The sequence below is a fragment of the Mobula hypostoma genome, chromosome 2 (assembly GCF_963921235.1).
Source record: "Mobula hypostoma chromosome 2, sMobHyp1.1, whole genome shotgun sequence".
Taxonomy (NCBI): Eukaryota; Metazoa; Chordata; class Chondrichthyes; order Myliobatiformes; family Myliobatidae; genus Mobula; species Mobula hypostoma.
This window is the reverse complement of record NC_086098.1, coordinates 26921-315278: the sequence shown is the minus strand read 5'-3', so window position 1 is coordinate 315278 and position 288358 is coordinate 26921. Positions and strand designations below refer to the sequence as shown.

Sequence of the window (288358 nt, the reverse complement as noted above, 5' to 3'; positions counted from 1 at the left end):
AGGTACAGCAGGCGGTGAAAAAGGCGAATGGTATGCTGGCATTTATAGCAAGAGGATTCGAGTACAGGAGCAGGGAGGTACTACTGCAGTTGTACAAGGCCCTGGTGAGACCACACCTGGAGTATTGTATGCAGTTTTGCTTCCCTAATCTGAGGAAAGACATTCTTGCCATAGAGGGAGTACAAAGAAGGTTCACCAGATTGATTCCTGGGATGGCAGGACTTTCATATGATGAAAGACTGGATCGACTAGACTTATACTCGTTGGAATTTAGAAGATTGAGGGGGGATCTTATTGAAACGCATAAAATCCTAAAGGGATTGGACAGGCTAGATGCAGGAAGAAAAATCTTCCCGATGTTGGGGAAGTCCAGAACGAGGGGTCACAGTTTGAGGATAAAGGGGAAGCCTTTTAGGACCGAGATTAGGAAAAACTTCTTCACACAGAGAGTGGTGAATCTGTGGAATTCTCTGCCACAGGAAACAGTTGAGGCCAGTTCATTGGCTATATTTAAGAGGGAGTTAGATATGGCCCTTGTGGCTAAAGGGATCGGGGGTATGGAGGGAAGGCTGGTACAGGATTCTGAATTGGATGATCAGCCATGATCATACTGAATGGCGGTGCAGGCTCGAAGGGCCAAATGGCCTACTCCTGCACCTATTTTCTATGTTTTCTTTGTTTCTAAATTAGAAAAGCTAAAAGAAGATATGAGGTTGCTTTGGCAAGTAAGGTGAAAATAAATCCAAAGGGTTTCTACAGTTATATTAATAGCAAAAGGATCGTGAGGGATAAAATTGGTCCCTTAGAAAATCAGAGTGGACAGCTATGTGTGAAGCCAAAAGAGATGGGGGAGATTTTGAACAATTTCTTTTCTTCGGTATTCACTAAGGAGAAGGATATTGCCTTGTGCAAGATAAGGGAAACAGGTAGAGAAGTTATGGAAACTATGATGATTAAAGAAGAGGAAGTACTGGAGCTTTTAAGGAATATAAAAGTGGCTTAGTCTCCGGGTCCTGACAGGATATTCCCTAGGACCTTGAGGGAGGTTAGTGTGGAAATAGCAGGGGCTCTGACAGAAATATTTCAAATGTCATTAGAAATGGGGATGGTGCCAGAGGATTGGTGTATTGCTCATGTTGTTCCATTGTTTAAAAAGGGTTCTAAGAGTAAACCTGGCAGTTATCGGCCTGTGAGTTTGACGTCAGTGGTGGGTAAATTGGTGGAAAGTATTCTTAGAGATAGTATATATAATTATCTGGATAGACCGGGTCTGATTAGGAACAGTCAACGTGGATTTGTGCGTGGAAGGTCATGTTTGACAAATCTTAATGAATTTTTTGATGAGGTTACTAGGAATGTTGACGAGGGTAAAGCGGTGGATGTTGTCTATATGGACCTCAGTAAGGCCTTTGACAGGTTTCCACATGGAAAGTTAGTTGGGAAGGTTCAATCGTTAGGTATTAATACTGAAGTAGTAAAATGGATTCAACAGTGGCTGGATGGGAGACGCCAGAGAGTGGTGGTGGATAACTGTTTGTCAGATTGGAGGCTGGTGAATAGTGGTGTGCTTCGGGGATCTGTACTGTGTCCAATGTTGTTTGTCATATACATTAATGATCTGGATGATGGGGTGGTAAATTGGATTAGTAAGTATGTAGATGATACTAAGATAGGTGGAGTTGTGAGTAATGAAGTAGGTTTTCAAAGCTTGCAGAGAGATTTAGGCCAGTTACAAGAGTGGGCTGAAAGATAGCAGATGGAGTTTAATGCTGATAAATGTGAGGTGCTACATTTTGGTAGGACTAATCAAAATAGGACATACATGGTAAATGGTAGGGCATTGAAGAATGCAGTAGAAGAGAGGGATCTAGGAATAATGGTGCATAGTTCCCTGAAGGTGGAAGTGGTTAAGGCAGGTTCGATGTTGTCGTTTAACCATATAACAATTACAGCACGGAAACAGGCCATCTCAGCAACTTCTAGTCCATGCCGAACTCTTACTCTCACCTCATCCCATCGGCCTGCACTTAGCCCATAACCCTCCATTCCTTTCCTGTCCATATATCTAGCCTATTTAACTTTAAACAACAACATCGAACCTGCCTCAACCACTTCTGCTGGAAGCTCGTTCCACACAGCTACCACTCTCTAAGTAAAGAAGTTCCCCCTCATGTTACCCCTAAACTTTTGCCCTTTAACTCTCAACTCATGTCCTCTTGTTTGCATCTCCCCACTCTCAATGGAAAAAAGCCTCTCCATGTCAACTCTATCAATCCCCCTCATAATTTTAAATACCTCTGTCAAGGCCCCCCTCAACCTTCTACGCTCCAAAGAATAAAGACCCAGTTTGTTCAACCTTTGTCTGTAACTTAGGAAATGAAACCTATGCAACATTCTAGTAAGTCTCCTCTGTACTCTCTCAATTTTATTGATATCTTTTCTATAATTCAGCAACCAAAACTGTACACAATACTGCAAATTTGGCCTTACCAAAGCCTTATACAATTTCAACATTGCATCCCAACTCCTGTAAAGGCCAGCATACCAAAAGCTGTCTTCACCACCCTATCCACATGAGATTCCACCTTCAGGGAACTATGCACCATTATTCCTAGTTCCCTCTCTTCTACTGCATTCTTCAATGCCCTATCATTTGCCATGTGTGTCCTATTTTGATTAGTCCTACCAAAATGTAGCACCTCACATTTATCAGCATTAAACTCCATCTGCCATCTTTCAGCCCACTCTTCTAGCTGGTCTAAATCTCTCTTCAAGCTTTGAAAACCTACTTCATTATCCACAACTCCACCTATCTTAGTAACATCATTAGTATTAAATTGGACAGCTATATGGACTGGAAAGGAATGGAGAGTTATGGGCTGAGTGCAGGTCAGTGGGACTAGATGAGTGCAAGAGTTCGGCACGGACTAGAAGGGCTGAGATGGCCTGTTTCCATGCTGTATTTTTTATATGGTTATATATGGTTGCCTGGCCTGCTGAGTTCCTCCAGCATTTTGTGAGTGGCCAATCAACATTTGGGTTTGATAAGCAAAAGCAAATTAAAGTAAGGCAGGGGGCAAGCGGAAGAATCGCAGCGGCCATCATTGTAGTGGTCAGAGTTAGAGTGGAAACTTTGTGACTTTAGCTCTTCAATGCTTCAAAGAAGGCAATAAAAAGCAGTAGATAAAGTTTTTTTTTCACCATCTATACATTTGCTCATTTAGAACGGTAGAGTTGCCAGGCAGAATAGTGAAATGCCGCTCTTGCGGGAAGGAAAGGCAGGGAGACCTCCAGTGTCCCTGATGACTACACCTGTAAGCAGTGCATCCAGCTGCAGCTTCTAACAGTGCATGTTAATTATCTGGAGCTGGAACTGGATGAACTCTGGATTATTCGGTAGGCTGAAGGGGTGATAGATAGGACATATAGAGAGGTAGTTACACTCAAGTTGCAGGACACAGGAAACTGGGTGACAGTCCGTAAGGGAAAAAGGGTTAAAAAGCCTTCCCCGTCAACAACAGGTATACCATTTTGGATACTGTTGGAAGCGATAACCTGGAAGAGAAATGTTGCAGCGGTTGAGTCTCTGGCACTGTCTGCCTCTGTGACTCAGAAGGGAAGGGGAGAGAAGAGGAGAGCTATGGTGATTGGGCATTTATTAGTTAGGGAAACGGAGAGGAGGTTCTGTGGGTAAGAACAAGATGCCCAGATGGCAGGCTGTCTCCTGGGTACCAAGGTCAAGGATATTTTGGACTGAGTCCTCAGCTTTATTAATTGGGAAGCTGAACAGCCTAAGGCCATGGTCCATGTAAGTACCAATGACATCAGTAGGAAGAGTGACAAGGTTCTGCAAAGGGAATTCAGGGAGTTAGGTCCTAAGTTAAAGGGCAGGGCCTCCAGGGTGGTAATATTGGGATTGCCACTCTTGCCATGTGCTAGTGAAGCCAGAAAAAGGAAGATTATATAATTTAACATGTGACTAATTTCCAGGTGGGAAGGTTTGCTCATGCTGCACGGTAGAGTTTAAACTGGAGTTGCCGCAGTACGTGTGTTATTATGTGCATATATAATAAAGAACTTTAGTTCCCAGTGTGCAATGCAGGTGGTTCACTGGGAAACAGAAGTGACGTTGGTGAGATGGTCTCACACGCTCCTGTCGAGTCAAAGCCATTATTGGAGTGTCCTGTAAATAAACATTTGCTGGCATTTTTACCCAAGCTGTTTTTTTATCAAGAAAAGAACATAACATGTGTTAGAAGTTGACATGAGGACTATGCACAGAATAAATGTACCGCAATCAATTAAGAAAGAGACACAAGGTTCCAACAGAAAGAAGCTGCCAGCCAGAAAGCACGTTGTGTTCCACACTATCCACAACACCCCCAACCTTTGTGTCATCAGCAAATTTCCTAACACATCCCTCCACTTCTTCATAGAAGTCATTTGTAAAAATCACTAAGTGAAGGAGTCCCAGACAGATTCCTGAGGCACACCACTGGTCACTGACTTCCATGCAGAATATGACCCATCTACAACTACTCTTTGCCTTCTGTGGGCAAGCCAATTCTGGATCCACAAAGCAATATCCCCTTGGAACCCCTGACTACTTATTTTCTCAATAAGCCTGGCATGGGGTACCTTATCAAATGCCTTGCTGAAATCCATATACACTACAACTAATGCTTTACCTTCATCAGTATGCTTAGTCACATCCTCAAAAAAATTCAATGAGACTTGTAAGGCACAACCTGCCTTTGACAAAGCCATGCTGAGCCCTGTTAACCATATCATGCCTCTCCAAATGTTCATAAATTCTGCCTCTCAAGATCTTTTCCATTAACTTACCAACCACTGAAGTAAGACTCACTGGTTTATAATTTCCTGGACTATCCCTACTCCCTTTCTTGAATAAGGGAACAACATCTGCAAACCTTCAATCCTCTGGAACCTCTCCAGTTCCCATTGATGATGCAAAGATCATTGCCAGAGGCTCAGCAATCTCCTCCCTCACCTCCCACAGTAGCCTGGGGTACATCTCATCCGGTCCCGGTGACTTGTCCAACTTGATATTTTCCAAAAGCTTCAGCACATGCTCCTTTCTTCAAGCTCTTCGGTCTGCTGCTAATCATCCCTACAATTGCCAGCATACTTTTCCATAGTGAATACTGAAGTAAAGTATTCATTAAGTACCTCTGCTATCTCCTCCGGTTCCACACACACTTTTCCATTGTCACACTTGATTGGTCCAGAGAACATAGAACATTACAGCACAGAAACAGACCTTTTGGCCCTTCTTGGCCATGCCGAACCATAACCTTAAGGTTAACCTCCAGGCTGAGTCGGTGGTGAAGAAGGCGAATGCAAGGTTGGCATTCATTTCTAGAGGAATAGAGTATAGGAGCAGGGATGTGATGTTGAGGCTCTATAAGGCGCTGGTGTGACCTCACTTGGAGTACTGTGGGCAGTTTTGGTCTCCTTATTTAAGAAAGGATGTGCTGTTGTTGGAGAGGGTACAGAGAAGATTCACTAGAATGATTCTGGGAATGAGAGGGTTAACATATGAGGAATGTTTGTCTGCTCTTGGACTGTATTCCTTGGAGGTTAGAAGAATGAGGGGAGACCTCATAGAAACATTTCGAATGTTAAAAGGCATGGACAGAGTGGATGTGGCAAAGTTGTTTCCCATGATGGGGGAGTCTAGTACAAGAGGGCATGACTTAAGGATAGAAGGGCGCCCTTTCAGAACAGAAATGCGAAGAAATTTTTTTAGTCAGAAGGTGGTGAATCTATGGAATTTGTTGTCACGGGCAGCAGTGGAGGCCAAGTCATTGGGTGTATTTAAGGCAGAGATTGATAGGTATCTGAGTAGCCAGGGCATCCAAGGTTATGGTGAGATGGCAGGGGAGTGGGACTAAATAGGAGAAAATGGATCAGCTCATGATAAAATGGCAGAGATAACTCGATGGGCCGAATGGCCTACTTCTGCTTCTTTGTCTTATGGTTTTGTGGTCTTTATCACCTGCCTATCCTCCCTCTTGCACTGTTTACAATATTTCTATATTTGTGAGCCAACAGCCCCTTCCTCTGTCTCTTCAGTTTGGTTCCCACCCGCCAGCATTTCTAGTTTAAACTCTCCCCAATAGCCTTAGCAAACCTCCCCGCCAGGTTATTATTCCCCCTCGGATTCAAGTGCAACTGTCCTTTTTGTACAGGTCACACCAGCCCCAAAGGAGGTCCCAATGATCCAGTAATCTGAATTCCTGCCCCCGCTCCAATCTCTAAGCCACGCATTTATCCTCAGAGGCTTTTCGCCAGGGCTGAACTGGCTAACAGGAGAGGGCACAGTTTTAAGGTGCTTGGAAGTAGGTTCAGAGGTGATATCAGGGGTAAGTTTTTTATGCAGTGAATGGTGAGTGTGTGGAATAAGCTGCCAGTGATGGTGGTGGAGGCAGATACTATAGGGTCTTTTAAGAGTCTCTTGGATAGGTGCATGGTGCTTTGAAAAATAGAGTGCCATGGGTAAGCCAGGGTAATTTCTAAAGTAAGGACATGTTCGGCACAGCATTGTGGGCCGAAGGGCCTGTGTTGTGCTGTAGGTTTTCTATGTTTCTATGAACGGAAACACCAATTCCCTTGAATGGAAGACCCTTCAAAAATTAATGGATACGGCAAATTCCATCATGGGTAAAACCCTTCCTGTCTGAGTACATCTATAAGGAGCATTGTCACAGGAAAGCAGCATCCATCAACAGCAACAATGCAGGTGATACTCTCTTCTCGCTGCTGCCTTCAGGAAGGAGGTACAGGAGCCTCAGGACTCACATCACTAGACTCAGGAACAGTTATTACCCCTCAACCATTAGACTCTTGAACCAAAGGGAATAACCACTTAATTTCACTTGCCCCATCATTGAAATGTTCCTACAACCTTTGGACTCAGTTTTAAGGACTTTTCATTTCATCTCATTATCTTGATACTTATTGCTTAATTATTTATTATTATATTTTTATTTTTTCTTAGCTTAAGCTAATAACACCTGAGGTACATGCATAGCCAAGCACACCCATTTCTCAATTATTAGGATTTTTTGGACTATTCTAGTGGTGCTTAGTATTGTGGCTCTGGAAATTTACATAAATATTGCTATGTAGCCCTAGTTGTTTAATTTAATGGTGTAGTGAGTTTGCAATGTTACCAGTTGTAGATATTACTATTTGGACAATGTATACCATGTTCATGTTCCATAGTCTTTCAATTTCCTCTTTTAATTCAGCATATTTCTATTGTTTTTTATTTATTGATTTCTGTAAGTTATGTGTGTTTGAAATGGCTAAATCTATTAAGTTGTTCTCACTTGTTTATCCTGTAATATTATATCTGGACAGTTATTATGGATTGTCCTATCTGTAATAATGGATCGATCGTAATATAATTTGTGGGACTCTGACTCTAAAACTGGTTTCTTTTATGAGTTTATATTTTAAAGCAAGATTTGATGAATGATTTTTGCCACTTGATTGTGCCTGTGTAAGTAATCAGATTGAGTTAAACTCCTGCAGGATCCTGAAATGTGTTGGATTGTTTCTGGTTTCTCTTGGCATTTTCAGCATTTATCATCTTGAACGTGTTGGTCTTTGGTTACATATTTTTGATCATTTTGTGTGTTAACCAGCTGGTTCGGTAATGCAATAAGAAACCCTTCTGTTTCTGGAAAGAGGTCTCCAACTCAGAGCCATAGGTTTGACACTTGCTTGTCGCCATCCAGCCTGCTCAGATCATTGGGATGTCTTCCATGGAGGGTCATGCTCTTCTATTGGTTTACTTTTTCTTCTATACTGATCATTTCTGCATTTGTCTGTGCTTTCATTTACTTAAGTGGTGTGTACATCTTATCAAATTTGTATATGCTTGCGCAGAATGCTGAATCCTGTTTATGTTGATGAATGTATGTCCTGAGAAGTTTTATCCCACTGTTCAGCAAATTCTTTTATGCCTGTTATTCCTCTTGCTCCTTTTAGAACCATAGAAACAACAGCACAGAAACAGGCCTTTTGGCCCTTCTTGGCTGTGCTGAACCATTTTCTGCCCAGTCCCACTGACCTGCACACAGACCATATCCCTCCATACACCTCCCACCCATGTATCTGTCCAATTTATTCTTAAATGGGACCTTTTCAGAATGGCAGGCGGTGACTAGTGGGGTACCGCAAGGCTCAATGCTGGGACCCCAGTTGTTTACAATATATATTAATGACTTGGATGAGGGAATTAAATGCAGCATCTCCAAGTTTACGGATGACACGAAGCTGGGTGGCAGTGTTAGCTGTGAGGAGGATGCTAAGAGGATGCAGGGTGACTTGGATAGGTTGGGTGAGTGGACAAATTCATGGCAGATGCAATTTAATGTGGATAAATGTGAAGTTATCCACTTTGGTGGCAAAAATAGGAAAACAGATTATTATCTGAAAGGTGGCCGATTAGGAAAAGGGGAGGTGCAACGAGACCTGGGTGTCATTATACACCAGTCATTGAAAGTGGGCATGTAGGTACAGCAGGCGGTGAAAAAGGCGAATGGTATGCTGGCATTTATAGCGAGAGGATTCGAGTACAGGAGCAGGGAGGTACTACTGCAGTTGTACAAGGCCTTGGTGAGACCACACCTGGAGTATTGTGTGCAGTTTTGGTCCCCTAATCTGAGGAAAGACATCCTTGCCTTAGAGGGAGTACAAAGAAGGTTCACCAGATTGATTCCTGGGATGGCAGGACTTTCATATGAAGAAAGACTGGATGAACTGGGCTTGTACTCGTTGGAATTTAGAAGATTGAGGGGGGATCTGATTGAAACGTATAAGATCCTAAAGGGATTGGACAGGCTAGATGCAGGAAGATTGTTCCCGATGTTGGGGATGTCCAGAACGAGGGGCCACAGTTTGAGGATAGAGGGGAAGCCTTTTAGGACCAAGGTTAGGAAAAACTTCTTCACACAGAGAGTGGTGAATCTGTGGAATTCTCTGCCACAGGAAACAGTTGAGGCCAGTTCATTGGCTATATTTAAGAGGGAGTTAGATATGGCCCTTGTGGCTACGGGGGTCAGGGGGTATGGACGGAAGGCTGGGGCGGGGTTCTGAGTTGGATGATCAGCCATGATCATTATAAATGGCGGTGCAGGCTCGAAAGGCCGAATGGCCTACTCCTGCACCTATTTTCTATGTTTCTATGTTTATAAATGTTAAAAAAGAACCCGCATTTACCACCTCGTCTGGCAGCTCTTTCCATACTCCCACCACTCTCTGTGTGAAGAAGCCCTCCCTAATGTTCCCTTTAAACTTTTCCCCCCTCACCCTCAACCCATGTCCTCTGGTTTTTTTCTCCCCTTGCCTCAGTGGAAAAAGCCTGCTTGCATTCACTCTATCTATACCCATCATAATTTTATATATCTCTATCAAATATCCCCTCATTCTTCTACGCTCCATGGAAAAAAGTCCTAACCTATTCAACCTTTCTCTGTAACTGAGTTTCTCAAGTCCCGGCAACAACCTTGTAAACCTTCTCTGTACTCTTTCAAACTTATTTATATCCTTCCTGTAATTTGGTGACCAAAACTGAACACAATACTCCAGATTCGGCCTCACCAATGCCTTATACAACCTCATCATAACATTCCAGCTCTTATACTCAATACTTCGATTAATAAAAGCCAATGTACCAAAAGCTCTCTTTACGACCCTATCTACCTGTGATGCCACCTTTAGGGAATTTTGTATCTGTATTCCCAGATCCCTCTGTTCCACTGCACTCCTCAGTGCCTTACCATTAACCCTGTATGTTCTACGTTGGTTTGTCCTTCCAACGTGCAATACCTCACACTTGTCTGCATTAAACTCCATCTGCCATTTTTCAGCCCATTTTTCCAGCTGGTCCAAGTCCCTCTGCAGGCTCTGAAAACCTTCCTCGCTGTCTACTGCACCTCCAATCTTTGTATCATCAGCAAATTTGCTGATCCAATTTACCACATTATCATCCAGATCATTGATATAGATGACAAATAACAATGGACCCAGCACTGATCCCTGTGGCACACCACTAGTCACAGGCCTCCACTCGGAGAAGCAATTCTCTACTGCCACTCTTTGGCTTATTCCATTGAGCCAATGTCTGATCCAATTTACCACCTCTCCATGTATACCTAGCGACTGAATTTTCCTAACTAACCTCCCATGAGGGACCTTGTCAAAGGCCTTACTGAAGTCCATGTAGACAATATCCACTGCCTTCCCTTCGTCCACTTTCCTGGTAACCTCCTCGAAAAACTCTAATAAATTGGTCAAACATGACCTGCCACACACAAAGCCATGATGACTCTCCCTAATAAGTCTCTGTCTATCCAAATGCTTGTAGATTCTGTCTCTTAGTACTCCCTCCAATAACTTACCTACTACCGACATTAAACTACTGGCCTATAATTTCCTGGATTACTTTTCGATCCTTTTTTAAACAACGGAACAACATGAGCCACTCTCCAATCCTACGGCACCTCACATGTAGACAGCGACATTCTAAATATTTCTGCCAGGGCCCCTGCAATTTCAACACCAGTCTCCTTCAAGGTCCAAGGGAACACCCTGTCAGGTCCCGGGGATTTATCCACTTTAATTTTCCTCAAGACAGCAAGGACCTCCTCCTTTTCGATCTGTACAGTTTCCATGATCTCACTACTTGTTTCCCCTAATTCCATAGACTTCATGCCAGTTTCCTTAGTAAATACAGACGCAAAAAACCTATTTTAAGATCTCCCCGATTTCCTTTGGTTCCGCACATAGCCGACCACTCTGATCTTCAAGAGCACCAATTTTATCCCTTACAATACTTTTGCTCTTAATATACCTGTAAAAGCTCTTTGGATTATCCTTCACTTTGACTGCCAATGCAACCTCATGTCTTCTTTTAGCACTCCTGATTTCTTTCTTAAGTATTTTCTTGCACTTCTTATACTCCTCAAGCACCTTATTTACTCCCTGCTTCCTTTACATGTCATACAACTCCCTCTTCTTCTTTATCAGAGTTGCAATATCCCTTCAGAACCAAGGTTCCTTATTCCTATTCACTTTGCCTTTAATCCCGACAGGAACATACAAATTCTGCACTCTCAAAATTTCTCCTTTGAAGGCTTTCCACCTACCAATCACATCCTTGCCAGAGAACAACCTGTCCCAATCCACGCTTTTTAGATCCTTTCTCATTTCTTCAAATTTGGCCTTCTTCCAGTTCAGAACCTCAACCCTAGGACCAGAACTATCCTTGCCCATGATCAAGTTGAAACTAATGGTGTTATGATCACTGGAACCAAAGTGCTCCCCTACACAGACTTCCGTCACTTGTCCTAACTCGTTTCCTAACAGGAGATCCAATATTGCATCCCCTCTAGTTGGTCCCTCTATATATTGATTTAGAAAACTTTCCTGAACACATTTTACAAACTCTAAACCATCTAGACCCTTAACAGTATGCGAGTCCCAATTAATATATGGAAAATTAAAACCCCCTCCCACCACAACTTTATGTTTCCTGCAGTTGCTTGCTATTTCCCTGCAGATTTGCTCTTCCAATTCTCGTTGACTATTGGGTGGTCTGAAATACAATCCCACTAATGTGGCCATACCTTTCCTGTTTCTCAGCTCCACCTATAAGGACTCAGTAGACAAGCCCTCTAATCTGTCCTGCCTGAGCACTGCTGTAATATTTTCCCTAACAAGCAATGCTACTCCCCCACCTTTCATTCCTCTGCCTCGATCACATCTGAAACATCGGAACTCTGGAATATTAAGCTGCCAGTCCTGCCCCTCCTGTAGCCAAGTTTCACTAATTACTATAACGTCATAATTTCACGTGTCAATCCACACCCTCAACTCGTCCGCCTTCCCCGCAATACTCCTAGCATTGAAATATATACACCTCAGAAGATTTTTACCATCATTCACAACCTTTCTATTAGCGGATTTGCTTGAACTTTTAACATTTATTTTCACCCCAGCCACACTGTCAGCTCTGGCACGCTGGTTCCCATCCCCCTGCAAATCTAGTTTAAAGCCTCCCCAATAGCACTAACAAACCTCCCTGAAAGGATATTGGTCTCCCTGTAGTTCAAGTGTAACCTGTCTCTCTTCTACAGGTCCCACCTGCCCCAGAAGAGGTCCCAATTATCCTGAAATCTGAAACCCTGCCCCCTACACCAGTTCCTCAGCCACTTGTTCATCCCCCAGAGCATCCTATTCTTACCCTCACTGGCACGTAGCACAGGTAGCAATCCTGAGATTACCACCCTCGAGGTCCTGCTTTTCAACTTCCTCCCAAGCTCTCTATACTCACTCTCCAGGACCTCCTCACTCTTCCTTGCTATGTCATTGGTACTGATGTGCACCACGACATCTGGCTGATCACCCTCCCACTTCAGAACGTCATGCAAGCGATCAGAGACATCCTTGACCCTGGCACCCAGGAGGCAACAAACCATCCTGGATTCTCTGTCACGACCTAGGTCACATTGATCTAAGCAAATTTGAGTGTACATCATGTTTTTTTTAAAATTCGTCATTTCATTTTGTATTTTTCTTTGTAAATTTTCCCAATCAGTTTCAGATCACGATGACCAGAAGATTTTTAATATGCGTATACAGTAAATATTTATTGCCTTTGTTATGTTTTTACTATTGAGCCTTTTTGGCAGATTTTTTTAAGTTTGAAGTAAATTCTGTCAAAAATTTTCCCTTTATCGCACTATGATCTATTTTGTTTTGCTTGTTCATATCCAAAATACTTATATGTTTTCAATATTCCTGGATTTCAGTGCTTTAAAAGGGATAGAGAGGGCGGAAAAAGGGGAGGAGGGGTGGCATTACTGGTCAGGGATACTATTACAACTACAGAAAGGGTGGGTAATGTAGCAGGATCCTCTTTTGAGTCAATATGGGTGGAAGTCAGGAACAGGAAGGGAGCAGTTACTCTACTGGGGGTATTCTATAGGCCTCCTGGTAGCAGCAGAGATACAGAGGAGCAGATTGGGAGGCAGATTTTGGAAAGGTGCAAAAATAACAGCGATGTTATCATGGGTGACTTTAACTTCCCAAATATTGATTGGCACCTGATTAGTTCCAAGGGTTTAGATGGGGCAGAGTTTGTTAAGTGTGTCCAGGACGGATTCCTGTCACAGTATGTGGACAGGCTGACCAGGGGGAATGCCATACTAGATCTAGTACTAGGTAATGAACCAGGTCAGGTCACAGATCTCTCAGTGGGTGAGCATCTGGGGGACAGTGACCACCACTCCCTGGCCTTTAGCATTATCATGGAAAAGGATAGAATCAGAGAGGACAGGAAAATTTTTAATTGGGGAAAGGCAAATTATGAGGCTATAGGGCTAGAACTTGCGGGTGTGAATTGGGATGATGTTTTTGCAGGGAAATGTACTATGGACATGTGGTCAATGTTTAGAGATCTCTTGCGGGATGTTAGGGATAAATTTGTCCCAGTGAGGAAGATAAAGAATGGTAGAGTGAAGGAACCATGAGTGACAAGTGAGGTGGAAAATCTAGTCAGGTGGAAGAAGGCAGCATACATGAGGTTTAGGAAACAAGGATCAGATGGGTCTATTGAGGAATATAGGGAAGCAAGAAAGGAGCTTAAGAAGGGGCAGAGAAGAGCAAGAAGGGGGCATGAGAAGGCCTTGGCGAATAGGGTAAAGGAAAACCCCAAGGCATTCTTCAATTATCTGAAGATAAAAGAATGACACGAGTGAAGGTAGGACCGATGAGAGATAAAGGTGGGAAGATGTGCCTGGAGGCTGTGGAAGTGAGCGAGGTCCTCAATGAATACTTCTCTTCAGTATTCACCAATGAGAGGAAACTTAATGATGGTGAGGACAATATGAGTGATGTTGATGTTCTGGAGCATGTTGATATTAAGGGAGAGGAGGTGTTGGAGTTGTTTAAAATACATTAGGACAGATAAGTCCCTGAGGCCTGACGGAATATTCCCCAGGCTGCTCCACGAGGCGAGAGAAGAGATTGCTGAGCCTCTGGCTAGGATCTTTATGTCCTCGTTGTCCACGGGAATGGTACCGGAGGATTGGAGGGAGGCGAATGTTGTTCCCTTGTTCAAAGAAGGTAGTAGGGATAATCCGGGTAATTATAGACCAGTGAGCCTTACGTTTGTGGTGGAAAAGCTGTTGGAAAAGATTCTTAGAGATAGGATCTATAGGCATTTAGAGAATCATGGTCTGATCAGGAACAGTCAGCATGGCTTTGTGAAGGGCAGATTGTGTCTAACAAGCCTGATAGAGTTCTTTGAGGAGGTGACCAGGCACATAGATGAGGGTAGTGCAGTGGATGTGATCTATACGGATTTTAGTAAGGCATTTGACAAGGTTCCACACTGTAGGCTTATTCAGAAAGTTAGAAGGCATGGGATCCAGGGAAGTTTGGCCAGGTGGATTCAGAATTGGCTTACCCGCAGAAGACAGAGGGTGATGGTGGAAGGAGTACATTCAGATTGGAGGATTGTGACTAGTGGTGCCCACAAGGTTCTGTTCCGGGACCTCTACTTTTCGTGATTTTTATTAACGACCTGGATGTAGGGGTAGAAGGGTGGGTTGGCAAGTTTACAGACGACACAAAGGTTGGTGGTGTTGTAGATAGTGTAGAGGATTGTCAAAGATTGCAGAGAGACATTGATAGGATGCAGAAGTGGGCTGAGAAGTGGCAGATGGAGTTCAACCCAGAGAAGTGTGAGGTGGTACACTTTGGAAGGACAAACTCCAAGGCAGAGTACAAAGTAAATGGCAGGATACTTGGTAGTGTGGAGGAGCAGAGGGATCTTGGGGTACATGTCCACAGATCCCTGAAAGTTGCCTCACAGGTGGATAGGGTAGTTAAGAAAGCTTATGGGGTGTTAGCTTTCATAAGTCGAGGGATAGAGTTTAAGAGTTGCTATGTAATGATGCAGCTCTATAAAACTCTGGTTAGGCCACACTTGGAGTATTGTGTCCAGTTCTGGTCACCTCACTATAGGAAGGATGTGGAAGCTTTGGAAAGGGTACAGAGGAGATTTACCAGGATGCTGCCTGGTTTAGAAAGTATGCATTATGATCAGAGATTAAGGGAGCTGGGGCTTTACTCTTTGGAGAGAAGGAGGATGACAGGAGACATGATAGAGGTGTACAAGATAATAAGAGGAATAGACAGAGTGGATAGCCAGTGCCTCTTCCCCGGGGCACCACTGCTCAATACAAGAGGACATGGCTTCAAGGTGAGGGGTGGGAAGTTCAAGGGGGATATTGGAGGAAGGTTTTTTACTCAGAGAGTGGTTGGTGCGTAGAATGCACTGCCTGAGTCAGTGGTGGAGGCAGATACACTAGTGAAGTTTAAGAGACTACTAGACATGTATATGGAGGAATTTAAGTGGGGGCTTATATGGGAGGCAGGGTTTGAGGGTTGGCACAACATTGTGGACCGAAGGGCCTGTACTGTGCTGTATTATTCTATGTTCTATGTTTTATATATATCCATTGGTTGTATTGTACCCTGTTACTCTGTTTTGTATTCTATTAGCTCTGTTATATCTTTCTTTATGTTTAATGTTCTGCACTTATCTATTCCAAAGTTCATGTTTAAATTTTTAGAAAATAGTTCTACTACTTGGATTAATTGCTTTAGCTCTACTGATGAAGGAGTATAGCATTTCAAATTGTTCATGTATAGAAAATCTCTGTTACTATGGGGGGCGCGGTCTACAAAAAACACCCATAGAGTTATTATGTTTTTGACTTCCGCCCACAATGACTCAGTAGACAATTGCTCCATGACTTCCTCCTTTTTTGCAGTCATGATACTATCCCTGATTAGCAATACTGCTCACCCACCTCGTTTGCATCTCTCCCTGTCTTTTTTGAACCATCTAAAGCCCAGCATACTCAGCAGCTATTCCTGCCCCTGAGTCATCCTCCTCTGTAATTGCCACAACATCACAGTTCCACGTATTGATTCATGCTCTGTCATTCGCCTTGCTTATGATACACCTTGCATTAAAAGGGGCAATATCCCCACTGGGTGTTTTTTATAGTCTCCCCAATAGTAAAAGAGACATTGAAGAGCATATAGGGAGGCAGATTCTGGAACGGTGCAATAATAATGGGGTTGTTGTGATGGATGATTTTAACTTTCCAAATATTGACTGGCATCGCCTTAGAGCAAGTGGTTTAGATAGAGTGGAGCTTGTTAGATGTGTTCAGGACGGGTTTATAAGTAGATAAGCCAACTAGAGGAGGGGCTGTTCTCAAGGAAATGCACAGCAGAAATGTGGCAAATCTTCAGGGAACATTTACATGGCACTCTGCATAGGAATGATCCAATGAGGCAGGGAAGGTATGGTAGGGTAAAAGAACCATGGTATTCAAAGGGTATAGAAAATCTAGTTAAGAAATGAAGAAAAGGTTAAGAAAGGTTCCAGAAACTAGGGACTGTTAGAGCTCTAGAAAATTACAAGGGTGCCAGGAAGGAGCTCAAGAATGAAATTAGGAAAACTAGAAGGGGCCATGTGAAGGCCTCTCGAGCAGGATTAAGGAAAAGCCAAGGCTTTTCACATACAGTATGTGAAGAGCAAGAAGGTGTGCTGTGTGAGAATAGAACCAATCAGGAGCAAGAGTGGAAATGTGTGCATGGAACCGGAGGAGGTAGCAGAGGTACTTAATGAATACATTGCTTCAGTATTCATCAGTGAAAAGGACCTTAGCAACAGTGGACTGAAATGCTTGAATATATAGACATAAAGAAACAGGATATGCTGGAGCTTTTGAAAAGTATTAAGTTAGTTAAGTCACTGAGACCAGACAAGATATACCCCAGGCTGCTATGGGAAGCAAGGGGGGAGATTGTTGAGCCTCTGGCAATGATGTTTGCATCATCAACAGGGACAGGAGAAATACCAGAGGATTGGAAGATTGCAAACATTGTTCCCTTGTTCAAGAAAGGGAGTAGAGATAATCCACGAAATTATAGACCGGTGAGTCTGACTTCAGATGTGGCAAGCTGTTGGAGAAGATCCTGAGAGGTAGGATTTATGAGCATTTGGAGAGACAGAATCTGATTGGGGATAGTCAGCATGGCTTTGTCAAGGGCAAGTCATGCCTTACGAACCTGATTGAATTATTTGAGGATGTAACAAAGCACATTGATGAAGGTAGAGCAGTGGATGTAGTGTATATGAATTTCAGTAAGGTATTTAATAAGGTTCCCCATGCAAGGCTCATTCAGAAAGTAAGGAGGCATAGGATCCAAAGAGACTTTGCTTTGTGGATCTAAAACTGGCTTGTCCACAGAGGGTAAAGTGTGGTTGTAGATGGTTCATATTCTGAATGGAGGTCGGTGACCAGTGGTGTTCTTCATGGATCTGTTCTGGGACCCCTCCTCTTTGTGATTTTTATAAATGACCTGGATGAGGAAGTAGAGGGTGGGTTAATAAGTTTGTTGATGACACAAAAGTTGGGGGTGTTGTGGATAGTCTAGTGGGTTGTCAGAGGTTACACCGTGACATCGATAGGATGCAGAACTGGGTTGAGAAGTGGCAGATGGAGTTCAATGCAGATAAGTGTGAAGTGGTTCATTTTGGTAGGTCAAATTTGAAGGCAGAATATCATATTAAAGGAAAGACTCTTGGTACTGCAGAAGATCAGAGAGATCTTGGGGTCCAGGTCCATAAGACACTCAAAGCTGCTGCGCAAGTTGACAGTGTGGTTAAGAAGGTGTATGGTGTGTTGGCCCTCATCAACTGTGGGATTGAGTTCAAGAGCCATGAGGTAATGTTACAGCTATATAAGACCTTTTAGACCCCACTTGGAGTACTGTGCTCAGTTATGGTCAGCTCACTACAGGAAGGATGTGGAGACTATAGAGAGAGTGCAGAGGAGATTTACAAGGATGTTGCCTGGATTGGCGAGTCTGCCTTATAAAAATAAGAATTTGGCCTTTTCTCCTTGGAGCAACAGAGGATGACGCAGGCATATAAAATGATGAATTGAATTGAATTGAATTGACTTTATTTCTTACATCCTTCACATACATGAGGAGTAAAAATCTTTACATCTCTGTCTGAATGTGCAATATGCAATTTATGGTAATTTGTAATGAGTAGTATGTACAACAGAACAGACAATATAGCATAGAAATACAATTGTATCAGCATGAATTAATCCGTCTGATGGCCTGGTGGAAGAAGTTGTCCCAGAGTCTGTTGGTCCTGGCTTTAATACTGCGGTACCGTTTCCCGGATGGTAGCAGCTGGAACAGTTTGTGGTTGTGGTATCTCAGGTCCCCAGTGATCCTTTGGGCCCCTTTTTATGCACCTGTCACTGTAAATGTCCTAAATAATGAGAAGTTCACATCTACAGATGCACTGGGCTGTCTGCACCACACTCTGCAGAGTCCTACGATTGACGGAGATCCAGTTCCCATACCAGGCAGTGATGCAGCCAGTCATGATGCTCTCAATTGTGCTCCTGTAGAAAGTACTTAGGATTTGGGGTCTCATGCCAAACTTCTTCAACCGTTTCAGTGATAGAGGCGCTGTTGTGCTTTTTTCACCATTCCACCGGTATGTACAAACCACGTGAGGTCCTTGGTGATGTGTATGCTGAGGAGCTTAAGGCTGTTCACTCTCTCTACTCCAGATCCATTGATCATGGACAAGGATAGATCTGGTCCTAGGGTTGAGGTTCTTAACTGGAAGAAGGCCAAATTTGAAGAAATAAGAAAGGATCCAGAACGAGGGGTCACAGTTTGAGGATAAAGGGGAAGCCTTTTAGGACCAAGATTAGGAAAAACTTCTTCACACAGAGAGTGGTGAATCTGTGGAATTCTCTGCCACAGGAAACAGTTGAGGCCAGTTCATTGGCTATATTTAAGAGGGAGTTAGATATGGCCCTTGTGGCTAAAGGGATCAGGAGGTATGGAGGGAAGGCTGGTACAGGGTTCTGAGTTGCATGATCAGCCATGATCATACTGAATGCAGGCTCGAAGGGCCGAATGGCCTACTCCTGCACCTATTTTCTATGTTTCTATGATTGAAAAAGCATGGATTGGGACAGGTTGTTCTCTGGCAAGGATGTGATTGGTAGGTGGGAAGCCTTCAAAGGAGAAATTTTGAGAGTGCAGAATTTGTATGTTCCTGTCAGGATTAAAGGCAAAGTGAATAGGAATAAGGAGCCTTGGTTCTGAAGGGATATTGCAACTCTGATAAAGAAGAAGAGGGAGTTGTATGACGTGTATAGAAAGCAGGGAGTAAATAACGTGCTTGAAGAGTATAAGAAGTGCAAGAAAATACTTAAGAAAGAAATCAGGAGGGCTAAAAGAAGACATGAGGTTGCCTTGGCAGTCAAAGTGAAGGATAATCCAAAGAGCTTTTACAGGTATATTAAGAGCAAAAGGATTGTAAGGGATAAAATTGGTCCTCTTGAAGTTCAGAGTGGTCGGCTATGTGCGGAACCAAAGGAAATGGGGGAGATCTTAAATAGGTTTTTTGCGTCTGTGTTTACTAAGGAAACTGGCATGAAGTCTATGGAGTTAAGGGAAACAAGTAGTGAGACCATGGAAACTGTACAGATCGAAAAGGAGGAGGTCCTTGCTGTCCTGAGGAAAATTAAAGTGGATAAATCCCCGGGACCTGACAGGGTGCTCCCTCGGACCTTGAAGGAGACTGGTGTTGAAATTGCAGGGGCCCTGGCAGAAATATTTTAAATGTCGCTGTCTACAGGTGAGGTGCCGGAGGATTGGAGAGTGGCTCATGTTGTTCCATTGTTTAAAAAAGGATCGAAAAGTAATCCGGGAAATTATAGGCCAGTAAGTTTAACGTCGGTAGTGGGTAAGTTATTGGAGGGAGTACTAAGAGACAGCATCTACAAGCATTTGGATAGACAGGGACTTATTAGGGAGAGTCAACATGGCTTTGTGCGTGGTAGGTCATGCTTGACCAATCTATTGGAGTTTTTCAAGGAGGTTAACAGGAAAGTGGATGAAGGGAAGGCAGTGGATATTGTATACATGGACTTCAGTAAGGCCTTTGACAAGGTCCCGCATGGGAGGTTAGTTAGGAAAATTCAGTCGCTAGGTATACATGGGGAGGTGGAAAATTGGATTAGACATTGGCTCAATGGAAGAAGCCAAAGAGTGGTAGTAGAGAATTGCTTCTCCGAGTGGAGGCCTGTGACTAGTGGTGTGCCACAGGGATCAGTGCTGGGTCCATTGTTATTTGTCATCTATATCAATGATCTGGATGATAATGTGGTAAATTGGATCAGCAAATTTGCTGATGATACAAAGATTGGAGGTGTAGTAGACAGTGAGGAAGGTTTTCAGAGCCTGCAGAGGGACTTGGACCAGCTGGAAAAATGGGCTGAAAAATGGCAGATGGAGATTAATACAGACAAGTGTGAGGTATTGCACGTTGGAAGGACAAACCAAGGTAGAACATACAGGGTAAATGGTAAGGCACTGAGGAGTACAGTAGAACAGAGGGATCTGGGAATACAGATACAAAATTCCCTAAAAGTGGTGTCACTTTTCACTGAGGCAAGGGGAGAAAAAAACCAGAGGACATGGGTTAAGGGTGAGAGGGGAAAAGTTTAAAGGGAACATTAGGGGGCCTTCTTCACACAGAGAATGGTGGCAGTATGGAATGAGCTGCCAGACGAGGTGGTAAATGCGGGTTCTTTTTTAACATTTAAGAATAAATTGGACAGATACATGGATGGGAGGTGTATGGAGGGATATGGTCCGTGTGCAGGTCAGTGGGACTAGGCAGAAAATGGTTCGGCACAGACAAGAAGGGCCAAAAGGCCTGATTCTGTGCTGTAGTTTCTATGGTTCTATGGTTGTATGGTTCTAAGTCAATAGAACACAGGACATAGAAAAGTACAGCACAGTACAGGCCCTTCGGCCTACACTGTTGTGCCGACCCTCAAACCCTGCCTCCCATATAAGCCCACACCTTAAATTCCTCCGTATACCTGTCTAGTAGTCTCTTAAACTTCACTAGTGTATCTGCCTCCACCACTGATTCAGGCAGTGCATTCCACGCACCAACCACTCTCTGAGTAAAAAACCTTCCTCTAATATCCCCCTTGAACTTCCCACCCCTTACCTTAAAGCCATGTCCTCTTGTATTGAGCAGCGGTGCCCTGGGGAAGCGGCGCTGGCTATCCACTCTATCTATTCCAGGGGTGAGCCTGTTTCTGTTCCACAACCAGCTCCTTTGTTTTTGCGACATTGAGGGAGAGGTTGTTTTCTTGACGCCCATGCGCCAGGGTGATGACTTCTTTTCTGTAGTCTGCCTCATTATTATTTGAGATAAGGCCAATCAATGTAGTGTCATCAACAAATTTAATTTGCAATTTGGAGTTGTTGGTGGTGGCACAGTCATGGGTATACAGAGAGCAAAGCAGGGGGCTTAGTACACAGCCTTGAAGGGCTCTTGTGTTGAGAGTCAGAGGAGCAGGGGTGAGGGAGCCCACTCTTACCACCTGGCAGCAAGTCCAGGATCCAGCTGCACAAAGCAAGGTGAAGGCCGAGATCTCTGCTTCTTGTCAAGCCTAGTGGGAACTATGGTGTTGAATGCTGAAATGTAGTCCAAGAACAGCATTCTCACATAAGGATCCCTCTTGTCCAGGTGTGTAAAGTTGTAGCTATTGCGTCATCTGTTGATCGGTTGCGTCAGTAGGTGAATTGTAGGGGATCCAGTGTGGGTGATAGCGTGCTGCAGATGTAGTCCTTGACCAGCCTCTCAAAGGTGAGTGCAATAGGACTCCAGTCATTCAGACATGTTACCTTTGTCTTTTTAGGTACAGGGACAATGGTGGATATTCTGAAGCAGGAGGGCACTCTACACTGGGAGAGGAAGAGATTAAAAATGTCTGTAAACACCAGCCGGTTGTGTCATACACATCCTGAGTACCCGCCCTGAGAAGTATTGATCGTGTGGGTAGCCAGAGGCTTTTTCCCAGGGCTGAAATAGCTAACATGAAGGGATATAGTTTAAGGTGCTTGGAAGTAAGTACAAGGGGGATGGTCGAGGTAAGTTTTTCACACAGAGAATGGTGGGTATGTGGAATGCACTGCCAGCGAAGGTGGTCGCGGCAGATACAATAGGGTCTTTTAAGAGACTCATAGATAGGTATATGGAGTTTAGAAAAATAGAGGGCTATGCGGTAGGGAAATTCTATACAGTTTCTAGAGTAGATTACATGTTCAGCTCAACATTGTGGGCTGAAAGACCTGCAATGTGCTGTAGGTTTCTATGTTTAAGGTGTGGGTTTGTGATTGCAAAGGGAGTTGGAAAAGGCATGTAATAAGGATAATGACACAATTGTAATGGGGGGCTTTAATATGCAAGTTGATTGGGAAAATTAGGTTGGTGTTGGATTGCAGAGAGGGAATTTGTTGAATGCCTACGAAATGGCTTTCTAGAGCAACTTGTACTTGAGCCTACTCGGGGAAAGGCCATCTTAGATTGGGGGTTGTGTAATAAGCCAGATCTTATTAGGGAGCTTAATGTATGAGGCAGTGATCATAACGTGATTGAATTCATACTGCATTTTGAGAGGGAGAAGCACAAGTCACACCCATCTGTATCATAATTGAATAAAGGGAATTACAGAGTCATGAGAGAGAACCTCGCTGAAGTAGATTGGAGGAGGATACTGGCAGGGATAATAGCAGAGCAGAGACGGCTGAAGTTTCTGGCAATAGTTCACAAAGCACAGGATAATCATGTCCCACAGAAGAAGTTGTTCTCAAATGGCAGCGCTAGGCAACCATGGCTGACAAGGGAAGTTAAGGACTGCATAAAAGCCAAGGAAAGGACACATAAGGTAGAAAAAGTGAATGGGAAGCTGGGTGATTGGGAAGCTTTTAAAATTCGACACAAGGAAACTGAAAAAACTATAAGAAGAGAAAAGATGAACTAACAGGGCAAATTAGCCAATCATATGAAGCAAGATGCTAAAAGTGTTTTCAGTTATATAGAGAGTAAAAGGGAGGTGGGAGCTGATATTGGACCACTGAAAAATGATGCTGGTGAGGTAGTAATGGGAGACAAAAAAATGGTAGATGAACTTAATGGGCACTTCGCATCAGTCTTCACTGTGGAAGACAGTAGTAGTGTGCCAGAGGTCCATGAGTGTCAGGGAGCAGGAGAGAGTACCATTGCCATTACAAAGGTATAAGTGCTAGCCAGAATCAAAGGTCTTAAGGTGGATGAGTTACCAGGACTAGATGGATTACATCTCTGAGTCCTGAGAGTGGTTGCTGAAGAGATAACAGATGCAATGCATTGGTCATGATCTTTCAAGAATCAGTTGATTCTGGCATGATCCCAGAGGACCATCTTTCCACTCTTTAAGAAGGGAGGAAGGCAAAAGAAAGGAAATGATAGGCCAATGAGCCTAACCTCAGTGCTTGGAAAAGTCTATTATTAAAGATGAAATTTAGGACTACTTGGAGATGAATGATAAAATAAATCAAAGTCAGCATGGTTTCTGTGAAGGGAAATCTTGGCTGAGAAATCTGTAGAGTTCATTGAGGAAGTAACAAGCAGGGTAGACAAAAGAGACCCAGTGGATGTCATTTACTTGGATTTTCAAAAGACATTTGATCAGGTGCCACATATGAGGCTAATAAACAAGATAAAATCCTATTGTGTTAAAAGAAAATTGCTGGACAAACTGTGAGGTTTTTAGTCCAAGACATTCATCTTAGGATGAGCAGGTAAAGTCACTGGGAGAAACAAAAGTTCGTACAACTTTTGGGAGTGAAAAAATCGGGTAGAAAAAGTCTATTCAGGCGCGTGACATAGCGTGCCAAGGTTTAAAAACAGACCAGAATATACAGCGGGCAGCGGAGTGAGAGGAAGCAGAGTGGGACGGCTTTGGCTCAACAGGCTTCAGCGAGCACAAGGTAGGTTCCAGTAAGTTTTTTTGTCCAGTTTGCTGGAGAATGCCAGGCAGGATGTTGGAATGCTCCTCTTGCAGGATGTGGGAAGTCAGGGAGCCCTCCGGTATCCCTGACAACGACACCTGCAAGAAGTGCATCCAGCTGCAGCTCCTAACAAACCGTGTTAGGGAACTGGAGCAGGAGCTGGATGACCTGCGGATCATTCGGGAGAATGAGGAGATTATAGATAGTAGTTACAGGGCTGTAGTTACGCCAAAAGAGCAGAGCACAGCAAACTGGGTCACTGTCAGGCAAGGGAAGAGGAAAGGGCAGGCAGAGCAAGGCCCCCCTGTGGCCATTCCCCTCAACAACAAGTATACCGCATTGGATACTGTTGGGGGGGATGACTGACCTGGGGCAAATTGCAGTAGCCGGATCTCTGGCACTGAATCTGGTTCTGCAGTGCAGAAGGGAGGGTGGAAAAAGAGGAGAGCGGTAGTGATAAGGGACTTGATAATTAGAGGTACAGATAGGAGGTTCTGTGGTCGTGACAGAGAATCCAGGATGGTTTGTTGCCTCCCGAGTGCCAGGGTCAAGGATGTCTCTGATCGCTTGCATGACATTCTGAAGTGGGAGGGTGATCAGCCAGATGTCGTGGTGCACATCGGTACCAATGACATAGCAAGGAAGAGTGAGGAGGTCCTGGAGAGTGAGTATAGAGAGCTTGGGAGGAAGTTGAAAAGCAGGACCTCGAGGGTGGTAATCTCAGGATTGCTACCTGTGCTACGTGCCAGTGAGGGTAAGAATAGGATGCTCTGGAGGATGAACAAGTGGCTGAGGAACTGGTGCAGGGGGCAGGGTTCCAGATTTCAGGATCATTGGGACCTCTTCTGGGGCAGGTGGGACCTGTACAAGAGAGACGGGTTACACTTGAACTACAAGGGGACCAATATCCTTTCAGGGAGGTTTCTTAGTGCTATTGAAGACGCTATAAACTGGATTTGCAGGGGGATGGGAACCAGAGTGCCAGAGCTGACAGTGGGGCTGGGGTGAAAATAAATGATGTTAAAAGTTCAAGCAAAGCCGCAAATAGAAAAGTTCTGAGTGGTGGTAAAAATCTTCTGAAGTGCATATATTTCAATGCTAGGAGTATTGCGGTGAAGGCGGACGAGTTGAGGGCGTGGATTGACACGTGGAATTATGACGTTATAGCAATTAGTGAAACTTGGCTACAGGAGGGGCAGGACTGGCAGCTTAAGATTCCAGGGTTCCGATGGTTCAGATGTGATAGAGGCAGAGGAATGAAAGGTGGGGGGGTAGCATTGCTTGTCAGGGAAAATGTTACAGCAGTGCTCAGGCAGGACAGATTAGAGGGCATGTCTACTGAGTCCTTATGGGTGGAGCTGAGAAACAGGAAAGATATGGTCACATTAGTGGGGTTGTATTATAGACCACCCAATAGTCAGCGAGAATTGGAGGAGCAAATCTGCAGAGAGATAGCAGGCAACTGCAGGAAACATAAAGTTGTGGTGGGAGAGGATTTTAATTTTCCACATATTGATTGGGACTCCCATACTGTTAGGGGTCTAAATGGGTTAGAGTTTGCAAAATGTGTTCAGGAAAGTTTTCTAAATCAATATATAGAGGTACCAACTACAGGGGATGCGATATTAGATCTCCTATTAGGAAACGAGTTAGGACAAGTGACGGAAGTGTGTGTAGCGGAGCACTTTGGTTCCAGTGATCATAACACCATTAGTTTCAACTTGATCATGGGCAAGGATAGTTCTGGTCCTAGGGTTGAGGTTTTGAACTGGAAGAAGGCCAAATTTGAAGAAATGAGAAAGGATCTAAAAAGCGTGGATTGGGACAGGTTGTTCTCTGGCAAGGATGTGATCGGTAAGTGGGAAGCCTTCGAAGGAGAAATTTTCAGAGTGCAGAGCTTGTATGTTCCTGTCAGGATTAAAGGCAAAGTGAATAGGAATAAGGAACCTTGGTTCTCAAGGGATATTGCAACTCTGATAAAGAAGAAGAGAGAGTTGCATGACATGTATAAGAAACAGGGAACAAATAAGGGCTTGAGGAGTATAAAAAGTGCAAGAAAATACTTAGAAAGAAAATCAGGAGGGCTAAAAGAAGACATGAGGTTGCCTTGGCAGTCAAAGTTAAGGATAATCCAAAGAGTTTTTACAGGTATATTAAGAATAAAAGGATTGTAAGGGATAAGATTGGTCCTCTTGAAGATCAGAGTGGTCGGCTATGTGCGGAACCAAAAGAAACGGGGGAGATCTTAAATGGGTTTTTTGCATCTGTATTTACTAAGAAAACTGGCATGAAGTCTATGGAATTGAGGGAAACAAGTAGTGAGATCATGGAAACTGTACAGATTGAAAAGGAGGAAGTGCTTGCTATCTTGAAGCAAATTAAAGTGGATAAATCCCCAGGACCTGACAGGGTATTCCCTCGGACCTTGAAGGAGACTAGTGTTGAAATTGCAGAGGCCCTGGCAGATATATTTAAGATGGCGGTGTCTACAGGTGAGGTGCTGGAGGATTGGAGAATGGCTTATGTTGTTCCGTTGTTTAAAAAAGGATCGAAAAGTAATCCGGGAAATGATAGGCCGGTAAGTTTGACGTCGGTAGTGGGTAAGCTATTGCAGGGAGTATTAAGAGACAGAATCTACAAGCATTTGGATAGTCAAGGACTTATTAGGAAGAGTCAACATGGCTTTGTGTGATAGGTCATGTTTGAGCAATCTATTGCAGTTTTTCGAGGTGGTTACCAGGAAAATGGATGAAGGGAAGGCAATAGATGTTGTCTACATGGACTTCAGTAAGGCCTTTGACAAGGTCCCGCATGGGAGGTTAGTTAGGAAAATTCAGTCACTAGGTATACATGGAGAGGTGGTATACTGGATTAGACATTGGCTCAATGGAAGAAGCCAAAGAGTGGTAGTAGAGGATTGCTTCTCAGATTGGAGGTCTGTAACTAGTGGTGTGCCACAGGGATCAGTGCTGGGTCCATTGTTATTTGTCATCTATATCAATGATCTGGATGATAATGTGGTAAATTAGATCAGCAAATTTGCTGATGATACAAAGATTGGAGTTGTAGTGGACAGTGGGGAAGGTTTTCAAAGCTTGCAGAGGGATTTGGATCAGCTGGGAAAATGGCAGATGGAGTTTAATACAGACAAGTGTGAGGTATTGCACTTTGGAAGAACAAACCAAGGTAGAACATACAGGGTTAATGGTAAGGCACTGAGGAGTTCAGTAGAACACAGGGAGCTGGGAATACAGATACAAAATTCCCCAAAAGTGGCGTCACAGGTAGATAGGGTCGTGCAGAGAGCTTTTCGTACATTGGCTTTTATTAATCAAAGTATTGAGTATAAGAGCTGGAATTTTATGATGAGGTTGAATAAGGCATTGGTGAGGCCGAATCTGGAGTATTGTGTTCAGTTTTGGTCACCAAATTACAGGAAGGATATTAATAAGTTTGAAAGAGTGCAGAGAAGGTTTACATAGAAACATAGAAAATAGGTGCAGGAGTAGGTTATTCGGCCCTTCGAGCCTGCATCACCACTCAGTATGATCATGGCTGATCATCCAACTCAGAACCCTGTACCAGCCTTCCCTCCATACCCCCTGATCCCCTTAGCCACAAGGGCCATATCTAACTCCCTCTTAAATATAGCCAATGAACTGGCCTCAACTGTTTCCTGTGGCAGAGAATTCCACAGATTCACCACTCTCTGTGTGAAGAAGTTTTTCCTAATCTTGGTCCTAAAAGGCTCCCCTTTATCCTCAAACTGTGACCCCTCATTCTGGACTTCTCCAACATCGGGAAGATTTTTCTTCCTGCATCTAGCCTTTCCAATCCCTTTAGAATTTTATATGTTTCAATAAGATCCCCCCTCAATCTTCTAAATTCCAACGAGTATAAGCCTAGTCGATCCAGTCTTTCATCATATGAAAGTCCTGCCATCCCAGGAATCAATCTGGTGAACCTTCTTTGTACTCCCTCTCTGGCAAGAATGTCTTTCCTCAGATTAGGGAAGCAAAACTGCATACAATACTCCAGGTATGGTCTCACCAAGGCCTTGTACAACTGCAGTAGTACCTCCCTGCTCCTGTACTCGAATCCTCTTGCTATAAGTGCCAGCATACCATTCGCCTTTTTCACCGCCTGCTGTACCTGCATGCCCACTTTCAATGACTGGTGTATAATGACACCCAGGTCTCGGTGCACCTCCCCTTTTTCTAATCGGCCACCATTCAGATAATAATCTGTTTTCCTGTTTTTGCCACCAAAGTGGATAATCTCACATTTATCCACATTAAATTGCATCTGCCATGAATTTGTCCACTCACCTAACCTATCCAAGTCACCCTGCATCCTCTTAGCATCCTCCTCACAGCTAACACTGCCGCTCAGCTTCGTATCATCTGCAAACTTGGAGATGCTGCATTAATTCCCTCATCCAAGTCATTAATATATATTGTAAACAACTGGGGTCCCAGCACTGAGCCTTGCAGTACCCCACTAGTCACTGCCTGCCATTCTGAAAAGGTCCTGTTTATTCCCATTCTTTGCTTCCTGTCTGCCAACCAATTCTCTATCCACATCAATACCTTACCCCCAATACCGTGTGCTTTAAGTTTGCACACTAATCTCCTGTGTGGGACCTTGTCAATGTCTTTTGAAAATCCAAATATACCACATCCACTGGTTCTCCCCTATCCACTCCAGTAGTTAAATCCTCAAAAAATTCTATGAGATTCATCAGACATGATTTTCCTTTCACAAATCCATGCTGAGTTTGTCCGATGATTTCACCACTTTCCAAATGTGCTGTTATCACATCTTTGATAACTGACTCTAGCATTTTCCCCACCACCGATGTTAGGCTAACCGGTCTATAATTCCCCGGTTTCTCTCTCCCTCCTTTTTTAAAAAGCGGCGTTACATTAGCCACTCTCTAATCCTCAGGAACTGGTCCAGAACCTAAAGAGTTTTGAGAAATTATCACTAATGCATCCACTATTTCTTGGGCTACTTCCTTAAGCACTCTGGGATGCAGACCATCTGGCCCTGGGGATTTATCTGTCTTTAGACAAATGTAGGTCCCCTGCAAACAGAAACAGGTGAATTGATTATGGGGAGCAAGGACATGGCAGACCAATTGAATAATTACTTTGGTTCTGTCTTCACTAAGGAGGACATAAATAATCTTCCAGAAATAGTAAGGGACAGAGGGTCCAGTGAGATGGAGGAACTGAGCGAAATACATGTTAGTAGGGAAGTGGTGTTAGGTAAATTGAAGGGATTGAAGGCAGATAAATCCCCAGGGCCAGATGGTCTGCATCCCAGAGTGCTTAAGGAAGTGGCCCAAGAAATAGTGGATGCATTACTGATAATTTTTCAAAACTCGTTAGATTCTGGACTAGTTCCTGAGGATTGGAGGGTGGCTAATGTAACCCCACTTTTTAAAAAAGGAGGGAGAGAGAAACCGGGGAATTATAGGCCGGTTAGCCTAACGTCGGTGGTGGGGAAACTGCTGGAGTCAGTTATCAAGGATGTGATAACAGCACATTTGGAAAGCGGTGAAATGATCGGACAAAATCAGCATGGATTTGTGAAAGGAAAATCATGTCTGACGAATCTCATAGAATTTTTTGAGGATGTAACTAGTAGAGTGGATAGGGGAGAACCAGTGGATGTGGTATATTTGGATTTTCAAAAGGCTTTTGACAAGGTCCTACACAGGAGATTAGTGTGCAAACTTAAAGCACACGGTATTGGGGGTAAGGTATTGGTGTGGGTGGAGAATTGGTTGGCAGACAGGAAGCAAAGAGTGGGAATAAACAGGACCTTTTCAGAATGGCAGGCGGTGACTAGTGGGGTACCGCAAGGCTCAGTGCTGGGACCCCAGTTGTTTACAATATATATTAATGACTTGGATGAGGGAATTAAATGCAGCATCTCCAAGTTTGCGGATGACACAAAGCTGGGTGGCAGTGTTAGCAGTGAGGAGGATGCTAAGAGGATGCAGGGTGACTTGGATAGGTTGGGTGAGTGGGCAAACTCATGGCAGATGCAATTTAATGTGGATAAATGTGAAGTTATCCACTTTGGTGGCAAAAATAGGAAAACAGATTATCTGAATGGTGGCCGATTAGGAAAAGGGGAGGTGCAACGAGACCTGGGTGTCATTATACACCAGTCATTGAAAGTGGGCATGCAGGTACAGCAGGCGGTGAAAAAGGCGAATGGTATGCTGGCATTTATAGCGAGAGGATTCGAGTACAGGAGCAGGGAGGTACTACTGCAGTTGTACAAGGCCTTGGTGAGACCACACCTGGAGTATTGTGTGCAGTTTTGGTCCCCTAATCTGAGGAAAGACATCTTTGCCATAGAGGGAGTACAAAGAAGGTTCACCAGATTGATTCCTGGGATGGCAGGTCTTTCATATGAAGAAAGACTGGATGAACTGGGCTTGTACTCGTTGGAATTTAGAAGATTGAGGGGGGATCTGATTGAAACGTATAAGATCCTAAAGGGATTGGACAGGCTAGATGCGGGAAGATTGTTCCCGATGTTGGGGAGGTCTAGAACGAGGGGTCACAGTTTGAGGATAGAGGGGAAGCCTTTTAGGACCGAGGTTAGGAAAAACTTCTTCACACAGAGAGTGGTGAATCTGTGGAATTCTCTGCCACAGCAAACTGTTGAGGCCAGTTCATTAGCTATGTTTAAAAGGAAGTTAGATATGGCCCTTGTGGCTACAGGGGTCAGGGGGTATGGAGGGAAGGCTGGGTTCTGAGTTGGATGATCAGCCATGATCATAATAAATGGCGGTGCAGGCTCGAAGGGCCGAATGGCCTACTCCTGCACCTATTTTCTATGTTTCTATGTTTAATCCCTTCAATTTATCTAACACCACTTCCCTACTAACATGTATTTCACTCAGTTCCTCCATCTCACTGGTCCCTCTGTCCCCTACTATTTCCGGAAGATTATTTATGTCCTCCTTTGTGAAGACAGAACCAAAGTAATTATTCAATTACGCAAACAACAGGAATTCTGCAGATGCTGGAAATTCAAGCAACACACATCAAAGTTGCTGGTGAACGCAGCAGGCCAGGCAGCATCTCTGGGAAGAGGTACAGTCGACGTTTCAGGCCGAGACCCTTTGAAGGATTCAAAGAAGGAAGTCTAAGAGTTGGAGCGGGAGCGCGGAGGAAGACATTTTTGAAATTTTCGGGTTTTTTTCCATCGGCGTTCAGGGAGGCGGGACTACGCAGGCGTGTGACGTTGGGCAGTGAAGCATGGAAGATTTAAAAGGAACAGAGACTCATACAGCGGGCAGCGTAGTTTGCGGGCAGCGGCGTGAGCTGGGAGCAGAGTGAAGGCTTAAGGGCTTCGGCTCAACGGGCTTTGGCGGAAAAGGGCGAGGCGAGGAAGGTTTGGTATTAATTTTTTGTTGTTATTTGAGGAGAGGGGCAGTATGAGTGTGAGGGCAGTTTGTTGTTCTTGGTGCCGGATGTGGAAGGCCCTGGAGTCTCCAAGCCTCCCGGACATCCACATCTGCACCAGGTGCGCCGGGATGCAGCTCCTAAGGGACCGCGTTACGGAACTGGAGCTGCAGCTCGATGACCTTCGTCTGGTCAGAGAGAGTGAGGAGTTGATAGAGAGTAGTTACAGGCAGGTGGTCACACCGGGGCCACTGGAGGCAGACCAGTGGGTCACGGTTAGGAGGGGGAAGGGGAAGAGTCAGGTAATAGAGAGTACCCCTTGACAATAGGTACTCCTGTTTGAGTACTGTTGTGGGGGACAGCTTACCCGGGGGAAGCAACAGTGGCCGTGCCTCCGGCACAGAGTCCGGCCCTGTAGCTCAGAAGGGTAGGGAAAGGAAGAGGAGGGCAGTTGTAATAGGAAACTCGATAGTAAGGGGGTCAGATAGGCGATTCTGTGGACGCAGTCCAGAGACCCAGATGGTAGTTTGCCTCCCTGGTGCCAGGGTCCGGGATATTTCTGATCGTGTCCAAGATATCCTGAAGTGGGAGGATGAGGAGCCAGAGGTCGTGGTACATATAGGTACCAATGACATAGGTAGGAAAAGGGAAGAGGTCCTGAAAGGAGAATATAGGGAGCTAGGAAGGGAGTTGAGAAAAAGGACCGCAAAGGTAGTAATCTCGGGATTACTGCCTGTGCCACGCGACAATGAGAGTAGGAATGCAATGAGGTGGAGGATAAATGCGTGGCTGAGGGATTGGAGCAGGTGGCAGGGATTCAAGTTGTTGGATCATTGGGACCTCTTTTGGCGCAGGCGTGACCTGTACAAAAAGGACGGGTTACACTTGAATCCTAGGGGGACCAATATCCTGGCACGGAGATTAGCGAGGGCTACTGAGGTGACTTTAAACTAGAATGTTTAGGGGGTGGGAATCAAATTAAAGAGGCTAGGCGAGAGGAGGTCCGTTCACAACAGGGGGATGGGAACCAGTGCAGAAAGACAGAGGGGTGTAAAATGAGGGTAGAAGCAAAAAGTAGTAAGGTGAAAAGTAAAAGTGGCAGGCCGACAAATCCAGGGCAAGCATCAAAAAGGGCCATTTTTCAACATAATTGTATAAGGGCTAAGAGAGTTGTAAAAGCGCGCCTGAAGGCTTTGTGTGTCAATGCAAGGAGCATTCGTAACAAGGTGGATGAATTAAAAGTGCAGATTGTTATTAATGAATATGATATAGTTGGGATCACAGAGACATGGCTCTGGGGTGACCAAGGATGGGAGCTCAACATTCAGGGATATTCAATATTCAGGAGGGATAGACATGAAAGAAAAGGAGGTGTGGTGGCATTGCTGGTCAGAGAGGAGATTAACGCAATAGAAAGGAAGGACATAAGCCGGGAAGATGTGGAATCGATATGGGTAGAGCTACATAACACTGGTGGGAGTTGTGTACAGGCCACCTAACAGTAGTAGTGAGGTCGGGGTTGGTATTAAACAGGAAATTAGAAATGTGTGCAATAAAGGAACAGCAGTTATAATGGGTGACTTCAATCTACATGTAGATTGGGTGAACCAAACTGGTAAGGGTGCTGAGGAAGAGGATTTCTTGGAATGTATGCGGGATGGTTTTTTGAACCAACATGTCGAGGAACCAACTACAGAGCAGGCTATTCCAGACTGGGTATTGAGCAATGGGGAAGGGTTAATTAGCAATCTTGTCGTGAGAGGCCCCTTGGGTAAGAGTGACCATAATATGGTGGAATTCTTCATTAAGATGGAGAGTGACATAGTTAATTCAGGAACAAAGGTTCTGAACTTAAAGAAGGGTAACTTTGAAGGTATGAGACATGAATTAGCTGAGATAGACTGGCAAATGACACTTAAAGGGTTGACGGTGGATATGCAATGGCAAGCATTTAAAGATCGCATGGATGAACTACAACAATTGTTCATCCCAGTTTGGCAAAAGAATAAACAAGGAAGATAGTGCACCCGTGGCTGACAAGGGAAATTAGGGATAGTATCAATTCCAAAGAAGAAGCATACAAATTAGCCAGAAAAAATGGCTCACCTGAGGACTGGGAGAAATTCAGAGTTCAGCAGAGGAGGAGAAAGGGCTTAATTAGGAAGGGGAAAAAGATTGAGAGAAAACTGGCAGGGAACATAAAAACTGACTGTAAAAGCTTTTATAGGTATGTGAAAAGAAAAAGATTGGTTAAGACAAATGTAGGTCCCCTACAGACAGAAACAGGTGAATTGATTATGGGGAGCAAAGACATGGCAGACCAATTGAATAATTACTTTGGTTCTGTCTTCACTAAGGAGGACATAAATAATCTTCTGGAAATAGTAGGGGACAGAGGGTCCAGTGAGATGGAGGAACTGAGGGAAATACATGTTAGTAGGGAAGTGGTGTTAGGTAAATTGAAAGGATTAAAGGCAGATAAGTCCCCAGGGCCAGATGGTCTGCATCCCAGAGTGCTTAAGGAAGTAGCCCAAGAAATAGTGGATGCATTAGTGATAATTTTTCAAAACTCTTTAGATTCTGGACTAGTTCCTGTGGATTGGAGGGTGGCTAATGTAACCCCACTTTTTAAAAAAGGAGGGAGAGAGAAACCGGGGAATTATAGACCGATTAGCCTAACATCGGTGGTGGGGAAACTGCTAGAGTCAGTTATCAAAGATGTTATACAGCACATTTGGATAGCCGTGAAATCATCGGACAAAGTCAGCATGGATTTGTGAAAGGAAAATCATGTCTGACGAATCTCATAGAATTTTTTGAGGATGTAACTGGTAGAGTGGATAGGGGAGAACCAGTGGATGTGGTATATTTGGATTTTCAAAAGGCTTTTGACAAGGTCCCACACAGGAGATTAGTGTGCAAACTTAAAGCAAACTGTATTGGGGGTAAGGTATTGATGTGGATAGAGAATTGGTTGGCAGACAGGAAGCAAAGAGTGGGAATAAACGGGACCTTTTCAGAATGGCAGGCAGTGACTAGTGGGGTACCGCAAGGCTCAGTGCTGGGAACCCAGTTGTTTACAATATATATTAATGACTTGGATGAGGGAATTAAATGCAGCATCTCCAAGTTTGCAGATGACACGAAGCTGGGCGGTAGTGTTAGCTGTGAGGAGGATGCTAAGAGGATGCAGGGTGACTTGGATAGGTTAGGTGAGTGGGCAAATTCATGGCAGATGCAATTTAATGTGGATAAATGTGAAGTTATCCACTTTGGTGGCAAAAACAGGAAAACAGATTATTATCTGAATGGTGGCCGATTAGGAAAAGGGGAGGTGCAATGAGACCTGGGTGTCATTATACACCAGTCATTGAAAGTGGGCATGCAGGTACAGCAGGCGGTGAAAAAGGCGAATGGTATGCTGGCATTTATAGCAAGAGGATTTGAGTACAGGAGCAGGGAGGTACTACTGCAATTGTACAAGGCCTTGGTGAGATCACACCTGGAGTATTGTGTGCAGGTTTGGTCCCCTAATCTGAGGAAAGACATCCTTGCCATAGAGGGAGTACAAAGAAGGTTCACTAGATTGATTCCTGGGATGGCAGGACTTTCATATGATGAAAGACTGGATGAACTGGGCTTATACTCGTTGGAATTTAGAAGATTGAGGGGGGATCTGATTGAAACGTATAAAATCCTAAAGGGATTGGACAGGCTAGATGCAGGAAGATTGTTCCCAATGTTGGGGAAGTCCAGAACAAGGGGTCACAGTTTGAGGAAGCCTTTTAGGATCGAGATTAGGAAAAACTTCTTCACACAGAGAGTGGTGAATCTGTGGAATTCTCTGCCACAGGAAACAGTTGAGGCCAGTTCATTGGCTATATTTAAGGGGGAGTTAGATATGGCCCTTGTGGCTAAAGGGATCAGGGGTATGGAGGGAAGGCTGGTGCAGGGTTCTGAGTTGGATGATCAGCCATGATCATACTGAATGGCGGTGCAGGCTCGAAGGGCCGAATGGCCTACTCCTGCACCTATTTTCTTTGTTTCTATGTCTATGTTTCTATGTTCACCAGCAACTTTGATGATAATTATTCAATTGGTCTGCCATGTCCTTGCTCCCCATAATCAATTCACCTGTTTCTGTCTGTAGGGGACCTACATTTGTCTTAACCAATCTTTTTCTTTTCACTTATCTATAAAAGCTTTTACAGTCAGTTTTTATGTTCCCTGCCAGTTTTCTCTCATAATCTTTTTTCCCCTTCCTAATTAAGCCCTTTGTCCTCCTCTGCTGAACTCTGAATTTCTCCCAGTCCTCAGGTGAGCCACTTTTTCTGGCTAATTTGTATGCTTCTTCTTTGGAATTGATACTATCCCTAATTTCCCTTGTCAGCCACGGGTGCACTACCTTCCTTGATTTATTCTTTTGCCAAACTGGATGTTGCCAGGACTTGAGAAACTCAGTTACACAGAAATGTTGAATAGGTTAGGACTTTATTCCCTGGAGCGTAGAAGAATGAGGGGAGATTTGATAGAGTTATATAAAATTATGATGGGTATAGATAGAGTGAAGGCAAGCAGGCATTTTCCACTGAGGCAAGGGGAGAAGAGAAACAGAGGACATGGGTTAAGGGTGAGGGGGGGAAAAGTTTAAAGGGAACATTAGGGGGGGCTTCTTCACACACAGAGTGGTGGGAATATGGAATGAGCTGCCAGACAAGGTGGTAAATGCGGGTTCTTTTTTAACACTTAAGAATAAATTGGACATATACATGGATGGGAGTTGTATGGAGGGATATGGTCAGTGTGCAGGTCAGTGGGACTAGGCAGAAAATGGTTCAGCACAGCCAAGAAGGGCCAAAAGGCCTGTTTCTGTGCTGTAGTTTATCTATGGTTTCTATGGTTTTCTAACTTGAAATACCTAGAACCAGTCACAGTTGCTGGCACTGCAGGGTCATTTGACATGTCATAGGTAGACAGACTTCATATTGAATCAAGTCTAGATCAGGCTGGATCATCTGAGAAATGCCAAGATGAAGATGTCCTAGTAGCTAAAGCGTTGTTTGAATCTGCAAAACAGGATGAAATCAGAAACTGGAGAAATAATGGTCTGTTCAAGGAAGCCAGAGACATTGGCCGAAAGAAAATGTCTGCAAGATGGTTGTGCACCGTGAAAGAAACCCAGTCAGGAATTATACCAAAAGCACAGCTTGTGGCTAGAGATTTTGAGCTAACCATAAAAGAACTGAGTCAGTGTGGGTGGAAGTCGGAAACAGGAAGGGATCAGTCACTGTGCTGGGAATAGTCTGTAGGCCCCCAGATAGCCCTCGGGACACCGAGGAGCAGATAAGCAGGCAGATTTTAGAATGGTGCAGGAAATACAGGGTTGTACTTATGGGTGATTTCAACTTCTCTCATATTGACTGGCACCTCCTGACTGCAAGGGGGATAGGTGGGGCTGAATTTGTCAGGTGTGTTCAAGAAGGATTCCTGACACAGTGTGTGGACCGGCCGACGAGAGAAGAGGCCATACTGGCTCTAGTTCTGGGTAATGAACCTAGTCAGGTGGCAGACCTCTTGGTGAGGGAGCATTTTGGTGAGAGTGACCACAACTCCCTTAGCTTCAGAATTGCTATGGAAAAGGATAAAATAGACAAAATGGGCAAGTGCTTAACTGGGGAAGGGCTAACTATGAAGGGATGAGGCAGGAACTAGCGAGAGTAAATTGGAAACAGATGTTCAAGGGTGAAAGCACAGAAGTAATGTGGAGGATGATTAGGGACCACTTTTGCTGGGTTCAGGATAGATTTGTTCCACTGAGACAAGGAAAAAAATAGTAGGGAAAGGGAACCATGGCCTACGAAACACGTGAGGCAACTTATCAAGAGGAAGAAGTAAGCATATATTAGATATAAGAACCCGGAAGCAGGAGGGGCTCATGAGAAATATAGGGTAGCCAGGAAGGAGCTTAAGAAAGGACTTGGGAGAGCTCAAAGGGGGCATGGGAAGGCCTTGGCATATAGGATTAAGGAGAACCCCAAGGCATTCTATGCGTACGTGAAGAACAGAAGGATGACAAGAACGAAGGTGGGGCCGCTAAAGGATAAAGAAGGTAACATGTGCCTGGAGGTGGAGGAGGTTGGGGAAGTCCTAAATGAATACTTTGCTTCAGTATTCACAAGAGAAAAGGACCTTGATCAGGGTGAGGTCAAAATAGAACAGACCTGTGTGCTAGACGATGTGAAGATTAAGGAAGAAAAAGTGTTGGATCTTCTTAAAAACATCAAGATCAATAAGTCCCCAAGGCCGGACGTGATACACCCCAGGTTGCCGTGGGAAGTGAGAGAAGAGATCGCTGGAGCAGTAGCTATGATCTTTGAATCCTCTTTGGCTGCAGGGGAGGTGCTGGAGAATTGGAGAATGGCGAATGTAGTTCTCTTGTTTAAAAAAGGTTACAGGGAGAATCCTGGGAACTATAGACCGGTGAGTCTTATGTCAGTGGTCTGCAAACTATTTAAGGATTCTTAAGGATAGGATCTACGAGCATTTGGAGAAGTACAGTCTACTCAAGGACGGTCAACACGGCTTTGTGAATGGAAGGTCGTGCCTCATGAGCCTAATTGAGTTTTTTGAAGAGGTAACAAAAGAAATTAATGAGGGTAGGGTATAGATGTAGTCTACATGGATTTTAGCAAGGCATTTGACAAGGTCCCCAATGAGAGACTCATCCAGAAAGTCGTGAGGCATGGGATCATGGAACCTTGGCTGTTTGGATAAAAAATTGGCTTACAGGAAGAAAGCAGAGGGTAGTAGTGGAAAGAAAATATTCTGCCTGGAGGTCGGTGACTAGTGGAGTGCTGCAGGAGTCCTGGGACCCCTGCTCTTTGTGATTTTTATAAATGACCTGGATGAAGGCCGGAAAGATGGGTGAGTAAGTTTGCAGACGTCACAAAGTTTGGAGGAGTTGTGGATGGTGCTATAGGTTGTCGAAGGTTACAAGAGGATATAGACAGGATGCAGAGATGGGCAGAAAACTGGCAGATAGAGTTCAATCTGGATAAGTGTGAGGTGATGCATTTTGGAAGGACAAACCAGAAGGCTGAGTACAGGGTTAATGGTCGGCTACTTAAGAGTATGGATGAACAGAGGGATCTTGGGGGTTCAAATCCATACATCCCTCAAGATCGCTGCACAGGTTGATAGGATAGATAAGAAGGCCTATGAGATGCTAAGCTTCATTAATATGGGGATTGAGTTCAACAGAAGGGAAGTCATGTTGCAAATCTACAAATCTCTGGTGAGACCACACTCTGTATTGTGTTCAGTTCTGGTCACCTCATTATAGGAAGGATGTGGAAGCTATGGATAGGGTGCAGAGGATATTTCACAGGATGTTGCCTGGATTGGAAAACAAGTCTTATGAGGCAAGGTGAGCAGAGCTGGGACTTTTCTCTTTGGAGCATAGAAGGATGAGAGGAGACTTGATAGAGGTCTACAAGATTATGAGAGGCATAGATGGGGGTGGATAGCCAGTACCTGTTTCCCAGGGCATGAATAGCAAACACCAGAAGGCATATGTACAAAGTTAAGGGAAGGAAATTTAGGGGAGACATCAGGGGTAAGTGTTTTACACAGAGGGTTGTGGGTACCTGGAATGATTTGCCAGGGATGGTGGTGGAGGCTAAAACATTAGGGGTATTTAAGAGCCTCTTGGACAGGCACATGGATGAAAGAAAGAAAAATAGAGGGTTATGGGGTAGTGTGGGCTTAGTACTTTTTTTTAGGAATATACGGGTTGGCACAACATTGAGGGCCGAAGGGCCTGTACTGTTCTGTAGTATTCTAGTGTCTAGTGTCTCGTAACTCTGAAAAGACTCACCAACATTTGCATCAGAGTCTTTCCGAGTACTTCCCTCGGTGATTTGTCAAAAGCATTGGCAACCCCACTGCATGGACATAAAATCCACATTCTTACAGGGAATGGAGCTGAAGCCGAAGTTGAGCAACTTAGGTCAAAGATGTGTCAGATTCTATGGGTGACAAGGCAGAACAGACCTGACATCATGTTGATACCTGCAACTCATCATCCAGCACAAAAATTGGCACAGTATAAACAAGAGGCAAACAACATAGTGTGCAGAATCCAATCTGAAAAGGTAGTCTTCAACAGCTTGGAAATGATAGCTCACTGAGGCTCAATTGCTCACTTGGAAATCTTCCTAATGGAGGTACTCAAGGGGGACATTTTATTGTACTGATGGGAGAAGAGGGAAAATTTTCACCTCTCTATTAGCAATCAAAAAAGATCTGAAAGGTTATACAGAGTATGCTGGCAGAAGAAACCCCTGCAATGTCTGAATGTATTGACATTGCTGTTTTTCTGGCCACAGTCTATTCTGACCTTTTCCCTGGTGACTCAAAGAAGACCAGTCTACAAATAACTTCTGTCACAGACAACTGCTCTTTGGTTGATGCCATCAAATCCATCAAGTCCGTTTCAGAACTGGAGATGCAGCTCGATGACCTTCGTCTGGTCAGGGAGAGCGAGGAGGTGATAGAAAGGCGTTACAGGCAGGTGGTCACACTGGGGCCATGTGAGACAGACAAGTGGGTAACAGTCAGGAGAGGGAATGGGAGGAGTCAGGTACCAGAGAGTACCCCTGTGGCTGTCCCCCTGACCAATAAGTACTCTTGTTTGAGTACTGTTGGGGTCAGGGGGAGGACAGCCTACCAGGGGGAAGCAAGTGGCTGTGCCTCTGGCACAGAGTCCGGCCCTGTGGCTCAGAAGGGTAGGGAGAGGAAGATGAAAGGTAGTGATAGGGGACTCTATAGTCAGAGGGTCAGACAGGTGATTCTGTGGATGCAGGAAAGAAACTCAGATGGTGGTTTGCCTCCCAGGTGCCAGGGTCCAGGATGTTTCAGATCACGTCCAAGATATCCTGCAGTAGGAGGGAGAACAGCCAGAGGTCGTGGTACATATTGGTACCAATGACATAGGTAGGAAAAGGGAAGAGGTCATGAAAAAAAACCTACAGGGAGTTAGGAAGGAAGTTGAGAAGCAGGACAGCAAAGGTAGCAATCTCGGGATTACTGGCTGTGCCACATGACAGTGAGCATAGGAATAGAATGAGGTGGAGGATAAATGCGTAGCTGAGGGATTGGAGCAGAGAACAGGGGTTCAGATTTCTGGATCATTGAGACCTCTTTTGGGGCAGGTGTGACCTGTACAAAAAGGACGGGTTGCAATTGAATCCCAGGGGGACCAATATCCTGGCGGGGAGGTTTGCTAAGGCTATTGGAGAGAGTTTAAACTAGAATTGTTGTGGGGTGGGAACCAAACTGAAGAGACTGGGGAAGAGGCTGTTGGCTCACAAATAGTGAAAGCTTGAAGACAGTGTGTGAGGGAGGATAGGCAGGTGATAGAGAAGGGACGTGCTCAGACCGATGGTTTGAGATGTGTCTATTTTAACACAAGGAGTATTTTGAACAAAGCAGATGAGCTTAGTGCATGGATCAGTACTTGAAGCTATGATGTTGCGGCCATTACAGAGACTTGGATGGCTCATGGACAGGAATGGTTACTCAAGTGCCGGGTTTTAGATGTTTCAGAAAGGACAGGAAGGGAGGCAAAAGAGATGGGGGCGTGGCACCGTTGATCAGAGGTTGTAGAAAAGGTGGACATCATGGCAGGATTGTGTACGGAGTCTCTGAGGGTGGAGGTTAGGAACAGTAGGAGTCAATAACTTTACTGGGTGTTTTTTATAGGCTGCTGAATAGTAACAGGGATATCAAGGAGCAGATAGGAAAACAGATTCTGGAAAGTTGTAATAACAAAGTTGCCATGATGGGAGATTTTAATTTCCTAAATATCAATTGGCATCTCTATAGAGCAAGGGGTTTAGATGGGGTGGAGTTTGTTGGGTGTGTTCAGGACGGTTTCTTGACACAATATGGAGATAAGTCTATAAGAGGAGAGACTGTACTTGATTTGGTATTGGGAAATAATCATATAACCATATAACAATTACATATAACGAACATAGTCAGGTGTTAGATCTCTCAGTGGGAGAGCATTTTGGAGATAGTGATCATAATTCTATCTTCTTTACAATAGCATTGGAGAGAGATAGGAACAGACAAGTTAGAAAAGCATTGAATTGGAAGGGGAATTATGAGGCCATCAGGCAGGACCCTGGAAGTTTAAATTGGGAACAGATGTTCTCAGAGAAAAGTACGGAAGAAATGTGACAAATGCTCAGGTGATATTTGTGTGGAGTTCTGCATAGGTACATTCCAATGAGACAGGGAAATTATGGTAGGGTACAGGAACTGTGGTGTACCAAGGCTGTAATAAATCTGGTCAAGAAGAAAAGCTTACAAAGGGTTCAGAGAGCTAGGTAATGATAGAGATCTAGAAGATTATAAGGCTAACAGGAAGGAGCTTAATAATGAAATTAGGAGAGCCAGAAGGGGCCATGAGAAGGCCTTGGCGGGCAGGATTAAGGAAAACCCCAAGGCATTCTACAAGTATGTGAAGAGCAAGAGGATAAGACGTGAAAGGATAGGACCTATCAAGTGTGACAGTGGGAAAGTGTGTATGGAACCAAAGGAAATAGCAGAGAGTGGTTGTAGATGGGTCATATTCTGCATGGAGGTCGGTGACCAGCGGTGTGCCTCAGGGATCTGTTCTGTTCTTGGTGATTTTTATAAATGACCTGGAAGAGGAAGTGGAGGGATGGGTTAGTAAGTTTGCTGATTAAAAAAAAGGTTGGAGGTGTTGTGGATACTGTGGAGAGCTGTCAGAAGTTACAGCGGGACATTGATAGGATGCAAATCTGGGTTGAGAAGTGGCAGATGGAGTTCAACCCAGATAAGTGTGAGGTAGGTCAAATATGATGGCAGAATATAGTATTAGTGGTAAGACTCTTGGCAGTGTGGAGGATCAGAGAGATCTTGGGGTCCGAGTCCATAGGACGCTCAAAACGGCTGTGCAGGTTGACTCTGTGGTTAAGAAGGCATATAGTGCATTGGCCTTCATCAATCTTGGGATTGAGTTTTAGAGCCAAGAGGTAATGTTGCAGCTATATAGGACCTTGGTCAGACCCCACTTGGAGTACTGTGCTCAGTTCTGGTCGCCTCACTACAGGAAGGATGTATACATATAATGTATACAAGATATTAAGAGGAATAGATAGAGTGGACAGCCACCGCCTCTTCCCCAGGGCACCAATGCAAGAGGACATGGCTTTAAGGTAAGGGGTGGGAAGTTCAAGGGGGATATTAGAGGAAGGTTTTTTTACTCAGTGGGTGGTTGGTGCGTGGAATGCACTGCCTGAGTCAGTGGTAGAGGCAGATACACTAGTGAAGTTTAAGAGACTACTAGACAGGTATATGGAGGAAGTTAAGGTGGGGGGTTATATGGGAGACAGGGTTTAAGGTTCGGCACAACATTGTGGGCTGAAGGGCCTGTACTGTGCTGTACTGTTCTATGTTCTCTATATACACAAAAAAGGATGGGAGATTGTTGAATTCTGTTCATTTACATTATGTAAGTATTTAGTAGGCATGCACACTTTTCCTGTTGTGCATATGCATGCTGAAGGAGAGAAGGGAATTATGGGATGAAACTGAGACACTGAAAGTAAAGTTGTTTAAACAAAAGACAAAAATATGTCTTTATTGCTTGTGCATTAACACGGCCACAAGGGTACTCTGCACTGGCTCCTTAACCCCTTTCCCCTTCCTGACTGTCACCCAGTTTTCTGTGTCCTGCACCTTGATGTAACTACCTCTCACTATGTCCTATCAACCCTTCAGTTCATCCAGCTCCAGCTCCAACTCCTTAATACCTATTGCTGAAAACTGTAGCTGGATCTACTTGGAGATCTCCCTGCTTTCCCACATTCCGCAAAAAGAGCATTCAACTATCCTGCCTGGCATCTCTACTATCCTAGCTGAGAAGATAGAAGGAAGGGAAGGAAAGAAAAAGTTAACTTAAAGCTTCTCTTTCTTTGACTGAAGACTCTCTTCACTGAAGCATCGAAGAGTTAAAGCCTTAAGATCACCTTTCTGCCAACTCAGATGAAGGCCACTGTGATGATGGGCACAGTGTTTGCCCCTACCTTCCTTAAATTTGCTCTTGCTAATCAATCCCAAATGCCGAATGGTAACTGGTCAGAACTCAGTTACGCTTCCATGACCCACAGCTGCCTTTGTCCAGATGGGCAGTGTACCCAAGAGAAATCCCCTCCTGTCAAACTTGCAATGTCTGGATTAATCACTGGTCAAACTTTGATGCTGCTGCTGAGAACCACTGCTACATTTTTCTACTCTGGCAGTGGACCTGAGCAAAATAACCTCCTCTCAAATTTCTGATGTCCAGATTAGTCACTGGTTAAATCTCTGCTGTTGGTCAGAAAGAAGTATAATCTACAGTCTGTGAATTTGAATGTATCAAGGACAGTGGAAGCAGACAGACCAATTGTTTTTGTTGCCATGAGGTTGGAGGAATGAGGGCTGCCAGTTTGTAAAACTGCTCTGCATCCTCCATTTTGTAAACTGGCTTTATAAGACCATAAGCACATTGCAGGGCCTGTACTGTGCTGTACTATTCCATGTTCTATAAGGTCAAGCCATAGGAGCAGAATTCGGCCATTCGGCCCATTGAGTCTGCTCAGCTATTCCATCATATCTGACCCCGGATCCCACTCAACCATATGCACCCGCTTTCTCGCCATATCCTTTGATGCACTGACCAATCAGGAGACTATCAACTACTCCTTTAAATATACCTACGGACTTGGCCTTCACTGTAGTCTGTGGCAGAGCATTCTATGATTCACCACCCTTTGAACATAGAACATAGAACATAGAATAGTACAGCACAGTACAGGCCCTTCGGCCCACAATATTATGCCAACCCTCAAACCCTGCCTCCCATATAAGCCCCACCTTAGATTCCTCCATATACCTGTCTAGTAGTCTCTTAAACTTCACTAGTGTATCTGCCTCCACCACTGACTCAGGCAGTGCATTCCACGCACCAACCACTCTCTGAGTAAAAAACCTTCCTCTAATAACCCCCTTGAACTTCTCACCCCTTACCTTAAAGCTATGCCCTCTTGTATTGAGCAGTGGTGCCCTGGGGAAGAGGCGCTGGCTATCCACTCTATCTATTCCTCTTATTATCTTGTACACCTTTAACATGTCTCCTGTCATCCTCCTCCTCTCCAAAGAGTAAAGCCCTAGCTCCCTTAATCTCTGATCATAATGCATACTTTCTAAACCAGGCAGCATCCTGGTAAATCTCTTCTGTACCCTTTCCAATGCTTCCACATCCTTCCTATAGTGAGGCGACCAGAACTGGACACAGTACTCCAAGTGTGGCCTAACTAGAGTTTTATAGAGCTGTATCATTACATTGCGACTCTTAAACTCTATCCCTCGATTTATGAAAGCTAACACCCCATAAGCTTTCTTAACAACCCTATACACCTGTGAAGCAACTTTCAGGGATCTGTGGACATGTACCCCGAGATCCCTCTGCTCCTCCACACTACCAAGTATCTTGCCATTGACTTTGTACTCTGCCTTGGAGTTTGTCCTTCCAAAGTGTACCACCTCACACTTCTCCGGGTTGAACTCCATCTGCCACTTCTCAGCCCACTTCTGCATCCTATCAATGTCTCTCTGCAATCTTTGACAATCCTCTACACTATCTACAACACCACCAACCTTTCTGTCGTCTGCAAACTTGCCAACTCACCCTTCTACCCCCACATCCAGGTCGTTAATAAAAATCACGAAAAGTAGTGGTCCCAGAACAGAACCTTGTGGGCACCACTAGTCACAATCCTCCAATCTGAATGTACTCCCTCCACCACCACCCTCTGCCTTCTGCAGGCAAGCCAATTCTGAATCCACCTGGCCAAACTTCCCTGGATCCCATGCCTTCTAACTTTCTGAATAAGCCTACCGTGTGGAACCTTGTCAAATGCCTTACTAAAATCCATATAGATCACATCCACTGCACTACCCTCATCTATATGCCTGGTCACCTCCTCAAAGAACTCTATCAGGCTTGTTAGACACGATCTGCCCTTCACAAAGGCATGCTGACTGTCCCTGATCAGACCATGATTCTCTAAATGCCTATAGATCCTACCTCTAAGAATCTTTTCCAACAGCTTTCCCACCACAGACGTAAGACTCACTGGTCTATAATTACCCGGACTATCCCTACTACCTTTTTGAACAAGGGGACAAAATTTGCCTCCCTCCAATCCTCCGGTACCATTCCCGTGGACAATGAGGACATAAAGATCCTAGCCAGAGGCTCAGCAATCTCTTCCCTCGCCTCGTGGAGCAGCCTGGGGAATATTCCATCAGGCCCCGGGGACTTATCTGTCCTAATGTATTTTAACAACTCCAACACCTCCTCTTCCTTAATATCAAAATGCTCGAGAACATCAACCTCACTCATATTGTCCTCACCATCATCAAGTTCCCTCTCATTGGTGAATACCGAAGAGAAGTATTCATTGAGGACCTCGCTCACTTCCACAGCCTCCAGGCACATTTTCCCACCTTTATCTGTAATTGGTCCTACCTTCACTCCTATCATCCTTTTTTTCTTCACATAATTGAAGAATGCCTTGGGGTTTTCCTTTACCCTACTCGCCAAGGCCTTCTCATGCCCCCTTTTTGCTCTTCTCAGCCCCTTCTTAAGCTCCTTTCTTGCTTCCCTATATTCCTCAATAGACCCATCTGATCCTTGCTTCCTAAACCTCATGTATGCTGCCTTCTTCCACCTGACTAGATTTTCCACTTCACTTGTCACCCATGGTTCCTTCACCCTACCATTCTTTATCTTCCTCACCGGGACAAATTTATCCCTAACATCCTGCAAGAGATCTCTAAACATCGACCACATGTCCATAGTACATTTCCCTGCAAAAACATCATCCCAATTCACACCCACAAGTTCTAGACTTATAGCCTCATAATTTGCCTTTCTCCAATTAAAAATTTTCCTGTGCTCTCTGATTCTCTCCTTTTCAATGATAATGCTGAAGGCCAGGGAGCGGTGGTCACTGTCCCCCAGATGCTCACACACTGAGAGATCTGTGACCTGACCCAGTTCATTACCTAGTACTAGATCTAGTATGGCATTCCGCCGGTCGGCCTTTCCACGTACTGTGACAGGAATCCGTCCTGGACACACTTAACAAACTCTGCCCCATCTAAACCCTTGGAACTAATCAGCTGCCAATCAATATTAGGGAAGTTAAAGTCACCCATGATAACAACCTTGTTATTTCTGCACCTTTCCAAAATCTGCCTCCCAATCTGCTCCTCTGTATCTCTGCTGCTACCAGGGGGCCTATAGAATACCCCCAATAGAGTAACTACTCCCTTCCTGTTCCTGACTTCCACCCATATTGACTCAAAAGAGGATCCTGCTACATTACCCACCCTTTCTGTAGCTGTAATAGTATCCCTGACCAGTAATGCCACCCTTCCTCCCCTTTTTCTGCCCTCCCTATCCCTTTTTAAGCACTGAAATCCAGGAATATGGAGAATCCATTCCTGCCCTGGTACCAGCCAAATCTCTGTAATGGCCGCTACATCATAATTCCATGTATGTATCCAAGCTCTCAGTTCATCACCTTTGTTCCTGATGCTTCTTGCATTGAGGTACTCACATTTCAGCCCTTCTACCTTCCTGTCTTTACACCGTTTATTCTGCTTCTCTTTCCTCAAAGCCTCTCTATATGTTAGATCTAGCTTTACTCCATGCACTTCTTTCACTGCTCTATTGCTCTGAGTCCCATCCCCCTTGCAAATTAGTTTAAACCCTCCCGAACCATGCTAGCAAACCTACCAGCAAGAATATTTCTCCCCCTCGAGTTCAGGTGCAACCCATCCAATCTCTACAGGTCCCACCCTCCCCAGAAGAGATCCCAATGATCTAAAAATCTAAAACCCTGCTCCCTGCACCAACTCCTCAGCCACGCATTCAACTGCCATTTCCTCCAATTCTTACCATCACTGTCACGTCACACTGGCAGCAATCCTGAGAACACCACCCTTAAGGTCTTGTTCTTCAGCCTTCTGCCTAGTTCCTGAAACTCACACTTCAGGACCTCATCCCTCTTCCTGCCTATGTCATTGGTCCCAACATGTATCACGACTTCTGGTTGCTTTCACTCTCGTACCAGGATGTCATGCACCCGGTCAGAGACATCCCGGACCCTGGCACCCGGGAGGCAACAAACTATGCGGATGGCCTTCTCACGTCCACAAAATCTCCTGTCTGTTCCCCTAATTATAGAGTCTCCAATGACGACAGCTCTCCTCTTCTCCGTCCCGCCATTCTGCACCACAGGGTCAGACTCAGTGCCGGAGGCCCTGCCACCGTGGCTCACACCTGGTCGGTCGCCCCCGCCAACAGTATCCAGGATGGTAAACTTATTATTCAGGGGAATGGCTACAGGGGTGCTGTACACTACCTGTCTGCTCACCTTCGCTTTCCCCCCTCTGACTGTCACCCAACCACCTGCTTCCGACAGCCTAGGTGTGACTACCTCCCTGTAGCTCTCATCTATGACTGCCTCATTCTCCCTTATGAGTCGAAGGTCATCCAGCTGCTGCTCCAGATTCCTTATGTGGTCTTCCAGATCGCCCAGCCGTATGCACTTCTGGCAGATGTGACTCTGCGGGAGAGGGGAGTTCCCCCAAGACTGCCACATCTCACATGAGAGGCACATCATCATCTCAGGAGACATTGTAAAAACTAACTGGGAACAAGCTCGCCCTCCGCCTCTTCTCGTTGAAGCCTCTCGAGTCAAAGCCTCAAAGCTCCACTCCTTCACTGGCCCACTCACGCACTGGCCACTTTCATCTTTATCATTACCTAGTTTTTTTAACCTTTTGTAAGCTTTTCTTTTAGAACATAACATAAGAACATAAGAAAATGGAGCAGGAATAGGCCATCCAGCCCCTCAAAACTGCCCCACCATTCAATAAGATCATGGCTGATCTGTCTGTAACCTCAGATCCATCTGCCTGCCTTTTTCCCAAAAACCTTAATTCCCTTACTATGTAAAAACCTATCTAACTGTTTCTTAAATATCTATAGTGAGGAAGCCTCAGCTGCTTCCCTGGGCAGAGAATTCCACAGATTCACCACTCTGTGGGAAAAACAATTTCTCCTCATCTCCGTCCTAAATCTTCTCCCTTGAATCTTGAGGCAATGCCCCCTAGTTCTAGTCTCACCTACCAATAGAAACAACTTTCCTACTTCTATCTTATCTATCCCTTTCAAAATTTTGTATGTTTCTATAAGATCCCCTCCCTCTCATTCTTCTGAACTCCAGAGAGTATAGTCACAGGCAGCTCAATCTCTCCTCATAGGTTAACCCCTTCATCCCTGGAATCAACCTGGTGAACCTCCTCTACACAGTCTCCAAAGCCAGTATATCCTTCCTCAAGTATGGAGACCAGAACTGCACACAGTACTCCAGGTGCGGCCTCACCAGTACCCTGTATAGTTACAGCATGACCTCCCTGCTCTTGAATTCAATCCCTCCAGCAATGAAGGCCAACATTCCGTTTGCCTTCTTAATAACCTATTGTGCCTGCAAGCCAACTTTTTGTGATTCATACATAAGCACTCCCAAGTCCCTCTGCACAACAGAATGCTGCAATCTTTCACCATTTAAATAATAATCTGCTCCTCTATTATTCCTTCCAAAGTGGATGATCCCGCATTTACCAAATTTGTATTTCATCTGCTAGAACTTGGCCCAATCACTTAACCTATCTATATCCCTCTACAGACTCTCCACATCCTCTGTACAATTTGTTTTTCCACTCAGTTTAGTGTTATCAGCAAATTTTGCTACGCTACACTCAGTCCCCTCTTCCAAATCATCAATGTAAATGGTAAACAGCTGTGGGCCTAGCACCGACTCCTGCTGCACCCCACTCACCACTGATTGCCAACCGGAGAAAAACCCATTTATACCAACTCTCTGCTTTCTATCAGTTAACCAATCCACTATCCATGCCAATACACTTCCTCTGACTCCATGCATCCATATCTTATTTATAAGTCTCTTGTGCGGCACCTTATCAAACGCCTTCTGGAAATCCACGTATAGGACATCCACCCGTTTCCCCTCTATCCACTGCACTCATTATGTCCTCGAAGTACTCCAGTAAGTTTGTCAAACAGGACCTGCCCATTCTGAATCTATGCTGCGTCTGTATAATGGAACCACTCCTTTCTAAATGTTTCGCTATTTCTTCCTTAATGACAGCTTCAAGCATTTTCCCGACTACAGATGTTAAGCGAACTGGCCTATAGTTGCCCGTCTTTTGCTTACACCCTTTTTTAAAAAGTGGCTTGACATTTGCTGTCTTCCAATCCACCGGGACCTACCCAAAGTCGAGAGTTTTGATAAATGATTACCAACGCGTCTACTGTAACCTCCGCCAATTCCTTCAGCACCCTGGGATGCATCCCATCAGGACCAAGGGAACACTCACAACACGCTGGAGGAACTTAGCAGGTCGGGCAGCATCCATGGAAACGATCAGTCAATGTTTTAGGCTGTAACCCTTCATCAGGACGGAAGAGGGAAGGGGCAGAGACCCTATAAAGATGGTGGGGGGAGGGTGGGAAGGAGAAGGAGTCGAAGAGAGGCGGAGATCACAGAGGGGGAGCAGTGAAAGAGGATCTCACTGAACTCCAGTTGAAGGGAAGATTTAAACTTCTTCAGGGTAGGCATACATCGAAGAGGCTTTGCAGCGGAGTAGCGAATCGTAAGCACAAAATACTCTGCAGATGCTGGGATCAAAGCAACACTCACAACACGCTGGAGGAACTCAGCAGGTCAGGCAACATCTGTGGAAACGATCAGTCAACGTTTCGGGCCGGAACCCTTCGTCAGGACTGAAGAGGGAAAGGGCAGAGGCCCTATAAAGAAGGTAGGACTTATCTACCTTCAGCCCCTCTAGATCAGGGGTCCCCAACCTTTTTTGCATTGCGGATCGGTTTAATATTGACAATATTCTTGCAGACCGGCCAACCGGGGGGGGGGGGGGAGGGGGTAGGGCTGCCAACGGACAAGAGCAGCAGTCAAATACGTTGGGTTTACCCTGAGAAACACTACAATGACCATGAAGCCTTGCGCGGGCACCAGTGCGCATGCGTGTACGTGCCGATTTTTTTTCTACAAATCTTTTTTAGTGATTCTGTTCGGGGGGTGGGGGTTGTTAATCACGACCGGAATATAGGCGATAAGTGGATAATACACTCAATTTCGTTTCTAAAAGGGTTTATCTAACTAATTTAATATTAAACACACAGCGCATATTTTCCTCGCATGAATATAGTGATAAGTCAATTAACAGGGGAGGACAGGGGAGCTTGAAGTAATTGTTGAACAAACTTCCAGTAGAAGTAGTGGAGGCAGGTTCAATATTATCATTTAAAGAAAAATTGGATAGGTATATGGACAGGAAAGGAATGGAGGGTTATGGGCTGAGTGCAGATCGGTGGGACTAGGTGAGAGTAGCGATCAAAACGGACTAGAAGGGCAGAAATGGCCCATTTCCATGCTGTAATTGTTATATGGTTATATAAGTCAATAGCATCATAACATTTTAAGTAACATTTGGATATGAAACACACAGCACATATTTTCCCTGTATGAACATATAAAATCATTACAACACACCAATATCGCTGAATCATTGGGAACCCTGGGCTTGTTTTCCTGCAGCAAGACAGTCTCATCGAGGGGTGATGGGAGACAGCGATACTCGAAGGGGGTTCCTTATGTTCAGTCTATTCCGCAATTTAGTTTTCGTTGCATTCATTGCAGAGATATGTTGGAAATGGAAGCAACATTTTCAGTGTTTTCATGGCTATCTCAGGATATTCAGCCTTGACTTTGATCCGCGATGCCGGCAGAGATGTTATATCAAACATACTTCTCAGTCCGCCGTCAGTTGCAAGCTCGAGGAGTTGATCTCCTGCCTGCGCTGATATGGATGACACGTGCGTAATGACCGCGCGTGCGTTCAAGCTCAACAGTGCGCGTGACAGAGAATGAGGAAAGGTGCAGCTGACTCATATCATTTCCTCGCAGCCCGGTAGCGCATGCTTTGCAGCCCGGTGGTTGGGGACCGCTGCTCTAGTTTGCTCATCACTATCTCTTTAGTGACTGTGATTTTATCGAGGTCCTCACCACCCATTTCATCCATAACATCTTTCTTTGGCATACTAGATGTATCCTCCACTGTGAAGACCGACACAAAATAGTCGTTCAAAGCCTCAGCCATTTCCTTATCACCCAATATCAATTTCCCCTTCTCGTCATCTAAGGGACCTGTGCTGACTTCAGCCACCCTCTTCCATTTTATATATTGATAAAAACTTTTGCCATCTGTTTTTATATTTGCTGCTAATTGACTTTCATACTCTATCTTCCCTTTCCTTATTTCTTGTTAAGTTCTCTGTTGCTTTTTAAAGTTTTCCCAATCCTCCAGTCTCCCACTACTCTTTGCAACTTTGTACACATGAGCTTTTAATTTGATACTATCTTTTATTTCCTTAGTTATCCAAGGCTGGCTCTCCCCACACTCACTGTCCTTACTTTTGACTGGAATATACTTCTGTTGAGCACTGTGAAAAATCTCTTTGAAAGTATTCCACTGTTCCTCAATTGTCCTACCAAATAACCTGTGCTCCCAATCTACACTAGCCAATTCCTCCCTTATCCCATTGTAGTCTCCCTTGTTGAAGCATAATACACTAGTTTTAGATCTAACGATTTCATCCTCCATCTGAATGCGAAATTCAATCATACTATGATCGCTCTTTCCAAGAGCAGCCCTGACTACAAGATCATTAATCTTACCTGTCTCATTGCACAGGACTAGATAGAACATATAGAACATAGAACATAGAATAGTACAGCACAGTACAGGCCCTTTGGCCCACAATGTTGTGCCGACCCTCAAACCCTGCCTCCCATATAAGCCCCTACCTTAAATTCCTCCATATACCTGTCTAGTACTCTCTTAAACTTCACTAGTGTATCTGCCTCCACCACTGACTCAGGCAGTGCATTCCATGCACCAACCACTCTCTGAGTAAAAAACCTTCCTCTAATATCCCCCTTGAACTTCCCACCCCTTACCTTAAACCCATGTCCTCTTGTATTGAGCAGTGGTGCCCTGGGGAAGAGGCGCTGGCTATCCACTCTGTCTATTCCTCTTATTATCTTGTACACCTCTATCATGTCTCCTCTCATCCTCCTTCTCTCCAAAGAGTAAAGCCCTAGCTCCCTTAATCTCTGATCATAATGCATACTCTCTGAACCAGGCAGCATCCTGGTAAGTCTCCTCTGTACCCTTTCCAATGCTTCCACATTCTTCCTATAGTGAGGTGATCAGAACTGGACACAGTACTCCAAGTGTGGCCTAACCAGAGTTTTATAGAGCTGCATCATTACATCGCGACTCTTAAACTCTATCCCTCGACTTATGAAAGCTAACACCCCATAAACTTTCTTAACTACCCTATCTACCTGTGAGGCAACTTTCAGGGATCTGTGCACATGTACCCCGAGATCCCACTGCTCCTCCACACTACCAAGTATCCTGCCATTTACTTTGTACTCTGCCTCGGAGTTTGTCCTTCCAAAGTGTACCACCTCACACTTCTCCAGGTTGAACTCTACCTGCCACCTCTCAGCCCACTCCTGCATCCTATCAATGTCTCTCTGCAATCTTTGACAATCCTCAACACTATCTACAACACCACCAACCTTTGTGTGGTCTGCAAACTTGCCAACCCCCCCCTTCTACCCCAACATCCAGGTCGTTAATAAAAATCACAAAAAGTAGAGGTCCCAGAACAGATCCTTGTGGGACACCACTAGTCACAATCCTCCAATCTGAATGTACTCCCTCCACCACCACCCTCTGCCTTCTGCAGGCAAGCCAATTCTGAATCCACCTGGCCAAACTTCCCTGGATCCCATGCCTTCTAACTTTCTGAATAAGCCTACCATGTGGAACCTTGTCAAATGCCTTACTAAAATCCATATAGATCACATCCGCTGCACTACCCTCATCTATATGCCTGGTCACCTCCTCAAAGAACTCCATCAGGCTTGTTAGACACGATCTGCCCTTCACAAAGCCATGCTGACTGTCCCTGATCAGACCATGATTCTCTAAATGCCTATAGATCCTACCTCTAAGAATCTTTTCCAACAGCTTTTCCAACAGCTTTCCCACCACAGACGTAAGGCTCACTGGTCTATAATTACCCAGACTATCCCTACTACCTTTTTTGAACAAGTGGACAACATTTGCCTCCCTCCAATCCTCCGGTACCATTCCCGTGGACAACGAGGACATAAAGATCCTAGCCAGAGGCTCAGCAATCTCTTCTCTTGCCTCATGGAGCAGCCTGGGGAATATTCCGTCAGGCCCCGGGGACTTATCTGTCCTAATGTATTTTAACAACTCCAACACCTCCTCTCCCTTAATATCAACATGCTCCAGAACATCAACCTCACTTATATTGTCCTCACCATCATCAAGTTCCCTCTCATTGGTGAATACCGAAGAGAAGTATTCATTGAGGACCTCGCTCACTTCCACAGCCTCCAGTCACATCTTCCCACCTTTATCTCTAATCGGTCCTACCTTCACTCCTGTCATCCTTTTTTTCTTCACATAATTGAAGAATGCCTTGGGGTTTTCCTTTACCCAACTCGCTAAGGCCTTCTCATGCCCCCCTTCTTGCTCTTCTCAGCCCCTTCTTAAGCTCCTTTCTTGCTTCCCCATATTCCTCAAGAGACCCATCTGATCCTTGCTTCCTAATCCTCATGTATGCTGCCTTCTTCCACCTGACTGGATTTTCCACCTCACTTGTCACCCATGGTTCCTTCACCCTACCATTCTTTATCTTCCTCACCGGGACAAATTTATCCCTAACATCCCGCAAGAAATCTCGAAACATCGACAACATGTCCATAGTACATTTCCCTGCAAAAACATCATCCCAATTCACACCCCCAAGTTCTAGCCTTATAGCCTCATAATTTGCCTTTCCCCAATTAAAAATTTTCCTTATCAAAGATAGTATTTTCCCTTGTAGGTTCACTAACATGCTGCTCAAGAAAGCCATCACAGATGCATTCTGTGAAGTCCTCCTCAAGACTTCCTTGACCAACCTGATTCACCCTATCTATATGGAAGTTAAAATCCCCCATGACAACTTCTTGACGAGATTTTCAGCAGCCTTTGTACAGCATGGTTCCTGTACCCTACCATCCTTTCCCTGTCTCATTGGAATGTACCTATGCAGAACGCCATGCAAATATCCCCTGAATATTTGCCACATTTCTGCTGTACATTTCCCTAAGAACATCTATTCCCAATTTATGCTTCCAAGTTCCTGCCTGATAGCTTCATATTTCCCCTTACTCCAATTAAACGCTTTCCTAACTTATCTGTTCCTATCCCCCTCCAGTGTTATGGTAAAGGAGATAGAATTGTGATCACTATCGCCAAAATGCTCTCCCACTGAGAGACCTGACACCTGACCAGGTTCATTTCCCAATACCAGATCAAGTACAGCCTCTCCTCTTGCAGGCTTACCTACATATTGTGTCAGGAAACCTTCCTGAACACACGTAACAAACTCCACCCCATCTAAACCCCTTGCTCCAGAGAGATGCCAATCAATATTCGGAAAATTAAAATCTCCCACCACGACAACCCTGTTATTATTACACCTTTCCAGAATCTGTCTCTTTATCCGCTCCTCGATGTCCCTGTTAGTATTGGGCGGTCTATAAAAAACACCCAGTAGAGTTATTAACCCCTTCCTGTTTCTAACTTCCACCCACAGAGTCTTAGTAGACAATCCTTCCATGACTTTCTTCTTTTCTGCAGCTATGACACAATCTCTGATCAGCAGTGCAACGCCCCCAACACTTTTGCATTCCTCCCTTTCATTTCTGAAACATCTAAAGCCTGACACTTGAATTACCCATTCCTGCCCCTGAGCCATCCAAGTCTCTGTAATGGCCACATCATAGCTCCAAGTATTGATCCACTCTCTAAGCTCATCCGCTTTGTTAATCATGCTTCTTGCATTAAACTAGACACATCTTAAACCATCGGTCTGAGCACGTCCCTTCTCTATCACTTGCTTATCCTCCCTCTCACACTGTCTCCAAGCTTTCTCTATTTGTGAGCCAACAGCCCCTTCCTCTTGTCTCTTCAGTTCGGTTCCCACCCCCCAGGAATTCTAGTTTAAACTCTCCCCAGTAGCCTTAGCAAACCTCCCTGCCAGGATATTGGTCCCCCTCAGATTGAAGTGCAACCCGTCCTTTTTGTACGGGTCATGCTTGCCCCAAAAGAGGTCACAATTGTTAAAAAAATACTTAATACTTACAATTCTGTGAGGCACAGAGGGATTTGTATTTACTGACAAGTACCTTTATTGTTTAAACTAATAAGTATGTGAATTCATACACTAAATACTTTTTGTGCATACTCGCTATGTATCCCTGACTCTCCTGAATTGTAAAAGAATAGCAAAGGTATTACCCAAGCACGGGGGTTTACATTGGCCAGGCATTCCTCACTGTCCTGAATTCCTCACCACGTGTTTCACACAGGGTTGCTTACACTTCTACCTGCGATGGTTATTCTTTGAAATTACCGCTATCAGCACACACAAAGCAACGACTTTTATATCCATTCTGTGTCAATTCAAATATCGCATTCCAGTGTCATTGGCCACAGGTCATGTGTCTGTCCTTTAGAACATAGAATAGTACAGCACATTACGGGGCCTTCGGCACACAAAGTTGTGCCGACCCTCAAACCCGGTCTCCCATATACACCCCCACCTTAAATTCCTCCATATACCTGTCTAGTAGTCTCTTAAACTTCACAAGTATATCTGCCTCCACCACTGACTCAGGCAGTGCATTCCACGCACCAACCACTCTCTGAGTAAAAAACCTTCCTCTAATATCCCCCTTGAACTTCCCACCCCTTACCTTAAACCCATGTCCTCTTGTATTGAGCAGTGGTGCCCTGGGGAAGAGGCGCTGGCTATCCATTCTTATCTATTCCTCTTATTATCTTATACACCTCCATCATGTCTCCTCTCATCCTCCTTCTCTCCAAAGAGTAAAGCCCTAGCTCCCTAAATCTCTGATGATAATGAATACTCTCTAAACCAGGCAGCATCCTGGTAAATCTCCTCTGTACCATAGAACCATAGAAACTACAGCACAGAAACAGGCCTTTTGGCCCTTCTTGGCTGTGCTGAACCATTTTCTGCCTAGTCCCACTGACCTGCACACGGACCATATCCCTCCATACACCTCCCATCCATGTATCTGTCCAATTTATTCTTCAATGTTAAAAAAGATCCCGTATTTACCACCTCGTCTGGCAGCTCATTCCATATTCCCACCACTCTCTGTGTGAAGAAGCCCCCTCTAATGTTCCCTTTAAACTTTTCCCCCCTCACCCTTAACCCATGTCCTCTGGTTTTTTTCTCCCCTTGCTTCAGTGGAAAAAGCCTGCTTGCATTCACTCTATCTATACCCATCATAATTTTATATACCTCTATCAAATCTCCCCTCATTCTTCTACGCTCCAGGGAATAAAGTCCTAACCTATTCAACCTTTCTCTGTAACTGAGTTTCTCAAGTCCCGGCAACATCCTTGTAAACCTTCTATGCACTCTTTCAACCTTTTTTATATCCTTCCTGTAATTTGGTGACCAAAACTGAACACAATACTCCAGATTCGGCTTCACCAATGCCTTATACAACCTCATCATAACATTCCAGCTCTTATACTCAATACTTCGATTAATAAAGGCCAATGTACCAAAAGCTCTCTTTACGACCCTATCTACCTGTGACGACACTTTTAGGGAATTTTGTATCTGTATTCCCAGATCCCTCTGTTCCACTGCACTCCTCAGTGCCTTACCATTAACCCTGTATGTTCTACGTTGGTTTGTCCTTCCAACGTGCAATACCTCACACTTGTCAGTATTAAACTCCATCTGCCATTTTTCAGCCCATTTTTCCAGCTGGTCCAAGTCCCTCTGCAGGCTCTGAAAACCTTCCTCACTGTCTACTACACCTCCAATCTTTGTATCATCAGCAAACTTGCTGATCCAATTTACCACATTATCATCCAGATCATTGATATAGATGACAAATAACAATGGACCCAGCACTGATCCCTGTGGCACACCACTAGTCACAGGCCTCCACTCAGAGAAGCAATTCTCTACCACCACTCTCTGGCTTCTTCCATCGAGCCACTGTCTAATCCAATTTACCACCTCTCCATGTATACCTAGCGACTGAATTTTCCTAACTAACCTCCCATACGGGACCTTGTCAAAGGCCTTACTGAAGTCCATGTAGACAATATCCACTGCCTTCCCTTCATCCACTTTCCTGGTAACCTCCTCGAAAAACTCCAACAGATTGGTCAAACGTGACCTACCACGCACAAAGCCATGTTGACTCTCCCTAATAAGCCCCTGTCTATCCAAATGCTTGTAGATTCTGTCTCTTAGTACTCCCTCCAATAACTTACCTACTACTGATGTTAAACTCACCGGCCTATAATTTCCCGGATTACTCTTCGATCCTTTTTAAACAACGGAACAACATCAGCCACTCTCCAATCCTCCGGCACTTCACCCGTAGACAGCGACATTTTAAATATTTCTGCCAGGGCCCCTGCATTTCAACACTAGTCTCCTTCAAGGTCCGAGGGAACACTCTGTCAGGTCCCGGGGATTTATCCACTTTAATTTTTCTCAAGACAGCAAGCACCTCCTCCTTTTCAATCTGTACAGTTTCCATGGTCTCACTACTTGATTCCCTCAATTCCATAGATTTCATGCCAGCTTCCTTAGTAAATACAGATGCAAAAAACCTATTTAAGATCTCCCCCATTTCCTTTGGTTCCGCACAAAGCCGACCACTCTGATCTTCAAGAGGACCAATTTTATCCCTTACAATCATTTTGCTCTTAATATACTTGTAAAAGCTCTTTGGATTATCCTTCACTTTGACTGCCAAGGCAACCTCATATCTTCTTTTAGCCCTCCTGATTTCTTTCTTAAGTATTTTCTTGCACTTCTTATACTCCTCAAGCACCTGATTTACCCCGTTTCCTATACATTTCATACAACTCCCTCTTCTTCTTTATCAGAGTTGCAATATCCCTTGAGAACCAAGGTTCCTCATTCCTATTCAATTTGCCTTTAATCCTGACAGGAACATACCAACTCTGCACTGTCAAAATTTCCCCTTTGAAGGCTTCCCACCTACCAATCACATCTTTGCCAGAGAACAACCTGTCCCAATCCACGCTTTTTAGATCCTTTCTCATTTCTTCAAATTTGGCCTTCTTCCAGTTCAGAACCTCAACCCTAGGACCAGATCTATCCTTGTCCATGATCAAATTGAAACTAATGGTGTTATGATCACTGGAACCAAAGTGCTCCCCTTCACAGACTTCTGTCACTTACCGTTTCCAATGCTTCCAAATCCTTCCTATAGTGAGGTGACCAGAACTGGACACAGTACTCCAAGTGTGGCCGAGCCAGAGTTTTATAGAGCTGCATCACTACATCGCGACTGTTAAACTCTATCCCCCGACTTATGAAAGATAACACCCCATAAGCTTTCTTAACTACCCTACCTACCTGTGAGGCAACTTTCAGGGACCTGTGGACACGTACCCCCAGATCCCTCTGCTCCTCCACACTACCAAGTATCCATTTACTTTGTACTCTGCCTTGGAGTTTGTCTTTCCAAAGTGTACCACCTCACATTTCTCTGGGTTGAACTCCATCTGCCACCTCTCAGCCCACTCATGCATCCTATCAATGTCTCTCTGCAATCTTTGACAATCCTCAACACTATCTACAACACCACCAACCTTTGTGTGGTCTGCAAACTTGCCAACCCCCCCTTCTACCCCAACATCCAGGTCGTTAATAAAAATCACAAAAAGTTGAGGTCCCAGAACAGATCCTTGTGGGACACCACTAGTCACAATCCTTCAATCTGAATGTACTCCCTCCACCACCACCCTCTGCCTTCTGCAGGCAAGCCAATTCTGAATCCACCTGGCCAAACTTCCCTGGATCCCATGCCTTCTGACTTTCTAAATAAGCCTACCATGTGGAACCTTGTCAAATGCCTTACTAAAATCCATGTAGATCACATACACTGTACTACCCTCATCTATATGCCGGGTCACCTCCTCCAAGAAATCTATCAAGCTTGTTAGACACGATCTGCCCTTCACAAAGCCATGCTGACTGTCCCTGATCAAACCATGATTCTCCAAATGTCCATAGATCCTATCTCTAAGAATCTTTTCTAACAGCTTTCCCACTACAGACGTAAGGCTCACTGGTCTATAATTACCCAGACTATCCCTACCACCTTGTTTGAACAAAGGGACAACATTCGCCTCCCTCCAATCCTCCAGTACCATTCCCATGGACAACGAGGACAGGAAGATCCTAGCCAGAGGCTCAGCAATCTCTTCCCTCACCTCGTGGAGCAGCCTGGGGAATATTCCGTCAGGCCCCAGGGACTTATCTGTCCTAATGTATTTTAACAACTCCAACACCTCCTCTCCCTTATATCAACATGCTCCAGAACATCAACCTCACTCATATTGTCCTCACCTTCATCAAGTTCCCTCTCATTTGTGAATACCAAACAGAAGTATTCATTGAGAACCTCGCTCACTTCCACAGCCTCCAGGCACATCTTCCCACCTTTATCTCTAATTGGTCCTACCTTCACTCCTGTCATCAGTTTGTTCTTCACATAATTGAAGAATGGCTTGGGGTTCTCCTTTACCCTACTTGCCAAGGCCTTCTCATGCCCCTTTCTTGGTCTCCTCAGCCCCTTCTTAAGCTCCTTTCTTGCTGCCCTGTATTTCTCAATAGAGCCATCTGATCCTTGCCTCCTAAACATGTTAGTAGGGAAGTGGTGTTGGGTAAATTGAAGGGATTAAAGGCAGATAAATCCCCAGGGCCAGATGGTCTGCATCCCAGAGTGCTTAAGGAAGTAGCCCAAGAAATAATGGATGCATTAGTGATGATTTTTCAAAACTCTTTAGATTCTGGATTAGTTCCTGAGGATTGGAGGGTGGTTAATGTAACCCCACTTTTTAAAAAAGGAGGGAGAGAGAAACTGGGGAATTGTAGACTGGTTAGCCTAACATCGGTGGTGAGGAAAATGCTGGAGTCAGTTATCAAAGATGTGATAACAGCACATTTGGAAAGCCGTGAAATCATCGGACAAAGTCAGAATGGATTTGTGAAAGGAAAATCATGTCTGACAAATCTCATAGAATCTTTTGAGGATGTAACTAGTAGAGTGGATAGGGGAGAACCAGTGGCTGTGGTATTTTTGGATTTTCAAGAGGCTTTTGACAAGGTCCCACACAGGAGATTAGTGTGCAAACTTAAAGCATGCGGTATTGGGGGTATGGTATTGATGTGGATAGGGAATTGGTTGGCAGACAGGAAGTAAAGAGTGGGAATAAACGGGACCTTTTCAGAATGGCAGGCAGTGACTAGTGGGGTATCGCAAGGCTCAGTGCTGGGACCCCAGTTGTTTACAATATATATTAATGACTTGGATGAGGGAATTAAATGCAGCATCTCCAAGTTTGCGGATGACACGAAGCTGGGCGGCAGTGTTAGCTGTGAGGAGGATGCTAAGAGGATGCAGGGTGACTTGGATAGGTTAGGTGAGTGGGCAAATTCAAAGCAGATGCAATTTAATGTGGATAAATGTGAGGTTATCTACTTTGGTGGCAAGAATAGGAAAACAGATTGTTATCTGAATGGTGGCCGATTAGGAAAAGGGGAGGCGCAACGAGACCTGGGTGTCATTGTACACCAGTCATTGAAAGTGGGCATGCAGGTACAGCAGGCGGTGAAAAAGGCGAATGGTATGCCGGCATTCATAGCAAGAGGATTCAAGGGAGGTACTACTGCAGTTGTACAAGGCCTTGGTGAGACCACACCTGGAGTATTGTGTGCAGTTTTGGTCCCCCAATCTGAGGAAAGACATTCTTGCCATAGAGGGAGTACAAAGAAGGTTCACCAGATTGATTCCTGGGATGGCAGGACTTTCATATGATGAAAAACTGGATTGACTCGGCTTATACTCACTGGAATTTAGAAGATTGAGGGGGAATCTTATTGAAACATATAAAATTCTAAAGGAATTGGACAGGCTAGATGCAGGAAGATTGTTCCCGATGTTGGGGAAGTCCAGAACGAGGGGTCACAGTTTGAGGATAAAGGGGAAGCCTTTTAGGACCGAGATGAGGAAAAATTTCTTCACACAGAGAGTGGTGAATCTGTGAAATTCTCTGCCACAGGAAACAGTTGAGGCCAGTTCATTGGATATATTTAAGAGGGAGTTAGATATGGCCCTTGTGGCTAAACGGATCGGGGGTATGGAGAGAAGGCAGGTACAGGGTTCTGAGTTGGATGATCAGCCATGTTCATACTGAATGGCGTTGCAGTCTCGAAGGGCTGAATGGCCTACTCCTGCACCATTTTTTTCTATGTTTCTAAAACTCATGTATTCTGCCTTATTCCACCTGACTAGATTTTCCACCTCACTTGTCACCCATGGTTTCTTCACCCTACCATTCTTCATCTTTCTCACCACAACAAATTTATCCCTAACATCCAGCGAGAGATCCCTAAACATCGACCACATGTCCATGGTACATTTCCCTGCAAAGACATCATCCCAATGCACACCCGCAAGTTCTAGCCTTATAGCCTCATAATTTGCCCTTCCCCAATTAAAAATTTTCCTGTCCTCTCTGATTTTATCCTTTTCCATGATAATGTTAAAGGCCAGGGAGCAGTGGTCACTGTCCCCCAGATGCTCACCTACTGAGAGATCTGTGACTTCACTCGGTTCGTTACCTAATACTAGATCTAGTATGCCATTTCCCCTAGTCAGCCTCTCAACATATTGTGACAGGAATCCATCCTGGACACATTTAACAAACTCTGCCACGTCTAAACCACTGGAACTAATCAGGTGCCAATCAATATTAGGGAAGTTAAAGTCACCCATGATAACAACCCTGTCATTTTTGCATCTTTCCAAAAACTGCCTCCCAATCTGCTCCTCGGTATCTCTGCTGCTACCAGGGGGCCTATAGAATACCCCCAATAGAGTAACTGCTCCCTTCCTGTTCCTGACTTCTACCCATACTGACTCAAAAGAGGATCCTGCTACATTACCCACCCTTTCCGTAACTGTAATAGTATCCCTGACCAGTAATGCCACCCCTCCTCCCCTTTTTCCCCCGTCTCTATCCCTTTTAAAGCACTGAAATCCAGGAATATTGAGAATCCATTCCTGCCCTGGTGCCAGCCAAGTCTCTGTAATGGCCACTACATCATAATTCCATGTATGTATCCAAGCTCTCATTTCATCACCTTTGATCCTGATGCTTCTTGTATTGAAGTACATGCACTTCAGCCCTTCTACCTTACTACGTTTACATCCTTTATTCTGCTTCTCTTTCCTCAAAGCCTCTTTATATGTTAGATCTCGCTTTACTCCATGCACTATACTTGCAGTTCTCACATGACCTTTATCTTCCTCCAACTCACTATCTGCTCTCACACTCTGGTTCCCCTCCCCCTTCAAATCTAGTTTAAACCCCCACTCTCATTTACAACCACTGTCAAGCATCTCCCACATAAACCACTTTACTACCTCAACTCGAGTATCAAGTTACTGAATCTTCTTGACCAACATCCCATATGGGACCTTGTCAAATATCTTACTAAAGTCCATGTACACAACATCCACTGCCTTCCCTTTATCTACTTTCCTGATAACTTCCTTGAAAACCTCTATAAGTTTAATTAGTCATGAAATATCATGCATGAAGCCATGCTGACTATCCTTATTCAATTTATTCCTATCCAAATTCTGATATATCCGGCCCCAAATGTCTTCCAAGAACATACCTAATACTGATGTCAGGCTCACCAGCCTATAAATTCCTGGTAAATGTTTAGCGCCTTTCTTAAAAAGTGGAATAATATTGGCTGTCTGCCAATTCTCTGGTACTTCTATGGGTTGCTAAGGATGATTTAAAAATCTAGAGCATAGAACATAGAAAAGCAACAGCATAATACAAGACCCTCGGCCCACAATGCTGTGCTGAACATGTACTTACTTTAGAAATTACCTAGGGTTGCCCTTAACCCTTTATTTTTTTCTAAGCTCCATGTACCTATCCAAGAACCTCTTAAAAGATCCTATCATATCTGCCTCCACCACCGTTGCCGGCAGCTATTTCCACGCATTCACCACTCTCTGCCTAAAAAACTGAACCCGACATCTCCTTTGTACCTGTTTCCAAGCACTTTAAAACTGTGCCCTCTCATGTTCGTCATTTCAGCCCGGGGAAAAAGCCTCTAACTATCCACACGATCAATGCCTCTCATCATCTTGTACACCTCTATCAGGTCACCTCTCATCCTACGCATGCTCCAAGGAGAAAAGGCCAAGTTCACACAACCTATTCTCTTAAAGCATGCTCCCCAATTCAGGCAACATCCTTGTAAATCTCCTCTGCTCCCTTTCTATTGTTTCGACATCCTTCCTGTAGTGAGGTGACCAGAACTGAATGCAGTACTCCAAGTGGGGATGACCAGTATCCTATGTAGCTGTAACCTTACCTCTCGGCTCTTAAACTCAGTCCCATGGTCGATGAAGGCCAATCACCGTATGCCTTCTTAACCACACAGTCAACCTGTGAAGCAGCTTTGAATGTCCTATGGACTCAGAACCCAAGATCCCTCTGATCCTCCACACTGCCAAGAGTCTTCCCATTAATACTATATTATACTAACATCATATTTGACCGACCAAAATGAACCACCTCACACTTATCTGTGTTGAGCTCCATCTACCACTACTCAACACTCTCAACACACTGGAGGAACTCAGCAGGTTGGGCAGCATCCGTGGAAACGATCAGTCAACGTTTTGGGCCGGAACCCTTCGTCTTTCAAATAATGCTGCCCTCGGTCACCATAGCGACTTACGAGCTGCTGGGTGCTCTCTCTCTCCAACTCAGCAGAAATCCAAATGTTACTCCCAGTTCCTCCTCGTGCCTTAAAGTGACAGTCCAAAAGTTAGTCTTCATCTCTCTCTCTCTCTCTCTCTCTTTCTTTCTCTCTCTCTTTTCAAAACAAGATATCGGTGTTAAATAACTCTCTCTCTCTTTTCAAAAGCACAGTTCATAGGGGTAATTCAGGACCCCATCACATCCGTCTCTTCAGTTCGGTTCCCACCTCCCTAACAAATCTAGTTTAAACTCTCCCCAATAGCCTTAGCAAACCTCCCTGCCAGGTTATTGGTCTCCTTCGGATTCAAGTGCAACCCGTCCTTTTTGTACACGTCACACCTGCCCCAAAAGAAGTCCAATGATCCAGTAATCTGAATCCCTGCCCCCTGCTCCAATCCTTCAGCCACACATTTATCCTCCACCTCACTCTATTCCTATACTCACTGTCGCATGGTACAAGCTGTAATTCTATGATTACTACCTTTGAGGTCCTGCTTCTCAACTTCCTTCTGAACTCCCTGTGGTCTGTTTTCAGGACCTCCTCCCTTTTCTTACCTATGTCATTGGTACCAATGTGTACCACGACCTCTGAATGTTCACCTTCCCACCTCAGGGCATAGTGGACGCGATCAGAAACATCCAGGACCCTGGCACCTGGGAGGCAAACTACCATCCATGTTTCTTTCCTGTGTCCACAGAGTCACCTGTCTGACCCCCTAACTATAGAGTTCCTATCACTGCTGCCTTATTCATTTCCCTACCCTTCTGAGCCACAGGGTCAGACTCTGTGCAAGAGGCACGGCAGCTGTTGCTTCCCCCATTGCGCCCCCCCCCCCAAACAGTACTCAAACAGGAGTACTTATTGTTAAGGGGGACAGCCACAGGGATACTCTCTAGTATCTGACTCTTGCCCTTCCCTCTCCTAAGTGTTACTCACTTATCTGTCTCTCGAGGCCCAGGTGTGACTACCTGCCTATAGCTCCTCTCTATCATCTCCTCACTCTATCATGTCTGTTTGGGCCCTGGCAATTTCTGCACTTGCCTCCCACAGGGTCTAAGGGAACCCTTGTCAGACCCTGGGGATTTATCCATCCTGTTTTGCCTCAGGACAACAGACACATTCTCCATCTGTACTGGGTTACGAGCTGGTGATCTCTTTGGGAACTCACCTGGCAGAAGGCAATGGCAAACCACTGCTGTCACTTGCCTCGTATGCGGTTCCCCACTACGTCAGAGAGGAGTGGAACAAAATCATCCGCTAACCGGGGTAACTCTGGATGCGACATATCTTTCCTTTAAAGGATCCATAAAGTTGATGCCATTTTGCCTCACTTGGAGTCAGTCTCTTCAGTAAACAAAGATGCAAAAAAATATTTGAGATCTCACTTATCTCTTTTGGCTCCACAGATAGATTACCATCTTGATCTTCCAGAAGACCAATTTGGGCCCTTGCAATCCTTTTCCTCTTAAAAATTTCTGAAGAATTCCTTAGGATTCTCCTTCACCTTATCGGCTGGGGCAACTTCTTATAGCCATCCTTACTGCATTCTTAAGCATTTGCTTGCATTTCTTATATTCCTTAAGCACCCAATTAGTTCCTACTTGCCTGTACCTGCTATGCAATTACTTTTTTTTATTAACCAGGGCCTCAATGTTTCTTGTAAATCATGGTTCCCTACACCTGTTATTTTAACTTTTATTCTGACAGACACATATGTAATGTTCAGTTATATTGGCTTGTATATGTCTAGGGGAAATCCCACCCAGCACCTGCCTCAATGCTTCCCACGGAGTCGGTTGCCACCCGAATCAATCCCAAACATCAATCATCAGCCAGCACACCCAGTACGTTTTACCAAGTACACTTTCTAGATATTACTAGTTCTATGACATTAATATAAATTCAATACAGTAAAGGACGTAATGAAAAAAAAAGGCGCCAAGACTTATCAAAGTCCAAGTTCTTGGCGCGCAACCGTTGGAGCTCAATCAATTCCTGACGACCACCCGAATCCTGTCGACTCACAGCTCATGACCACCCGAAGTGATCAACCGGAGCCTTTCCGCACGTCCTCCGTCCTCCCTGTCTCTCCTCCGACTCCCTGCCAAAATCCCGTCCTCCATCCTCCCCGTCTCTCCTCCGACTCCCCGCCAAAACCCCGTCCACCATCCTCCCCATCTCTCCTCCGACTCCCCGCCAAAACCCCGTCCTCTGTCCTCCCCGTCTCTCCTCCGACTCCCCGTCTCTCCTCCGACTCCCCGTCTCTCCTCCGACTCCCCGCCTCTCCTCTGACTCCCCGCCAAAACCCCGTCCCCAGTCATATGATACAGCATTATATCCAAAAACAAAATGATACATGACCACCCATTGGCTAATAGCACCCTGCTGTCTGTATTAACCCAAGCAAATGTCTAGCTAGAGACTTTCTCAGCATTTAACATAACAAAGAAGCCATTTTAAATTTAACAAAAAGAAAGACCCCATACACTCTCCCCCCACCAATAAAAGTCATGCCCTCATGACGTTAACAGAGTTCACCAGTGCTCCTTGTAAAACACAAAACCCAACCCAGGTGCATAAAGCAGTGACATAACTTCCCAGGGCTGTAGAGATCACACCCTGCTCTCCCGGCGCTGTATAAGTTAGTCTCTCCAGGGAATGCCTACACCTCTGAGGCCTCTGGACTTGCTCTGCTGACTCTCCCTGTTCAGACACCCCAGGTGACCCTCCGGGCCTATCTGTCGGACCCTCCCCCTCACTGGGATCCCTCAGCACCTGTGAGCCCTCTGCCTCAGGTTCTGGTTCCACCCTCTCCTCCCCCAATTCCGGCTGTAATACAGGCGGCTCTGCAACACCCTCCCTCAGTTCCCCTAACTCAGTGATGGAAGAGCCTCTTCTCCCGGCACCGGGGAATCAGCAAATGGAAACAGGTACCACACGTCCGAATCATCGTCTTCCGATGACGTATCCCTTCTCGAGGTGGGGACCGACCCCGTCTCTTTCGCAGCGGGCTCTTCCCTCGCCCCATGCCCTCGCAGATTCCTCATACTAGGCGTAAACTCCCATTTGGGCTCTAGGTCTACCTGCACCTCGCGACCCAGAGGCAACAGGTGGTTCCGATGGAGTACCTTGACAGGCCCCTTCCCATCCTCGGGTCTCACCCGGTGAACAGGAAGATTCGGCATCTGGCTCTCCACCACATAGGGGGTGGCTGCCCAACGGTCCGCCAACTTGTGCTTACCAGGTAGTCCTGAATTCCGGATAAGGACTCGGTCTCCCGGCAATAGCTGGACGAACTTTACTTTCTGATCATTCCTCTTCTTATTCCGCTGATTCTGCTTGGTGGCTGCCGCCTCAGCCAACTCGTACGCCCTTTTCAATTCTCTCCTCATATCGGACACGTACTTCAGACAGGCTTCGAAGGTATTTCACCCGCTTCAGTCCCAAAACACAGATCAATGGGCAACCTCGCTTCCCGTCTGAACATCAGATAATAGGGCGAGTACCCCGTAGCATCATTGCACGTACAATTGTAACAGTGAACCAAATGGGCGATGTGCTGACTCCACTTACTCTTCTGTCCAATCTCCAAAGTGCCGAGCATGTCCAGCAGGGTCCGGTTAAACCTCTCGGGCTGAGGATCACCCTGCGGGTGATAGGGGGTGGTTCTGGATTTCTCAACCCCAAGCATACCCAGTAATTCATGTATAAGCCTGCTCTCGAAGTCCCGTCCCTGATCACTGTGGATCCGCCGGGGAAGGCCATAATGAACAAAGTACTTCTCCCATAACACCTTCGCCACTGTAGTCGCTTTCTGGTCCTTGGTAGGAAAAGCCTGCACATATCTAGTGCAGTGATCCGTGGGGACCAAGACATTGGTGATGTTGCTGGTGTCTGGCTCAATAGACAGGAAATCCATACACACCAGGTCCATGGGTCCCGCACTCTGCAAATGGAACAAAGGAGCCTCCTGCGCAGGCAAGGTCTTCCTCCGGATGCAACGACTACAGGTCTTACAATATTCTTCAACCTCCCCCCTCATCTGGGGCCAGTAAAACCGTTCCTTGAGTAATCTATAGGTTTTCTCTACCCCTAAGTGTCCGGAATCATCATGTAGTGCCTGGAGCACAGTCTTCCGATACTTCTCAGGCATGACCAGCTGCCAGTGCCAGGGGTGGTCCAGGGGCAACGTGACCCGGTACAGGACGTGGTTCTTCAGCTTCAACCGAGGCCACTCCTTCAGTAATAGGGGAACGGAGGCATGTTTCACCTTCTCCACCTGCCCCATATCACCCCAGCTAACCGCGTACCAGATAGTGCCAATGCTTGGGCCATCCCGCGCCCCCACTTCCTGGGGGCTCAACTCCGGCAGCTGCCTGTTCCTCAGAGCAGTCAAATTACAGTAAACAGTGGGTAGTGCTTCATCGTCAACCCCCAATTGATCTATTGCCCGATCCATTCCCACCTGGGCTCCTACTTCGCCATCGCTCCCAACTTGACACATGGCCTTTACTCCTGGGGCAGGGACACTCTTCCACTCCTCAGCCGTGCCCGACTCATCATGCGTCCGACGAGACAGGGCATCTGCCTCGATGTTCTGACTTCCCGGGCGGTACTTCAGGCTGAACTCATAGGCAGACAAGGCCACTAACCACCGGTGCCCAGTAGCGTCCAGCTTTGCCGAGGTCAGGATATAAGTGAGGGGTTGTTGTCAGTTCTCACCTCAAACTGGGCCCCGTATAGATAGTGTTACGTACCCCGTAACTGGGTTGCCAAACCAGCAGAAATGGATCACTCAGTTGGAGTCTGGAGTACTAGAACTAAGAAAGTTTTATTAAAGAAACAAGCAACACATTAATCGAAAGGATAATAAATGCAACAATTCAACAATGATAACCACACATGTGCACAGAATTAAGATAACAGCATCAATCAAGCTCTATCGTTGTCTAGGGGTTAAATGACCAATTTCAAAATGACTCAAAGTTCAGTCCAGTTTAGTAGTTCAGTTCGCAGTAATCGTTGCCATGGCGGTGGACAATGTGGGGGAAGAGAGAGATAGAATAGGAACAACTCATCATTCAGCACAGCTTCACTCACAGACCGGCGATATTGCTCACAAACAGCTTTTTGGGCGGGTCCTTGGTGATGTCACCTGAGGTCACCGACTGTGACCCCTCCTCCAGATGCGGTCGATCCTCTGCAGTGAACCCGGCACCCAGGCAAGGGCGGACACACACCGGGTTCCCGCTGATCGTACCTTTCCACCCTGTGCGTTGTCCGGTTCTTCTCACCACTCGTGAGAGGCGCACCGCTTCCAGGGTCTCGTTACCTCGGGTGGCGTGTGTGTCTGTCTTAGCGAACCTGTCCCTTTTTATCCCCCTGCTGGGGTATCGCCTGTCCATCACTTCAAACAGTTCAGGGTTCAAAGGGGGGAGCCGCTCCAGACAGCTCTTCCTCCCACATCCCTTCATTACACATCTCCAGACGCTGCTCCATTGTTCCTTATCTCTCCTTCCCCTGAGGGCAGGTGGCAGACCAACTGCTGATGCCACCGATGCTAGCCCAGGCCAGCAAACATCTTAATTTTATGTGTATTCTCGTAACACTTCCCCCCTTTAAGGATTTTTACCGGGAGGTAAAAATTACAAACATGACTACATTATCTGATACATACACAATATACATCTTTAACAGTTATTTAGCTAATACAGAGAATTTGAAGCTGTCAACACCTTGACAGACAGTCATCACATTTTCTGTTCCTTTTACACGTGTTATTAATAATCCCTTAGTCCAGGCTCCAACTCAGCAAACTTCATAGTGGCCAAAAACACTGATGAATTGCGACCAATGTAACCTCTCATTTGGTTTTGTCCCGGACCACAATAACAAGGGTCGTCCCATTCCGACTCAGTTTTCTCTCGCAAGGGCTTAGTAGGAGGGGGACGGGTATTGACCGCAGAGTTATTGCAAAACTTCCTGCAGTACCCCACCATCTCCAAAAGCCTTCTGAGGGCCCTCTTGTCTGTCGGGGTTGGGAGGTCAGCGATAGCCTGCACTGTAGCTTGCATCACTGCCAGCTGCCCCTGTGTCACCACAATTCCCAGGTAAGTGACATTCGCGTGGCCGAATTCATTTTTTCCAAGGTTCACTATCAAGCTGGCTTCAGACAGCCGTGTTAAATTGCCAATACACACCTCTGTGTTCATCAGCCCTTTAGTCACTGAATTACTCAAAAAATATGGGTGTTGTTTACTTGGCCTCCCTATTGTAACCGACATAACCCAACGTCCCAGTTCTTTGCATTTCCTCGGGACAATCAAACACATGGGTGCGAGTCGTTTAATTACTCCTTCGGGGATTAAGGGAGAGACCTTATCAGTAGACCTGGCCAAAACAATAGCCTTCTCCCCTCTGACCGATCCCATCCTAATCTTTTCAAAATGGTTTTTTCCTCTTATCAAGGGGCCCCTAGCTTCATTGATTTCCACGCTAACACCGACTAGGTTTGTTAGCATATCAAAAGCCGGTGACCGTCTCAGTTCGCGTCGGTCATGATCAATAACATTCTTCCCCCTGGGCAGCCGGTAAATCTCTTTCATGATTCCACCAACTGTTTCCTCCAGCACCGCAAAATGTCCACCGGGGGGTACCTCGTGGGCCATGTTAAAAACCTCATCCCCATAACTCTTTTGCACCACCCCCCACTCCTCATCTGCGGATGCTGTACTTGATTTCCCTTTCTTCCTTAGCACTTCCTCATCCGCACAATAGCTTGTCAAGGCTGTGTCAGAGAGAGCGGTCTCGGCCAAAACCATCAGCCCCTCGTCTCGCTCCTGCGTCTGCACAAATTCTTTCCTGGCTACTGCTACGTCCGTCCCAGCTCCCTCACTACCTCTTATCTCACTACACCCTGTCTCATACAAGGTTGGCAGAAATGTTTCAGCCAAATTCACCATCGCGGGCGGGGCCTCCATGCTGGCAGGCTGACCCGTCAATCTCACGACTGGGAACACGATTCCTCCGGCGATGTCATTACCGAGCAAGACTTCCACGTCTTTCATCGGTAATTCGGACCTCACCCCGATCGTGACTAGTCCAGAGACCAGGTTGCTCTGTAAATGTATCTGGTGCAAAGGGACTGACTCTGTCCCTTCCCCAACACCTTTGACCTCTACCTCCCCAATCGGGGTCTCTGAGCTAAACTCTAATACACTCTTCAGTATTAGTGACTGACACGCTCCCGTGTCTCTCCAGATCCGCACTGGAACTGGTTTTAACCCCTCCTTCACTGACACCAGTCCGGCCGAGATAAACCTCTCGCGCCCTTCCTGGACTTTTTCAGACCTGTCCTTCCCTAGCGGTTCGCTTAACAGCTCAATACAGCCATTCAAAATTTCCGCTTTTCCTTTCCCCGTCTCCTTCCTTGGGGCAAAGCACCTGGACGCAAAGTGTCCGACTTTCCCACAATTATAACAGACGACCCCAGGAGACTTCCTACCAGACTGCTCCCGGTCTACCTTATCCTTTTCACTAGTCCCCGGCTTACTTTCTGACTTTTCCGGTGGACTCTCCCCGCCGTCCTGACTACCCTTCTGGTAGCCTTTACTCGGGGCAACCTTCATTTTATGCGTCAACGCATACTCATCCGCTAACTTAGCAGTTGCGGCTAACGTGGCTGCCTCTTTCTCATCGAGGTAGGGTCTCATACCCTCAGGGACACAACCTTTAAACTGCTCAATCAGAACCAGTTGCAGCAGTCTGTCATAATCCCCCTCTACCCCCTTCGAGGCGCACCAACGCTCACAATATGTTTGCATCTCACGAGCAAACTCCAAATACGTGCGGTCCCACCGCTTCCTCGCATTCCGGAACCTCTGCCGGTATGCCTCCGGGACCAACTCATAAATCCTGAGGATGGCCTCTTTCACCACCTCATACCTCTGGGCATCTTCCGGGGATAAAGCTGAGTAAGCTTGTTGGGCCTTCCCTTTCAGTACACTCTGAAGTAAGACAACCCACTTATCCCTCGGCCATTCCTGACTTATGGCCACTTTTTCGAAATGGAGAAAGTACCGATCCACATCGGTATCGTCAAATGGGGGAACCAGCCTAACCTCCTGGGTCGCCCGGAACCCTCCACCTTGGTTCGGCACGAGCCCCTGCTCGGCCCTTATCTTTAACTTCTCCAGCTCAAATTCCCTTTCCCTCTGTTTCTCCTCTCTCTCCAACTGTCTTTCTCTCTCTTGCCTTTCTACCTCTTTCTCTCTCTCCCGCCTTTCTAACTCTCTCTCTTTCTCCCGCCTTTCTAACTCTCTCTCTTTCTCCCGCCTTTCTAACTCTCTCTCCTGCCTTTCTAACTGCTTCTCTTCGTGTTCTAACTGCCGTACCCGGAACTCGTGCTCGAGTCTCAGTTTTTCAAGCTGTACCTGTACCGCGTCTCCAGCAGGTTTTTCAATAGACACCTCCCCCAGCTCACCTTGGGGAAACACACCTTTAGATACATAGTGCTCTACAATAGCTCTGTGTATCTCCTCTCTCCTCATTGTCGACTTCACCTTGGCAAGATTCACCCGTTTGGCCACAGCTATCAATTCCGATTTCCTGGCATCCTCTAATGCCTCCAAGGTCGGCGCCTTTATAAATTCCTCAACCTCCATTTCTGCTGTTTGTCTTTTCTTTCTTTCGGGAATTTTAACCCAATCAATTTACTCCGTCCCAAATTTAGCGTTCAAAATCGCGGACGAGAACCCCACTTATGTTACGTACCCCGTAACTGGGTTGCCAAACCAGCAGAAATGGATCACTCAGTTGGAGTCTGGAGTACTAGAACTAAGAAAGTTTTATTAAAGAAACAAGCAACACATTAATCGAAAGGATAATAAATGCAACAATTCAACAATGATAACCACACATGTGCACAGAATTAAGATAACAGCATCAATCAAGCTCTATCGTTGTCTAGGGGTTAAATGACCAATTTCAAAATGACTCAAAGTTCAGTCCAGTTTAGTAGTTCAGTTCGCAGTAATCGTTGCCATGGCGGTGGACAATGTGGGGGAAGAGAGAGATAGAATAGGAACAACTCATCATTCAGAACGGCTTCACTCACAGACCAGCAAGATGGCTCACAAACAGCTTTTTGGGCGGGTCCTTGGTGATGTCACCTGAGGTCACCGACTGTGACCCCTCCTCCAGATGCGGTCGATCCTCTGCAGTGAACCCGGCACCCAGGCAAGGGCGGACACACACCGGGTTCCCGCTGATCGTACCTTTCCACCCTGTGCGTTGTCCGGTTCTTCTCACCACTCGTGAGAGGCGCACCGCTTCCAGGGTCTCGTTACCTCGGGTGGCGTGTGTGTCTGTCTTAGCGAACCTGTCCCTTTTTATCCCCCTGCTGGGGTATCGCCTGTCCATCACTTCAAACAGTTCAGGGTTCAAAGGGGGGAGCCGCTCCAGACAGCTCTTCCTCCCACATCCCTTCATTACACATCTCCAGACGCTGCTCCATTGTTCCTTATCTCTCCTTCCCCTGAGGGCAGGTGGCAGACCAACTGCTGATGCCACCGATGCTAGCCCAGGCCAGCAAACATCTTAATTTTATGTGTATTCTCGTAACAATAGTCACTCAACTTGTCCACCACTGCCCATTTCAATGCCAAGAACTCCAGCTTGTGAGTGGGATAGTTTCTCTCAGATGGCGACAAGCTCCGGCTGACAAACGCCGCCGGCCTCAATCCATTGCCCTGTTCCTGGTACAGGAAAGCTCCCGGACCCTCGTGACAGGCATCAGTGTGTAGAACATATGGCTTCCGGGGATCAGCAAAATCCAACACTGGGGCCTGAGTCAGCGCCCTTTTTAGAGATTGGAATGCCTCCTCACATTCAGCATCCCACCTCGATCCAAAAGGCTCCCCTGGGTTCAAGTACCCTCGTACCTCCGGCCCTCCTTTACTCCCGGGGCAGGAACACTCTTCCACTCCTCAGCCGTGCCCGACTTGTCGTGCGCCCGACGAGACAGGGCATCTGCATTGATGTTCTGACTTCCCGGGCGGTACTTCAGGCTGAACTCTCCCTTCCTCTTCCTCCCCACAGGTGGATAACCACACAACAGCTGGTTCAATGGGTGACTCATTTTCGCATATCCTTTCATGAATCGGCGGTAATATCCGCAAAACCCCAAAAACGAGCGTAAGGCGCTCACCTTCTGAGGTCTCGGCCAGGTGGTTACTGCGGCTATCTTAGCCAGATCAGTGGCCACTCCGTTTCGCGAGATTATATGCCCAACATAGCTGACCGACGTCTTACAGAACTGACATTTAACCCTTCCTCCTTCAGCCGACTCAGCACCTTCAGCAGCCGCTCCTCGTGTTCCTCCAATGTAGATCCAAACACTATCAGGTCATCCAGATATACCAATACCTCCAGCAGGTTCATGTCCCCCACTGTCCTCCCCATGAGCCGCTGGAAGGTGGCTGGGGCCCCCGATATGCCTTGGGGCATTCGTTCAAACTGGAAAAACCCCAGGAGGCAGATAAACGCCGTCTTCTCTTTATCAGTCTCACTCATCGGAATCAGGTAATACCCATTCCGCTAATCCAATACACTAAACCACTGTGCCCCACTTAAACAGGCCAATGCGTCTTCCACCCTGGGGACCGTGTACTGGTCGGGAACTGTGCACCGGTTCAGGGTCCTGTAGTCCACACACATGCGTACCTTCCCATTTTTCTTCCTTGCCACCACTATGGGGGACGCATTAGGGGCTTTGGGACTCCGCGATAATCCCTGCATCCTTCAACTGCCGCAAGTGCTGCCGTACATCTTCCACATAGAAACATAGAAAATAGGTGCAGGAGTAGGCCATTCGGCCCTTCGAGCCTGCACCGCCATTTATTATGACTGATCATCCAACACAGAACCCCGCCCCAGCCTTTCCTCCATACCCCCTGACCCCCGTAGCCACAAGGGCCATATCTAACTCCCTCTTAAATATAGCTAATGAACTGGCCTCAACTGTTTCCTGTGGCAGAGAATTCCACAGATTCACCACTCTCTGTGTGAAGAAGTTTTTCCTAATCTCGGTCCTAAAAGGCTTCCCCTCTATCCTCAAACTGTGGCCCCTCGTTCTGGACTTCCCCAACATCGGGAACAACCTTCCTGCATCTAGCCTGTCCAATCCCTTTAGGATCTTATACGTTTCAATCAGATCCCCCCTCAGTCTTCTAAATTCCAACGAATACAAGCCCAGTTCATCCAGTCTTTCTTCATATGAAAGTCCTGCCATCCCAGGAATCAATCTGGTGAACCTTCTTTGTACTCCCTCTATGGCAAGGATGTCTTTCCTCAGATTAGGGGACAAAAACTGCACACAATACTCCAGGTGTGGTCTCACCAAGGCCTTGTACAACTGCAGTAGTACCTCCCTGCTCCTATACTCGAATCCTCTCGCTATAAATGCCAGCATACCATTCGCCTTTTTCACTGCCTGCTGTACCTGCATGCCCACGTTCAATGACTGGTGTATAATGACACCCAGGTCTCGTTGCACCTCCCCTTTTCCTAATCGGCCACCATTCAGATAATAATCTGTTTTCCTATTTTTGCCACCAAAGTGGATAACTTCACATTTATCCACATTAAATTGCATCTGCCATGAATTTGCCCACTCACCCAACCTATGCAAGTCACCCTGCTTCCTCTTAGCATCCTCCTCACAGCTAACACTGCCACCCAGCTTCGTGTCATCCGCAAACTTGGAGATGCTGCATTTAATTCCCTCATCCAAGTCATTAATATATATTGTAAACAACTGGGTTCCCAGCACCGAGCCTTGCGGTACCCCACTCGTTACCGCCTGCCATTCTGAAAAGGTCCCGTTTATTCCCACTCTTTGCTTCCTGTCTGCTAACCAATTCTCCACCCACACCAATACCTTACCCCCAATACCGTGTGCCTTAAGTTTGCACACTAATCTCCTGTGTGGGACCTTGTCAAAAGCCTTTTGAAAATCTAAATATACCACATCCACTGGTTCTCCCCTATCCACTCTACTAGTGACATCCTCAAAAAATTCTATGAGATTCGTCGGACATGATCTTCCTTTCACAAATCCATGCTGACTTTGTCCGATCATTTCACCGCTTTCCAAATATGCTGTTATCACATCCTTGATAACTGCTCCAGCAGTTTCCCCACCACCGATGTTAGGCTAACTGGTCTATAATTCTCCGGTTTCTCTCTCCCTCCTTTTTTAAAAAGTGGGGTTACATTAGCCACCCTCCAATCCTCAGGAACTAGTCCAGAATCTAATGAGTTTTAAAAAATTATCACTAATGCATCCACTATTTCTTGGGCTACTTCCTTAAGCACTCTAGGATGCAGACCATCTGGCCCTGGGGATTTATCTGCCTTCAATCCCTTCAATTTATCTAACACCACTTCCCTACTAACATGTATTTCGCTCAGTTCCTCCATCTCACTGGACCCTCTGTCCCCTACTATTTCTGGAAGATTATTTATGTTCTCCTTAGTGAAGACAGAACCAAAGTAATTATTCAATTGGTCTGCTATGTCCTTGCTCCCCATAATCAATTCAGCTGTTTCTGTCTGCAGGGGACCTACATTTGTCTTTACCAGTCTTTTCCTTTTTACATATCTATAAAAGCTTTTACAGTCCATTTTTATGTTCCCTGCCAGTTTTCTCTCATAATCTTTTTTCCCCTTCCTAATTAAGCCCTTTGTCCTCCTCTGCTGAACTCTGAATTTCTCCCAGTCCTCAGGTGAGCCACTTTCTCTGGCTAATTTGTATGCTTCTTCTTTGGAATTGATACTATCCCTAATTTCTCTTGTCAGCCACGGGTGCACTACCTTCCTTGATTTATTCTTTTGCCATACTGGGATGAACAATTGTTGTAGTTCATCCATGCAACCTTTAAATGCTTGCCATTGCATATCCACCGTCAATCCTTTAAGTGTCATTTGCCAGTCTATCTTAGCTAATTCACGTCTCATACCTTCAAAGTTACCCCTCTTTAAGTTCAGAACCTTTGTTTCTGAATTAACTATGTCACTCTCCATCTTAATAAAGAATTCCACCATATTATGGTCACTCTTACCCAAGGGGCCTCTCACGACAAGATTGCTAATTAACCCTTCCTCATTGCTCAAAACCCAGTCCAGAATAGCCTGCTCTCTAGTTGGTTCCTCGACATGTTGGTTCAAAAAACCATCCCGCATACATTCCAAGAAATCCTCTTCCTCAGCACCTTTACCAATTTGGTTCACCCAATCTACATGTAGATTGAAGTCACCCATTGTAACTGCTGTTCCTTTATTGCACACATTTCTAATTTCCTGTTTAATACCATCTCCGACCTCACTACTACTGTTAGGTGGCCTGTACACAACTCCCACCAGCGTCTTCTGCCCCTTAGTGTTACGCAGCTCTACCCATATCGATTCCACATCTTCCCGGCTTATGTCCTTCCTTTCTATTGCGTTAATCTCTCCTTTAACCAGCATCGCCACCCCACCTCCCCTTCCTTCATGTCTATCCCTCCTGAATATTGAATATCCCTGAACGTTGAGCTCCCATCTCTGGTCACCCTGGAGCCATGTCTCTGTGATCTCAACTTTATCATAATCATTAATAACAATCTGCACTTTCAATTCATCCACCTTATTACGAATGCTCCTTGCATTGGGGCCAACCGCCGCGACCTTTCTCTTATCATTTGTCACCCGGATAGTGGGCTGAGTGCTCTTGGAACAGCCCACATCAAACTCACCCTGAGAAAAGACATCCCCTAACTTTAGCATCTTCTCCACCAGCCTGCTCTTATACTCCGGCGGTACAGGGGAGTCTTCAAAATTAAAGGCCTCCTCGGTCAGCCCCCCGTTCTCCAATAGTTCTCCTCCAGTGGGCCTCACAGGGGCGCTAGTCATCACCATCACCGGGAACAAGTGCGCAAGGGGCATCCCGCGCTTAAAGGTGATCTCCCGCTCCGGTATGTTCCTTATCATCACCCCCATCCACTGGGCCTGTACAGCTGAGGGCCTCTGCAATTCAGGTCTCACCAGCGCCCCTGCCGGGAACCGGGACTCCCCTTCCAGGTCATCTGGGGTGTCTACCAGCAGGGCCTCGCCCAGCGGTACTCCGGGGAATCTGGGGGTCCCTATCACTAATGCCGCCTCCCCTGACCGTATCACCTTAGGCCTCACCTGAGTGCACCACACCGTCCCTCATTTGTACTCAGGATCCAGCCCCTGGGGGTCACCCACTCCTTCGTACACTGCTCGGAACACTGGGTGTACCGAGAGGGTCTCCAGAAAGTTCTCCCCCACCTTCTTCTAACAGGCTCCCAAGAGCCATCACACCAGAGGGGAGTTAGTCCCCACTAGCAGGGCAGCACCACCAGTTTCCACCGGGTCTGGATAAACCAACACCAATGTCTCAAAGGCTACAGACACTCCCACATCGCCCTCCGAGAATTCCAATCTCACTGACTGTCCAAACACTTCCTCCAAAGCATCCAAACACTCTGACAGGGAAGCTGAAGGGCGTTCCGCTCTCAACTCGTGGACTACATGGGCCGCCCCGCCCCTTAAGCTTTCCACCAATCGCTGTCTCTTTTCCTCATCCGAAACTGGCCACACCTCTAACAACTGGGACATATCCTCAACCCAGGTCTCATACTTGTCCTCTCCTTCCGGGGTGGGACTGGCGCCCGAGAAAATTCTCAGCTTCGGGCGGGACCCTCAACCCTTCTCACCAGGGGGGTAATGGCAGCCGCTAACTCAGAGGTCGCAGCCCTAATTGGGGGAACGGGGCCTGGCCATGTCTTCCCACTCCATGCCTCCACCCCTGGCTACTGGCACCTCCCCTGGGGCCTCATCTAGCTCCTCCTCCTCCGGCACCTCCTCACTTTTGTCCTCTGGGAGGGTAAAGAGACCCCACGGCCCCACCTCCCCCTGGACATGGAGTGTCGCTGGTAATTCCAACGTCATGACGACGGCACTCATCCGCACCAAAATCCAGCTGGACTCCAGTTCTTTCCCACCCCTTCTGGCTACAAGTTCTACCTGCCCGATAACTTTAATCAGACTCAACCCTCGCACCAGTACATCTGCCGGAATGCGATAATCGACCCCACTTAGCACGTACGCATGATTCACCAGTACCTCCTCCAATTCACACCAACTTACAATCTTATCTCGATCCACCTTCGCACCACTTAACGCAACGACTATACAGCTTTACCGAAAATCCAGATTCAGATCCCCGACGAGCCCCCACTTGTAACGTCCCGTTATATTGGCTCGTATATGTCTAGGGGAAATCCCACCCAGCACCTGCCTCAACACTCCCCTCAGGGTCGGTTGCCTCCCGAATCAAGCCCAAACATCAATCATCAGCCAGCACACCCAATAAATTTTAACAAGTACACTTTATAGATATTACTAATTCTATGACATCAATATAGATTCGATACAGAAAGGGAAGTAATGAAAAAAGGCACCAACACTTATCAAAGTCCAAGTTCTTCGCGCGCAACCATTGGAGCTCAATCGATTCCCAATGACCACCCGAATCCTGTCGACTCACGGCTTGGGACCACCCGAAGTGATCGACCGGAGCCTCTCCGCACGTCCACCGTCCTCCCCGTCTCTCCTCTGACTCCCCGTCTCTCCTTCGACTCCCCGCCAAAACCCCGTCCCCAGTCACATGATACAGCATTATCATCCGAAAACAAAACGATACATGACCACCCATTGGCTAATAGCACCCTGCTGTCTGTATTAACCCAAGCAACTGTCTAGTTAGAGACTTTCTCAGCATTTAACATAACAAAGAAGCCATTTTAAATTTAACAAAAAAGAAAGACCCTGTACACATGCAAGCTTTGTGCTCTCATAAATTTGTTTTTGAAGGCCTCTCACTTTTCAAGTATATCTTTTCCAGGATCAACCTGTCCCAATCCACACTTGCCAGATCATTTCTAATACCATCAAAATTAACGTTTCTCCAAATTAGAATCTCAAACATGCGGCTGCTTGATTAAAACATGAGGTTTTAATGAAAAACCCATCAATCTCCACTTTAAGTATACCCAGTGACTTGGCCTGTTTAGCAGTTTGTGGCAATGAATTCCACAGGTTTACCACCTTCTGGCTAAAGAAATTCCTCTTCATCTTTGTCTTAAAAGGAGGACTGTTATGTTTTGTAACTCCAAAACTAATCGAAAGAAAATGCAGAGGAACCTGGGGATAACATGTCTACTTCATTCGTACTATAGTGAGACACTCAAGTATGAGGTAGCGACATTAATGATCTGGATGATGGGGTGGTAAATTGGATTAGTAAGTATGCAGATAATGCTATGATAGGTGGTGTTGTGGAAAATGAAGTAGGTTTTCAAAGCTTGCAGAGAGATTTGCAGGGCTGAAAGATGGCAAATGGAGTTTAATGCTGATAAGTGTGAGGTGCTACGTTTTGGTAGGACTAATCAAAATAGAACATACATGGTAAATGGTAGGGCATTGAAGAATGTAGTAGAACAGAGGGATCTAGGAATAATGGTGCATAGTTCCCTGAAGGTGGAACCTCATGTGGATAGGGTAGTGAAGAAAGCTTTTTAGCATGCTGGCCTTTATAAATCAGAGCATTGAGTATAGGAGTTGGGATGTAATGTTAAAATTGTACAAGGCATTGGTAAGGCCAAATTTGGAGTATTGTGTACAGTTCTGGTCACCAAATTATAGGAAAGATGTCAACAAAATAGAGAGAGTACAGAGAAGATTTACTAGAATGTTACCTGGGTTTCAGCACCTAAGTTACAGAGAAAGGTTGAACAAGTTGGGTCTTTATTCTTTGGAGCGTAGAAGGTTGAGGAGGGACTTGATAGAGGTATTTAAAATTATGAGGGGGATAGATAGAGTTGATGTGGATTGGCTTTTTCCATTGAGAGTAGGGGAGATTCAAACAAGAGGACATGAGTTGAGAGTTAGGGGTAACACGAGGGAGAACTTCTTTACTCAGACAGTGGTGGCTGTGTGGAACGAGCTTCCAGTAGAAGTGGTGGAGGCAGGCTCGATATTGTCATTTAAAGTAAAATTGCACTTTTTTTTTGTAACTTATAGCAATTTGTATACATATCGTGCACTATAAGACCTTAGGACTAAAAGATATAGGAGCAGAATTAGGCTATTCAGCCCATCGAGTCACCTCCATCATGGGTCATTTATTATCCCTCTCAACCCCATTCTCCTACCTTCTCCCTGTAATCTTTGACACCCCTACTAATCAAGAACCTATCAACCTTTGCTTTAAATAGACCCATTGACCTGGCCTCGTAACTATCTGTGGCAATGAATTCCACAGATTCACTACCCTCTGATTGAAGAAATTTCCCTTCATCTCTGTTCTAGATGAACATCGCCCTCTTCTGAAGCTATGCCCACTGGTCCAAGGCTCCAGAAGTCGAGAACCAGAGGGCACACGTGTCACGAAAATAAAACTGATCCTGATTCTGACGCTATTAGCTGTGACCCTGCGTCACCCTGAAGTCCAGCTCTAAAGCTGACTCCCCAGTGTATGCTGAGTTGTGTGGAGAGAGAAGACATGGATGATTCAACCACAGCTCTGTCCGTAGGCTTGTAGAGACTGTCTTTGTTGTCAAAGTCCGGTTTCATTGCCTTGTAATGTCTCTAACGATCAGATCTGTTTAGTAGCAGTAGTTCACTGGCCCTGTAGTGCTTAGTTCCTGCTGGTTGTTCTGTCCTTCAGTGCACAGGAGCAAAGGTCTTGAGTTTCCTGCCTCCCTTACTACAGCTGTCTGTGGAAATTCCAGTCCACTTTGTTTTGTAGTGAAACAAACAATATGTTGGAGGAACTCAGTGGATCGAGCAGTTTCTGTGGCAGGAAAGGAACTGTCATCACTTCAGATCAAGCCCTGCATCAGAAGTGTGTAAAATTGTAAGTATGATTATTCAAGATTTCTAAGGTGAGGACATGTTCAGCACAGCTTTGTGGGCTGAAGGGCCTCTGTTGTGCTGTAGGTTTTCTATATTTCTAAGAACTAATGGGCATAGGCTCCTTGAGGGTGTTAGACCCATAGGAGGGGTGTTGTAATAGGTTGTGGAGATAAGTTCCAACTACCTATTAAATGTTCCTAATGACATGCATCCCAAATAGCCTCTGACAAGCCATTCCAACTCCTGGTTTCATGTGTGGCTTCGCTACTAAGCCCAGTGGAACCATTTCTACTGACAGGAGAAGGAGCAAAGGTGGATTACTGGCACCATAAAACCATTTGCTTCGGGTAGATAGGGCTTGTCAGCCACAGTTGGTACCTCATCTAGAAGAAGGAAATCTCTGATCTCAAACTTTCTCTGCCTTGCTGCTACACCACTCATGAGAAAAGCTTTGGGAGTAAACACCAAAGGAAATTAAGACCTTAAGATCATAAGACATAAGAGCAGAATTAGGCCATTCAGCCCATCAAGTCTGCTGTACCATTCCAACATGGCTGATCCCAAATCCCACTCAACCCCATACACCTGCCTTTTCGCCGTATGCCTTGATGCCCTGACCAATCAGGAAACAGTCAACATCCACCTTAATATACACAGACTTTGACCTCCACCGCAGTCTGTGGCAGAGCATTCCACAGGTTCACACACTCTGGCAAAAAAAATCTTGAATCTTGAAAATGCAATAAACTTTTACATTCAACAAGATTACGAGTTTAAAAGCTCCGCTGTTAAGGTTTTAAGCAAAGGAATTCTACACAGGGTAAAAGAGGAGTGAAATAATTTTCTTTCTCTATTTTAGAGCAGCAGATTGAGACTGAACGTTGCTGCAGTATTTCCCACAGAACATGTGATGGAGGGCAAACTGTGAACATAAATTCAATTTAGTAATTGAAAGATATTTCTGGTGGATCGCCTATTAAGCCACTCAACTTGTTTACAATAGCTTTTACTGTTGGAAAAATGTCATTAATCAACTAATAAGAGATGCCGATCTCAAGAGACTGTTGCTGTAAGTGAGGTACCAGCACAAAAGTAATGATGTTCAAGAACCTCTATATTGTTCATTTCGGTTACATCAGCAATTGTGTGTGAAAAGCAATATCAAAATGCATTTTATTTCCAGAAATAAAGAAGGTACTTATAGTTATTGAGTGTCATTTATGTACTCCAGATGTTCCAATATGTTTCCCATCTAATGAACTGCTTTCGAGTTAATAATGTCTGCAGTAATTTAATTAATCCAATGGTCAATTGGTGTAAACGAGGAATGCAATAATGACTAGAAAAGGTTGAGGTGTAACTAGAAAGAACCCTCTTCATATCCTCACATAGTGTTGTGCATGGTAGCACAGCAGTCAACATAATATTTTACGGTGCCAGTGATTGGGATTCAATTCCCATCTGTCTGAAAAGAGTTCGTACTCTTTTTACCTCTCAAAGTTCAAAGTAAATTTATTATCAAAGTACATATATGTTACCATATACAACCCTTAGATTCATTTTCTTGTGGGCATACACAGTAAATCCAAGAAACATAGTAGAATCAATGAAAGACCACACCCAACAGGATGAACAAACAACCAATGTACAAAAGAAGCAAAAATAACGGAAAATACATAAGTAATAACTATTGAGAACTTGAGATGAAGAGCCCTTGAAAGTGAGTCCATAGATTGTGCAAACAGTTCAGTGTTACTGCTTGAGGTAAGTGAAGTTGAGTGAAGTTATCCCCACTGGTTCAGATGGTTGAGGGGTAATCACAGTGCTACTGAAAACATTAGTTGAAGGATCCTTGTAATTGGGTACATAGATTGTGGAATCAGTTCAGTGTTGAGGTGAGTGGAGTTATCCACATTGGTTCAGGACCCTGTTTGAAGGACAATAACACTGGTGTGAGAGCTAAGGCTGATGGTCAGCAAAGCTAATATAAAAGGAGAGCTTCACGGGGGTTCGGACATTCCAGGTCCAATCAGGTCAGGAGCAGACGACTGTGAATTAAATAAAAGTAGAGAAGTGGCAAGCGGGGCAGCCATTGTTGGGAGGCGGCCAGCAGTGCAGGATGGCAGATATGGTAGTAGAATGCTCCTTCTGTGATATGTGGGAATTCATGGAACCTGATAGTCTCCCTGATGACTACAACTCCAGCTCATGAAAGACCGCATTAAGGAGCTGGAGCTGGAGATGGATGAATTTAGGATAATCCGGGAGGCAGAGCAATTGATAGGTACGACTTCTGAGCAGGTGGTTACACCCAGACAGCAGGTAGTTACACCCAAAGTGCTGAATTTGGGGAGCATATGGCTGAACACTGAGAGAGGTAAAGGGAGAAGGAAGTCAGTGCCGGTCCCCCTGTGGCCATTCCCCTCATCAACAGGTATACCCCTGTGGATATTGATGAGGGGGGTGCCCTATCTGAGCAAGGCAGCAGCAGCCAGACCAATAGCACTTTGATTGGCTCTGAGCCTCATAAGGGTAGGGTGAAGTCAGGCAGAGCAATAGTCATAGGGGACTCAATAGTTCGGGGACAGATAGAAGATTCTGCGGCAGCAAAAGAGACACCAGGATAGTGTGTTGCCTCCCGGGTGCTAGGTCCAGGATGTCTCTGAGCGGTTGTCGAATATATTAGGAAGGGAGGGTGAGCAGCCGAGGGTTGTGATAAATGTTGGTACCAATGACATAAGCAGGAGAGGGGTGGAGTTTAGGGGGTTACGAAGGAGGCTGCAGAGCAAGACCTCCAAGGTAGTAATGTCCGGATTACTCCCAGTGCCACAAGCTAGTGGAGGTCAGAACAGGAAGATAGCGCAGATGAATGAGTGGCTGAGGAGATGGTGCAGGGGGCAGGGTTTCAAGTTCTTGGATCATTGGAACCTTTTCTGGGGAAAGGCTGACCTGTACAAGGGGTCCAGTTGCACCTGAACTGGAGGGCAACCAACATCCTGGAAGGGAGGTTTGCTAATGCTAATGGGGAGGGTTTAAACTAGATTGCAGGGGGGTGGGAACCAAAGTGAAGAGGCAGAGGATGGGGCGGTTGGTGCACAAGTAGTGACAGATTGTAGGGAGGAAGGATAGGTAGATGATAGAGCAAAGGGGCACTCAGCCAGATGGTTTGAGATGTGTCTATTTTGAGCAAGGCGGATGAACTTAGAGCGTTGATCAATACATGGAACTATGATATTGTGGCCATTATAGAGACTTGGAAGCCTCAGGGGCAGGGATAGCTGCTGAGTGTGCCGGGCTTTAGATGTTTCAAAAAGGACAGGATGGAAGGGAAATGAGGAAGTCATGTAGGGATTGACTACTGAGTTATTGTGGGTGGAAGTCAGAAACGGGAAAGAGGTAATAACTCTACTGTGTATTTTTTATAGACGCCCCAATAGTAACAGAGATATCGAGGAGCAGATAGGCAGGCAAGTTCTGGAAAGATGCATAAAATGCTCGTTGTGATGGGTGATTTTAACTTTCCTAATATTGACTCCTCCTTAGAGCAAGGGGTTTAGATGGGACAGAGTTTGTTGGGTGTGTTCAGGAAGGCTTCTTGACTCAAAATGTAGATAAACCAACTGTGAAGGAGAGGCTGAACTTGATCTGATATTGGGAAAGGAACCTGGTCAGGTGTCAGATCTCTGGGTGGGAGAGCATTTTATAGGTAATGATCACAACTCTCTCTCCTTTACCATCAAGGGATGACTGCACAAGCACGTGGATGTCAACGAGTTACACCCACACAAAGTTTAAAAGGAGACAGTTTTACACAGCGGGTGTCAGAGGAGCGGGCAACAGAGTAGAGGGAGACAGAATAGGAGGGCTTTGGTTCAATGGGGCTTTGGTGATAACGGGTTGAGGCCAGGTAGATTATTTGTGAAGAATAGAAACAGGAAATAGGTCTGTGAGGCCAGTGTTCTGTACTGGGTGTCAGATGTGGGAAGTCCAGGAGACTCCCAGACTTCTGCACCAGGTGTGTCGAGTTGCAACTCCTTAGGGACCGGGTTAGGGAACTGGAGCTGCAGCTTGATGACCTTCGTCTAGTCAGGGAAAGTGAAGAGGTGACAGAGAGGAGCCTCACACCAGGGCCTCAGGAGACAGATAAGTGGGTAATAGTCAGGAGAGGGAAGGGCAAGAGTCAGGTACTAGAGAGTACCCCTGTGGCTATCCCCCTGAACAACAAGTACTCCTGTTTGAGTACTGTTGGGGGGGGGACCACGACGGCCTACCTGAGGGAAGCAACAGTGGTCGCACCTCTGGCTCAGAAGGGTAGGGAAATGAAGAAGGCAGCAATAATAGTGGACTCTTATAGTTAGGGAGTCAGACAGGCGATTCTGTGCATGCAGGAAAAAAACACAGATATTAGTTTGCCTCCCAGGTGCCAGGGTCCTGGATGTTTCTGATCGCGTCCACGATATCCGGAAGTGAGAAGGTGAACAGGCAGAGGTCATGGTACGTATTGCTACCAGTGACATAGGCAGGAAAAGGGAGGAGGTCCTGAAAACAGACTACAGGGAGTTAGGAAGGAAGTTGAGAAGTAGGACCTCAAACATAGTAATCTCGGGATTACTGCGCGTGCCACGTGACAGTGAGTATAGGAATAGAGTGGCGTGTAGGATAAATGTGTGGCTGAGATATTGGAGCAGGGGGCAGGAATTCAGATTTCTGGATCACTGGGACCTCTTTGGGGGCAGGCATGACCTCAACAAAAAGGACGGGTTGCACTTGAATCCGAGGGGGACCAATAACCTGGTGGGGAGGTTTGCTGAGGCTGTTGGGGAGAGTTTAAATTAGAATTGCTGGGGGGTGGGAACTGAGCTGAAAAGACAGAGGAGGGGGCTGTTGGCTCGCAAATAGAGAAAGCCTGGAGACTGTGAGAGGGAGGATGGGCGGGTGATAGAGAAGGGATGCGCTCAGACCGATGGCTTATGATGTGTCTATTTTAATGCAAGGAGCATCATGAACAAAGCGGATGAGCTTAGAGCATGGATCAGTACTTAAAGCTATGATGTTGTGAACATTATAGAGACTTGGATAGCTCAGGCGCTGAAATGGCTTCTTGGAGTGCCAGGCTTTAGATGTATCAAAAAGGACAGGGAGGGAGGCAAAAGAGGTAGGAACATGGCACTGCTGATCAGGGGTAGTGTCACGGCTGCAGAAAAGGAGAAAGACATGGAGGGATTGTCTACTGAGTCTCTGTGGGTGGAAGTTAGAAACAGGAAAGGATCAATAACTCTACTCAGTATTTATTATAGACCTCCCAATAGTAACAGGGACATCAAGGAGCAGATAGGGAGACAGATTCTGGAAAGGTGTAATAATAATAGGATTGTTAGAACATAGAATAGTACAGCACAGTACAGGCCCTTCGGCCCACAATGTTGTGCTGACCCTCAAACCTTGCCTCCCATATAAGCGCACACCTTAGATTCCTCCATATACCTGTCTAGTAGTCTCTTAAACTTCACTAGTATATCTGCCTCCACCACTGACTCAGGCAGTGCATTCCACACACCAAGCACTCTCTGAGTAAAAAACCTTCCTCTAATATCCCCCTTGAACTTCCCACCCCTTACTTTAAAGCCATGTCCTCTTGTATTGAGCAGTGGTGCCCTGGGGAAGAGGTGCTGGCTATCCACTCTATCTATTCCTCTTATTATCTTGTACACTTCTATCGTGTCTCCTCTCATCCTCCTTCTTTCCAAAGAGTAAAGCCCTAGCTCCCCTAATCTCTGATCATAATGCATACTTTCTAAACCAGGCAGCATCCTGGTAAATCTCCTCTGTACCCTTTCCAATGCTTCCACATCCCTCCTATAGTGAGGTGACCAGAACTGGACACAATACTCCAAGTGTGGCCTAACCAGAGTTTTATAGAGCTGCATCATTACATCGCGACTCTTAAACTCTATCCCTCGACTTATGAAAGCTAACACCCCATAAGCTTTCTTAACTACCCTATCCACCTGTGAGGCAACTTTCAGGGATCTGTGGACATGTACCCCGAGATCCCTCTGCTCCTCCACACGACCAAGTATCCTGCCATCCTGTTGTGGTGGAAGATTTTAATTTCCCAAATATTTCCCAAATATTGATTAGCATCTCCCTGGTGCAAGGGGTTTAGATGGGGTGGAGTTTGTTAGGTGTGTTCAGGAAGGTTTCCTGACACAATATGTAGACAAGTCTGTACTTGATCTGGTACTGGGAAATGAACCTGGTCAGGTGTCAGGTCTCTCAGTGGGAGAGCATTTTAGAGACAGTGATCACAATTTTACCTCCTTTACCATAGCATTGGAGAGGGATAGGAACAGACAAGTTAGGAAAGTGTTTAATTGGAGTAAGGGGAAATATGAAGCTATCAGGCAGGAACATGGAAGCATAAATTGGGAACAGATGTTCTCAGGGAAATGTACGGCAGAAATGTGGCAAGTGTTCAGGGGATATTTGTGTGGTGTTCAGCATAAGTGCGTTCCAATGAGACGGAAAGGATGGTCGGTTACAGGAACCGTGGTGTATGAAGGCTGTTGAAAATCTACTCAAGACGAAAAGCAAAGTTTGCATAAGGCTCAAAAAACTAGGTAGTGATAAAGATCTAGAAGATTATAAGGCCAGCAGGAAGGAGCCTAAGAATGAAATTAGGAGAGCCAGAAGGGGCTATGAGAAGGCCTTGGCAAGCAGGATTAAGAAAAAACACAAAGCTTTCTACAAGGTTAATAAAATTGCTCATGACCCAAAGGTTGGGGGTGTTGTGGATAGTGTGGAAGGCTGTCAGAGGTTACAGCGGGACATTGATATGATGCCAAACTGGGCTGAGAAGTGGCAGATGGAGTTCAACCCAGGTAGTAAGGTAGAAGGGCTAAAGTGCGTGTACTTCAATGCAAGAAGCATCAAGAGCAAGAGTGATGAACTGAGAGATTGGATACATACATGGAATTATGATGTAGTGGCCATTACAGAGACTTGGCTGGCTCCAGGGCAGGAATGAATTCTCAATATTCCTGGATTTCAGTGCTTTAAAAGGGACGGGGGTGGGGTGGGGGGAAGGGGAGGAGGGGTGGCATTACTGGTCAGGGATACTATTACAGTGACAGAAAGGGTGTGTAATGTAGCAGGATCCTTTGAGTCAGTATGGGTGGAAGTCAGGGACAGGAAGGGAGCAGTTACTCTATTGGTAGTACTCTACTCCACCTCTCTCACCATAGGGACTAAGCAACTCTGCAGTCAGTAGAAAAGTCAGTCTCAGCATTTTAAAGTGACAGTCCACAGAAAAAATGAACCCTAGGGGTATATAACACTTCACACTTATCGCGTTGAAAACCATCTGTTATTTCTCAGCTCAGTTCTGTATCCTATCGATGTCCCGCTGTAACCTTTGACAATCCACAAGAACCCCACACCTACTCACCCATTCTTCTACTTCTTCATCCAGATCTTGTATAAATATTACAAAGAAGAGGGGTCCCAGAAAATTACCTTTTGCCTTCTGTGGGCAAGCAAACTCTGGATCCACAAAGCAAGGTCTCCTTGGATCACATGCTTCCTTACTTTCTGAATGAACCTTGCATGGGGAACCTTATCAAATGCCTTACTAAAATCCATACACACTACATCCACTGCTCTACCTTCATCAATATATTTTGTTACATCCTCAAAGAATTCAATCAGGCTTGTAAGGCATGATCTGCCCTTGACAAAGCCATACTGACTATCCCTAATCAGATTATGTTTCTCCAAATGCTCATAAATCCTGCCTCTCAGGATCTACTCTCCAACAACTTGCCCACCATTGAAGCAAGGATCACTGGTCTATAATTTTCTGAGTTCTCTCTACTCCCTTTCTTGAACAAGGGAAGAAAGTTTGCAACCTTCCAATCCTCTGGTACTTCTCCCATCCCTACTGATGATGCAAAGATCATCGCCAGAGGCTCGGCAATCTCCTCCCTCATTTCCCACAATAGCCTGGGATATATCTTGTCTGGAACTGGTGACTTATCTAATGTAATGCTTTTCAAAAGCTCCAGCACATCCTCTTTCTTAATGTCTGTATGCTCAAGCATTTCAGTCCACTGTAAGTCATCCCCACAATTGCCAAGGTCCTTTTCCCTCGTGAAATCTGAAGCAAAGTTTTCATTAAGTTCCTCCACTACCTCCTCTGACTCCATGTACACGTTTCCACTATTGAACCTGACTAGTCCTATTCTCACATGGCTCATCCTCTTGTTCTTCACATACTTGTAGAATGCCTTAGGGTTTTCCTTAATCCTGCTCGCCAAGGCCTTCTCATGCCCCCTTCTAGCTCTTCTAATTTCATTCTTAAACTCCTTCCTAATATCCTTGTAATTTTCCAGAACTCTAACAGTACCTAGTTTCTTGAATCTTTCGTAAGCTTTTCTTTTCTTCTTAACTAGATTTTCTACATCCTTTGTACACGATGGTTCTTTTACCCTGCCACCCTTTCTCTGCCTCACTAGAACATACCAATACAGAATGCCATTCAAATATTCCCTGAACATTTGCCACATTTCTGCCAGGCATTTCCCTGAGAACATCTGCTCCTAATTTATACCCCCAAACTTCTGCCTAATAGCATCATATTTCCTCCTATCCCAATTAAATGTTTTCCTAAATTGTCTGCTCCTAACCCTCTCCAGCACTATGGTAAAAGAGATATAGTTGTGATCACTGCCTCCAAAATGCTCTCCCACCAAGAGATCTGACACCTGACCAGGTTCATTTCCCAATACCAGATCAAGTACAGCCTCCTCTCTAATTGGCTCATCTACAAATTGCATCAGAAAAATTTCCTGAACACACCTAACGAAGCCCATCCCATCTAAACTCCTTGCTCTAAGGAGGGGTCAATATTAGGAAAGTTAAAATCACCCATCACAACAATCCTATTATGATTGCACCTTTCCAGAATCTGCCTCCCTATCTTCTCCTCAATGTCTGTTACTATTGGGGGTCTATAAAAAACACCCAGTGGAGTTATTGCCCCCTTCCTGTTTCTGACTTCCACTCACAATAACTCAGAAGTCCATTCCTCCATGGCTTTCTCCTTTCTGCAGCCATGTTACCATCCCTGATTAGCAGTGCCACTCCCCAACCTCTTTTGCCTCCCCCCCGTCCTATTTGAAACATCTAAAGCCCGGCACACTCAGCAGCCAATCCTGCCCGAGTCTGAGTCTTCCAAGTCTCTGTCATTGCCGCAAGATCATAGTTCCAAGTACTGATCCACGCTCTCAGTTTATCCGCCTTGTTTATGATACTCCTTGCATTAAAGTAGACACATCTCAAACCATCTGGCTGACTGCTTCTTTGCTCTATCATCTTCCTATCCTTCCTCATAAACTCATAACGAGCTGTCACTACTTGTGCGCCAATTGCACCATCCTCTGCCTCTTCACTTTGGTTCCTGCCCCACTGCAACCTGCACCATCTCCTCAGCCACTCACTCATCTGTGCTATCTTCCTCTTCTGACCTTCCCTGGCTTGTTTCCCAAGTGGAATCCTGAGATTACCACCTTAGTGGTCCTGCTCTTCACGACTTCCTGCTGTTCTCTCTCCCCTTCAAGAATATTCTGCAACCACTCAGACAGCCCCTGGACCCTGGCACCGAGGAGGCAACACACTATCCTGGCATCTCTTTTCTACTGCAGTAACTCCTATCTGTCCCCCTAACTATCGAGTCCCCTAAGACTATTGCTCCGCCTGACTTCACCCTACCCTTCTGAGGCTCAGAGCTGACTACAGTGCTGTTGGTCTGGCTACTGCTGCCTTGCCCAGATAGGTTATCCCCCTCATCAGTATCCACAGGAGTATACCTGTTGCTGAGAGGAATGGCCACAGGGACACCCTGTACTGACTTCTTTCTCCTGTTACCTCTCTTGGTGTTCACCCATCTACTCCCTGAATTCTGCACTCTGGGTGTAACCACCAACTCAAAAGTCTATCAATTAGGTTAGATTATGAGGACACTCAGTCCTCGTTTATTGTCATTTAAAAATGCATGCATGCATTAAGAAATGATGCAATGTTCCTCCAGAGTGATATCACACAAAACCAGGACAAACCAAAGACTAACACTGACAAAACCAGATAATTATAACATATAGTTACAGCAGTGCAAAACAATACCATAATTTGATAAAGAACAGACCATGGGCACAGTAAAAAAAAAAGTTTCAAGTCCCAATCGACTCCTATAGTCCCCGATAGCAGGCGGCAAAAAGGGAGAAACTCCCTTGCCATAAACCTCCAGGCACCGACAACTATCAACTGCCGATGCATTGGAAGCACCCGACCACAACCGACTGAGTCCGTCCGAACACTTCAAGCCTCTGACCAGCCCCTCCGATACAGCCTCCCGAGTGCCATCCTCTGCCGAGCCCCTTCAACCTCGTCCCATCTGCCAAAACAAGCAAAGCCGAGGACTCAGAGGCTTACTACTCCGGAGATTCCGGATCACACAGTAGAGGTGGCAGCAAAGCAGGCATTTCAGAAGTTTCTCCAGATGTTCCTCCATGCTCTCACATCTGTCTCCATCAAATCAGGATTGTGCATGGTCCCCTACTTGACAAATACAGATATCATTCCGGAGCGGCCGCACGCACTGTGTCGCGCCGCCATCTTCTCTTCCTCCTCCAATTGCTCTGCTTCCCAGATGATCCTAAGTTCATCCAACTCCAGCTCCAGCTCCTTAATGCGGCCTTTCATGAGCTGGAGTTGTCTGTACTTCCCACAGGTGTAGTCATCAGGGAGACCATAAGACCATAAGATATAGGAGCAGACGAAGGCCATTCGGCTCATGAGTCTGCTCTGCCATTCAATCATGGGCTGATCCAATTCTCCCAGTCATCCCACCCCACTGACTTCTCCCCATACCCTTTGATGCCCTGGCTAATCAAGAACCTATCTATCTCTGCCTTAAATACACCCAATGACTTGGCCTCCACAGCTGCTTGTGGCAACGAATTCCACAGATTTACCACCCTCTGACTAAAGTAATTTCTCCGCATCTCAGTTCTAAAAGGACGTCCTTCAATCCTGAAATTGTGCCCTCTTTGACTTAGACTCCCCTACCATGGGAAATAACTTTGCCATATCTAATCTGTTCAGGCTTTTAATCATTTGGAATGTTTCTATGAGATCCCCCCTCATTCTCCTGAACTCCAGGGAATACAGAGCAGCCAGACCTTCCTCATACAGTAACCCTTTCATTCCTGGAATCATTCTCGTGAATCTTCTCTGAACCCTCTCCAATGTCAGTATACGTATCCTTTCTAAAATAAGGAGCCCAAAACTACACACAGTACTCCAAGTGTGGTCTCATGAGTGCCTTATAGAGCCTCAACATCACATCCCTCCTCTTATATTCTATACCTCTAGAAATAAATGGCAACATATTCTGAAGGGGGAGGGTGAGCAGCCAGTTGTCTTGGTACATAGATACAACAAAGGAGGAGGTCCTGAAGAGAGATTTCTGGGAGTTAGGAAGGAAGCTGAGAAGCAGGACCTCCAGGTTAGTAATCTGAGGATTGCTACCTGTGCCACATGCTAGCGAGGGCAAGAATAGTAGGATCAGGCAGATGAATGCGTGGCTGAGAGACTGGTGCAGGGGGCAGGGCTTCAGGTTCTTGGATAATTGGGATCTCTTCTGGGGGAAGTACGACCTGTTCAAAAAGGACAGGTTACACCTGAACCCGAAGAGGACCAATATCCTGGCGGGAAAGTTTAATAGAGTTGTTAGGGAGGGTTTAAACTAATTTGGCAGGGGGATGGGAACCGGAATGACAGAGCGGAGGAAGGGGAAAACAGAAATAAATCTAAGATAGTGAGCAGTAAAGATGTCAGGAAAGACAGGCAGGTGATGGGGCAAATTTGTAGCCATTGGGATGAGTTGCAGTGCAATAAAGTTGCAGTGAAATCAAAGCAAAAAGTACCAAATACTGGTCTTAAGGTGTTATACTTAAATGCACGCAGCATAAGGAATAAGGTGGATGATCTTGTCATACAGCTACAGATTGGCAGGTATGATATTGTGACCATCACAGAGACCTGGCTAAAGGATGCATGTCTCTGGGAGCTGAACATCCAAGGATACATGGTGTATTGGAAGGATAGGAAGGTAGGCAGAGGGGGAGGCATGGCTTTATTGGTAAGAAATGATATTAAGTCATTAGAAAGAGGTGATATAGGATCGGAAGGTGCAGAATCTTTATGGATTGAACTAAGAAATCGCAGGGGTAAAAGGACCCTGATGGCAGTTATTCATAGGCCTCCAAACAGCTGCAGTGATGTGGACTACAAATTACAACAGGAAATAGAAAAGGCTTGTCAGAAGGGCAGTGTTATGATAATTGTGGGGGATTTTAACATGCAAGTGGATTGGGAAAATCAGGTCGGCACTGGATCTCAAGAGAGAGAATTTGTAGAATGTCTGCGAGATGGCTTTTTAGAACAGCTTGTTGATGAGTCCACTAGGGGATCGGCTGTACTGGATTGGGTATTGTGTAATGAACCGGAGGTAATTAGAGAGATTGAGGTGAAGGAACCCTTAGGAGACAGTGATCATAACATGATTGAATTCACTGTGAAATTTGAAAAAGAGAAGCCGAAATCTGATGTGTCAGTATTTCAGTGGAGTAAAGGAAATTACAGTGGCATGACAGAGGAACTGGCCAATGTTGACTGGAAAGGGACACTGGCGGGAAAGACAGCAGAGCAGCAGTGGCTGGAGTTTATGCAAGAAGTGAGGAAGGTGCAAGACAAGCATATTCCAAAAATGAAGAAATTTTCGAATGGAAAAAGGATGCAACCGTGGTTGACAAGAGAAGTCAAAGCCAAAGTTAAAGCAAAGGAGAGGGCATACAAGGAAGCAAAAATTAGTGGGAAGACAGAGGATTCGGAATTGTTTAAAACCTTACAAAAGGAAACTAAAAAGGTCATTAAGAGGGAAAAGATTAACTATGAAAGGAAGCTAGCAAATAATATCAAAGATGATACTAAAAGCTTTTTCAAATATATAAAGAGTAAAAGACAGGTGAGAGTAGATATAGGATTGATAGAAAATGATGCTGGAGAAATTGTAATGGGAGATAAGGAGATGGCAGAGGAACTGAATGAGTATTTTGCATCAGTCTTCACTGAGGAAGACATCAGCAGTATACCGGACACTCAAGGGTGGCAGGGAAGAGAAGTGTGCACAGTCAAGGAAGTACTCAGGAAGCTGAATAGTCTAAAGGTCGATAAATCTCCCGGACCAGATGGAATGCACCCTTGTGTTCTGAAGGAAGTCGCTGTGGAGATTGCGGAGGCATTAGCGATGATCTTTCAAAAGTCGATAGATTCTGGCATGGTTCCGGAGGACTGGAAGATTGCAAATGTCACTCCGCTATTTAAGAAGGGGGCAAGGAAGCAAAAAGGAAATTATAGACCTGTTAGCTTGACATCGGTGGTTGCGAAGTTGTTGGAGTCGATGGTCAAGGATGAGGTTACAGAGTACCTGGAGGCATATGACAAGATAGGCAGAACTCAGCATGGATTCCTTAAAGGAACATCATGCCTGACAAACCTATTACAATTTTTTGAGGAAATTACCAGTAGGCTAGACAAAGGAGATGCACTGGATGTTGTCTATTTGGATTTTCAGAAGGCCTTTGACAAGGTGCCAAACATGAGGCTACTTAACAAGATAAGAGCCCATGGAATTACGGAAAAGTTACATACGTGGATAGCGCATTGGCTGATTGGCAGGAAACAGAGAGTGGGAATAAAGGGATCCTATTCTGATTGGCTGCCGGTTACCAGTGGTGTTCCACAGGGGTCCATGTTGGGGCCGCTTCTTTTTACATTGTACATCAACGATTTGGGTTATGGAATAGATAGTTTTGTGGCTACGTTTGCTGATGATACAAAGATAGGTGGAGGGGCCGGTAGTGCTGAGGAAACAGAGAGTCTGCAGAGAGACTTGGATAGATTGGAAGAATGGGCAAAGAAGTGGCAAATGATATACAATGTTGGAAAGAGTATAGTTATGCTCTTTGGCAGAAGAAATAAATGGGCAGACTATTATTTAATTGGGGAAAGAATTCAAAGTTCTGATATGCAACGGGACTTGGGAGTCCTCGTACAGGATACCCTTAAGGTTAATCTCCAGGTTGAGTCAGTAGTGAAGAAGGCGAATGCAATGTTGGCATTCATTTCTCGAGGAATAGAGTATAGGAGCAGGGATGTGATGTTGAGGCTTTATAAGGCGCTGGTGAGACCTCACTTGGAGTACTATGGGCAGTTTTGGTCTCCTTATTTAAGAAAGGATGTGCTGACATTGGAGAGGGTACAGAGAAGATTCACTAGAATGATTCCGGGAATGAGAGGGTTAACATATGAGGAATGTTTGTCCACTCTTGGACTGTATTCCTTCGAGTTTAGAAGAATGAGGGGAGACCTCATAGCAACATTTCAAATGTTGAAAGGCATGGACAGAGTGGATGTGGAAAAGTTGTTTCCCATGATGGGGGAATCTAGTACGAGAGGGCATGACTTAAGGATTGAAGGGCGCCCATTCAGAACAGAAATGCGAGAAATTTTTTTAGTCAGAGGGTGGTGAATCTATGGAATTTGTTGCCACAGGCAGCAGTGGAGGCCAAGTTATTGGGTGTATTTAAGGCAGAGATTGATAGCTATCTGAGTAGCCAGGGCATCAAAGGTTATGGTGAGAAGGCGGGGGAGTAGGACTAAATGGGAGAATGGGTCAGCTCATGATAAGATGGCAGAGTAGACTCGATGGGCCAAATGGCCGACTTCTGCTCCTTTGTCTTATGGTCTTATGGAAAGAGAAAGAACTCATCGCATTTGGTAAACACAAAATACTCTGCAGATGCTGAGTAACACTCACAACACGCTGGAGAAACTCAGCAGGTTGGGCAGCATCCGAGGAAACGATCAGTCAACGTTTCAGGCCGGAACCCTTCATCAGGACTGATGAGGGAGGGGGCAGAGGTCTTATAAAGAAGGTGGGGGGAGGGGGGAAGGAGAAGGCTGGTAGGTTCCAGGTGAAAAACCAGTAAGTGGAAAGATAAAGGGGTGGGGGAGGGAAGCAGGGAGGGGATGGGCAGGAAAGGTGAAGAAGGAATAGGGGAAAACACAATGGGTAGTAGAAGGAGGTGGAAACATGAGGGAGGTGATAGGCAGCTGGGGGAGGTGGCAGAGTGAAATAGGGATAGGGAAGGGAGGGGGAAGGAATTACTGGAAGTTGGAGAATTCTATGTTCATACCAAGGGGCCTAAATGGCCTATGAGTTGTTGCTCCTCCAACCTGAGTTTAGCCTCATCATCGCAGTAGAAGAGACCATGTATGGACATATCCGAATGGGAAGCAGAGTTGAAATGGGTGGCAACCAGGAGATCCTGTCTGTTGTGGCAGACGGAGTGGAGGTGCTCGACGAAGTGGTCCCCCAATCTGCGTCGAGTTTCACCGATGCAGAGGAGGCCACGCCGGGAGCACCAGATGCAATAGATGACCCCAACAGACTCACAAGTGAAGTGTTGCCTTGCCTGGAAGGACTGTTTGGGCCCCTGAATGGTGGCAAGAGAGGAGATGTAGGGACAGGTGTAGCACTTGCACTTCCAGGGATAAGTGCCGGGTGGGAGATCCGTGGGGAGGGAGGTGAGGATCAGGGAATCGCAGAGGGACCGATCCATGCAGATAGTGGAGAGGGGTGGAGAGGGAAAGATGTGCTTAGTGGTTGGTCCCTCTGCGACTCCCTGATCCACACATCCCTCCCCACGGATCTCCCACCCGGCACTTATCCCTGTAAGTGCAAGTGCTACACCTGTAAGAGCAGATTGTACAGAATGGAGAGGCCCCAGAGTTGTTATTGGTCAGGATGGGGTTGTGGTATTCCTGAGACATGGAGGTACATATGTGAAAGAGCATCATTACAAACTACGTAAAGCACAAAATGAAGACTATGAGAACTCCTTAGAGAATGACACAAAAAATGAAAAGCACTTACCTGGTACACCATCACATAGCACAGACAGGGATGAACGCTTTGAGAGGATGGTTATGACTAGATCGAACTCCTGCCTCAGCAGGGACCTGGACCCATTGCAATTTGCCAATCATCACAATAGGTCAACGGCAGTTGCAATCTCCATGGCTCTTCACACGACTTTAGACCACCTAGATAACACAAACACCTATGTCAGGATGCTGTTCATTGACTATAGCTCAGCATTTAATACCATCATTCCCACAATCCTAATTGAGAAGTTGCAGAATCTGGGCCTCTGTACCTCCCTCTGTAATTGGATCGTCAACTTCTTAACTGGAAGACCACAGTCTGTGCAGAATGGTGATAATATACCCTCTTTGTTGACAATCAACACTGGCGCACCTCAGAGGTATGTGCTTAGCCCACTGCTCTGCTCCCTATATACTCAGGACTGTGTGGCTAGGCATAGCTCAAACACCATCTACAAATTTGCTGACAATACAACCATTGTTGGTAGAATCTCAGGTGGTGACGAGAGGGCGAACAGGAGTGAGATATGCCAACTAGTGGAATGGTGCCGCAGCAACAGCCTGGCACTCAACATCAGTAAGACGAAAGAGCTGATTGTGGACTTCAGAAAGGGTAAGATGAAGGAACATGTACCAATCCTCATAGAGGGATCAGAAGTGGAGAGAATGAGCAGCTTCAAGTTCCTGAGTGTCAAGATCTCTGAGGATCTAACCTGGTCCCAGCATACTGATGTAGTCATAAAGGAGGCAAGACAGTGGCTATACACCATTAGGAATTTGAAGCAATTTGGCATGTCAAAAAATACGCTCCAAACTTCTATAGTTGCACCGTGGAGAGCATTCTGACAGGCTGCATCACTATCTGGTACAAAGGGGCTACTGCACAGGACCGAAAGAAGCTGCAGAAGGTTGTAAATCTAGTCAGCTCCATCTTGGGAACTAGCCAACAAAGTATCCAGGACAACTTTAGCAAGTGGTGTCTCAGAAAGGCAGCGTCCATTATTAAAGACCTCCAGGACCCAGGGCATGCACTTTTCTCACTGTTACCATCAGGCAGAAGGCACACACTCAGTGGTTCAGGAACAGCTTCTTCCGCTCTGCCATCCGATTCCTAAATGGACATTGAACCCTTGGAAACTACCTCACTTTTTTTAATATGCTGTATTTCATTTTTGCACATTTTAAAAAATAATCTATTCAATATACGTAATTGATTTACTTGTTTATTTATTATGTTTTATTTTATTATTTTTTTCTCTCTCTTCTCTCTCTCTGCTAGATTATGTATTGCTGCTTAAGTTAACAAATTTGCTGGTGATAATAAACCTGATTCTGATTCTGAGCTAAGGACCCAACAGAGTTGCTTGACAGTGGCACAGACAGTGCAGTTGGGAACAGAAGTTATTACAAATGCAAAGACAACATGGAAGTTTGTCTTAAAATAGGCATAGACAGAGGAATGGTTGACAGACAGAAGGCAGCAAGTGGGAATAAAGGGGGCCTTTTCTGGTTGGCTGCCAGTGTTCCTCAGGGGTTAGCATTAGGACCGCTACTTTTCACATTGTTTGATGATGATTTAGATAATTGAATTTTTGGCTTTGAGGCAAAGTTTGTGAATGGTGTGAAGATAGGTGGAAGGTTAGGTAGTGCTGAGGAAGCAATGCAATTGCAGCAGGACTTAGACAAATTGGAAGAATAGGCAAAAAAGTGGCAGACGGAATATAGTGTTGGGAAATGTACGAAAATGCATTTTGATAAAAGGAACAATACTGTAGACTATTATCTAAATGGATAGAAGATTCAAACATCAGAGGTGCAAAGGGACTTAGGAGTCCTCATGCAAGTCTCCTGGAAGGTTAATTTACAGGTTAAGTCTGTGTAAAGAAGGCAAATGTAATGTTGGCATTTATTTGAAGGGGAATAGAATATAAAAGCAAGGAGATAATGCTGAGCCTTTATAAGACACTAGTCAGGTCGCACTTGGAGTATAGTCAACGGTTCTAACCCATATCTCAGAAAGGATTAGATCCAAAATGATAGAAGACAGGAGGGGGAGGGATGGAGCCAAGAGCTGGACAGGTGATTGGCTGTCCAGCTCTTGGCTCCATCCCTCCCCCTCCTGTCTTCTCCTATCATTTTGGATCTCCCCCTCCCCCTCCCACTTTCAAATCTCTTACTAACTCTTCCTTCAGTTAGTCCTGACGAAGGGTCTCGGCCCGAAACGTCGACTGTACCTCTTCCTAGAGATGCTGCCTGGCCTGCTGCGTTCACCAGCAACTTTGATGTGTGTTGCTTGAATTTCCAGCATCTGCAGAATTCCTGTTGCTTGCGTTCTCAGAAAGGATGTGTTGTCATTGGAGAGAGTCCAGAGGAGGTTCACGAGAATGATTCTGGGAATGAAGGGGTTAACATATGAGGCGTGTTTGGCAGCTTTGAGCCTGTTCTCACTGGAATTTAGAAGAATGCAGGGGGTTTTCATTGAAACCTACTGAATGTTGAAAGGACTAGATAGGGTGGATGTGGAGAGGATGTTTCCTATGGTGGGGATATCCAGAACTAGAAGGTACAGCCTCAAAATTGAGGGGTGACCTTCTAGTACATAGGTAAGGAGGAATTTTTTTGGTCAGAGTCTAATGAATCTGTGGAATGCTCTGCCACAGATTGCAGTGGAGGCCAAGTCTGTGAGTATATTTAAGGTGAAAATTAATAGTTTCCTGATCGGTCTGGGCATCTAAAGATTTGGCAAGAAGACAGGTATGGTTGGGATTCAGGACCAGCCATGACGGAATGGCGGAGCAGACTCGATGGGCTGAATGGCCTAATTCTGCTCCTATGTCTTATGGTCTTATGATCTAATTGCATTACATTGCTTGATTCAGTGGATTCAAATAAAATTCCATATTGTAATGGTGCAATAATATAATTTAAATAGAAAGATTTTGGTATCCATGTCCATAGATCCCTCAAAGTTGTTGCACATCTGTGTATCTGTTATGATCAATGATAAAAAGTGAAAAGAAATATTTAATAGTAGTCATCATTCTGTTTCAGTGAACAGAAACTCAACTATATCAGTTTGACAGAGATTAAACCCAACTTTTTCACATATTATGACTAATTATTTGTTGCAATATGCTTTATTTTGATCATTTTTCAGCACTTAATTAGCTTGTAGCTCTTTTTCTCTTTCTTAATCTCTCTCTCCCCCCAGCTCCTTGGAGGCAATGAGGTCTTGCAGTCTTACAGATGTGAGCACACACTAAGCACGTGGAAGTCACAGGATTTAGAGGTCCCTACAGTAATTCACATGGCTTGCAATATTCCCTGGGGATAGAGCTGCCCATGGCAAACATTGAACTCCTGGCTTGTTCCAAAAAGACTATTGTTCATCTGGTTTATCAGGCATTACGTCTGTTTCTAAACAATCAACATGGATTGCCAAATTCAAATTTTACCAGTCCCTGAATGAGGAAGAGCCCAACAGATGGTCTTTTGAATTTAGACCAAAACCATTTGACATCAGGCTTTCTTTAGAGAAATCTTTTTTTGGGATGAATTTAACTTTTGAATGATTTCATTCTGTGTAATAGTTCTTTGTATAAACAGTCCCATTTTATTTTTTTTTGGCCTTTGTTTAATTGGATGTCCCTTTGAACATCTTGTGGACAATGCTATTTTTTGGTGCCAATATGAAGTTCAAAAATAACACGTGAACACAGTGGCAGGGCCTCCGGCACCAAGTCTGACCCGGTGGTGCAGAAGGGTTGGGACGGAGAAGAGGAGAGCTGTCGTCATTGGAGAACTCCATAGTCAGGGGAGCAGACAGGAGATTTTGTGGACGTGAGAAGGACACCCGCATGGTTTGTTGCCTCCCGGGTGCCAGGGTCCGAGATGTCTCTGACTGGGTGCACGACATCCTGGTACGGGAGGGAAAGCAACCAGAAGTCGTGATACATGTTGGGACCAACGACATAGGCAGGAAGAGGGATGAGGTGTGGATAGAAAAAGCTTTTCCAGGTATATAAAAAAAGACAGACGAGATTGGATATAGGACCAATGGAAAATGAGGCCAGAGAAATAATAATGAGGGACAAGGAGATGGCTGATTAACTAAATGAATATTTTTCATCAGTCTTCTCTGCAGAAGACACTAGCAATGCCAGGTGTTGAAGGGTGAGGGAAGTTACTATTACAAGGGAGAAGGTGCTCAAAAAGCTGAAAGACCTAAGGGTACATACATCACCCAGACCAGATGAACTCCACCTTAATGTTCTGAAAGAGGTAGTGGTAGAAATTGTGGAGGCATGAGTAATGATCTTTCAAGAATCAATGGTGCCAGAGGACTGGAAAATTGCAAATGTCACACCACTCTTTAAGAAAGGAGAAAGGCAGCAGAAAGGAAATTATAGTCCAGTTAGGCTGACCTCAGTGGTTGGGAAGATGTTGGAGTCAATTGTTAAGAATGAGGTTATGGACATTCAGCTCCCAACTACAACCATCCTTCAGCCACGATTCAGTGATTGCCACAACATCATACCTGGCAATCTGTAATATTGCAACAAGGTCATCCACCTTATTTCTTCTACTATGCGCATTTAGATACAGCTCCTTGAGTACCGTATTTGCTATCCTTCCTGATTCTGCATGCCTAATAAAACACAGAAACATAGAAAACCCATAGCACATTACAGGCCCTTCGGCCACAATGCTGTGTCGAACATGTACTTACTTTAGAAATTACCTATGGTTATCCATAGCCCTCTATTTTAATAAATTCCATGTTCCTATCCAGGAGCATCTTAAAAGATCTTATTGTATCCACCTCCACCACAGTCACCGGCAGCCCATTCCACGCACTCACCACTCTTTGTGTAAAAAAAACTTACCCATTACATTTCCTCTGTACCTACTTCCAAGCATCTTAAAACTGTGCCCTCTCATGTTAGCCATTTCAGCCCTGGGAAAAAGCCTCTGACTATCCACACGATCAATGCCTCTCATTATATTAAACACCTGTATCAGGTCACCTCTCATCCTCCGTCGTTCAATGATTTGAAACTGAACCTGTTGGCTGCCTGCCCTTTCTGACAATCTTGCCTGACGAACATGTTGGAATAGTTGAGGAGATTACAAGTAGGATAGATAAAGGGATGCACTGAATGTTGTATATTTCAACTTTCAGAAAGCCTTTGACAAGGTGGCACAAATAAGTCTGCTTACCAGATTAAGAGTCCATGGTATTACAGGAAAGTTAGAGCATTGGCTGATTGGTAGGAGGCAATGAATAGGAATAAAAGGATCTTTTCCTGGTTGGCTGGCCAGTTACCAGTATCGTTCTGCAGACATTCATGTAGGGACTGCTTCTTTTTATGCTGTATATCAATGATTTAGATGATTGAATAGATGGCAAATGATATGAAGTTTACTGGAGGGGCAGATAGTGTTGAGGAAGCAGGAAGGCTGCAGAAGGACAGATCAGGAGAATGCGAGTGAAAGTGGCAATGAAATACAATATCGGAAAATGCATGGTTATGCACTTTGGTAGAAGAGATAAATGTGCACACTATTTTCTGAACATGGAGAAAATCCAAAAATCTGAGATTGAAAGAGACTTGGGAGTCCTTGTGCAGAACTCTCTGAGGCATTATATGATTAGGAATAGTCAACATGGCTTTGTCAAAGGCAGGTCGTGCCTTACAAACTGGTTGAATTTTTTGAGGATGTGACTAAACACATTGATAAAGGTAGAGTAGTAGAGGTAGTGTATATGGATTTCAGTAAGGCATTTGACAAAGTACCCTATGCAAGGCTTATTGAGAAAGTAAGGAGGCATGGGATCCAAGGGGAAATTGCTTTGTGGATCCACAACTGGCTTGTCCACAGAAGGCAAACAGTGGTTGTAGACAGGTCATATTCTGCATGGAGGTCGGTCACCAGTGGTGTGCCTCAAGGATCTGCTCTGGGACCCCTGCTCTTGGTGATTTTTATAAATGACCTGGATGAAGAAGTGAATCAGAATCCTTTATTATCGCCAAGTATGTGGACACATACAGGGAATTTGATGTCGGTTTCTCTGAGCTCTTGCTGTACAGAATCAAAAAGCAAACAAAACAATTGTGCAAATAATTGTGAACTATATACAATGAGGTATACCTGTGTATGTACAGGTGGACTTGGTTTATAATAGACTAAAATTCAAGTTTTCATAAGATGGCACACAGAAAGAAACTGTTCAAGTACCTATTCGTCCTGGCATACAGTGATCTAAAGTGCCTACCAAAAGAAAGGAGTTGGAACAGGTGATGTCCAGGGTGTGATGGGTCTATAATGATGCTGCTTGCTCGCTTCCTGGCTCTAGATGCATATAAGTCCTGGATCAAGGGCAGCTTCACACCAATAATCCTTTCCGCAGCCCTGATGGTTCTTTGGAGTCTATTCTTGTCTTGTTTGGTAGCTGATCCAAACCAGACAGTGATGGACGAACAGAGAACAGACTGGATTATTCCTGAATAGAATTGAATCAGCAGCTCCCGAGGCAGGTTGTACTTCCTGAGTTGCCGTAGGAAATACAACCTCTGCTGAGCCTTTTTGATAAGAGTGTCCGCGTTGGGCGTCCACCTCAGGTCCTGGAAGGTCTCCACAGCAGACACAATACTGTTGAGTATAGTGAGTGGGGGGAGTATTGGGGGGCTCCTCCTGAAATCCACTGTCATCTCCACAGTCTTGAGCATATTTAGCTCCAGATTGTTCTGACCACACCAGAGGGCCAGCCGTTCCACCACCCGTCTGTATGTAGACTCATCACCGTCTTGGATAAGGCCATTGACAGTTGTGTCATCTGCAAACTTCAGGAGTTTAACAGATGGATCCTGTGAGGTGCAGTCATTAGTGTAAAGGGAGAAGAGCGGTGGGGAGAGCACACATCCCTGGGGGGCACTGATACTGATTGTCCGGGTGCTAGAAATGATGCTCCCCAGCCTCACTTGCTGCACCCTGTCAGTCAGGAAGCTTGTGATCCACTGACAGATGGCGGGGGAGACAGTGAGCTGGGTGAGTTTGGAGTGGAGGATTTCTGGGACGATGGTGTTGAACGCCGAGCTGAAGTCAACAAACAGGACCCTCGCAGAAGTTCCTGGGCTGTCGAGGTGTTGTAGTATGTAATGCAGTCCCATGTTGACTTCATCATCCACCGACCTATTTGCCCGATAAGCAAACTGCAGGGGGTCCAGCAGGGGGCCTGTGATGTCCTTCAGGTGAGCCAACACTAGTCTCTCAAAGGACTTCATGACCACAGATGTCAAGGCACCAGGCCTGTAGTCATTTAGTCCCTTGATAGTGGGTTTCTTAGGGACTGGAATGATAATGGAGCGCTTGAATCAATGAGGGACTTCACACAGCTCCAGTGATCTGTTGAAGATCCGTGTGTAGATGGGGGCCAGCTGATCAGCGCAGGTCTTCAGGCAGGAGTGTGACACGCCATCTGGGCCTGGCGCTTTCCTGGTCTTCTGCCTCTGGAACTGCTGACTCACCTCCCTCTCACAGATCCTGAGTGCAGGTACAAGAGGGTTGAAGTGAAGGGGGTAGGGGAAGCAGTTTTTGTAATGTGGGGTGAGAAAGCAGATACTGAGATGTCAGGGTGATGGTTGATGGGGGTTGCAGGTAGGTCTGTGTTTTGGCTAGGGGGAATGAAGGTGTCGAATCTACAATAAAACTTGTTCAGATTGTCAGCCAGTCGATGGTTCTCCACAGCCTGGGGGAATGATTTCTTGTAGTTGGTTTTCTCTTGGAGCCCCTTCCACACTGACACTGGGTCGTTGTCTGAAAACCTGTTTTGCAGTTTTCCAATGTAGCGTTTCTTCGCTGCCTTAATCTCCCTTGTCAGTGTGTTCCTGGCTCATTTGTACAGAATCCTGTCCCCTCTTCTGTACGCCTCCTCCTTCTCCCGACGAAGCTGCCTGAGTTCTGATGTGAACCAGGGCTTGTTGTTGTTGAATGTGCAAAAGGTTTTTGTTGGAATGCACATGTCTTCACAAAAACTGATGTATGAGGTCACGATGTCAGACAGATCTGAAGATCTGTAGCTGCAGCCTCAAAGACACTCCAATCCATGCAGTCAAAACAGGCCTGAAGTTCTAGCTTTGACTCGTTGGTAAATCTCCTGACTGTTCTGACAACAGGCTTAACCGATCTTAGTTTCTGCCAGTATGTTGGGAGAAGATGAACCAGGCAGTGGTCGGAGAGTCCCAAGGCTGCCCGTGTAACAGAGTGATATGCATCCTTTATTGTCGTGTAGCTGTGGTCCAGTACGTTAGTGTTCCTAGTGGGACAATTAATATGTTGTCTAAATTTTGACAATTCGTGGCCAAGGTTTGCTCTGTTAAAATCACCAAGAACAACGAGCAAGGAGTCTGGATGTTTGTTCTCCACTTCAGTTATCCGGTCAGCCAGGTGTTGTAGTGCCTCTCTGACGCAGGCCTGAGGTGGAATGTAGATGCCAACCAGAATAAATGAGGAGAACTCCCGCGCTGAATAAAGCGGTCTACAGTTTATAAGAATTGTCTCTAGATGTGGACTGCATGATTTTCCTAACACCGTGACCTCCGTGCACCAACCTTCGTTTATATAGAAACAGATTCCGCCTCCTCTCCCTTTCCCCGAGAATCCCGCATCTCTGTCCGCTCAGAAGAGTTGGAATCCCGGAAGTTGCAGTGAGTTGTCCGGGATGTACTCACCCAGACAAGTTTCAGTAAAGCACAAAGCGGCGGATCTGGAAAAGTCACCACGAGTTTTATTGAGTAGCAGCAGTTCATCCATCTTGTTGAGAAGAGAACGGACATTTGCCAGGTGAATCGACGGGAGCGCAAATCGAAATCCCCGCCGACTCAGTTTAACAAATGCGCCGGCTCGCTTCCCGCCATGGCGTCTCACACACAGACCAGTCAGAGCTACTGCAGCACCTCGGACCAAAACCTCGGTAAAACTATCCATAAATGGTGGAGAACAGTTGGTGGCAGATTCACTAATCTTAACAAGTTCCTCTCTGCTGTATGCAATCAGAGAGGAATCGCAGGAGACAGGGAAAATCAGAAAAAAACAGCAACAGTACCAGAGAGCGCAGTACCGTGGCAGCCATCCGCGGCGCCGTGGAGGGATGGGTTTGTAAATTTGCTAATGACACTAAGGTTGGTGGTGTTGTGGATAGTGTGGAGGGCTGTGTCAGAGGTTACAGCAGTACAACCCAGATAAGTGTGAAGTGGTTAATTCTGGTAGGTCAAATATGATGGCAGAATATAGTATTAATGGTAAGACTTTTGGCAGTGTGGAGGATCAGAGGGATCTTGGGGTCAGAGTCCACAGGACACTCAAAGGTGCTGCGCAGGTTGACTCTGTGGTTAACAGAGCATACGGTGCATTGGCTTTCATCAATCCTGGGATTGAGTTTAGGAGCCGAGAGGTCATGGAGATGGAGATGGAGTTCAACCCGGAGAAGTGTGAGGTGGTACACTTTGGAAGGACAAACTCCAAGGCAGAGTACAAAGTAAATGGCAGGATACTTGGTGGTGTGGAGGAGCAGAGGGATCTGGGGGTACATGTCCACAGATCCCTGAAAGTTGCCTCACAGGTGAATAGAGTAGTTAAGAAAGCTTTCATAAGACGAGGGATAGAGTTTAAGAGTTGCGATGTAATGATGCAGCTCTAGAAAGCCCTGGTTAGGCCTGTTACGTACCCCGTAACTGGGTTGCCAAACCAGCAGAAATGGATCACTCAGTTGGAGTCTGGATTACTAGGACTAAGAAAGTTTTATTAAAGAAACAAGCAACACAGTAATCGAAAGGATAATAAATGCAACAGTTCAGCAATGATAAACACACATGTGCACAGAATTAAGATAACAGCATCAATCAAGCTCTATCGTTGTCTAGGGGTAAATGACCAAATTTCAAAGTGACACAAAAGTTCAGTCCAATTTAGTTCAGTTCGCAGTAATCGTTGCCATGGCGATGGACAACGTGGGGAGAGGGAGAGAGAGAGAGAGAGGGCGAGAATGGCTGATCATTCAGAAACGGCTTCCACTCACAGACCGGCGATATTGCTCACAAGCAGCTTTCGGGCAGGTCCTTGGTGATGTCACCTGAGGTCACCGACTGTGACCCCTCCTCTAGATGCGGTCGATCCTCTGCAGTGAACCCGGCACCCAAGCGAGGGTGGACACACACCGGGTTCCCGCTGATCGTACCTTTCCACCCTGTGTGTTTATGGTCCGATACTTCCCACCGACTCGTGAGAGGCGCACCGCTTCCAGGGTCTCCGCTTCTCGGGTCTCGTGTGTGTCCTGCCTTAGCGAACCTGTCCCTTTTTATCCCTCTGCTGGGGTATCACCTGTCCATCACTTCAAACAGTTCAGGGTTCAAAGGGGGAGCCGCTCCAGACAGCTCTCTCTCCCGTCCCTTCATTACACATCTCCAGATGCTGTTTCATTGTGTTCCTTATCTCTCTCTTGAAGACAGGTGGCAGACCAACTGCTGATCACACAGGACAGCTAACATCTTACCTATGTGTATTCTTGTCACAGGCCACACTTGGAGTACTGTGTCCAGTTCTAGTCGCCTCACTATAGGAAGGATGTGGATTGGAGAGGGTACAGAGGAGATTTACCAGGATGCTGCCTGGTTTAGAGAGTATGGATTATGATCAGAGATTAAGGGAGCTAGGGCTTCACTCTTTGGAGAGAAGGAGGATGACAGGAGACATGATAGAGGTGTACAAGATAATAAGAGGAATAGATAGAGTGGATAGCCAGCGCCTCTTCCCCAGGGCACCACTGCTCAATACAAGAAGACATGGCTTTAAGGTAAGGGGTGGAAAGTTCAAGGGGAATATTAGAGGAAGGTTTTTTACTCAGAGAGTGGTTGGTGCGTGGAATGCACTGCTTGAGTCAGTGGTGGAGGGAGATATACTAGTGAAGTTAAAGAGAACACTGGACAGGTATATGGAGAAATTTAAGTTGGGGGCTTATATGGGAGGTAGGGTTTGAGGGTCGGCACAACATTGTGGGCCAAAGGGCCTGTACTGAGCTGTACTATTCTATGTTCTATGTTCTATGTAATGTTGCAGCTATATAGGACCCTGGTCAGACCCCACTTGCAGTACTGTGTACAGCTCTGGTCACTTCACTACAGAAAGGATTTGGAAACTATAGAAAGAGTGCAGAGGAGATTTACAAGGATGTTTCCTGGATTGGGGAGCATGCCTTATGAGAATAGGTTGAGTGAACTCGGCATTGATCATGTGGATAGTCAGAGGCTTTTACCCCAGGGTTGGACTGGTAGCACAAAAGGGCACAGTTTTAAGATGCTTGGTAGTAGGTACAGAGGAGATGACCATATAACCGTATAACAATTACAGCACGGAAACAGGCCATCTCAGCCCTTCTAGTCGGTGCTGAACTCTTACTCTCACCTAGTACCACCAACCTGCACTCAGCTCATAACCCTCCTTTCTTTTCCTGTCCATATATCTATCCAATTTAACTTTAAACGAAACATAGAACCTGCCTCAACCACTTCTGCTGGAAGCTCATTCCATACAGCTACCACTCTCAGAGTAAAGAAGTTCCCCTTCATGTTACCCCTAAACTTTTGTCCTCTAACTCTCAACCCATGTCCTCTTGTTTGAATCTTCCCCACTCTCAATGGAAGAAGTCTAACTACGTCAACTCTATCAATCCCCCTCATAATTTTAAACACCTCTATCAAGTCTCCCCTCAACCTTCTATGCTCCAAAGAATAAAGACCTAACTTGTTCAACCTTTCTCTGTAACTTAGGAGATGAAACCCAGGCAACATTTTAGAAAGCCTCCTCTGTACTCTCTCAATTTTATTGACATCTTTCCTATAATTCAGTGACCAGAACTGTACACAATACTCCAGATTTGGCCTTATACAAATTCAACATTACATCCCAACTCCTATACTCTATGCTCTGATTAATAAAGGCCAGCAAACCAAAACCTTTCTTCAGCACACTATCCACATGAGATTCCATCTTCAGAGAACTATGCACCATTATTCCTAGATTCCTCTCTTCTACAGCATTCTTTAATGCCCTACCATTTACCATGTGTGTCGTATTTTGATTAGTCCTACCAAAATGTAGCACCTCACATTTTTCAGCATTAAACTCTATCTGCCATCTTGCAGCCCACTCTTCTAACTCTTCTAATCAATATATAGAGGGACCAACTAGAGGGGATGCAATATTGGATCTCCTGTTAGGAAACGAGTTAGGGCAAGTGACAGAAGTCTGTGTAGGGGAGCACTTTGGTTCCAGTGATCATAACACCATTAGTTTCAATTTGATCATGGACAAGGATAGATCTGGTCCTAGGGTTGAGGTTCTGAACTGGAAGAAGGCCAAATTTGAAGAAATGAGAAAGGATCTAAAAAGCGTGGATTGGGACAGGTTGTTCTCTGGCAAAGATGTGATTGGTAGGTGGGAAACCTTCAAAGGGGAAATTTTGACAGTGCAGAGTTGGTATGTTCCTGTCAGGATTAAAGGCAAATTGAATAGGAATAAGGAACCTTGGTTCTCAAGGGATATTGCAACTCTGATAAAGAAGAAGAGGGAGTTGTATGAAATGTATAGGAAACAGGGGGTAAATCAGGTGCTTGAGGAGTATAAGAAGTGCAAGAAAATACTTAAGAAAGAAATCAGGAGGGCTAAAAGAAGACATGAGGTTGCCTTGACAGTCAAAGTGAAGGATAATCCAAAGAGCTTTTACAAGTATATTAAGAGCAAAAGGATTGTAAGGGATAAAATTGGTCCTCTTGAAGATCAGAGTGGTCGGCTTTGTGCAGAAACAAAGGAAATGGGGGGAGATCTTAAATAGGTTTTTTGCGTCTGTATTTACTAAGGAAGCTGGCATGAAATCTATGGAATTGAGGGAATCAAGTAGTGAGACCATGGAAACTGTACAGATTGAAAAAGAGGAGGTGCTTGCTGTCTTGAGGAAAATTAAAGTGGATAAATCCCCGGGACCTGACAGTGTGTTCCCTCGGACCTTGAAGGAGACTAGTGTAGAAATTGCGGGGGCCCTGGCAGAAATATTTAAAATGTCGCTGTCTACGGGTGAAGTGCCAGAGGATTGGAGAGTGGCTCATGTTGTTCCGTTGTTTAAAAAAGGATCGAAAAGTAATCCGGGAAATTATAGGCCGGTGAATTTAACGTCAGTAGTAGGTAAGTTATTGGAGGGAGTACTAAGAGACAGAATCTACAAGCATTTGGATAGACAGGGGCTTACTAGGGAGAGTCAACATGGCTTTGTGCGTGGTAGGTCATGTTTGACCAATCTGTTGGAGTTTTTCGAGGAGGTTACCAGGAAAGTGGATGAAGGGAAGGCAGTGGATATTGTCTACATGGACTTCAGTAAGGCCTTTGACAAGGTCCCGCATGGGAGGTTAGTTAGGAAAATTCAGTCGCTAGGTATACATGGAGAGGTGGTAAATTGGATTAGACATTGGCTCGATGGAAGAAGCCAGAGAGTGGTGGTAGAGAATTGCTTCTCTGAGTGGAGGCCTGTGACTAGTGGTGTGCCACAGGGATCAGTGCTGGGTCCATTGTTATTTGTCATCTATATCAATGATCTGGATGATAATGTGGTAAATTGGATCAGCAAGTTTGCTGATGATACAAAGATTTGAGGTGTAGTAGACAGTGAGGAAGATTTTCAGAGCCTGCAGAGAGACTTGGACCATCTGGAAAAATGGGCTGAAAAATGGCAGATGGAGTTTAATACTGACAAGTGTGAGGTATTGCACGTTGGAAGGACAAACCAACGTAGAACATACAGGGTTAATGGTAAGGCACTGAGGAGTGCAGTGGAACAGAGGGATCTGGGAATACAGATACAAAATTCCCTAAAAGTGGCGTCACAGGTAGATAGGGTCGTAAAAAGAGCTTTTGGTACATTGGCCTTTATTAATCGAAGTATTGAGTATAAGAGCTGGAATGTTATGATGTGGTTGCATAAGGCATTGGTGAGGCCAAATCTGGAGTATTGTGTTCAGTTTTGGTCACCAAATTACAGGAAGGATATAAATAAGGTTGAAAGAGTGCAGAGAAGGTTTACAAGGATGTTGCCGGGACTTGAGAAACTCAGTTACAGAGAAAGGTTGAATAGGTTAGGACTTTATTCCCCAGAGCATAGAAGAATGAGGGGAGATTTGATAGAGGTATATAAAATTATGATGGGTATAGATAGAGTGAATGCAAGCAGGCTTTTTCCACTGAGGCAGGGGAGAAAAAAACCAGAGGACATGGGTTAAGGGTGAGGGGGGAAAGGTTTAAAGGGAACATTGGGGGGGGCTTCTTCGCACAGAGAGTGGTGGGAGTATGGAATGGGCTGCCAGACGAGGTGGTAAATGCGGGTTCTTTTTTAACATTTAAGAATAAATTGGACAGATACATGGATGGGAGGTGTATGGAGGGATATGGTCTGTGTGCAGGTCAGTGGGACTAGGCAGAAAGTGGTTCGGCACAGCCAAGAAGGGCCAAAGGGCCTGTTTCTGTGCTGTAGTTTCTATGGTTCTGTGGTTCTATGGCCTAAATCTGTCTGCAAGTTTTGAAAACCTACCTCATCATCCATAACTCCACTTATCTTAGTATCATCTGCATACTTACTCATCCAATTTACCACCCCATCATCCAGATCATTAATATATATTACAAACAACATTGGACCTAGTACAGATCCCTGAGGCACACCGCTACACACCATCCTCCAATCTGACACACAGTTATCCACCACTACTCTCTGGCATCTCCCATCTAGCCACTGCTGAATCCATTTTACTACTTCCATATTAATCCCTAATGATTGAACCTTCCTAAAAACCTTCCGTGTGGAAGCTTGTCAAAGGCCTTACTGAAGTCCATATAGACAACATCCACCGCTTTACCCGTGTCAATTTTCTTAGTAACCTCATCAAAAAATTCAATAAGATTTGTCAAACATGACCTTCCACACACAAATCCATGTTGACTGTTCCTAATCAGACCCCGTCTATCCAGATAATTATATATACCATCTCTAAGAATACTTTCCATCAATTTACCCACCGCTGACGTCAAACTCACAGGCCGATAATTGCCAGGTTTACTCTTAGAACCCTTTTTAAACAATGGAACCACATGAGCAATACACCAATCCTCCGGCACCATACGCGCTTCTAATGACATTTGAAATACTTCTGTCAGAGCCCCTGCTATTTCTACACTAACTTCCCTCAAGGTCCTACGGAATATCTTGTCCGGACCCGGAGACTTATACACTTTTATATTCCTTCAAAGTGCCAGTACTTCCTCTTCCTTAATTGTCATACTTTCCATAAATACCCTTCTTGTTTCCTTTACCTTACACAATTCAATATCCTTCTCCTTAGTGAATACCGAAGAAAAGAAATTGTTCAAAATCTCCCCTATCTCTTTTGGCTCCGCACATAGCCGTCCACTCTGATTCTCCAAGGGACCAATTTTATCCCTCACTATCCTTTTGCCACTAACATAACTGTAGAAACCCTTTGGGTTTATTTTCACCTTTCTTGCCAAAGCAGCCTCGTATTTTCTTTTAGCTTTTCTAATTTCTTTCTTAAGATTCTTTTTACATTCTTTATATTCCTCAAGTACCTCATTAACTCCAAGCTGCCCATATTTATTGAAGATCCCTCTCTTTTTCTGAACCAAGTTTATAATATCTCTTGAAAACCATGGCTCTCTCAAACTTTTAACCTTTCCTTTCAACCTAACAGGAACATAATGATTCTGAACCCTCAAAATTTCACCTTTAAATGACCTCCATTTCTCTGTTACATCCTTCCCATAAAACAAATTGTCCCAATCCACTCCTTCTAAATCCTTTCGCATCTCCTCAAAGTTAGCCTTTCTCCAATCAAAAATCTCAATCCTAGGTCCAGTCCTATCCTTCTCCATAATTACACAAACTAATTGTATTGTGATCACTGGACCCGAAGTGCTCCCCAACAAATACCTCCGTCACCTGCCCTCTCTCATTCCCTAACAGGAGATCCAACACTGTCCCTTCTCTAGTTGGTACCTCTATGTATTGCTGCAAAAAACTATCCTGCGCACATTTGACAAACTCCAAACCATCCAGCCCTTTTACAGAATGGGCTTCCTAGTCTATGTGTGGAAAATTAAAATCTCCCATAATCACAAGCTTGTGCTTACTACAAATATCTTCTATCTCCTTACAAATTTGTTCCTTCAGTTCTCGGTCGCCATTAGGTGGTCTATAACACACCCCTATAAGCGTCACAACACCTTTCCTATTCCTCAGTTCCACCCAAATAGCCTCCCTGGACGAGTCCACTAATATATCCTGCCAGAGCACTGCTGTTATATAATCTCTGAGAAGCAATGCAACATCTCCCCCTCTTGGGGGAGGGACGTGTGGACCAGGGAGTCGCGGAGGGACCGATCCCTGCGGAAGGCGGAGCGGGGTGGAGAAAGAAAGATGTGCTTCGTGGTGGGGGCCTGTTGAAGGTGGCCTCCACCACTAAGCACATCTTTTCCTCTCCACCCCTCTCCGCCTTCCGCAGGGATCGGTCCCTCCCCACGGATCTCCCACCTGACACCTATCCCTGTAAGCGCAAGTGCTACACCTGTCCCTACCCCTCCTCTCTTGCCACCATTCAAGGCCCCAAACAGTCCTTCCAAGTGAGGCAACACTTCACTTGTGAGTCTGTTGGGGTCATCTATTGCATCTGGCGCTCCCGGTGCGGCCTCCTCGACATTGGTGAAACCCAACACAGATTGGGGGACCGCTTCTTCGAGCACCTCCGCTCCGTCCGCCAAAACAGACAGGATCTCCCAGTAGCCACCCACTTGAACTCTGCTTCCCACTCCCATTCAGATATGTCCATTCATGGCCTCCTCTACTGCCATGATGAGGCTAAACTCAGGTTGGAGGAGCAACACCTCATATACCGTCTAGGTAGTCTCTAGCCCCTTAGTATGAACATAGAATTCTCCAACATCTGGTAATTCCCTCCCCCTCCCTTCCCCTATCCCTATGTCACTCTGCTCCCTCCCCCAGCTGCCTATCACCTCCCTTATGGTTTCGCCTCCTTCTACTACCCATTGTGCTTTCCCCTATTCTTTCTTCACCTTTCCTGCCTATCACCTCCCTGCCTCCCTTTCCCCAGCCCTTTATCTTTCCCCTTACTGGTTTTTCACCTGGAACCTGCCAGCCTTCTCCTTCCCACCCTCCCCCCACCTTCTTTATAGGGCCTCTGCCCCTTCCCCCTACAGTCCTGACGAAGGGTTCCGGCCCGAAACGTCGACTGATATTTTCCACGGATGCTGCCCGACCTGCTGAGTTCCTCCAGCGTGTTGTGAGTATTGCTCCATCAAATCAGGATTGTGCACAGCACCCTACTTGACAGATTACAGATATCATTCACCAGAGTGGCTGCGCAAGCTGCGTTGCGCCGCCATCTTTTCCTCCTCCTTAAATTGTCTAATGGTAAGACTCTTGACAAGAACATATAAGCTCAGACAGGTGTAAAAATAAAATAAGAAAAAAAGAGGAACATAACATTAGAGGGATGCCTATTGTACAAAGTGCTCAAAAGTGCGAAACATTGTCTCAAATGAGGGCTGTGAGTAATCAGCTGGGGGAAAATTATTCATCTGCCTCTGGCCTTGTCTAGGTAGGCAAGAAATGGATCGCAGATAGCTGGAAGTTTTATAATTGAAATGGTTCTCAAGAACCTAAGTCTCTCCATCTGTATGACTGAGATCATGTCAGCCATCCATCTCCAAAAAGAAGGGGGAGAGGGTGATTTCCATTCCCTCAAGGTAAGTCTTTTGGCGACAGTCATCCCAGCATCAGAGACTATTGTATGGCTGTAGGGAGGCATAGAATGGATTGCGAACAGCCAGAGATGGCGGGACCAACTTCAAAAGGGAAGGTTGGTTGAAAAGCCTCCAACCTGATGGCATGAACATTGACTTCTCTAACTTCCGTTAATGCCCCTCCTCCCCTTCTTACCCCATCCCTTATTTATTCATTTATTATTTTTTTATTTTTTCCCCTTTCTTTCTCTCTCTCTCTTTTTTCTCCCTCTGTCCCTCTCACTGTAACTCCTTGCCTGCTCTCCATCTTCCTCTGGTGTTCCTCTCCCCCTTTCTTTCTCCCTAGGCCTCCCGTCCCATGATTCTCTCCCTTCTCCAGCCTTGTATCCCTTTTGACAGTCAACTTTCCAGCTCTTAGCTCCATCCCTCCCCCTCCTGTCTTCTCCTATCATTTTGGATCTCCCCCTCCCCCTTTCAAATCTCTGACTATCTCGTCTTTCAGTTAGTCCTGATGAAGGGTCTCGGCCCGAAACATCAACTGTACCTCTTCCTATAGATGCTGCCTGGCCTGCTGCATTCCACCAGCATTTTGTGTGTGTTGCTCCAAAGGGAAGGATCTTTTATAGGCCTTTGAGTACCAGTCAAATATTTTGAACGAAAATCCAGTCAGTGATGGGCAAAACCAAAGTGTGTGACAACGTGCCCTCCGTCCCTTGACATCTGTCACACATTGGCGAGACAGAAGAGTAAATCCTCTGCAACCTGAGTTTAGAATAGTGAAGACGGTGCACAACTTTGAACTGGATCAGTTGGTGTCTGCTGTTAACAGAGCAAGCCTGTATCATAGACAAACTCTTGTCCCAGGCAGCTTCAGATAGTTTAATGCCCAACTCCTCTGTCCAGGCCTCCCTGATCTTCACAGTAGATGCTGTAGTACAACCATCGAACGAATGTACAAACTTAGAAATGAGATGCTTGGAGTCCAGAGGGTTCTTTAAGATATCAAAAAATATATGCTTCCCTGGAAGGATTTCAAAATTACAAATCTTAGATTGAATGTAGTGTCTAATTTGTAAGTATGAAAAAAGTGTGAATGAGGCAGCTCAAATTTCTCTTTCAGCAGACTAAATGTTGCAAACCGTCCCTCTATGTATAGATCTGCGATAGAAACTAGACCCTTCTCCCTCCAAGCATGGTAGGTTTTATCTGACCATGAGGGTGGAAAGGAGTGATTGAAACAGATTGGTATTTGTACAGAAGTCTCTGGTAAATTCAGAACACTCCTAATCTGATTTAGAATTCTGATGGGAATTTTTCAAAACAAAACTTAAACTTTTTAAAATCCCAGGCTTTTCTAACTTAGAGAATAGCATGGCTGGCAAGGAGGAATTGACAACAGAGTTAGACTCCATATATAGCCACAAGGGGGCCCCAGGGACTGAGTTATCTGGAGCCCCCTGTTGCCAAAACATTAGAGCCCTAATACTGACAGCCCAATAATAGTGTCTGAATATAGGTAATCCCAGCCCTCCTTCAGACTTGGGCTTTTGCAAATGAATTTTCAAAATCCTGTGATTCTTATAATTCCAGATATAAGACAATATTATGGAGTCCAACTCTTTAAAGAAAGCTGAAGTAAGAAAAATGGGGAGATTTTGACAAAGATAGAGAAACCTAGGAAGGGAAACCATTTTGATTGAATTTATACAACAATCATGGACAGAGGTAGGGTTTTCCAATTTTTTATATTCTGTTTAAGTTTTGAAATAAACTCTACAAAATTTAATTTAAATATTAATTTAGTATCTTTAGGTATTGCCAAACCAAGATAAGTAAAATGATCTTTAACTACTTTAAATGGGACACTTTCAAAAAAACCTAGACGTCGGAGAGTCACTTTTTGTCCAATTGATTGAGTATCCCGATAGTCTGCCAAAAGAAGTGATTAAATCTAGAAGAAGGGGGACTGACTTTTCTGGGTTTTGTAAGTACAGTATCACATCGTCAGCATATGAACTAATATGTGTTTCAATACCTCCCACTTTCAAACCCACAATATTTGGGTGACTTCTTATTTTTAGGGTGAGGGGCTCTATCGCAACAGCAAAGAGGGCCGACGAGTGAGGACAACCCTGCTGAACTGAACAGTGTAGAGGAAACATAGTTGAATTGTCACCATTGGTTATAATAGAACACATTGGGCTGGCATATATCAGTTTTACCCAGGATATAAATGACTCACCAAACCCAAACCTGTACAGTGATTCAAACATGTAAGGCCACTCAATCTGGTCAAAAGCCTTCTATGCATCAAGGCATAAAATTGCTGCCCCACTAGCTTTCCCATGATCAGCATACATAGTATTAAGGAGACATCTAACACAGGAAAAAGAAAGGTTGCCCAAGATGAATCCTGTCTGATCAGGATGAATGATCGATGACAAATGCTTATTTAGTCAGTTAGCCAGCATTTTAGTGATTACCTTTCTATCGAAGTTCTGGAGTACAACGGGCCTATAGCTGGCTGGGTCTGTTTCCTCTGTTTCCTCTTTACCTTTCTTAAGAATGAGGGAAACGTTAGCCTCGTACAATGTTTTAGGCAAGGCTTTGTCTTTCTCAGAGCAAGATATCATTCTGAGGAGAAGTGGAGCAAGGATATCACAAAATTTCTGATAAAATTCGCAGCCAAATCTATCTGGCCCAGCTGCCTTACCAGATGGAAATGACTTAATGGCAGAAGTTATTTCTTCCAATGTGAAGTCAGAATCTAAGTCCTCCCTAGCAGCATCACTAAGTTTCAGCATTACAGGAGAGTCAAAGAAGTCATTCAAATCAGATTGAGTAGCATTGCATTAGAAGTGTAGAGTTCACTGTAAAATTCTTTAAAACAGTCATTTACCTCCTTGGGGTTGGATAACAGAGTGCCCGCCCTCATCTAATGCAGTGGATTGACCTTAGGGCCTGGGCACCCCTAAGCTGCTGTGCCAGGAGCCCCCCAGGCTTGTCCCCCATTTGTCTTAACTTTAAGAGGAGGTTATTTATTTGACTACCCAAGATGCAATTGTACTCATATTTAAGCTTCATTATCTTATTGTAGTCTTCAGAGGATTTCGAGGCCTGGTATATCGCTTTGAGAGCTGGGAGAGTATTCTCCATCTCTAATAATCGCCCTTCTTTCTCCCTCTTAACAGCGGATTCATATGAAATTATATACCCACGAATTACAACTTTTAATGTCTCCCAGAGTGTGGAATCTGACACCTCGCCATTATCATTAATTTCTACAAAATCTTTTAATCTGATGGTGATATTTTCTATAATTTTCTTATCAGTGAGTAGGGAAGGGTTAAAACACCAGGGATAGATTTGTTTGGAAAGAGAGAGATTTAGGGACATTGTCAAGAGGCTATGGTCAGAGATTAATATATTATGATATTTTGTATTGGTAACATGAGAAATTAAATGAGAATCAACCAAAAATAGTCTATTCTACTATATAGTATTTGTGAACATGAGAATAATAAGAATAGTCCTTGTTGGTGGGATGTTGAACTCGCCAGATATCTACTAAATTCCTAGATTTAATCAAATTGTTTAGGACCTGCACTGACACGATATTTGAGGGCGGGTGGGAGGACAATCTATCTAAATATGGATTTAGGTAGCAATTCAAATCACCGCGGATTATTATATTTGAATTACTGGCATCTGGAAGTAAATCAAAAACTTTCCTAAAAAAATTTGGCTTGTCTGTGTTTGGACCATAAGTATTAAGGAAGGTTAGTGGAAACGAATTAATGGTGCCAGAGAACAGGAATTCTGCAGATGCTGGAAATTCAAGCAACGCACATCAAAGTTGCAGCAGGCCAGGCAGCATCTCTAGGAAGAGGTACAGTCGACTGTACCTCTTCCTAGAGATGCTGCCTGGCCTGCTGCGTTCACCAGCAACTTTAATGGTGCCAGAGGCCATGATATACCAGCGAGAGCATCCGTAGTCACGGAAGTGAGTTGAAATGGAATATTTTTTCCTAAAAAGGATAGCCACACCACGGGCATGAGAAGTAAATGGTGACTGGTAAACGTGCAATATCCAGCTAGACCTCAATCTGCGTTGCTCAGTTACTTTGATATGGGTTTCCTGTAGAAAAATCACGTCTGCAGATAGAGATTTGAGATGACTGAAAACTTTGTCCCTCTTAACAATATGACCAAGCCCCCTAACATTCCACGAGACTATTGTAATATCTTTGCCCCCCAGCTGCGTTCTACCATGAGACCTCTGCATATGAGAATAAAAAAGAGATTATTACAGTTGAGCACAACATAATAAACAGTGCAGAATGGCTGACAGCCTCATAAAAACACAACATACAAAAAAACAGGTCTAAGCTATAAACAAGAACACACACCCTAACCCACCCCCCTTCGTGTCTTGCAAAAACAGACACATAGTTCCCCATTTCCATCCCAAAAGGAGCTGCTGGGCAGGTAACTAACATTACACAATTATCACCAGCCCCCTCTCCGAGAAACTTTATAACGCGAACTATATAATACCGTTAAACAAATGCTATTAGGGCTGGGGAGAGTTATCCAATGTCCGCACCTGAAGCTGGGCATTCATGACACCAACTCAAACTTAACCATTGTAATAACAGACATATTTAAAACATTCTCTGCAATTAAATCCCAGTGCGGCATACAACATTGTAAAACTACATATAGCAAGCAGGTCCCTCCCCTTATTCCAACATGTAAACTGGCACAAGTATAAGCTACTCCCCTTTGCGTGCGTTATTCCTTTCCAAGAACTGTGCTGCTTCCTTCGGGTCGTCGTAGACGATAGGCGCTCCTCCGTTCTGATGATAAATATAGAGCCTAGTCAGATACCACAGGGTGTGCTTGATTCCTCCATCACGAAAGGCACGACGTTGAGTCATCACCTCACTGGTATAGTCTGGGAAGATCAAGCAGGCTGCAGGCTACAGGCTCCGCCACCTCCAGCTCCAGATCCAGGTCGGACCGAGGTTCCGACACTCTCCAAACCGGTACCGCTCTTACTGCCGCTGGATCCCACCGCCCATCTTATTCCCCCACTACGCTCTTTCCTCTCAGTGACTCCCAAACTTCCCTCTACCCCTCATCGCCCCTCCATTCCTCTGATTCCTCATCTTCCCCTAACCCCGCTCTCCCCGAACATCCCAACCTCCCTCTCCCTCCTGAGACCTCCCACTCTTCACCCTTCTCCGACCCCAGCCCCAACCCTTGCCGTGTCTTCACCATCCCCTCTGACCTTCCCCTCTATGAGGCAGAACGTTCTGTCCTAGCAAGGGCCTCACTTTTGTCCCCCTCCGTCCACACCTCAGTGAGTTCCGTGCCCGCCATGATGCTGAAGTCGTCTTCCGTCGCCTACGTCTCCGAGCCTACTTCTTTGGCAAGGATTCCCCTCCCCCTACTGATGACCCCTTCTCCTGTCTTCAACCCTCCTCCTCCTCCTGGACACCCCGCCCGGGCCTTCTACCCGCACTCGATCTCTTTATCTCCAACTGTCGCCGAGACATCAACCGTCTCAACTTCACCACTCCTCTCTCCTGTTCCAACTTCACTCCCTCTGAACGCAGTGCCCTCCACTCTCTCCGCACTAATCCCAACCTCACCATCAAACCCGCTGACAAAGGTGGTGCCGTAGTAGTCTGGCGGACAGACCTCTACCTCACTGAGGCCAAACGGCAGCTCTCTGACACCTCCTCTTACTTACCACTGGAACAGGACTCCACCAAAAAACATCAAACCATTGTCTCCCGCACCATCACCACCCTTATCAACTCCGGAGACCTTCCATCCTCAGTCGCTAAACTCATTATTCCCACACCCCGTACCGCTCGGTTTTACCTCCTCCCAAAGATACTCAAGTCTGACTGTCCTGCTAGACCCATAGTTTCTGCCTGCTCCTGTCCCACCGAACTTGTATCTGCCTACCTGGACTCCATTTTGTCACCCATAGTTCAGTTCCTCCCCACCTACATCCTGGATACATCCCATGCCCTCCACCTCTTCAATAACTTCCAGTTCCCCGGTCCCAACCGCTTCATTTTCACTATGGATGTCCAATCCCTATACACCTCTATTCCCCATCAAGAAAGCCTCAAAGCCCTCTGCTACTTTCTGGACAATAGACCTCACCAGTTCCCCACCCCCACCACCACTACCCTCCTCCGGTTGTTGGTGGAACTGGTTCTCACACTTAATAACTTCTCTTTTGGCTCTTCCCACTTTCTTCAGACTAAGGGTGTAGCTATGGGAACTTGCATGGGACCCAGCTACACCTGCCTCTTCGTTGGTTATGTGGAACAGTCTGTGCTCCAAACCTATTCTGGTACTGCTCCCCAACTTTTCCTTCAGTACATTGACAACTACGTTGGTGCTGCTTCATGCACCCATGCTGAGCTCGTCAATTTCATCGACTTTACTTCAAACTTCCACCCAGCCCTCAAATTCACTTGGTCTATCTCAGACACTTCTCTCCCCTTTCTCGATCTCTCAGTCTCCATCTCTGGAGACAGACTGTCCACTGACATCTTCTACAAGCCCACTGACTCTCATAACTACCTCGACTATACCTCTTCCCACCCTGCCACATGCAAAAATGCCATTTCCTATTCCCAGTTCCTCCATCTTCGCCGCATCTGCTCCCAGGATGAGGCTTTCCATTCCAGAATGATTCCGGGAATGAGAGGGTTAACATATGAGGAACGTTTGTCCACTCTTGGACTGTATTCCTTGGAATTTAGAAGAATGGGGGGAGACCTCATAGAAACATTTCAAATGTTAAAAGGCATGGACAGAGTGGATGTGGCAAAGTTGTTTCCCATGATGGGGGAGTCTAGTACGAGAGGGCATGACTTAAGGATTGAAGGGCGCCCTTTCAGAACAGAAATGCGAAGAAATTTTTTTAGTCAGAGGGTGGTGAATCTATGGAATTTGTTGCCACAGGCAGCAGTGGAGGCCAAGTCATTGGGTGTATTTAAGGCAGAGATTGATAGGTATCTGAGTAGCCAGGGTATCAAAGGTTATGGTGAGAAGGCAGGGGAGTGGGACTAAATAGGAGAAAATGGATCAGCTCATGATAAAATGGTGGAGCAGACTCGATGGGCTGAATGGCATACTTCTGCTCCTTTGTCTTATGGTCTTATGGACATCTCAAATGTCCTCTTTCTTTAAGGATCGTGGTTTCCCTTCTACCATCATCAATGATGCCCTCACTCACATCTCCTCCATTTCCCGCACTTCGGCCCTCACCCCATCCTCCCGCAACCACAACAGGGATAGAGTTCCCCTTGTCCTCATGTACCACCCCACCAGCCTCCGGATCCAACACATTATCCTCCGCAACTTCCGCCACCTTCAACAGGACCCCACCACTAAGCACATCTTTACCTCTCCACCCCTCTCCGCTTTCCGCAGGGATCGATCCCTCAGCGACTCCCTTATCCACACGTCCATCCCCACGGATCTCCCACCTGGCACTTATTCCTGTAAGCATAAGTGCTACACCTGTCCCTACACCTCCTCTCTTGCCACCGTTCAGAGCCCCAAACAGCCCTTCCAGGTGAGGCAACACTTCACTTGTGAGTCTGTTGGGGTCATCTATTGCATTCAGTGCTCCCAGTGTGGCCTCCTCTACATCGGTGAAACCCAACGCAGATTGGGGGACCGCTTTGTCGAGCACCTCCACTCTGTCTGCCACAACAGACAGGATCTCCCGGTACCCACCCACTTCAACTCTGCTTCCCATTCCCATTCAGATATGTCCGTACATGGCCTCCTCTACTGCCATGATGAGGCTAAACTCAGGTTGGAGGAGCAACACCTCATATACCGTCGAGGTAGTCTCCAGCCTCTTGATATGAACATAGAATTCTCCAACTTCCGGTAATTCCCTCCATCTCCCTTCCTCTATCCCTATTTTACTCTGCCCCCTCCCCCAGCTGCCTATCATCTCCCTCATGGTTCCCTCTCCTTCTTCTACTACCCATTGTTTTCCTGCCTATGACATTCCTGCTTCCCCTCCCCCACTCCTTTGTCTTTCAAATTACTGGTTTTTCAACTGAACCTGCCAGCCTTCTTCAAACCCTCCCCCACCTTCTTTCTTCAGTCCTGCCGAAGGGTTCCCGCCCAAAACATCGACTCATCATTCCACTGATGCTGCCCGACCTGCTGAGTTCCTCCAGCGTGTTGTGATTGTTTCCTCAAGACCTTGTTTCCCTTGTAGTCCATGGGTGGTAGTCTGCCGTGGCACAAGATCAGCCCTTTCACTTGAAAATGGGGAATACGTGCCAAAATGGTGGCCGGCTTCAGCTGGAGAGAGCGATGTGCACCATCAACTTTAACGGGGTGCAGGAAATGCTCTTCCCCGAGCAGCTTGGGAATCAGTCTGGAAACAAATTCAGTGGGATTACCATCCTCCTCACTCTCTTGTATCCCTACAATCTTAATGTTATGTCTCCGGGAACGGGCCTCTAAGTCAACACTTTAGCTTGGAGCTGGCTATTTTGTCTCATTAGCTCTGAGTACTTAGCTTCAAGCTCTTGCACACGTGCTTCTAGATCGCTAGTGGTTAGTTCTTGATTAGCCACAAGGGCTTGTAGATCGGCCTGTGAGGCCACAAGCGTCTGGAACTTGGTCTCAAAAACATCAAAGCAGCCATTAATGCCATGCAGAACTGACTCAGAGATCTCCTGGCCTAATTCCTTGCACATGGCGTAAGTTTTTTCCAGCGGTATCTCAGACACGGAGGAGTTATTTACAAGCCTGTTGTTAGCATTAGCACTAGCTCCGGTAGTTGGCAGTCGGCGGTCTTGGCTTTGTTTGCCTTCGGCATTGTCAAACTTTTCCATACACTTAGTTTAGATAAAGAGAGTAAACGCACACTATTGGCCCATGAATAAATAAAACACGATATAATAATAATTTTATCGAGGCCTCAGAGAGGAGCACTGACCAAACACGTCTAATCCATACGTATGTGCACTGGCACCCCCAGCCTAGGTAGTTCTAAGGTAAGGACATGTTCAGCACAGCTTTGTGAGCCGAAGGGCCTGCATTGTGCTGTAGGTTTTCTATGTTCCTATGTTTCTACTCAACACATCTATAGAAAAGTAACTATAACAATATAAGATTAATCCTAAGTGCAAAAGACAGCAAATTGTGCAAATGCAAATATAGATAAATAGCAATGAATAGGAGGATATAAAATAATGATATAAAGAGTCCTTAAAGTGAGATTAGTGATTGTAAGAACATTTCAATGATGATCCAAGAGAGTGTAGTTATCCCCTTTTATCCCGATAGTTGAGAGGTAGTAACTGTTTTTGAACCAGATGGTGGGAATCTCTGATGATGCTTTCCTCTGACGGTTGGGAGGGCTTACCTGTCATATACTGGGTTGAATCCACTACTGTTTGGAGGATTTTCCATTCAAAGGCTATGATGCAGCCAGCCAATATGCTCTCCTCTACACATCTATAGAAGAAGCTTTATAAAATTCTAGTTAGGGGGCATCTGGAGGATTGCATACAGTTCTGGTCGTCGCATTATAGGAAGGATGTCAAGGCTTTGGAGAGGGTGTAGAAAAGGTTTACTAGGAGAATAAGGGACATGTGCTATAAGGAGGAGTTGGACAAATGAGTGTTGTTTTCTCAGCTGAGGGGAGATCTGAAAGAGGTTTATAAGATTTTGAGAAACATAGAAACATAGAAAACATACAGCACAATACACGTTGCACCTGAACCTGAGGAGGACTAATATTCTTGCAAGCAGGCTTGTGAAAGCAGGTGGGGAGGGTTTGAACTAATTTGGCAGGGGGTGAGGGTGGGAACCGGAGTGAAGGGACCCAGGATGGCAACAAAGGAAATACAGCGTGCAGACAGACTGTCAGGAAGGAGAAGATTGCAGCCAGCAGGGTGACTATCAGTGCATTAGGGATGCAGGATCAAAAAGCGTAGCAAATGCAGCACTTAAAGTGTGATATCTCAATGCACAGAGTATAAGAGATCTTCTTGCACTACTACAGATTGTCAGGTATGATGTTGTGGCCATCACTGAATCGTGGCTAAAGGATAGTTGTAGTTGGCAGCTGAATGTCCAAGGTTACATGTTGCATTGGAGGGATCAAAAGGTAGGCAGAGGGGGTGGTGTGGCTCTGCTGGTAAAGAAACATAGAAACATAGAAAGCCTACAGAACAATTCAGGCCCTTCGGCCCACAATGCTGTACCGAATATGTACTTACTTTATAAATTAACTAAATTAACTAGGGTTCTCTATTTTTCTGAACTCCATGTACCTATCCAAGAGCCTCTTAAAAAACCCTATCTTATCCACCTCCACCACTGTTGCCAGCAGCCCATTCCACATACTCACCCCTCTTTGTGTAAAAAAACTTACCCCTAACATCTCTGTACCTACTTCCAAGCACCTTAAAACAGTGCCCCTTCGTGTTAGAGATGCTGGCAGGGATGATAGCAGAGCGACAATAGCTTGAGTTTCTGGAAAAAAGAGGAAGCTGCAGAATAAAGGTATTCAAAAAATGAAGGTAAGTTAAAGCTAATGTAAAAGTAAAAAGAGGTCATACAACTTTGGAAGAATGGGCAAAAATGTGGCAGATGGAATACAGTGTTGGGAAATGTATGATGATGCATTTTTGGAAAAGAAACAACAGTGCAGACTATTATCTAAATGAGGAAAAGGTTGAAACATCAGAGGAACAGAGTGACTTAGGAATCCTCGTGCAAGACTACTGGAAGGCCAATTTTCAGGCTGAGTCTTTGGTAAGGAAGGCAAATGCATTGTTGCCATTTATTTCAAGAGGAATAGAATATAAAAGCTAGTGCTGAGCCTTTATAAGACACTAGTCAGGCTGCACTTAGAGTATTACCAACAGTTTTGGGCCTCATATCTCAGAAAAGGATGTGCTGTCATTGGAGGGAGTCCAGAGAATGTGCACAAGGATGATTTCAGGAATGAAGGGGTTAACATAAGAGAAGCATTTGGGAGCTTTGGGCCTGTACTCACTGAAATTTAGAAGAATGCGGGGAGATCTCATTGAAACCTACTGATTGTTGAAAGGAGTAGATAGGCTGGATAGAAACATAGAAAATAGGTGCAGGAGTAGGCCATTCGGCCCTTCGAGCCTGCACCGCCATTCAGTATGATCATGGCTGATCATCCAACTCAGAACCCTGTACCAGCCTTCCCTCCATACCCCCTGATCCCTTTAGCCACAAGGGCCATATCTAACTCCCTCTTAAATATAGCCAATGAACTGGCCTCAACTGTTTCCTGTGGCAGAGAATTCCACAGATTCACCACTCTCTGTGTGAAGAAATAGAGATGTAGCGAGGACGTTTCCAATGGTGGGGGTACAAAGAACTAGAGAGTACCAACTCAAAACCTTATAGAACAGTTAAGGAGGAATATTTTTAGCCAGAGAGTAGCGAAAGTTCCCTCACGTTCTGTGGTAAAAGCCAAGTCTATTTATACATTTAAGGCAGAAGTTGACCGCTTCCTGATCAGTCAGGGCATCAAATGGTATGGCGAGAAGGCAGGCGTATGGAGTTGAGTGGGATCCGGGATCAGCCATGATGGAATAGTGGAGCAGACTCGATCAGTTGAATGGCCTAATTCTGCTCCTATGGCTTATGGTTTTATGGTCTAAGACATATGGCTGCTGTCCCTCCCCCTCCAAAATGTTCCACAAAGAGTGAACTGTCAACATTTTGGGATGAGACTGTTCATCAGTCTGCTGGAGGAACTTTGCAGGCCAGGCAGCATCTATGGAAAAGAGTAAATAGTTGAAGTTTCAGGCCGAGACCCTTCATTTGCACTGTTTTATTTTTCCATAGATGCTGCCTGGCCTGCATCTGTTGACCGAGTATGGGAGATAGGATGTTATGTTGAAGTTGTATAAGACGCTTGTGAGATATAATTTGGACTATTGTGTGCATTTCATCACCTGCCTACAGAAAATATGTAAATAAAGTTAAAAGAGTACAGAGAAAATTTTCAAGGAAGTTACTGGCACTGGAGGAACCAAGTTATAGTAAAGATTGAACAGATTAGAACTTTATTCCCTGGAACGTAGAAGACTGAGGGGTGATTTGATAAAAAGATACAAAATTATGAGGGATATAGATAGGGTAAATGCAAGCAGATTTTGTCCACTGAGGTCGGGTGGGACTACAACTTGAGGTCATGGGTTAAGGGTGAAACATGAAAAGTGTAAGGGGAACTTGAGGGGAAACTTCTTCACTCAGGAGGTCATGAGAAAGGTGCATTCAAGTTTGATTTCAATGTTGAAGAGCAATTTTGATAGGTACATGGATAGTGGGGGTGTGAAGGGCTATGGTATGGGTGCAGTTTGATGGAATCTGGACCAAATTCAATGTAAGAACATAATAATATAAGAAATAGGAGCAGTAGTAGGCCATCTGACCCATCGAGCCCACTCCGTCATTCAATAAGATCATGGCTAGTCTGGTAATGGATTCATCTCCAGCTACCTGCCTTTTCCATATAACCGTTAATTCCTCTACTATGCAAAAATCTATCCAACCTTGCCTTAAATATATTTACTGAGGTAGCCTCCACTGCTTCCTTGGGCAGAGAATGCCACAGATTCACCACTCTCTGGGAAAAGCAGTTCCTCCTCATCTCTGTCCTAAATCTACTCTCCCGTATTTTGAGGCTATGTCCCTTAGTTCTATTCTCACCCACCAGTGGAAACAACCTTCCTGCCTCTTGTCTATCCTTTTCATAATTTTATATGTTTCTATAAGATCTCCTTTCATTCTTCTGAATTCTAGTGAGTACAGTTCCAGGTGACTCAGTCTCTCCTCATAGTCTAACTCCCTCATCTTGTACTTCTGTATGACTATGATTCTATGATTAGTAAGGGTGTCAAAGGTTGCGGAGAAAATGCAAGATAAATCATCCATGATGGAAATGAGGAACATACTCAACTGGCTGAATGGCCTAATTCTGTTCCTATGTCTTATGGTCTTATAATCATAGTGCTAAATTGTCTAACTGGGTATGATAGAGTCATACACCACTAGAGAACAGAAGCAGGCCTTTCAGTCTATCTAATCAATGCCCAACTATTATTCTCTATAGTCCGATTGACCTACTCCTGGACCATAGCCCTCCATGCTCCTCCCACCCATGCACTAATCCAAACTTCTCTTCAATGATGAAATCTAAATCACATCCTCTACTTCCACTAGCACCTCATTGCACAGTCTCACCACCCTCTAAGTAAAGAAGATCCTTAAATATTTAATCTTTCACCTTTAACCTATGACCTTTAGTTGTAATCTCATCCAACCTCAATGGAAAAAACCTGCTTCTATTAACCCTATCTAATCCCCTCATAATTTTGCATACCACTACTGTATCATATTTTCTCTCATTCTCTTACTCTCCGGGCAATAAAGTTTTAACTCATTTTACCTATATAACCCTCCAGTCCTCACTAAATCCATCTAAATTTTCTCTGCAGTCTTTGATATCTTTTCTGTATGTAGGTGACTAGAGGTGCACACAATACTCCAAATTTGGCTTCACAAACTTCTTATACAATTTCAATATAATGTCCCATGATGGTAAGGTTATAAGTTTTGTAAACCAGACAAGACAAGCAAGAATACTATTGTGACAGTTTAAGAATCTGAATTTAATTAAATTATATCTAAGAGAATTTTCAACATTTGTAATGGGTGAATTGGCCACTGTAAGTATTCTAAATGGGTGGCCAGTGCTGCAATGGTAACAGCACTGGACTTTGAAGGAGATGGTCCTGTGTTCAAATCCACTGGGTCCCAACCTGGCAGCAGCAATGCATGGAAGAAAGGCTTGGCAAATCTACTTCTGTATCTTGCCACGAAAACCCGATGGACAACTACACTATCCATAGGGTTGCCATGAATCAACAATGACTCAACAGCACTTTACAGTAAGGTATTCTATAGTAGTGCTTTCAAAAGAGTACAGTGCAACTACTTTCTTAGAAGTATGCATAGATTTGGCATGTCTATAGATACACAGTGGAGAGTATCCTAACTGGTTGTATCATGACCTGGTATGGAAACATTAAGAATGGAAAAACCTACAGAAAGGTTGGATACAGTCCAGTCCATCAAGGAGTTCTTCCACAAGTGATACCTAAAAGATAGTTTTTTAGAGTAGTTTGTCGTTGAGCCTACTAGAGGATCAGCTACACTGGATTGGATGTTATGTAATGAACCAGAGACAATTAGGGAGCTTAAGGTAAAAGAACCCTAAGGAATTAGTGATCACAATATGATTGTGTTCAACTTGAAATTTGACAGGAAGAAAGTAAAGTCTGATGTAGAAGTATTTCAGTGGAGTAAAGGAAATTACAGTGGTATGAGAGGAGTTGGCCAAAGTTAATTGGAAGGAACTGCTGGCAGAGAGCAACTAAAAAGCTATATAGGACCCTGGTCAGACCCCACTTGGAATACTGTGCTCAGTTCTGGTCACCTCACTACAAGAAGGATGTGGAAACTATAGAGACTGCAGAGGAGATTTACAAGGATATTGACTGGATTGGGGAGTATATCTTGTGAGAATAGGTTGAGTGAACTTGGTCTTTTCTCTTTGGAGAGACAGAGGATGAGAGGTGACCTGATAGAGGTGTATAAGATGATGAGAGGCATTGATCATATGGATAGTCAAAGGCTTTTTCCCAGGGCTGAAATGGTTGCCACAAGAGGGCACAGGTTTAAAGTCCTGGGGAGTTGGTACAGAGGAGATGTCAGGGGTAAGTTTTTCACACAGGGAATGGTGAGTGCGTGGACAGGGCTGCCGGCAACAGTGGTGGAGGCGGATACGATAGGGTCCTTCAAGAGACTTTTGGATAGGTACATGGAGCTTAGAAAAATAGAGGGCTATAGGTAATCCTAGTAATTTCTAAGGTAGGGACATGTTCGGCACAACTTTGTGGGCCGAAGGGCCTGTATTTTGCTGAAGGTTTTCTATGTTTCTATGTCTCTAAATTATTCCAGGACTGAATGGCTTGTCATATGAAGATGACTCTGGGCCTGTATTCATGAGAATTCAGAAGAAGGACTGTTGACCTCATTAAATGCAAAAGTGCTTGATAGATTGGATGTGGAGAGAATATTTCCTATGACCAGAGGACACAGCCTTAGAATAGAGGAGTGTCCTTTTAAGAGAAATTTATCCAATGAGTGGTGAATCTATGAAATTCTTTGCCACAGGCAGGTGTGGTGGCAGTGTCTTTGTGTATATTTAAAGCAGAGGTTGATAGATTCTTGTTTGGCTAGGGCATAAAAGGATATAGGGGAAGGCAGGGTATTGGGGCTGAGAGGAAAATTGAATTAGCCATGATGAAATGGTGGGGCAAACTCGAAGGGCCAAATGGTCTAATTGTGCTCCTATATCTCTTGGTCTTATGCTCCAATAAGTATCACAATTTGTATATTAAAGAGCAGTGGATTAGAAACAAAATTAATATCGAGCTAAAAGGTAACTAGGTTATTGTTCTTGCAATCAAAAGATATTCAGACAAATAAGAGTTAAAATGAATCAGAGGCATGAAAGAGCAGTTCTTTGGAAATTCATAAAGCCTCATCAGCCTGTATTCAGTATCCATGCTTGATAGCCAAGGAATATGTTCCCAGATGCTCCTGTGTTTATTGTTGACTCTGTGTAATTTGTTTGCCCTAATTTGTCTCTGTGTGTCGAGGGAGTTCCCTTTTTAATTTTGCCTTCACTGTTTACCACTCATTGTGGAGCAGCAGGCTGTTAAGCTGTGAGAACCACAAGCCAAGGAAGAAAAGAAGAAAAAAAAGGTGATGCAGATTGTTTAAAGCTTTCGTTGCCTCATGGGCTCAAAGGCCTTGCTTGAAGCCTGCACCTGCTCCTCCTCTTGAGACCCAGGGCTCCTGATCTTTATGCCATGCCCTTCAGCTGCCCGATTCCTATTATCCTAAATCAAACACCGTTTTCTACATTCACGCCTCAAGCTCTTGGCATGAAATTAATAAGTCTCGCTGATACATTTCAGTAGAAGTGTGGCCCTTTCACACAGCAGTGGTAGATTAAAAGTGTTGGCATCAGTAACACTCACTGCATCCAGGCACAGAGTGTGACAAGGAAGAATGACATTTGAGTTTAGCACAATAATATTTTTAACTCTTGAATAGCAGGTATCTGCGTAGTCAAAATGACATCAACGGATCAAAGTTAACAATGATTTCTGTATTTCTCAGACAGATATTTTGTAATGCCTCCATAGTTAGTTACATCCAGGCCATGCTTTCTTCTCACTGCCTCCATCGGGAAGCAGATACAAGAGCATTAGATCCCACACCACCAGGTTCAAGAACAGTTACTTTTCAACCATCAAGCTCCTGAACCAAAGGGGATAACTTCACTCACTACAAGACTAAACTAATTCCACAATCTATGAACTCACTTTCAAAGACACTATAACTCATGTTCTATATTATCTATTTATCTATTTATTTATTATTTGGTTTTTTCTGTATTTGCTTATTCTTCTAAACTCCAGCGAGTATAGACTCAGAGCCATCTAGCGCTCCTCATATGCTAAATCTTTCATTCCCAGCGTCATTCTTGTCAACATCCTCTGGACTCTCCAAATGTTAGCACATCTTTTCTGAGATAAGGGGTCCAACAGTGCTTACAATTCTCTCAATGTGGTCTCAATGTGCCTTTCGGTATTTTATCCTTGCTTTTATATCCTAGTCTTCTTGAAATGAATGCTAACATCACATTTGCTTTCCTCACCGCCAACTCAACCTGCATGAGGACTCCCAAGTCCTTTTGCACCCCTGATGTTGGTACTTTCTCCATATTTAGAAATATTCTGTCTCAATTCCTTTTACAAAAGTGCATGACCATAGGCTTCTCGACACTCATCTGACACTGTCAGATTACTGAAAGTGTTCAGGGATTCATGGACCAACCTCGTTACTCCTTTCATTTGCAATATTTATTTATTTTTGTAGTTTTTAGACTTTTTTTATCTTTATAGTACCATGTGGTGCACCTGTGCTGATGGAGACTATGGAGGGGATGTTGTTGCCAATTTGAACTGACTGGGGTCTACAAGTGAGGAAATCCAGGATCCAGTTGCAGAAGGAGATATTGAGGCTATAAGAGCATAACACCGTAAGACATAGGAGCAGACTTAAGCCATACAGCCCATCGTGTCTGCTCCGTCATTCCATCATGGCTAATCCCGGATCCCACACAACCCCATATACCTGACTTCTTGCCATATCCTTTGATGCCCTACCCAATCAGGAAATGATCAACTTCTGCCTTAAATATGCCTATAAACTTGGCCTCCACTGTAGCCTATGGCAGATCATTCCACAGATTCACCACCTCTTTGGCTAAAAAAAAATTCCTCTTTACCTCTGTTCTAAAAGCTCACCCCTCAATTTTAAGACTGTGCCCTCTAGCCCTGGATACCCCCACCATAGGAAACATCACCTGTACATCCACCCTATCTAGTCCTTTCAACATTTGGTGGGTTTCAATGAGATCCCCCCGTCTAAATTCCAGTGAGTACAGGCCCAAAGCTGCCCAATGCTCCTCATAAGTTAACCCCTTCATTCCCGGAATTATCCTCATGAACCTCCTCTGGACTCTCTCCAATGACAACACATCTGACAACATAAATTTGTAAGGAGATAGCAGATATTTGTAGTAAGCACAAGGTTGTGATTGTGAGAGATTTTAATTTTCCACACATAGACTGAGAAGCCCATACTGTAAAAGGGCTGGATGGTTTGGCGTTTGTAAAATGTGTGCAGGATAGTTTTTTGCAGCAGTACATAGAGGTACCAACTAAAGAAGGGGCAGTGTTGGATCTCCTGTTAGGGAATGAGATAGGTCAGGTGACGGAGGTTTGTGTTGGGGAGCACTTCGGGTCCAGTGATCACAATGCTATTAGTTTCATCATAATTATGGAGAAGAATAGGTCTAGACCCAGGGTTGAGATTTTTGATTGGAGAAAGGCTAACTTTGAGGAGATGCGAAAGGATTTAGAAGGAGTGGATTGGGACAATCTGTTTTATGGGAAGGATGTAACGGAGAAATGGAGGTCATTTAAAGGTGAACTTTTGAGAGTACAGAATCGTTATGTTCCTGTTAGGTTGAAAGGAAAGGTTAAAAGTTTGAGAGAGCCATGGTTTTCAAGGGATATTGGATACTTAGTTTGGAAAAAGAAAGATAACTACAATAAAAATAGGCAGCATGGAGTAAATGAGGTGCTCAAGGAATATAAAGAATGTAAAAAGAATCTTAAGAAAGAAATTAGAAAAGCTAAAAGATGATACGAGGTTGCTTTGGCAAATAAGGTGAAAATAAATCCAAAGGGATTCTACAGTTATATTAATAGCAAAAGGATAGAGAGGGATAAAATTGGTCCCTTAGAGAATCGGAGTGGACAGCTAAATGTGGAACCAAAAGAGATGGGGGAGATTTTGAACAATTTCTTTTCTTCAGTATTCACTAAGGAGAAGGATATTGAATTGTGTAAGGTAAGGGAAACAAGTAGGGAAGTTATGGAAACTATGATGTTTAAAAAAGAGGAAGTACTGGCGCTTTTAAGGAATATAAAAGTGGATAAGTCTCCGAGTCCTGACAGGATAGTCCCTAGGACCTTGAGGGAAATTAGTGTGGAAATAGCAGGGGCTCTGACAGAAATATTTCAAATGTCATTAGAAACGGGGATGGTGCCGGAGGATTGACGTATTGCTCATGTTGTTCCATTGTTTAAAAAGGGTTCTAAGAGTAAACCTAGCAATTATCACCTGTGAGTTTGACGTCAGTGGTGGGTAAGTTGATGGAAGTATCCTTAGAGATGGTATATATAATTATCTGGATAGATAGGGTCTGATTAGAAACAGTAACATGGATTTGTGCGTGGAAGGTCATATTTGACAAATCTTATTGAATTTTTTGAAGAGGGTACTGGGAAAGTTGACGAGGGTAAAGCAGTGGATGTTGTCTATATTGACTTCAGTAATGCCTTTGACAAGGTTCCACATGGAAGGTTAGTTAGGAAGGTTCAACCATTAGGTACTAATATTGTAGTAAAATAGATTCAGCAGTGGCTGGATGGGAGACGCCAGAGAGTAGTGGTGGATAACAGTTTGTCAGATTGGAGGCTGGTGAGTAGTGGTGTCCCTCAGGGATCTGTACTGGGTCCAAAGTTGTTTGTCATATATATTAATGATCTGGATGATGGGGTGGTAAATTGGAATAGTAAGTATGCAGATGATACTAAGATAGGTGGAATTGTGGATAATGAAGTAGGTTTTCAAAGCTTGCAGAGAGATTTAGGCCAGTTAGAAGAGTGGGCTGAAAGATGGCAGATGGAATTTAATGCTGATAAATGTGAGGTGCTACATTTTGGTAGGACTAATCAAAATAGGACATACATGGTAAATGGTCGGGCATTGGAGAATGCTGTAGAACAGAGGGATCTAGGAATAATGGTGCATAGTTCCCTGAAGGTGGAATCTCATGTGGATAGGGTGGTGAAGAAAGCTTTTGGTATGCATGCCTTTATAAATCAGAGCATTGAGTATAGGAGTTGGGATGTAATGTTGAAATTGCACAAGGCATTGGTAAGGCCAAATTTGGAGTATTGTGTACAGTTTTGGTCATCAAATTATAGGAAAGATGTCAACAAAATTGAGAGAGTACAGAGAAGATTTACTAGAATGACACCTGGATTTCAGCACCTAAGTTACAGAGAAAGGTTGAACAAGTTGAGTCTTTATTCTTTGGAACGTAGAAGGTTGAGAGGGGACTTGATAGAGGTATTTAAAATTATGAGATTGATAGATAGAGTTGACGTGGATTGGCTTTTTCCATTGAGAGTGGGGGAGATTCAAACAAGAGGACATGAGTTGAGAGTAAGCGGGCAAAAGTTTAGGAGTAACATGAGGAGGAACTTCTTTACTCAAAGAGTGGTAGCTGTGTGGAACAAGCTTCCAGCAGAAGTGGTTGAGGCAGGTTCGATGTTGTCATTTAAAGTTAAACTGTACAGCTATATGGACGGGAAAGGAATGGAGGGTTATGGGCCGAGTGCAGGTCAGTGGGACTAGGTGAGAGTAAGAGTTCGGCTAGGACTAGGAGGGCCAAGATGGCCTGTTTCCGTACTAATTGTTATATGTTTATTATATGGTTATCCTTTCTGAGATATGGAGCCCAAAACTGTCGACAATACTCCAAGTGTAGCCTGACCAGTGTCTTATAAAACCTCAGCATTATCTCCTTGCTATTATTTTCTATTTCCCTTGAAATAAATGCCAACATGGCATTTGCCTTCTTTACCACAGACTCAACTGTTTATTGTCGCCGGAGATTTTAATCATGCAAACCTTAAGTCAGTGCCCCCCAGATTCTATCAGAACGTGGACTTTGCAACGAGGGAGAGAACACGTTGGACCTTGTTTACACAAACATTGCCAACACACACCAGGCGGAGCCCCACCCCCACCTCGGTTACTCAGACCACATCTCTGTTATGCTAATCCCAGCATACACACCGCTCGTCAGGCGCTCCAGACCGGTTCAGAAGCAGGTGAAAACCTGGCCAGCAGGAGCCATTTCTGCTCTCCAAGACTGCTTTGAGCACACTGACTGGCACATGTTCAGGGAGGCTGAACCGATGGCGACTCTACCAACTTAGAGGAGTACACGGCATCAGTGACTAGCTACATCAGCAAGTGCATCGATGACGTCACTGTGTCCAAGACCATCACTACACGAGCTAACCAGAAGCCATGGCTGACCGCGAAGGTGCGTGCGCTGCTGAGGACCCGTGACCCCACCTTCAGAGCAGGCGACAAGGCAGCCCTAACAACAGTGAGGGCCAAACTGTCCCGGGCCATCAGAGAGGCAAAGCGTGGACATGCCCAGCGAATCCACAGCCACTTCCAGGACAGCAGAGACACGCAGCGCATGTGGAAGAGCATTCAGGACATCACCAACTACAGGACAACATCACCTGCCTGTGCGGGTGATGGCTCCCTCCCAGATGCGCTGAATAAATTCTACGCTCAGTTTGAGGCAGACAATGACGTGGCAGCGAGGAAGACCACCCCTCCTCCAAGTGACCAGGTGCTATGTCTTACCGTGGTCAATGTGAGGAGAACCCTTCGCAGGGTCAACCCATGGAAGGCTGCTGGACCAGACAATGTTCCTGGCAGAGTGCTTAGAGGATGTGCAGAGCAGCTAGTGGATATTCTCACTGACATCTTCAACACCTCCCTGAGCAGCACCATCGTTCCTACGTGCTTCAAGGCCGCCACCATCGTCCGCGTGCCAAAGAAGTCTTCAGTGTCCTACCTCAATGATTACCGTCCCGTTGCACTCACATCCATCATCATGAAGTGTTTCAAGAGGCTTAGCATGAGGCACATCAAGTCCCTGCTGCCCCCCTCACTGGACCGTCTGCAGTTCGTGTACCGTCCCAACCATTCAACAGAAGATGCCATTGCCATCACCCTGCACCTGACATTAACCCACCTGGACAAAAAAGACACGTACGTTCGAATGCTGTTCATAGAATTCAGTTCAGCATTCAACACAATCATTCCACAGAAACTGATTGGAAAGCTGAGCCTACTGGGCCTGAACACCTCCCTGTAACCATATAACCATATAACAATTACAGCACGGAAACAGGCCATCTCGGCCCTTCTAGTCCGTGCCAAACTCTTACTCTCACCTAGTCTGACCTGCACTCAGCCCATAACCCTCCATTCCTTTCCTGTCCATATAGCTATCCAATATAACTTTAAATTACAACATCGAACCTGCCTCAACGACTTCTGCTGGAAGCTCGTTCCACACAGCTACCACTCTCTGAGTAAAGAAGTTCCCCTTCATGTTACCCCTAAACTTTGCCCTTTAACTCTCAACTCACGTCTTCTTGTTTGAATCTCCCCCACCCTCAATGGAAAAAGCCAATCCATGTCAACTCTATCTATCCCACTCATAATTTTAAATACCTCTATCAACTCCCCCTTCAACCTTCTACGTTCCAAAGAATAAAGACCTAACTTGTTCAACCTTTCTTTGTAACTTAGGAGATGAAACACAGGTAATATTCTGGTAAATCTTCTCTGTACTCTCTCTATTTTGTTGACATCTTTCCTATAATTTGGTAACCAGAACTGTACACAATACTCCAAATTTGGCCTTACTAATGCCTTGTACAATTTCAACATTACATCCCAACTCCTGTACTCAATGCTCTGACTTATAAAGGCCAGCATGCCAAAAACTTTCTTCACCACCCTATCCACCTGAGATTCCACCTTCAGGGAACTATGCACCATTATTCCTAGATCCCTCTGTTCTACTGCTTTCTTCAATGCCCTACCATTTACCATGTATGTCCTATTTTGATTAGTCCTACCAAAATGTAGCACCTCACATTTATCAGCATTAAACTCCATTCTGCCATCTTTCAGCCCACTCTTCTAACTGGCCTAAATCTCTTTGCACGCTTTGAAAACCTACTTCATTACCCACAACTCCACCTATCTTAGTATCATCTGCATACTTACTAATCCAATTTACCACCCCATCATCCAGATCATTAATATATATGACAAACAATATTGGACCCAGTACAGATCCCTGAGGCACACCACTAGACACCAGCCTCCAATCTGACAAACAGTTATCCACCAATACTCTCTGGCGTCTCCCATCCAGCCACTGCTGAATCCATTTTAAATACCTAATGATTGAACCTTCCTAACTAACCTTCCGTGTGGAACCTTGTCAAAGGCCTTACTGAACTCCACATAGGCAACATCCACCACTTTACCCTCGTGAACTTTCCTGGTAACCTCTTCAAAAAATTCAAAAAGATTTGTCAAACATGACCTTCCATGTACAAATCCATGTTGACTGTTCCTAATCAGACCCTGTCTATCCAATTTATTATATATACCATCTCTAAGAATATTTTCCATCAATTTACCCACCACTGACGTCAAACGCACAGGCCGATAATTGGTAGGTTTACTCTTAGAACCCTTTTTAAACAATGGAACAACATGAGCAATACGCCAACCCTCCGGCACCATCCCCGTCTCTAATGACATTTGAAATATTTCCATCAGAGCCCCTGCTATTTCCACACTAACTTCCCTCAAGGTCCTAGGGAATATCCTGTCAGGACCTGGAGACTTATACACTTTTATATTCCTTAAAAGCGCCAGTACTTCCTCTTCTTTAATCGTCCATAACTACCCCACTTGTTTTCCTTACCTCACACAATTCAATATCCTTCTCCTTAGTGAATACCGAAAAAAAGAAATTGTTCAAAATCTCCCCTATCTCTTTTGGCTCCGCACATAGCCGTCCACTCTGATTCTCTAAGAGACCAATTTTATCCCTCACTATCCTTTTGCTATTAACATAACAGTAGAAAACCTTTAGATTTATTTTCACCTTACTTGCCAAAGCAACCTTATATCTTCTTTTAGCTTTTCTAATTTCTTTCTTAAGATTCTTTTTTACATTCTTTATATTCCTCCAGCACCTCATTTACTCCAAGCTGCCTATATTTATTGTAGATCTCTCTCTTTTTCCGAACCAAGTTTCCAATATCCCTTGAAAACCTCAAATCTCTCAAACTTTTAACCTTTCCTTTCAAGCCAACAGGAACATAAAGATCCTGTACCCTCAAAATTTCACCTTTAAATGATCTCCATTTCTCTATTACATCCTTCCCATAAAACAAATTGTCCCAATCTGCTCCTTCTAAATCCTTTCGCATCTCCTCAAAGTTAGCCTTTCTCCAAACAAAAATCTCAACCCTGGGTCCAGTCCTATCCTTCTCCATAATTATATTGAAACTAATGGCATTGTGATCACTAGACCCGAAGTGCTCCCCAGCACATACCTCTATCACCTGACCTATCTCATTCCCTAACAGGAGATCCAACACTGCCCCTTCTCTAGTTGGTACCTCTATGTATTGCTGCAAAAAACTATCCTGCACACATTTTACAAACTCCAAACCATCCAGCCCTTTTACAGAATTGGTTTCCCAGTCGATCTGTGGAAAATTAAAATCTCCCACAATCACACCCTTGTGCTTATTACAAATATCTGCTATCTCCTTACAAATTTGCTCCTCCAATTCTCGTTCCCATTGGGTGGTCTATAATACACCTCTATAAGCATTACTACACCTTTCCCATTCCTCAATTCCACCTAAATAGCCTCCCTAGATGAGTCTTCTAATCTATCCTGCCAAAGCACTGCTGTAATATTTTCTCTGACAAGCAATGCAACACCTCCCCCTCTTGCCCCTCCGATTCTATCACACCTGAAGCAACGAAATCCAGGAATATTTAGTTGCCAATCATACCCTTCCTGCAACCATGTTTCACTAATAGTTACAACATCATATTTCCAGGTATCAATCCATGCTCTAAGCTCATCCACCTTTCTTACAATGCTCCTAGCATTAAAATAGATGCATTTAAGAAACTCTTCACCTCTTACTCTCTGTTTATCCCTAATGGTGCAAACAACTTTGTTCTCTTTTTCTTCCTTCTCCCCTACATCTTCAGTCTGAGTGCTCCTGATCTCTGTCCCCTGCCTACCCTCCCTCACACACTGTCTACTAGCTGTCTCTATTTGTGAACTAACCTCCTCTCTCCTAGTCCCTTCAATTTGATTCCCACCCCCCAACCATTCTAGTTTAAAGTCTCCCCAGTAGCCTTCACAAATCTCCCTGCCAGGATATTGATCCCCCTGGGATTCAAGTGCAACCCATCCTTTTTGTACAGGTCACACCTGTGCCAAAAGAGGTCCCCTTCCCCCTCCTAACCGTGACCCACTTGTCTGCCTCCCGTGGCCCCAGTTGTGACTACCTGCCTGTAACTCCTCTCTATCAACTCCTCACTCTCCCTGACCAGATGAAGGTCATCGAGCTGCAGTTCCAGTTCCCTAACGTGGTCCTTTAGGAGATATAGCTCGGCGCACCTGGCACAGATGTGGATGATTGGGAGACTAGGAAACTCCAGGACCTCCCTCATCCGACACCGAGAACAGCAAGCTGCCCTCACACTCCTTCTTCCCCCTTTCCTCAAATAACAGGGAAAATCAAAAACCAAACCTCCTTTGCCTCGCCTGTTTCCTCCTAAGCCCATTGAGTCAAAGCCCTTAAGCCTTCACTCTGCTCCCGGTTCACTCCGCAGCCCGCAAAACGACACTGCCCGCTGTATAAGGCTGTGTTCCTTTTAAATCTTCCGCACTTCACTGCCCGACGTCACACGCCTGCGCAGTCCCACCTCTCTTCACTGCGATGAGAAAAAGAAAAAATCAAAATGGCTTCCGCCGCACTCCTGCTCCGATTCTCAGACTTCCTTCTTCCTCTGCAACTGGATCCTAGCCTTCCTGACTGGGAGACCTCAGTCAGTCCGGATCAGGAGCGACATCTCCAACACCATCACACTGAGCACGGGGGGCCCCCCAGGGCTGTGTGCTCAGTCCACTGCTGTTTACTCTGCTGACCCACAACTGTGCTGCAACACACAGCTCGAACCACATCATCAAGTTCGCTGATGACACGATCGTGGTGGGTCTCATCAGCAAGAATGATGAGTCAGTATACAGAGAGGAGGTGCAGCGGCTAACGGACTGGTGCAGAGCTGACAACCTGTCTCTGAATGTAAACAAAACCAAAGAGATGGTTGTTGACTTTTGAGGACACGGAGCGACCACTCTCCACTGAACATTAATGACTCCTCCATAGAGATCGTTAACAGCACCAAATTTCTTGGTGTTCACTTGGCGGAGAATCTCACCTGGTCCTTCAACACCAGCTCCATAGCAAAGAAAGACCAGCAGCGTCTCTACTTTCTGCGAAGGCTGAGAAAAGTCCATCTCCCAGCCCCCACCCTCACCACATTCTACGGAGGTTGTATTGAGAGCATCCTGAGCAGCTGCATCACGGCCTAGTTCGGAAATTGTACCATCTCGGATCACAAGACCCTGCAGCGGATGGTGAGGTCAGCTGAGAAGATCATCGAGGTCTCTCTTCCCGCCATTAGAGACATTTACACCGCCTGCTGCATCCGTAAAGCAAACAGCATTATGAAGGACCCCATGCATCCTTCATATATACACTTCTCCCTCCTGCCATCTGGAAAAGGCACCGAAGCATTCGGGCTCTCACGACCAGACTATGTAACAGTTTCTTCCCCCAAGCCATCAGACTGCTCAATACCCAGAACCTGGCTTGACACCAACCTACTACCCTCTACTGTGCCTACTGTCTTGTTTATTATTTATTATTATTTATTGTAGTGCCTGCACTGTTTTGTGCACTTTATGCAGTCCTGGATAGGTCTGTAGTCTAGTGTAGATTTTGTGTTTTTTCTTACATAGTTCAGTGTAGTTTTTATATTGTTTCATGTAGCACCATGGTCCTGGAAAACCTTGTCTCATTTTTACTATATTCTGTACCAGCAGCTATAGTTGAAATGACAATAAAAAGTGACTTGACTTGATTTGACTTGAACCTGTAAACTAACCTTCTGGGAATCTTGCACGAGGACTGCTAAGACTCCCTGAACCTCTAACATTTCAACCTTTTTCCCATTTAGATAATAGTCCGCACTATTGTTCCTTTTACTAAAATGCATTTCCCAGCACTGTATTCCATCTACCACTTTTATGCCCATTCTTCCAATTTGTCTAAGTCCTGCTGCAATTGCATTGCTTCCTCAGCACTACTAACCCCTTCAATGCAATCAATTCCATTATCTAACTTATTGACAAACAATGTGAAAACAAAAACGCAAACAGGAATTCTGCAGATGCTGGAAATTCAAGCAACATCTCCAACACCATCACACTGAGCACGGGGGCCCCCCAGGGCTGTGTGCTCAGTCCACTGCTGTTTACTCTGCTGACCCACGACTGTGCTGCAACACACAGCTTGAACCACATCATCAAGTTCGCTGATGACACGATCGTGGTGGGTCTCATCAGCAAGAATTGGATAAGGGATTTGAAAGTTGGAGGGGGAGGGGGAGAGCCAAAAGGATAGGAGAAGACAGGAGGGGGAGGGATAGAGCCAGGAGCTGGACAGGTGATAGGCAAAAGGGGATACGAGAGGATCATGGGACAGCAGGCCCGGGAAGAAAGACAAGGGGGGGGGACCCAGAGGATGGGCAAGAGGTATATTCAGAGGGACAGAGGGAGAAAAAGGAGAGTGAGAGAAAGAATGTGTGCATAAAAATAAGTAACAGATGGGGTACGGGGGTGGGGGGGGGCCTTAGCGGAAGTTAGAGAAGTCGATGTTCATACCATCAGGTTGGAGGCTACCCAGACGGAATATAAGGTGTTGTTCCTCCAACCTGAGTGTGGCTTCATCTTTACAGTAGAGGAGGCCGTGGATAGACATGTCAGAATGGGAATGGGATGTGGAATTAAAATGTGTGGCCACTGGGAGATCCTGCTTTCTCTGGCGGACAGAGCGTAGATGTTCAGCAAAGCGGTCTCCCAGTCTGCGTCGGGTCTCGCCAATATATAAAAGGCCACATCGGGAGCACCGGACGCAGTATATTACCCCAGTCGACTCACAGGTGAAGTGATGCCTCACCTGGAAGGACTGTTTGGGGCCCTGAATGGTGGTAAGGGAGGAAGTGTAAGGCCATGTGTAGCACTTGTTCCGCTTACACGGACAAGTGCCAGGAGGGAGATCAGTGGGGAGGGATGGGGGGGACGAATGGACAAGGGAGTTGTGTAGGGAGCGATCCCTGCGGAATGCCAGAGAAAGGGGGGGAGGGAAAGATGTGCTTAGTGGTGGGATCCCATTGGAGGTGGCGGAAGTTACGGAGAATAATATGTGGGACCCGGAGGCTGGTGGGGTGGTAGGTGAGGACCAGGGGAACCCTATTCCTAGTGGGGTGGCGGGAGGATGGAGTGAGAGCAGATGTACGTGAAATGGGGGAGATGCGTTTAAGAGCAGAGTTGATAGTGGAGGAAGGGAAGCCCCTTTCTTTAAAAAATGAAGACATCTCCCTCGTCCTAGAATGAAAAGCTTCATCCTGAGAGCAGATGCGGCGGAGACGGAGGAATTGCGAGAAGGGGATGGCGTTTTTGCAAGAGACAGGGTGAGAAGAAGAATAGTCCAGATAGCTGTGAGAGTCATTAGGCTTATAGTAGACATCAGTGGATAAGCTGTCTCCAGAGACAGAGACAGAAAGATCTAGAAAGGGGAGGGAGGTGTCGGAAATGGACCAGGTAAACTTGAGGGCAGGGTGAAAGTTGGAGGCAAAGTTAATAAAGTCAACGAGTTCTGCATGCGTGCAGGAAGCAGCGCCAATGCAGTCGTCGATGTAGCGAAGGAAAAGTGGGGGACAGATACCAGAATAGGCACGGAACATAGATTGCTCCACAAACCCAACAAAAAGGCAGGCATAGCTAGGACCCATACGGGTGCCCATAGCTACACCTTTAGTTAGTTAATGTGAAAACAAACCTCACTTGAATCCTAGGGGGACCAATATCCTGGCGAGGAGATTTGCGAGGGCTACTGAGGTGACTTTAAACTAGAATGGTTGGGGGGTGGGAATCAAATTAAAGAGACTAGGAGGTTAGCTCAAAACAGGGGGATGGGAACAAGTGCAGAGAGACAGAGGGGTGTAAAATGAGGGTAGAGGCAAAAAGCAGTAAGGTGAAAAGTAAAAGTGGCAGGCCGGCAAATCCAGGGCAAAAATCAAAAAGGGCCACTTTTCAACATAATTGTATAAGGGCTAAGAGTGTTGTAAAAGCGAGCCTGAAGGCTTTGTGTGTCAATGCAAGGAGCGTTCGTAACAAGGTGGATGAATTAAAAGTGCAGATTGTTATTAATGAATATGATATAGTTGGGATCACAGAGACATGGCTCCAGGGTGACCAGGGATGGGAGCTCAACGTTCAGGGATATTCAATATTCAGGAGGAATAGACATGAAGGAAGGGGAGGTGGGGTGGCGATGCTGGTTAAAGGAGAGATTAACGCAATGGAAAGGAAGGACATTGGCCAGGAGGATGTGGAATCGATATGGGTAGAGCTGCATAACACTAAGGGGCAGAAAGTTGTGTGGGAGTTGTGTACAGGCCACCTAACAGTAGTAGTGAGGTTGGGGATGTTATTAAACAGGAAATTAGAAGTGTGTGCAATACAGGAACAGCAGTTATAATGGGTGACTTCAATCTACATATAGATTGGGTGAACCAAATTGGTAAGGGTGCTGAGGAAGAGGATTTCTTGGAATGTATGCGGGATGGTTTTTTGAACCAACATGTCGAGGAACCAACTAGAGAGCAGGCTATTCTAGACTGGGTATTGAGCAATGAGGAAGGTTTAATTAGCAATCTTGTCGTGAGAGGGTCCTTGGGTAAGAGTGACCATAATATGGTGGAATTCTTCATTAACATGGAGAGTGACGTAGTTAATTCAGAAACAAAGGTTCTGAACTTAAAGAAGGGTAACTTTGAAGGTATGAGACATGAATTAGCTAAAATAGACTGGCAAATGACACTTAAAGCAATGGCAAGCATTTAAAGATCGCATGGATGAACTACAACAATTGTTCATCCCAGTTTGGCAAAAGAATAAATCAAGGAAGGTAGTGCACCCATGGCTGACAAGGGAAATTAGGGATAGTATCAATTCCAAAGAAGAAGCATACAAATTAACCAGAAAAAGTAGCTCACCTGAGGACTGGGAGAAATTCAGAGTCCAGCAGAGCAGGACAAAGGGCTTAATTAGGAAGGGGGAAAAAAGATTATGAGAGAAAACTGCCAGGGAACATAAAAACTGACTGTAAAAGCTTTTATAGATATGTGAAAAGAAAAAGATTGGTTAAGACAAATATAGGTCCCCTACAGACAGAAACAGATGAATTGATTATGGGGAGCAAGGACATGGCAGACCAATTGAATAACTATTTTGGTTCTGTCTTCACTAAGGAGGACATGAATAATCTTCCGGAAATAGTAGGGGACAGAGGGTCCGGTGAGATGGAGGAACTGAGGGAAATACATGTTAGTAGGGAAGTGGTGTTAGGTAAATTGAAGGGATTAAAGGCAGATAAATCCCCAGGGCCAGATAGTCTGCATCCCAGAGTGCTTAAGGAAGTAGCCCAAGAAATAGTGGCTGCATTAGTGATAATTTTTCAAAACTCTTTAGATTCTGGACTAGTTCCTGAGGATTGGAGGGTAGCTAATGTAACCCCACTTTTTAAAAAAGGAGGAAGAGAGAAACCGGGGAATTATAGACTGGTTAGCCTGACATCGGTGGTGGGGAAAATGCTAGAGTCAGTTATCAAAGATGTGATAACAGCACATTTGGAAAGCAGTGAAGTCATCGGACAAAGTCAGCATGGATTTGTGAAAGGAAAATCATGTCTGACAAATCTCATAGAATTTTTTGAGGATGTAACTAGTAGAGTGGATAGGGGAGAACCAGTGGATGTGGTATATTTGGATTTTCAAAAGGCTTTTGACAAGGTCCCACACAGGAGATTAGTGTGCAAACTTAAAGCACACGGTATTGGGGGTAAGGTATTGATGTGGATAGAGAATTGGTTAGCAGACAGGAAGCAAAGAGTGGGAATAAACGGGACCTTTTCAGAATGGCAGGCGGTGACTAGTGGGGTTCCGCAAGGCTCAGTGCTGGGACCCCAGTTGTTTACAATATATATTAATATATAGATGAGGGAATTAAATGCAGCATCTCCAAGTTTGCGGATGACACGAAGCTGGGCGGCAGTGTTAGCTGTAAGGAGGATACTAAGAGGATGCAGGGTGACTTGGATAGGTTAGGTGAGTGGGCAAATTCATGGCAGATGCAATTTAATGTGGATAAATGTGAGGTTATCTACTTTGGTAGCAAAAACAGGAAAACAGATTATTATCTGAATGGTGGCCGATTAGGAAAAGAGGAGGTGCAACGAGACCTGGGTGTCATTATACACTAGTCATTGAAAGTGGGCATGCAGGTACAGCAGGTGGTGAAAAAGGCACACGGTATGCTGGCATTCATAGCAAGAGGATTCGAGTACAGGAGCAGGGAGGTACTACTGCAGTTGTACAAGGCCTTGGTGAGACCACACCTGGAGTATTGTGTGCAGTTTTGGTCCCCTATTCTAAGGAAAGACATCCTTGCCACAGAGGGAGTACAAAGAAGGTTCACCAGATTGATTCCTGGGATGACAGGACTTTCATATGATGAAAGACTGGATCAACTAGGCTTATACTCGTTGGAATTTAGAAGATTGAGGGGGGATCTTATTGAAACATATAAAATCCTAAAGGGATTGGACAGGCCAGATGCAGGAAGATTGTTCCTGATGTTGGGGAAGTCCAGAACAAGGGGTCACAGTTTGAGGATAAAGGGGAAGCCTTTTAGGACCGAGATGAGGAAAAACCTCTTCACACAGAGAATGGTGAATCTGTGGAATTCTCTGCCACAGGAAACAGTTGAGGCCAGTTCACTGGCTATATTTAAGAGGGAGTTAGATATGGCCCTTGTGGCTAAAGGGATCGGGGGTATGGAGGGAAGGCTGGTACAGGGTTCTGAGTTGGATGATCAGCCATGATCATACTGAATGGTTGTGCAGGCTCGAAGGGCCAAATGGCCTACTCCTGCACCTATTTTCTATGTTTCTATGCCCAATGAAGCTCAGTAAATATACTTGACAAGGTTGGGTCGATTTTTGCATAGTAGGGGAATTAAGGGTTATGGGGAATTAAGGCTTATGGGTAAAAGGCAGCGAGGTGGAGATGAGTCCATGGCCAGATCAGTCATGATCTTATTGAATGGCGGAGCAGGTTTGATGGGCCAGATGGCCGACTCCTGCTCTTAAGATAAGATATAGGAGCAGAAGTAGGCCATTTGGCCCACTGAGTCTGCTCCACCATTCAATCATGGGCTGATCCAATTCTTCCAGTCATCCCCAATCCGCAGTTTTCACCCCATGCTCTTTGATGCCCTGGCTAATCAAGAACCTATTTATCTCTGCCTTAATTACACCCAATAACTTAGCCTCCACGGCCACTCATGGCAACGAATTCCATAGATTTACCACCCTCTGACTAAAGTAATTTCTCCGCACCTCAGTTCTAAAAGGGCATCCTTCAATCTTGAAGTTGTGCCCTCTTGTTCTAGAATCCCCTACCATGGGGAATAGCTTTGGCATATCTAATCTGTTCAGGCCTTTTAACATTTGGAATGTTTCTATGAGATCCCCCCTCATTCTCCTGAGCTCCAGGGAATACAGCCCAAGAGCTAACAGATGTTCCTCATATGATAACCCTTTCATTCCTGGAATCATTCTTGTGAATCTTCTCTGAACTCACTCCAATATCAGTATATCCTTTCTAAAATAAGGAGCCCAAAACTGCACACAATACTCCATGTGATCTCGTAAGTGCCTTTTAGAGCCTCAACATCACATCTCTGCTCTTATATTCTATACATCTAGAAATGAATGCCAACATTGCATTCGCCTTCTTTGCAACCAGCTCAACCTGGAGGTTATCCTTTAGGGTATGTAACCCTGAGGTTCGGCCAGCATGCGTTTGTCTTGGGGAAGATAGCCTCTGGCCCTGCCAAACTGAAAAATCTCATTTGTGTGGATGCTGCATGATGTGTTGCCCGGTTACACTGCAAAATATCAGACAGTACACCATATGCAATTAAATGATTGAACTTTATAAATCTTAATCTGAATATAGGGTTAGTAAAGAAAATAAAAAGAAAAAGGGCCCATTTTAAAGAAAAAGTCAAAAGTGCACGTTGGAGCTCACTGATACGGCCATTCATCAACCATCGACCTCCCCCAAGCATCGCTGACCTTTGGACCCTCACTCCCAGTCCAGTCCATCCAGCTCTCTCCACACGCATCTTCCTTCTTTTTCTCTCCCTGACAAAAGACCACAAAAATCTTTCTTCCACACTCATAAGAAAGAACAACATTTCTCTCATTGGATACCCCCCCACATTCCAAAGCCCCATTATCTCTAGTCATACCCCAAACTTTGCTGCTGCAGAGAAACCATTACATTAGATTATGAAGACACGCAGTCCTCTTTTATTGTCATTTAGTAATGCATGCATTAAGAAGTGATACAATATTTCCTCCGGTGTGATATCACAAAACACAGGACAGACCAAGACTGAAAAAACTAACAAAAATATAACATATAGTTACAACGGTGCAACAATACTATAACTTGATGAAGAACAGTCCATGGCACAGTAAAAAGTTCCAAGTCTCTCAAATGTCCCACATCTCACGCAAACGGGAGAAGGAAGAAAAACTCTCCCTGCCATGCCCGACCGCAGTCCGACTCTGAGTCATCCGAAAACTTCGAGCCTCCGATCAGCTCTCCGACACCGAGTACCGAGCATCATCCCTATCCGAACGATTCGACCTCAATCTCGGTCGCCAACAGCAGGCAAAGCCGGGGACTTTGAGGCCTTCCCTCCAGAAGATTCTCGATCGTGCAGTAACGACAGCAGCGAACGAGCGTTTCAGAAATTTCTCCGGGTGTTCCTCTGTGCTTTCACGTCTGTCTCCATCAAATCAGAATTGTCCACAGCCCCTATTTAATGGATACAATATCATTTTCACCAGAGGGCTGTGCGCGGCGCACTGCTATCTCTTCCTCCCCCCTGTGAGACATTACAGAGAGGCCATTACATTAGCAGTGATACCTTACAGCGTGTTACAGGTATCTTGCACAAGGACTCCCAAGTCCCTTTGCATCTCTGCATTTTGAATTCTCTCCCCATCTAAATAATAGTCTGCCCATTTATTTCTTCCACTGAAGTGCATGACCATCCTCCTTCCAACATTGTATTTCATTTGCCACTTCTTTGCCCATTCCCCTAAACTATCTGAGTCTCTCTGCAGGCCCTCTGTTTCCTCAACACTGCCCGCTCTTCCACCTATCTTTGTATCAACTGGACATGTGTGGAATGGGCTGCTGGCAACGGTGGTGGAGGCGGATACGATAGGTTTGTTATTTTATCATTAGTCTTCTGGCACACTGCTAGTGTCTTCCACAGTGAAGACAGATGCAAAGTACCCATTAAGTCATGGGCCATTTCTTTGTCCCCCATCACTCCCTTGCCAGCATCATTTTCCAGTGACCCAGTATCAACTCTCATCTCCCTTGTACTCCTTATATAACTGAAAAAACTTTTGGTATCCTGCTTTACATTACTAGACCTAGGTTTTGTAGATAACTGATTAGTTTTGAGGGGATGATAGTATTTAATGCTAAGTTGTAGTTAATGAAGAGCATTTTGATGTCGGCATCTTTGCTGTCCAGATAATTCAGTGTTAAGTGAAGAGCCAATAAAATAGCATCTGCAGTTAACCTGTTGTGATGGTTTGCAAATTGGAGCACATTCAAATCACTCCTCTAGCAGGAATTGATATGTTTCATCACCAACCTTTCAAAACACTTAATCACAGAGGATGTAAGTGCTGCTGGACATGCCCATGATTGAAACTTGCTTGAGACAAGTGGGTACCCCAGACTGCTAAAGTGAAAGGTTAAAGATTTCAGTAACATTCCAGATGGTTGAACAGCACAAGTCTTTATTGTTCAAACTTCAAAGTACATTTATTGTCAAAGCGGCCAGTGAGTGCGTGAGCAATGAAGGAGTGGAGCTTTGAGGCTTTGACTCGAGAGGCTTCGACGAGAAGAGGCAGAGGACAAGCTAGCTCGCAGTTAGTCTTTACAATGCCTCCTGAGATGGTTATGTGCCTCTCATGTGAGATGTGGCAGTCTTGGGGGAACGCCCCTCTCCCACAGAGTCACATCTGCCAGAAGTGCATACAGCTGGGCGATCTGGAAGACCGTGTAAGGAATCTGGAGCAGCAGCTGGATGACCTTCGACTCATAAGAGAGAATGAGGCAGTCATAGATGAGAGCTACAGGGAGGTAGTCACACCTAGGCTGTCGGAAGCAGGTCACTGGGTGACAGTCAGAGGGGGAAAGCGAAGGTGAGCAGACAGGTAGTGCAGAACACCCCTGTAGCCATTCCCCTGAATAATAAGTTTACCGTCCTGGATACTGTTGGCGGGGACAACCGACCAGGTGTGAGCCACGGTGGCAGGGCTCCGGCACTGAGTCTGACCTGGTGGTGCTGAAGGGTGGGACGGAGAAAAGAAGAGCTGTCGTCATTGGAGACTCTATAGTCAGGGGAGCAGACAGGAGATTTTGAGGAAGTGAGAAGGACACCCGCATGGTTTGTTGCCTCCCGGGTGCCAGGGTCCAGGATGTCTCTGACCGGGTGCATGACATCCTTGTACGAGAGGGAAAGCAACCAGAAGTCATGATACATGTTGGGACCAATGACATAGGCAGGAAGAGGGATGAGGTCCTGAAGTGTGAGTTTCGGGAACTAGGCAGAAGGCTGAAGAACAGGACCTCAAGAGTGGCGTTCTCAGGATTGCTGCCAGTACTACGTGACAGTGATGGGAAGAATTGGAGGAGATGGCAGTTGAATGCATGGCTGAGGAGTTGGTGCAGGGAGCAGGGTTTTAGATTTTTGGATCATTGAGATCTCTTCTGGGGAAGGTGGGATGTGTACAGATTGGATGGGTTGCACTTGAACTCGAGGGGGAGAAATATCCTTGCAGGTAGGATTGCTAGCATGGTTCAGGAGTGTTTAAATTAATTTGCAAGGGGGATGGGACCCAGAGCGATAGAGCAGTGAAAGAAGTGCATGGAGTAAAGCCAGATCTAACATGTAGAGAGGCTTTGAGGAAAGAGAAGCAGAATAAACAGTGTAAAGACAATAAGGTAGAAGGGCTGAAATGTGTGTACCTCAATGCAAGAAGCATCAGGAACAAAGGTGATGAACTGAGAGCTTGGATACATACATGGAATTATGATGTAGTGGCCATTACAGAGACTTGGCTGGCACCAGGGCAGGAATGGATTCTCAATATTCCTGGATTTCAGTGCTTTAAAAGGGATAGAGAGGGCGGAAAAAGGGGAGGAGGGGGGGCATTACTGGTCAGGGATACTATTACAGCTACAGAAAGGGTGGGTAATGCAGCAGGATCCTCTTTTGAGTCAATATGGGTGGAAGTCAGGAACAGGAAGGGAGCAGTTACTCTATTGGGGATATTCTACAGGCCCCCTGGTAGCAGCAGAGATACAGAGGAGCAGATTGGGAGGCAGATTTTGGAATGGTGCAAAAATAACAGGGTTGTTATCATGGGTGACTTTAACTTCCCTAATATTGATTGGCAGCTGATTAGTTCCAAGGGTTTAGATGGGGCAGAGTTTGTTAAGTATGTCCAGGACGGATTCCTGTCACAGTATGTGGACAGGCCGACTAGGGAGAATGCCATACTAGATCTGGTACTAGGTAATGAACCGGGTCAGGTCACAGATCTCTCAGGGGGTGAGCATTATCATGGAAAAGGATAGAATCAGAGAGAACAGGAAAATTTTTAATTGGGGAAAGGCAAATTATGTGGCTATAAAGCTAGAACTTGCAGGTGTGAACTGGGATGGTGTTTTTGCAGGGAAATGTACTATGGACAGGTGGTCGACGTTTAGAGATCTCTTGCAGGATGTTAGGGATAAATTCGTCCCGGTGAGGAAGATAAAGAATGGTAGGGTGAAGGAACCATGGGTGACAAGTGAGGTGGAAAATCTAGTCAGGTGGAAGAAGGCAGCATACATGAGGTTTAGGAAGCAAGGATCAGATGGGTCTATTGAGGAATATAAGGAAGCAAGAAAGGAGCTTAAGAAAGGGCTGAGAAGAACAAGAAGGGGGGCATGAGAAGGCCTTGGCGAGTAGGGTAATGGAAAACCCCAAGGCATTCTTCAATTATCTGAAGATAAACGGATGACAGGAGTGAAGGTAGGACCGATTAGCGATAAAGGTGGGAAGATGTGCCTGGAGGCCGTGGAAGCAAGCGAGGTCCTCCATGAATACTTCTCTTCGGTATTCACCAATGAGTGGAAACTTGATGACGGTGAGGACAATATAAGTGATGTTGATGTTCTGGAGCATGTTGATATTAAGGGAGAGGAGGTGTTGGAATTGTTAAAATACATTAGGACGGATAAGTCCCTGGGGCCTGACGGAATATTCCCCAGGCTGCTCCACGAGGCGAGGGAAGAGATTGCTGAGCCCCTGGCTAGGATCTTTATGTCCTCATTGTCCACGGGAATGGTACCAGAGGATTGGAGGGAGGCGAATGTTGTCCCCTTGTTCAAAAAGGTAGTAGGGATAGTCCGGGTAATTATAGACCAGTGAGCCTTACGTCTGTGGTGGGAAAGCTGTTGGAAAACATTCTTAGAGATAGGATCTCTGGGCATTTAGAGAATCATGGTCTGATCAGGGACAGTCAGCATGGCTTTGTGAAGGGCAGATCGTGTCTAACAATAGATAGAGTTCTTTGAGGAGGTGACTAGGCATATAGTCATAGTCATAGTCATAGTCATAGTTATACTTTATTGATCCCGGAGGAAATTGGTTAGCAGTGGATGTGATCTATATGGATTTAGTAAGGTATTTGACAAGGTTCCACATGGTAGGCTTATTCAGAAAGTCAGAAGGCATGGGATCCAGGGAAGTTTGGCCAGGTGGATTCAGAATTGGCTTACCCGCAGAAGACAGAGGGTGATGGTGGAAGGAGTACATTCAGATTGGAGGATTGTGACTAGTGGTGCCCACAAGGTTCTGTTCCGGGACCTCTACTTTTCGTGATTTTTATTAACAACCTGGATGTGGGGGTAGAAGGGTGGGTTGGCAAGTTTGCAGACGACACAAAGGTTGGTGGTGTTGTAGATAGTGTAGAGGATTGTCAAAGATTGCAGAGAGACATTGATAGGATGCCGAAGTGGGCTGAGATGTGGCAGACGGAGTTCAACCCGGAGAGGTGTGAGGTGGTACACTTTGGAAGGACAAACTCCAAGGCAGAGTACAAAGTAAATGGCAGGATACTTGGCAGTGTGGAGGAGCAGAGGGATCTGGGGGTACATGTCCACAGATCCCTGAAAGTTGCCTCACAGATGGATAGGGTAGTTAAGAAAGCTTATGGGATGTTAGCTTTCATAAGTCGAGCGATAGAGTTTAAGAGTCGTGGTGTAATGATGCAGCTCTATAAAACTCTGGTTAGGCCACACTTGGAGTACTGTGTCCATTTCTGGTCGCCTCACTATAGGAAGGATGTGGAAGCATTGGAAAGGGTACAGAGGAGATTTACCAGGATGCTGCCTGGTGTAGAGAGTATGCATTATGATCAGAGATTAAGGGAGCTATGGCTTTACTCTTTGGAGAGAAGGAGGATGAGAGGAGACATGATAGAGGTGTACCAGATAATGAGGGGAATAGATAGGGTGGATAGCCAGCGCCTCTTCCCCAGGGCACCACTGATCAATACGAGGGGACATGGCTTTAAAGTAAGGTGTGGGAAGTTCAAGGCGGATATTAGAGGAAGGTTTTTTATTCAGAGTGGTTGGTGTGTGTGTGGAATGCACTGCCTGAGTCAGTGGTGGAGGCAGATACACTAGTGAAATTTAAGAGACTACTAGACAGGTATATGGAGGAATTTAAGTTGGCGGCTTATATGGGAGGCAGGGTATGAGGGTTGGCACAACATTGTGGGCCGAAGGGCCTGTACTGTGTTGTACTATTCTATGTTCTATGTTCTATACAACTTTGAGATTTGTTATTTTCCAAGCAGCTACAAAACAAAGCAACCAATTGAACCATTGAAAAAAGAAGACAGTCAAACACCCAAATATGCAGAAAAAAACAAAAACCTTGCAAACAATAAAAGTAAGCAAATAGCATTCAGGATCAGAATCAGTTTATTATCACCAGCATGTGTCGTGGAATTTGTTATCTTAGCAGCAGCAGTTCAATGCAATACATAATACAGAAGAAAAGAAGTAAAAATAAATAAATAAATCACCGTACATGTAAATTGATTAGATTAAAAATCATGCAAAAAGAGGAATAGTATATATTTAAAAGTGAGGTAGTGTTCATGGGTTCAATGTCTATTTAGGAATTGGATGGCAGGAGGGGAATAAACTGTTCCTGAATCGCTGAGTGTGTGCCTTCAGGCTTCTGTACGTGCTGTAGTGCTCTGGTTCATATTTTTACTGTTATGCTGTATATATTTCATTTAGCAGTTCTGTAAGAGCAGTCTGTTCTGTTTTCAGGTTGTTTGGGTTATTAGACTATGAAGACACGTAGTCCTCTTTTATTGTCATTTAGTAATGCATGCATTAAGAAATGATACAATATTTCCTCCGGTGTGGTATCACAAAACACAGGACAGACCAAGACTGAAAAAACTGACAAAACCACATAATTATAACATATAGTTACAAACAGTGCAACAATACCATAACTTGATGAAGAAGTCCATGAGCACAGTAAAGTTCAAAGTTTCTCAAATGTCCCACATCTCACGCAGACAGGAGAAGGAAGAAAAACTCTCCCTGCCATGCCAACCACAATCCGACTCTGAGTCATCTGAAAACTTCGAGCTCTGATCAGCTCTCCGACACCAAGTACTGAGCGCCATCTCTGTCCGAACGATTCGACCTCCTTCTCGGTCGCCAAAAGCAGACAGGGCCGGGGATTTAGAGGCCTACCCTCCGAAAGATTCCCGACCACACTGTAACGACAGCAGCGAACAGGCGTTTCAGAAATTTGTCCAGATGTTCACGTCCATTCTCCATCAAATCAGAATTGTCCATGGCCCCTCTTTAACAGATATGATATCATTTTTCACAAGAGGACTGCACACGCGCAGGCGCGCTGCCATCTTCTCCTCCTGCCTTCTAACAATTATTGAAGATAAGAGAGGAGGAGAAATGCGTGCCATCCAATTAGGATCGTCGAATTAAGCGGTGGTGTCTCTGGTAAGGGATACTGAGGCTGAGCTTGGAGCATTTATTCAAGAGGAAATGAAAAGGGAAGATGCAGGAAAGAAGAAGTCATAGGATTCAATCTGGAGTGGGAACGTGATTCGATGAAACCAGGCGCGAGATCAATTGAGGATCGGTGACTATGGAAAAACTTTGGGCTCCAACTTGTGCACATTTGACTGTTGAATTAAAATTGTCCTTTCTTTTGTTCTTTTCTTTATTAAACCTTTAATGGAATTAAGATTCATGAAGTTAATCTTTTAATTGTATGTCGTGTACAGTCTGTTATTTCATGGCACTAATTTGTAACAGGGTAGCAAATTACACAGCATGCACACAAACAGGGGTTTGGGGTGGGAGAGTATCTCAATCTCACGAGTTTGGCTGGGCCAGAGGTTGTCTTCCCTAACGCAGCCAAGAAAACCAGAGGGTTTCACTCCTACCTGATGGTAACAATGAGAAAAGAGCATGTCCTGGGTGCTGGGGTCCTTAATAAATGGGTGCTGCCTTTCTGAGACACCGCTCCTTGTAGATGTCCTGAGTACTTTGTAGGTTAGTACCTAAGATAGAGCTGACTAAATTTATGACCCTCTGCAGCTTCTTTCAGTCCTGTTCAGTAGCCCCCCTTCCCACCCTGCCCCCCCCCATGGCGGACAGTGATGCAGCCTGTCAGAATGCCAGAATGTTCTCCATGGTACATCAATAGAAGTTTCTGAGTGTTTTTGTTGACATACCAAATCTCTTCAAACTCCGAATTAAATATAGTCGCTGTCTTGCCTTCTTTATAGCTGCATTGATATGTTGGGACCAGATTAGGTCCTCAGAGATCTTGACACCCAGGAACTTGCAGCTGCTCACTCTCTCCACTTCTGATCCCTTTATGAGAATAGGTATGTGTTCCTTCATCTTACCTTTCCTGGTCCACAATCAGCTCTTTCGTCTTACTGAAGTTGCATGCAAGGTTGTTGCTGCGACACCACGCCGCTAGTTGGTATGTCTTGCTCCTGAGATTCTGCCTAAAATGGTTGTATCTTCAGCAAATTTATAGATGGTATTTCAACTAAGCCTATCCACACAGTCGTGGGCACGTGGCCAAGTGGTTAAGGCATTGGACTAGCGACCTGAAGGTCGTGAGTTCAAGCCAACGTGTTGTGTCCTTGAGTAAAGCACTTAATCACACATTGCTCTGCGATGACACTGGTGCCAAGCTGTATGGGTCCTAATGGACAACATTGGTATCGTGGAGAGAGATGACTTGCAGCATGGGCAACTGCTAGTCTTCCGTGCAACCTTGCCCGGAGGGTGAAGACTTTCCAAGTGCAGATCCATGGTCTCGCAAGACTAACTGATGCCTTTACTTATCCACACAGTCATGGGAATATTGAGAGGAGAGCAATAGGATAAGCACACACCCCCAAGGTGCACCAGTGTTGATCATCAGCGAGGAGATATTATCACCAATCCGCACAGATTGTGGACTTCCGTTTAGGAAGTTGAGAATTCAATTGTAAAGAAGGGTACATAGGCCCGGGTTCCATAACTTCTCAATCAGGATTGTGGGAATGATGGTGTTAAATGCTGATCTATAGTCAATGAACAACATCCTGACATAGGTGTTTGTGCTGTCTTGGTGATCTAAGGCCATTGAAGAGCTATTGAGATTGTGTCTGCCATTGACTTATTGTGACGATAGGCAAATTGCAGTTTTTCCAGGACCTTGCTGAGGCAGGAGCTCAATCAAATTATGACCACCCTCACAAAACATTTCATCACTGTAGCTATGAGTGCTACTGGGCAATAGTCATTAAGGCAGCTCGCATTACTCTTATTAGGCACTGGTATAATTGTTGCCTTTTTGAAGCATGTGGGGACTTCTGCTTGTAGCAGTGAGAGATTGAAAATGACCTTGAATACTCTTGCCAGTTGGTTGGCACATGTTTTCAGAGCCTTACCAGGTACTCCATTGGGACCTTCTGTCATGCGAGGGTTCCGTCTCTTTAAAGAAAGTCTAACATTAGCCTCCGAGACAAAGATCACAGGATCATCAGGTGCAGCAAGGATCTTGCAACCGGAGGAGATAGCAGAGGTACTTATTGAATACTTTGCTTCAGTATTCACTACGGAAAAGGATCTTGGCGATTGTAGGGATGACTTAGAGTGGACTGAAAAGTTTGGTACGTAGATAGAAACCATAGAAACTACAGCACAGAAACAGGCCTTTTGGCCCTTCTTGGCTGTGCCGAACCATTTCCTGCCCAGTCCCACTGACCTGCACACAGACCAGATCCCTCCATACACCTCCCATCCATGTATCTGTCCAATTTATTCCTAAATGTTAAAAAAGAACCCGCATTTACCACCTCGTCTGGCAGCTCATGCCATACTCCCACCACTCTCTGTGTGAAGAAGCCCCCCCCAGTGTTCCCTTTAAACTTTTCCCCCCTCACCCTTAACCCATGTCCTCTGGTTTTTTTCTCCCCTTGCCTCAGTGGAAAAAGCCTGCTTGCATTCACCCTATCTATACCCATCATAATTTTATATACCTCTATCAAATCTCCCCTCATTCTTCTACGCTCCAGGGAATAAAGTCCTAACCTACTCAACCTTTCTCTGTAACTGAGTTTCTCAAGTCCTGGCAACATCCTTGTAAACCTTCTCTGTACTCTTTCAACCTTATTAATATCCTTCCTGTAATTTGGTGACCAAAACTGAACACAATACTCCAGATTCGGCCTCACCAATGCCTTATACAACTTTATCATAACATTCCAGCTCTTATACTCAATACTTTGATTAATAAAGGCCAATGTACCAAAAGCTCTCTTTACAACCCTATCTACCTGTGATGCTACTTTTAGGGAATTTTGTATCTGTATTCCCAGATCCCTCTGTTCCACTGCACTCCTCAGTGCCTTACCTTTAACCCTGTATGTTCTACCATGGTTTGTCCTTCCAACGTGCAATACCTCACACTTGTCTGTATTAAACTCCATCTGCCATTTTTCAGCCCATTTTTCCGGCTGGTCCAAGTCCCTCTGCAGGCTCTGAAAACCTTCCTCACTGTCTACTACACCTCCAATCTTTGTATCATCAGCAAACTTGCTGATCCAATTTACCACATTATCATCCAGATCATTGATATAGATGACAAATAACAATGGACCCAGCACTGATCCCTGTGGCATCCCACTAGTCACAGGCCTCCACTCGGAGAAGCAATTCTCTACTACCACTCTTTGGCTTCTTCCACTGAGCCAATGTCTAATCCAATTTACCACCTCTCCATGTATACCTAGCGACTGAATTTTCCTAACTAACCTCCCATGCGGGACCTTGTCAAAGGCCTTACTGAAGTCCATGTAGACAATATCCACTGCCTTCCCTTCATCCACTTTCCTGGTAACCTCCTCGAAAAACTCCAATAGATTGGTCAAACATGACCTACCACGCACAAAGCCATGTTGACTCTCCCTAATAAGTCCCTGTCTATCCAAATGCTTGTAGATTCTGTCTCTTAGCACTCCCTCCAATAACTTACCTACTACTGACGTTAAACTTACTGACCTATAATTTCCCAGATTACTTTTCGATCCTTTTTTAAACAACGGAACAACATGAGCCACTCTCCAATCCTCCGGCACCTCACCTGTAGACAGCGACATTTTAAATATTTCTGCCAGGGCCCCTGCAATTTCAGCACTAGTCTCCTTCAAGGTCCGAGGGAACACCCTGTCAGGTCCTGGGGATTTATCCACTTTAATTTTCCTCAAGACAGCAAGGACTTCCTCCTTTTCGATCTGTACAGTTTCTATGATCTCACTACATGTTTCCCTTAATTCCATAGACTTCATGACAGTTTCCTTATTATTAAGAAAGAGGATGTGCTGCAACTTTTGGAAAGCATCAAGTTGGATAAGTCACCGGAATCGGACATGATATACCCCAGGCTACTGTGGGAGGTGAGGGAGGAGATTGCTGAGCCTCTGGCGATGATCTTTGCATCATCAATGGGGGCGGGAGAGGTTCTGGAGGATTAGAGGGTTGCAGATGTTGTTCAAGAAAGGGAGTAGAGACAGCCCAGGAAATTATAGACCAGTGGGTCTTACTTCAGTGGTTGGTAAGTTGATGGAGAAGATCCTGAGAGGCAGGATTTATGAACATTTGGTGAGGTATAATATGAGTAGGAATAGTCAGCATGGCTTTGTGAAAGGCAGGTCATGCCTTACGAGCCTGACTGAATTTTTTGAGGATGTAGCTAAACACATTGATGAAGGTAGAGTAGTAGATGTACTGTATATATGGATTTCAGCAAGGCATTTGACAAGGTACCCCATGCAAGGCTGATTGAGAAAGTAAGGAGGCATGGGTTCCAAGGGGAAATTGCTTTGTGGATCCAGAACTGGCTTGCCCACAGAAGGCAAAGAGTGGTTGTAGATGGGTCATATTCTGCATGGAGTTCGGTCACCAGTCGTGTGCCTCAGGGGTCTGTTCTGGGATCCCTGCTCTTCGTGATTTTTATAAATGACCTGGATGAGGAAGTGGAGGGATGGTTAGTAAATTTGCTGATGACACAAAGGTTGGGGGTGTTGTGGATAGTGTGGAGGGCTGTCAGAGGTTACAGCGGGACATTGATAGGATGCAAATCTGGGCTGAGAAGTGGAGTTCAACCCAGATAAGTGTGAGGTGGTTAATTTTGGTAGGTCAAATATGATAGCAGAATATAGTATTAATGGTAAGATTCTTGGCTGTGTGTTGGATCAAAAGGATCTTGGGGTATGAGTCCATAGGACGCTTAAAGCTGCTGCACAGGTTGACTCTGTGGTTAAGAAATCATATGGTGCATTGGCCTTCATCGTCCGAAGGTAATGTTGCAGCTATATAAGACTCTGGTCAGACCCCACTTGGAGTACTGTGCTCCATTCTGGTCGCCTCACTTTAGGAAGGATGTGGAAACCATAGAAAGGGCGCAGAGGAAATTTGCAAGGATGTTGCCTGGATTGGGGAGCATGCTTTATGAGAATAGGTTGAGTGAACTCGGCCTTTTTTCCTTGGAGCGACGGAGAATGAGAGGTATTCTGAAAGAGGTGTATAAGATGATCAGAGGCATTGATTGTATGGATAGTCAGAGGCTTTTTTCCCAGGGCTGGAATGGATAGCATGAGAGGGCACAGTTTTAAGGTGCTTGAAAGTAGGTACAGAGGAGATGTCAGGGGTAAGTTTTTTTATGCCGAGAGTGGTGAGTGCATGGAATGGGCTGCCGGCAACACTGGTGGAGGTGGATATGATAAGGTCCTTTAAGAGTCAGGTATAACCATATAACCATATAACAATTACAGCACGAAAACAGGCCATCTCGGCCCTTCTGGTCCATGCCGAACTCTTACTCTTACCTAGTCCCACCGACCTGCACTCAGCCCATAACCCTCCATTCCTTTCCTGTCCATATATCTGTCCAGTTTAACTTTAAACGACAACATCGGACCTGCCTCAACCACTTCTGCTGGAAGCTCGTTCTACACAGCTACCACTCTCTGAGTAAAGAAGTTCCTCCTCATGTTACCCCTAAACTTTTGCCCCCTAACTCTCAACTCATGTCCTCTTGTTTGAATCTCCCCCACTCTCAATGGAAAAAGCCTATCCACGTCAAATCTATCTATCCCTCTCATAATTTTTAATACCTCTATCAAGTCCCCCCCCCCCCCGCAACCTTCTACGTTCCAAAGAATAAAGACCCAACTTGTTCAACCTTTCTCTGTAACTTGGGTGATGAAACCCAGATTTGTCAGGCAACATTTCCCTTCACAGAAATCACGTTGACTTTATCATTCGTCTCCAAGTACCCTGAAACCTCATCCTTAATAATAGACTCCAACACTTTCTCAACCACCGAGGTTAGGTGAACTGCGTTATAATTTCCTTTTGCCTTCGTCCCTTCTTAAAGAATGGAGTGATATTTGCAATCTTCCAGTCCTCCGCAACCATGCCAGAATCAAGTGATTCTTGAAAGATCATGACTAATGCATCTGTTATCTCTTCAGCAACCTCTCTGAAGACTCTGAGATGCAGTCCATCTGACCCAGGTGACTTATCCACCTTTGATTTTGCCTAGCACTTTTCCCTTTTTTAATAGCAATGGCACTCATTCCTGCTTTCTCACGCGATCCCCTGGCACAGAGCTAGTGTCTTCCACAGTGAAGAAAGATGCAAAGTACCCATTACATTCATCTGCCATTAATTTGTCCTCCATTACCACCTCAGCAGCATCATTTTCTTGTGGTCCAATATCAACTCTCCTCACATCCCATGCACAGTACAAAACACTCCCTCTGCAGTCATTCTCACTACACTACTCTGCCCTAACAGATGAGAAATGGCCAAACAAGAATAGAAAGAACGAAGCTTACTAGATACAGTACTTCGCCCAGGCCTGATGAGCTAAAACCACGATGTATAGAAACCCTGGATGAACCCCAAATCCACAATCTGCTGAGGGCAGATTAGTGGCATTCAGGTCTGGCAGACAAGTAAAATACAAGAGGTCCAGGTGCAATCTCCAGAAAACCATCCGCATGCAAAGTGGAAGTTCTGGATCAAACTGGAATCATTGTAGGATGTTCCACAGCTGTGGCAGGGCTTGAATGCTATTTTCTGCTAAAAACTGAAAGCAAGTGACATAGCTGAAAACAAGGCTTCACACCAGATGAACTAAATGCCTTTTATGATCGCTTTGACCGACAAAACATGGAGGCACCTTCACAAACTCCCACAACCCACGATGACCCTGTGGTTTCAGTCTCCGAGGTCGTTGTGTAACCATCCTTCAGGAGATTGAACCCACAGAAAACATATGGCTCAGTAGGGGTACCTAGCCGAGTACTAAACCTAGCTTCCGGTTTATGATGGTGCTGGAGGTCAGTAGCTTCTTGCTGATGGCAAATAAATAATTAAATGTTTTAATAATCACACATTGTTGTAAACAATCACTGCAAACAATAGGCTGTAACTCCCTTGTCAATGTTGAGCTTTTGAACCTCCTCTACGACCTGGCATTTTTGTGGTGGGAACTGAAGTCTCAGAGGTGTAGAACAGTTGTGGTGTGTACGGGCTGAATCAAGTCAACAAGGTCTGGGCTGGAGAGCCGGGAATGGCTAATGCGACTTGGAGACAATTCAATTGGGCAGAACTGAGGTGAGGAGAACGAGGCAATCCAGAGTAAAGGTGGCGGTGCCTGGACCCATGCCTAAGAACAAGGAAAGACCCGAGGTTTGATAGATTTGCCGGCAATAGTGATGGAGGTGGATACAATAGGGTCTTTTAAGAGACTTTTGGATAGGTACGTGGAGCTTAGAAAAATAGAGGGCTATGGGTAAGCAGAGTAATTTCTAAGGTAGGGGCATGTTCAGCACAACTATGTGGGCCGAAGGGCCTGTATTGTGTTGTAGATTTTCTATGTTTCTATGCTTCTATTTAAGCACTGAGCCGAATTGGAAAAGTTGGGTACAGGTTGAAGTGAAGTGACAGGGCACTGGCCCAAGAGAGTATTGAAGCGGCAGGGCCCAGGTCCAAGAGCAAGGAATGACTTCAGCTTTGAACTATTTAAGCACTGGGTCAGATTGAAAAGGTCAGGGTGTCTGGGCCGGAGTTGAGGGATGGGCCAGTTTAATTGCTGCTCTGTGAATTTAAGTCGACGCAGCACTGAACTTCAGCTCGCTTCTCCACAAGGTTTACTCATCTCTGGCTGTGGCTTGCTACTATTGAAGTACAAACTCACTTTTATGAACTTCAGTTCTGAATGGGTTTCAAAGCAAAACACGAGAATGAATGGTAGCAATGCTTCACTACCAGACGAACTCAATGCCTTCTATCCCCGCTTTGAAAGAGAGAATATAACCAGCTGTGAAGATAGAAAATAGAACATCTCTACTCCCTTTCTTGAATAATGGAACAACATCCACAACTTTCCAATCCTCCAGAACCTCTCCCATCCCCATTGATGATGCAAAGATCATCGCCAGAAGCTCAGCAATCTCCATCCTCACCTCCCACAGTAGCCTGGGGTACATCTCGTCCAGTCCCAGTGACTTATTCAACTTGATGCTATCCTAAAGCTCCAGCACATCCTCTTTCTCAATATCTATATGCTCAAGCTTTTCAGTCATCTCCACAATCGCCAAGATCCTTTTCCATAGTGAATACTGAAGTAAAGTACTCATTAAGTACCTCTGCTATCTCCTCTGGTTCCATACACACTTTTCCACTGTCACATTTGATTGGTCCTATTCTCTCACATCTTATCATCTTGCTCTTAACATACTTGCAGAATGCCTTGGGGTTTTCCTTAATCTTACTCACCAAGGCCTTCTCATGGCCCCTTCTGGCTCTCCTAATTTCATTCTTAAGCTCCTTCCTGCTAGCCTTATAATCTTCTTGATCTCCATCATTACATAGTTTTTTGAACCTTTCGTAAGCTTTTCTTTTCTTCTTGACTATATTTACAACAGCCTTTGTACACCACAGTTCCTGTACCCTACCATTCTTGCCCTGTCTCATTGGAATGTACCTATGGAGAACACGCAAATATCCCCTGAATGTTTGCCAGATTTCTTCCGTACATTTTCCTGAGAACATCTGTTTCCAATTTATGCTTCCAAGTTCCTGCCTGATAACCTCAGATTTCCCCTTACTCCAATTAAACGCTTTCCTAACTTGTCTGTTCCTATCCCTCTCCAATGCAATGGTAAAGGAGATAAAATTGTGATCACTATCTCCAAAATGCTCTCCCACTGAGAGACCTGACACCTGACCAGGTTCCTTTCCCATTACCAGATCAAGTACAGCCTCTCCTCTTATAGGCTTATCTACATATTGTGCCAAGAAACCCTCCTGAACACACCTAACAAACTCCACTCCATCTGAACCCCTCACTCTAGGGAGAAGCTAATCGATATTTGGAAAATCTCCCACCATGACAACCCTGTTATTATTACACCTTTCCAGAATCTGTCTCCCTACCTGCTCCTCAATGTCCTTATTACTATTAGGTGGCCTATAAAAAACACTCAGTGGAGTTATTGAACCCTTCCTGTTCCTAACTTCCACCCACAGAGACTCCGTAGACAATCCATCCATGACTTTCTCCTTTTCTGCAGCTGTGACACTACCTCTGCTGAACAGTGCCGCGCCCCCACCTCTTTTGCCACCCTCCCTGTCCTTTCTGAAACATCTAAAGCCTGGCACTCGAAGTAACCATTCCTGCCCCTGAGCCATCCAAGTCTCTGTAATGGCCACAACATCATAGCTCCAAGTACTGATACACCTCTAAGCTCATCTGCTTTGTTCATAATACCCCTTGCATTAAAATAGACACATCTTCAACCATTAGTCTGAGCATGTTCCTTCTCTAACACCCGCCTATCCTCCCTCTCACACTGTCTCCAAGCTTTCTGTACTTGTGAGCCAACCCCCTCTTCCTCCCTTTCTTCAGTTCAGTTCCCACCCCCCAGCAATTCTAGTTTAAACTCTCCCCAATAGACTTAGCAAACTTCCCCACCAAGATATTTGACCCCTGGGATTCAAGTGCTACCCATCCTTTTTGTACAGGTCACTCCTGCCCCAAAAGAGGTCCCAATGATCCAGAAATCTGAATTCCTGCCCCCTGCTCCAATCCCACAGCCACGCATTTATCCTCCACCTCACTCTATTCCTATACTCACTGTCACATAGCACAGGCAATAATCCCGAGATGACTACCTTTTTTTTGGTCCTGTTTCTCAACTTACTTTCCTAACTCCCTGTAGTCTATTTTCAGGAACTCCTCCCTTTTCCTGCCTATGTCATTGTTACCAAGAGTTAAAAATACACGTGGACTAAGATGTTAACAGTCCTGTGCTATCACCAGTAGGATCATCAGTTGATCTGCCACTTGTCTTCAGGAGTTTTAGACTATAAGACCATAAGACAAAGAAGCAGAAGTCGGCCATTCAGCCCATCGAGTCTGCTCCGCCATCTTATCATGAGCTGATCCATTCTCCCATTTAGTCCCACTCCCCCGCCTTCTCACCATAACCTTTGATGCCCGAGCTACTCAGATACCTATCAATCTCTGCCCTAAATACACCCAATGACTTGGCCTCCACTGCTGCCCGTGGCAACAAATTCCATAGATTCAACACACTCTCGCAAAAAAAATTTGTTCGCATTTCTGTTCTGAATGGGCACCCTTCAATCCTTACATCATACCCTCTCGTACTAGATTCCCCCATCATGGGAAACAACTTTGCCACATCCACTCTGTCCATGCCTTTCAACATTCGAAATGTTTCTATGAGGTCTCCCCTCATTCTTCTAAACTCCAAGGAATACAGTCCAAGAGCAGACAAACGTTCCTCATATGTTAACCCTCTCATTCCCGGAATCATTCTAGTGAACCTTCTCCGTACCCTCTCCAACATCAGCACATCCTTTCTTAAATAAGGAGACCAAAACTGCCCATAGTAATCCAAGTGAAGTCTCACCAGTGCCTTATAGAGCCTCAACATCACATCCCTGCTCCTATACTCTATTCCTCCAGAAATGAATGCCAACATTGCATTCGCCTTCTTCACCACCAACTCAACCTGGAGGTTAACCTTAAGGGTATCCTGTACGAGGACTCCCAAGTCCCGTTGCATCTCAGAACTTTGAATTCTTTCCCCATTTAAATAATAGTCTGCCTGTTTATTTCTTCTGCCAAAGTGCATACCATACACTTTCCAACATTGTATTTCATTTGCCACTTCTTTGCCCATTCTTCCAATCTATCCAAGTCTCTCTGCAGACTCTCTGTTTCCTCAGCACTACCGTCCCTCCACCTATCTTCGTATCCTCAGCAAACTTAGCCACAAAGCCATCTATTCCATAATCCAAATCGTTAATGTACAATGTAAAAAGAAGCGGCCCCAACACGGACCCCTGTGAAACACCACTGGTAACCGGCAGCCAACCAGAATAGGATCCCTTTATTACCACTCTCTGTTTCCTGCCAATCAGCCAACGCTCTATCCACATATGTAACTTTCCCGTAATTCCATGGGCTCTTATCTTGTTAAGTAGCCTCATGTGTGGCGCCTTGTCAAAGGCCTTCTGAAAATCCAAATATACAACATCCACTGCATCTCCCTTGTCTAGCCTACTTGTAATTTCCTCAAAAAATTGTAATAGGTTTGTCAGGCAGGATTTTCCTTTAAGGAAACCATGCTGAGTTCTGCCTATCTTGTCATATGCCTCCAGGTACTCTGTAACCTCATCCTTGACAATCGACTCCAACAACTTCCCAACCACCGATGTCAAGCTAACAGGTCTATAATTTCCTTTTTGCTTCCTTTCCCCCTTCTTAAATAGCAGAGTGACATTTGCAATCTTCCAGTCCTCCGGAACCATGCCAGAATCTATCGACTTTTGAAAGATCATCGCTAATGCCTCTGCAATCTCCACAGCTACTTCCTTCAGAACGCAAGGGTGCATTCCATCTGGTCCGGGAGATTTATCTACCTTTAGACATTTCAGCTTCCTGAGTACTTTCTCTGTCATAATTGTGACTGCGCACACTTCTCTTCCCTGCCACCCTTGAGTGTCCGGTATATTGCTGATGTCTTCCTCAGTGAAGACTGATGCAAAATACTTGTTCAGTTCCTCCGCCATCTTCTTATCTCCCAGTTTTGGCCCGCTTATGATCAAGACTCCATTGAGGTGGTGGGCCAGCAGTGCTAAAGCACCACCTCCAACTGGTGAGCTTAAAAATTTGGCATCTGCCTCTATCAGAGTTGTTGGTCACTTCCATCCAACAGATAGTCTGCTCTTCAAGTGTCTATGCAACTACTGAAGGGTTTGCAAGATATGTATACACTGTCTGACTATCTGCCCCTCTGGACATACTTGGTCCACACCCATGCTGATCCTTTCTCTGCTGCCTCAGCTACAGCCCTGCTGATTGACTTGATCTCTCTTCTAGTGAAGCCAAGGTCACGCAGCCACTTCTGGAAAGTGAATTCAATTAACCCACGGCAGCCTACTTTGAATGGATAGCATGAGACCTTCCACCCTCTGTCTCTGCACTCTGATCTTAATTCTGTATACTTGGTTAACTTGCGCTCATGGGCTTCATCGATGTTGTCTTTCCAGTGGACTGTGAGTTCACCAATAGCCACTTCTCTACTGGTGTCAGACCATACGATTATACCTGGACACAATGTGGTGAAAGCTATTTGCTCTGGGAAACTGCTTTTCCCGTCCAGGTCGGCCTTGACACACCAATCATTGGCTGAAGCAAGTATGCTTGATTGTGAGCCTGTGCTGTACACCCTTGACTTGGAGCCTTCTTTCACAAATGATATACGATGTTCTGTGCAGTATGGGGCATGAGGTAAGTTGTGCTGCAGTATTCTCTGCTCAACCGCTTCTGTTACAACTTTGAGAACGTTGTTATGTCTCCAAGTGTACATGCCACTGGAAAGATTGACTTTGCATGCACTCAAAATATGTTGAAGTGTTCCCTTCTCACCACAAGCAGCACACCTGTCTGTCTTATCTTCATACCAGGTGCTGAGGTTGTCAGGTGTTGGGAGCTGCTCTGCATAGAAAAGAAATGTGGAGCGGTTCCATCTGCCACAGAATATTCCAAGATAGGTGTCGTTGTTCAACACTTTCCCACCAGGTCCAAGCCCCTTGTTTGGCCAGGCCAGCTGTTTTAGCTAACCTCTTCTCCTCTTCTACCTCTCGTATTTCTTGTGTTACAAGCTCACGGTGCTCCTTACCTGTAGAAGATAACCACCACTTGTGGGTTGTCCATCCAAGTCCCTGGCGGCCTAGCTGGATAGCCCCAACCATCTTCTTGTGCTTCAATCTAGACTCTGCCTCATCAACTGCTACACGGGCTAACCACTTCCTGCCTGATCTCACATCCGGCTGGGTTGTACCAATATGTACCAATATGCTGTCCAAGTTGCATGCCATCTTGGACAATGTCTCCCATCCACTACATAATGTACTGGTTGGGCACAGAAGTACATTCAGCCAGAGACTCATTCCACCGAGATACAACACAGAGCATCATAGGAAGTCATTCCTGCCTGTGGCCATCAAACTTTACAACTCCTCTCTTGGAGGGTCAGACACCCTCAGCCAATAGGCTGACCCTGGACTTATTTCCTGGCATAATTTACATATTACTATTTAACTATTTATGGTTTTATTACTATTTATTATTTATGATGCAACTGTAATGAAAACCAATTTCCCCCGGGATCAATAAAGTATGACTATGACTATGACTACCACAACCTCTGGCTGTTCTTCCCACTTCAGCATATCGTGGACACAATCAGAAACATCCCGGACCCTGGCACCTTTCTTGCAGGAAGATTTATGAGAGCTGTTGGAAGTGGTTTGGGGAAGGATGCGAACCAGTATGACAGAGCTGAGGATGAGCCAGCAGGTTTACAAGTAGATGATGTGTGTAACATGAATGTAAGGAAGGACAAGCCAAAGACTGGGAACAAATGCAAACAGAGTTAAATTGTACCACAGAGGCAAAATTCAAAAGGGAGTGATAAAGTTTAAGGGAATTGGGGGATTTTCAGATTCCTGTAAATAATGGTGTTAAGTACCAACTATGTCTCTGTATTTTGAGAGTAACTGCAGTGTGTTTGAATAATGTCTCACAGCTGCTTCTTTGGAGCAAGATAAGGGTAAAGTTCACACAGATCCACATAAGATTCTCCTGATTTTTCATACCTTTTGGTTTTGACAAAAGACGGTACCTGATGGGAATTAGACAGGACATTCCTTTGTTAATTAAAGCATAAATTGGTGGATGTTCTTATCTTTGTAATTAAGTTTTGGCTCCAACAAACCAGGTAGGACATTCCTTTCTTTAATTAATAGTGGCTGGAGTGTCTATCAAACTGATTGTTCTTTTGTATCAGTGGCCTTATAAATTGTAACGGTTCTGGAAGGCGAACAGTGAACTTATTGAACCGCCGGAGGGATGAGACGCTTCTCCGCTGATGTTGGGACCAAGTTCACTCGCCAGCTGAACTCGAAGAAATAAACTGGTGAAAAGATAAGTAACGATCTTTTTGTGCTGTCGTTATTTGGTCCGGCATTTTTTCAAGTTTACATTTGGTGCCATGACTTGGATCCCAACATAGGGAATGTCTCTCTGGGCTGAGTAAGTGACAGGGAGCTTGAATCGAACACAACTGAATGACAGGGTGCCCCGAGGTAGTTTACCTCTGGCTGTGTCCGAATGAGCATGTTTGCCCCTCACCCATTGAGACCGCTACCTTGACGGGATCAGACGAACCATTTGGATACAGGATTTAAGGTAAGCAGTTGTCTCTTTTATGTTGCTGCCGGTGACAGGATATAGCTGGTTGAAATTTGATGATTCGGAAAAGGGGTTGCGCATGTCTCAAGATATGGCCAGTTGAAATTTGAAAATGATACGAGACTGACAGCCTGGTAAAATTCTCACCTTGGCAGCAGAAATATGGCTGGTTTAAATTTAATGAGACAAGTTCAGGATAAAGGGGGAAAGGCCTCCAGAATATGTGAGAATTGTCTTTTTTCGAGTATTAACGGAAAATAGGCTAGCAGTTTTTGAGTTTTTGTGAGAATTAAAGGCTGCAGGTGACATCTGTATTGTTCCTAAGGAAAGAGTCGGGACTGGGGACCCCGGTCAGGAGAGGCGGCCTCCGCTACGTGACGGATTTGACCATATCAGCTGCCTCCTGATAATATGGCCAATTGAAATTGATTAAGAGGGAGGCAGGCTGGGTAAATTTCTCACCCAGTGGCATAAACAGTGACTGTTTTTTTGGCTTGTGCCTAGGCCCTTGCGTTGTGTATTTTGTGCATATAAGCTGTTTGCCTCGTTGGTTTGTCTGTGTTTCGTGTATTTGTTACTTTAGCTACTTGCTTTGCTTTGTACAGCACTTTGGTCAATGTGGGTTGTTTTTCAATGTGCTATATAAATAAACTTAATTTGACTTGACTTGATAAATAAGAATAACTGGTAATATAATAAGGGCAATAATGGGATAGGCCCTTTTAATCTGGAAAAAAGGACTGTGGAAAGAAATGGAAATTCCTGATTAAGCAATGGAAAGATAAAGCGGATGTAAAATGGAATAATACTTTACTGGCCAGTTGGAGGAATAATGCATGTGATAAAGGGACAGAGGTATGTACGACAGAAGGGACTCCTAAGAGTTGGGAGACACTGAAAGCAGAGTGTGAGAGGGTAGATGGGTGACGAAAGAGAGAGCAGGAAAGGCAGCATAAGCAGGCAAAGGCTGATATGGACAGACAGAAAGGATTAGAACGACAGCACTGTGGGAAAACTCTGAGGCCTGATCGGAATCCTGAGCCCATGTCTGACATACCGACTCTTTTTGATGATTCGGAAGCTATTGATAGAGATAAGGAGTGGGGATGCTACCCTAGTCTGCCACCACCCCACTTACCCCTCTCACAACCAACCACACCACTCCCGCCACCATACCAGGCCCCTAAAGGATCAAATGTGGCAGAGCAAGTAAAGATAAATTCCAGAAAACAAACCCGTAGGGGATCCTGGCCAGGAGATTCTGGAGAGCGGCACTCTAAACTTTGTGATAAGCTTGGAGGAATCCAGCTGAATCCCCAACAGCAGTGCCCTATTAGGCAGTTGCCCAATCCCCGAGTGGGTGAGGGGGGTAATCATGATTTTTATTAACCACCTGGATGTGGGGGTAGAAGGGTGGGTTGGCAAGTTTGCAGACAACACAAAGGTTGGTGGTGTTGTAGATAGTGTAGAGGATTGTCAAAGATTGCAGAGAGACATTGATAGGATGCAGAATTGGGCTGAGAAGTGGCAGATGGAGTTCAACCCGGAGAAGTGTGAGGTGGTACACTTTGGAAGGACAAACTCCAAGGCAGAGTACAAAGTAAATGGCAGGATACTTGGTAGTGTGGAGGAGCAGAGGGATCTCGGGGTACATGTCCACAGATCCCTGAAAGTTGCCTCACAGGTGGATAGGGTAGTTAAGAAAGCTTATGGGGTATTAGCTTTCATAAGTCAAGGGGTAGAGTTTAAGAGTCGCGATGTAATGATGCAGCTCTATAAAACTCTGGTTAGGCCACACTTGGAGTACTGTGTCCAGTTCTGGTCACCTCACTATAGGAAGGATGTGGAAGCATTGGAAAGGGTACAGAGGAGATTTACCAGGATGCTGCCTGGTTTAGAAAGTATGCATTATGATCAGAGATTAAGGGAGCTCGGGCTTTACTCTTTGGAGAGAAGGAAGATGAGAGGAGACATGATAGAGGTGTACCAGATAATGAGGGGAATAGATAGGGTGGATAGCCAGCGCCTCTTCCCCAGGGCACCACTGCTCAATACAAGAGGACATGGCTTTAAAGTAAGGGGTGGGAAGTTCAAAGGGGATATTGGAGGAAGGTTTTTTACTCAGAGAGTGGTTGGTGCATGGAATACACTGCCTGAGTCAGTGGTGGAGGCAGATACACTAGTGAAGTATAAGAGACTACTAGACAGGTATATGGAGGAAATTAAGATGTGGGCTTATATGGGAGGCAGGGTTTGACATTGTGGGCCAAAGGGCCTGTACTGTGCTGTACTATTCTATGTTCTATGTTCTATGTTCAACCACCAACAATTGAAGTATACATCCCTTGGAAGCCTCAGGAAATGATAATGATCAGGAATGATATATCTGATAATGATCAGATAGAAAAACCAACACAGTTTGCTTAGTAGGTCTGCAGTACTATACAAATGTATAATGCGACCCTGCAAAATTTATTCGGTCTCTGCTGCATGATGAGGAGCAGAAATGGAAGGCAGAATCAAGATACCAAATCTATCAGGAGTTACAGGTGGGAATCCATAATAAGAATGAACAGACAGACCAGATTACAGACAATCGGGAGTGATTTGTTGCCTGCAACGGCACTTTCGCAGGAGATCAAGCCTCTAATAATGGGAATCCATCCCCCACAATTTAATGCCTTACTGCTCCAATGCTTACCAGTTAAGTTAGCCAACATGATTAAAACAAATGATATGGATTGGCCTGACAATGATCAAAATCGAATACGACGAGCTCTGACATATTATTGGGACCCGGTTTTCGAATCCCAATCAACCCCGGAGGGAACTAATAATAAAGATGAAAATTTCAGTGGGAAGAAGGACGCGAAGGGGCTACATCTGGGGAGGATCAGAAACGGGAACCAAAGCAATGAATGCACGTATTTACGTCCCCAGCTATCGGGGTGTAATCTAGCAGAATGAGACTTGCTCTGTCCCTTGGAAGTCGAGATTCTATGCACAGACAAGGGTGTCACCCTGGGACGAGAGAACAACCGACAGCTTTGCCAGTTACCAACCCCGCCCCCAAGTGGTGGGCACTTAATTTGGACTCCACTTCATTTGAACCCCCTCTGCCAGAGGCAGACCCTCATGTGACTCTGTGCTATGAAACTACAGGGTGCTCAACTGAGGAAAGCCAGTATTATGCACCCTTCGAGGGACAGAAGTTCCCAGTCATGTCGATTGGAGAGGTTAAAGAAAGAGAGGGCAGTGCATTACTGGCCGACGTTCCGGATTTCCTTTGGCGACAGACAGGGCTGGTGGTTCCCCATACCACCGTAAGGGTTTTCCCTGGGTTCAAGCCAAAGAGCCTGGGTTCCTTGCCTACACCCTGATGAAACAAGCCTCCAGCACCAAGGGAGACTGGCAGGACTTGGCCACGGGCCAACTCCAATATTGGAAGGAGTCAAAGGTGGGGACAGGACATCTAGTAAGACACTCCTTCTTTCTTTTCTTTTTCCAATCTTTTTATTGATTTTTTTTAAAAAGTGTGTATACAAACAGGAGGAGAATATCTCTGGTATATATGTCAATAACAGTACATACAGAAGGTAAAATAAACAATATCAGAATCACTCATAGTGTTGATCTACAAAGTATAAATTTGATATAGAATGTATAATACAGTAAAAAAGAATGTAATTCATTCTCCTCTTATCAATTTAACATGGAATAGTAAAGTACAGTACAGGCCCTTCGGCCCACAATGTTGTGCCGACCCTCAAACCCTGCCTGCCATATAACCCGCCACCTTAAATTCCTCCATATACCTGTATAGTAGTCTCTTAAACTTCACTAGTGTATCTGCCTCCACCACCGACTCAGGCAGTGCATTCCACGCACCAATCACTCTCTGAGTGAAAAACCTTCCTCTAATATCTCCTTTGAACTTCCCACCCCTTACCTTAAAGCCATATCCTCTTGTATTGAGCAGTAGTGCCCTGGGGAAGAGGCGCTGGCTATCCACACTATCTATTCCTCTTATTATCTTGTACACCTCTATCATGTCTCCTCTCATCCTCCTTCTCTCCAAAGAGTAAAGCCTTAGCTCCATTAATCTCTGATCATAATGCATACTCTCTAAACCAGGCAGCATTCTGGTAAATCTCCTCTGTACCCTTTCCAATGCTGCCACATCCTTCCTATATATTTCTTGGGCTACTTCCTTAAGCACTCTGGGATGCAGACCATCTGGTCCTGGGGATTTATCTGCCTTTAATCCCTTCAATTTGCCTAACACCACTTCCCTACTAACATGTATTTCCCTTAGTTCCTCCATCTCACTAGACCCTGTTTCTTCTTTGGAATTGATGCTATCCCTAATTTCCCTTGTCAGCCATGGGTGCACTACCTTCCCTGGTTTATTCTTTTGCCAAACTGGGATGAACAATTGTTGTAGTTCATCCATGCAATCTTTAAATGCTTGCCATTTCTTGGAACGTATGCGGGATGGTTTTTTGAACCAACATGTCAAGGAACCAACTAGAGAGCAGGCTATTCTAGACTGGGTATTGAGCAATGAGGAAGGGTTAATTAGCAATCTTGTCATGAGAGGCCCCTTGGGTAAGAGTGACCATAATATGGTGGAATTCTTCATTAAGATGGAGAGTGACATAGTTAATTCAGAAACAAAGGTTCTGAACTTAAAGGGTAACTTTGAAGGTATGAGACGCGAATTAGCTAAGATAGACTGGCAAATGACACTTAAAGGGTTGACGGTGGATATGCAATGGCAAGCATTTAAAGATCGCATGGTGGTGGGGAAAATGCTAGAGTCAGTTATCAAAGATGTGATAACAGCACATTTGGAAAGCGGTGAAATCATCGGACAAAGTCAGCATGGATTTATGAAAGGAAAATCATGTCTGACGAATCTCATAGAATTTTTTGAGGATGTAACTAGTAGAGTGGATAGGGGAGAACCAGTGGATGTGTTGTATTTGGATTTTCAAAAGGCTTTTGACAAGGTCCCACACAGGAGATTAGTGTGCAAACTTAAAGCACATGGTATTGGGGGTAATGTATTGATGTGGATAGAGAATTGGTTGGCAGACAGGAAGCAAAGAGTGGGAATAAACAGGACCTTTTCAGAATGGCAGGCAGTGACTAGTGGGATAACACAAGGCTCAGTGCTGGGACCCCAGTTGTTTACAATATATATTAATGACTTAAATGAGGGAATTAAATGCAGCATCTCCAAGTTTGTGGATGACACGAAGCTGGGTGGCAGTGTTAGCTGTGAAGAGGATGCTAAGAGGTTGCAGGGTGACTTGGATAGGTTAGGTGAGTGGGCAAATTCATGGTAGATGCAATTTAATGTGGATAAATGTGAGGTTATCCACTTTGGTGGTAAAAACAGGAAAACAGATTATCATCTGAATTTAAACGCAAACAACAGGGATTCTGCAGATGCTAGAAATTCAAACAACACACATCAAAGTTGCTGGTGAACGCAGCAGGCCAGGCAGCATCTATAGGAAGAGGCGCAGTCGACGTTTCAGGCCGAGACCCTTCGTCAGGACTAACTGAAGGAAGAGTGAGTAAGGGATTTGAAAGCTGGAGGGGGAGGGGGAGATGCAAAATGATAGGAGAAGACAGGAGGGGTAGGGATAGAGCCGAGAGCTGGACAGGTGATAGGCAAAAGGGGATACGAGAGGATCATGGGACAGGAGGTCCGGGAAGAAAGACGGGGGTGGGGGGGTGACCCAGTGGATGGGCAAGAGGTATATTCAGAGGGACAGAGGGAGAAAAAGGAGAGTGAGAGAAAGAATGTGTGCATAAAAATGAGTAACAGCTGGGGTACGAGGGGGAGGTGGGGCCTAGCGGAAGTTAGAGAAGTCAATGTTCATGCCATCAGGTTGGAGGCTACCCAGACGGAATATAAGGTGTTGTTCCTCCAACCTGAGTGTGGCTTCATCTTTACAGTAGAGGAGGCCGTGGATAGACATGTCAGAATGGGAATGGGATGTGGAATTAAAATGTGTGGCCACTGGGAGATCCTGCTTTCTCTGGCGGACAGAGCGTAGATGTTCAGCAAAGCGGTCTCCCAGTCTGCGTCGGGTTTCACCAATATATAAAAGGCCACATCGGGAGCACCGGACGCAGTATATCACCCCAGTCGACTCACAGGTGAAGTGATGCCTCACCTGGAAGGACTGTTTGGGGCCCTGAATGGTGGTAAGGGAGGAAGTGTAAGGCCATGTGTAGCACTTGTTCCGCTTACACGGACAAGTGCCAGGAGGGAGATCAGTGGGGAGGGATGGGGGGGACGAATGGACAAGGGAGTTGTGTAGGGAGCGATCCCTGCGGAATGCAGAGAGAGGGGGGGAGGGAAAGATGTGCTTAGTGGTGGGATCCCGTTGGAGGTGGCGGAAGTTACGGAGAATAATATGTTGGACCCGGAGGCTGGTGGGGTGGTAGGTGAGGACCAAGGGAACCCTATTCCTAGTGGGGTGGTGGGAGGATGGAGTGAGAGCAGATGTACGTGAAATGGGGGAGATGCGTTTAAGAGCAGAGTTGATAGTGGAGGAAGGGAAGCCCCTTTCTTTAAAAAATGAAGACATCTCCCTCGTCCTAGAATGAAAAGCCTCATCCTGAGAGCAGATGCGGCGGAGACGGAGGAATTGCGAGAAGGGGATGGCATTTTTGCAAGAGACAGGGTGAGAAGAGGAATAGTCCAGATAGCTGTGAGAGTCAGTAGGCTTATGGTAGACATCAGTGGATAAGCTGTCTCCAGAGACAGAGACAGAAAGATCTAGAAAGGGGAGGGAGGTGTCGGAAATGGACCAGGTAAACTTGAGGGCAGGGTGAAAGTTGGAGGCAAAGTTAATAAAGTCAACGAGTTCTGCATGCGTGCAGGAAGCAGCGCCAATGCAGTCGTCGATGTAGCGAAGGAAAAGTGGGGGACAGATACCAGAATAGGCACGGAACATAGATTGTTCCACAAACCCAACAAAAAGGCAGGCATAGCTAGGACCCATACGGGTGCCCATAGCTACACCTTTAGTTTGGAGGAAATGGGAGGAGCAAAAGGAGAAATTATTAAGAGTAAGGACTAATTCCGCTAGACGGAGCAGAGTGGTGGTAGAGGGGAACTGATTAGGTCTGGAATCCAAAAAATCACCCCGCTCTGGTCTTCTGCCTGCTCTGGATCTCTTTATTGCCAACTGCCGACGGGACATCAACCGTCTCGACTTCACCGCACCTTGTCCCCATTCCAACATCACTCCTTCGGAACGCTCTGCTCTCCACTCCCTCCGCACTAATCCTAACATTATTATCAAACCCGCTGATAAAGGGGGTGCTGTTGTAATCTGGCGTACTGACCTCTACCTTGCTGAGGCACAGCGACAACTCGCGGATACCTCCTCTTATTTACCCCTCGATCGTGACCCCACTAAGGAGCACCAGGCCATTGTCTCCCACACTATCAACGACTTTATCCGCTCAGGGGATCTCCCATCCACTGCTACCAACCTTATAGTTCCCACACCCCGCACTTCCCGTTTCTACTTCCTACCCAAGATCCACAAACCTGCCTGTCCTGGCCGACCTATTGTCTCAGCTTGCTCCTGCCCCACCGAACTCGTTTCTGCATACCTCGACACTGTTTTATCACCCCTTGTTCAATCCCTTCCGACCTATGTTCGTGACACTTCTCACGCTCTTAAACTTTTCGATGATTTTAAGTTCCCTGGCCCCCACCGCTTTATTTTCACCATGGATGTCCAGTCCTTATATACTTCCATCCCCCATCAGGAAGGTCTCAAAGCTCTACGCTTCTTTTTGGATTCCAGACCTAATCAGTTCCCCTCTACCACCACTCTGCTCCGTCTAGCGGAATTAGTCCTTACTCTTAATAATTTCTCCTTTTGCTCCTCCCATTTCCTCCAAACTAAAGGTGTAGCTATGGGCACCCGTATGGGTCCTAGCTATGCCTGCCTTTTTGTTGGGTTTGTGGAACAATCTATGTTCCGTGCCTATTCTGGTATCTGTCCCCCACTTTTCCTTCGCTACATCGACGACTGCATTGGCGCTGCTTCCTGCACGCATGCAGAACTCGTTGACTTTATTAACTTTGCCTCCAACTTTCACCCTGCCCTCAAGTTTACCTGGTCCATTTCCGACACCTCCCTCCCCTTTCTAGATCTTTCTGTCTCTGTCTCTGGAGACAGCTTATCCACTGATGTCTACCATAAGCCTACTGACTCTCACAGCTATCTGGACTATTCCTCTTCTCACCCTGTCTCTTGCAAAAATGCCATCCCCTTCTCGCAATTCCTCCATCTCCGCCACATCTGCTCTCAGGATGAGGCTTTTCATTCTAGGACGAGGGAGATGTCTTCATTTTTTAAAGAAAGGGGCTTCCCTTCCTCCACTATCAACTCTGCTCTTAAACGCATCTCCCCCATTTCACGTACATCTGCTCTCACTCCATCCTCCCACCACCCCACTAGGAATAGGGTTCCCCTGGTCCTCACCTACCACCCCACCAGCCTCCAGGTCCAACATATTATTCTCCGTAACTTCCGCCACCTCCAACGGGATCCCACCACTAAGCATATCTTTCCCTCCCCCCCTCTCTCTGCATTCTGCAGGGATCGCTCCCTACACAACTCCCTTGTCCATTCGTCCCCCCCATCCCTCCCCACTGATCTCCCTCCTGGCACTTATCCGTGTAAGCGGAACAAGTGCTACACATGCCCTTACACTTCCTCCCTTACCACCATTCAGGGCCCCAAACAGTCCTTCCAGGTGAGGCATCACTTCACCTGTGAGTCGACTGGGGTGATATACTGCGTCCGGTGCTCCCGATGTGGCCTTTTATATATTGGTGAGACCCGACGCAGACTGGGAGACCGCTTTGCTGAACATCTACGCTCTGTCCGCCAGAGAAAGCAGGATCTCCCAGTGGCCACACATTTTAATTCCACATCCCATTCCCATTCTGACATGTCTATCCATGGCCTCCTCTACTGTAAAGATGAAGCCACACTCAGGTTGGAGGAACAACACCTTATATTCCGTCTGGGTAGCCTCCAACCTGATGGCATGAACATTGACTTCTCTAACTTCCGCTAGGCCCCACCTCCCCCTCGTACCCCAGCTGTTACTCATTTTTATGCACACATTCTTTCTCTCACTCTCCTTTTTCTCCCTCTGTCCCTCTGAATATACCTCTTGCCCATCCTCTGGGTCACCCCCCCACCCCCGTCTTTCTTCCCGGACCTCCTGTCCCATGATCCTCTCATATCCCCTTTTGCCTATCACCTGTCCAGCTCTCGGCTCTATCCCTCCCCCTCCTGTCTTCTCCTATCATTTTGCATCTCCCCCTCCCCCTCCAGCTTTCAAATCCCTTACTCACTCTTCCTTCAGTTAGTCCTGACGAAGGGTCTCGGCCTGAAACGTCGACTGCGCCTCTTCCTATAGATGCTGCCTGGCCTGCTGCGTTCACCAGCAACTTTGATGTGTGTTGTTATCATCTGAATGGTGGCCGATTAGGAAAAGGGGAGGTGCAACGAGACCTGGGAGTCATTATACACCAGTCATTGAAAGTGGGCATGCAGGTACAGCAGGCGAAGAAAAAGGCGAATGGTATGGTGGCATTCATAGCAAGAGGATTCGAGTACAGGAGCAGGGAGGTACTACTGCAGTTGTACAAGGCCTTGGTGAGACAACACCTGGAGTATTGTGTGCAGTTTTGGTCCCCTAATCTGAGGAAAGACATCCTTGCCATAGAGGGAGGACAAAGAAGGTTCACCAGATTGATTCCTGGGATGGCAGGACTTTCATATGATGAAAGACTGGATCGACTAGGCTTATACTCGTTGGAATTTAGAAGATTGAGGGGGGATCTTATTGAAACGTGTAAAATCCTAAAGGGATTAGACAGGCTAGATGCAGGAAGATTGTTCCCGATGTTGGAGAAGTCCAGAACGAGGGGTCACAGTTTAAGGATAAAGGGGGAGCCTTTTAGGACCGAGATTAGGAAAAACTTCTTCACACAGAGAGTGGTGAATCTGTGGAATTCTCTGCCACAGGAAATAGTTGAGGCCAGTTCATTGGCTATATTTAAGAGGGAGTTAGATATGGCCCTGATGGCTAAAGGGGTCAGGGGGTATGGAGGGAAGGCTGGTACAGGGTTCTGAGTTGGATGATCAGCCATGATCATACTGAATGGCAGTGCAGGCTCGAAGGGCCGAATGGCCTACTCCTGCACCTATTTTCTATGTTTCTATGAGGAGGGATCTCATTGAAACCATTCAAATTCTGAAAAGTCGAGACAGAGTAAACATCGAAACATAGAAAATATACAGCATAATACAGGTCCTTCAGCCCACAATGCTGTGTCAAACATGTACTTACTTTAGAAATTACCAAGGGTTACCCATAGCCCTCTATTTTTCTAAGCTACCTGTACCTATCCAGGAGCCTCTTAAAAGACCCTATTGTATCCGCCCCCACCACTGTCGCCAGCATTCCATTCCATGAACTCACCACTCTCTGCCTAAAAAACTTACCCCTGACATCCCCTCTGTACCTACTTCCAAGCACCTTAAAACTGTGTGCTCTCGTGTTAGGGTCGGGGTCAAGGATGTCTCTGATCAATTGCATGACATTCTGAAGTGGGAGGGTGACCAGCCAGATGTCGTGGTGCACATCAGGACCAATGACATAGCAAGGAAGAGTGAAGAGGTCCTGGACAGTGAGTATAGAGAGCTTGGTAGGAAGTTGAAAAGCAGGACCTCGAGGGTGGTAATCTCAGGATTGCTACCTGTGCTAGGTGCCAGTAAGGGTAGGAATAGGATGCTCTGGAGGAGGAACAAGTGGCTGAGGAACTGGTGTAGGGGGAAGGGTTTCAGATTTCAGGATCATGGGGACCTCTTCTGGGGCAAGTGGGACCTGTACAAGAGAGACGGGTTACACTTGAACCACAGGGGGACCAATATCCTTTCAGGGAGGTTTGTTAGTGCTATTGGGGAGGCTTTAAACTAGATTTTCAGGGGGATGGGAACCAGAGTGCCAGAGCTGACAGTGTGGCTGGGGTGAAAATAAATGATATTGAAGGTTTAAGCAAATCCGCTGATAGAAAGGTTGTGAGTGGTGGTAAAAATCTTCTGAGGTGTATATATTTCAATGCTAGGAGTATTGCGGGGAAGGCGGATGAGTTGAGGGCGTGGATTGACACGTGGAATTATGATGTTGTAGCAATTAGTGAAACTTGGCTACAGGAGGGGCAGGACTGGCAGCTTAATATTCCAGGGTTCTGATGTTTCAGATGTGATTGAGGCAGAGGAATGAAAGGTGGGGGAGTAGCATTGTTTGTTAGGGAAAATATTACAGCAGTGATTAGAGGGCTTGTCTACTGAGTCCTTATGGGTGGAGCTGAGAAACAGGAAAGGTACGGCCACATTAGTGGGATTGTATTACAGACCACCCAATAGTCAATGAGACTTGGAAGAGCAAATCTGTAGAGAGATAGCAGGCAACTGCAGGAAACATAAAGTTGTGGTGGTAGGGGATTTTAATTTTCCATACATTGATTGGGACTCCCATACTGTTAGGGGTCTAAATGGTTTAGAGTTTGTAAAATGTGTTCAGGAAAGTTTTCTAAATCAGTATATAGAGGGACCAACTAGAGGGGATGCAATATTGGATCTCCTGTTAGGAAACGAATTAGGGCAAATGACGGAAGTGTGTGTAGGGGAGCACTTTGGTTCTTGTGATCATAACACCATTAGTTTCAATTTGATCATGGACAAGGATAGATCTGGTCCTAGGGTTGAGGTTCTGAACTGGAAGAAGGCCAAATTTGAAGAAATGAGAAAGGATCTAAAAAGCATGGATTGGGACAGGTTGTTCTCTAGCAAAGATGTGATTGGTAGGTAGGGAAGCCTTCAAAGGGGAAATTTTGAGAGTACAGAGTTTGTATGTTCCTGTCAGGATTAAAGGCAAATTGAATAGGAATAAGGAACCTTGGTTCTCAAGGGATATTGCAACTCTGATAAAGAAGAAGAGAGAGTTGTATGAAATGTATAGGAAACAGGGGGTAAATCAGGTGCTTGAGGAGTATAAGAAGTGCAAGAAAATACTTAAGAAAGAAATCAGGAGGGCAAAAAGAAGACATGAGGTTGCCTTGGCAGTCAAAGTGAAGGATAATCCAAAGAGCTTTTACAAGTATATTAAGAGCAAAAGGATTGTAAGGGATAAAATTGGTCCTCTTGAAGATCAGAGTGGTCGGCTTTGTGCGGAACCAAAGGAAATGGGGGAGATCTTAAATAGGTTTTTTGCGTCTGTATTTACTAAGGAAGCTGGCATGAAATCTATGGAATTGAGGGAATCAAGTAGTGAGACCATGGAAACTGTACAAATTGAAAAGGAGGAGGTGCTTGCTGTCTTGAGAAAAATTAAAGTGGATAAATCCCCGGGACCTGACAGAGTGTTCCCTCGGACCTTGAAGGAGACTAGTGTTGAAATTGCGGGGGCCCTGGCAGAAATATTTAAAATGTCACTGTCTACGGGTGAAGTGCTGGAGGATTGGAGAGTGGCTCATGTTGTTCCGTTGTTTAAAAAAGGATCGAAAAGTAATCCGGGAAATTATAGGCCGGTGAGTTTAACGTCAGTAGTAGGTAAGTTATTGGAGGGAGTACTAAGAGACAGAATCTACAAGCATTTGGATAGACAGGGGCTTATTAGGGAGAGTCAACATGGCTTTGTGCGTGGTAGGTCATGTTTGACCAATCTGTTGGAGTTTTTCAAGGAGGTTACCAGGAAAGTGGATGAAGGGAAGGCAGTGGATATTGTCTACATGGACTTCAGTAAGGCCTTTGACAAGGTCCCGCATGGGAGGTTAGTTAGGAAAATTCAGTCACTAGGTATACATGGAGAGGTGGTAAATTGGATTAGACATTGGCTCGATGGAAGAAGCCAGAGAGTGGTGGTAGAGAATTGCTTCTCTGAGTGGAGGCCTGTGACTAGTGGTGTGCCACAGGGATCAGTGCTGGGTCCATTGTTATTTGTCATCTATATCAATGATCTGGATGATAATGTGGTAAATTGGATCAGCAAGTTTGTTGATGATACAAAGATTGGAGGTGTAGTAGACAGTGAGGAAGGTTTTCAGAGCCTGCAGAGGGACTTGGACCAGCTGGAAAAATGGGCTGTAAAATGGCAGATGGAGTTTAATACAGACAAGTGTGAGGTATTGCACGTTGAAGGACAAACCAACGTAGAACATACAGGGTTAATGGTAAGGCACTGAGGAGTGCAGTGGAACAGAGGGATCTGGGAATACAGATACAAAATTACCTAAAGGTGTTGTCACAGGTAGATAGGGTCATAAAGAGAGCTTTTGGTACATTGGCCTTTATTAATCGAAGTATTGAGTATAAGAGCTGGAGTGTTATTATGAGGTTGTATAAGGCATTGGTGAGGCCGAATCTGGAGTATTGTGTTCAGTTTTGGTCACCAAATTACAGGAAGGATATAAATAAGGTTGAAAGAGTGCAGAGAAGGTTTACAAGGATGTTGCCGGGACTTGAGAAACTCAGTTACAGAGAAAGGTTGAATAGGTTAGGACTTAATTCCCTGGAGCGTAGAAGAATGAGGGGAGATTTGATAGAGGTATATAAAATTATGATGGGCATAGATAGAGTGAATGCAAGCAGACTTTTTCCACTGAGGCAAGGGGAGAAAAAAACCAGAGGACATGGGTTAAGGGTGAGGGGGAAAAGTTTAAAGGGAACATTAGGGGGGGCTTCTTCACACAGAGAGTGGTGGGAGTATGGAATGAGCTGCCAGACGAGGTGGTAAATGCGGGTTCTTTTTTAACATTTAAGAATAAATTGGACAGATACATGGATGGGAGGTGTATGGAGGGATATGGTCCGTGTGCAGGTCAGTGGGACTAGGCAGAAAATGATTCGGCACAGCCAAGAAGGGCCAAAAGGCCTGTTTCTGTGCTGTAGTTTCTATGGTTTCTATGGTTAGCCATTTCAGCCCTGGGAAAAAGCCTCTGACTATCCATACGATGAATGCCTGTCATCATCTTATACACCACTAATAGGTCACCTCTCATTCTTTGTCGTTCCAAGGAGAAAAGGCCAAGTTCACTCAACCTATTCTCATAAGGCATGTCCCGCAATCCAGGCAAAATCCTTGTAAATTTCCTCTACACCCTTTCTATAGTTTCCACATCTTTCCTGTAGTGAGGTGACCAAAACTGAGCAAAGTACACCAAGTGGGGTCTGACCAGGGTCCTGTACAGCTGTAACATTACCTCTCAGCTCTTGAACTCAATCCCTTGGTTGATGAAGGCCAATGCACTGTCTACCTTCTTAATCACACAGTCAACCTGCACAGCAACTTTGAGTGTCCTATGGACAGAGACCCCAAGATCCCTCTGATCCTCCACACTGCCAAGAGTTTTACCATTAATACTGTATTTGCCGTCATATTTAATCCTGCTCACCAAGGGCTTCTCATGGCCCCTTCTGGCTCTCCTAATTTCATTCTTAAGCTCCTGTCTACTGGCCTTATAATTTTCTAGATCTCTGTCATTACCTAGTTTTTGATCCTTTCGTAAACTCTTCTTTTCTTCTTGACTAGATTTTCAACATCCTTTGTACACCATGGGTCCTGTACCCTACCATCCTTTCCCTGTCTCATTATCGACCAGTGAGCCTTACTTCAGTGGTTGGTAAGTTGATGGAGAAGATTCTGAAAGGCAGGATTTATGATCATTTGGAGAGGCATAATATGATTAGGAAAAGTCAGCATGGCTTTGTCAAAGGCAGGTCGTGCCTTAGGAGCCTGATTGATTTTTTTGAGGATGTGACTAAACATATTGATGAAGGTTGAGCAGTAAATTTCGTATATATGGATTTCAGCAAGGCATTTGACAAGATACCCCATGCAAGGCTTCTTGAGAACGTAAGGAGGCATAGGATCCAAGGGGACATTGCTTTGTGGATCCAGAACTGGCTTGCCCACAGAAGACAAAGTGTGGTTGTAGATGGGTCATATTCTGCATGGAGGTCAGTGACCAGTGGTCTGCCTCAGGGATCTGTTCTGGGACCCTTGTTCTTCGTGATTTTTATAAATGACCTGGTTGAGGAAGTGGTGGGATGGGTTAGTAAATTTCCAGATGAACCAAAGGTTGGGGGTGTTCTGGATAGTGTGTAAGGCTGTCAGAGGTTACAGCAGGACATTGATAGGATGCAAAACTGGGCTGAGAAGTGGCAGACGGAGTTCAACCGATAAGTGTGAGGTGTTTCATTTTGGTACATCAAATACGATGGTAGAATATAGTATTAATGGTAAGTCTCTTGGCAGTGTGGAGGATCAGAGGGATCTTGGGGTCTGAGTCCATAGGACACTCAAAGCTGCTGCGCAGGTTGACTCTGTGGTTAAGAAGGCATACAGTGCATTGGCCTTCATCAATCATGGGATTGAGTTTAAAAGACGAATGGTAATATTACAGCTATATAAGGCCCTGGTCTGACCCCACTTGGAGTACTGTGCTCAGTCCTGGTCACCTCACAACAGGAAGGATGTGGAAACTATAGAAAGGATGCAGAGGAGATTTTACAAGGATGTTGCCTGAATTGGAGAGCATGCCTTATGAGAATAGTTTGAGTGAACTTGGCCTTTTCTCCTTGGAGCAACGGAAGATGAGAGGTGACCTGATAAAGGTGTATAAGATGATGAGAGGTATTGATCGTGTGGATAGTCAGAGGCTTTTTCCCAGGGCTGAAATGACTAACACAAGAGGGCACAGTTTTAAGGTGCTTGGAAATAGGTACAGAGGAAATGTCGGGTAAGTTTTTTACGCAGAGAGTGGTGAGTTCATGGAATGGGCTGTTGGCGACAATGGTGGAGGCAAATATGATAGGGTCTCTTGGAAAGGTACATGGAGCTTAGAAAAATAGAGAGCTATGGGTAAGCCTAGGTAATTTCTAAAGTAAGTACATGTTCGGCACAGCATTGTGGGCCGAAGGGCCTGCATTGTGCTGTCGGTTTTCTATGTTTCTAGGTACCTGTGGAGGCCAGGTCGTTGTGTATATTTAAGGTAGATGTTGATAGGTTCTTGATCGGACATGGCATCAAAGGTTATGGGGATAATGCCAGGGAATGGGGTCAAGGAGAGGAAAAAGGATTAGCCATGATTGAATGGCAGAGCAGATTTGATGGCCTAATTTTGCTCCTATGTCTTATGGTCTTATGGTAATAGGGAACAAAGAATTGGGAGATGAACTTAATGGGTACTTTGCATCTATCTTCACTGTGGAAGACACCAGCAGTGTGCCAGAGGTCCGTGAGTGTCAGGGAGCATAAGTGAGTGCCATTGCTATTACAAAGGAAAACTCAAAGGTCTTAAGGTGAATAAGTCACCTGGACCAGATAGTCTACATCTCAGAGTTCTGAGAGAGCTTGCTGAAGAGATAACAGATACATTGGTCATGATCTTTCAGGAATCACTTGATTCTGCCATAGTCTCAGAGGACTGGAAGACTGCAGATGTCACTCCACTCTTTCAGAAGGGATGAAGGCAAAAGAAAGGAAATTATAGGCCAGTTAGCCTAAACTCAATGGTTGGGAAAGTGCTAACGATGAGGCTTTGGGGTACTTGGAGACCCATGATAAAATAAGTCAAGTCGAGTCAAATTTATTTACAAAGCACATTTAAAAACAACTCATGTTGATAGGCAGTTTGTAGAGTGCCTACAGGATGCATTTTTGGAGCAGCTTGTACGAGAGCCGACCAGGGATAAGGCTATTCTGGATTTAGTGTTGTGCAATGAACAGGATTTGATAAGTGATCTTGAAGTAAAGGAGCCATTAGGAGGTAGTGACCATAATATGATAAGTTCTTATCTGCAAGTTGAGAGGGATAAGGGCAGATCAGAAGTGTCAGTATTGCAGTTGAACAAAGGAGACTGTGGAGCCATGAGGGAGGAGCTGGCCAAAGTTGACTGGTCGGATATCCTAGCAGAAAAGACAGTGGAACATCAATGGCAGGAATTCTTGGGAATAATGCACAAGGTTGAAAATCAGTTCATCCCCCTGAGAAGGAAGGATTCAAAGGGGGGAAAGTGGCCACAGTGGTTGACAAAGGAAGTCAGAGATAGCATAGCATTAAAAAAGAAGTATAACAGAGCTAAGGTGAGTGGGAAGACGGATGATTGGGAAATTCTTAAGGAGCAACAGAACTTAACTAAAAAGGCAATACGGGGAGAAAAAATGAGGTATGAATGCAAGCTAGCTAGGAATATAAAGGAGGATAGCAAAAGTTTTTTTTAGGTTATGTGAAGAGAAGGAAGATAGTTAAGATCAATGTTGGGCCCTTGAAGAATGAATTGGGAGAAATTGTTATGGGAAACAGAGAAATGGCAGACAAATGTAATAAGTACTTTGGATCTGTCTTCACTAGGGAAGACACAAGCAATCTCCCAGATGTATGGATGGGCCAAGGACATAGGGTAACAGAGGAACTGAAACAGAATGACATTAGGAAGGAAACGGTGATGAGTAGACTGATGGGACTGAAGGCTAACAAATCCCCAGGTCCAGATGGTCTGCATCCTAGGGTACTAAAGGAGGTGACTCTGGAAATTGTGGATGCATTGGTGATCATTTTCCAATGTTCCTTAGATTCAGGATCAGTTCCTGAGGATTGGCGAATGGCTAATGTTATCCCACTTTTTAAGAAAGGAGGGAGGGAGAAAACAGAGAACTATCGCCCTGTTAGCCTAACATCAGTAGTGGGGAAGATGCTAGAGTCCATTATTAAATATGAAATAGCGGCATATCTTGATAGCAGTGATAAGATTGGGCCGAGCCAGCATGGATTTACCAAGGGCAAATCATGCTTGACTAATCTATTGGAGTTTTTCGAGGATGTAACCAGGAAGATAGACGCGGGAGATCCAGTGGATGTGGTGTACCTTGACTTTCAGAAGGCATTTGATAAGGTACCACATAGGAGATTGGTGGGTAAAATCAGAGCTCATGGCATTGAGGGGAGGATATTGACATGGATAGAAAACTGGTTGGCAGATAGAAAGCAAAGGGTAGCAGTGAATGGGTGTTTCTCGGAATGGCAGATGGTGACTAGTGGGGTGCCACAGCGCTTGGTATTGGGACCACAGCTGTTTACAATTTACATCATTGACTTAGAGGAAGGCATTGTGAATAACATCAGCAAGTTTGCTGATGATACTAAGCTGGGTGGCAGTGTGACGTGATGAGGATGTTAGGAGAATTGGATAGGCTGGGTGAGTGGGCAGAAACTTGGCAGATGGCATTTAATGTGAATAAGTGTGAGGTTATTCACTTTGGGAGCAAGAACAGGAAGGCAGATTATTATCTGAACAGTGTGGAGTTAGGTAAGGGAGAAATACAAAGAGATCTAGGAGTACTTGTTCATCAGTCTCTGAATGTGAATGAGCAAGTGCAGCAGGCAGTGAAGAAGGCTAATGGAATGTTAGCCTTTATTACAAAGGGAATTGAGTACAAGAGCAAGGAAATCCTTTTGCATTTGTACAGGGCCCTGGTGAGACCACACCTGGAGTATTGTGTGCAGTTTTGGTCTCCAGGGTTAAGGAAGGACATCCTGGCTGTGGAGGAGGTGCAGCGCAGGTTCACTAGGTTAATTCCTGGGATGTCCGGACTGTCTTACGCAGAGAGGTTAGAGAGACTGGGCTTGTACACGCTGGAATTAAGGAGATTGAGGGGGGATCTGATTGAGACATGTAAGATTATTAAGGGATTGGACAAGATAGAGGCAGGAAATATGTTCCAGATGCTGGGAGAGTCCAGTACCAGAGGGCGTGGTTTAAGAATGGGTAGGTCATTTAGGACAGAGTTGAGGAGGAACTTCTTCTCCCAGAGAGTTGTGGAGGTGTGGAACGCGCTGCCTCAGAAGGCAGTGGAGGCCAATTCTCTGGATGCTTTCAAGAAGGAGCTAGATAGGTATCTTATGGATAGGGGAATCAAGGGTTATGGGGACAAGGCAGGAACCGGGTATTGATAGTAGATGATCAGCCATGATCTCAGAATGGCGGTGCAGGCTCGAAGGGCCAAATGGTCTACTTCTGCACCTATTGTCTATTGTCTATTGTCTAAGTGCTGTACAATCCATAACAGGTAGCTAAAATCACAAATAGAAGAAACACAGATATAAACAACAAGGCACACAGCTTATAGGCACAAAATAAACAACACATGAGCCTAAGCACAAGCCAAAAAATCAGCAACATCAGGAAGATTCAAACGCTAGTGAATAAAGTTAAGTTTTGAGCCTGGATTTAAAAGAGTCAATGGAGGGGGCAGATCTGATAGCAAGGGGAATGCTGTTCCACAGTCTAGGAGCTACAATAGCAAAGGCGCGGTCATCCCCGAACTGAAATTTAGATCGCGGGACAGCCAGGAGCCCCAAGTCAGCTGACCTGAGGGACCTGGAAGTAGAATAAGGGGTTAGAAGGGTCTGTGATATAAGGGGGGGGGGTGCAGGCCATTTAGGGCTTTAAAAACAAACAGGAGAACCTTAAAATCAATTCTAAACTGTACTGGCAGCCAGTGGAGGGAGGCCAGGATAGGAGTAATATGGTCCCTCTTCCGGGCACCTGTCAGGAGCGTGGCTGCGGCATTTTAGACCAGTTGCAGACGGGACAGGGACAACTGACTAATCCCAGTATACAGGGAGTTGGAGTAGTCCAAGCGGGAGGATATAAGGGCGTGAATGACTTTCTCAAGATCTTTGAAAGAGAGAAACGACTTGATTTTGACAATAGTACGAAGCTGGCAAAAACAGGCTTTTACTACTGCATTAACTTGGTTGTTAAACTTAAAGGCAGAATCAAATATCACAGCAACACACATCAAAGTTGCTGGTGAATGCAGCAGGCCAGGCAGCATCTCTAGGAAGAGGTACAGTCGACGTTTCAGGCCGAGACCCTTCGTCAGGACCAAGGTTTTTGACATGGGGTTTGACAAGGGTGGACAGGTTACCAAGACTATTGGTAATCACTTTGATGGAGTCAGGGGGACCAAATAGGACAACTTCAGACTTGCCTTCATTCAGCAGTAGGAAGTTTTGTGCCATTCAACACTTTATGTCCTCAAGGCAGTTCGTGAGGCTGACTAGATTTGACTGATCTTTTGGTTTCAAGAGGAAATAAAGCTATGTGTCGTCAGCATAACAATGGAAGGAAATATCGTGTTTTTGAATGATTTGGCTGAGGGGAAGCATGTATATAGAGAAAAGAATAGGACTTAGGATGGAACCTTGTGGGACCCCTCAGGAAAAACTAGCTGGAGAAGAGGAAAATTTGCCTATGTTGACGACGAAGCTTCTATTTTTGAGGTAGGATGTGAACCAGTTCAAGGCAGTGCTACCAACACCAACCCCGTACAGGAGACGGTCTATTAAAATGGCATGATCCGCAGTATCGAATGCTGCGCAGAGGTCAAGAAGAATTAGGATGGCAGAGTCGGTAGAGAGGAGGAGATCATTTTACACTTTCAACAGGGCAGGCTCTGTGCTATGATAAGCCTTAAACCTGACTGAAATCTTTCCAAGATGTTGTTTTGGTGTAGGTAAGGCAGCAATTGACTAGAATAACCTTTTCAAGAACCTTTGACAGGAATGGAAGTTTGAAATAGGTCTGTAGTTACTTGGTAAGGCAGGGTTTTTTCAGGAGGGGCTGGACCACGGCGCACTTGAAGCAGATTAGAACAGTACCAGTGGCCAGGTTCAGTCAGCATGGCTTCTGAAAAGGGAAACCCTGCCTGACAGATTTGTTAGAGTTCTTTGAGGAAGTAACAAGCAGAGTGTTACAAGCACAAGCACAAAGGAGAGGCAGTGAGGTGTAATTTACTTGGATTTTCAGAAGGTATTCGATAAGGTACCACACATTAACAAGATAAAATCCAGTGGCGTCACAGGAAAGACACTAGCATCGATAGTGGAATGGCTGACAGGCAGGAGGTAGCGAGTGGGAATAAAAGGGGCATTTTCCAGTTGGCTGCCAGTGACTAGTTGCATTCCTCAGGGTTCAGTATTGCAACTGCTACTTTTCACTTTGTCATTCATGTGGATAATGGAAATGATGGCTCTCTGGCAAAGTTTGTGGATGATATGATAGGTAGAGGGGTAGGTAGTGCTGAGGAAACAATGCGATTGCAGCAGAACTCAGACAAATTAAAGAATGGGCAAAGAAGTGGCAGATGGAATATAGTGTTGGGAAATGTAAGAAATGCATTTTGATAAATGGAACTATACTGAGGTGTATTGTCTAAATGTGAAGAATGTTCAAACATCAGAGGTGCAGAGGGACTTTGGAGTCCTCATGCAAGACTCCCAGAGATTAGTTTACAGGCTGAGTCTGTGCTAAAAAAGACAAATGCAATGTTGGTAGTTATTTCAAAATTGAGGGGTGACCTTTTAGAACAGAGTAAAGAGGATTTTTTTTTAGCCAGAGAGTAGTGAACCTGTGGAGTGCTCTGCCACAGACTGTGCTGGAGGCCAAGTCCATGGGTATATTTAAGGCAGAAGTTGATCATTTTCTGATCCATCGGGGCATCAAGAGTTATGGCAAGAAGGCAGGTGTATGTGGTTCAGTGGGATATGGAATCAGCCATGATGGAATGGCAAGGCATACTTGATGGGCTGAATGGCCTAATTCTGCTTCTATTTCATATGGTTTTATGGTCTTATGGTCTAAAGGCAGCAAACGCAATGTTGTCATTTATTTCTAGGGGAATAGTATATGAAAGCAGGGAGATAATGCTGAGGATTTATCAGACACCAATCTGGCTGCACTTGAAGTATTATCAACAGTTTTAGGCCCTTATCTCAGAAAGGATGTGTTGTCATTGAAGATTCCAGTGGAGTTTACAAGGATGATTCCAGGAATGAAGGGGTTCACATGTGAGGAGCATTTGGCAGCTTTGGGCCTGTACCTACTGGATTTAAGGAGAATACGTGGGGATCTCATTGAAACCTACCGAATGTTAAAAGGACTAGATAGGGTGTTTGTGGAAAGGATATTTCTTATGTTGGGGCTATCCAGAAACTAAAGGACCCAGCCTCAAAATTGAGGAGTAACTTTTTAGAACAGAGGTAAAGAGGAATTTTTTGTTAGCCAGAGTAGTGAATCTATAGAATCCTCTGCCACAGACTGTGGTGCAGCCCAAGTCCTTGGGTATATTTAAAGCAAAAGTTGATCATTTCCTGATCAGCCAGGGCATCAATGATTATGGTGAGAAGGCAGTGTATGGGGTTGTATGGGATCCAGGACCAGGCATGATTGGATGGCAGAACAGACTCAATGGGCTGAATGGCCTAATTCTGCACTTATGTCAGATGGTCTTATAATCATTAAGAAGGTAAAGATGGAATATAACCATATAACAATTACAGCACAGAAACAGGCCATCTTGGCCCTTCTAGTCCATGCCGAACTCTTACTCTCACCAAGTCCCATCTACCTGCACTCTGCGCATAACCCTCCATTCCCTTCCTGTCCATATATCTATCCAATTTAACTTTAAATGACAACATCGAACCTGCCTCAACCACTTCTACTGGAAGCTCGGTCCACACAGCTACCACTCTCTGAGTAAAGAAGTTCCCCCTCGTGTTTCCCCTAAACTTTTGCCCCTTAACTCTCAGCTCATGTCCTCTTGTTTGAATCTCCCCTACTCTCAATGGAAAAAGCCTATCCACGTCAACTCTATCTATCCTCCTCATAATTTTAAATACCTCTATCAAGTTCCCCCCTCAACCTTCTATGCTCCAAAGAATAAAGACCTAACTTGTTCCAGCTTTCAAATCCCTTACTCACTCTTCCTTCAGTTAGTCCTGACGAAGGGTCTCGGCCTGAAACGTCGACTGCACCTTTTCCTACAGATGCTGCCTGGCCTGCTGCGTTCACCAGCAACTTTTATGTGTGTTGCTTGAATTTCCAGCATCTGCAGAATTCCTGTTGTTTGCGTTTAAATTCACTACTGCGAAGCCTCTTCCGGTGATGCCTACACCGAAGAAGTTTAGATCCTCTCTTCGACGGGAGTTCAGTGAAACCATCTCTCACTGCTCCCCATCTGTGATTTCTTCGGCTCTTCAACTTTTCGACCAGACTTTGACTCAAACTCGCTATCACAGCCATGTATCCTTTCTTGGAACGTGCCTCCGTCGCCAACTTACTCCAGTTGGCTTTAGGATTCGTTTCCAAGCCTCTCAATTTGGACCTTCTGAGGATCCCAGGTACTCACATTTCATTGACTCTGCCTCTCGCCGCTTCTCCCGTCAAGCTCTGAAGGCGACGCTCTCCGCCATGAGGAGGTACTTGGTGTCCCTATCCCAGACCCTTCCACACCTTCGGGACACTTTCTTCGCCGTCTGTAATGGTCCTACCCGCTATTTCATCCTCCGTCGGATCCACGCCTGCAATCGCCGTTTCTTTGACTTTGTCATGTTAGGCAAAGATCGCAAGATCTTACATCTACGGACTCCAGAGCCTGCCGGCCCCGACGCTAGCAGGCATGAACTTTCGGTTGCAGCCCCTGCCGTTGATCTCGGCGGCTCCAACACCTCAGGACATATTCAAAACCCGGACTCCAGCAACGACCATGGAGACATTCAAAGCGATCGCGCAACCACCAACTGCGACTCCAGCCTTGAACTCCAGGCCGGGTCTTTATGTGCTGCTGTTGTGACTCCCGTCTCCCCTTCCCCCACCACCACTCCGCAGCCCCGTCTTCCTCAGATCCCACCGTCAACTCCTTGGCCCTCAGAGGCTCCATCTTCCTCTCACCCCAACCCTCCCCTCTCCATTGACACCCCCAGCCTCCCCCCTCCCCCCTCTGATCCCAGCTCTCATCCGTGCCGGGTCTTTACCATCCCCTCCGACCTTCAACTGTCGGAGGCAGAACGCTCTGTTCTCAGTAAGGGCCTCACGTTTGTCCCCCTTCGCCCACACCTCAGCGAGTTCCGTGTTCGCCATGATGCGGAACTTTTCTTCCGCCGTCTCCGTCTCCGAGCCTACTTCTTCGGCAAGGACTCTTCCACCCCCACCGATGACCCCTTCTCCCGTCTTCAACCCTCCTCTTCTTCATGGACACCCCGCTCTGGTCTTCTGCCTGCTCTGGATCTCTTTATTGCCAACTGCCGACGGGACATCAACCGTCTCGACTTCACCGCACCTTGTCCCCATTCCAACCTCACTCCTTCGGAACGCTCTGCTCTCCACTCCCTCCGCACTAATCCTAACATTATTATTACCTCCAGCTTTCAAATCCCTTACTCACTCTTCCTTCAGTTAGTCCTGACGAAGGGTCTCGGCCTGAAACGTCGACTGCACCTTTTCCTACAGATGCTGCCTGGCCTGCTGCGTTCACCAGCAACTTTTATGTGTGTTGCTTGAATTTCCAGCATCTGCAGAATTCCTGTTGTTTGTTGTTGACCTAACTTGTTCAACCTTTCTCTGTAACTTAGGTGCTGAATATGAAAGTAAGGTAACCAGTAATATTAAAAAGGATACCAAAAGTTTCTTCAGATACATAAGGTGTAAAATAGAAACAGGGATGGATATCGGACTGCTGGAAAGCTATGCTGTAGGGGTTATAATGGGGGACAAAGAAGTAGCAGATGAACTGAATAAGTATGATGTATCAATCTTCACTGTGGAAAACACTAGAAATGTGGTGGAAGTTCCTGGTGTCAGGGTCATGAATTATGTGAAGTTACCATAACTAAAGAGAAGGTTCTTGGGAAACTGAAAGGTCTGAAAATAGACAAGTCACCTGGAACTGATGATGTACATCCCAGGGTTGTGAAAGAAGTGGCTGAAGCAATTGTGGAGGCATCAGTAATGATCATTCAAGAATCACTAGATTAGAAACATAGGAACATAGAAAACCTACAGCACACTACAGGCCCTTCGGCCCACAAAGCTGTGCCAAACATGTCCCTACCTTAGATCCAGGGGTGCAGTGCTAGCCAGAGCGCACCAGAGCATGTCCAGCACATCCTCAAGAAAAAAGCCAAAATAAACAAGCTAATTAATTAGGTGCCATCCAGGGTGATTTGAGTATCTCAGAACCTGCTGATCTCCTGGGATTGTTACGCACAACAGACTCTGGAGTTTACAAAGAATGGTGCCAAAAACAAACAAAAACATTCAGCAAGTTGAGTTAACAAGATGTTTTCGCTCACAGAACAGCCACTCTTTTTCATTGGACTGCTTAACAAGTTACAAGGCCATGGTATTGTGGGAATGATTCCAGCATGGACAAAGCAGTGGCTGATTGCCAGGAGGCAAAGAGTGGGAATATAGGGAGCCTTTTCTGACTGGTTGCTGGTGACTAGTGGTGTTCCACAGTGGTCAGTGTTGGGACCATTCCTTTTTGCATTATATGTCAGTGATTTGGATGATTGTAGCAAAGTTTGCAGAAAAACTTTACAGAAGGACTTACTCAAATTAGGAGAATGTGCAAAGAACTGGCAGATGGAATACATTGTTGGGAAGTGTGTGCTCATGCAGTTTGGTAGAAGAAATGAAAGGTTTCAGTGGTTTCACCGGGTCAGGTCACAGATCTCTCAGTGGGTGAGCATCTGGGGGACAGTGACCACCGCTCCCTGGCCTTTAGCATTATCATGGAAAAGGATAGAATCAGAGAGGACAGGAAAATTTTAAATTGGGGAAGGGCAAATTATAAGGCTATAAGGCTAGAACTTGCGGGTGTGAATTGGGATGATGTTTTTGCAGGGAAATGTACTATGGACATGTGGTCAATGTTTATGGATCTTTTGTAGGATGTTAGCGATAAATTTGTCCCGGTGAGGAAGATAAAGCATGGTAGGGTGAAGGAACCATGGGTGACAAGTGAGGTGGAGAATCTAGTCGGGTGGAAGAAGGCAGCATACATGAGGTTTACGAAGCAAGGATCAGATGGGTCTATTGAGGAATATAGGGTAGCAAGAAAAAGAAGGGGCTGAGGAGAGCAAGAAGGGGGCATGAGAAGGCCTTGGCGAGTAGGGTAAAGGAAAATTCCAAGGCATTCTTCAATTATGTGAAGAACAAAAGGATGACAGAAGTGAAGGTAGGACCGATTAGCTATAAAGGTGGGAAGATGTGCCTGGAGGCTGTGGAAGTGAGTGAGGTCCTCAATGAATACTTCTCTTTGGTATTCACCAATCAGAGGGAACTTGATGATGGTGAGGACAATATGAGTGAGATTGATGTTCTGAAACATGTTGATATTAAGGGAGAGGAAGTGTTGGAATTGCTAAAATACATTAGGACGTATAAGTCCCTGGGGCCTGACGGAATATTCCCCAGGCTGCTCCACGAGGTGAGGGAAGAGATTGCTGAGCCTCTAGCTAGTATCTTTATGTCCTCGTTGTCCACGGGAATGGTACCGGAGGATTGGAGGGAGGCGAATGTTGTCCCTTTGTTCAAAAAAGGTAGTAGGGATAGTCCGGGTAATTATAAACCAGTGAGCCTTACGTCTGTGGTGCGAAAGCTGTTGGAAAGGATACTTACAGATAGGATCTCTGGGCATTTAGAGAATCATGGTCTGATCAGGGACAGTCAGCATGGCTTTATGAAGGACATATCATGTCTAACAAGCCTGATAGAGTTCTTTGAGGAGGTGACCAGTCATATAGATGAGGGTAGTGCAGTGGATGTGATCTACATGGATTTTAGTAAGGCATTTGACAAGGTTCCACACAGGAGGCTGATTCAGAAAGTCAGGAGGCATGGGATCCAGGGAAGTTTGGCCAGGTGGATTCAGAATTGGCTTTCCTGCAGAAAGAAGAGGGTCGTGGTGGAAGGAGTACATTCGAATTGGAGGGTTGTGACGAGTGGTGTCCCACAAGGATCAGTTCTGGGACCTCTACTTTTCATGATTTTTATTAACGGCCTGGATGTGGGGGTAGAAGGGTGGGTTGGCAAGTTTGCAGATGACACAAAGGTTGGTGATGTTGTGGATAATGTGGAGTATTGTTGAAGATTGCAGAGAGACATTCATAAGATGCAGAAGTAGGCTGAGAAGTGGCAGATGGAGTTCAACCCGGAGAAGAATGACTAGTGGTGTGCCACAGGGATCAGTGCTGGGTCCATTGTTATTTGTCATCTATATCAATGATCTGGATGATAATGTGGTAAATTGAATCAGCAAATTTGCTGATGATACAAAGATTGGAGGTGCATTAGACAGTGAGGAAGGTATTCAGAGCCTGCAGAGGGACTTGGACCAGCTGGAAAAATGAGCTGAAAAATGGCAGATGGAGTTTAATACAGACAAGTGTGAGGTATTGCACGTTGGAAGGACAAACCATGGTAGAACATACAGGGTAAATGGTAAGGCACTGAGGAGTGCAGGAGAACAGAGGGATCTGGGAATACAGATACAAAATTCCCTAAAAGTGAAGTCAAGTTAGATAGGGTCGTAAAGAGAGCTTTTGGTACATTGGCCTTTATTAATCAAAGTATTGAGTATAAGAGCTGGAATGTTATGATGAGGTTGTATAATGTATTGGTGAGGCCAAATCTGGAGTATTGTGTTCAGTTTTGGTCACCAAATTACAGGAAGGATATTAATAAGGTTGAAGGAGTGCAGAGAAGGTTTACAAGAATGTTGCCGGGAGTTGAGAAACTCAGTTACTGAGAAAGGTTGAATAGGTTAGGACTTTATTCCCTGGAGCGCAGAAGAATGAGGGGAGATTTGATAGAGGTATATAAAATTATGATGGGTATGATAGAGTGAATGCAAGCAGGCTTTTTCCACTGAGGCAAGGGAAGAAAAAAACCAGAGGTCATGGGTTAAGGGTCAGGGGGGAAAAGTTTAAAGGGAACATTAGGGAGGGCTTCTTCACACAGAGAGTGGTGGGAGTATGGAATGAGCTGCCAGACAAGGTGGTAAATGCGGGTTCTTTTTTAACATTTAAGAATAAATTGGACAGATACATGGATGGGAGGTGTATGGAGGGATATGGTCCATGTGCAGGTCAGTGGGACTAGGCAGAAAATGGTTCGGCACAGCCAAGAAGGGTCAAAAGGCCTGTTTCTGTGCTGTGGTTTTTCTATGGTTTCTAAGAGTGAGGTGGTACACTTTGGAAGGACAAACTCCAAGGCAGAGTTCAAAGTAAATGGCAGGATACATGAAAGGGTGGAGGAGCAGAGGGATCTGGGGATACATGTCCACAGATCCTGGAAAGTTGCCTCACAGGTAGATAGGATAGTTAAGAAAGCTTATGGAGTGTTAGCTTTCATAAGTCGAGAAAAAGAGTTTAAGAGTTGCGGGGTAATGATGCAGCTCTATAAAACTCTGGTTCGGCTACACTTGGAGTACTGTGTCCAGTTCTGGTCGCCTCACTATAGGAAGGATGTGGAAGCATTGGAAAGGGTACAGAGGAGATTTACCAGGATGCTGCCCGGTTTAGAGAGTATGCATTATGATCAGAGATTAAGGGAGCTAGGGCTTTACTCTCTGGAGAGAAGGAGGATGAGAGGAGACATGATAGAGGTATACAAGATATTAAGAGGAATAGATAGAGTGGACAGCCAGCGCCTCTTCCCCAGGGCACCACTGCTCAATACAAGAGGATATGGCTTTAAGTTAAGGAGTGGCAAGTTCAAGGGGAATACTAGAGGAAGGTTTTTTACTCAGTGAGTGCTTGGTGCATTGAATGCACTGCCTGAGTCAGTGGTGGAGGCAGATACGCTAGTGAAATTTAAGAGACTACTAGACAGGTATATGGAGGAATTTAAGGTAGGGTGGGGTTATATGGGAGGCAGGGTTTCAGGGTCAGCACAACATTGTGGACCGAAGGGCCTCTACTGTGCTGTACCATAGATATGTAAAAAGGAAAAGACTGATAAAGACAAATGTAGGTCCCCTGCAAACAGAAACAGGTGAATTGATTATGGGGAGCAAGGACATGGCAGACCAATTGAATAATTACTTTGGTTCTGTCTTCACTAAGGAGGACATAAATAATCTTCCAGAAATAGTAAGGGACAGAGGGTCCAGTGAGATGGAGGAACTGAGTGAAATACATGTTAGTAGGGAAGTGGTGTTAGGTAAATTGAAGGGATTGAAGGCAGATAAATCCCCAGGGCCAGATGGTCTGCATCCCAGAGTGCTTAAGGAAGTAGCCCAAGAAATAGTGGATGCATTAGTGATAATTTTTCAAAACTCGTTAGATTCTGGACTAGTTCCTGAGGATTGGAGGGTGGCTAATGTAACCCCACTTTTTAAAAAAGGAGGGAGAGAGAAACCGGGGAATTATAGGCCGGTTAGCCTAACGTCGGTGGTGGGGAAACTGCTGGAGTCAGTTATCAAGGATGTGATAACAGCACATTTGGAAAGCGGTGAAATGATTGGACAAAGTCAGCATGGATTTGTGAAAGGAAAATCATGTCTGACGAATCTCATAGAATTTTTTGAGGATGTAACTAGTAGAGTGGATAGGGGAGAACCAGTGGATGTGGTATATTTGGATTTTCAAAAGGCTTTTGACAAGGTCCCACACAGGAGATTAGTGTGCAAACTTAAAGCACACGGTATTGGGGGTAAGGTATTGGTGTGGGTGGAGAATTGGTTAGCAGACAGGAAGCAAAGAGTGGGAATAAACGGGACCTTTTCAGAATGGCAGGCGGTGACTAGTGGGGTACCGCAAGGCTCAGTGCTGGGACCCCAGTTGTTTACAATATATATTAATGACTTGGATGAGGGAATTAAATGCAGCATCTCCAAGTTTGCGGATGACACGAAGCTGGGTGGCAGTGTTAGCAGTGAGGAGGATGCTAAGAGGATGCAGGGTGACTTGGATAGGTTGGGTGAGTGGGCAAACTCATGGCAGATGCAATTTAATGTGGATAAATGTGAAGTTATCCACTTTGGTGGCAAAAATAGGAAAACAGATTATTATCTGAATGGTGGCCGATTAGGAAAAGGGGAGGTGCAACGAGACCTGGGTGTCATTATACACCAGTCATTGAAAGTGGGCATGCAGGTACAGCAGGCGGTGAAAAAGGCGAACGGTATGCTGGCATTTATAGCGAGAGGATTCGAGTACAGGAGCAGGGAGGTACTACTGCAGTTGTACAAGGCCTTGGTGAGACCACACCTGGAGTATTGTGTGCAGTTTTGGTCCCCTAATCTGAGGAAAGACATCTTTGCCATAGAGGGAGTACAAAGAAGGTTCACCAGATTGATTCCTGGGATGGCAGGTCTTTCATATGAAGAAAGACTGGATGAACTGGGCTTGTACTCGTTGGAATTTAGAAGATTGAGGGGGGATCTGATTGAAACATATAAGATCCTAAAGGGATTGGACAGGCTAGATGCGGGAAGATTGTTCCCGATGTTGGGGAGGTCCAGAACGAGGGGTCACAGTTTGAGGATAGAGGGGAAGCCTTTTAGGACCGAGATTAGGAAAAACTTCTTCACACAGAGAGTGGTGAATCTGTGGAATTCTCTGCCACAGCAAACTGTTGAGGCCAGTTCATTAGCTATGTTTAAAAGGAAGTTAGATATGGCCCTTGTGGCTGGAGGGGTCAGGGGGTATGGAGGGAAGGCTGGGTTCTGAGTTGGATGATCAGCCATGATCATAATAAATGGTGGTGCAGGCTCAAAGGGCCGAATGGCCTACTCCTGCACCTATTTTCTATGTTTCTATGTTTCTATGTTCTATCGTTTCTAAATAGAGAGAAAGTACAAAAGTCTGAGGCGCAAAGTCCTTGTAAAGGATTTCCTTAAGATTAATTTGTAGGTTGAGTCTGTGGTAAGGAAGGCAAATGCACACAATACTCCAAATTAAGCCTCACCAACATCTTCTACTACTTCAGCATAACCATAAATAACTATATAGAAACATTGAAACATAGAAAATAGGTGCAGGAGTAGGCCATTCGGCCCTTCGAGCCTGCACCACCATTCAGTATGATCATGGCTGATCATCCAACTCAGAACCCTGCACCAGCCTTCCCCCCGTACACCCTGATCCCTTTAGCCACCAGGGCCATATCTAACTCCCTCTTAAATATAGCCAATGAACCGGTCTCAACTGTTTCCTGTGGCAGAGAATTCCGCAGATTCACCACTCTCTGTGTGAAGAAGTTTTTCCTAATCTCGGTCCTAAAAGGCTTCCCCTTTATCCTCAAACTGTGACCCCTCGTTCTGGACTTCTCCAACATCGGGAACGATCTTCCTGCATCTAGACTGTCCAATCCCTTTAGGATGTTATATGTTTCAATAAGATCCCCCCTCAATCTTCTAAATTCCAACAAGTATAAGCCTAGTCGATCCAGTCTTTCATCATATGAAAGTCCTGCCATCCCAGGAATCAATCTGGTGAACCTTCTTTGCACTCCCTCTATGGCAAGGATGTCTTTCCTCAGATTAGGGGACCAAAACTGCACACAATACTCCAGGTGTGGTCTCACCAAGGCCTTGTACAACTGCAGTAGTACCTCCCTGCTCCTGTACTCGAATCCTCTTGCTATGAATGCCAGCATACCATTCGCCTTTTTCACCGCCTGCAGTACCTGCATGCCCACTTTCAATGACTGGTGTATAATAACACCCAGGTCTCGTTGCACCTCCCCTTTTCCTAATCGGCCACCATTCAGATAGAAACATAGAAAATAGGTGCAGGAGTAGGCCATTCGGCCCTTCGAGCCTGCACCGCCATTTATTATGATCATGGCTGATCATCCAACTCAGAACCCAGCCTTCCCTCCATACCCCCTGACCCCTGTAGCCACAAGGGCCATATCTAACTTCCTTTTAAACATAGCTAATGAACTGGCCTCAACAGTTTGCTGTGGCAGAGAATTCCACAGATTCACCACTCTCTGTGTGAAGAAGTTTTTCCTAACCTCGGTCCTAAAAGGCTTCCCCTCTATCCTCAAACTGTGACCCCTCGTTCTAGACCTCCCCAACATCGGGAACAATCTTCCCGCATCTAGCCTGTCCAATCCCTTTAGGATCTTATACGTTTCAATCAGATCCCCCCTCAATCTTCTAAATTCCAACGAGTACAAGCCCAGTTCATCCAGTCTTTCTTCATATGAAAGACCTGCCATCCCAGGAATCAATCTGGTGAACCTTCTTTGTACTCCCTCTATGGCAAAGATGTCTTTCCTCAGATTAGGGGACCAAAACTGCACACAATACTCCAGGTGTGGTCTCACCAAGGCCTTGTACAACTGCAGTAGTACCTCCCTGCTCCTGTACTCGAATCCTCTCGCTATAAATGCCAGCATACCGTTCGCCTTTTTCACCGCCTGCTGTACCTGCATGCCCACTTTCAATGACTGGTGTATAATGACACCCAGGTCTCGTTGCACCTCCCCTTTTCCTAATCGGCCACCATTCAGATAATAATCTGTTTTCCTATTTTTGCCACCAAAGTGGATAACTTCACATTTATCCACATTAAATTGCATCTGCCATGAGTTTGCCCACTCACCCAACCTATCCAAGTCACCCTGCATCCTCTTAGCATCCTCCTCACTGCTAACACTGCCACCCAGCTTTGTGTCATCCGCAAACTTGGAGATGCTGCATTTAATTCCCTCATCCAAGTCATTAATATATATTGTAAACAACTGGGGTCCCAGCACTTAGCCTTGCGATACCCATTAGTCACTGCCTGCCATTCTGAAAAAGTCCCGTTTATTCCCACTCTTTGCTTCCTGTCTGCCAACCAATTCTCTATCCACATCAATACCTTGCCCCCAATACCGTGTGCTTTAAGTTTGCACACTAATCTCCTGTGTGGGACCTTGTCAAAAGCCTTTTGAAAAGCCAAATACAACACATCCACTGGTTCTCCCCTATCCACTCTACTAGTTACATCCTCAAAAAATTCTATGAGATTCGTCAGACATGATTTTCCTTTCACAAATCCATGCTGACTTCGTCCAATGATTTCACTGCTTTCCAAATGTGCTGTTATCTCATCTTTGATAACTGACTCTAGCATTTTCCCCACCACCGATGTTAGGCTAACCGGTCTATAATTCCCCAGTTTCTCTCTCCCTCCTTTTTTAAAAAGTGGGGTTACATTAGCCACCTCCAATCCTCAGGAACTAGTCCAGAATCTAAAGAGTTTTGAAAAATTATCACTAATGCATCCACTATTTCTTGGGCTACTTCCTTAAGCACTCTGGGATGCAGACCATCTGACCCTGGGGATTTATCTGCCTTTAATCCCTTCAATTTACCTAACACCACTTCCCTACTAACATGTATTTCCCTCAGTTCCTCCATCTCACTGGACCCTCTGTCCCCTACTATTTCTGAAAGATTATTCATGACCTCCTTATTGAAGACAGAACCAAAGTAATTATTCAATTGGTCTGCCATGTGCTTGCTCCCCAATTCACCTGTTTCTGTCCGTAGGGGACCTACATATGTCTTTTTCTTTTCACATATCTATAAAAGCTTTTACAGTCAGTTTTTTATGTTCCCTGCCAGTTTTCTCTCATAATTTTTTTCCCCTTCCTAATTAAGCCCTTTGTTCTCCTCTGCTGGACTCTGAATTTCTCCTAGTCCTCAGGTGAGCCACTTTTTTTTTTATACAATAGTACAGCACAGTACAGGCCCTTCGGCCCACAATGTTGTGCCGACCCTCAAACCCTGCCTCCCATATAAGCCCCCACCTTAGATTCCTCCATATACCTGTCTAGTAGTCTCTTAAACTTCACTAGTGTATCTGCCTCCACCACTGACTCAGGCAGTGCATTCCACGCACCAACTACTCTATGAGTAAAAAACCTTCCTCTAATATCCCCCTTGAACTTCCCACCCCTTACCTTAAAGCCATGTCCTCTTGTATTGAGCAGTGGTGCCCTGGGGAAGAGGCGCTGGCTATCCACTCTATCTATTCCTCTTATTATCTTGCACACCTCTAACATGTCTCCTCACATCCTCCTTCTCTCCAAAGAGTAAAGCCCTAGCTCCCTTAATCTCTGATCATAATGCATACTTTCTAAACCAGGCAGCATCCTGGTAAATCTCCTCTGTACCCTTTCCAGTGCTTCCACATCCTTCCTATAGTGAGGTGACCAGAACTGGACACGATACTCCAAGTGTGGCCTAAACAGAGTTTTATAGAGCTGCATCATTACATCACGACTCTTAAACTCTATCCCTCGACTTATGAAAGCTAACACCCCATAAGCTTTCTTAACTACCCTATCCACCTGTGAGGCAACTTTCGGGGATCTGTGGACATGTACCCCGAGATCCCTCTGCTCCTCCACACTACCAAGTATCCTGCCATTTACTTTGTACTGTGCCTTGGAGTTTGTCCTTCCAAAGTGTACCACCTCACACTTCTCCGGGTTGAACTCCATCTGCCACGTCTCAGCCCACTTCTGCATCCTGTCAATGTCTCTCTGCAATCTTTGACAATCCTCTACACTATCTACAACACCACCAACCTTTGTGTCATCTGCAAACTTGCCAACCCACCCTTCTACCCCAACATCCAGGTCGTTAATAAAAATCACGAAAAGTAGAGGTCCCAGAACAGATCCTTGTGGGACACCAGTAGTCATAATCCTCCAATCTGAATGTACTCCCTCCACCACCACCCTCTGCCTTGTGCAGGCAAGCCAATTCTGAATCCACCTGGCCAAACTTCCCTGGATCCCATGCCTTCTAACTTTCTGAATAAGCCTACCGTGTGGAACCTTGTCAAATGGCTTACTAAAATCCATATAGATCACATCCACTGCACTACCCTCATCTATATGCCTGGTCACCTCCTCAAAGAACTCTATCAAGCTTGTTAGACATGATCTGCCCTTCACAAAGCCATGCTGACTGTCCCTGATCAGACCATGATTCTCTAAATGCCTATAGATCCTATCTCTAAGAATCTTTTGCAACAGCTTTCCCACCACAGACGTAAGGCTCACTGGTCTATAATTACCCGGACTATCCCTACTACCTTTTTTGAACAAGGGAACAACATTCGCCTCCCTCCAATCCTCCGGTACCATTCCCGTGGACAACGAGGACATAAAGATCCTAGCCAGAGGCTCAGCAATCTCTTCTCTCGCCTCGTGGAGCAACCTGGGGAATATTCCGTCAGGCCCCGGGGACTTATCTGTCCTAATGTATTTTAACAACTCCAACACCTCCTCTCCCTTAATATCTGGCTAATTTGTATGCTTCTTCTTTGGAATTGATACTATCCCTAACTTCCCTTGTCAGCCACGGGTGCACTACCTTCCTTGATTTGTTCTTTTGCCAAACTGGGATGAACAATTGTTGTAGTTCACCCATGCGATCTTTAAATGCTTGCCATTGCATATCCACCGTCAACCCTTTAAGTGTCATTTGCCAGTCTATCTTAGCTAATTCACATCTCATACCTTCAATGTTACCTTTCTTTAAGTTCAGAACCTTTGTTTCTGAATTAACTATGTCACTCTCCATCTTAATAAAGAATTCCACCATATTATGGTCACTCTTACCCAAAGGGCCTCTCACGCCAAGATTGCTAATTATCCCTTCCTCATTGCTCAATACTCAGTCTAGAATAGCCTGCTCTCTAATTGGTTCCTGGACATGTTGGTTCAAAAAACCATCCCGCATACATTCCAAGAAATCCTCTTCCTCAGCACCTTTACCAATTTGGTTCACCCAATCTATATGTAGATTGAAGTCACCCATTATAACTGCTGTTCCTTTATTGCACACATTTCTAATTTCCTGTTTAATACTATCCCCAACCTCACTACTACTGTTAAGTGGCCTGTACACAACTCCCACCAGTGTTTTCTGCCCCTTAGTGTTATGCAACTCTACCCATATCGATTCCACATCCTCCCGGCTAATGCCCTTCATTTCCTAACCAGCAATGCTACCCCACCTCCTTTTCTTTCATGTCTATCCCTCTTGAATATTGAATATCCCTGAATGTTGAGCTCCCATCCCTGGTTACCCTGGAGCCATGTCTCTGTGATGCCAACTATATCATATTCATTAATAACAATCTGCACTTTTAATTCATCCACCTTGTTACGAATGCTCCTTGCATTGACACACAAAGCCTTCAGGCTCGCTTATACAATCATGGTGAAAAGTGGCCCTTTTTGATTTTTGCCCTGGATTTGCCGGCCTGCCACTTTTACTTTTCACCTTACTACTTTTTGCCTCTACCCTCATTTTACACCCCTCTGTCTCTCTGCACTTGTTCCCATCCCCCTGTTGTGAACTAACCTCCTCTCTCCTAGTCTCTTTAATTTGATTCCCACCCCCCAACCATTCTAGTTTAAAGTCACCTCAGTAGCCCTCGCAAATCTCCTCGCCAAGATATTGGTCCCCCTAGGATTCAAGTGTAACCCATCCTTTTTGTACAGGTCACACCTGCGCCAAAAGAGGTCCCAATGATCCAAAAACTTGAATCCCTGCCCCCTGCTCCAATCCCTCAGCCACGCATTTATCCTCCACCTCATTGCATTCCTACTCTCACTGTCGCGTGGCACAGGCAGTAATCCTGAGATTACTACCTTTGCGGTCCTTTTTCTCAACTCCCTTCCTAACTCCTTATATTCTCCTTTCAGGACCTCTTCCCTTTTCCTACCTATGTCATTGGTACCTATATGTTCCACAACCTCTGGCTCCTCACCCTCCCACTTCAGGATATCTTGGACACGATCAGAAATATCCCGGACCCTGGCACCAGGGAGGCAAACTACCATCCGGGTCTCTGGACTGCGTCCACAGAATCGCCTATCTGACCCCCTTACTATCGAGTCCCCTATTACTGCTGCCCTCCTCTTCCTTTCCCTACCCTTCTGAGCTACAGGGCCGGACTCTGTGCCGGAGGCATGGCCACTGTCGCTTCCCCCAGGTAAGCTGTCCCCCGCAACAGTACTCAAACAGGAGTACTTATTGTCAAGAGGCACAGCCACCAGGGTTCTCTCTATTACCTGACTCTTCCCCTTCCCCCTCCTAACAGTGACTCACTTGTCTGCCTCCCATGGCCCCGGTGTGACCACCTGCCTGTAACTCCTCTATATCAACTCCTCACTCTCCCTGACCAGACGAAGGTCATCGATCTGCAGCTCCAGTTCCCTAACACAGTCGCTTAGGAGCTGCATCAGGGCGCACCTGGTGCAGATGTGGACGTCCAGGAGGCTTGGAGAACAACAAACTGCCCTCACACTCATACTGCCCCTCTCCTCAAATAACAACAAAAAATGAATACCAAACCTTCCTCGCCTCGCCCGTTTCCACCTAAGCCTGTTGAGCCAACGCCCTTAAGCCTTCACTCTGCTCCTGGCTCACTCCACCGCCCGCAAACTATGCTGCCCCCTGTATGAGGCTCTGTTCCTTTTAAATCTTCCGCGCTTCACTGCCCGACGTCACACGCCTGCGCAGTCCCACCTCTCTGAACACCAATGGAAAAAAAAACGAAAAATTCAAAAATGGCTTCCTCCGCACTCCTGCTCCGATTCTCAGACTTCCTTCTTCGAATTAAACCCGAAGCAGGATTTCTGTCCTTTTAAATCTTCCGCGCTTCACTGCCCGACGTCACACGCCTGTGCAGTCCCGCCTCTCTGAATGCCTATGGAAAAAAATGTTATATAACCATATAACAATTACAGCACGAAAACAAGCCATCTCGGCCCTTCTAGTCCGTGCTGAACTCTTATTCTCACCTGATCCCTGCACCTGGTACCTGCACTCAGCCCATAATCCTCCATTCCTTTCCTGTCCATATATCTATCCAACTTAACTTTAAATGACAACATCGAACCTGCCTCAACCCTTTCTGCTGGAAGCTCGTTCCACACAGCTACCACTCTCTGAATAAAGAATTTCCCCCTCATGTTAACCGTAAACTTTTGCCCTTTAACTCTCAACTCATGTCCTCATCCCAGCTTCTGTACTCAATACATTGATTTATGAAGGCCAATGTGTCAAAAGCTTTCTTTACAACCCTATCTCCCAGTGACACCACTTTCAACAAGTTATGTACTTTTATCCCCAGATCACTTTGTTCTACCACTCTCCTCAGTAACCCTACTGTTCACTGTGTAAGACCTACCCTGGCTGGTCCTACTGAAGTGCAAAATCTCACACTTGTCTGTGTTAAATTCCATCTGCCAATTTTCAGCCAATGTTTCCAGCTGATGCTGATCCCTCTGCAAGCCATGACAGCCTTTCTCACTGTCCACTGAACCCCCAGTTTTAGTCTCATCTACAAATTTGTTGATCCAATTAAACACATTAAATTCTATATCATTGATATAGTTGACAAACATCAAAGGACCCAGTACTAATCCCTGTGGTACACTAGTCACAGACTTCCAGTCAGAGAGGCAATCCATTACTCCCACTCTCTGGCTTTACAAGCCCAATGTCTAATCCAATTTACTACCTCAACCTGAATGCTGAGTGATTGAACCTTCTGAACCAGCTTCCCATTCAGGACCTTGTCAAATGTCGTACTATAAGACCATAAGACCATAAGATACAGGAGCAGAAGTAGGCCATTCAGCTCATCGAATCTGCTCCGCCCTTCAATTATGGGCTGATCCAATTCTTCCAGTCATCCCCACTCCCCTGCCTTCTCCCCATACCCTTTGATGCCCTGGCTAATCAAGAACCTATCTATCTCTACCTTAAATACACCCCGTGAGTTGGCCTCCACAACCACTTGTGGCAACAAATTCCACAGATTTACCACCCTCTGACGATAGTAATTTCTCTGCATCTCTGTTCTAAATGGACGTCCTTCAATCCTGAAGTTGTGTCCTCTTGTCCTAGACTTCTCTACCAAGAGAAATAACTTTGCCATATCTAATCTGTTCAGGCCTTTTAACATTCGGAAAGTTTCTGTGAGATCCCCCTTCATTCTCCTAAACTCCAAGGAAACAGCCCAAGAGCTGCCAGACATTCCTCATATGGTAACCCTTTAATTCCTGGAATCATTCTCGTGAATCTTCTCTGAACCCTCTCCAATGTCAGTATATTCTTTCTAAAATAAGGAGCCCAAAACTGCACACAATACTCCAAGTGAGGTCCCACAAGTGCCTTATAGAAACATAGAAAACCTACAGTACAATACAGGCTTTTCAGTCCACAAAGTTGTGCTGAACATGTCCCTACCTTAGAAATTACTAGGGTTACCCATAGCCCTCTATTTTTCTAAGCTCCATGTACTTATCCAAAGGTCTCTTAAAAGACCCTATCGTATCTGCCTCCAGCACTGTTGCCAGCAGCCACTTCCACACATTCACGACTCTCTGTGTAAAAAACTTACCCCTGACATCTGCTGTGTACCTACTACCCAGCACCTTAAACATGTGTCCTCTTATGGCAACCATTTCAACACTGGGAAAAAGCCTCTGACATCTCCTCTGTACCTACTCCCCAGCACCTTAAACATGTGACATCTTATGGCAACCATTGCGACACTGGGAAAAAGCCTCTGACTATCCACACGATCAATGTCTCTCATCATCCTATACACCTTTGTCAGGTCACCTCTCATTCTCCGTCGCTCCAAGGAGAAAAGGCCGAGTTCACTCAACCTGTTTTCATAAGGCATGCTCCCCAATCCAGGCAACATCCTTGTAAATTTCCTCTGCATCCTTTCAATGGTTTCCACATCCTTCCTGTCGTGAGGGAACCAGAACTGAGCACAGTACTCTAAGTGGGGTCTGACCAGGGTCCTATATAGCTGCAACATTACCTCTCGGCTCCTAAATTCAATTCCACGATTAATGAGTGCCGATACACTGTATGCCTTCTTAACCACAGAGTCAGCCTGCGCAGTTGCTTTGAGCATCCTATGGACTCGGACCCCAAGATCCCTCTGATCCTCCACACTGCCAAGAGTCTTACCATTAATTCTATATTCTGCCATGATATTTGACCTACCAAAATGAACCACTTCACACTTATCTGGGTTGAACTCCATCTGCCACTTCTCAGCCCAGTTTTGCATCCTATCAATGTCCCACTGTAACCTCTGACAGCCCTCCACACTATCCACAACACCCCCAACCTTTGTGTCATCAGCAAATTTACAAACCCATCCCTCCACTTCCTCATCCAGGTCATTTATAAAAATCATGAAGAGCAGAGATCCCAGAACAGATCCCTGAAGCACACCACTGTTGACCGAACTCCATGCAGAATATGACCCGCCTACAACCACTCTTTGCCTTCTGTGGGCAAGCCAGTTCTGTATCCACAAAGCAATGTCCCCTTGGATCCCATGCCTCCTTACTTTCTCAATAAGCCTTGCATGGGGTACCTTATCAAATGTCTTGCTGAAATCCATATACGCTACATCTACTGCTCTTATCTTCATCAATATGTTTAGTCACGTCCTCAAGGAATTCGATCAGGCTCGTAAGGAACAACATGCCTTTGACAAAGCCATGCTGACTATTCCTAATCATATTTTACCTCTCCAAATCTTCATAAATCCTGCATCTCAGGATCTTCAACGTGTTAGCTGTGAGGAGGATGCTAAGAGGATGCAGGGTGACTTGGATAGGTTGGGTGAGTGGGCAAATTCATGGCAGATGCAATTTAATGTGGATAAATGTGAAGTTATCCACTTTGGTGGCAAAAATAGGAAAACAAATTATTATCTGAATGTGGCCAATTAGGAAAAGGGGAGGTGCAACGAGACCTGGGTGTCATTATACACCAGTCATTGAAAGTGGGCATGCAGGTACAGCAGGCGGTGAAAAAGGCGAATGGTATGCTGGCATTTATAGCGAGAGGATTCGAGTACAGGAGCAGTGAGGTACTACTGCAGTTGTACAAGGCCTTGGTGAGACCACACCTGGAGTATTGTGTGCAGTTTTGGTCCCCTAATCTGAGGAAAGACATCCTTGCCATAGAGGGAGTACAAAGAAGGTTCACCAGATTGATTCCTGGGATGGCAGGACTTTCATATGAAGAAAGACTGGATGAACTGGGCTTGTACTCGTTGGAATTTAGAAGATTGAGGGGGGATCTGATTGAAACGTATAAAATCCTAAAGGGATTGGACAGGCTAGATGCAGGAAGATTATTCCCGATGTTGGGGAAGTCCAGAACGAGGGGCCACAGTTTGAGGATAAAGGGGAAGCCTTTTAGGACCGAGATTAGGAAAAACTTCTTCACACAGTGAGTGGTGAATCTGTGGAATTCTCTGCCACAGGAAACAGTTGAGGCCAGTTCATTGGCTATATTTAAGAGGGAGTTAGATATGGCCCTTGTGGCTACGGGGGTCAGGGGGTATGGAGGGAAGGCTGGGGCGGGGTTCTGAGTTGGAGGATCAGCCATGATCATAATAAATGGCGGTGAAGGCTCGAAGGGCCAAATGGCCTACTCCTGCACCTATTTTCTATGTTTCTATGTTTCTATGTTTTCTTTAATCCTGTCCACCAAGGCCTACTCATGGCCCCTTCTGGCACTCCTAATTTCTTTCTTGAGCTCCTTCCTGCTAGCCTTATAATCTTCTGGATCTCTATCATTACTTAGTTTTTTGAACCTTTCATAAGTCTCCTTTCCTTCTTGACTAGATTTACAACAGCCTTTGTACACCACGGTTCCTGTACTCTACCATCCTTTCCCTGTCCTATTGGAACATATATATGCAGAACCCCACGCAAATATCCCCTGAACATTTGCCACATCTCTTCTGTACGTTTCCCAGAGAACATGTTTCCAATTTATGCTTCTAAGTTCCTGCCTGATAGCCCCTTACTCCAATTAAATGCTTTCCTAACTTGTCTGTTCCTATTCCTCTCCAGTACTACCGTAAAGGAGATAGAATTGTGATCACTATCTCCAAAATGCTCTCCCACTGAAAGACCTGACACCTGACCAGGTTCATTTCCCAAAACCAGATCAAGAACACCCTCTCCTCTTGTAAGCTTATATTGTGTCAAGAAACCTTCCTGAACATACCTAATAAACTCCACTCCATCTAAACCCCTTGTACTAGTGAGCTGCCAATCGATATTTGGGAAATTAAAATCTCCCATTATGATAACCCTGTTATTGTTACACCTTTGCACAATCTGTCTCCCTATCTCCTCCTCGATATCCCTGTAACTATTGGCTGGTCTACAAAAAACACGCAGTAGAGTTATTGACTCTTTCCTGTTCCTAACTTCCACCCACAGAGACTCTGTATACAATCCCTCCATGACTTCCTCCTTTTCTGTAGCCGTGACACTATCTCTGATCAACAGTGCCACAGCCCTACCTCCTTTGCCTCCCTTCCTGTCCTTTCTGAAACATCTAAAGCTTGGCGCTCAAAGTAACCATTCCTGTCCTTGAGCCATCCAAGTCTCTGTAATGGCCACAACATCATAGCTCCAAGTACTGGTCCACGCTCTAAGCTCATCTGCTTTGTTCATATGGATGTTGTCTATATGGACTTCAGTAAGGCCTTTGACAAGGTTCCACACGGAAGGTTAGTTAGGAAGGTTCAATCGTTAGGCATTAATATCGAAGTCGTAAAATGAATTTAGCAGTGGCTGGATGGGAGACGCCAGAGAGTAGTGGTGGATAACTGTGTGTCAGATTGGAGGACGGTGTGCAGCGGTGTGCCTCACGGATCTGTACTGGGTCCAATGTTGTTTGTCATATATAATAATGATCTGGATGATGGGGTGGTAAATTGGATTAGTGAGTATGCAGACGATACTAAGATAAGTGGCATTGTGGATAATGAAGTAGGTTTTCAAAGCTTGCAGAGTGATTTAGGCCAGTTAGAAGAGTGGGCTGAAAGATGACAGATGGAGTTTAATGCTGAAAAATGTGAGGTGTTACATTTTGGTAGGACTAATCAAAATAGGACATACATGGTAAATGGTAGGGCATTGAAGGATGCCGTAGAACAGAGGGATCTAGGAATAATGGTGCATAGTTCCCTGAAGGTGGAATCTCATGTGGATAGGGTGGTGAAGAAAGCTTTTGGTATGCAGGCCTTTATCAATCAGAGCATTGAGTATAGGAGTTGGGATGTAATGTTGAAATCATATAAGGCATTGGTAAGGCCAAATTTGGAGTATTGTCTACAGTTCTGGTCACCGAATTATAGGAAAGATGTCAGTAAAATTGAGAGAGTGCAGAGGAGGTTTACTAAAATGTTGCCTGGGTTTCATCTCCTAAGTTACAGAGAAAGGTTGAACAAAGTAGGTCTTTATTCTTTGGAGTGTAGAAGGTTGAGAGGGGACTCGATAGAGGTGTTTAAAATTATGAGGGGGATTGGTAGAGTTGAAGTGGATAGGCTTTTTCCATTGAGAGTGGGGAAGATTCAAACAAGAAGACATGAGTTGAGAGTTAAAGAGCAAAAGTTTAGGGGTAACATGAGGAGGAACTTCTTTACTCAGAGAGGGGTGGCTGTGTGGAACGAGCTTCCAGCAGAAGTGGTTGAGGCAGGTTCGATGTTGTCGTTTAAAGTTAAATATGGACAGGAAGGGAATGGAGGGTTATGGACCGAGTGCAGGTCGGTGGGACTAAGTGAGAGTAGGAGTTTGACACTGACTAGAAGGGCCGAGATGGCCTGTTTCCGTGCTGTAATTGTTATATGGTCATGTGGTTATATCTGTTGTGTACATACATCTATTGATGCTTCTGGACACATCTTCAATGATGTTCCTAGAATCATCGGGTGTTTCGGGTCTTTCAACATCATACAACTTCCTCCAGGTGACCCAGCCGGGGCTGATCAGACCCCAGCTTGTATCCAGATGGCTAGCTACTTATGACTCCATGGCTCCCTTCTTTTGAGCCACAGCCATCTTGAGGCCCTCTCTGCCACATCAGTGGTACTGCGGATGGCTCTCCTCTTCCTCTCTCCTTCGATGTCCAAAATGCTCTCCATCCAGCCTGTTGACAGTTGCTGACCAGTCCTGCGTACTTGGAGAGCTTCCTTTCAAAGGCCTCCTCGCATTAGAGGCCCTTCGAGGTCCACCAACAGCTGCATTAAAATAGACACATCTCAAACCATCGGTCTGAGCGCGTCCCTTTTCTATCACCTGCCTATTCTCCCTCTTGCACTGTCTCCAAGGTTTCTCTATTTGTGAACCAACCACCTCTTCCTCCATCTCTTCAGTTCAGTTCCCACCCCACAGCAATTCTCACATGTCTACCCAAGCACATTGGTTGTTTGTTGGTCTTTGTTTACGTAGAGTTTTCCATAAATTCTTTTGTATTTCTTTATTTACCGTAAATGCCTGCAAGAAATGCGTTTCAGGGTAACCTATGGTGATATGTATGTACATTGATAACAGATTTACTTTGATCTTAACTTTAATATTTGCTACATATCCTTTTGCACATCTTAGATGTCCTATTTAGAACAAGATATTAGCAGTGATCGACCTGTCCCTATGTCAGGTGGGCAGCAAATTCTTACATAATATCATGTCTTTAAACAACTCTTTGTTTGTACACAAAATCTTAAATTCATCAATAACAACAGCTTACTAAAGGAACAAATTACAAAAGTTTTAGAAATATAAATCTACAGCACATTACAGGCCCTTCATCCCACAATGTTGTGCTGACCATGTAACCTATTCTAGAAACATAGAAACATAGAAAACCTACAGCACAATTCTGGTCCTTCAGCACACAATGCTGTGCTGAACATGTACTTACTTTAGAAATTACCTGGGGTTACCCATAGCCCTCTATTTTTCTAAGCTCCATGTACCTATTCAGGTGTCTCTTAAAATAACCTATTGTATCCGCCTCTAGCAGCCCATTCCACGCATCCACAACTCTCTGTGTGAAAAACTCACTTCTGACATCCCCTTTTAACCTACTTCCAAGCACCTTAAAACTATGCCCCCTCGCGTTAGCCATGTCAGCTCTGGGAAAAAGTCCCTGACTATCCACCCGATCAATACCTCTCATCATCTTATACACCTCTATCAGGTCACCTCTCATCCACTGTTGCTCCCAAGGAGAAAAGGCAAAGTTCACTCAACCGATTCTCATAAGGCATGCTCCCCAATCCGGGCAACATCCTTGTACATCTCCTCTGCTCTCTTTCTATAGTATCCACATCCTTCCTGTAATGAGGTGACCAGAACTAAACACAGTACTCCAACTGGGGTCTAACTAAGGTCTTATATAAGTGTAACATTACCTAACAGCTCTTGAACTCAGTCCCACGATTGATGAAGGCCAACACACCATACGCCTTCTTAACAACACTGTCAACCTGCGTAGCAGCTTTGAGCATCCTATAAACATGGACCCCAAGATCTCTCTGATCCTCCACATTCCAAGAGTCTTACCATTAATATCATATTCAGTGATTGGGCTGTATTCAGGGATTCATCTTCAAACCTGAATGGGTATGCTGCAGTTGTTACTGACTTCATTAAAACCTATGTGGATGAGTGTATGCCTACAAAGACTTACTGCACATTCCCAATCCAAAAGCCGTGCATGAATCAGAAGGTACATCGTCTGCTGAAGCCTTGATGTGTAGCATTCAAGTCTGGTGATCCAGGCCTGTACCAGAAAACCAGGTAGATCTGCGGATGGCTATTTCAAGGCAAAGAGACAATTTTGAAACAGGTTGGAGGTGACATCGGATGCACCACAACTCTGGCAGGGCATGCAAGACATTACTTTCTGCAAAGCGAAACCCAATAGCATGAATGACAGTGATGCTTCACTACCAGATGAACTCAATGCCTCTATGCCTGCTTTGAAAGGGAGAACACAACTACAGCTGTGAGGATCCCTGCTTCACTTGATGACCCAGTGATCTCCGTCTCAGAGGCCAATGTTATGCTGCCTTTAAAGAGAGTGAACTCTCGCAAGGCAGAAGGTCCCGATGGAGTACCTGGTGAGGCTCTGAAAACCTGTGCCAACCAACTGGCTGGGATATTCGAGGACATTTTCAACCTTTCACTGCTACGGGCAAGAGTTCCTACTTGCTTCAAAAAGGCAACAATTATACCAGTGCCTAATAAGAATAATGTGAGCTGCCTTAATGACTATTTCCCAGTATCACACACATCTACAGTGATGAAATGTTTTGAGAGGTTAGACATGACTAGGCTGAACTCCTGCCTCAGCAAGGACCTGGACCCATTGCAATTTGCCTATCACCACAATAGGTCAATGGCAGATGCAATCTCAATGACTCTCCACAGGGCTTTAGACCATCTGGACAACACAAACACCTATATCAGGATTGCTGTTCATCAACTACAGCTCAGCATTTAATACCATCATTCCCACATTCCTGATTGAGAAATTGCAGAACCTGAGCCTCTGTACCTCCCTCTGCAATTGGATGCTCAATTTCCTAACCAGAGACCACAATCTGTGCGGATTGGTGATAACTTCTCCTCCTTGCTGGCGATCAACATTGGCGCACCTCAGGGGTGGGTGCTTAGCCCACTGCTCTACTCTCTATATACCCATGACTGTGGGGCTAGGCATAGCTCAATTACCATCTATAAATTTGCTGATGATACAACCATTGTTGGTAGAATCTCAGGTGGTGACGAGAGGGCGTACAGGAGTGAGATATGCAAACTAGTGGAGTGGTGCCACAGCAACAACCTGGCACTCAACATCAGTAAGATGAAAGAGCTGATTGTGAACTTCTGGAAGGGTAAGACGAAAGAACACATACTAATGGTCAAAGAGGGATCAGAAGTGGAGAGAGTGAGCAGTTTCAAGTTCCTGGGTCTCAAAATCTCTGAGGACCTAACCTGGTCCAAACATATTGATGCAGTTATAAAGAAGGCAAGACAGCGGCTATACTTTATTAGGAGTTTGAAGAGATTTGATATGTCAACAAATACACTCAAAAACTTGTATCGATGTACCATGGAGAACGTTCTGACAGACTACATCACTGTCTGATATGGGGGGGGGGGTTGCTGCTGCACAGGACTGAAAGAAGCTGCAGAAGTTTGTAAATTTAGTCAGCTCCATCTTGGGTACTAGCCTACAAAGTACCCAGGACATTTTCAAGGAGTGGTGTCTCAGAAAGGCAGCGTCTATTATTAAGGACCTCCAGCATGCAGGGCATGCCCTTTTCTCACTGTTACCATCAGGTGGGAGGCACAGAAGCCTGAAGGCACACACTCAGTGATTCAAGAACAGCTTCTTCCCCTCTGCCATCGGATTCCTAAATGGACATTGAAGCTTTGGACACTACCTCACTTTTGTTTGATATATAGTATTTCTTTTTTTTTTTGCACAATTTTTAATCTATTCAGAATATGTATACTGTATAAAGTATACTGGATAAGATGTATTTATTTACTTATTTTCTTCTATATTATGTATTGTATTGAACTGCTGTTACTAAGTTAACAGATTTCACATCACATGCCGGTGATAATAAACCTGATTCTGATTCTGATACTGATATATTCTGTCATCAAGATTCAAGATTCAAGATTCAAAGATTCAAAAAACTTTATTGTCATTCTAACCATACATCAGCTCTGCAGGGCAGAATGAGACAGCGTTCCTCAGGGGCAGTGCAATCATAACATAACAAACACAACACTAAATAATAAACCTAACAATAAATAGTAAAACACAACAGCCACATGTCAGTTAAATCAGTTATAAGTGTCCAGTGCAAGTTAAAAGTGTCCAAAGCAGAGTCAGGTGGAGCAGCTATTTAGCAGTCTGACTGCCTGTGGGAGGAAGCTGTTTGGTAGCCTTGTGGTTTTAGTTTTGATGATCCTATAACGTTTGCCTGATGGCAGAAGAACAAACAGTTCATGGAGAGGGTGTGAGGGGTCTTTAATGATGTACCATGTCTTCTGGAGGCATTGACTCTGAAGGAGTCTTGGATCATATTTGACCTACCAAAATGAACCACTTCACACTTATCTGGGTTGAACTTTATCTGCCATTTCTCATACCAGTTCTGCCTCTTATCAATGTCCCACTGTAACCTCTGACAATCCTTCAGACTATACACAACACCCCCAACTTTTGTGTCTGCAGCAAACTTACTAACCCAACCTTCTACCCACCTCATCCAGGTCATTTATAAAAATCACAAAGAAGAAGTGTCCCAGAACAGATCCCTATGGAACTCCATTGGTCACCAGCCTCCATACAGAATATGAACCATCTACAACTACCCTTTGCTTTCTGTGGCCAAGCCAATTCTGGATCCACAAAGCAGGATCCCTTGGGTCCATTCCCCCTTACTTTCTGAATGAGCCTCACATGGGGAACATTATCAAATGACTTACTGAAATCCATATACACTACATCCACTGCTCTACATTCATCAACATTGAGGTTCGTAAGGCATGACCTGCCCTTGACAAAGCCATGCTAATCAGATTATGTCTCTCTAAATGCTCATAAATCCTACCCCTCAGGATCTTCTGCAACAACTTGCACACCACTGAAGTAAGACTCAATGGTCTATTCAGAAAGTTAGAAGGCATGGGATCCAGGGAAGTTTGGCCAGGTGGATTCAGAATTGGCTTGCCTGCACAAGGCAGAGGGCGGTGGTGGAGGGAGTACATTCAGATTGGAGGATTGTGACTAGTGGTGTCCCACAAGGATCTGTTCTGGGACCTCTACTTTTCGTGATTTTTATTAACGACCTGGATGTGGGGGTAGAAGGGTGGGTTGGCAAGTTTGCAGATGACACAAAGGTTGGTGGAGTTGTAGATAGTGTAGAGGATTGTCAAAGATTGCAGAAAGAAATTGATAGGATGCAGAAGTGGGCTGAGAAGTGGCAGATGGAGTTCAACCCGGAGAAGTGTGAGGTGGTACACTTTGGAAGGACAAACTCCAAGGCACAGTACAAAGTAAATGGCAGGATACTTGGTAGTGTGGAGGAGCAGAGGGATCTCGGGGTACGTGTCCACAGATCCCTGAAAGTTGCCTCATAGGTGGATAGGGTAGTTAAGAAAGCTTATGGGGTGTTAGCTTTCATAAGTCGAGGGATAGAGTTTAAGAGTCGCGATGTAATGATGCAGCTCTATAAAACTCTGGTTAGGCCACACTTGGAGTACTGTGTCCAGTTCTGGTCACCTCACTATAGGAAGAACGTGGAAGCATTGGAAAGGGTACAGAGGTGATTTACCAGGATGCTGCCTGGTTTAGAAAGTATGCATTATGATCAGAGATTAAGGGAGCTAGGGCTTTACTCTTTGGAGAGAAGGAGGATGAGAGGAGACATGATAGAGGTGTACAAGATAATAAGAGGAATAGATAGAGTGGATAGCCAGTGCCTCTTCCCCAGGGCACCACTGCTCAATACATGGCTTTAAGGTAAGGGGTGGGAAGTTCAAGGGGGATATTAGAGGAAGATTTTTTTCTCAGAGAGTGGTTGGTGCGTGGAATGCACTGCCTGAGTCAGTGGTGGAGGCAGATACACTGGTGAAGTTTAAGAGACTACTAGACAGGTATATGGAGGAATCTAAGGTGTGGGCTTATATGGGAGGCAGGGTTTGAGGGTCGGCACAACATCGTGGGCCGAAGGGCCTGTACTGTGCTGTACTATTCTATGTTCTATGTTCTATAATTTCCTGGATTATCTCTACTCCCTTTCCTGAATAAGGGAACCTTCCAATCCTCTGGTACTTCTCCCGTCCCTGTTGATGTTGCAAATATCATCTCCAGAGGCTCAGCAATCTCCTCCATCACTTCCCACAGTAGCCTGGGGTTTATCTCATCAGGTCCTGGTGACTTATCTAACTTAATACCTCTCAAAAGCTCCATCACATCCTCTTTCTTAAGGTCTAAACATCAAGCGTTTCAATCTGCTGTAAGTCATCCACACAATTGCCAAGGTCCTTTTCACTGGTGAATACTGAAGCAAAGTATTCATTAAGTACCACCGCTTCCTCCTCCAACTCCATATGCATGTTTCCACTCTCACTCATGATTGGTCTTCTTCTCACACAGCTCATCCTCTTTTTCTTCACATATTTATAGAAGGCCTTGGGGGTTTTCCTTAATCCTGCTCAGTAAGGCCTTCTCATGGCCCCTTCTAGCTCTCCTAATTTCATTCTTGAGCTCTTTCCTGGCAACCTTGTAATTTTCTAGAGCTCTAACAGTACCTAGTTTCTTGAACCTTTTTGTAGGCTTTTCTGTTCTTCTTAACTAGATTTTCTACATCCTTTGTATCGTCCTTTCTTTGCCTTAATGGAACATACCTATGCAGAACACCATGCAAATGTTCCTTGAACATTTGCCGATTTCTGCCGCGCATTTCCCAATCTGCTCCCAATTTATGTTCCCAAGTTCCTGCCTAATAGCATCATATTTTCCCCTACCTGAATTAAATGTTTTCCCAAATTGTCTGCTCCTATCCCTCTCCAGCGCTATGGTAAAGGAGATAGAGCTGTGATCACTACCTCTAAAATACATTCCCACTGAAAGATCTGACACCTGACCAGGTTCATTTCCCAATACCAGATCAAGTACAGCCTTTCCTCTGATTGGTTTATCTACATATTGCATCAGAAAATCTTCCTGAACACGCCTAACAAACCATCTACAACCCCATCTAAACCCCTTGCTCTAAAGAGATGCCAGTCAATATTAGGAAAGTTAAAATCACCCATCACAGCAACCCTATTATTATTGCACCTTTCCAGAAACTGTCTCCCTATCTCCTCCTCTATGTCACTGTTACTTTTGGGTGGTCTATAAAAAACACCCAGTAGAGTTATTGCGCCCTTCCTGTTTCTGACTTCCACCCACAATAACTCAGTAGACATTCCCCCCATGACTTCCTCCTTTTCTGCTGTCATGATACTATCCCTGATTAGAAATGCCACTCACCCACCTCTTTTGCCTCCCTCCCTGTCCTTTTTGAAACACCTAAAGCCTAGCACACTGAGCAGCCATTCCTGCCCCTGAGTCATCCAAGTCTCTGTAAAGCCCACAACATCGTAGTTCCACGTACTGATCCACGCTCTAAGTTCACCTGCCTTGCTTATGATACTCCTTGCATTAAAATAGAAACATCTCAAACCATCTGGCTGAGTATTTCTTTGCTCTATCATCTACCTATCCTTCCTCATAAACTCTCTACAAGCTGTCTCTACTTGTGTACCAACTGCCCCATCCTCTGCCTCTTCACTTCGGTTCCTAACCTCCAGCAAAATCTAGTTTAAACCCTCCCCAATAGCATTAGCAAACCTCCCTCCCAGAATATTGGTTCCCCTCCAGTTCAGGTGCAACCTGTGCCGCTTGTACAGGTCACCCATTCCCCAAGAACTTGAAACCCTGCCCCCTGCACCATCTCCTCAGCCACTCATTCATCTGTGCTACCTTCCTGTTCTGACCTTCACTAGCTCATGGCACTGGGAGTAATCCGGAGATTACCACCTTGGAGGTCCTGCTCTTCAGGTGCCTTCCTAACTCCCTAAACTTACTGACAAGACCTCTACCCCTCTCCCGCCTATGGCATTGGTACCAACATTTACCATGACCTCTGGCTGCTCACCCTCCTCTTCAAGAGTATTCTGCAACCACTCAGAGACATTCTGGACACTCTCACCCAGGAGGCAACACACTATCCTGGTGTCTATTTTGCTGCCACAGAATCTCCTATCTGTCCCCTAACTATTGAGTCCCCTATGGCTATTGCTCCGCCTGACTTCACCCTACCCTTCTGATGCTCAGAGCCAGCCACAGTGCCATTCGTCTGGCTTCAGATGTCTTGCCCAGATAGGTCACCTCCCGCAGCAGTATCCAAAGGGTTATACCTGTTGCTGAGGGGAATGGCCACAGGGGGACCCTGATCCTTCTCCCTTTTCCTCTTTTGATGTTCACCCATCTACTCCCCAAATTCTGCACTCTGGGCATAACCACCTGCTCAAAAGTGATATCTATCAATTGCTCTGCCTCCCAGATGATCCTAAGTTCATCCAACTCCAGCTCCAGCTCCTTAATGCAGTCTTTCATGAGCTGGAGTTGTCTATGCTTCCCACAGGTGTAGTTATCAGGGAGACCATCAGGTTCTAATCTTCTAATGCATCTTTGGCCTCGGCCTCTTCTCATTGAAGCCTCTTGAGTCAAAGCCTGATGCTCCTACTTTCACCACTGGCCTCTCCCAACAATGGCCACCCCGCTTGCCCCTTCTGTACTTTTACTTAATTCGCAGTGCTCTGCTCCCAATGCTGATTGGACCTGGCATGTCTGAATGCCCATGAAGCTCTCTTTTTATACTAGCTTCACTGACCTGTGAGTAAATTCTTTGAAGTGCTCTGCTCCCCAACCTGATTGGACCTCTAGAATATAGTTTTAAAGCTCATATTCTGAAAATATTTTCGCCTCAGTTCATATAAGGAAATAAAAGGGAACAAAAATCCTCATATTTCTTTGCATAGCAATCACACCCTATCCACTCGAGAATTTCTGAACTGGATGTGCTTTCAGAGATTTAGTCATAGTCCTAGTCATAGTCATACTTTATTAATTCCGGGGGAAATTGGTTTTCGTTACAGTTGCTCCAGATTTAGACAATAGACAACAGACTATAGGTGCAGGAGAAGGCCCTTCAAGCCAGCACTGCCATTCACTGTGATCATGGTTGATCATCCACAATCAGCATCCAGTTCCTGCCTTATCCCCATAACCTTTGATTCCACTATCTTTAAGAGCTCTATCCATCTCTTTCTTGAAAGCATCCAGAGACTTGGCCTCCACTGCCTTCTGGGGCAAAGCATTCCATATATCCACCACTCTCTGGGTGAAAAAGTTTTTCCTCAACTTCGTTCTAAATTGCCTACCCCTTATTCTTAAACTGTGGCCTCTGGTTCTGGACTCACCCATCAGCAGGTCCATGCTTCCTGCCTGCAGCGTGTCCAATCCCTTAATAATCTTTTATGTTTCAATAAGATCCCCTCCCAGCCTTCTAAATTCCAGAGTATACAAGCCCAGTCGCTCCTTTCTTTCAACATATGACAGTCCCACCATCCCAGGAATTAACCTTGTGAACCTACGCTGCACTTCCTCAATAGCAAGAATGTCTTTCCTCAAACTTGGAGACCAAAACTCCACACAGTACTCCAAGTGTGGTCTCACCAGGGCCCTGTACAGCTGCAGAAGGACTTCTTTGCTCTTATACTCAATTCCCCTTGTTATGAAGGCCAGCATGCCATTAGCTTTCTTCACTGCCTGCTGTACTTGCATGCTTGCTTTCAGTGACTGATGTACAAGAACACCTATATCTCGTTGTACTTCCCCTTTTCCTAACTTGACTCCATTTAGATAATAACCTGCCTTCCTGTTCTTACCACCAAAGTGGATAACCTCACATTTATCCACATTAAACTGCATCTGCCATGCATCTGCCCACTCAGCCAGTCTGTCCAAGTCACCCTGCATTCTCATAACATCCTCCTCACATTTCACACTGCCACCCAGCTTTGTGTCATCAGCAAATTTGCTAATGTTACTTTTAATTCCCTCATCTAAATGATTAATATATATTGTAAACGGCTGCGGTCCCAGCACTGAACCCTGCGGTACCCCACTGGTCACCGCCTGCCATTCCGAAAGGGACCCATTAATCGCTACTTTTTGTTTTCTGTCAGCCAGCCAATTTTCAATCCATGTCAGTACTCTGTCCTCAATACCATGTGCCCTAATTTTGCCCACTAATCTCCTATGTGGGACTTTATTACTACTTTGAAACATAAAATAAATTTAACTGTGGTTTTAACAAAGTAAACAACTTCTAAAACCCATTATATATGTATACATTATATAAATAGAAATTATAAATACTTTAATTTAGAAACATTGCTCCAGATCCACTTTCAGCTTATGAGGAACAGCTTCTTCCCCTCCACCAAAAGATTTCTAAATGGTCCACGAACCCATGAGCACTACCTCACTATTCCTTTTTATTGAACTATTTATTTTGTAATTTATAGTAATTCATTTTGTTCTGCATTCAATAGATTTCAATAGGTTTCAATAGGTGCATTTAATGTTAGAGAAATGTATACAATATACATCCTGAAATTCTTTTACTTCGCGGACGTCTACGAAAACAGTGCCCCAAAGAATGAATGAAAGTTCGAACCCCAAAGCACCCCCCCACTACAAAACAACAATTTTCACTACATATAAGACATTGATAATTAATAAGCCTGAATCTGAACATCTTATAAAGTGGTTATTTTCAAATATTTCAGTTTAGCAATCAATTTCAAACTTTCCCAAATTTAGTGATATGTATACTGATATGTAATTTCAACATCATTGATCAAATTGTAGGAGACCACAATTCTGGGAATTTGAGGAACACATTAACAAAAGTCAAACTAGTTTGTTTGTTGACCACCTTGTGGCAATATGGAGAATTTTAAAGACTAGCTAAGAATGGCAGTGACTCAGCTTGGTCACCAGAGGTCTCAATTTTTTCAGAAAGTGATCTGCCAATTTGGATCAAGAATCAAGGAACAACTTTATTCGCAAACAAGAGAAAATCTGCAGATGCTGGAAATCCATGCAACACACACAACATGCTGGAGGAACTCAGCAGGCCAGACAGCATCTATGGGAAAAAGTACAGTTGACGTTTCGGGCCAAAACCCTTCGGCAGGATTAGAGAGGAAAAGATGTGGAATAGATTTAAAAGGTAGAGAGGGGATAGAGAAATACAAGGTAATAAGTGAAACCAGGAGGGGGAGGGATGAAGTAAAGAGCTGGGAAGTTGATTGGTGAAAGAGATACAGGGCTGGAGAAGGGGGAACATAAAAGGAGAAGATAGAAGGGCAAGGGAGGAAGAAAAGGAAGGAGGAGCACCAGAGGGAGGTGATGAGCAGGCAAGAAGATAAGGTGAGAGAGGGTAAAGGAGATGAGGAACGGTGAAGGAAGGAGCACATTACCAGAAGTTTGAGAATTCAATGTTCATGCTATCAGGTTGGAGGCTACCCAGACGGGATATCAGGTATTGTTCCTCCAACATGAGTGTGGACTCATCAAGACAGTAAGGAGGCCATAGATTGACGTATCAGAATGGGAATGGGAAGTGGAAATAAAATGGGTGGGCACTGGGGGATCACGCTTCTTCTGGAGGACAAAGCGTGGCACCTGGAGCAGGCCCAAAGCCTCGCTTAACAGTTCATTATATTACTGGGCACAGGGCACAGCAGCCGGAGCAGTCTTCATAGCCTCAGTGTTGCTGGGTCATACAGAAGTACAGCACAGAAACAGGCCATTTGGCCCATCTAGTCCATTCCAAAGTCATTTAAACTGCCTACTCCCATCAACCTGCACCATAGCCCTCCATACCCCTGCTATCCATGTACCTATCCAAACTTCTCTTAAACGTTGAAATCAAACTTGCATGGACCTCTTGTGCTGGCAGCTCATTCCACATTCTCACAACCCTCTGAATGAAGAAGTTTCTCCTCATGTTCCCATTAAACTTTTCACCTTTCACCCTTAAACCATGACATCCAGTTGTTGTCCCATCAAACCTCAGTGGAAAAAGTCCGCTTGCATGTACCCTATCTATATCTCTCATAATTTTGTATACTCTATCAAATTTCCCACAATATTCTAGGTTCTATGGATTGAAATCCTAACCCATTCAAGCTTTCATGATAGATCAGGTCCTCCAGACCCAGCAACATCCTGGTTAATTTTCTCTGTTCTCTTTCAACCTTGTTTACATCTTTCCTGTATGTAGGTGACCAAAGTTGCACACAATACTCTAAATATGGCATTACCAATGTCTTAGACAACTTAATATAACATCCCATCTCCTTTATTCAATATTTTTTAACCAACAGAGCAACATTCCCCCCTCTGCCTTCCTGCTTGTCCTTTCAATGCAATGTGTATCATTGGACATTAAGCTCCCAGCTATAATCTTCTTTCAGCCATGATTCAGTGATGCCTACAACATCATACAGGCCAATCTGTAACTGCGCTACAAGTTCATCTGCTTTATTCTGCATAATGCGTCCATTCAAATCTAATATTTTCAGTCCTATACCCACCCTTCTCAATTTTGTCCACCTTTTACTTTGTACTTTTACTGCTAACTGCAATTTTGCCCTGTCATTAGGCTCTCTTTGGAGTCATAGAGTCAGAGAGAAGTACAGCACTGAAACAAACCTTTCAGTCCACCTAGTCCATGCCAAAACAATCTAAGCTGCCTCTCCCCAACAACATGCACCTGAACCATCACCCTCCATATCCCTACTATCCAAGTGGCAGATGGAGTTCAACCCTGATAAGTGTGAGATGGTTCATTTTGGTAGGTCAAATATGATAGCAGAATATAATATTAATGGTAAGACTCTTCGCAGTGTGGAGGATCAGGGGGATCTTCGGATCCAAGTCCACGTGCAGGCGGGTTTAGCAATAGTAAGATAGCGCAGATCAACACGTGGCAGAAGACATGGTGCAGGAGGGAGGTCTTCAGATTTATAGATAATTGGGCAGTTTTCCAGGGAAGGTGGGACCTGTTCCGGCGGGATGGTTTACATCTGAACTGGAGGGGCACAAATATTCTTGCAGGTAGGTTTGCTAGAGAGGCTCCAGTGGATTTAAACTAGATACAACGGGGTAGGGGAACCAGAGTGTAGGAACAAATGCAGGGGAGAAGGAAGAAAAAGAAAATAGTAAAGTTGTTTGCACCATTAGTGATAAACAGATAGTAAGAGGTGGAAAATTTCTTAAATGCATTTATTTTAATGCTAGGAGCATTATAAGAAAGGAGAATGAGCTTACCGCATGGATTGATACCTGGAAGTATGATGTTGTAGCTATTAGTGAAACATGGTTGCAGGAGGGGTGTGATTAGCAACTAAATATTCCTGGATTTCATTGCTCCAGGTGTGATAGAATTGGTGGGACAAGAGGGGGAGCTGTTGCATTGCTTGCGTATGGGGTCTTTCTTTTTTTTGTATCTTAAATTTAAAATGGCTTCTTTGTTACGTTAAATGCTGAGAAAGTCTCTAGCTAGACATTTGTTTGGGTTAATACAGACAGCAGGGTGCTATTAGCCAATGGGTGGTCATGTATCGTTTTGTTTTTGGATGATAATGCTGTATCATATGTCTGGGGACGGGGTTTTGGCGGGGAGTCGGAGGAGAGACGGGTTTTTGGTGGGGAGTCAGAGGAGAGACGGAGAGGATGGTGGACAGGGTTTTTGGCGGGGAGTCGGAGGAGAGACGGGGAGGACGGTGGACGGGGTTTTGGCGGGGAGTCGGAGGAGAGACAGGGAGGACGGAGGACGTGCGGAGAGAGTCCGGTCGATCACTTCGGGTGGTCCCGAGCCGTGAGTCGACAGGATTCGGGTGGTCATCAGGAATCGATTGAGCTCCAACGGTTGCGCGCGAAGAACTTGGACTTTGATAAGTCTTGGCGCCTTTTTTTCATTACTTCCTTTACTGTATTGAATTTATATTAATGTCATAGAGCTAGTAATATCTAGAAAGTGTACTTGGTAAAACGTACTGGGTGTGCTGGCTGATGATTGATGTTTGGGATTGATTCGGGCGGCAACCGACTCCGTGGGAAGCATTGAGGCAAGTGCTGGGTGGGATTTCCCCTAGACATATACGAGCCAATATAACTGAGCGTTACACTTGTCAGAGAAAATATTACAGCGGTGGTCTGGCAGGACAGATTAGAGGGCTCATCTAGGGAGGCTATTTGGGTGGAATTGAGGAACAGGAAAGCTGTAGTAACACTTATAGTGGTGTATTATAGAGCACCTAATGGGGAGCGAGAAGTGGAGGAACAAATTTGTAAGGAGATAGCAGATTTTTTTTTCATTGGAGTTCAGAGAGACGGGATTGTGCGGGCATGTGACGTCCGGCAGTGAAGCGCGGAAGATTTAAAAGGAGCACAGCCTTATCCAGCGGGCAGCATTGTTTGCAGGCTGTGGAGTGAGCCGTGAGCAGAGTGAAGGCTTAAGGGCTTTGGCTCAACAGGCTTAGGCAGAAACAGGTGAGGCAAAGGAGGTTTGGTTTTCAATTTTTCCTGTTATTTGAGGAAAGGGGGGAAGTATGAGTGTGAGGGCAGCTTGTTGTTCTCGATGCCGGATCTGGGAGGTCCTGGAGTCTCCCAGCCTCCCGGATGTCCACATCTGCACCAGGAGCGCCGAGATGCTGAGGATGTTCTACTAGTCTGTGGTGGCCAGTGCGATCATGTTTGCTGTTGTGTGCTGGGGCAGCAGGCTGGGGGCAGCAGACACAAACAGAATCAACAAACTCATTCAGAAGGCCAGTGATGTTGTGAGGATGGAACTGGACTCTCTGACAGTGGTGTCTGAAAAGAGGATGCTGTCCAAATTGCATGCCATCTTGGACAATGTCTCCCATCCACTACATAATGTACTGGTTGGGCACAGGAGTACATTCAGCCAGAGACTCATTCCACCGAGATGCAACACAAAGCATCATAGGAAGCCATTCCTGCCTGTGGGCATCAAACTTTACAACTCCTCCCTTGGAGGGTCAGACACCCTGAGCCAATAGGCTGGTCCTGTACTTACTTCCTGGCATAATTTACATATTACTATTTAATTATTTATGGTTTTATTACTATTTAATTATTTATGGTGCAATTGTAACAAAAACCAATTTCCCCCGGGATCAATAAAGTATGACCATGACTATGACTATGCAGCTCCTAAGGGACCACGTTAGGGAACTGGAGCTACAGCTCGATGACCTTCGTCTGGTCAGGAAGAGTGAGGAGTTGACAGAGAGCAGTTCCAGGCAGGTGTTCACACCGGTTCACGGGAGGCAGATAAGTGGGTCACGGTTAGGAGGGGGAAGGGGAAGTGTCAGGTACAAGAGAGTACCCAAGTGGCTGTGCCCCTTGACAATAAGTACTCCTGTTTGAGTACTGTTGGGGTGGACAGCTTACCTGGGGGAAGCAACAGTGGCCATGCCTCCCGCACAGAGTCCTGCCCTGTAGCTCAGAAGGGTAGGGAAAGGAAGAGGAGGACGGTAGTGATAGGGGACTCGATAGTTAGGGGGCCAGATAGGTGATTCTGTGGACGCAGACAGGAGACCTGGATGGTAGTCTGCCTCCCTGGTGCCAGGGTCCGGTATATTTCTGATCGTGTCCAAAATATCCTGAAGTGGGAGGGTGAGGAGCCAGAGGTCGTGGTACATATAGGTACCAATGACATAGGTAGGAAAAGGGAAGAGGTGCTGAAAGGAGAATATAGGGAGTTAGGAAGAGAGTTGAGAAGAAAGACCGCAAAGGTAGTAATCTTGGGATTACTGCCTGTGCCACGCGACAGTGAGAGTAGGAATGGAATGAGGTGGAGGATAAATGTGTGGCTGAGAGATTGGAGCAGGGGGCAGTGATTGAAGTTTTTGGATCATTGGGACCTTTTTTGGCGCAGGTGTGACCTGTACAAAAAGGACGAGTTGCACTTAAATCCTAGGGGGACCAACATCCTGGCGGGGAGATTTGCGAAGGCTACTGGGGAGACTTTAAACTAGAATGGTTGGGGGGTGAGAATCAAATTGAAGACACTAGGAGAGTGAAGGTTAGTTCACAAATAGAGAAAGCTAGTAGACAGTATGTGATGGAAGATAGGCAGGGGACAGAGATCGGGAGCACTTAGACCGAAGATGTAGGGGTGAAGGAAGAAAAATATAACAAAGTTGTTTGCTGCATTAAGGATGCACCCAGAGAGTGGTGGATATATGGAATGCTCTGCCCCAGAAGGCTGTGGAGGCCAAGTCTCTGAATGCTTTCAAAAAAGAGATGGATAGAGCTCTTAAAGATAGCGGAATCAAAGGTTATGGGGATAAGGCAGGAACTGGATACTGATAGTGGATGATCAGCCATGATCACAGTGAATGGCGGTGCTGGCTCAAAGGGCCGAATGGCCTACTCCTGCACCTATTGTCTATTGACTATTGTCTATTGATAAACAGAGAGTAAGAGGTGGGGAGTTTCTTAAATGCATCTATTTTAATGCTAGGAGCATTGTAAGAAAGGTGGATGAGCTTACAGTATGGATTGATACCTGGAAGTATGATGTTGTAGCTATTAGTGAAACATGGTTGCAGGAGGGGTGTGAGTGGCAACTAAATATTCCTGGATTTCATTGCTTCAGTTATGATAGAATCAGAGGGGCAAGAGGGGCATTGCTTGTCAGAGAAAATATAACAGCAGTGCTCTGGCAGGATAGGTTAGTAGACTCGTCTAGGGAGGCTATTTGGGTGGAACTGAGGAATGGGAAAGGAGTAGTGATGCTTATAGGGGTCTATTATAGACCACCCAATGGGGAGCAAGACTTGGAGGAGAAAATTTATAGAACATAGAACATAGAAAAGTACAGCACAGTACAGGCCCTTCGGCCCACAATGTTGTGCCGACCCTCAAACCCTGCCTCCCATATAAGCCCACACCTTAAATTCCTCCATATACCTGTCTGGTAGTCCCTTAAACTTGACTAGTGTATCTGCCTCCACCACTGACTCAAGCAGTGCATTCCATGCACCAACCACTCTCTGAGTAAAAAACCCTCCTCTAATATCCCCCTTGAACTTCCCACCCCTTACCTTAAAGCCATGTCCTCTTGTATTGAGCAGTGGCTCTGGCTATCCACTCTATCTATTCCTCTTATTATCTTGTACACCTCTATCATGTCTCCTCTCATCCTCCTTCTCTCCAAAGAGTAAAGCCTTAGCTCCATTAATCTCTGATCATAATGCATACTCTCTAAACCAGGCAGCATTCTGGTAAATCTCCTCTGTACCCTTTCCAATGCCTCCACATCCTTCCTATAGTGAGGTGACCAGAACTGGACACAGTACTCCAAGTGTGGCCTAACTAGAGTTTTATAGAGCTGCATCATTACATCGCAACTCTTAAACTCTATCCTTCGACTTATGAAAGCTAACACCCCATAAGCTTTCTTAACTACCCTATCCACCTGTGAGGCAACTTTCAGGGATCTGTGGACATGTACCCCGAGATCCCTCTGCTCCTCCACACTACCAAGTATCCTGCCATTTACTTTGTACTCTGCCCTGGAGATTGTCCTTCCAAAGTGTACCACCTCACACTTCTCTGGGTTGAACTCCATCTGCCACTTCTCAGCCCACTTCTGCAATCTATCAATGTTGCTCTGCAATGTTTTACAATCCTCTACACTATCTGCAATACCACCAACCTTTGTGTCACCTGCAAACTTGCCAACCCAGCCGTCTACCCCCACATCCAGGTCGTTAATACCAATCACGAAAAGTAGAGGTCCCAGAATAGATCCTTGTGGGACACCACTAGTCACAATCCTCCCATCTGAATGTACTCCCTCCACCATGACCATCTGTCTTCTGCGGGCAAGCCAATTCTGAATCCACCTGGCCAAATTTCTCTGGATACCATGCCTTCTGACTTTCTGAATAAGCCTACCGTGTGGTACCTTGTCAAATGGCTTACTAAAATCCATATAGATCACATCCACTGCACTACCCTCATCTATATGCCTCGTCACCTCCTCAAAGAACTCTATCAGGTTTGTTAGACATGATCTGCCCTTCACAAAGCCATGCTGACTGTCCCTGATCAGACCATGATTCTCTAAATGCCCAGAGATCCTATCTCTAAGAAACTTTTCCAACAGTTTTCCCACCACAGACGTAAGGCTCACTGGTCTGTAATTACCCGGACGATCCCAACTATCTTTTTTCAACAAGGGGACAACATTCACCTCCCTCCAATCCTCCGGTACCATTCCCATGGACAACGAGGACATAAAGATCCTAGCCAGAGGCTCAGCAATCTCTTCCCTCACCTCATAGAGCAGTCTGGGGAATATTCCGTCAGGCCCTGGGGACTTATTCGTCCTAATGTATTTTAACAACTCCAACACCTCCTCTCCCTTAATATCAAAATGATTGAGAACATCAACCTCACTCATATTGTCTTCACCATCATCAAGTTCCCTCTCATTGGTGAATACGAAAGAGAAGTATTCATTGAGGACCTCGCTCACTTCTACAGCCTCCAGGCACATCTTCCCACCTTTATCTCTAATTGGTCCTACCTTCACTCCTGTCTCTCTTTTGTTCTTCACATAATTGAAGAATGCCTTGGGGTTTTCCTTTACCTTACTTGCCAAGGCCTTCTCATGTCCCCTTCTTGCTCTTCTCAGCCCCTTCTTAAGCTCCTTTCTTGCTACCCTATATAGACCCATCTGATCCTTGCTTCCTAAACCTCATGTATGCTGCCTTCTTCCACCTGACTAGATTTTCCACCACACTTGTCACCCATGGTTCTTTCACCCTACCATTCTTTATCTTCCTCACCGGGACAAATTTATCCCTAACATCCTGCAAGAGATCTCTAAACATCAACCACATGTCCACAGTACATTTCCCTGCAAAAACATCATCCCAATTCACACCCGCAAGTTGTAGCCTTATAGCCTCATAATTTTCCCTTCCCCAATTAAAAATTTTCCTGTCCTCTCTGATTCTGTCCTTTTCCGTGATAGTGCTGAAGGCCAGGGAGCGGTGGACACTGTCCCCCAGATGCTCACCCACTGAGAGATCTGTGACCTGACCCTGTTCATTACCTAGTACTAGATCTAGTATGGCATTCCCTCTAATTGGCCTGTCCACATACTGTGACAGGAATCCATCCTGGACACTCTTAACAAACTCTGTCCCATCTAAACCCTTGGAACTAATCAGGTGCCAATCAATATTAGAGAAGTTAAGGTCACCCATGATAACAACCCTGTTATTTTTGCACCTTTCCAAAATCTGCCTCCCAATCTGCTCCTCTGTATCTCTGCTGCTACCAGGGGGCCTATAGAATACCCCCAATAGAGCAATTGCTCCCTTCCTGTTCCTGACTTCCACCAATACTGACTCAAAAGAGGATCCTACTACATTAATTACCCACCCTTTCTGTAGCTGTAATAGTATCCCTGACCAGTAATGCCACCCTTCCTCCCCTTTTTCCACCCTCTCTCTCCCTTTTAAAGCACTGAAATCCAGGAATATTGAGAATCCATTCCTGCCCTGGTGCCAGCCAAGTCTCTGTAATGGCCACTACATCATAATTCCATGTATGTATCCAAGCTCTCAGTTCAAAGAAGGAGTCGAAGAAGGAGTCTGAGAGTCTGAGTGGGAGTGCCGAAAAAGAGATTTTTGAAATTTTCGTTATTTTTTTCTCCAACGGCTTTCTGAGAGGCGGGACTGCGCAGGCGTGTGACGTCGGGCAGTGCAGCGCGGCAGATTTAAAAGGGCAGACATCCTGCTTCGGATTTGATTCGAAGAAGGAGTCTGAGAGTCTGAGTGGGAGTGCCGAAAAAGAGATTTTTGAAATTTTCGTTATTTTTTTCTCCAACGGCTTTCTGAGAGGCGGGACTGCGCAGGCGTGTGACGTCGGGCAGTGCAGCGCGGCAGATTTAAAAGGGCAGACATCCTGCTTCGGATTTGATTCGAAGAAGGAGTCTGAGAGTCTGAGTGGGAGTGCCGAAAAAGAGATTTTTGAAATTTTCGTTATTTTTTTCTCCAACGGCTTTCTGAGAGGCGGGACTGCGCAGGCGTGTGACGTCGGGCAGTGCAGCGCGGCAGATTTAAAAGGAACAAAGCCTCATAGAGCGGGCAGCGTAGTTTGCGGGCTGCGGAGTGAGCCGGGAGCAGAGTGAAGACTTAAGGGCTTCGGCTCACCGGGTTTAGGCGGAAGCGGGCGAGGCGAGGAAGGTTTGACATTCATTTTCTGTTGCTATTTGAGGAGAGGGGCATTATGACTGTGAGGGCAGTTTGCTGTTCTCGGTGTCGGATGTGGGAGGCCCTGGAGTCTCCAAGCCTCCCGGACGTCTACATCTGCGCCAAGTGCATCGAGATGCAGCTCCTAAGGGACCGCGTTACGGAACTGGAGCTGCAGCTCGATGACCTTCGTCTGGTCAGGGAGAGCGAGGAGGTGATAGAGAGGAGTGGAAGGCAGGTGGTCACGCCGGGGCCACGGGAGGCAGACAAGTGGGTCACGGTTAGGAGGGGGAAGGGGAAAAGGAAGGTGATGGGGAGTACCCCGGCGGCTGTGCCCCTTAACAACAGGTACTCCTGTTTGAGTACTGTTGGGGGGGACAGCTTACCCGGGGGAAGCGACAGTGGCCCTGCCTCCGGCACAGAGTCTGGCCCTGTAGCTCAGAAGGGTAGGGCAAGGAAGAGGAGGGCAGTTGTGATAGGGGACTCGATAGTAAGGGGGTCAGATAGGCGATTCTGTGGACGCAGTCCAGAGACTCGGATGGTAGTTTGCCTCCCTGGTGCCAGGGTCCGGGATATTTCTGATCGTGTCCAAGATATCCTGAAGTGGGAGGGTGAAGAGCCAGAGGTCCTGGTACATATAGGTACCAATGACATAGGTAGGAAAAGGGATGAGGTCCTGAAAGAAGAATATAGGGAGCTAGGAAGGGAGTTGAGAAAAAGGACCGCAAAGGTAGTAATCTCGGGATTACTGCCTGTGCCACGCGACAGTGAGAGTAGGAATGCGATGAGGTGGAGGATAAATGCGTGGCTGAGGGATTGGAGCAGGGGGCAGGGATTCAAGTTTTTGGATCATTGGGACCTCTTTTGGCGCAGGTGTGACCTGTACAAAAAGGACGGGTTACACTTAAATCCTAGGGGGACCAATATCCTGGCAGGGAGATTAGCGGGGGCTACTGAGGTGACTTTAAACTAGAATGGTTGGGGGGTGGGAATCAAATTAAAGCAGCTAGGTGTGAGGAGGTTAGTTCACAACAGAGGGATGGGAACCAGTGCAGAGAGACAGAGGGGTGTAAAGTGAGCGTAGAAGCAAAAAGTACAAAGGGGAAAAGTAAAAGTGGCAGGCCAACAAATCCAGGGCAAGCATTAAAAAGGGCTAAGAGAGTTGTAAAAGAGCGCCTGAAGGCTTTATGTGTCAATGCAAGGAGCATTCGTAATAAGGTGGATGAATTGAAAGTGCAGATTGTTATTAATGATTATGATATAGTTGGGATCACAGAGACATGGCTCCAGGGTGACCAGGGATGGGAGCTCAACGTTCAGGGATATTCAATATTCAGGAGGGATAGACACGAAGGAAGGGGAGGTGGGGTGGCGTTGCTGGTTAAAAAAGAGATTAACGCAATAGAAAGGAAGGACATAAGCCGGGAAGATGTGGAATCGATATGGGTAGAGCTGCGTAACACTAAGGGGCAGAAGACGCTGGTGGGAGTTGTGTACAGGCCACCTAACAGTAGTAGTGAGGTCGGAGATGGTATTAAACAGGAAATTAGAAATGTGTGCAATAAAGGAACAGCAGTTATAATGGGTGACTTCAATCTACATGTAGACTGGGTGAACCAAATTGGTAAAGGTGCTGAGGAAGAGGATTTCTTGGAATGTATGCGGGATGGTTTTTTGAACCAACATGTCGAGGAACCGGCTAGAGAGCAGGCTATTCTGGACTGGGTTTTGAGCAATGAGGAAGGGTTAATTAGCGATCTTGTCGTGAGAGGCCCCTTGGGTAAGAGTGACCATAATATGGTGGAATTCTTCATTAACATGGAGAGTGACGTAGTTAATTCAGAAACAAAGGTTCTGAACTTAAAGAGGGGTAACTTTGAAGGTATGAGACGTGAATTAGCTAAGATAGACTGGCAAATGACACTTCAAGGATTGACGGTGGATATGCAATGGCAGGCATTTAAAGGTTGCATGGATGAACTACAACAATTGTTAATCCCAGTTTGGCAAAAGAATAAATCAAGGAAGGTAGTGCACCCGTGGCTGACAAGAGAAATTAGGGATAGTATCAATTCCAAAGAAGTAGCATACAAATTAGCCAGAGAAAGTGGCTCACCTGAGGACTGGGAGAAATTCAGAGTTCAGCAGAGGAGGACAAAGGGCTTAATTAGGAAGGGGAAAAAAGATTATGAGAGAAAACTGGCATAGAACATAAAAACGGACTGTAAAAGCTTTTATAGATATGTAAAAAGGAAAAGACTGATAAAGACAAATGTAGGTCCCCTGCAAACAGAAACAGGTGAATTGATTATGGGGAGCAAGGACATGGCAGACCAATTGAATAATTACTTTGGTTCTGTCTTCACTAAGGAGGACATAAATAATCTTCCAGAAATAGTAAGGGACAGAGGGTCCAGTGAGATGGAGGAACTGAGCGAAATACATGTTAGTAGGGAAGTGGTGTTAGGTAAATTGAAGGGATTGAAGGCAGATAAATCCCCAGGGCCAGATGGTCTGCATCCCAGAGTGCTTAAGGAAGTGGCCCAAGAAATAGTGGATGCATTAGTGATAATTTTTCAAAACTCGTTAGATGCTGGACTAGTTCCTGAGGATTGGAGGGTGGCTAATGTAACCCCACTTTTTAAAAAAGGAGGGAGAGAGAAACCGGGGAATTATAGGCCGGTTAGCCTAACGTCGGTGGTGGGGAAACTGCTGGAGTCAGTTATCAAGGATGTGATAACAGCACATTTGGAAAGCGGTGAAATGATCGGACAAAGTCAGCATGGATTTGTGAAAGGAAAATCATGTCTGACGAATCTCATAGAATTTTTTGAGGATGTAACTAGTAGAGTGGATAGGGGAGAACCAGTGGATGTGGTATATTTGGATTTTCAAAAGGCTTTTGACAAGGTCCCACATAGGAGATTAGTGTGCAAACTTAAAGCACACGGTATTGGGGGTAAGGTATTGGTGTGGGTGGAGAATTGGTTAGCAGACAGGAAGCAAAGAGTGGGAATAAACAGGACCTTTTCAGAATGGCAGGCGGTGACTAGTGGGGTACCGCAAGGCTCAGTGCTGGGACCCCAGTTGTTTACAATATATATTAATGACTTGGATGAGGGAATTAAATGCAGCATCTCCAAGTTTGCGGATGACACGAAGCTGGGTGGCAGTGTTAGCAGTGAGGAGGATGCTAAGAGGATGCAGGGTGACTTGGATAGGTTGGGTGAGTGGGCAAACTCATGGCAGATGCAATTTAATGTGGATAAATGTGAAGTTATCCACTTTGGTGGCAAAAATAGGAAAACAGATTATTATCTGAATGGTGGCCGATTAGGAAAAGGGGAGGTGCAACGAGACCTGGGTATCATTATACACCAGTCATTGAAAGTGGGCATGCAGGTACAGCAGGCGGTGAAAAAGGCGAACGGTATGCTGGCATTTATAGCGAGAGGATTCGAGTACAGGAGCAGGGAGGTACTACTGCAGTTGTACAAGGCCTTGGTGAGACCACACCTGGAGTATTGTGTGCAGTTTTGGTCCCCTAATCTGAGGAAAGACATCTTTGCCATAGAGGGAGTACAAAGAAGGTTCACCAGATTGATTCCTGGGATAGCAGGTCTTTCATATGAAGAAAGACTGGATGAACTGGGCTTGTACTCGTTGGAATTTAGAAGATTGAGGGGGGATCTGATTGAAACGTATAAGATCCTAAAGGGATTGGACAGGCTAGATGCGGGAAGATTGTTCCCGATGTTGGGGAGGTCTAGAACGAGGGGTCACAGTTTGAGGATAGAGGGGAAGCCTTTTAGGACCGAGGTTAGGAAAAACTTCTTCACACAGAGAGTGGTGAATCTGTGGAATTCTCTGCCACAGCAAACTGTTGAGGCCAGTTCATTAGCTATGTTTAAAAGGAAGTTAGATATGGCCCTTGTGGCTACAGGGGTCAGGGGGTATGGAGGGAAGGCTGGGTTCTGAGTTGGATGATCAGCCATGATCATAATAAATGGCGGTGCAGGCTCGAAGGGCCGAATGGCCTACTCCTGCACCTATTTTCTATGTTTCTATGTTTCATCACCTTTGTTCCTGATGCTTCTTGCATTGAGGTACACACATTTCAGCCCTTCTACCTTACTGTCTTTACACCATTTATTTTGCTTCTCTTTCCTCAAAGCCTCTCTATATGTTAGATCTGGCTCTACTCCATGCACTTCTTTCACTGCTCTATTGCTCAGGATTCCCAACCCCCTTGAAAATTAGTTTAAACCCTCCTGAACCATGCTAGCAAACCTATCTGCAAGGATATTGCTCCCCCTCGAGTTCAGGTGCGACCCATCCAATCTGTACAGGTCCCACTATCCCCAGAAGAGATCCCAATGATCCCAAAATCTAAAACCCTGCTCCCTGCACCAACTCCTCAGCCATGCATTCAACTGCCATCTCCTCCAATTCTTCCCATCACTGTCACGTAGCACTGGCAGCAATCCTGAGAACGCCACTCTTGAGGTCCTGTTCTTCAGCCTTCTGCCTAGTTCCTGAAACTCACACTTCAGGACCTCATCCCTCTTCCTGCCTATGTCGTTGGTCCCAACATGTATCACAACTTCTGGTTGCTTTCCCTCTCGTACAAGGATGTCGTGCACCCGGTCAGAGACATCCCGGACCCTGGCACCTGGGAGGCAACAAACCATGCGGGTGTCCTTCTCACGTCCACAAAATCTCCTGTCTGCTCCCCTGACTATAGAGTCTCCAATGACGACAACTCTCCTTTTCTCTGTCCCACCCTTCTGCACCACTGGATCAGACTCAGTACCGGAGGCCCTGCCACCGTGACTCACACCTGGTCGGTCGTCCCCGCCAACAGTATCCAGGACAGTAAACTTATTATTCAGGGGAATGGCTACAGGGGTGCTCTGCTCTACCTGTCTACTCACCTTCGCTTTCCCCCCTCTGACTGTCACCCAACGACCTGCTTCCGACAGCCTAGGTGTGATTACCTCCCTGTAGCTCCCATCTATGACTGTCTCATTCTCCCTTATGAGTCAAAGGTCATCCAGCTGCTGCTCCAGATTCTGTACATGGTCTTCCAGATCGCCCAGCCGTATGCACTTCTGGCAGATGTGACTCTGCGGGAGAGGGGCGCTCCCCCAAGACTGCCACATCTCACATGAGAGGCACATCACCGTCTCAGGAGGCATTGTAAAGACTAACTGCGAGCAAGCTTGTCCTCCGCCTCTTCTTGTCAAAGCCTCTCGAGTCAAAGCCTCAAAGCTCCACTCCTTCACTGGCCCACTCACTCACTCTGTAACTTGTAAGGAGATAGCAGATATTTGTAGTAAGCACAAGGTTGTGATTGTGGGTGATTTTAATTTTCCACACATTGACTGGGAAGCCCATTCTGTAAAAGGGCTGGATGGTTTGGAGTTTGTAAAATGTGTGCAAGATAGTTTTTTGCAGCAATACATAGAGGTACCAACGAGAGAAGGGGCAGTGTTGGATCTCCTGTTAGGGAATGAGATAGGACAGGTGACGGAGGTATGTGTTGGGGAGCACTTCGGGTCCAGTGATCACAATATCATTAGTTTCAAAATAATTATGGAGAAGGATAGGACTGGACCTAGGGTTGAGATTTTTGATTGGAGAAAGGCTAACTTTGAGGAGACGTGGAAGGATTTGGAAGGAGTGGATTGGGACAATTTGTTTTATGGGAAGGATGTAATAGAGAATGGAGGTCGTTTAAAGGTGAAATTTTGAGGGTACAGGATCTTTATGTTCCTGTTCGGTTGAAAGGAAAGGTTAAAAGTTTGAGAGAGCCATGGTTTTCAAGGGATATTGTCATGGTCCCGTCTGGCAATCCCCCACCTTGCCATTTCCCTCAAGATTTGGGCCCCGATCACCTCATTTAGATTCCAATCATTCTCAGGTGTCACTAACTACACGCACCTGCTTCCCATCAAACGGCAGGATAAAAACCCTGTGACCACAGCAAGAAGCTGCCAGTTCGTTGGTCGACTCTTGTAAGAGTAAACCTTGTTTCCTATTCCTGAGAACTGTTAGCTCTAAGCTTCGCATCGTCTCCTGGATATCGGCTTCCCGTTCGCGGAGATGCTACGCTTAACGACCCTGCCTCAGCATCTGTGTCCTGCACTTGGGTTCGTGCCCCGCCACGTCCTTGCAACAGAACGAACTGGCCAACATGAACCCAGCGGACACTAATCCTCTGCAACAAGCCCTCGCCAGCCAGGGCTCCCTATTGGGCTTGCACGATCAGCTGCTCCGGGAAGTCATGGAAAACCTCCGTCGCCTGTCTGTAGACGTAAGAAAGATCAGTGAACAGGTTGACCAAGTATCCACCCATCTTACTCCGGGGACTCCATCTGACCAGCCCGGACAGTCTGTGGTGGCGACGCCCGAGGCGTCAACAACACATCCGCTAAGGGAGCCGTGCGTCCCTGAACCAGAACCCTACGCCGGAGATCTGGGGAAGTGCCGGGCTTTTCTGCTACAATGTTCCCTCGTGTTCGAGCATCAGCCATCCACGTACGTCACGGACAGATCTAAGATAGCTTACATTATGGGGTTACTACGAGGAAATGCCTTAGCGTGGGCCACCACGATTTGGGATAATCAGCCAGAGACCTGCTCTTCCTTCACCACCTTCATCTCAGAAATAAGGAAGATTTTTGACCATCCCGTCTGTGGTAAAGATGCCGCTAAGTGGCTACTCACCCTCCAGGGCTCACGTAGTGTTGCAGAATACTCCGTGGAGTTCCGGACGCTAGCGGCCGACTCGGGCTGGAATGATGAGGCACTCCAGGAGGTATTCCAGCAAGGCCTCTGTGACAAGGTAAAGGACGAGTTGGCGGCTAGGGATGACACTAACTGCCTGGATTCATTGATCTCTCTAGCCACCAGGCTGGACAATCGACTCCGAGAACGACAAAGAGAGAGAACCGGTCGTCCTTTGGCCACCCCACGGCATGCTTTACCATCTACTCCCAGCCCTAACCTCCCTCCTCCTCCCACTCCTAGAATAGCATCCGGCCCGGCCGGTTCCACCACCCCGGGAGAGGAACTAGTGCAGCTGGGACGGAGCCGTCTTTCTCCCTCCGAGCGGCTCCAGAGATTAAGAGCAAGGTATTGTTTCTATCGCGGTCAGTCTGGCCATTTTCGTGACACCTGTTCTCTTCGGCCAAAAGGGGAGAGCGCACCCGTAGAAAGGGAGACCCTGGTGAGCCAGACCACATTCCCTCTGTCCTCCAATCCCGGATGCAAGTCCAAGCTACTGTAAGCTACAACCAACAGTCCCTGTCTTTATCTGCCTTGATAGACTCCGGTGCTGAGGGGAATCTGTTGAAGATATAGCAACCCAGGCCGGAATTCCTCGAGAGCCGTTGACTACCCCTCTGGAAGCCCGGGCACTGGACGGAAGACTTCTGGCCCGAATGACTCACTATACCCCGCCACTGTCTTTGATTCTCTCGGGGAACCATCGGGAACAGGTACAATTTAACTTGATCTCCTCCACTCAAGCCCCAATAGCTCTTGGGTACCCATGGTTGAGCCGCCACAACCCTTGCATTGACTTGTCCACCGGGAGGGTAGCCAGCTGGAGTCCGTTTTGTCACGCCACCTGTCTGCAGTCGGCCCTTCCCCCTGTGAAAACCACCTCGACCCCATCTGCAGTTGAACCCCCGACTTGTCTAGGGTTCTAGCGGAGTACCACAACCTGGGACACGTGTTTAGTAAACAACGCGCCCTTTCCCGCCCTCCACACCGACCATACGATTGTGCAATCGACCTTCTCCCCGGAGCTCCTCTGCCCACCAGTCAGCTGTACAACTTGTCCCGGCCAGAGAGGGAAGCAATGGAGGGTTACATCAGTGAATCTCTCGCGGCGGGCATCATCCGACCCTCATCCTCCCCGGTGGGCGTAGGGTTCTTCCCTACGTCCCTGCATCGACTACCGAGGCCTAAATCCTATGACTGTAACGCTCAGTTATATTGGCTCGTATATCTCTAGGGGAAATCCCACCCAGCACCTGCCTCAAAGCTTCCCACGGAGTCGGTTGCCGCCCGAATCAATCCCAAACATCAATCATCAGCCAGCACACCCAGTAAATTTTAACAAGTACACTTTAGATATTAATGTTATAGAATTAGTAATATAAATTCAATACAGAAAAGGAAGTAATGAAAAAAAAAGGCCCCAAGACTTATCAAAGTCCAAGTTCTTCGCGTGCAACAATTGGAGCTCAATCGATTCCTGACGACCACCCGGAGTGATCGACCGGGACCACCCGGAGTGATCGACCGGGACCTCCACGTCTCTCCTCCGTCCCCAGTCATATGATACAGCATGGTATCCGAAAACAAAACGATACATAAACACCCATTGGCTAATAGCACCCTGCTATCTGTATTAACCCAAGCAATTGCCTAGTTATACTTCCTCAGCATTTAACATAACAAAGAAGCCATTTTAAATTTAACATTAAAAAAAAAAGACCGGTACATAACCATAAAAGTACAAGTACCCACTGCCTCTAAGTTCTGCGTTCGAACCATTTCACGGAGCCACCATCTTCTCGAAGTTGGACCTACGAAGCGCCTACTAGCTGGTCCGAAAAAGAGAGGGGGACGAGTGGAAGACGGCATTCAATACCCCTTCAGGCCACTTCGAGTACTTGGTCATGCCTTTTGGCCTCACCAATGGCCCTGCAGTCTTTCAAGCCTTGATTAACGATGTACTAAGTCTTTATTAACCGCTTTGTTTGTCTGTCTGGATGACATCCTAATCTTTTCCAGCAGTCCCCAGCAACACGTTCTTCATGTCCGTCAAGTCCTGCAGAGGCTGGGGAAGGATAAGTTATTCGTAAAGGCGGAGAAGTGCGAATTCCACGTCCCATCGGTCAGCTTCCTAGGTTATATCATCGAGAGCGGACAGGTGAGAGCTGATCCCGAGAAGATCCGGGCTGTGACGGAGTGGCCCAAACCCACGACCGCAAGCAACTCCAACGGTTCCTGGGGTTTGCGAACTTCTGTCGCCGGTTCATCAGAAACTAGTCAGGTGGCGGCTCCTCTGACCCGACTTACCTCAGCTGTCACAACATTCCTTGGGAACTGCGAGGCGAACTCAGCATTCGCGGAACTAAAGAGGTGTTTCACGTCTGCTCCTGTTCTGATTCAACCGGACCCCTCCTGTCAATTAATTGTGGAGGTTGACGCCTCCGACTCCGGGGTGGGAGCGGTACTGTCCCAACTTTCGGGCCCGGATCGGAAAATACATCCCTGCGCCGCCTTCTCTCGCCGACTGTCTCCCGCTGAACGAAATTACAACGTGGGGAACCGGGAGCTACTAACGGTCAAACTGGCGTCGGAAGAATGGAGACACTGGTTGGAGGGGCCGGAACACCCGTTCATCGTCTGGGCAGACCATAAGAACCTTGAATATATCCAGACCGCCAAACGCCTGAATTCTCGCCAGGCCTGTTGGGCATTATTCTTTGGCCGGTTCAGGTTTACCCTCACGTACCGTCCAGGATCCAAGAACGGGAAGTCGGACGCGGGGTCCCGTCAGCATGACTCCAAGGATGACACCTCCAGTCCCGAGACTATCCTCCCACCTTCCTTCGTGGTTGCCACCCTCACTTGGGAGATCGAGGATAAAGTAAAGGAAGACGAGCGGGACGACCTCGACCCGAGCAATGGACCCGGTGATCGCCTGTCCGTGCCCGCCTCCGTCAGGTCCCAGGTTCTCCAATGGGGGCATACATCCCGGTTCGCCTGCCACCCCGGGAGTGATCGGACCCTGGCTCTCCTGAGGAAGCACTTTTGGTGGCCGTCCATGGAGGGGGAGACCCGTTGTTGTAGAACCATAGAAACTACAGCACAGAAACAGGCCTTTTGGCCCTTGGCGGTGCCGAACCACTTTCTGCCTAGTCCCACTGACCTGCACATGGACCATATCCCTCCATACACCTCCCATCCATGTATCTGTCCAATTTATTCTTAAATGTTAAAGAACCCGCATTTACCACCTCGTCTGGCAGCTCATTCCATACTCCCACCACTCTGTGTGAAGAAGCCCCCCCCCAATGTTCCCTTTAAACTTCCCCCCCCACCCTTAACCCATGTCCTCTGGTTTTTTTTCTCCCCTTGTCTCAGTGGGAAAAAGCCTGCTTGCATTCACTGTCTATACCCATCATAATTTTATATACCTCTATCAAATCTCCCCTCATTCTTCTTTTGCTCCAGGGAATAAATTCCTAACCTATTCAACCTTTCTCTGTAACTGAGTTTCTCAAGTCTCGGCAACATCCTTGTAAACCTTCTCTGTACTCTTTCAACCTTATTTATATCCTTCCTGTAATTTGGTGACCAAAACTGAACACAATACTCCAGATTCGGCCTCACCAATGCCTTATACAACCTCATCATAACATTCTAGCTCTTATACTAAATACTTTGATTAATAAAGGTCAATGTACCAAAAGCTCTCTTTACGACCCTATCTACCTGTGACGCCACTTTTAGGGAATTTTGTATCTGTATTCCCAGATCCCTCTGTTCCACTGCACTCCTCAGTGCCTTGCCATTAACCCTGTATGTTCTACCTTGGTTTGTCCTTCCAACGTGCAATACCTCATACGTCCGTATTGTGTCTGTTTGTTCCATCTGTGCCCGGGGAAAAGTCCCTCATCGACCACCTGCGGGACTACTTCGTCCTGTACCTGTCCCTGGTCACACATCGCCTAAGACTTCATCACCGGTCTACCCCCTTACAGCGGAAACACCAGTCCTCACCGTGGTAGACCGATTCTCTAAGGCGGTGCACTTTGTGGCCCTCCCTAAACCTCCTTCCTCTCAGGAAACCGCAGATCTTCTCGTCCGCCACGTCTTCCGCCTCCACGGAATCCCCACGGGGATCGTCTCCAACCGAGGTCCCCAGTTTGTCTCGCAAGTGTGGAAGGCCTTCTGCCAAGCCTTGGGCGCATCGGTCAGCCTGTCATCTGGCTTCCACCCCCAGACGAACGGGCAAACCAAGACCTGGAGACGACGCTTAGTTGCGTAACGGCAAACAACCTATTAACCTGGAGCAACCACCTCCCGTGGGTTGAGTACGCCCACAACACTCTGGTGAGCTCTGCCATTGGGAGGTCTCCGTTCGAGTGTTCCCTTGGGTACCAACCCCCGCTGTCTCCCACGCAAGAAGAAGAGATTGTAGTACCATCGGTTCAGGAACATATTAATCGGTGCCTTAAGATTTGGGAGGAGACGCGCACGGCCCTACTCAAATCAACAAATCGAAATAAGAAGACAGCCGACCGACACCGCATCCCGGCGCCAGAGTACCAACCTGGGCAGATGGTGTGGCTGGCCTCCAAGGACATCCCTCTCAAGAATGAACATAGAAAACTCGCCCCTCTCTTCCTGGGACCATTCAAGGTTGAAAGGGTAATCAATCCCACAGTGGTCCGCCTAAAGCTGCCTAGATCCATGCGCATCCACCCAACCTTTCATGTGTCTCAGTTAAAGACAGTTTCCATCACACCGCTGTGTCCCCCTGCCCAGACTCCCCTACCTGCCCGTATCATCGACAACCATCGGGCATACACCGTCCGACAACTACTAGATGTGCGCCTTCGGGGCAGGGGTGTCCAATAGCTGGTGGACTGGGAAGGGTACTGTCCAGAAGAGCGTTTCTAGGTCCCCCGCTCCTTCATCCTAGACCCTTCCCTCATCCAGGATTTTCATCAGGACCATCCAGACAGGCGGGGGGGGGGGGGGGGGAATCGCCTGGAGGCTCCCATTGAGGGGGGGGGGACTGTCATGGTCCCGTCTGGCAATCCCCCACCTTGACATTTGCCTCAAGATTTGGGCCTCGATCACCTCATTTACATTCCAATCATTCCCAGGTATCACTAACCACATGCACCTGCTTCCCATCAAACAGCAGGATAAAAACCCTGTGACCACAGCAAGAAGCCGCCAGTTCGTCGGTCGACTCTTGAGAGTAAACCTTGTTTCCTATTCCTGAGAACTGTTAGTTCTAAGCTTCACATCGCCTCCTGGATATCGGCTCCCCGTTCGCGGAGGTGCTACACCTAATGACTCTGCCTCAGCATCTGTGTCCTGCACTTGGGTTCGTCCCCCGCTACGTCCTTGCAACAGATATTGGAAACTTGGTTTGGAAAAAGAGAGGGATCTACAATAAATATAGGCAGTTTGGAGTAAATGAGGTGCTCGAGAAATTTAAAGAATGTAAAAAGAATCTTAAAGAAATTAGAAAAGCTAAAAGAAGATATGAGGTTGCTTTGACAAGTAAGGTGAAAATAAATCCAAAGGTTTTCTACAGTTATATTAATAGCAAAAGGATAGTGAGGGATAAAATTGCTCCCTTAGAGAATCAGAGTGGATGTCTATGTGTGGAGCCAAAAGAGATGGGGGAGATTTTGAACAATTTCTTTTCTTCAGTATTCACTAAGGAGAAGGATATTTAATGGTGTAAGATAAGGGAAACAAGTAGGGTAGTTATGGAAACTATGACGATTAAAGAAGAGGAAGTACTGGTGCTTGAGGGAAGTTAGTGTGGAAATAGCAGGGGTCTGACAGATATTTCAAATGTCATTAGTAATGGGGATGGTGCCGGAGGATTAGCATATTGCTCGTGTTGTTCCATTGTTTAAAAAGGGTTCTAAGAGTAAACCTAGCAATTATCGGCCTGTGTGTTTGATGTCAGTGGTGGGTAAATTGATGGAAAGTATTCTTAGAGACGGTATATATAAATTGGATAGACAGGGTCTGATTAGGAACAGTCAACATGGATTTGCACATGTTTGACAAATCTTATTGAATTTTTTGCAGAGGTTACCAAGAAAGTTCACAAGGATAAAGTTGTGGATGTTGTCTATATGGACTTCAGTAAGGCCTTTGACAAGATTCCACATGGGAGGTTAGTTAAGAAGGTTCAATTGTTGGGTATTAATATTGAAGTAGTAAAATGGATTCAGCAGTGGCTGGATGGGAGACGCCAGAGAGTAGTGGTGGAAAACTGTTTGTCAGATTGGAGGCTGGTGACTAGTGGCGTGCCTCAGGGATCTGTACTGGGTCCAATGTTGTTTGTCATATACATTAATGATCTGGATGATGGGGTGGTAAATTGGATTAGTAAGTATGCAGATAATACTAAGATAGGTGGAGTTGTGGATAATGAAGTAGGTTTTCAAAGCTTGCAGAGAGATTTAGGCCAGTTTGAAGAGTGGGCTGAAAGATGGCAGATGGAGTTTAATTCTGATAAATGTGAGGTGCTACATTTTGGTAGGACTAATCAAAATAGGATATACATGGTAAATGGTAGGGCATTGAAGAATGCAGTAGAACAGAGGGATCTAGGAATAATGGTGCATAGTTCCCTGAAGGTGGAATCTCATGTGGATAGGGTGGTGAAGAAAGCTTTTAGTATGCTGGCCTTTATAATTCAGAGCATTGAGTATAAGAGTTGGAATGAAATGTTAAAATTGCACAAGGCATTGGTAAGGCCAAATTTGGAGTATTGTGTACAGTTCTGGTCACCAAATTATAGGAAAGATGCCAAGAAAATAGAGTACAGAGAAGATTTACTAGAATGTTACCTGGATTTCAGCACCTAATTTACAGAGAAAGGTTGAATAAGTTGGGTCTTTATTCTTTGGGGCGTAGAAGGTTGAGGGGGGACTAAATAAAGGTATTTAAAATTATGAGGGGGTAGATAAAGTTGACGTGGATAGGCTTTTTCCATTGAGAGTAGGGGAGATTCAAACAAGAGGACATGAGTTGAGAGTTAAATGGCAAAAGTTTAGGGGTAACAAGAGGGGGAACTTCTTTACTCAGTGGTAGCTGTGTGGAACGAGCTTCCATCAGATGTGGTAGAGGCAGGTTCGATATTGTCATTTAAAGTAAAATTGGAAAGCTATATGTTGAAATTGATGTCATTTAAAGTAAATTGGATAGATGTATGGACAGGAAGGGAATGGAGGGTTATGGACCGAGTGCAGGTCGGTGGGACTAGGTGAGAGTAGGAGTTCGGCACGGACTAGAAGGGCCGAGATGACCTGTTTCCGTGCTGTAATTGTTATATGGTTATATGGCAGGAAAGGAATGGAGGGTTATGGGCTGAGTGGTGCACCTGTGAGTCAGCTGGGGTGATATACTGCGTCCGGTGCTCCTGATGTGGCCTTCTATATATTGGTGAGACCCAATGCAGACAGGGAGACCGCTTTGCTGAACACCTACGCTCTGTCCGCCGGAGAAAGCAGGATCTCCCAGTAGCCACACATTTTAATTCCACATCCTGTTCCCATTCTGATATGTCTATCCACGGCCTCCTCTACTGTCAAGATGAAGCCACCACTCAGGTTGGAGGAACAACACCTTATATTCTGTCTGGGTAGCCTCCAACCTGATGGCATGAACATTGACTTCTCTAACTTCTGCTAATGCCCCACCTCCCCCTTGTACCACATCTGTTATTTATTTTTATACACATTCTTTCTCTCATGCTCCTTTTTCTCCCTCTGTCCCTCTGACTATACCCCTTGCCCATTCTCTGGGTTCCCTCCTTCCCCCGCCCCCCCCTTGTCTTTCTCCCTGGGCCTCCTATCCCATGATCCTCTCATATCCCCTTTGCCAATCACCTGTCCAGCTCTTGGCTCCATCCCTCCCCCTCCTGTCTTTTCCTATCATTTTGGATCTCCCCCTCTCTCTCCCACTTTCAAATCTTTTACATACTCTTCCTTCAGTTAGTCCTGACAAAGGGTCTCGACCTGAAACGTCGACTGTACCTCTTCCTAGAGATGCTGCCTGGCCTGCTACATTCACCAGCAACTTTGATGTGTGTTGCGTGAATTTCCAGCATCTGCAGAATTCCTGTTGTTTGCATTATAGACCTGGAAACTAGGTCTCGCCGAAAGAATATACGAATTGTTGGGCTGCAAGAAGGAGCTGAAGATGGAGATTTAATTGCTTACTTTGGTAAGTTTTTTCACACTTTATTTCCAACCGTTTTATCAAAGCCGCCTGCTATAGAATGAGCACACAGTGTTTACTTTGAAATTTAAGGATTCACATAAATCAAGATCTGTTCTAGTGTGCTTTCATCACTTTAAAATTAAAGATCAAATAATGCGACAGGCAAGAAAACAAAATTTTTAGATTTATGGAATCTGAGCTCCGTCGCTATGAAGATTATCCGAGGGAGGTAATGGAACAAAGATCAAAATTTGCTCTGGTAATGAAACAGGCGTATGATAGAAACATAAAAGTTGATGGTGAACGCAGCAGGCCAGGCAGCATCCCTAGGAAGAGGTACAGTCGATGATTGGGGCCGAGATTTGAGAGGGGGAGGGGGAGATCCGAAATGATAGGAGAAGACAAGAGGGGGAGGGATGGATCCAAGAGCTGGACAGTTGATTGGCAAAAGGGATAGGAAAGTATCATTGGACAGGAGGCCTCGGGAGAAAGAAAAGGGGAGGGGGAAAAAACCCAGAGGATGGGCAAGGGGTATAGTCAGAGGGAGAAAAAGGAGAGAGAGAAAAAGAATGTGTGTGTATATAAATAATGGATAGGGTACAAGGGGGAGGTGGGGCATTAGCGGAAGTTTGAGAAGGCAGTGTTCATGCCATTAGGTTGGAGGCTACCCAGGTGGAATATAAGGTGTCATTCCTCCAACCTGAGTGGCTTCATCTTTACAGTAGAAGTGGATAGACATATCAGAATGGGAATGGGACGCGGAATTAAAATGTGTGGCTACTGAAAGATCCTGCTTTCTCTGGCGGTCAGAGCGTAGGTGTTCAGCAAAACGATCTCCCAGTCTGCGTTGGGTCTCGCCAATATATAGAAGGCCACATCAGGAGCACCGGATGCAGTATATCACCCCAGCCAACTCACAGGTGAAGTGTCGCCTCACCTGGAAGGACTGTCTGGAGCCCTGAGGGAGGAAGTGTAAGGGCATGTGTAGCACTTGTTCGGCTTACAAGGATAAGTGCCAGGAGGGTTGATTGAATTGTGAAGGTATCTGCATCCCGATAACAGAGAATATTCCTTCTTCTCATATGTCTATAAAAAATATACAAGGACTGATTATATTATAATTGATCCCCACTTTTTGCCTAGTGCTAAAAATTGTGAATATGATGCTATTGCTATATCTGATCATGTGCCTTTGAGTCTGTCTTTTGAATTTGATGGTGTTATCCTTGCCCGTCTACCGTGGCGCATGTCTCAGGCATTATTGCAAAATTCTGACTTTTATTAGTTTCATTGAAACCCAGATAAGTGTGTTTTCTTTTGAATGATATCAGGGATATGTCCAAATTTGTTATATGGGATACATTTAAAGCAGTTTTACGTGGTCAGATTATTTCTTATTCAGCTAAACTTAAAAAAAACAGACTAAAGCAGAATTAGATAGAATTTCAAAACAAATTAAAGATTTAGATGATAATTATGCAATTTCCCCTAATTAATTTATTCAAACAAAGGGTGAAACTTCAATCACAATATAACCTATTATTAACTCATCCCATTGAAGGCTATTTGCTTAGGTTAAAGAGCCAATTTTATATGTCTGGAGATAAAAATAATAAACTGCTCGCATCCTAATTAAAAGTGACTGGAGCCAAAAGGCAAATTTTGAAAATTCGTAGGAAAGATGGTACCTTGGCTCAGGAATATGAAGAAATTAATAAGATTTTTCAAGATTTTTATACTGAACTTTATAAATCTCAATGTCCAGTAGATTCTTCTGAAATGAATGCTTTTTTACAAAAGATTGCTTTTCCTAAAATTTTTGAGGATCAAAAAACTCTTGATGTCCAAAATACTGAAGCTGAAATTCATAAAGCAATTTTTTCAATGCAATCTGGTAAGACCCCGGGACTTGATGGCTATCTTGTAGAATTTTATAAAAAATTTGGAAAGTTGCTTTCTCTGTATATGTTGGAAATGTTTAAGGATTCTTTTGTGAAAGGTGACTTACCCTCTACTTTTTATGAGTCTTCTATTTCTTTAATTGGGTGTATTTAAGGCAGAGATTGATAGGTATCTGAGCAGCCAGGGCATCAAAGGTTATGGTGAGAAGGCGGGGGAGTGGGACTAAATGGGAGAATGGATCAGTTCATGATAAGATGGCAGAGCAGACTCGATGGACCGAATGGCTGATTTCTGCTCCTTTGCCTTATGGTATTAAGGTCTAATTCTTAAAAAGGATAAAGATCCTACTGATTGTGCCTCATACAGACCCATTTCACTACTGAATGTTGATGCTGAGATTCTGTCAAAGATAATGGCCAATTGGTTGGAGAATATTTTGGGTAAAATTACTTGTAAAGATCAAACAGGCTTTATAAAGGGTCGTTATTCCTTTACAAATGTTCAGAGACTATTTAATATTATATATTTGTCCTCTTTTAAAACTCCACAATGTGTTGTATCTTTGGACGCTGAAAAAGCGTTCGATCGAGTCGAATGGAAATATTTATATAATGTTTTAGAGAAATTTGGCTTTGGTGTTAATTTTAATAATTGGATTAATAATCAGATGTCGTGGTGCACATCGGTACCAATGACAGAGCAAGGAAGAGTGAGGAGGTTCTGGAGAGAGTATGGAGAGCTTGGTAGGAAGTTGAAAAGCAGGACCTCGAGGGTGGTAATCTCAGGATTGCTATCTGTGCTACGTCCCAGTGAGGGTAAGAATAGGATGCTCTGGAGGATGAACAAGTGGCTGAGGAACTGGTGTAGGGGGCAGGGTTTCAGATTTCAGGATCATTGGGACCTCTTCTGGGGCAGGTGGGACCTGTACAAGAGAGACGGGTTACACTTGAACTACAGGGGGATCAATATCCTTTCAGGGAGGTTTGTTAGTGCTATTAGGGAAGATTTAAACTAGATTTGCAGGGGGATGGGAACCAGAGTGCCAGAGCGAATTATGATGTTACAGCAATTAGTGAAACTTGGCTACAGGAGAGGCGGGACTGGCAGTTTAATATTCCAGGGTTCCGATGTTTCGGATGTGATAGAGGCAGAGGAATGAAAGGTGGTGGGGGGGGGGTAGCATTGCTTGTCAAGGAAAATGTTACAGCAGTGCTCAGGCAGGACAGATTAGAGGGCTTGTCTACTGAGTCCTTGTGGATGGAGCTGAGAAACAGGAAAGGTATGGCCACATTAGTGGGGTTGTATTATAGACCACCCAATATGTCAACAAGAATTGAAAGAGCAAATCTGCAGAGAGATAGCAGGCAACTGCAGGAAACATAAAGTTGTGGTGGTAGGGGACTTTAATTTTCCATATATTGATTGGGACTCCCATACTGTTAGGGGTCTAGATGGTTTAGAGTTTGTAAAATGTGTTCAGGAAAGTTTTCTAAATCAATATATAGAGGTACCAACCAGAGGGGATGCAATATTGGATCTCCTGTTAGGACAAGTGACAGAAGTCTGTGTAGGGGAGCACTTTAGTTTCATAACACCATTAGTTTCAACTTGATCATGGACAAGGATAGATCTGGTCCTAGGGTTGATGTTCTGAACTGGAAGAAGGCCAAATTTGAAGAAATGAGAAAGGATCTAAAAAGTGTGGATTGGGACAGGTTGTTCTCGGCAAGGATGTGATCAGTAAGTGGGAAGCCTTCAAAGGAGAAATTTTGAGACTGCAGAGCTTGTATGTTCCTGTCAGGATTAAAGGCAAAGTGAATAGGATTAAGGAACCTTGGTTCTCAAGGGATATTGCAACTCTGATAAACAAGAAGAAAGAGTTGTATGACATGTATAGGAAACGGAGTAAATAAGGTGCTTGAGGAGTATAAAAAGTGCAGGAAAATACTTAAGAAGGGAATCAAGAGAGCTAAAAGAAGACATGAGGTTGCCTTGGCAGTCAAAGTGAAGGATAATCCAAAGAGCGTTTACAGGTATATTAAGAGTAAAAGGATTGTAAGGGATAAAATTGGTCCTCTTGAAGATCAGAGTGGTTGGCTATGTGTGGAACCAATGGCTATGGGGGAGATCTTAAATGGGTTTTTTGCGTCTGTATTTACTAAGGAAACTGGCATGAAGTCTATGGAATTAAGGGAAACAAGTGGTGAGATCATGGAAACTGTACAGAGTGAAAAGGAGGAGGTGCTTGCTATCTTGAGGCAAACTAAAGTGGTTAAATCGCCAGAACCTGACAGGGTTTTCCCTCAGACCTTGAAGGAGACTAGTGTTGAAATTGCAGGGGCCCTGGCAGATGTATTTAAAATGTCGGTGTCTACAGGTGAGGTGCTGGAGGACTGGAGAATGGCTCATGTTTTTCCATTGTTTAAAAAAGAATTGAAAAGTAATCCAGGAAATTATAGGCTGGTAAATTTGACGTCGGTAGTGGGTAAGTTATTGGAGGGAGTACTAAGAGACAGAATCTACAAGCATTTGGATAGACAGGGACTTATTAGGGAGAGTCAACGTGGCTTTGTGCGTGGTAGGTCATGTTTGACCAATCTATTGCAGTTTTTCGAGGAGATTACCAGGAAAATGGATGAAGGGAAGGCAGTGGATGTTGTCCACATGGACTTCAGTAAGGCCTTTGACAAGGTCCAACATGGGAGGTTAGTTAGGAAAATTCAGTCACTAGGTATACATGGAGAGGTGGTAAATTGGATTAGACATTGGCTCAATGGAAGAAGCCAAAGAGTGGTGGTAGAGAATTGCTTCTCAGAGTGGAGGCCTGTGACTAGTGGTATACCACAAGGATCAGTGCTTGGTCCATTGTTATTTGTCATCTATATCAATGATCTGGATGATAATGTGGTAAATTGGATCAGCAAATTTGCTCATGATACAAAGATTGGAGGTGTAGTGGACAGTGAGGAAGGTTTTCAGAGCCTGCAGAGGGACTTGGACCAGCTGGAAAAATGGGCTGAAAAATGGCAGATGGAGTTTAATACAGACAAGTGTGAGGTATTGCACATTGGAAGGACAAACCAAGGTGGAACATACAGGGTAAATGGTAAGGTACTGAGGAGTGCAGTAAAATAGAGGGATCTGGGAATACAGATACAAAATTCCCTAAAAGTGTCGTCACAGGTAGATAGGGTCGTAAAGAGAGTTTTTGGTACATTGGCCTTTATTAATTGAAGTATTGAGTATAAGAGCTGGAATGTTGTGATGAGGTTGTATAAGGCATTGGTGAGGCTGAATCTGGAGTATTGTGTTCAGTTGTGGTCACCAAATTACAGGAAGGATATAAATAAGGTTGAAAGAGTGCAGAGAAGGTTTACAAGGATGTTGCCAGGACATGAGAAACTCAGTTACAGAGAAAGGTTGAATAGATTAGGACTTTATTCCCTGGAGCATAGAAGAATGAGGGGAGATTTGATAGAGGTATATAAAATTATGATGTGTCTAGATAGAGTGAATGCAAGCAGGCTTTTTCCACTGAGGCAAGGGGAGAAAAAAAAACCAGAGGACATGGGTTAAGGGTGGGGGGGGGAGTTTAAAGGGAACATTAGGGGGGGCTTCTTCACACAGTCGTGGGAGTATGGAATAAGCTGCCAGATGAGGTGGTAAATGTGGGTTCTTTTTTAATATTTAAGAATAAATTGGACAGATACGTGGATGGAAGGTGTATGGAGGGATATGGTCCTGTGTGCAGGTCAATGGGACTAGGCAGAAAATAGTTCGGCACAGCCAAGAGGGGCCAGAAGGCCTGTTTCTGTGCTGTAGTTTTTCTATGGTTTCTATGGATATATAAAGCTCCTATTGCTACTGTTGTCACTAATAACTGTAGGTCTCCTTTTTTTCAGCTTTCACGGGAGACAAGGCAAGGTTGTCCGTTAAGTCCTTTGTTACTTAATTTAATATTAGAACCCCTTGCTATTGCTCTTCATGAAGCTAAAAATATCCATGGGATTTTTGTGAATGAGACCATGCATAAGATCTCTTTATGCTGACGATTTAATTGGTTTATATATCTAATCCTGACGAATCTATTCCTGCCTTGCTAAAATTATTCAATGAATCTGGAGATTTTTCAGGATATAAAATAAATTTCAGTAAAAGTGAAATGTTTCCTTTAAATGATTGTCTCTATATATGATAATACTCCTTTTAAAGTTATGGATTCTTTTAGATATTTAGGTGTTATAATTACTAAAAAATATAAGGATCTTTACAAAGCTAATTTTGTTCCCTTGGTAGACTCTATGAAGTATTTATTTAGTAGATGGAGTCCACTTACATTTTCACTTGTTAGTCATATTCATATAGTTAAATGATCTTGCCAAAATTTTTATATTTATTAATGAATATCCCTGTTTTTTTACTAGGAAGTTTTTTTAGAACATAGAATAGTACAGCACAGTACAGGCCCTTCGGCCCACAATGTTGTGCCGACCCTCAGACCCTGCCTCCCATATAACCCCACACCTTAAATTCCTCCATATACCTGTCTAGTAGTCTCTTAAATTTCACTAGTGTATCTGCCTCCACCACAGACTCGGGCAGTGCATTCCACGCACCAGCCACTCTCTGAGTAAAAAACCCTCCTCTAATATCCCCCTTGAAGTTCCTACCCCTTACCTTAAAGCCATGTCCTCTTGTATTGAGCAGTGGTGCCCTGGGGAAGAGGTGCTGGCTATCCACTCTATCTATTCCTCTTTTTTCGATCAGATCAATCTATTATTTTATCTTTTATTTGGAATAATAGAAGACCAAGAATTAGCAAATGTCACTTACAAAAGTTGAAAAAGGATGGAGGTCTTGCTTTGCCTAATCCAAGAATGTATTATTGGGCTGTTAATGTGCAATACATGTGCTTTTGGTTATATTGGGTTGATGAGAATGATTGGCCAATTTGGATAGACCTGGAACTGAAAGCTGTAAAACAGTTTTATTTAACCTCGTTATTGGGAGTTGCTTTACCTATACAATTAGCTGAAGTTGCTAATTTAAACCTATACCCTGTGATTAAGCATTCTTTACAAATTTGCCTCCAGTTCTGTAATTTTTTTAATCTTAAAAAAATTTAAACTTTGCAGTTTAATTTATCGAAATTACTTTTTTAAGCCTTTGAGTGATCCAATTTTTTACTTTGGAAAAATAAAGTTATTAATTCTTTTTTAGATTTATTTGAAGAAGATAGATCGATGTCTTTTGAACAATTAATTGATAAATATTCTCTTTCATACTCACACTTTTTGCAATACCTTCAAGTTAGACATTTCTTACAAAAATATTTAAGTAATATATTGGAGACTGACCTGTTAGATACTATTGAGTATGAACCCGTCGATGAAGGGTTCTATTGGAAGAATTTATAATTTATTATTACAATGGGATAAGCATCCTTTATCTAAGATTAAACAGGATTGGGAAAAAGAACTCAATTTGACTTTTATGATGGAGGAGTGGATGCCGATTTTGAAGTTGGTTAACTCTTCGATTTGTGCTAGTCATTCACTGATTCAATTTTAAATTGTACATCGTTACCATTTGATGAAGGAGAAACTTTCTAAAATTTTCGAATGTTGATAGTTATTGTGATAGATGTAAAACTGAGATAGCTACACTGACACATATGTTTTGGTCTTTTTCTATATTGGAACAGTTCTGGAAGTCCATTTTTTCAACAATTTCTAAAGCACTTAAAATCTACAACCTAATAAATTAACTGTGCTTTTTGGAATAATTCCCCAATATTCATGGTATTTCTGTGTCTGACCAACATGTTATTGCATTTGTTACATTGATAGCTAAGAGGGCCGTTTTATTGAAGTGGAAGGATACATCAGCTCCCACTTTGTCACAACCGTTCTCTCAAGTGATGCCACATCTTAGTTTGGAGAAAATTAGAAGTCGAACCTTTAAACCTTTATTTGATTTTGAGAAAAGATGGGGCTCATTTGCTCGTTATTATCATTTGAGCTAATTGATAGATTTTCTCCACGATCTAATTGTAAATTTTTTCGTATATTTTTCTTTCTTGCTGGCAGTGTGATTTATTTTTAGAAGCTTTTTGTATGATGTATGGCTCTGGGGTTGTACACCTAATGGGTTTTTTCCCACTTTTTCTGCAGAGTGGGGTTTTTTAATTATCACTTTTTTTTTAAGTCTTTAAGATAATGTTTCTTTGAGACATTGTAAGTGTTGTTACTTTGATGTGCTTGTTGTTTGATGTAGTCATGTTATCTGAGTAGCAAAGTTATAGTGAGAAGGCGGGGGAGTGGGACTAAATGGGAGAATGGATCAGCTCATGATAAAATGGTGGAGCAGACTCGATGGGCCGAATGGCCGATTGCTGCTCCTTTGTCTTATGGTCTTATTTCTTTTGTATAATATAACAAAAAGATTTGAAAAGAGGAAAAAAAAAAGAAATTGGTCTAAGAGGCACATTCAGATAAATCTTTTTCTTTTTTAGGAATTAGTGAAATTAATGCCTCATAAAAAGTTTTCAGGAGAGTCCCAGAGGATATAGAATCAGTGAAAACTTGAGTGAAAACTTGACCTAAGTGAGGTGTAAGTATCTCAGTAAAAGTCTTTTTTAAAAATTCTACTGTATATCCATCTGGTCCCAGAGCCTTACCTGATGAAGAGAGGATATAGCCCTTGTTATTTCCACTTGTTTAATAGGCACATCTAATATATTCATATCTTGAGTAGAAATTTTAGGTATATTCAGCTTTTGCAAAAGTCTATTTATAGAAGTAGTATTGTCTGAAAAGTCAGATTTGTAAAGGTTAGAGTAGAAATCTAGAAATACCTTATTAATTTCCTGACCATCTGACATTTCAGCTCTATCAGCTCTTCATATTTTCAAAATCTGTCTTCTAGCCATATCTGCTTTTAACTGACCGTCCAACAATTTGCCTGACCTATCCCCATGCATGTAAAATTGACGTTTAGATTTGAGGTTGCTGCTCAACAGGATAGGTCAAAAGCAAATCATGCTGTGTTTGAAGTTCCACCATTTCCTTATAAAGATCTTCATTAGGTGTTACTGAATAAACTTTATCTATTTCTTTAATCCTGTTAGCAATCACTAAGAGTTCCACTTTGCTTTTCCCTCTTAAACCTACTGAATATGAAATTATCTGTCCCCTGAGGAAAAAATTTCATCGTACCCCAAATAACCAAATTTGACATTCCCTCAATTGGATTTAATTCAAAAAATAAATAAATGTGTTCTTTAATAAAACTTACAAAAGCTAAGTCCTGTAAAAATGTAATAGTAAATCTCCACTGAGAAGATTTCAAAATGTTATCAGGAAATCTAAATGTTACTTTCATAGGTGCATGGTCTGACAATGTGATGACATCATATGTGCAATTGGCAACAAATAGCACCAATTGAGTGTCTAACAAAAAATAATCAATTGAGTATTTATGATACACATGCGAAAAGAAAGAAAAATCCCCATCTTCAGGATGTTCAATCTCCAGATATCAACCATACCATATTCCAGTAAAAAAGAGTTAATACAAGTTGCAGCCTTATTGGGAAGCAATGTATTGGTTGATGACCTATCAATCGAAGAATTTAAACATCAATTGAAGTCACCACCCATAATCAACTTGTATTCGTTTAAATTTGGCACCACACAAAACAGTTTCTTAAAAAAATTCAGGATTATCTATATTAGGTGCATAAACACACGAGAGCCACCTTTTGACCATATAACACACCAGTAACAATTAAATATCTTCCAATTGAATCAGTAACAGTATTAAAATGTATGAAAAGGATTTTAGATTTGATAAAAATAGATACCCCTCTAATTTTAGTTACTGATAAAGAATGAAATTGTTAACCTCTCCAAAATTTAAACAAACATTTTTCATCTTCCCTATGAATATGGGTCTCCTGTACAAAAATATCAGCCTGAAGTGTTTTTAATTTCTTAAAGATCTTTTTTCCACTTAATAGGTTGGTTCATATCATTTGAATTCCAAGATATTATATTAATTTTATTAACATCCATATTTAAACTTTAATATAAGATTTTGTAAAGTAAGTTATTGCAGCACAAATCAAATCTACCAGGAAAAACAAAGCATGAACTCGATCAAAGATAATTTTTAAAAAAGCAACATGATTGACCAAAAAACTTCTCAGGATTGCCCAGTTGAAACACACCTAATCTAATAACCCCCCCCCCTCCCACCCCCCCCCAAAGCCTGAAAACCATCCAATAGGAGGACAGCATGCTAAACTACTATCCCTTATCCCCTGTCTCCAATTGGCAGGCTCTTTTCAGACAGTTATGTATTAACACCACTAACTAAAGACAAAACAAAAAAATGAATACGTAGACAATTTCAAATATTTTGATATTATGTTGGAACCTAACTAACATGAGCCATCTTAAATTCACTTAAAATAGGTTAATCATATGGATTTGAACTCCTTTATGAATCTCCAACTCTCTTCTGGGGAGTCAATCCATTTGGGGCGATCACTAGGTGGAGAGATTCTCAGATGAACTGGGAAGCGCAAAGAAGGACGACAATTACTCTTATAAAGTTCAACCATCACTTCCCAATATTTAACTCTGTCAGCATAAACCTCTGGAGAAAAATCTCCAATTATACAAATGGCTACCACATTAAAGATTAGCCTCCCTCGCTTCCTTGCATCTCGGAGAATCACTTCTTTAGTTGTAAAATAGTGCAGGCATAGTATCACATGACGCGGTTTCATCTCAGGTGAAGGCTTTGGGCGGAGAGAGCGATGAGCTCTATCTATCATCGAAGGGGCTTCAAGTATCTCACTAAAAAGTGAATATAACATATCTGTAAAATATTTTAATGGCTCGCCGGATTTCGTATTTTCAGGCAGACCCGGTATGCGTAAATTCATCCTGCAGCTTCTACTTTCCAGATCAACCGTTTTCTTCTTGATTCTCTATTTCCGAAGTAACCTCATCAATTTTCCATAGCCAATATCTTTAATTATTGTTCTTTAATAACTTGATTCATTGCCTCCTGTTCTCTTTTAATTTTGTTATTAGTCTTCTTGAGCGTCCCAAATTGGATTTCCAGATTGCCGCAAGATTCCTGGACGACAGAAATAATTTTTTCAAACTTTTTCATTAGCCTTCACCAGACTATCAATCTCAGTATTCATATCTTCCATTAAAGAGAGCATTCTTTCTGAAGTAAGGACTTCCACTGATTGTTCTGTTGGGTCAGTTTCAGCAACGGTTTTTCCAGCTTTTTTTCTGATCCCTGCCATAATAATTAAATCATAAATCTTTCAATAAAATCTTGGCAAAAGAATAAATCAAGGAAGGTAGTGCACCCGTGGCTGACAAGAGAAATTAGGGATAGTATCAATTCCAAAGAAGTAGCATACAAATTAGCCAGAGAAAGTGGTTCACCTGAGGACTGGGAGAAATTCAGAGTTCAGCAGAGGAGGACAAAGGGCTTAATTAGGAAGGGGAAAAAAGATTATGAGAGAAAACTGGCAGAGAACATAAAAATGGACTGTAAAAGCTTTTATAGATATGTAAAAAGGAAAAGACTGATAAAGACAAATGTAGGTCCCCTGCAGACAGAAACAGGTGAATTGATTATGGGGAGCAAGGACATGGCAGACCAATTGAATAATTATTTTGGTTCTGTCTTCACTAGGGAGGACATAAATAATCTTCCAGAAATAGTAAGGGACAGAGGGTCCAGTGAGATGGAGGAACTGAGTGAAATACATGTTAGTGGGGAAGTGGTGTTAGGTAAATTGAAGGGATTGAAGGCAGATAAATCCCCAGGGCCAGATGGTCTGCATCCCAGAGTGCTTAAGGAAGTAGCCCAAGAAATAGTGGATGCATTAGTGATAATTTTTCAAAACTCGTTAGATTCTGGACTAGTTCCTGAGGATTGGAGGGTGGCTAATGTAACCCCACTTTTTAAAAAAGGAGGGAGAGAGAAACCGGGGAATTATAGGCCCGTTAGCCTAACGTCGGTGGTGGGGAAACTGCTGGAGTCAGTTATCAAGGATGTGATAACAGCACATTTGGAAAGCGGTGAAATGATCGGACAAAGTCAGCATGGATTTGTGAAAGGAAAATCATGTCTGACGAATCTCATAGAATTTTTTGAGGATGTAACTAGTAGAGTGGATAGGGGAGAACCAGTGGACGTGGTATATTTGGATTTTCAAAAGGCTTTTGACAAGGTCCCACACAGGAGATTAGTGTGCAAACTTAAAGCACACGGTATTGGGGGTAAGGTATTGGTGTGGGTGGAGAATTGGTTAGCAGACAGGAAGCAAAGAGTGGGAATAAACGGGACCTTTTCAGAATGGCAGGCGGTGACTAGTGGGGTACCGCAAGGCTCAGTGCTGGGACCCCAGTTGTTTACAATATATATTAATGACTTGGATGAGGGAATTAAATGCAGCATCTCCAAGTTTGCGGATGACACGAAGCTGGGTGGCAGTGTTAGCAGTGAGGAGGATGCTAAGAGGATGCAGGGTGACTTGGATAGGTTGGGTGAGTGGGCAAACTCATGGCAGATGCAATTTAATGTGGATAAATGTGAAGTTATCCACTTTGGTGGCAAAAATAGGAAAACAGATTATTATCTGAATGGTGGCCGATTAGGAAAAGGGGAGGTGCAACGAGACCTGGGTGTCATTATACACCAGTCATTGAAAGTGGGCATGCAGGTACAGCAGGCGGTGAAAAAGGCGAACGGTATGCTGGCATTTATAGCGAGAGGATTCGAGTACAGGAGCAGGGAGGTACTACTGCAGTTGTACAAGGCCTTGGTGAGACCACACCTGGAGTATTGTGTGCAGTTTTGGTCCCCTAATCTGAGGAAAGACATCTTTGCCATAGAGGGAGTACAAAGAAGGTTCACCAGATTGATTCCTGGGATGGCAGGTCTTTCATATGAAGAAAGACTGGATGAACTGGGCTTGTACTCGTTGGAATTTAGAAGATTGAGGGGGGATCTGATTGAAACGTATAAGATCCTAAAGGGATTGGACAGGCTAGATGCGGGAAGATTGTTCCCGATGTTGGGGAGGTCCAGAACGAGGGGTCACAGTTTGAGGATAGAGGGGAAGCCTTTTAGGACCGAGATTAGGAAAAACTTCTTCACACAGAGAGTGGTGAATCTGTGGAATTCTCTGCCACAGCAAACTGTTGAGGCCAGTTCATTAGCTATGTTTAAAAGGAAGTTAGATATGGCCCTTGTGGCTACAGGGGTCAGGGGGTATGGAGGGAAGGCTGGGTTCTGAGTTGGATGATCAGCCATGATCATAATAAATAGCGGTACAGGGCTCGAAGGGCCGAATGGCCTACTCCTGCACCTATTTTCTATGTTTCTATAATAAAAGCAATAAATCTTCAAACTTTAACTGGATCTAGCAGTGTGGAGTAGGTAATAAAAGTTAGGAGCAGCACCAACGCGTCTTACTCCATGGAGTGCTGACGGAAGACTCCCGTGTATATGGATTTCAGCAAGGCATTTGATAAGGTACTCCATGTAAGCCTTGTTGAGAAAGTTAGGAGGCATGGGATCCAAAAAGACCTTGCTTTGTGGATCCAAAACTGGCTTGCACACAGAAGGCAAAGTGTGGTTGTAGATGGTTTGTATTCTACATGGAGTATGGTGACAAGTGGTGTTGTGCATTGATCTGTTCTGGGGTCCCTCCACTTTGTGATGTTTATAAATAACCTGGATGAGGTGGGTAAAGGGAGGGTTAGTAAGTTTGCTGATGATACGACAGTTAGACCATAAGATATGGGAGCAGAGTTAGGCCATTCAGCCTAATGAGTCTGCTCTGCCACTCAATCATGGGCTGATCCAATTCTTCCAGTCATCCCCATTCCTCTGCTTTCACTCCATACCCCTTTATGCCCTGGCTAATCAAGAACCTATCTATCTCTGCTTTAAATACGCCCAGTGACTTGACCTCCACAGCTACTTGTGGCAACAAATTCCACAGATTTACCACCCTCTAACTAAAGTAATTTCTCCGCATCTCAGTCCTAAAATCAGGTCACGTCACAGATCTCTCAGTGGGTGAGCATCTGGGGTACAGTGACCACCGCTCCCTGGCCTTTAGCATTATCATGGATAGAATCAGAGAGGACAGGAAAATTTTTAATTGGGGAAGGGCAAATTATGAGGCTGAAGGCAAGAGCTTGCAGGTGTGAATTGGGATGATGTTTTTGCGGGGAAATGTACTATGGACATGTAGTCAATGTTTAGAGATCTCTTGCAGGATGTTAGGGATAAATTTGTCCCGGTGAGGAAGATAGAATAGTAGGGTGAAGGAACCATGGGTGACAAGTGAGGTGCAAAATCTAGTCAGTTGGAAGAAGGCAGCATACATGAGGTTTAGGAAGCAAGGATCAGATGGGTCTATTGAGGAATATAGGGAAGCAAGAAAGGAGCTTCAGAAGGGGCTGAGAAGAGCAAGAAGGGGGCATGAGAAGGCCTTGGCGAGTAGGGTAAAGGAAAACCCCAAGGCATTCTTCAATTATGTGAAGAGAAAAAGGATGACAGAAGTGAAGGTAGGACCGATTAGAGATAAAGGTGGGAAGATGTGCCTGGAGGCTGTGGAAGTGAGCGAGGTCCTCAATGAATACTTCTCTTCAGTATTCACCAATGAGAGGGAACTTGATGATGGTGAGGACAAAATGAGTGAGGTTGATGTTCTGGAGCATGTTGATGTTAAGGGAGAGGAGGTGTTGGAGTTGTTAAAATACAATAGGACGGATAAATCCCCAAGGCCTGACGGAATATTCCCCAGGCTGCTCCACGAGGCAAGGGAGGAGATTGCTGAGCCTCTGGCTAGGATCTTTATGTCCTCGTTGTCCACAGGAATGGTACCGGAGGATTGGAGGGAGGCGAATGTTGTCCCCTTGTTCAAAAAAAGGTAGTAGGAATAGTCTGGGTAATTATAGACCAGTGAGCCTTGCGTCTGTGGTGGGAAAGCCATTGGAAAAGATTCTTAGGGATAGGATCTATGAACATTTAGAGAATCATGGTCTGATCAGGGACAGTCGGCATGGCTTTGTGAAGGGCAGATCATGTCCAACAATCCTGATAGAGTTCTTTGAGGAGGTGACAAGGCATATAGATGAGGCTAGTGCAGTGGATGTGATCTATATGGATTTTAGTAAGGCATTTGACAAGGTTCTACACGGTAGGCTTATTCAGAAAGTCAGAAGGCATGGGATACAGGGCAGTTTGGCCAGGTGGATTCAGAATTGGCTTGCCTGCAGAAGGCAGAGGGTCGTGGTGGAGGGAGTACATTCAGATTGGGGGACTGTGACTAGTGGTGTCCCACAAGGAGCTTTTCTGGGACCTCTACCTTTTGTGATTTTTATTAACGACCTGGATGTTGGAGTAGAAGGGTGGGTTGGCAAGTTTGCAGATGACACAAAGGTTGGTGGTGTTGTAGATAGTGTAGAGGATTGTCGAAGATTGCAGAGAGACATTGATAGGATGCACAAGTGGGCTGAGAAGTGGCAGATGGATTTCAACCCGGAGAAGTGTGAGGTGGTAGACTTTGGAAGGACAAACTCCAAGGCAGAAAGAAAGAAATCAGGAGGGCTAAAAGAAGACATGAGGTTGCCTTGGCAGTCAAAGTGAAGGATAATCCAAAGAGCTTTAACAGGTATATTAAGAGCAAAAGGATTGTAAGGGATAAAATTGGTCCTCTTGAAGATCAGAGTGGTCGGCTATGTGCGGAGCCAAAGGAAATGGGGGAGATCTTAAATGGGTTTTTTGCATCTGTATTTACTAAGGAAACTGCCATGAAGTCTATGGAATTAAGGGAATCAAGTAGTGAGATCATGGAAACTGCACAGATTGAAAAGGAGGAGGTGCTTGCTATCTTGAGGAAAATTAAAGTGGATAAATTCCCGGGACCTGACAGGGTGTTCTCTCGGACCCTGGAGGAGACTAGTGTTGAAATTGCGGGGGCCCTGGCAGAAATATTTAAAATGTCGCTGTCTACGGGTGAGGTGCTGGAGGATTGGAGAGTGGCTCATGTTGTTCCGTTTTTTAAAAAAGGATCGAAAAGTAAACCAGGAAATTATAAACCAGTAAGTTTAACGTCGGTAGTAGGTAAATTATTGGAGGGAGTACTAAGAGACAGAATCTACAAGCATTTGGATAGACAGGGACTTATTAGGGAGAGTCAACATGGCTTTGTGCAGGGTAGGTCATATTTGACCAATCTATTGGAGTTTTTTGAGGAGGTTACCAGGAAAGTGGATGAAGGGAAGGCAGTGGATATTGTCTACATGGACTTCAGTAAGGCCTTTGACAAGGTCCCGCATAGGAGGTTAGTTAGGAAAATTCAGTCGCTAGGTATACATGGAGAGGTGGTAAATTGGATTAGACATTGGCTCAAGAGTGGTAGTAGAGAATTGCTTCTGAGTAGAGGCCTGTGACTAGTGGTGTGCCACAGGGATCAGTGCTGGGTCCATTGTTATTTGTCATCTATATCAATGATCTGGATGATAATGTGGTAAATTGGATCAGCAAATTTGCTGATGATACAAAGATTAGAGGTGTAGTAGACAGTGAGGAAGGTTTTCAGAGCCTGCAGAGGGACTTGGACCAGCTGGAAAAATGGGCTGAAAAATGGCAGATGGAGTTTAATACAGACAAGTGTGAGGTATTGCACGTTGAAGGACAAACCAAGGTAGAACATACAGGGTAAATGGTAAGGCACTGAGGAGTGCAGTAGAACAGAGGGATCAGGGAATACAGATACAAAATTCCCTAAAAGTGGCGTCACAGGTAGATAGGGTTGTAAAGAGAGCTTTTGGTACATGGCCTTTATTAATCGAAGTATTGAGTATAAGAGCTGGAATGTTATGATGAGGTTGTATAAGGCATTGGTGAGGCTGAATCTGGAGTATTGTGTTCAGTTTTGGTCACCAAATTACAGGAAGGATATAAATAAGGTTGAAAGAGTGCAGAGAAGGTTTACAAGGATGTTGCCAGGACATGAGAAACTCAGTTACAGAGAAAGGTTGAATAGATTAGGACTTTATTCCCTGGAGCATAGAAGAATGAGGGGAGATTTGATAGAGGTATATAAAATTATGATGTGTCTAGATAGAGTGAATGCAAGCAGGCTTTTTCCACTGAGGCAAGGAGAGAAAAACCAGAGGACATGGGTTAAGTGTGAGGGGGGAAAAGTTTAAAGGGAACATTAGGGGGGGGCTTCTTCACACAGAGTGGTGGGAGTATGGAATGAGCTGCCAGACGAGGTGGTAAATGCGGGTTCTTTTTTAACATTTAAGAATAAATTGGACAGATACATGGATGGGAGGTGTATGGAGGGATATGGTCCGTGTGCTGGTCAGTGGGACTAGGCAGAAAATGGTTCGGCACAGCCAAGAAGGGTTAAGAGGCCTGTTTCTGTGCTGTAGTTTCTATGGTTTCTATAGCAGAGTACGAAGTAAATGGCAGGATACTTGGTAGTGTGGAGGAGCAGAGGGATCTGGGAGTACATGTCCACAGATCCCTGAAAGTTGCCTCACAGGTGGATAGGTTAGTTAAGAAAGCTTATGCGGTGTTAGTTTTCATAAGTCAAGAGACAGAGTTTGAGTCGCAATGAAATGATGCAGCTCTATAAAACTCTGGTTAGGCCACACTTGGAGTACTGTGTCCAGTTCTGGTCACCTCACTATAGGAAGGATGTGGAAGCATTGGAAAGGGTACAGAGGAGATTTACCAAGATGCTGCCTGGTGTAGAGAGTATGCATTTTGATCAGAGATTAAGGGAGCTAGGGCTTTACTCTTTGGAGAGGAGGAGGATGAGAGGAGACATGATAGAGGTGTACAAGATAATAAGAGGAATAGATAGAGTGGATAGCCTGCGACTCTTCCCCAGGGCACCACTGCTCAATACAAGAGGACATGGCTTTAAGGTAAGGGATGGGAAGTTCAAGGGGGATATTAGAGGAAGGTTTTTTTTTTACTCAGAGCGTGGTTGGTGCATGGAATGCACTGCCTGAGTCGGTAGTGGAGGCAGATAGACTGGTGAAGTTTAAGAGACTACTAGACAGGTATATGGAGGAATCTAAGGTGGGGGCTTATATGGGAGGCAGGGTTTGAGGGTCGGCACAACATTGTGGGCCGAAGGGCCTGTAATGTGCTGTACTGTTCTATGTTCTATTATATTTGAATGCATGTAATATACGGAATAAGGTAGATGAACTTGTAATACAGTTGCAGATTCAGCACTGAATCGAGGCTGAAGGGAGATTATAGCTGGGGGCTTATTGTCCAAGGATACGCATTGAATCGAAAGAAAGATAGAGGAGACAGCATGGCTCTGTTGGTAAAAGTGAAATCAAATCATTAGAAAGAGGTGACATTGGGTCAGAGGGTGGTGAATCATTGTGGATGGGGCTAAGGAACTGCAAGGGTAAAAAGACTTTAATGGGAGTTGTTTACTTCAACTCTTATGGTCTTTTGCTACAATGTGTTCCTTGGATATTAAGCTCCGAGCTATATCTTCTTCCAGCCATGACTCAGTGATGCAGCCAAATATCTAGAAGTAGTTTCTAAAGAACATTGCAATTTTCTAGAAGAGCATTGCCAAGGATCACTGGCGCCTTAGCTAAGAAAAGAAGTTCTAACATTGGAGAGAGTCCAGAGGAGGTTCACTAAAATGATTCTGGGAATGACAGAGTTGTCACATGAAGAGCATTTGATGGCTCTGAGCCTGTACTGAGTATAGAAGAATGAGGGGGGTCCTCATGGAAACTTATCATCCGGTGTGCACTGGCAATAAACCTAAGAAACATTGAATAAAACTTGGAATCATTGAATACAAGTCAGAAACATGGAATAAAACTCAAAAACATGGAATAAAATGCATGAAAATTGAATATAACTTAGAATAAAATGGAGGAACATTGAATAAACCTCAGAAACTTTGAAGGTGATGGGATATCTGGCAAACCTTGTTGACCTTGAGAACCATGGAAAAACCTTGAACATAGACTAGAGAAGCTCAGTATGTGAACTAGGAATGTGGACTAGAGAAACTCGGAATGGAGACTAGAGACACTTGGAACATAGACTTGAGAATAGATGGCATCCTCGCCTCCAGCCAAATTTTAAGCTTCCCAATCCTCTCATTTCCCACTGATTTTTGCTCTATTATAGGCCCTCTCTTTGGTTTTTATGTTGTCTTTGGCTTACCTTATTAACCATGGTTGTGTCATCTTGCCTTTAGAATATTTCTTCCGCTTTGCGATGCCTCCCTTAATCGCAGGATTCTGCAGAGAGTAGTGCGGACAGCCCAGTGCATCTGCAGTTGTGAACTTCCCATGATTCAGGACATTTACAAAGACAGGTGTGAAAAAAGGGCCCATAGGATCATTGGGGACCTGAGTCACCCCAACCAAAATCTATTCCAGCTGCTACCATCCAGGAAATGGTACCGCAGCCTAAAAGCCAGGACCAACAGGCTCCGGGACAACTTCTTCCACCAAGCCATCAGACTGATTAACTCACGCTGATTTGAGTATATTTTTATGTTACATTAACTGTTCTATTTATTAAAAATTACTGATTGCACATTTCACATTTAGATGGAGACACAAGGTAAAGATTTTTACTCCTCGTGTATGTTAAGGATGTAAGAAATAAAATTAATTCAATTCAATATCCTGCTCCTTCTGAATTGCTTCCAGAAATTGCAGCCATTGTTGCTCTATCATCATCCTGCCAGTGTTCTTTTCCAAACAATTTTGGCCAGTTCCTCTTTCATGCCTCTGTAATTCCCTTTAGTCTGCTGTAATACTGATACATCTGACTTTAGCTTCTCCTTAAAAATTGCAGGGTAAATTCTATTATATTATGATCACTCTTCCTTCAGGGTTCCTTTAATCTACCTTAGTGAGCTCAACCATGAGCTGCTCTAAAAAGGCCATCTCGTAGGCATTCTGGAAATCCCTCCTATAGGATTCAGCACTAACCTGATTTTCTCGATCTACCTGTATTTTGAAATTTCCCCATGACTATTGTCACATTGCCCTTTTGACATGCATTTTCTATTTCTCATTGTAATTTGTAGGCCACATTCTTACTACTGTTTGGGTGTCTGAATGCAACTCCATCAGGGTCTTTTTACCCTTGCAGTTCCTTAGCCCTACCCACAATGACTCAATACTTTCTGTCCCTATGTCACCACTTTCTAATGATTTAATTTTATTTTTTACCACAGAGCCATGCCACCCCTCTGCCTACCTGTCTGACCTTTCAATACAATGTGTGTCCTTGGACATTTATCTCCCAGTTATAATCTTCTTTCAGTCCTGATTCAGTGATGCCTGCAACATCATACATGCCAATCTATAAATGTGCTACCGAATTCATCTGCTTTATTTTGTATACTGCGTGCATTCCAATATAAAACCTTCAGTCCTGTATTCACTCTTTTCAATTTTATTCCCCTTTTACATTGCAACTCATCCTGTCGACCACAAGTTTTGGCCCATCATCAGCCTCTCCTTGCTTGCATTTTCAATATACACTGCCTCTATTTATAAACCTACTACCTCATCCTCAGCACTATCACTCCAGTTTCCATCCCCCTGCCAAATTAGTTTAAACGTTCCTGAACAAATCTAGCAAACCTGCCCGCAAGGATATTGGCACCTCTTGGGTTTAGGTGTAACCCATACCTTTTGTACAGGTCGTACCTTCCCCAGAAAAGATCCCAATGGTCCATGAATCTGAACCCCTTCTCCTTGCACCGGTTCCTCAGCCATGCATTCAGCTGCCAATTTGCCCTATTCTTACCTTCACTGGCACATGGCATGGGCAGCAATCCAGAGATTACTACACTGGAGGCCTTGTTTCTCAACTTTCTACCTAACTCCTTAAAATCTCTCTTCAGGAGCTCCTCACCTTTTCTGTCCATGTTATTGGTACCCGTATGTTCCAAGATTTCTTGCTGCTCACCCTCTCCCTTTAGAATGCCATGGACCCAATCCAAGACATCCCTGACCCTGGCAGCAGAGAGGCAACATACCATCCGGATATCTCCATCACACCCACATAATCTCATCTCTGTTCCTCCGACTATGGAATCTCCTATCACCACTTCACCTTTTGCTCTTCTGAGCTACAGCACCAGACTCCGTGCCAGAGACCCAGTCATTGCAGCTCCGCTCCAGTAGGTCGTCCCCCTCAACATTACTTATTATTGAGGGGAATGGCCACAGAGATACTCTGCACTGGATGTGTATTTCCCTCCCTTTTCCTGACAGTCACCGAATTACCTGTCTCCTGCAACCTTGGGGTGACTACCTCCCCGTAGCTCCTATCTATCACCTCCTCCTCCTCTCGTATGAGCTGAAGGTTATCTGGTACAAAACACAGCCCTGGAGCCATTCTCACTACCTAACGTGCCCTAACAGATGGTAGGAGACTGAGGAGTGTGGTAAAACAAAGGGATCTGGAAATACTGGTACATAATTCATTGAAAGTGGCGCACAGGTAGATAGGATCGTAAAGAAAGCTTTTGCCACTTTGGCCTTTGTAAATCAATGTATTGAGTACAGGAGATGGGATTTTATGTTGAAGTTGTATAAGACGATGGTGAGGCCTAATTTGGAGTATTGTGTGAAGTCTTGGTCACTTCAACATAAGATCCCATTGCACATTTAGACAGATGTAATGTAAAGACTTTTACTCCTGATGTATAGCCTCTCCAACAGCAAACTTCATGTAGTGCCTCTTTGCTAACGACACTCAGAAACTGAACTCCTTTCAGAATCAAACTGAACTACAGAGGACAGGGAGGAGGTCTGACCCCTGCACTCATAGTATACAAGTCCACCTGCGGGTGTTCACGTCCTGCTGCTTGTAAATCAGATCCTCAGCTATGGGTAAATAGCCCCATTGCCTTGTTGGCAGCCTAAGGAGAAACGAAGGCTATGGGAGTAAACCCAGACAGCAAATCCAGAGTGGAGCCCCTAAGGCGGTTGGACATCATTGAAGTCATGGCCCTAAGGAACTTAGGGCCTGTTTCTGTCCTGTACTTTTGTATGACTCTATTTATACCCTGAACTTTGGATTCCACCACCATTAGGAGGATGTCGATCATCTTTTGCATTCCAGTGTGTCCCATGGAATGTACTTCTGCTAGGTAATTTTGTTTGTTCATCTGTGATACAGAGTTCAACTTTGTTTATATAATTCCAGTTGTTGGGTTCAAGATATACATTCCTGTTACATCTTTTATTTCCTCTACTTCTTCCCAAAATGCCTTTTTTGCAGATTCATCCATGAATGCATTTCCATAGCCTTTGACTGCAGTCATTTTGGAGTGACTTTTACATTTTAATACAGCAACTTCTGATGACAGTGTATGACATCCATTGGTTCTTGCACTGGTTGTCCATTCTTGATTGGGGTTTCTACAGTCATTAGAAATCCTCAAACAACAGGAATTCTGCAGATGCTGGAAATTCAAGCAACACACATCAAAGTTGCTGGTGAACGCAGCAGGCCAGGCAGCATCTCTAGGAAGAGCTACAGTCGACGTTTCGAGCTGAGACCCTTTGTCAGGACTAACTGAAGGAAGAGTTAGTAAAAGATTTGAAAGTGGGAGAGGGAGGGGGAGATCCAAAATGATAGGAGAAGACAGGAGGGGGAGGAATGGAGCCAAGAGCTGGACAGGTGATTGGCAAAGGGGATATGAGAGGATCATGGGACAGGAGGCCAGGGGAGAAAGACAAGGGAGGGGAAACCCAGAGGATGGGCAAGGGGTATAGTCAGAGGGACAGAGGGAGAAGAAGGAGAGAGAGAGAAAGAATGTGTGTATAAAAATAAATAATGGATGGGGTACGAGGGGGAGGTGGGGCATTAGTGGAAGTTTGAGAAGTCAATGTTCATGCCATCAGGTTGGAGGCTACCCAGACGGAATATAAGGTGATGTTCCTCCAACCTGAGTGTGGCTTCATCTTTACAGTAGAGGAGGCCGTGGATAGACATGTCAGAATGGGAATGGGACGTGGAATTAAAATGTGTGGCCACTGAGAGATCCTGCTTTCTCTGGCAGACAGAGCGTAGGTGTTCAGCGAAATGATCTCCCAGTCTGCGTTGGGTCTCGCCAATATATAGAAGGCCACATTGGGAGCACCGGATGCAGTATATCACCCCAGCCGACTCATAGGTGAAATGTCACCTCACCTGGAAGGACTGTCTGGGGCTCTGAATGGTGGTAAGGGAGGAGGTGTAAGGGCATGTGTAGCACTTGTTCCGCTTACAAGGATAAGTGCCAGGAGGGAGATCAGTGGGAGGGATGGGTTGGACGAATGGACAAAGGAGTTGCATAGGGAGCAATCCCTGCAGAAAGCAGAGGTGGGGGAGGGAAAGATGTGCTTAGTGGTGGGATCCCGTTGGAGGTGGCGGAAGTTACGGAGAATAATATGTTGCATCCGGAGGCTGGTGGGGTGGTAAGTGAGGACAAGGGGATCCCTATTCCTAGTGGGGTGGCGGGACGATGGAGTGAGAGCAGATGTGCGTGAAATGGGGGAGGTGCGTTTGAGAGCAGAGTTGATGGTGGAGGAAGGGAAGCCCCTTTCTTTAAAAAAGGAGGACATCCTGGAATGAAAAGCCTCATCCTGAGAGCAGATGCGGCGGAGACAGAGGAATTGCGAGAAGGGGATAGCATTTTTGTAAGAGACAGGATGAGAAGAGGAATAGTCCAGATAGCTGTGAGAGTCAGTAGGCTTATAGTAGATATCAGTAGATAAGCTGTCTCCAGAGATAGAGACAGAAAGATCTAGAAAAGGGAGGGAGGTGTGGGAAATGGACCAGGTAAACTTGAGGGCAGAGTGAAAGCTGGAGGCAAAGTTAATGAAGTCAACGAGCTCAGCATGCGTGCAGGAAGCAGCGCCAATGCAGTCGTCGATGTAGCGAAGGAAAAGTGGGGGACAGATACCAGAATAGGTTTGGAACATAGATTGTTCCACAAAGCCAACCAAAAGGCAGGCATAGCTGGGACCCATACGGGTGCCCATAGCTACACCTTTAATTTGGAGGAAGTGGGAGGAGCCAAAGGAGAAACTATTAAGAGTAAGGACTATCCTCTGGGTTTCCCCCCCTCCCCCTTTTCTTTCTCCCTGGGCCTCCTGTCCCATGACCCTCTCATATCCCTTTTGCCAATCAACTGTCCAGCTGTTGGCTCCATCACTCCCCCTCCCCCTCCCCCTTTCAAATCTCATACTAGCTCTTCTTTCAGTTAGTCCTGATGAAGGGTCTCGGCCCGAAACGTCAACTGTACCTCTTCCTAGAGATGCTGCCTGGCCTGCTGCGTTCACCAGCAACTTTGATGTGTGTTGCTTGAATTTCCAGCATCTGCAGAATTCCTCGTGTCCCCGGAGTTCCGATGGTTCTTGGCCTGAATCATCAACTGTATTCTTTTCAATAGATGCTGCCTGGCCTGCTGAGTTCCTCCAGCATTTTGTGTATAATACCCCGAAGTTCAGGTGGCGTAGCTGTCTCAGAGGACTGTTTGATATAGGCTGTAATACCCAGGCATTCTTGGTGTAGCTGGTGTAGGTGGTGGAGGCAGAAAATAAGAGACTCCTGGATGTCTGCATGGAGTTTAGAAAAATAGAGGGCTATAGGTAAAGCCTAGGCAGTTCTAAGGTTGGGACAGGTTCGGCACAGCTTTGTGGGCCGAAGGGCCTGTATTGTGCTGTATGTTTTCTATCTACTTTCTATGTCTCTGAGGACTGTTTGATATAGGCTGTAAGATCCCGGAGTTCATGTGGTGTAGCCGTCTCAGGGGACTGTTTGATATAGGCTGTAAAACCCCGGAATTCAGATGGTGAAACTGCTTCAGGAGACTAATGTGTCCCTGGGCGGAGCACCAGCAGTATTGTCAGGAGGAGGACCTTCCCCTTGACGTGGCAACTGCGCTTTCTTACATTGTTTCAGTTTGCTTCTACGCCATGAGCAATGCACTTCAACCGAATGATAACTACAAGAGATTCGACAGATGCAGGAAATCCAGAGCAATACACCAACACAAGTTCCTCAGCTTTTTGTGTGTGACTCAACTGAATTACTTTTTGTTTTGTTCATTTGGTTCATGCAAAGATTTGTTCCTTAGAATTTTTTCATACATCTGTGATGTGTACAGTCAGTGGTGAAATTCTACTGCGATTGAACGATCTATCGCTTCTTAAAACCGACGGAAATAGACCAGACTGTTGCCGGCACGCTGCTCCTTTAAGAAGCCACCGGCGAAAGAGAGGTTGACGTGCTGGTCCGATGGTGCGTTTTAAAAAAACGAGGTTTTCGACTTCCGCTACCAGCTATCTTGCTGGCAAACGTGCAGCCTCTGGTAAACAGAAATGACGATCTCAGCGATAGGGTGCTGTATCAGAGGGACGTCAGGAATGCGCAAGCCTTGTTGGTTAACCCTTTCAATGCCGTACGCAGCGATTCGAATAGACGGATTCACAACACACCGTCAAGATAGAATCAGAAACGGCATGTGACGTGAAATTTGCTAGCAGTTCAATGCAACACATAATATATTAGAAAAATAAAACAAAATAAATAAGTAAATCTTATTCCGTATACTTTATACAGTATGCGTATATTGAATAAAAAACCGTGCAAAAAACAGAAATACTCTATATTTTTTAAACGCATTCCTGACGAATGGTCTCGGCCTGAAACGTCGACTGCGCCTCTTCCTATAGATGCTGCTTGGCCTGCTGCGTTCACCAGCAACTTTGATGTATGTTGCCTATATTTTTTAAAAGTGAGATAGTGTCCAAGGGTTCAATGTCCATTTAGGAATCGGATGGCAGAGGGGAAGAAGTTGTTCCTGAAACGCTGAGTGTGTGCCTTCAGGCTTCTGTACCTCCTACCTGATGGTAACAGTGAGAAAAGGACATGCCCTGGGTGCTGGAGGTCCTTAATAATGGACGCTGCCTTTCTGAGACACTACTCCTTGAAGATGTCCTGGGTACTTTGTAGGCTAGCACCCAAGATGGAGCTGACTAAATTTACAACCCTCTGCAGGTTCTTTCGGTCCTGTGCAGTAGCCCCTCCGTACCAGACAGTGAAGCAGCCCGTCAGAATGCTCTCCACGGTACATCCACAGAGGTTTTTGAGTGTATTTGTTGACATATCAAATCTCTTCAAACGCCTAATAAAGTATAGCCACTGTCTTGCCTTCTTTATAACTGCATCAATATGTTGGGACCTGGTTAGATCCTCAGAGATCTTGACACCCAGGAACTTGAAACTGCTCACTCTCTCCACTTCTGATCCCTCTATGAGTTCCTTCGTCTTACCCTTCCAGAAGTCCACAATCCGCTCTTTCATCTTACTGATGTTAAGTGCCAAGTTGTTGCTGCGGCACGACTCCACTAGTTGGCATATCTCACTCCTATATGCCCTCTTGTCACCACCTGAGATTCTACCAACAATGGTCGTATCGTCAGCAAATTCATATGTAGTATCTGAGCAATGCCTAGCCACACAGATATGGGTATATAGAGAGTAGAGCAGTGGGCTAAGCACACACACCTGAGATGCACCAGTATTGATCATCAGCGAGGAGGAGGTGTTATCAACAATCTGCACAGATTGTGGTCTTCTGGTTAGGCAGTCAAGGATCCAATTGCAGACGAAGGTACAGAGGCCCAGGTTCTGCAACTTCTCAATCAGGATTGTGGGAATGATGGTATTAAATGCTGAGCTATAGTCAATGAACAGCATCCTGACATAGGTGTTTGTGTTGTCCCGGTGGTTTAAAGCCGCATGGAGAGCCACTGAGATTGCATCTGCCATCAACCTATAGTGGCGAAAGGCAAATTGCAACAGGTCCAGTTAGTTTGCTCAAGTCTCTCAAAAGCAGAGATGGAGATAATGCCTCATGATCAATTCTTCGTGGTGTACTAATTTGTTGGTGACATCCCGATAATGCTCATCAGACCTGGAATAGCTCACAATTAAGTACCAGCCATTTACTTGCCACGCAAGATTTCAGCAATCTTTTGGGTAGCGATGTACATTCCACCTCAGCCTAATGTCAAACAGGCTCCAGACTAACTGAACGATGTAATCAATGGGCTTGAAACGGCACATCCTGATGCCTTACCCATCATTTTGGGGGATCTTAACCAGGCCAACATGATGCATCACTAATTATTATCAACAAGTCACCTGTAGGAAATAACACACTGAACCACAATTGCACTAAGTTCAAGTGTACCTAACATCCTATTCCATGCCCACTCTTTGTAAAGTCTGATCACCTGACTGTAATTCTATTCCCTGAGTATAGGCGGAGACTGAAGCCTGCAGCACTAGAAGTGTGGACCAAGAATGTATGGACCAGGGAGGCACAGGAGCGCTGATAGAACTGCTTTAATCAGTGGACTGGACTGTGTTCAGGGAGTCATCTTCGAGCCTGGATGAGTATGCCATAGTTGTCACCGACTTCATTAAAACCTGTGTGGATGAGTGTGTGCCTACGAAAACACTGCACATTCCCAAACCAAAAGGCAGCAGGGCCCAATGGAGTACCTGGTAAGGCTCCAAAAACCTGTGCCAGCTAACTGGCAGTATTCAAAGACATTTTCAGTCTCTCACTGCTACAGTCAGAAGTTCCCACCTGCTTCAAATGGGCAACAATTATACCAGTGCCCAAGAAGAGCAGCCTTCACGACTATCATCCAGTAGCACTCCCATCTACGGTAATGAAATGCTTTGAGAGGTTGGTCATGTCTAGAATCAACACCTGTCTCAGGATGGACCTGGACCCACTGCAGTTTGACAATTGCCACAATAGGTCTACAGCAGACATAATCTCAATGGCTCCCCATGCAACCCTATGTCAAGATTTAACACCATCATTCTGATAGCCCTGATTGAAGAGGTACAGAACCTGGGCCTCTGTACCTCCCTCTGCAACTGGATCCTGGACTTCCTAACTGGAAGACCACAATCTGTGAAGAATGGAAATAACATCTCCACCTCACTAACAATCAACACCGGGGTTCCACAGAGATGTGCTCTACTCTCGCTAAACCCATGACTGTGTGGCTAAGAATAGTTCAAGTAGCGTCTATAAATATGTTGATGATACAACCATTGTTGGCAGAATTTCAGATGGTGATAAAAGGGTGTACAGGAGCGAGATATACCAATTGGTTGAGTGTTGTAACAACAACCTTGCACTCAACGTCAGCAAGACCAAAGAGCTGATTGTGGTCTTCAGAAAGGGTAAAATGAGGGAACATAATCAATCCTCATAGAGGGATCAGAAGTGGAGAGAGTGTGCAGTTTCTAGTTCCTGGGTGTTAATATCTCTGAGGACCTAACCTGGATGTAACATATTGATGCAGCTATAAAGAAGGCAAGACAACAGCTATATTTCAGTAGGAGTTTGAAGAGATTTGGTTTGCCAACCAAAATACTCAAAAAACTTTTACAAATGTATCATGGAGAGCATTCTGACTGGCTGCATCACCGCCTGTTTGGTGGGGTGAGCGGCTACTGCACAAGATCTGAATAAGCTGTAGCAACTTGTTAAATTATCTATCAAGTGTAACAGCCTCCATAGTATCCAAGACATTTTCAAGGTGGTGGCCTGTCGTTAAGGATCTGCAACACCCAGGGCATGCCCTCTTCACATCGTTACCATTAGGAAGGAGGTATGGAAGTCTGAAGGCGCACACTCAGCTATTCAGGAACAGCTTCTTCCCCTCTGCCATCTAATTTCTACATGGACATTAAAGTCATTACTACTTTTCTGGATTGTTCCAAGCTCTAATTCCTGCCCACTACGCCAATTGATGAACTTTGGTGTTTAAATCAAGGTTCTTTTAAAAGTCAGAAGTGAGGCATTAAATTTGTTGCTTCACAATCATTTTATTAAAAGATTGTCAGAACAGGAACAGAACAGTGGCAGGGTCTATTACATGAAGAAAAAAGGAATTAAAGATGGTGCTGAGCATAAAACAGCCACTTTTCTACCAAAAGATAAGAAAAGATCCATTTAAATCCAGAGATAACAATAATCCAATTAAAAAGTACTTAGTGAACACTACAGTAAAAATTAATCAAAAGCAAAAACACTTATTCAATTAATGAAGTCAAAGAAGCTCCAGAATTCTACTTCATATAGCACTAGAGGCATATTAAACTGTTTTGCAAACAAAGGCTACAAAATATATAGCAGATAATTAATTGTTAAACTGCAAAGAAATTGACAATTAAAATTAAGCAGTTGGATCCAAGACTCTCAGCACCTGCATGCTCAATTCACAGTAATAACACATTGTGACACAAAGGTTTCTGGGTAAGAACAGTGCCACTGAAAGTGTTTACCCAAATGGCAACAATCCAGTCAATATTTTTCAGAACTCAGCAGTCATTAACACAGCAAGCAGGCACAAGTAATATACTTAATGTCAACAGGCAGTGTGTGTCAACAGTCAAATTCAACTTTTTTGCCTATCTTGCTAGTAGCTTCCATATCTTGCTACTCTGTCATTCGTCATCAACCCCTCCCCCCCCCACCAGTTTTGTTTCATAGAAACATAGAAAAGCTACAGCACCATACAGGCCCTTCAGCCCACAAAGCTGTGCTGAACATGTCCTTACCTTAGAAATTACCTAGGGTTACCCATAGCCCTCTATTTTTCTAAGCTCCATGTACCTATCCAGGAGTCTCTGAAAAGACCCTATCGTTTCCTTGCTCCTCATATGCTTTTTCAATTACCACTGTCCAGAGCCCCAAACTCTGCGAAGTGCTAATGTGTCTCTGGCTTCTGACCCTGCTCCACTGGTCCCCATTTAGCTTTAAGACTTTAGAGGAGAGTGATGTATTTTAACAACCCAGCTTGAAACCCACAACCCTTTAGAAGCAGTAGAAATGTATGTAATGTTGAATTGAACAAGGAATAAAGAAAGTTAACAACCAATGTCATTCGTCCTTGGCCAAGAGATTTGAGAGACAAAAAAATCTTACGAAAGGTTCAAAAAATTGGGGATGATAGAGATCTAAAAAATTATAAGGCTAGCAGGAAGGAGCTTAGGAATGAAACTAAGAGTGTCAGAAGGGGCCATGAGAAGGTCTTGGCGAGCAGGATTAAAGAAAACCCCAAGGCATTCTACAAGTATGTGAAGAGCAAGAGGATAAGACGTGAGAGAATTGGACCAATCAAGTGTGGCAGTGTAAAAGTGCGTATGGATCCGGATGAGGTAACAGAGGTACTTAATGAATACTTTGCTTCAGTATTCACTACAGAAAAGGACCTTGGCGATTGTAGGGATGACTTATAGCAGACTGAAAAGCTTGAGCATATAGACATTAAGAAAGAGGATGTACTGGAGTTTTTGGAAAGCATCAAGTTGGATAAGTCACTGGGACAGGACGAGATATACTCCAGGCTACTGTGGAAGGTGAGGGAGGAGATTGCTGAGCCTCTGGCAATGACCTTTGCATCATCAATGGGGATGGGAGAAGTTCCAGAGGATTGGAGGGTTGCAGATGTCATTCTCTTATTCAAGAAAGGGAGTAGAGATAGCCAAGGAAATGAAAGACCAGTGAGTCTTACTTCAGTGGTTGGTAAGTTGATGGAGAAGATCCTGAGAGGCAGGATTTATGAACATTTGGTGAGGCAAAATATGATTAGGAATAGTCAGCATGGCTTTGTCAAAGGCAGTTTGTGCCTTACGAGCCTGAATGAATTTTTTGAGGATGTGACTAAACACATTCATTCGAGCAGTAGATGTAGTGTATATGGATTTCAGCAAGGCATTTGATAAGGTACCCCATGCAAGGCTTATTGAGAAAGTAAGGAGGCATGTGATACAAGGGAACTTTGTCTTATGGATCCAGAACTGGCTTGCCCACAGAAGGCAAACAGTGGTTACAGAGGGGTCATATTCTGCATGGAGGTCAGTGACCAGTGGTGTGCCTCAGGGATCTGTTCTGGGATCCTTACTCTTCATAATTTTTATAAATCACCTGGATGAGGAAGTGGAGGGATGGGTTAGAAAGTTTGCTGATGACACAAAGGTTGGGGGTGTTGTGGATAGTGTGGAAGGCTGTCAGAGGATACAGTGGGACATCAATAGGATGCAAAACTGGGTTGAGAAGTGGCAGATGGAGTTCAACCCAGGTAAGTGTGAGGTAGTCTATTGTGGTAGGTCAAATATGATGGCAGAATATAATATTAATGGTAAGACTTGGCAGTGTGAAGGACCAGAGGGATCTTGGGGTCCGAGTCCATAGGAAACTCAAAGCTTGCTGTGCAGGTTGACTGTGTGGTTAAGAAGGCATACAGTGTATTGGTCTTCATCAACTGTGGGATTGAGTTCAAGAGCCGAGAGGTAATGTTACAGCTATATAGGACCCTGGTCAGACCCCACTTGAAATTCCGTGCTCAGTTCTGGTCACCTCACTACAGGAAGGATGTGGAAACCATAGAAAGGGTGCAGAGGAGATTTACAAGGATTGGGGAGCATGCCTTATGAGAATAGGTTGAGTGAACTTAGCCTTTTCTCCTTGCAATGACGGAGGATGAGAGGTGTCTTGATAGAGGTGTATAAGATGATGAAAGGCATTGATCGTGTGGATAGTCAAGAGGCTTTTTTCCCAGGGCTGAAATGGCTAACATGAGACGGCACAGTTTTAAGGTGCTTGGAAGCAGGTACAGAGGAGATGTCAGGGTAAGTTTTTTTAAACAGTGGTGAGTGCGTGGAATGGGCGGCCGGCATCGGTGATGGAGGCGGATACAATAGGGTCTTTAAGAGACTCTTGGATAGGTACATGGAGCTTAGAAAAATAGAGGGGTATGAGTAACCCTAGGTAATTTCTAAAGTACATGTTCAGCACAGCATTGTGGGCTGAAGGGCCTGTAATGTGCTTTAGATTTCTATCTTCTATGTTCTGTGATTTATTTCTCACAGATCCAGTCCAGATTAAACTCCAGTCCTATGAAATCTAAGCCTGAAGTGGATCACCACAGCAGGGCTAGGTCCATCGTGCGAGGTTTGGACAATTTAAACGCTGGTCCAGATAGTCTGGGGGCTCCTCTCTCCATGATGCCAAGGCTGTGAGACTGCCCCCGGCTGCTGTGCTTCATGTCTGTGACCTTTGCAACGATTTGCCCTGCTAATATGATGAACTGAATACCAAGGCTTTGGGCCAGTTCCAGGCTGCTCTGGGGATTTGGATCCAAGGACTCAGTTTGGTTCGGAATGCTATTGTTGTTGCATGATTTGTTTTGTGCTTTTTTTCTCTTTCTCTGTGGGCACTGGGGCCTTGGTCTTATTTTTTTTTTAAATTTGGTTCTTTCAGGTTTCTTGCTTTGCGACTGCCTGAAGCAAACAAAATTGAAGGTTGTATTATTTATATGTTCTTTGACAATAAATGCACTTTGAATCTTTGAATAAAAGGTGAACATCAGCAGAAGAAACACTCCTGTACCCAGTGACCAGGGTGCAGAACTGGGTATGATGAGTACCAGCTATAATGGCAGAGTTCGACAACAAGTCACCTTTGAACTTGCCTCTGGATTAAATATCCAGCATGCAACTTATTTAATCTTTTTCACCAGTGTGTACTCGGTAGTGTGACACAAGTTTGGATGATTGAGTGAATCTCTTCCCGCATTCAGAGCAAGTAAATGGTTTCTCTCCAGTGTGAACTCGATAGTGTGACACAAGGGTGGATGACTGAGTGAATCCCTTCCCACATACAGTGCAGGTGAACGGCCTCTCCCCAGTGTGAACCCAGTGATGTATCTGTAAGTGGACTAATTGAGTGAATCCCTTCCCACATTCAGAGCAAGTGAACGGCCTCTCTCCAGTGTGTATTCGCTGATGTTCCTTCAGTAGAGATGACCGAGTGAATCCCTTCCCACACTCTGAGCAGGTGAACGGCCTCTCTCCAGTGTGTACTCGCTGATGTACTTTCAAGTCAGATGACCGACTGAATTCCTTCCCACAGTCTGAACAAGTGAACGGTTTCTCCCCGGTGTGAACTCGCAAATGTACTCTCAAGTCAGATGACCGAGTGAATTCCTTCCCACAGTCTGAGCAGATGAACGGCCTCTCTCCAGTGTGTACCCGCTGATGTTCATTCCGTTGAGATGATTGAGTGAATCCCTTCCCACAGTCTGAACAGGTGAATGGTTTCTCGCCGGTGTGAACTCGCTGGTGTCTCTGTAGTGTGGATGAATGTGTGAATGCCTTCCCACATTCAGAGCAGGTAAATGGCCTCTCCCCAGTGTGAACTCGCTGATGTACTTTCAAGTCAGATGTCCGAATGAATTCCTTCCCACAGTCTGGGCAGATGAAAAGTTTCACCCCAGTGTGAACTCGCTGATGTTCATTCAGTTGAGATGACCGAGTGAATCCCTTCCCACAGTCCAAGCAGGTGAATGGTTTCTCCCCAGTGTGAATTCGCTGATGTTCATTCAGTTGAGATGACTGAGTGAATCCCTTCCCACAGTCTGAGCAGGTGAATGGTTTCTCCCCAGTGTGAACTCGCTGGTGCCTCTGTAGAGTGGATGACTGAGTAAATCCCTTCCCACAGTCTGAGCAAGTGAACGGCCTCTCCCCAGTGTGTATTCGTTGATGTACTTTCAAGTCAGATGACCGAGTGAATTGCTTCCCACATTCTGAGCAGAAGAACGGTTTCTCCCCGGTGTGAACTCGCTGATGTTCATTCAGTTGAGATGACCGAGTGAATCCCTTCCCACAGTCAGAGCAGGTGAATGGCCTCTCTCCAGTGTGAACTCGCTGATGTATTTTTAAGTAAGATGACTGAGTGAATCCCTTCCCACAGTCTGAGCAGGTGAATGGTTTCTCCCCAGTGTGAATTCGCTGATGTTCATTCAGTTGAGATGACTGAGTGAATCCCTTCCCACATTCAAAGCAGATGAATGGCATCTCTCCACTGTGAGCTGTCTGGTGTGCCAATAGGTGAGATGACCGAGTGAATCCCTTCCCACAAACTGAGCAACTGAACGGCCTCTCTCCAGTGTGTACTCGCTGATGTTCTTTCAAGTCAGATGACCGAGTGAATTTCTTCCCACAGTCTGAGCAGGTGAATGGCCTCTCTCCAGTGTGTACCCGCTGATGTTCCTTCAGTTGAAATGACCGAGCAAATCCTTTCCCGCATTCAGAGCAGGTGAACGGTCTCTCCCCAGTATGAACTCGGTAGTGCAACACAAGGGTGGATGACTGAGTGAACCCTTTCCCACATTCAGAGCAGGTGAATGGCTTCTCTCCAGTGTGAACTCGTTGGTGTCTCTGTAGGGTGGATGAGTGTGTGAATGCCTTCCCACATTCAGAGCAGGTGAACAGCATCTCCCCAGTACAAATTGTCTGGTTGCCAATAGTTCAGATGACTGAGTGAATTCCTTTCCACACACAACGCAGATGAATGGCCTCTCGTGTGAGCTCAGTAGGTTGGATGATTTTGTGAATGCCTATCCAGTCTTAGCAGGTGGATGGCCTCTCCTCAGTGTGAACTGACTGGTGTGTCAGTAGATGAGATGACTGAGTGACTCTCTTCCCACATTTAGAGCAGATATACTCTACCGAGTGTGAACTCACTTGTGTGTTAGCTGATTAGATGACTGAGTGAAGTTCTTACCACATTCCAGAACAGAGTCTGCTGTGGGACAAGTGACTGAGTCTCTTCCCACAATCTGACCAAGTCAATGTCGTCTCACTGGTGAATTTTCTGATAAACTTTTAGCTTCGATGACAAAATTAGTCATTTCCCACAGTCAGAACAAGTGGAACATCTCACTATGGCGTGAATCCGCTGATATATCTTCAGGCTGGATGACTGAGTAGATCCGCTCCCACACACAGAGCGGGTAGGCTATGACTAAAGGAGAATGGTATCTAACTGCGATCAATTCTCCGGCAATTCAGAAAGTCAGATGTCCCTTGCACAATGAATGCAGTTGAAGATCTGATCTCTAGTGAATAAATGTTGGTGTCTTCTCAGCTCCCTGGTTCCAGTGGATTACACTGAGTAAGAACAGAAAAATTCATTTCAGACACAAAATACGTTTTCCGCTAAGATGAGATATATCTTCATCTTCAAATATCAACACAGATATATTGCTGTTGCAAAGCATTTATATGGTCACTTCTTAAATATCTGGACAGCAACAGCAAAACTAATGTGTTTGAGATTCCCATACACAAATTTTCTGCCGCTTCTAGCCTGTAAAAATATTTACAAAAGACATCAATAGCTGAAGGACAATATTTAACATAGAACATAGAATAGTACAGCACAGTACAGGCCCTTCGGCCCACAAACCCTGCCTCCCATACAAGCCCCCACCTTAGATTCCTCCATATACCAGTCTAGTAGTCTCTTAAACTTCACTAGTGTATCTGCCTCCACCACTAATTCAGGCAGTGGGTGAGATTTCAGGTGAGATTTTAGTCTGTGGTGAGCTCTGATATCACATTTTACAGTGTTCAACTCAAATTGGAGGAACTTCTCATCCTCTAACTGGGCACGGATTACACATTCTGAATAACCATCAAATTCTCTGACTGTGTTCCTATCTGCATCAGAAGGGCAAACAAAGAAAAAATCTGCAGATGCTAGAAATCCGAGCCACAGAAAATGCTAGAGGAACTCAGCAGGCCAGGCAGCATCTAAGAAAAGCGTACAGTCAACGTTTTGGGCCAAAACCCTTCAGCAGGACTGGAGAAAAAAAACTACTCATTTTTCTTCTCAAGTTCTGCCGAAAGGTTTCGGCCCAAAAAAATCAACTTTTCCCTAAATGCTGCATGACCTACTGAGCATTTTGTGTGTGTCGTATCAGAAGGGGCCATTTCTGCCCTTCATCAATCTGTGACTAGGCTCAGTTGGTCTCTCTCCTTCAGCATTATTTCCAATTCTGGTCATGTCCCACAGTGCTACCAAGATCACTTATTATTACGTCTGATCCAGGGGATTTTTTAATCACTCTGATCCCCTCCCCCCAGGTGATTGACATTGGTGAACTCAACAATGGCAACGCCAATAAACATGAAGGGGAGGGCAGTCGTCTTTCTCATTGGAGTGTGCCAATTTTGTATGTGGAAGCTACAAGTCACTTTTTATCCAGGACAAAGGAGTTTGATATCATTATGTACCCAGAGAGAATGGTACAAAACAAGTTTTCATGGGTAGAAAGGTCCAGAACAAAAGGAGGTAGAACAAAGGTATTTTCTCAAGAACTAAAGCTGAAGAAAGGATCTTGTTCTGCTACTTGATATTTTCAAACACTAGAAAATAGACTCTTCATCCGAGATTAACTGGAAACTATATTTTTGGTAGAGTTCCTAGTTCTTGGATTTAGAGAGTTGGAGCTTGGCAGTGTCTGGGAGATCCATCCGCTCCCATTCCCTGCGCCTGCGCTTCCAAAGCAGCTCGGGATGGCGGGGAAGTGCTAGTAATGTCACCCATGGCTGCCTCTTTACCCAGAAACTCCCACGATCGTGCGACCCAGTGATGCGCATGCCCAGCGGAAATAGCGCCAATGCGATCAAAACTAGAAAACTCCTCGGGGCCCGAGGCCGAATCTTGGGCTACGGGAGAGGGGCAGGATCGGACTGCCTGGGTTTTGTGGGGCCACGATGTGTTCGGAACTCAGAGCAATTGTCACTCAGTCGCGGTGAGGACGCCGCTGCGACGAAACCCCACTGGGAGCCCGGCTCCTACCTGCTGCTGTTCTTCCTAAGCTTCCCGTTCAGTGAGCGCATGTGCGACTTTCCGGAACGATGCGACCTTTACGCCTGCGCATTTGATCGCCTGGTCGCCGACAGCGAATTCTGAAGCGTGGAGGTATCTGGGTATCTGAGGTGCCATATAACGTGTCGGCAACCACCGGTTCTCCTATGCCACATGGCTCAAAACCAGTCAAATGTTTCTTTCTCTCTCTCTGTAGAACACTCAGCAGCTACCTTAACGCAACAAACTCAGAAAAACAATGTACTCAATATTCATAAGACCATAAGACATAGGAGCAGAATGAGCCATTTGGCCCATCGAATCTGCTCCGTCATTCAATCATAGCCGATCCTTTTTCTCTCCTCCTCAGCCCCACTACCCTGCCTTATCCCTGTAACCTTTGATGCTGTGGATAATCAATCTCTGCCTTAAATACACCCAACAACCTGGCCTCCATAGCTGCCCATGTAAATAACTTCCACACATTCACCACACTCTGGCTTAAGAAGTTTCTCTGCATCTTTGTTTTCAATGGATGCCCAGCTTTCTGCCTAGCTCTCCAAATTCTCTATTCAGAACATCTTTGCTTTTCCTTCCCATGTCATTGGTACCAATATGCACCATTTGGCTACTCCATCTCTCCTTCCTGTCGACACAATCAGAGATGTCCCTGACACTGGCACATACCATCTCGGAGTTCATTTCATGTCCATAGAATCTCCTGTCTGTTCCTCTGACTATTGAGTCCCCTATCACTACCACTCCCCTCTTCTCCCTCTTTCCCTTCTGCACTATGGAGTGGTTCAATGCCAGTAACCTGGTCTCTGTGGCATTCAAAATCAATGGCATTCTGTGTGCCAAATGTCAAAGCGCAACCCATTTACAAATGCAGATAGAAACCACGTGAGATTCTGCACATGCTGGAAATATAGAGCAACACACACAAAGTGCTGTTGCGGGGTGGGGGGGGCGGGGAACAAAGCAGGTCGGGCAGGTTCTAGGATGATGAAGGGTTGAAACATTGACTATTTATTCTCTCCATAGATGTTGCCTGATCATAGAACTCCATAGAGTTCCTCCAGTGTTTTGCCGATGTAATACCCTGGTTTACAACCATGCATTATTTTATTTGCATTATTTGTAGAAGTTTGAGAAGGAGAAGTCAGATGTTTTTGGATCGGGACTACAGAGCGTCGTTGGAGCTGAATTCTGAAGGAAGGCAGTTTTTTTAAAAAACTTCTTCGAGTGCAAGAAGGGCGAGACTGCGCAGGCGCGTGACGTCAACAGGACCACGTGGAGAGTTTAAACAGGAGACCACCCTATACAGCGGGCAGCGGAGTGAGTGGGAGCAGAGTGTAGGGCTTTGGCTTCAACAGGCTTCGGCGGTAAACAGGAAGAGGCGAGAGCAAAGCACCAACTCTTTCTTTTCTCCCCTCTCCCTTCGCGAATCGGCCCGGACAGACAGGAACAGCAGGGCTCTCACAGCTAATGGTACGAGCTAACGGTTTAAAAAGTTCATCTGTTTGGCGAGGTAATTGGGTGAGTAGACTTATTTTTCCTGTTTCATTCCTGTAGAATTAGATAGCATGCCTGCAGGGTAAGTGGTTTGTTCAGGGTGTCAGATATGGGAATCCTGGGAGACCTCCAGCCTCCCTGATGGCCACATCTGCACCAGGTGCACTGAGATGCAGCTCCTCAGAGACCGTGTTAGGGATCTGGAGCTGCAGCTTGATGACCTACTGCTTGTTAGGGAAAGTGAAGAGGTGATAGACAGGAGCTGCAGGGAGGTAGTCATCCCTAGGCTACAGGGGTCAGAAAACTGGGTCACTGTCAAGAGAGGGAAGGGAAATGCCCGGATAGTGGAGAGCA

The 288358-nt window shown here is 45.1% G+C and overlaps 1 protein-coding gene across 2 annotated transcripts; it reads right to left on the bottom strand.

The window, feature by feature from the left end:
* Positions 1-278643: 278643 nt before the first annotated feature.
* On the bottom strand, positions 278644-286511 carry LOC134337811 (gastrula zinc finger protein XlCGF26.1-like). Of its 2 annotated transcripts, none has more exons than XM_063033076.1 (2): positions 286481-286511; positions 278644-284784 (listed from the first exon to the last, which is right to left on the bottom strand). In XM_063033076.1, exon 2 carries the CDS (start codon positions 284107-284109, stop codon positions 282337-282339), a length of 1773 nt encoding a protein of 590 aa, XP_062889146.1. In that variant the 5' UTR covers positions 284110-284784; positions 286481-286511; the 3' UTR covers positions 278644-282336. The 2 variants fall into 2 exon arrangements, with proteins under 2 accessions (XP_062889146.1, XP_062889138.1); XM_063033068.1 differs by having other exon boundaries at positions 278644-284983; positions 286481-286499.
* Between the last annotated feature and the right edge of the window lie 1847 nt (positions 286512-288358).

What these genes read in the sequence shown, in the direction of transcription:
- LOC134337811 (XM_063033076.1), bottom strand. Translation starts at nt 284,109, where the DNA reads ATGCTGTTCACCTGCTCTGAATGTGGGAAGGCATTCACACACTCATCC.